The sequence below is a fragment of the Ranitomeya variabilis genome, chromosome 4 (genome assembly GCF_051348905.1).
Source record: "Ranitomeya variabilis isolate aRanVar5 chromosome 4, aRanVar5.hap1, whole genome shotgun sequence".
NCBI classification, from domain to species: Eukaryota; Metazoa; Chordata; class Amphibia; order Anura; family Dendrobatidae; genus Ranitomeya; species Ranitomeya variabilis.
This window is the reverse complement of record NC_135235.1, coordinates 656,644,206-656,903,656: the sequence shown is the minus strand read 5'-3', so window position 1 is coordinate 656,903,656 and position 259,451 is coordinate 656,644,206. Positions and strand designations below refer to the sequence as shown.

Below are 259,451 nucleotides of genomic sequence, written 5' to 3'. Positions count from 1 at the left end.
AGCTACCGCCTCACCAACGCCGGAGCTCCTACAACCCTCAACCTATTGTCTCCATCCCCACCATCCTGTAGAAGGTAAGCCCGCAAGGGCAGGGTCCTCGCCCCTCTGTATCAGTCTGTAATTGTTAGTTTGCTTACTGTAAGCGATATCTGTAATTTGTATGTAACCCCTTCTCATGTACAGCACCATGGAATCAATGGTGCTATATAAATAAATAATAATAATAATAATAATAATGTCATCAGCAAATATGGGAGGCAAATTTGTACTCGTCAGCCCGGAAGCTGCGCATGGGATGTACTTGGACGCTCCAACATGACAATGATCCAAAACACAAGGCCAAGTCGACCTGTCATTGACTACAGCAGAACAAAGTGAAGGTTTTGGAGTAGCCATCTCCTGACCTCAATTTCATTGAGCCACTCTGGGGAGATCTCAAGCGAGCAGTTCATGCTAGACAGCCCAGGAATTTACGGGAACTGGAGGATTTTTTCTAAGAAGATTGGGCAGCTTTACCATCTGAGAAAATAAAGAACCTCATCTACAACTACCACAAAAGACTTCAAGCTGTCATTGATGATAGAGGGGGCAATTCATGGTATTAAGAAATGAGGTATGTGAACTTTTGATCAGGGTCATTTGGATGTATTGGGTTGTCACTATGATTTAAAAAGAGAAACTATAGTAGTTTGGCAACAAATGGCTTCACCCAACCACTATCCATGAGTGGAGAAAAAGTGTTGGTGTTATCATTCATATTCTCTGAAAAAGGGCCAAGAAAGCAAAAATTCTGCCTCGGTATGTAAATTTTTGAGCACCACTGTATCTAGTGACAGGATAATACAAGGGAAGTGAGGGAGAGCCCGACGAGCCGGGTCGCCTATCTCATATCTTAGGGTGACAGCATACGCTGATTGATAGTCACAGCAATAGGTTTAGAATAGGGTCATATAGTTTTCTTTTTTTGTTGTTGTGTCAATTTATTTATTACATTTAATATTACACAGTCATACACATGCACTGGTTTTTTGTTTGGTGTGATTTTAGATGTTCTAATAAATATTTTTTAAAGGATTCTATGTTCACAACATTATTGTCACTCTTTGGTGGATCATTTATTGTTCAACAGTGTATGGAAATACCATCTTTTTTTTATCAGAGGCCCCCGAACATTTCTTTCTGAACTACTTGGGTGGTCTTCTCCTACTCTACTTCCATGGTATTTCTTACCGCAGTAAGGAATTCTTCCATATTTTTCAAAAGAAAACTAATATTTTTTATTCTCTTGGGCTACCTTTGGGGGTTAAGATCAATGCCTCCTCTTCCAGTAGTTCTTCCTCCATGAACTCCACGATCGTCCTGGGAATCTGAGTCACCTCCTCCAAGCTAATTTTCCTCTTTTTAGTCTTGGAAAGAATTTTGGATGTGGACTTGGAAAAAGGGGCCAGGGAAGATTGGATCTTCTGGCGAACCATCCCCTTAATTTTCTCCACTAAGGAAGGGTGCTCCTCCTTAATAATCTTATCTGTTTATCCCTTGCATAGTGGTTTTCTATAGGAGGGTGAAAGCATCTTAGCACATATTACACATGTGCATCTTGTCGCTTTAGCTTTACTCTTGAGAAGGATCCTTGTCCCTCTGAAAGGGGAAATAAGACCATAAACTGATATGAATCAAGGCTTATTATACTTTTTCTTGTATAATACATTTAGGCCGTAGGAGGATCTAGACACTAAGTGACTCTATAAGGTATATGAAAGACAGATGAAAGACAGAGGCATAAACAGACCAGAGTGAATAAGAGGACCATATATGATAGTAAGCACATACTGTAAGTATGTATCAGGATAACATATGGTACCTCAGTCTGGAACAGGAGCAATAGTAAGTGGATGGATGTCACTTCCCCAACGCATGTTTCGCCATTGTTTCTTCGGGGGTCGATTTTATCACCATAGACTCTTTAACATCAGATAAAGTATAATAAGCCTTGATTCATATCAGTTTATGGGCAGGCACCTTAGTATTGTGCTGGGTATCTGTAATATCTTATAATAGGAGCATATTTATACCTCCAATAATCAGAGTCTCCCACTCCCGTCTCCAAGACTTTTCACATGCTGCACCAATTTTTTTGAATGCACTACCCAGGGAAATTCAATTAATCCTCAATACCTACAGTTTTCAGTGTGCACTAAAAATGCACTTCTTCAGTCTGGCCTTCTGCCTCAACACATTAATCTAACTATCCCTGCATGGCCTATTCAAAATTTTTCCCATAACTCAGTTCCTCGCATCATGTCCTCATACACTTTATGCAGTTAATAGCCCTCTGTGTCTGTACTATTACACATTCTGGCTGATAACCGGTTTATGCAGCATTACATGAACACCCGATCCTTACACTATGGCTGGTCCGAACAATGAGAGCAATTGTTACCATCCACCTTTCATGTCTCCCCTATTTCCTCATAGATTGTAAGCTTGCGAGCAGGGCCCTCATTGCTCTTGGTATCTGTTGATCTATGTGCTTATTGTTATGCTGTAATGTCTATTGTCTGTTCTAGCCCCCTCTAAAATGTAAAGTGCTGCAGAATATGTTGGCGCTATAGAAATAAAATTATTATTATTATTATAACCTCCATCTCTCAGATATTACTGATGGTATACACTTCCCCTTTCTGGGCACTCAGCTTGTTTATAGTTTGTTTTCTATGTAATAGTTTAACTTTATGCTAAATAAAAATTGATTTTATATCTCACCTCCTGGTTCTCTTTGTGGGCTGCTGGTATGTAAGTCCAAGTCTTTGTTTAAATATTGTTTCAGAGACTGCAGATTGACTACATACAACTACGCAAGGTGGGATTGTATGAATATGACCTGGTATATGTGGAGATCTCTGGTTGGCCAGAAGCCTATTTTGTAAAATGTGCTAATGCTAAAACAACTGCCGACAAACTTATGAAAGAACTGATCTGAAGATACAGTGTCCCAGAAACCATAGAAGGGGATAGGGGTAAATACCTCACTGGAGGAATAATGAAGGAAATTATGCACGCCCTGCAGTGACCACAAAAACTGGATGAACCGTCCGTTCAAGAAAATGCCTCCATTCGTCAAAGACCAATTTATCAGCAAGTTAACTCACTCGTAAGTCAACTCACGTTTCCCAACATCTTAATTTCTTCCTGCAGAAATAGCACTGTGTCTGCAAATTGAGATTCTGATTTGGCTTTTATCTTAATGTAAAAAAACTGACTGGCACACCCAGACTGGTGTGAATAGGTGCATAGAAAAAAATTTGAGACGCTTAGCATAACATTTGGCCAAATTATATCTGCCCATCAACCATTGTCAAGGTCGTCTCAAAAACTGATGGGTACCTACATGTGTGAACACCTCTCCCAGGCTGATGTCTGAATTCCTGGGTGAATGTGGACACCTCTGTCAGCAATTCCTGCATTTATGGGTAATTAGGAACCTGCAAAAAACTGACTGGCAAATCCAAACTAGTGTGAATAGGTGCATCCCAGGAGAAGCTACCTCCATATACATCAGTTTTTGAGACCACCTTGACGATGGTTGATGGGCAGATATAATTTGGCCAAATTTTATATTAAGCGTCTCAATTTTTTTTCCCTAATATTTAAAAGCTGTATTGCTATTCATATTTCATATGTTTCACATTGACATGCTTTAGCATGATAGAGTGCAACCTTTTTTTGTGTATTGTATATGGAGGTAGCTTCTCTTGGTATGCACCAATTCACACTAGTCTGGATGTGCCAGTCAGTTTTTTTGTCTTTTGTATGTTAGCTTACTGACCGAGCACTCCGCCCTTCAACATGTAGTGATTTTAATAAGGAATAGCGTGGGAGTGGATGTCACACTGAGGGTGGATGGGCGAGACAGGTGGTAAACCCCCTTAGGCCAGGTTCACACTGCGTTTTAGCAGTCCGTTACACGGACTATGTTACACCGCGGTGTAACGCAGTCCGTTAACGCTGCCAATCAGCCCTATGGCGGACGCTATAATGGGCGTGCGCTAGCGATGTGCTGTCATTGAGTGACGGACCTTGGAACGCGGGCTGCAGCGTTTCAGGGTCCGTCACTGCTAGCGCAGATAGAGCATCTACTAGCTCTATCTGCACTAGCGGAATGACAAGTCGGCACTTGCGTTAACAGCAGCCCGTTAATACATGTGTTAACGGGCTGCTGTTAATGCAATGTGAACCTAGCCTTATGGGTACTGGACCCATGGACACCAAATATCCCTGTGGCAAATGTTATACCATTTACAAAAGGTGGAAATTGATATAGAAGGGTTAATGTTTTTCCTCTCTGTTGTACATTTTGTTTAGTATAACAAACATTATCGTCTCATACTTATCTAATGCTTTATTATCTCATATGTAATGTTTTGAGGTTCTGTAAAAATGGTGTTATGGGTACATGATGAGTAAAAGTTATCACCTGGGTAACAGAGGGGGCAGCGGATTGAGATTCCTAAATGAGAATTAGATGGCCTGTAAATGGTATAAGTATTCAGAGAAGAATAAAAAATTGTTTTCAATAAGAACAAATCACCCTGGTGCTCAACACCAGACAAACAACCCTCAGCAGCCGGGATCAAAAACAGATCGTGTGCCAATGCTGTTACTAAAAAGGATAAAAATCACAAAAACTGAAAAGAATAGTTTTGCTGACAACAAGTGTGCATTATTTTCTCTGAGTGCTTGTTATTTGGAAGGCCTAATCTAAAGGCTATGTGCACACGTAGCAGATTTTTTGCAGTTTTTCGCTATAAAAACGCAAAAAAACACTCACATTAAGCATCCTATTTAATAGAATGCAATCCGCATTTTTTGTGCACATGCTGCATTTTTTTCCTGAGCGGAATCGCATTCCGGAAAAATATGCAGCATGTTCATTAAATTTGCGGAATCGTGGGGATTCCGCACACCTAGGAATGCATTGATCTGCTTACTTCCCACAGGGGCTATACCCACCATGCGGGAAGTAAGCAGATCATGTGCGGTTGGTACCCAGGGTGGAGGAGAGGAGACTCTCCTCCACGGACTGGGCACCATATAATTGTTAAAAAAAAATTAATTAAGATAAAAAATCATGATATACTCACCTTCGATGGCCCACAGAGTCCTCCCGCCTCTCAGCGGTGTACGTGGCCGCTTCCGTTCCTATAGATGGTGTGTGTGAAGGACCTGCGATGACGTCGCGGTCACATGACCGCGATGACGTCGCGATCACGTGACCGCAACGTCATCGAAGGTCCCGCACACACACCATCTATAGGAACGGAAGCCGCTGATGATATCGGCTGTTTGCGGAAGGTGAGTATAACCATTTTTTAAATTTTTTTTACCATTCTATCTATCTTTTACTATTCATGCGGTATAGGCAGCATCAATAGTAAAAAGTTGGTCACACTTGTCAAACACTATGTTTGACAAGTGTGACCAACCTGTCAATCAGTTTTCCAAGCGATGCTACAGATCGCTTGGAAAAAGCTAGCATTCTGCAAGCTAATTATGCTTGCAAAACGCTAGTTTTCTGCGGGAATATGCATGCCAATTCCGCATGCGATATACCCGCGGCAGGAGCTGCAGAATTGCCGCGGAAATTTCCGCGGCAATTCTGCAACGTGTGCACTTAGCCTTAAATTCGGCCTTACTGGTGATCTGGTGTAACAGGCCAGATTAACCCCCCGCCCAGAATATACCCGGGGTATAAATTGAACTAGGCCAGATTATACCCCTCCAGGTCAGAATATACCCAGCTGCTGTAGATCAGATTTTTCAGGCTTTTGAGAACCATTGAGTGATATACTCAATAACGGGGTCCCAGGCAGAACACGGGGCCCTAGGTAGCACATGGGGGGGCAGAGAAAGCGAACGGGGCCTCAGGCAGCACAAGGGGAGCAGAGACAGTGAGCGGGGTCCCAGGCAGCACACGGGGCCCCAGGCAGAACACAGGGGCCCCTGGCAGCACATGGGGGACAGAGACAGCGAATGAAGCCCCAGGCAGCGCACAGGCCCCCAGGCAGCACACAGGGGCCATAGGCAGCGCACAGGGTGCCAGGCAGTGCACAGTGGCCCCAGGCAGCATACAGGGGCTTCCAGCAGTGCACGGAGTCCCAGGCAGCACACGGGGGCCCCAGGCAGGACACAGTGGCCCCCGGCAGCACATGGGGGACAGAGACAGCGAATGGAGCCCCAGGCAGCACACAGGGGCCATAGGCAGCGCACAGGGTGCCAGGCAGTGCACAGTAGCCCCAGGCAGCACAAAGGGCCCCAGGCAGCATACAGGGGTCCTTGGCAGCGCATGGGGTCCCAGGCAGCACACGGGGGCCCCAGGCAGAGCACAGTGGCCCCAGGCAGCACATAGGGGCAGAGACAGTGAACGAGGCCCCAGGCAGCACATGGGGGTCCCAGGCAGCACACAGGGGCTCCAGGCAGTACACAGGGTGCCAGGCAGCGCACAGTGGCTCCAGGCAGCACACGAGGGCCCCAGGCAGCGCACAGGGCCCCAGGCAGCGCACAGTGGCCCCAGGCAGCACATGGGGGGCAGAGACAGCGAACGGGGTCCCAGGTAGCACATGGGGCCCCAGGCAGCATACTGGTTCTCCAGGAAGTGCACAGGGCCCCAGGCAGCACACAGGGCCCCAGGCAGCACACAGGGCCCCAGGCAGCACACAGGGGCTTCAGGCAGTGCACAAGGCCTTAGGAAGCTCACAGGGGCTCCAGGCAGCATACCGGGGCCTCAGGCAGTGCACAGAGGGGCAGAGACAGCGCATCGGATCCCAGACAGTGCACAGGGAGCAGAGACAGCACACAAAGGGAGGAGAGACAGAGCACAAGGGGGAAGAGACAGTGCGCAGGGCCCCTGTGTGCTGTCTCTGCCCCCGTACGCTGTCTGGGACCCCCTGTGCGCTGTGTGGGACCCCCAGTGTGATGTGTGATGTCTGGGGGCCCTGCGTGATGTCTGGGGCCCTTGTGCACTGCTTGGAACCCCTGTGCACTGACTGTGGCCCCATGCACTACCTGGGGCCCCGTGTGCTGCCTGGGACCCCATTCGCTGTTTCTGCCCCCTGTGTTTCCTGGGACCCCCGTGTGCTGTCTGGGGCCTCTGTATGCTGCCTGGGGCCCTGTGCACTGCTTGGTGCCCCCGTGGCTGCCTGGGCCCCATGTGCTACCTGGGACCCTGTTTGCTGTCTCGGCCCCCCGTGTGCTGCCTGGGGCCCGTTCGCTGTCTCTGCCCCCCGTGTGCTGTCTGGGGCCCTGTGTGCTGTGCCTGGGACCCCGTTCACTGTCTCTTCCCCCCTGTGAGCTGCCTGGGGCCCCATTCTTGAGTATATCACTCAATCCTGTGCGATGTCTGGGGCCCCTGTGCAATGTCTGGGGCCCCTTGCGCTGTCTCTGCCTCCTGTGTGCTGCCTGGGGCCCCTGTGCACTGACTGGGGCCCCGTTATTAAGTATATCACTCAACGGTTCTCAAAAGCATGAAAAATCTTATCTACAGCAGCTGGGGTATATTCTGGCCCAGAGGGGTATAAACTGGCCTAGTACAATTTATACCCCGGGGTATAGTTTGGCCTAGACCAGAATATACCCGGAGTATAATGTGGCCTAGCTTTAACCCCAGGTATATTCTGGGTGCGGGGGGTTAATCTGGCCTGTTACACCGGCATATTTGACTTTGGGTCAAAGCAAAACATCTACAAGAAATGCATTATACCTATCAATGTCAATGTCACACTGCCATAGGCTTGTTAGGCCATGCTCCTGGCATGATCTAACAGCATAGCTCCCAACCGTCCCTCATTGTGCGGGATTGTCCCGGATTTCATGCTGTGCCCCGCTGTCCAGCGCAGGACGCTGTGGTCCCGGACACAGAGCAGGAGAAACTCCGCCACGCCCCCTTTTGTTAGGCCACGCCCCTTCCCCTGTATGTTCCTGAGTCTCCCAGGGTCACTGTTCAGAGAGGGAGAGAGAAGGGACACTTCTAGTTTGAGGTATGTAACAGCAGAGCCTGGGTGCCGGCGGCAATGTAAGCAGCTGCCAGCAGACCAGTGTGGACTGCTGACAATGCCTGCTAGTATAAATCGTGCGTGGAATGAGTCTGGGGCTGAGCAGGGAGGGATGGACACTCACAGCCTCCCTGTTTGCCTCCGCTGCTCAGTGCTCACAGATAGATGACTCACTGACACTCCAGTCAGTGCATTTCAGAGGAGGAGAGGGTGACCACGCTATTGTGGCTGCTTTTTTTCCCCACGCAAAAAAGGGCAAAGCCAAAGCCCCTGTGACAGTCTGGCACTATCATCATGTGCTATAATGAGACAGCAAATCATGGCACAATTAAGGTGTGTGTGCGAGGTGTATTTAGCGGAGCCGTGTGTGTGTGAGGTGTACAGAATGGAGCCATGTGTGTATGAGGTGTACGGAGCGGAGCCGTGTGTACGAGGTGTACGGAGCGGAGCCGTGTGTGTGCGAGGTGTATTTAGCGGAGCCGTGTGTGTACGAGGTGTACAGAATGGAGCCGTGTGTACACGAGGTGTACAGAGTGGAGCCGTGTGTGTATGAGGTGTACGGAGCAGAGCCGTGTGTACGAGGTGTACGGAATGGAGCCATGTGTGCACGAGGTGTACGGAGAGGAGCCGTGTGTGTACGAGGTGCACGGAGCGGAGCCGCGTGTGTATGAGATGTACAGAGCGGAGCCGTGTGTGTGCGAGGTGTATGGAGCGGAGCCGTGTGTGTGCGAGTTGTATGGAGCGGAGCCGTGTGTGTGCGAGGTGTATGGAGCGGAGCCGTGTGTGTGCGAGGTGTATGGAGCGGAGCCATGTGTACGAGGTGTACGGAGCAGAGCTGTGTGTGTACGAGGTGTATGGAGCGGAGCCGTGTGTGCGAGGTGTATGCAGTGGAGCCGTGTGTGTACAAGGTGTACGGAGTGGAGCCGTGTGTGTACGAGGTGTATGGAGCGGAGCCGCGTGTGTATGAGATGTACGGAGCGGAGCCGTGTGTGTGCGAGGTGTATGGAGCGGAGCCGTGTGTGTGCGAGGTGTATGGAGCGGAGCCGTGTGTGTGCGAGGTGTATGGAGCGGAGCCATGTGTACGAGATGTACAGAGCGGAGCTGTGTGTGTACGAGGTGTATGGAGCGGAGCCGTGTGTGCGAGGTGTATGGAGCGGAGCCGTGTGTGTGCGAGGTGTATTTAGCGGAGCCGTGTGTGTGCGAGGTGTATGGAGTGGAGCCGTGTCTGTGCAAGGTGTATGGAGAGGAGCCGTGTGTGCAAAGTGTAAGGAGCGCAGCCGCGTGTGTAGGAGTAGCTATGTGTGGCCATTATATGGTACGAAGTATTATGTGCAGCCAATATACAGTATGGAGCATCATGTGCAGCTAATATACAGTATGGAGCATCATGTGCAGCCAATATACAGTATGGAGCATCATGTGCGGTCATTATACAGTATGGAGCATCATGTGTGGTCATTATACAGTATGGAGCATCATGTGAGGCCATTATACAGTATGGAGCATCATGTGTGGTCATTATACAGTATGGAGCATCATGTGCGGTCATTATACAGTATGGAGCATCATGTGCGGTCATTATACAGTATTACAGTATGGAGCATCATGTGGGGTCATTATACAGTATGGAGCATCATGTGCAGCCAATATACAGTATGGAGCATCATGTGGGGTCATTATACAGTATGGAGCATCATGTGCAGCCAATATACAGTATGGAGCATCATGTGCGGCCAATATACAGTATGGAGCATCATGTGCGGCCAATATACAGTATGGAGCATCATGTGCAGTCATTTTACAGTATGGAGCATCATGTGCGGTCATATTTTTTTGTTTATAATTATTGTATATGAAACAGTGTGATCAGCAGTGCTAAATGGGTGTGGTTGGGACATGGATATGGGTGTGACTAGTTATGAATGGGTGTGGTCAGAGGTGTGCAAAATACTTCCGGGACATAGTGCGGCGGTGCATGCTCAGTAATGCTTTTCGGCTTTGCCCGCAGTTGGGCAAAGCATAACCGCACGTGCGCAAGGCAAGATTGCATTGCGCACGCGTGAACTACGGAGGAAACCTACTCAAAGTCAAGAAAATATTGCGGACAGCGGGAAAGGAAGGGGTGAATGAAAGAAGAGGAAACACCGCCCATCGGACCGGACACAGGGCATTTACATAGCCCGCCATATTCAGGTGACAGAGTCCCTTTAAATGCTTAGGAAGCCTTTACAGGTGTTTTTTGTTAATTATTCTAATTTACTGAGATAATGACTTTTGGGTTTTCATTGGCTGTAAGCCATAATCATCAATATTAACAGAAATAAACACTTGAAATAGATCACTCTTTGTGTAATGACTCTATATAATATGAGTTTCACTTTTTGTATTGAAGAGCTGAAATAAATTAACTTTTTGATTATATACTAATTTTGTGAGAAGCACTTGTATTACTTACACCGAATTCCCAGCGGCAATTGCTCAGGAAAAGCTCATGTACCACTATGATCGCCATGATGTAAACTTATGTCAAAGTTCATGAAAAGGTTAAACAAATTAAACCTTTTTGTGCATACACGGCTCTGCTCCACAGATGTCGAACACAGGGCTCCGCTCAGCACTCATACACGCACAAGCCCACTTCCTACACAATGCTCCACAGACGTTATACACACGCGACTCCGCTCTGTACCTCGTACACACATGGCTCCGCAACGCACACACAGCTCCTCTCCGTACACCTCGTACACACACGGCTCTGCTCCGTACACCTCGTACACACACGACTCCGCTCCGTACACCTCGTACACACGCGGCTCCTCTCCGTACACCTCGTACACACACGACTCCGCTCCGTACACCTCGTACACACGCAGCTCCTCTCCGTACACCTCGTACACACACGACTCCGCTCCGTACACCTCGTACACACCCGGCTCCGCTCCGTACACCTCGCACACACACGGCTCCGCTCCGTACACCTCGCACACACACGGCTCCGCTCCGTACACCTCGTACACACACGGCTCCGCTCCGTACACCTCGTACACACACGGCTCTGCTCCGTACACCTCGTACACACACGGCTCCGCTCCGTACACCTCGTACACACACGGCTCCGCTCCGTACACCTCGAACACACACGGCTCCGCTCCGTACACCTCGTACACACACAGCTCCGCTCCGTACACCTCGAACACACACGGCTCCGCACCATACACCTCGTACACACGGCTCTGCTCCGTACACCTCGAACACACACGGCTCCGCTCCGTACACCTCGTACACACACGGCTCCGCTCCGTACACCTCGAACACACACGGCTCCGCTCCGTACACCTGGAACACACACGGCTCCGCTCCGTACACCTCGTACACACACGGCTCTGCTACATCCATCCTGTAAACCCCTCCTGACCCCACACATAAACTTCCCCTCATCCAGCACCATGACAACCAGCACAGCAGAGTCCTGCATACACTGAGGCCCCTGATCATGTGACCCCTGACTCCTCCCCTCCTGTGACCTCATCCCAGGTCCTGTGCGCACAGAACAGCCATATATGTGGTGGTTGAGCCTAGAGTGTATGGGCTCCTTCCAGGTCCTGACTGCAGCCCATACACTCTAGCCGGCTCACTGTGAAGATGCTAGAGTGTACGGGCTCCTGTCAGGTATATATTATTGTAGATATAGACTGTACGGGCTCCTGTCAGGTATATATTATTGTAGATACAGACTGTACGGGCCCCTGTCAGGTATATATTATTGTAGATATAGACTGTACGGGCTCCTGTCAGGTATATATTATTGTAGATACAGACTGTACGGACTCCTGTCAGGTATATATTATTGTAGATACAGACGGTACAGGCTCCTGTCAGGTATATATTATTGTAGATACAGACGGTACGGGCTCCTGTCAGGTATATATTATTGTAGATACAGACTGTACGGGCTCCTGTCAGGTATATATTATTGTAGATATAGACTGTACGGGCTCCTGTCAGGTATATATTATTGTAGATACAGACCGTACGGGCTCCTGTCAGGTATATATTATTGTAGATATAGACTGTACGGGCTCCTGTCAGGTATATATTATTGTAGATACAGACTGTACGGGCTCCTGTCAGGTATATATTATTGTAGATACAGACTGTACGGGCTCCTGTCAGGTATATATTATTGTAGATATAGACTGTACGGGCTCCTGTCAGGTATATATTATTGTAGATACAGACTGTACAGGCTCCTGTCAGGTATATATTATTGTAGATACAGACTGTACAGGCTCCTGTCAGGTATATATTATTGTAGATAGACTGTACGGGCTCCTGCCAGGTGTATATTATTGTAGATACAGACTGTACAGGCTCCTGTCAGGTATATATTATTGTAGATACAGACTGTACAGGCTCCTGTCAGGTATATATTATTGTAGATACAGACTGTACGGGCTCCTGGCAGGTGTATATTATTGTAGATACAGACTGTACGGGCTCCTGACAGGTATATATTATTGTAGATATAAACTGTATGGGCTCCTTCCTGGTTCCCTGACTGCAGTCCATACACTCTAGCCGGCTCACTACTGAAGATGCTAGACTGTATGGGCTCCTTCCTGGTATATATTATTGTAGATATAGACTGTACAGACTCCTTTCAGGCATATATTACTGTAGATATAGACTGTACGGGCTCCTGTCAGGTATATATAAGTGATGATATCAGAATGTATGGGCTCCTATCAGGTATATATATCATTGACGGTATCAGAATGTGTGGGCTCCTGTCAGGTGTATATTAGTGATAATATCAGAATGTGTGGGCTCCTGTCAGGTGTATATTAGTGATAATATCAGAATGTATGGGCCTCTGTGAGGTATATATTACAGTAGTGATGATATCAGAATGTATGGGCCCCTGTCAGGTGTATATTAGTGGTGATATCAGAATGTATGGGCCCCTGTCAGGTATATATATCAGTGATGGTATCAGAATGTATGGGCCCCTGTCAGGTATATATTACTGATGATATCAGAATGTATGGGCCCCTGTCAGGTATATATATCAGTGATGGTATCAGAATGTATGGGCCCCTGTCAGGTATATATTAGTGATGATATCAGAATGTATGGGCTCCTGTCAGGTATATATTAGTGATGATATCAGAATGTATGGGCTCCTGTCAGGTATATATTAGTGATGATATCAGAATGTATGGGCCCCTGTCAGGTATATATTACTGATGATATCAGAATGTATGGGCCCCTGTCAGGTATATATATCAGTGATGGTATCAGAATGTATGGGCCCCTGTCAGGTATATATTACTGATGATATCAGAATGTATGGGCCCCTGTCAGGTATATATATCAGTGATGGTATCAGAATGTATGGGCTCCTGTCAGGTATGTATTACTGATGATATCAGAATGTATTGGCCTCTGTCAGGTATATATTACTGATAATATCAGAATGTATGGGCCCCGTCAGGTATATATATTAGTGATGATATCAGAATGTATGGGCTCCTGTCAGGTATATATTACTGATGATATCAGAATGTATGGGCTCCTGTCAGGTATATATTACTGATGGTATCAGAATGTATGGGCCCCTGTCAGGTATATATTAGTGATGATATCAGAATGTATGGGCTCCTGTCAGGTATATATTAGTTATATCAGAATGTATGGGCCCCTGTCAGGTATATATATTAGTGATGATATCAAAATGTATGGGCCCCTGTCAGGTATATATTAGAGATGATATCAGAATGTATGGGCCCGTCAGGTATATATTAGTGATATCAGAATGTATGAGCCCCTGTCAGGTATATATTACTGATGATATCAGAATGTATGGGCCCCGTCAGGTATATACAGTATATTAGTGACGATATCAGATTGTATGGGCCCCTGTCAGGTATATATTATTGTAGATATAGACTGTATGGGCCCCTGTCAGGTATATATGCTGCGATTGTTCTCGTATGCTGATTTGGCATGAAAAAATAATCACAGATGTGATCTGCCCCATAGATTAACACTGGTCCGAGTGCCATGCGATGCTTTCTCACATAGCGCTCGTCCGTATTCTACGCTAGTGTGACCCCGGCCTTAAACTTATGAAGCGACACAGACCACCTGCAGTTCAGCCACCATCAATATTTAAATTTCAAGTTTTTCACCATCCCAAAAAATGCTAATTTTAACCTAGTTCCATAGGTTTCTTAAAGGGAACCTGTCACCAGGTTTTCCCCATATATAGTACCACCAGCACCTATATGCCCTTATACACACCCTTCTAGAATGCTGTACCGTATATACTCACGTATAAGCCGAAATTTTTGGGGGCAGAAAGAGACCCTCTCGGCTTATTCTCGAGTCATTGTCGGCGGGGAAGCGGCGGCTGTCACATACTCACCTGCTCCTAGCACGGTCCCTGCATGTCCGATGGTCTCCGGCCAGCTCTTCCTGTGTTCAGCGGTCACGTGGTTCTGCTCATTAATGAATATGGACGCATAATGGTTAAGGCTATGTGCGCACGTTGCAGATTTGCTTGAGGAAAATGTCTGCATGGTTAGTGCATCTCTTAGCAGAAAACGCAGTGGAAATTCTGTACTTTTTTATGCGTTTCTGTAAATCGTGAGCGCTAAATAAAGATATATTAAAAAATAAATAAAGGAATTTTATGCATTTCCTTATTCAAACTCTTCACGAGATACCCTCATTAATATTAACTAAAGACACACACACACCCATGTAGGAGCATTAACATAATTAACCTACATATGCTGTAAAAAAACAACTAAGAAACCTGCGTGAAATGCAATATGTTTATTTTTCAAAAAATAAAACCTGCATGGGCTCCCGCATAATTTTCATAACCAGCAGTGGGAAAGCTGACAGCTGATGTTACTATTCTGGAAAGGAGCCAATAACCATAAAGGTTCCCAGGCTATTAATATCAGCTCACAGCTGTTTGCTTAGCCTTTACTGGCTATTTTACAGGGGGACACAAAATATTGACATAAAATCCAACCAGCAAATGCTAGGCAGACAGCTGTAGGCTGATATTTATAGCCTGTGAAGAGGCCATGGATATTGGCAGCCCCATAGGCTAAAAACCATCAGCTTTCAGCCGTCGCAGAAATGGCGCATCTTATACTTATATTCTGGCACTTAGCCTCGCTCTTCCCACTTGCCCTGTAGCAGAGGGGTTCATAATTGTGCGGTTGATGTCACGTTTTTATTGTCAAGTAACATCAAGCCCACAGGTTAGTAATGGAGAGGCATCTATCAGACATCTCTCCATTACTAAGCTGGCCTAATGTCACCTTACAATACAAAGGTGACATTAACCCCTTATTACCCCATATGCCACCGCTACAGGGCAGTGAGAAGACAGAGGCTGAGTGCCAGAATTGGCGCATCTTACAGATGCACCTTTTCTGGGGTGGCAAAAACCATGGTCCCTCTCTAGGCTATAATATCTGTCCTCAGTCACTGGCTTTCCCTCTGTGGCACAGAAAATTGTGTGGGAGCCCACGCCAGTTTTTTCAGTGAAAACATTATTAAATACATACAGGCCCCAAATGTTACACACACACACACTACTAACCGTATTAGTCACTGACCTATATAAGTCTAACTGTTCTGCAATGGTTTACTGTATGTAAACCATGTCTCCTATCCTGTCAGCCTCTGCAATGATTTAACAGAAGCCGACAAATTAACTATCAGCTATTCCGCTGTCCGTGTGATATATTATATATATATATATATATATATATATATACATACACACACACACACACACACACACATATACACACACATACATACACACAGACAGTACAGACCAAATGTTTAGACACACCTCATTTAAAGATTTTTCTGTATTTTCATGACTATGAAAACTGTACATTCACACTGAAGGCATCAAAACTATGTGGAATTATATACTTAATAAAAGTGTAAGGCAACTGAAAATATGTCTTATATTCTAGGTTTTTCAAAGTAGCCACCTTTTGCTTTGATGACTGCTTTGCACACTCTTGGCAGTCTCTTGATGAGCTTCAAGAGGTAGTCACAGGGAATGGTCTTCCAACAATCTTGAAGGAGTTCCCAGAGATGCTTAGCACTTGTTGGCCCTTTTTGCCTTCACTCTGCGGTCCAGCTCACCCCAAACCATCTCGATTGGGTTCAGGTCTGGTGACTGTGGAGGCCAGGTCATCTGGCGTAGCACCCCATCACTCTCCTTCTTGGTCAAATAGCCCTTACACAGCCTGGAGGTGTGCTTGGGGTCATTGTCCTGTTGAAAAATAAATGATGGTCCAACTAAAAGCAAACCGGATGGTATAGCATGTCGCTGCAAGATGCTGTGGTAGCCATGCTGGTTCAGTATGCCTTCAATTTTGAATAAATCCCCAACAGTGTCACCAGCAAAGCCCCCCACACCATCACACCTCCTCCTCCATGCTTCACGGTGGGAACCAGGCATTTAGAGTCCATCCGTTCACATTTTCTGTGTACAAAGACACGGTGGTTGGAACCAAAGATCTAAAATTTGGACTCATCTGACCAAAGCACAGGTTTCCACTGGTCTAATGTCCATTCCTTGCGTTATTTAGCCCAAACAAGTCTCTTCTGCTTGTTGCTTGTCCTTAGCAGTGGTTTCCTAGCAGCTATTTTACAATGAAGGCCTGCTGCACAAAGTCTCCTCTTAAGGGCTTGTTTCCATTTGCGAGAAACACGTCCGTATCTCGCATGTGGAAACCAAGCTGTAGCACCGGCAATCCAGAGCGGAGCGTGCAGCCGCATAGGAACACATGGAGCTGCACGCTCCGCTCCAAAGTGCCGGCGCCACAGCTTGGTTTCCACATGCGAGATACGGATGTGTTTCTCGCAAATGGAAACAAGCCCTAACAGTTGTTGTAGAGATGTGTCTGCTGCTAGAACTCTGTGTGGCATTGACCTGGTCTCTAATGTGAGCTGCTGTTAACCTGCGATTTCTGAGGCTGGTGACTCGGATAAACTTATCCTCAGAAGCAGAGGTGACTCTTGGTATTCCTTTCCTGGGGCGGTCCTCATGTGAGCCAGTTTCTTAGTAGCGCTTGGTGGTTTTTGCCACTGCACTTGGGGACACTTTCAGTTTTCCCAATTTTTTGGACTGACTGACCTTCATTTCTTAAAGTAATGATGGCCACTCGTTTTTCTTTACTTAGAATTTGTATTATGGCAGGAAAAAAGCAGCTAACAGTAGGACTATCAGCTGTGTATCCACCAGACTTCTGCACAACACAACTGATGGTCCCAAACCCATTTATAAGGCAAGAAATCCCACTTATTAAACCTGACAGGGCACACCTGTGAAGTGAAAATCATTCCCAGTGACTACCTCTTGCAGCTCATCAAGAGAATGCCAAGAGTGTGAAAAGCAGTCATCAAAGAAAAAGGTGGCTACTTTGAAGAACCTAGAATATAAGACATAACAAAAAAGTGTGAAACAACTGAAATTAAGTATATAATTCCACATGTGTTAATTCATAGTTTTGATGCCTTCATTGTGAATGTACAATTGTCATGAAAATACAGAAAAATCTTTAAATGAGAATGTGTGTCCAAACTTTTGGTCTGTAGTGTATCTCTTTAGATTTTATATACACCTATACTGTGTGTATATATCTATTCTATTGTAACCTGTCAGTGTGATTTTACTGTACACTGCACCTGAATTGTCGGCCTTTCAAAGGACACCGTTGCGTATTTCTCGCAAGTCACACTGATGGCCCGTGTGGTGCGAGTTTTTCGTGCACAAATAGACTTTCATTGGCGAGTCTCGGCTGATATACGGTGCAAATCACAGCATACTGCAATTTCACTCGCACATATACGGCCGTGAAAAAAAAGTGATGGGAGATTAACATTGGTTTGAGTGCTATGCGATTTTTTTCTCGCATAGCACTCGTCCGTATTCCTCTCTAGTGTGACTCCGGCCTTAAAGGGAAAATCATTAAAAATTTATATTTTTTAAAATTTGTAAAATTTCTGATTTTTTACAAAATAAAGCAAAACATATCAACTCAAGTTTACCATTATCATAAAGTCTAATATAACACGAAAAAAAAAAATTAATCTCAAAATCAATGGGATGTTGAAGCATTCCAGAGTTATTACTATATAAAGTGACACTGGTCAGATTTTAAAAAATTGGCCCCGCCACAAAGGGGCTAAGAGCTTGTACATGTGAACACTGTTTCAAAAGTAATTTACCTGTCTCAGGCAGGATTCACACCAGCGTTCGGCAGCCTTCTTCCTCCATTAAGCCCCGCCCACTGCTGCGCCTCTTCCTTCAGCTCCGCCTAAGTCTGCATGCGTCCCCTATCTAACATTGGGTACGCAGGCATGCCTCATTTTGAAGATGCGCTGAACTGCGTCGAACGCAACAGGTTGCATTTTATTGCAGTCGGCGCAGCGTTAAAACAACGCATGCGGAGGCATCCGCTTGGCCTGCGTACCCAATATTAAAGATAGGGTATGCAGGACGCATGCAGACATAGGCGGAACTGAATGAAGAGTTGTGGCAGTGAGCGGGGCTTAGGCTACTTTCACACTAGTCAGTCGGTACGGGCCGTCGCAAACCGTCGGCCCGACGGACAGTGTTTTATGTAGAACAACGTGGGCAGCGGAGGCAGTTTTACAACACATCCGTGGCCCATTGTGAGTTCCGGGGAGGAGGGGGCGGAGTTTCAGCCACGCATGCGCGGTCGAAAATGGTGGACTCGACGCACAAAAAAAAGTTACATGGAACTTTTTTTGTGCCGACGGTCCGCCAAAACACGACGCATCTGTCGCATGACGGATGCGACGTGTGGCAATCCGTCCCAATGTGTTGCTAATGAAAGTCTATGGAGAAAAAACGCATCATGCAGGCAACTTTGCAGGATGCGTTTTTTCTCCAAAACGACGCATTGAGATGTACAGCAAGCGACGTTAGTGTGAAAGTAGCCTTAACGGAGGAGGAAGGCTGCCGTCCGCAGCCCTGCCGAACGCTGGTGTGAAACCAGCCTAAGGGTACGTTCACACAGGACTTTTTTGCTGCTTTTTTTGCTGCTTTTTTTATGCTAATTTAGGTGCGTTATTTTGGTGCGTATTTTGGGTACGTTCACACAGGACTTTTTTGCTGCAGATTTTTGCTGCAGTTTTTATGCCAATTTTCAGCTGCTAGGACACCTCACAATGGCTCTTCACACCTTACTACCAGGAACTCCCTCACAATAGATCACAATCAGGACACCTCACAATGGCTCTTCACACCTCACTAACCACACCCCTAAGCTCTTGGCTGTGAGATCCCTTCCTGCTGGCCATGATTTTCTGCACAAAAAACGCAGCAAATAATGCTACATGCGTTTTTGCAGCGTTTTTTTCATCACCCATTCAAGTCAATGGGTGAAAAAACGCTGCAAAAACGCAGCAAAAACGCTGAAAGAAGTGACATGCCCTATGTCCAAAAAAAGCATCAAAGCAGAAAATACTGATCAAACAAAAAACCAACGTGTGTGCATGAGATTTCTGAAATCTCATAGGCTTTACTGGTACTGTAAAAAGCAGCTGAAAATTAGCATAAAAAAAAGCAGCAAAAAAGTCCTGTGTGAACGTACCCCTAAGGCTGTTATTATAGCACCTTACATGTGTTACACAGATACATCATGGGCTTGTCCTGCCCTGCGCATGAAATGAAAGGCTAAAATACAATGTGGAGACTTAATCAGAGCAATGTTTTATTTACATTCAGAACTGGTTTAAGAGGAACAAATGACCATTTCCCACAGAAATCTCAGACTTTTACTTATAGATATACTGGATAAATATAATTTTACCATTAGATATAGAAACATTTCCAATTTTATAAAACTGCATTTTTTTGCAGTGAATAACTTTATGCCTTTGCTTGTTTCATTTTATGCATTTCTAAAGTATTGTAAAACTGTAGTATGCTGTTGGTGCATGCGGGCTGGACTGTCGGTTTGGTATGTGGCTCTGTTCCCCCCAGGCCTGCCTCCGATGTCTGAGGTTTTGGTGTCCCAGACCAGAGATCATAATACCGGCCTTGAATTGTGAAGGACACGGCAGCCGACCCTGAGAAACATCCAAGGTGGGAACGCCCCATCATGTCGAAGAGAGTCTGCTAGATCCAGGCCTAGCAGACCAGTGCTGGTGGGTTCATGGATGCCAGGAGGGGGTTGGCCTAAAGGAAGGTCTCGTCTTTTCCTGGCGGGTCGGAGAGTTGTCCCGTCGGTTTTTTGGATAGAACATTTCCAAAACAACCAAAATTGAACAGCAGATCTCTTGGGAGGCAGACTTTAGTCCTCTGTTGCAGAAGCGAAGTACTCTTAAACTGATAGGTGCAGAGTAGGACACACTAGAAAGTTGACGTGCATGATTGTTCAGGGCACTGGCGGTGTGGACCGGCCACCAGAGAAGGCCTTGACCGAAGCCTGGATATTTTAAGAGCAGGGTCACAGGAGCCTCTGGAAAACATGGAGGCTGCATGAATAGGAAGGTTTCCCCAGGAGACGTCCATATTGCTCAGGGGCAAACTAGGACATACTTGTCCTGTCCTTTCCATTTTTTTTTTTTTTTTTTTTTAGTAGCCTCCTCACTGCCTGGTAGGATATATGTGTCCTGAAGATCACACATCATTCTTCACAGACCGATGATGAAGATGGGCATGGAATAACCTGGACGCAGACCTTTCGGCGGCTGGCACATAACGGATTAGTCTTTCCTCCCTACTCTATCTGGCTCTGGGGGGGCCAGAGGGTAGGGGGATTCGTGGCATGGACCGTCCTCTGGGGAACCACAAACACTCTTGATGTGTTAGGGCCTTGCCTCGTAGACCACAGATGATACGGTAGTGACAATTCTAGGTGGGAGATTAGAGTGACAATTCCACTGTCGCCCTCAAAAGCCGTATCTGAAAAAAAAAAAAAAGAAAAATCGTTAATAAAAAACCCCCCCCAAAACCCAAGTCAGAACTGGGCTGGGTGGTCCAGACCCATGTCTGCCTCCTACTGACATTAAGCTAAAAAGGATTAGCTTCGTGCCAGTTGGTGGTGTGGCCTACTCTACAGGGAAATACCTAAATTTTTTTTTTGCATAGCATAAGCAGCATACACTCATATTTTTTTTGTGTACCCCAATGAAGCATTAGCCCCCCCCCCCACATCAACCAGATGGCCACACAGCATAACCTCGCTCCCCCAGTCAGAAACCTCCACCTCACATTAACCAGCGGGCCACACAGCATAACCTCGCTCCCCCAGTCAGAAACATCCACCTCATATTAAACAGCGGACCCCACAGGATAAATCCAAAGCCCACCAGACATTCCCTCCCCTCAAGCGTAAATCCAAATATGACGCCCCCTGCCCCAACCATAAATCCCATCAGACACCCCCTCCAATCGAACGCCACCCAAGCTTAAACTCTCATCGGACGTCCAACCCCCACAAACCCCCACCGGACGCGGAACCCCCCACCCAGCAGAAACCCCCAGATGCAGACCCCCCACCCCGCACAAACCCCCATCACACGTGGACACCCCCCCACCCAGCACAAACCCCCATCGGACGTGGACCCCCCCACCCAGCACACACCCCCTTCGGACGTCCAACCCCCACAAACCCCCATCGGACGTGGACCCCCCCCCCCACCCAGCACACACCCCCTTCGATGTCCACCCCCCACCCAGCTTAAACCCTCTTCAGCCCCCCCCAACCCATAAGCAGGTCGCCCCCCAATAAAAGGGATCCCCCAGTAAGCAGCAGGTCACCCCCCAATAAAAGGGTTCCATCTGTAAGCAGCAGGTCATCCCCAAATCCCACCACGGGATCCCCCCCAATAGCCAGCAGCAGGTCGCCTCCCCACATTCCACGACAAGCAGGTCGCCTCCCCACATTCAACGACAAGCAGGTCGCCTCCCCACATTCAACGACAAGCAGGTCGCCTCCCCACATTCAACAAGCAGGTCGCCTCCCCACATTCAACAAGCAGGTCGCCTCCCCACATTCAACGACAAGCAGGTCGCCTCCCCACATTCAACGACAAGCAGGTCGCCTCCCCACATTCAACGACAAGCAGGTCGCCTCCCCACATTCAACGACAAGCAGGTCGCCTCCCCACATTCAACGACAAGCAGGTCGCCTCCCCACATTCAACGACAAGCAGGTCGCCTCCCCACATTCAACGACAAGCAGGTCGCCTCCCCACATTCAACGACAAGCAGGTCGCCTCCCCACAAGCAGGTCGCCCTCAAATCTCACCACAGGGGTCCCCCAAATAGCCTGCAGCAGGTCACCCCTCACATGCAGGTCGCCTCCCCACATCCCACCACAAGCAGGTCACCCCCACATCCCACCACAGGGGTCCCCCAATAGCTTGCAGCAGGTCTCCCCCCACAACTACCACAAGGGTCCCCCCCAATAGACAGGAGGTCACGCCCTCCCAAAACCCGACCACAAGCATGTCGCCCTCAAACCCCACCACCAGGGTCTCCCCAATAGCCAGCAGCAGGTCGCCCCCACTAAAAGGGGTCCACCCCGTAAACAGCACGTCACCTCCAAACCCCACCACAGGGGTCCCCCTCAATAGCCAGCAGGTCACCCCCAAACCCCACCACAGGGGCCTATCAATAGCCATCAGCAGGTCACCCCTCCACAAGCAGGTCGCCCCCACTAAAAGGGGTCCCGCAACAAGCAGGTCGCCTCCCCAAACCCAACCATAAGCAGGTCACCCTCACTAAAAGGGGTCCCCCGCACGCAGGTCGCCCCCAAATCACACCACAGGGGTCCCACCATAGGGGTCACCCCAATAGCCAGCAGCAGATCTCCCACCCCAAACAAGTCACCCCATAAGCAGGTCACCCCTAAATCCCACCACAGGGGTCCCCCCCAATTGCCAGCAGCAGGTCCCCCCCCCACAAGAAGGTCACCCCCCACTAAAATGGGTCACCCCCAATAGCATGCAGCAGGTCGCCCCCCCACAAGCAGGTCAGGGGTCCCCCAATAGCCTGCAGCCCCCCTCACACAAGCAGGTCAGGGGTCCCCCAATAGCCTGCAGCCCCCCTCACACAAGCAGGTCGCCTACCACAGAAGTCCACCACAACAGCCAGCAGCAGTCCCCCCCCCACAAGATCCCACAATAGCCAGCAGCAGCAGGTCCCCCCAAAAGCCCACCGCAGGGGTCCCCCACAATAGCCAGCAGCAGCGGAGCCCACCAAAACCCCACCACAGGGGTCCCCCACAATAGCCAGCAGCAGCAGGTCCCCCCAAAAGCCCACCGCAGGGGTCCCCCACAATAGCCAGCAGCAGCGGAGCCCACCAAAACCCCACCGCAGGGGTCCCCCACAATAGCCAGCAGCAGCGGAGGCCCCCAAAATCCCACCGCAGGGGTCCCCCACAATAGCCAGCAGCAGCGGAGCCCACCAAAATCCCACCACAGGGGTCCCCCACAATAGCCAGCAGCAGCGGAGCCCACCAAAACCCCACCACAGGGGTCCCCCACAATAGCCAGCAGCAGCAGAGCCCCCCCAAATCCTACCACAGCGGTCCCCCACAATAGCCAGCAGCAGCAGAGCCCCCCAAAATCCTACTGCAGGGGTCCCCCACAATAGCCAGCAGCAGCGGAGCCCACCAAAATCCCACCGCAGGGATCCCCCACAATAGCCAGCAGCAGCAGAGCCCCCCCAAATCCCACCATAGGGGTCCCCCACAATAGCCAGCAGCAGCGGAGCCCCCCAAAATCCCACCACAGGGGTCCCCCACAATAGCCAGCAGCAGCGGAGCCCACCAAAATCCTACCACAGGGGTCCCCCACAATAGCCAGCAGCAGCGGAGCCCCCCAAAATCCTACCACAGGGGTCCCCCACAATAGCCAGCAGCAGCGGAGCCCCCCAAAATCCTACCACAGCGGTCCCCCACAATAGCCAGCAGCAGCGGAGCCCCCCAAAATCCTACCACAGCGGTCCCCCACAATAGCCAGCAGCAGCGGAGCCCCCCAAAATCCTACCACAGGGGTCCCCCACAATAGCCAGCAGCAGCGGAGCCCCCCAAAATCCCACCGCAGGGATCCCCCACAATAGCCAGCAGCAGCAGAGCCCCCCAAAATCCCACCACAGGGGTCCCCCACAATAGCCAGCTGCAGCGGAGCCCCCCAAAATCCCACCACGGGTCACTCCCCACACAGACAAGTAGGTCGACCACCACAGGGCCTCCCCCCAATAGCGAATAGCGATCGGCAAGTAGCATTTTTCACCCTGAAACCACTGACCTCCATGGCGTCCACAAGCTGTCATGCTGCTTTCCTTTGCCGCCTTGGAGAACACGCCCCCTCCCGGTAGGACACGCCCCCGGAAATGACGTCACACCTGGAAGGAGCCCATACACTCTAGCATTTACCTATATGGGGTGTGCGGCTCTGCAGGTGGAGGTAGGTGCTGGAGATTCCCCATTACTGGGCAGGGGCAGGGGGCAGGGGGCAGTAACCCCTTCAGCGCTGAGATTATTTTTGGTACGCTTCCTCTGATATATAAAGATTATTATTATATAGCACCAACATACTCTGCAGCGCTTTACAATTCAGAGGTTCATACAGCAGTCTTAAGTAACATAGTTAAAGATAAACAAAACTAAAATAATAATGACCCGGCTCTTCAGAGCTTACGATCTAACAATGAAGTGGAGGTGATACAAAAGTATCGGGGCTTATTTACAATGATGGTCCAACCATCATGAGGGAATGGGGGTAGATAAAGGCTGCATGAGCTAGTCACCATAGCTACAGACAACCCAACCAGTACAGACAGGAAACATGTTTTACTTACACAGTATAATGTTCCCCCAGTACCGCCATCCCCCCCCACACAGTATAATGTTCCCACAATACCGCCATCCCCCCCCACACAGTATAATGTTCCCACAATACCGCCATCCCCCCACACACAGTATAATGTTCCCCCAGTACCGCCATCCCACCACACATAGTATAATGTTCCCACAGCAGTACTGCCATCCCCCCACACACAGTATAATGTTCCCCCAGTACCGCCATCCCCCCCCACACAGTATAATGTTCCCACAATACCGCCATCCCCCCACACACAGTATAATGTTCCCCCAGTACCGCCATCCCACCACACATAGTATAATGTTCCCACAGCAGTACTGCCATCCCCCCACACACAGTATAATGTTCCCACAGTACCACCTTCCCCCCACACAGTATAATGTTCCCCCAGTACCGCCATCCCCCCCCACACACAGTATAATGTTCCCACAATACCGCCATCCCCCCACACACAGTATAATGTTCCCCCAGTACCGCCATCCCCCCACACATAGTATAATGTTCCCCCAGTACCGCCATCCCCCCACACACAGTATAATGTTCCCACAGTACCACCTTCCCCCCACACAGTATAATGTTCCCCCAGTACCGCCATCCCGCCCACACACAGTATAATGTTCCCCCAGTACCGCCATCCCCCCCACACACAGTATAATGTTCCCACAATACCGCCATCCCCCCACACACAGTATAATGTTCCCACAGTACCACCATCCCCCTCACACACAGTATAATGTTCCCACAGTACCGCCATCCCCCCACACAGTATAATGTTCCCCCAGTACCGCCATCCCCCTCACACACAGTATAATGTTCCCACAGTACCGCCATCCCCCACACACAGTATAATGTTCCCACAGTACCGCCATCCCCCACACAGTATAATGTTCCCACAGTACTAGTGATGAGCAAGTTTACTCGTTGCTCGGGTGATCTCTGAGTATTTGTTATTGCTCGGAGATATAGTTTTCATCGCCTCAGCAGCATGATTTACGACTGCTGGACAGGCTAAATACATGTGGGAATTACCTAACAAACAGGCATTCCTCACATGTATTCAGCGTATCTGGCAGCCGTAAATCATGCAGCTGAGGCGATGAAAACTATATCTCTGAGCAATAACAAATACTCGGAGACCACCCGAGCTCATCACTACACAGTACCGCCATCCCCCCACATACAGTATAATGTTCCCACAGTACCGCCATCCCCCACACACAGTATAATGTTCCCACAGTGCCACCATCCCCCCACATACAGTATAATGTTCCCACAGTACCAACATCCCCACACACAGTATAATGTTCCCACAGTACCACCATCCCCCCCACACAGTATAATGTTCCCCCAGTACCGCCATCCCCCCACACACAGTATAGTGTTCCCATAGTACAGCCACCCCCACACAGTATAATGTTCCCACAGTACCACCATCCCCTACACACATTATAATGTTCCCACAGTACCGCCATCCCCCCACACAGTATAATGTTCCCACAGTACCACCATCCCTCACACACATTATAATGTTCCCACAATACCGCCATCCCCCCACACACAGTATAATGTCCCCACAGTACCTCCATCCCCCCACACACAGTATAATGTTCCCACATTACAACCTGTTTTTAAAGGGAACCTGTCAACAGGATTGTGCATATTAACTTACAGTGTCTGGGTGATGAAATACGTCTTAGACTATGTGCACACGTTGCGGATTAGCCTTAGGAATTTCTGGTGCGGATTCTGCCTCTCCTGGCAGAAAACGCAGCTGCGGATTTGTCGCGTTTTTTGTGCGGATCCGCAGCATTTTTTGTGCGTTTTTGCGGCGTTTTTTTTGCGGATTTGCTGCGTTTTTTACCCCTGCGGATTTCTATAATGGAATGGGTACAAAAATGCTGCAGATCTGCAAAAAAGAAGTGACATTCTACTTCTTTTAATCCGCAGCGTTTCCGCACCGATTTTTCCGCACCGTCTGCACAGCTTTTTTTTTTTCTCATTGATTTATATTGTACTGTAAATCAATTGCGCATCTGCAGTGTTTCTGCACTGCAAAAAACGCTGCGGATCCGCAGAGAATCCACAACGTGTGCACATACCCTTATGGTTATTTCTTAATCTTTATTTTCAGTTTTGTGTTATTGAAATTCTAGTGCCCTAAGGCGGGGTTGGTGTATGTGGTGCTCTGATTAGATATTCATAATGCAGATGTAAGAATCGGGGTGAGCCAGGGAGGCAGACATGGCTGACAGCAATCCCTATATCACTCCCTGGACCCCCTTCTGCATACAGACACGTATTCCATTCTGAGTACATTTGGTGCTGCTCCTCTGCGCCATCTGGACTTGCCCGATACGGGGATGGTTTCTCTACAGACGGTTCAACAAAATAAGACTCACAGTCCGGCTTTAAAGGGAACCTGTCTACCCCAAAATCGAAGGGGAGGTAAGCCCACCGGCATCAGGGGCTTACATATAGCATTCTGTAATGCTGTAGATAAGCCCCCGATGTATCCTGAAAGATGAGAAAAAGAGGTTAGATTATACTCACCCATGGGCAGTCTCGGTTCTGTTCTGGTCCGATGGGCGTCGCGGTCCAGTCCGGGGCCTCCCATTTTCTTACGATGACGTCCTCTTCTTGTCTTCATGCTGCAGGCGTACTTTGTCTGCCCTGTTGAGGGCAGAGCAAAGTACTGCAGTGCGCAGGCGCTGGGAAAGGTCAGAGAGGCCCGGCACCTGCGCACTGCAGTACTTTGCTCTGCCCTCAACAGGTCAGACAAAGTACGCCTGCTGTTGTGAATTCCGTTCTTGGGCTCCCTCCGGTGGTTGTAAATGGCACTTTTGTGAATTCTGCCCTTGGGCTCCCTCCGGTGGTTTTGAGTGGAACTGCTGCTTCTTGGGTTTAGCATTAGCAGCTGCTTCCACTGATCGTCTCTCCTGGTTCTGCTATTTAGCCTGGCTCTAGTCTTCAGCCAGTGCCAGCTGTCAATGTTTCTTGGTTGGATTCAGATCTCTCCTTGGATTTCTCTGGTGGCCTGTCCATTTCAGCAAAAGATAAGTCATTGCTTTTCTTTTGGTTGTCCACTTGCTGTGGACTTAATCGTTCAGCTCATGTTATGTTTTTTCTTGTCCAGCTTGTCAGTATGATATATTCAGCTTAGCTGGAAGCTCTGGGGAAGCAGATTTGCCCCTCCACACCGTGAGTCGGTGTGGAGATTCTTTGTAAACTCTGTGTGGATTTTTAGCTTTTAATACTGACCGCACAGTATCCTTTTCTATCCTGTCTATCTAGTTTAGAATTGGCCTCCTTTGCTAAATCTTGTTTTCATTCTGTGTATGTCATTTCCCTCTCCACTCACAGTCAATATTTGTGGGGGGCTATCTTTCCTTTGGGGTTTTCTCTGAGGCAAGATAGCTTTCTGTTTCCATCTTTAGGGGTAGTTAGTTCTTAGGCTGTGACGAGGTGTCTAGGGAGAGACAGGAACATCCCACGGCTACTTCTAGTGTTGGTGTTAGGATTAGGAACTGCGGTCAGTACAGATACCACCTCCTCAGAGCTCGTCCCATGTTGCTCCTTAACCACCAGGTCATAACAGCCTGCAGCGTGAAGACAAGAAGAGGATGTCATCGTAAGAAGATGCGACCCCCATCGGATCGGACCGCCCACCCAGGTGAGTATAATCTAACCTCTTTTTCTCATCTTTCAGGATACATCGGGGGCTTATCTACAGCATTTCAGAATGCTGTAGATAAGCCCATGATGCCGGTGGGCTTAGCTCACCTTCGATTTTGGGGGTGGCATGTTCCCTTTAACTTTTCAACATTAACTCCTTTACTCAGCACATTATCCAGGGCAATTTTCATCAATACACAGGCATTCTCTTTGGAAAATCCTTTCTCTGTCCCTTGCCTGTTCTCTCCTGCGCTAAGCTTGTCCCTGGGACAGACCAGATCCTGCTACTCTCTAGCCCCTGGATGCTGCTCTGATGGGCTCAATCTTCTTAGACAACATTATGGGGCATGATGTGCCCTGGGATAGCCAGCCCTGTCTGAGCTATGCGGGCGCCCAGGCCCCAACTGACTAAACCAGGAAGAATTCTATACCTTATCCCCACAGTGCCCCTCCTATCTTAACTATTTCCTAACCTAAAGCCTTAGCTGCCACTGTGCTATGGGAGGAATCCTATAATGCCCCCATCTAGTGGCCGACCCAGGACATAACACTTTTCCTAAACATAACATGCACAATGTGAATAACACTAAATACACAGAGTAATACACCTAATGTGTAGCAGTACTCGTATATCCAAATGGCAATACACCCGGTGTGTAGCAGTACCATTGGGTATATATAGAAATATATTTGCAGTCCATAAATAACATACAGTTAAAGGGGTTTGGGGAAAATAAGGGGCAATAAACATTTCACATCCACTACATTTCCCCCTTTTTTTTTTAAAGATGGTTGCCCTCAACCATGGCAACCTTTAAGTATAAAAAACATTTTTTTTTAAACATTATAGAGGACTCAATACAAGTCATGTCCATAATGCCTTTTAAGGGAGACGGTCCACTTCCTTTAAATATGGTACTCCTGTACCAGAAAGCATATTTTCACTAGGGGAAACAACAGGGGGTTTGTCTTCTGGCCCGACAGGACACGGAACAGTCCTTTTAGTATACGGTGCAACGGCACCACAAACACAACTGTTCAGCCTCTTCAACAGCACGCGGCTCGCGTCGCTCCAATAACATCAGGTTCCCCTTGCCTGTCCCGGGTCAGGGGTGACTCTGTGGCCGCAGCAGTCACAGGTTGTTTCGGAGAGGCAGGGGTGGCAGGAACATCACGGGCAGTCGACCGTGCCGAGCTCAAGTCCGCATGTCGCATTATTTCCTCTGAGGTGCATAGGGTCAAGGTGGGAAACAGACCCCCCCCATTGGAGATGCGTGACTGGACGTACGGCTCTCTGGGATGCCTCAGTGTTTATGACGTGCCTCCCCTATAACACCTGGCGAGCTGTCGTACGCCCCAGGACTGCCAACTCCTCTCTCACAGGTCGGTCGGCTGTGGCAGGGGGGAACGATTTAGGTCTGGCTCCGGGAGCGGATGTTGGGAAGAGGGTCTCGCTATCTTGGGGCAGGGGTCGAGGCTCACTCACCGCCTCGAGTCGGCGTCTCCGGTCCACGTCCTCTCCGCATCTGCTGCATCCTTCCGCGGAGGTGGTGCAGACTGATCATTCTGGAGGTAATTCCGGCTCCGGCCTTGCTTCTGGTTCAGGCTACTCTGGAGTTGTCGCTGGTTCCGGTCCCCACTGAGTTAACAACTTTGATTCCGGGCGACGAGGTTCCTCCTCCTGGCACCACAATGCTGGCTCTGCAAGATGTTCTGGCTCCAACGTACGTGAAGAGGACTGCTCCGCTTGTGATGTCTCTGGCCTGTGGGACGGTGTGGACTCCGCTGGCTGCCGACTCTGTGCTGTAGAACTTTCCGGGTGCTGGTAAGTGGAGTGTTCTGCGATTTCTTCCCACTGTCTGGCGTGCCTGGTTCTAGCGACCTCCTGCCGCCACCTCTTTGCAATGCTGCCTAGGCCGCCACAGCTGCACATAAGATCCTCTTCTGGGCCCCACCTGTTCCAAGGTGGGGTCGCTTCCTGTCACTCCTCCCATTCCTTCTCAAGTAGTCTCAGTGGGCGTGGGGCTATTTGTCTTCGGTGCATTCTCCGGAAGCGTCGCTTGAAGGATCTTTGTCCCATTTCAGGGTGGGTACGCCCATGAAGTGTGCAGGCACGGCAGTAACCTCCCATTTTGGTGCCATTCTTCGTCACCCCAGCCGCCATCTTTATCACATCAGAAGTAGTCATTTCCAGTCTTCTTGTCACCTCCAGAGCATCCGTTCCTCCCGGAGTTTCACCTTTAGTCGCATCAATCACAATTCTCTCTTTCTTCTTTGCTGTGCCGGCTTCACCGCCATATGGGGCAGTGAGATCCTGCCGACTACGCCAAGTGTAAGAGTCGGGGTGAGCCAGGGAGGCAGATATGGGCGACAGCAATCCCTGTATCACTCCCTGGACCCCCTCCTGCATACAGACATGTATTCTCTTCTGAGTACCTCGGTGCTGCTCCTCTGCACCATCTGGACTTGCCCTATACACGGATGGTCCGGCTTTAAATTTTCAAAATTAACTCCTTTACTCAGCACATCATCCAGGGCAATTTTCATCAACACACAGGCATTCTCTTCGGACAATCCTTTCTCAGACCCTTGCCTGTTTTCTCCTGCGCTAAGCTTGTCCCCAGGACGGACCGGATCCTGCTGTCCCTTAATGTACTTACTGTCCAGTAATTTTGCTTCTTGTGGGGGTGCTCTCCACCGCTTCGACCCGGCTCTTAGAACCGTCGCCCAGGCAAAGACCTGCCACATTGTGAGTGTCCTGTTCCCGTGCTGCTTAGCCTTCTCCTCATGTCAGCTGTAGACCCACTAATTCTGCACTGTCACTGCTGCTGCTTGTAGCTCCTGCTACTCTCTAACTCCTGGATGCTGCTCTGCTGGGTTCAATCTTCTTAGACAACACTACGGGCCATGATGTGACCTGGGCTAGCCAGCCCTGTCTAAGCTATGCGGGCACCCAGGCCCCAACTGACTAAACCAGGAAGATCTCAATACCTTATCCCCACCGTGCCCCTCCTATCTTAACTATTACCTAACCTAGCCTTAGCTGCCACTGCGCTATGGGAGGAAACCTATAATGGCCCCATTTAGTGGCCGACCCAGGACATAACACTTTCCCTAAAAATAACACGCACAATGTGAATACACAGAGTAATACACCTAATGTGTAGCAGTACTCGTATACCCAAATGGCAATACACCTGGTGTGTAGCAGTACCATTGGGTATATATAGATATAGATTTACAGTCCATAAATAACATAACATACACTTAAAGGGGTTTGGGGAGAAGAAGGGACAATAAACATTTCACATCCCCTACACAGACTGGTCACTGATCCCTCACTGACCTGCCCCCCAGTTTGCATAATGAATATCATCACATGCTGAAGAATGAGACAAAAACCGCTTCTGCAGCAGCCGTGGCACCTGCTCTGCAGCATAAGCGCATGGTTAGTGTGGCAATAATATATTTTCTTGATGTTATCCAGCAAGGGAAAAAAAAAACAATATGTGATGGTATTCCTTATGCAAACTAGGGGGAGGGTCACTGAGGGAGCAGTGACCTGTCAGCATTCTGCATTAAGAATATCTAACCAGAGCACCACGTACCCCAGCCCCACCTTAGGACATGAGCATATCATTAACTAAAAACTAAAAATAAGGATTAAAAAAGAAGAACAAGATGGATTTTATCGACCAAAGTATCATTTTATTCAGTATAACAGCTCCGACCTGACACTGTCTGTAGTTTACTGTGCACAATCCTACTGACAGGATACCTGTAAACTTTTCTCCACAATCCTCATTAGTGCGATCATACAACATACAAGCCTCTGATTGCTCCGGTGATGCCCTGTACTACTGTAGTGCGGTGTATTATCCCTGCCTGTCAGTGTAATACTAATGGCCCCATACACATTAGATAGCTGGCAGCCAAACAATCATGCGGCTGACGGCGCTCTCTCCTGACTCCCCCATACACAGGAACACTTGGTTGCCCGAACCTTCCTATGGTCTGTATGAGAGAGCTGGTGGCAGATTCCTGTGGCAGAGGATTATCCCCAGAGAGAACAAAAGGAACCTCTGTAATTTACCACAACTGATCCATCACTCACCTCTCATCTGTTAGGAGGCCTCCATATACATTACACAGCCAGCTGATCCTGCTCAGAGCAGCGGTTTTCCCTGAGTTTAGTTTAATGTGTACGGGACTAAGAGGTATGTTGTTACTTTCTGCCTCCGGCAGGGCCTAGTAGACTTTCATATGTTACATGCCCGGAGGCCATTTTTAAGCCTCCAGGTACTACAGCAACCCAGCAGCACACCATGATTGAGTAGTGACCGGTGACATTAGGCTGATTGAAGGAGCCACGGAACTCTGACAATCTTCTTAAATGCTATGGTTGTTTTTGGAAGAAGCAAATACCGTATATACTCGAGTATAAGCCGAGATTTTCAGCCCACTTTTTTGGGCTGAAATTGCCCCTCTCGGCTTATACTCGAGTCATACCGGGGGTCGACAGGGGAGGGGGAGCGGGGGCTGTCTAAAAATACTCACCTAGTCCAGGCGCAGTCCCTGCGTCCCCGGCGCCGGCAGCAGCAGCTTCAGCTTCTTCCTGTACTCAGCGGTCACATGGTCCCGCTCATTACAGTAAATGAATATTCGGCTCCACCTCCCATACGGGTGGAGCCGCCTATTCATTACTGTAATCAGCGGGACCATGTGACCGCTGAGTACAGGATGAAGTGCTGCGGCGTCGGGTAAGCAGGGACTGCACAGCGGCAGGACCAGGTGAGTATACGGGGAGGGGAGCGCAGCGCTGGGCGAAACTCACGTTTCCTCGTTCCGGACGCCGCTCTGTCTCCAGCAGTGACGCTGAGGTCAGAGGGCGCGGTGACGTGGTCAGTGCGCGCCCTCTGCTGAACGTCAGTGCTGGAGACAGATCGGCGCCCGGAACGAGGAGAGGTGACTATTGAAAGTGCGGGGGCCTGAGCGACGGAGAGGTGAGTATGTGATTTTTTTTTTTTATCGCAGCAAATGGGGCAAGTGTCTGTATGGAGCATCTATGGGGCCATAACGTTCCTGCAGCACTATATGGGGCCATAACATTCCTGCGGCACTATATGGGGCCATAACATTCCTGCAGCACTATATGGGGCCATAACGTTCCTGCAGCACTATATGGGGCCATAACATTCCTGCAGCACTATATGGGGCCATAACATTCCTGCAGCACTATATGGGGCCATAATGTTTCTGCAGCACTATATGGGGCCATAACGTTTCTGCAGCACTATATGGGGCCATAACGTTTCTGCAGCACTATATGGGGCCATAACGTTTCTGCAGCACTATATGGGGCCATAACGTTTCTGCAGCACTATATAGGGGCATAATGTTTGTGCAGCACTATATGGGGCAAGTGTCTGTATGGGGCCATAAATAACGTTTGTAGGGCACTACGGCATATGGGGCAAGTGTCTGTATGGAGCATCTTATGGGGCCATAACGTTTGTGCAGCACTATAAGGGGCAAATATCTTTATAGAGCATCTTATGGGGCCATAATCAGCATTTGTGCAGCATTATATTGGGCAAATGTGTCTATGGAGCATCTTATGGGGCCTTTATTAACCTTTATGCAGGATTATATGGGGCATATTTTAATATGGAGCATCTTATGGGGCCATAATGAACAGTATGGAGCATTATATGGGGCTCCTGATTCAATATGGATATTCAAAGACACTTAACCTACTGATGTCTCAATTAATTTTACTTTTATTGGTATCTATTATTACTTTTGACATTTACCGGTAGCTGCTGCATTTTCCCCCCTAGGCTTATACTCGAGTCAATAAGTTTTCCCAGTTTTTTGTGGCAAAATTAGGGGGGTCGGCTTATACTCGGGTCGGCTTATACTCGAGTATATACGGTAATTGAACAGCTGGGATTACCGATACAGCCGTGCCCATACCATCCATGTGACAAACATGAATGTTGTTGTGCCGAAAAGAGTTAATTGTTTTTAAAGGAAACCTGTCACCCCCCAGGGTCTATTAAAGGGAACCTGTCACCCCCAAAATGGCTGGTGAGGTAAGCTCACCGTCATCAGGGGCTTATCTACAGCATTCTGTAATGCTGTAGATAAGCCGCCAATGTTACCTGAAAGAGGAGAAAAAGACGTTAGATTATACTCACCCATGGGCGGACCTGGTCCGATGGGTGTCTCAGGTTAGGTACAGCGCCTCCCATCTTCATTCCATGACGTCCTCTTCTGGTCTTCACGCCGCAGCTCTGGTGCAGGTGTACTTTGTCTGCCCTGTTGAGGGCACAGCAAAGTACTGCAGTGCGCTGGTGCCGGAAAGGTCAGAGAGGCCCGGCGCCTGCGCACTGCAGTACTTTGCTCTGCCCTCAACAGGACAGACAAAGTACGCCTGCGCCAGAGCCGCGGCATGAAGACAAGAAGAGGACGTCATGGAATGAAGCTAGGAGGCGCCGGGGCAGACCTGAGACACTCATTTGACCGGACCGCAGTGGGACCGACCTAGATGAGTATATTATAACCTCTTTTTCTCCTCCTTCAGGTAACATCGGGGGCTTATCTACAGCATTACAGAATGCTGTAGATAAGCCCCTGATGACGGTGAGCTTAGCTCATCATCGATTTTGGGGGTGACAGGTTCCCTTTAAAGTAAAAAAGCCACCTTCAGCAGCACTAAGGCTGCATTCTGTGAAGGTGGCTGTTATGTTTCTTATCCCTAGGAACGCAGAAATGCAGACTTTTATAAATTGCCCACCATACCTCTATTGTTTCCCGGAGGTACGTTTTCTCCCCCGGTGTTAACTGCCTCAGAGCCATCAATCATCCCCCTCTTGCATCTGTGCGCCGCCTCCTGTGTTCCTGTTACAAGCCCGACCCCTACGCTTTGACAACATTTCTCGGGCATGCGCCTTGTGCGCTGCCCGGGAACTTACATCAGGCGATGATGTAATACTCTCGCGCTTGTGTGGATCGGAGGCCACAGATCCCGTCCCGCAGTGTGTTATGATGTATTCACACTGCAGGGCTGGGAATCTTGCGCCTGCGCAGTGAGGATCTCTGCACCTGTCCCCATCTTCCTCCTCCACTTTCCTCCCTCGGCTGCGTCTTAGTGAGCAGAGCTCTCCACACGCAGGAGATCACTGGCAGGTCAGCTCATCAACTAAGGTGTGTCAAAGTAAAATTCCCTTGTTCGTTTTATTTTTCAATAAAATTCCAGTAGAGTATATATAATAAAGTCACCTTTTGGCTTCAAAATTCACTATCCCTCTATCTATACCTGTATCTATCCATCTATCTGTCTGTCTATCTATCCAGCTATCTATCTATCTATCTATCTATCTATCTATCTATCTATCTATCTATCTATCTCACAATATATCTATTTATCTATCTAGAGCGCCTGCCAGGGCCTAGAGGTTACTCGGAACTGGGCCGGTACTTAAAGGGATGTGTCACGGAGCAGTGACCTGGTCAGACTTGGACCGGGGCGTCCAAGTAAAAGGGAAGGACTTCAAAGGGGTTTGTTGCATAAAGTTTGTTTGTGACGCCACCTGTAGCATTCGGTCAGGGATGACCGACGCTGCTTAAAGGGGTCAGCTGGGGAGATGTTATGGCAGCTAGGATGGTATGGCTTCCCACAGGTGAATCTGGGACCCCAGGGTTCCCGGTGAAGTAGGGAGAGAAGGTAGATGGTGTAGAAAGAAACAGAGGACACAAGCTGCAGTCTCTTTACTGATGCAAGGCAGACACAGTCCAGGGTACCGGATCACAAGTGCTCGTGTGGTCCGGCCAGCTTGGAAGCGGTTCAGGAATCCCCCTAGCCAGGTGGGGTTGGAAGCCTTCCTCTCTGCGCTGCGTTATAGTCCCTTGCTGCCTTAAGCCTCTCAAAAGGTCCTCACGTTCTCTCTGTCCCCCTTTAGGTAGGACAATACCCGTATGACAGGTAACTCGAGCCTTTTTACAGGGTCTCTCAGATGACTCCGGGCTCTATCTGTTACTGTGCCTTCGGGTGTTAATGGTGGACAGGAGACCTGCAATCTGCTGTCTGCCGGTTTCTGCCGTGGGGCATGAAGTTACCCCCACAACCTCGGTCTTCCAGAATTCTGCGCTTCAGCGTGGAGGAAGCTCAGTCGCAGCTTCCCTCCAGCTCTTCACTCTCCTTTGCTTCTCTTCCTCCTTTGCTGTCTCTACAAACTGTTCTGTTCCTTTCTTTCCTTTCCAGGAGCTGCAGCACCTCACGTGGCTGCACGGCCCCAGCTTTCCTCTCTTCACTCCTCTCTCTGTCTCTCCCTCCGACAAACTCACTAACTCCTCCTCCAAGCCAGAGTATATATAATCTAGGGAAGCTCCCCTGAAACCAGGTTCAGAGCTCCCTCTTCTGGCCTGAAGTCAGAACATGTTGCATGTGTGTGAATACCTGTTAAAGGGATCCTTCCTCACTTCCAAGCATGACATCACTCTCCCCAAGAGGAAAGCAATGCCACTGTAACAACCAGTTACCTGGGGTGTTACATATCTATCTATCTATCTATCTATCTATCTATCTATCTATCTATCTATCTATCTATCTATCTATCTCACAATCTATCTATCTATCTCACAATCTATCTATCTATCTATCTATCTATCTATCTATCTATCCATGAATCTTTCCTTCTATCTTTCTATCTATGTATCTATCTCACCATATCTATCTATCTATTTATCATCTATCATTCTATCTATCTATCTATCTATCTATCTATCTATCTATCTATCTATCTATCTATCTATCATCTACTATATATCTATCTATTGTGATGCAGTGACCCCTGTTACAGCTAGGGGGCCCTGTATGTGCTCCCCAGGACACGCATGGAAGCGTAATGGGGATAGTAAGACAATGTCCGGCATTGTGGTGAATGGTCGGTATGTGTGTCGCAGAGGAAGGAACTCTGCATTGTCAGCCTGAAGCAATGTTGTGTTCTGGGACCTGTAGTCCCACAAGTAGTTGTGTAATTCTTAAGGGAGGCTGGCAAGGCTAGTTATGAGAGATGGGCGGGTCAAACTAGCCACACTCCCACCCAGGGAAGTGGTAACAAGTATGTAATGTGACCAGGGTGTGGGTCACATGGTCTTAGTGAGGGGACCTGAATGGTCCATGTGCAAGGTCCTGGTAGAAACCTCGGTGTTGGGTGTGCTAGCACTGAAAAGCACATGGTGAGATTTTGCTACTGGTTGCCTGGGTATTGGACGGTCCCAGCCAGGGATGGACGTCCTGAATAGTACCCGGACAGGCTACCTGTGTGATCCCGAGTAACCTGAGTGTTGGGAGGTCCTGGGAGTAGGACTGGATCCCTGAACAGCACTAGGTGAGGGCAGGGATCTGCATAGCCAGTTACAGCTACTGTGTGAGGAAGCTACAGTTCTTCGGTGGGTCTGGATCTGACTAGTGTGTGATCCCCGTAAGGCAGTTTCCCCAGGAGAGTGGACTGACAAGGAGTCAGCAGGTGGAGCAGGAGCTCCCGTAAGGTACCTCAATAGACTGTTGGTGCTTATGATGTTCCATGAACTGTGTGGTAACCTGTTGTGAATTCTGCTCTTGGGTTCCCTCCGGTGGTTGTTGGTGGTAGTGCAGTTGCCTCTGGGATGCAATCCTGGGCAGGTGTTTCTGCTGATTGCAGCTCTGACTGGGCTATTTAGGTGTGCAGGATCCATTAGCCCTTGCCAGTTGTCCATTGTTCTTGGAGGTGTTACATCTCTGTCTGGTTCCTCCTGCTCTGCTGCCAATTCAGCTAAGATAAGTTTCTGGTTTTTGTCTCTGCAGCACACCTGCTGTGTGCTTTACAATTCAGTGCAATTCATTGTGTTTTTTGTCCAGCTTAGACTGTGTTTGGATTTTTTCAGTCATGTTGGATTCTCAGGAGATGCAGATATACATTCCATGTCTTTAGTTGTATGTGGTATTTTTGTATTATCTGCTGTGGATATTTTTAGGGTTTTAATACTGACCGCTTAGTACTCTGTCCTATCCTTTTCTATTTAGCTAGAGGTGCCTCTTTTGCTAAATCCTGTTTTCTGCCTGTGTGTGTCTTTACTCTTATATTCACAGTCAATATTTGTGGGGGGCTGCCTATCCTTTGGGGTTCTGCTCTGAGGCAAGATAGAATTCCCATTTCTATCTATAGGGGTATTTAGTCCTCCGGCTGTGTCGAGGTGTCTAGGATGTGTTAGGTACACCCCACGGCTACTTCTAGTTGCGGTGTCCATTTAGGGTTTGCGGTCAGTACAGGTTCCACCTACTCCAGAGAAAGTCTCATGCGGCTCCAAGGTCACCAGATCATAACAGTACAACTGGCCAACAATGAGTTAAATGCATCTCAGAAGAAGGGAAGAAAGGTGTTGACTGAGCCATTTTTTTTTCTGTAGCCTACTTTGTCTTTCCTTCCCTCTTTTTCTCTGGGTGGCTGAGGAGTCTTGTGCTAGCATGGATGTTCAGGGATTAGCTTCGCGTGTAGACCAGCTTGCTGCTAGGGTACAGGGTATTTCTGATTATATTGTTCAGACTCCGGTTTTAGAGCCTAGGATTCCTACTCCTGATTTGTTTTTGGACAGGTCCAAATTTTTGAGTTTTAAAAACAACTGTAAACTGTTTTTTGCTCTGAGACCTCGATCCTCTGGTGATCCCATTCAGCAGGTTAAAATTGTCATCTCCCTGCTGCGTGGTGATCCTCAGGATTGGGCATTTTCCCTGGAATCTGGGAATCCGGCCTTGCTTAATGTAGACGCCTTTTTTCAGGCTTTAGGATTATTATATGATGAACCAAATTCTGTGGATCAAGCGGAGAAGACCTTGTTGGCCCTGTCTCAGGGTCAAGAAGCGGCAGAATTGTATTGTCAGAAATTTAGAAAATGGTCTGTGTTGACTAAATGGAATGATGATGCTTTGGTGGCAATTTTCAGAAAGGGTCTTTCTGAATCCGTTAAAGATGTTATGGTGGGGTTCCCCACGCCTTTCGGTCTGAGTGATTCTATGTCTCTGGCCATTCAGATTGATCGGCGCTTGCGGGAGCGCAGAACGGTGCGCGCTGTGGCGTTGTCCTCGGAGCGGATGCCTGGGCCAATGCAGTGTGATAGTATTCTGTCTAGAACGGAACAACAAGGATTCAGACGTCAGAATAGGTTGTGTTTTTATTGTGGCGATGCTTCTCATGTCATTTCAGTCTGCCCTAAGCGTACTAAGAGGATCGCTAGTTCAGTTACCATCAGTACTGTACAACCTAAATTTCTGTTATCTGTGTCCTTGATCTGCTCATTGTCATCATTTTCTGTCATGGCGTTTGTGGATTCAGGCGCCGCCTTGAACTTAATGGACTTTGAGTTTGCCAGGCGTTGTGGTTTCCCCTTGCAGTCTTTGCAGAACCCTATTCCTTTAAGGGGCATTGATGCTACACCTTTGGCTAAAAATAAACCCTAGTTTTGGACACAGGTGACCATGTGCATGGCGCCAGCCCATCAGGAAGATTGTCGTTTTCTGGTGTTGCATAATTTGCATGATGCTATTGTACTGGGTTTTCCATGGTTGCAGGTACATAATCCTGTGTTGGATTGGAAGTCTATGTCTGCGACTAGTTGGGGTTGTCAGGGGGTTCATAATGATGTTCCTTTGAAGTCAATCTCCTCTTCTTCCTCTTCTGAAATTCCAGAGTTTTTGTCTGATTTTCAGGATGTATTCGATGAGCCCAAGTCCAGTTCTCTTCCACCGCATGGGGACTGTGATTGTGACTTGATTCCAGGCAGTAAGTTTCCTGAAGGCCGACTTTTCAACCTGTCTGTGCCTGAACATACCGCCATGCGGAGTTATGTTAAGGAGTCTTTGGAGAAAGGGCATATTCGGCCATCTTCTTCACCGTTGGGAGCGGGATTTTTTTTTGTTGCTAAGAAGGATGGCTCCTTGAGACCCTGTATTGATTATCGCCTCTTGAATAAGATCACGGTCAAGTTTCAATACCCTTTACCTTTGCTTTCCGATTTGTTTGCTAGGATTAAGGGGGCTAGTTGGTTTACGAAGATTGACTTTCGGGGGGCATATAATCTTGTTCGTATTAAGCAGGGTGATGAATGGAAAACTGCATTTAATACGCCCGAAGGCCATTTTGAATACTTTGTGATGCCATTCAGACTCTCTAATGCTCCATCTGTTTTTCAGTCCTTCATGCACGATATCTTCCGGACTTATCTTGATAAATTCATGATTGTATATTTGGATGACATTTTAATTTTTTCTGATGATTGGGAGTCTCATGTGGAACAGGTCAGGATGGTATTTCAGATCATTCGTGATAATGCTTTGTTTGTGAAGGGGTCTAAGTGTCTCTTTGGAGTGCAGAAGGTTTCTTTTTTAGGCTTCATTTTTTCTCCCTCATCTATATAGATGGATCCGGTTAAGGTTCAGGCCATTCATGATTGGATTCAGCCCACATCCGTGAAGAGCCTTTAGAAATTTTTGGGCTTTGCTAATTTTTATCGCCGTTTCATTGCTAACTTCTCCAGTGTTGTTAAACCCTTGACCGATTTGACGAAGAAAGGCACTGATGTGACGAATTGGTCCTCTGTGGCTGTCTCTGCCTTTCAGGAGCTTAAACACCGATTTTCTTCTGCCCCGGTGTTGCGTCAACCGGATGTTTTCTCTTCCTTTTCAGGTTGAGGTTGACGCTTCTGAGATTGGGGCAGGGGCCGTTTTGTCTCAGAGGAATTCTGTTGGTTCCTTGATGAAACCGTGTGCCTTCTTTTCCCGTAAGTTTTCGCCTGCTGAACGCAATTATGATGTCGGCAATCGGGAGTTGTTGGCTATGAAGTGGGCATTTGAGGAATGGCGACATTGGCTTGAGGGAGCTAAGCACCGTATTGTGGTCTTGACCGATCATAAAAATCTGATTTACCTCGAGTCTGCCAAACGGCTGAATCCTAGACAGGCTCGATGGTCCCTGTTTTTTTCCCGTTTTGATTTCCTGGTCTCGTATCTTCCGGGTTCTAAGAATATTAACCCCTTCACCCCCAAGGGTGGTTTGCACGTTAATGACCGGGCCAATTTTTACAATTCTGACCACTGTCCCTTTATGAGGTTATAACTCTGGAACGCTTCAAAGGATCTTGGCGATTCTGACATTGTTTTCTCGTGACATATTGTACTTCATGATAGTGGTAAAATTTCTTCGATATAACTTGCGTTTATTTGTGAAAAAAATGAATATTTGGCGAAAATTTTGAAAATTTTGCAATTTTCCAACTTTGAATTTTTATGCCCTTAAATCACAGACATATGTCACGCAAAATACTTAATAAGTAACATTTCCCACATGTCTACTTTACATCAGCACAATTTTGGAACCAAAATTTTTTTTTTGTGACGGAGTTATAAGGGTTAAAAATTGACCAGCAATTTCTCATTTTTACAACACCATTTTTTTTTTAGGGAACACATCTCATTTGACGTCATTAACCCTTCAGGTGTTTCACAGGAATTTTTGGAATGTTTAAATAAAAATAAACATTTAACTTTTTTTCACACAAAATTTATTTCAGCTCCAATTTGTTTTATTTTACCAAGGGTAACAGGAGAAAATAGACCCCAAAATTTGTTGTACAATTTGTCCTGAGTACGCTGATACCCTATATGTGGGGGTAAACCAATGTTTGGGCGCATGGCAGAGCTCGGAAGGAAAGGAGCGCCATTTGACTTTTCAATGCAAAATTGACTGGAATTGAGATGGGACGCCATGTTGCATTTGGAGAGCCCCTGATGTGCCTAAACATTGAAACCCCCCACAAGTGACACCATTTTGGAAAGTAGACCCCCTAAGGATCTTATCTAGATGTGTGGTGAGCACTTTGACCCAACAAGTGCTTCACAGAAGTTTATAATGCAGAGCCGTAAAAATAAAAAATCATATTTTTTCACACAAATGATTTTTCGCCCCCAATTTTTTATTTTCCTAAGGGTAAGAGAAGAAATTGGACCCCAAAAATTGTTGTGCAATTTGTCCTGAGTACGCTGATACCCCATATGTGGGTGTAAACCATTGTTTGGGCGCAGGGCAGAGCTCGGAAGGGAAGGAGCGCCATTTGACTTTTCAATGCAAAATTGACTGGAATTGAGATGGGACGCCATGTTGCATTTGGAGAGCCCCTGATGTGCCTAAACATTGAAACCCCCCACAAGTGACACCATTTTGGAAAGTAGACCCCCTAAGGATCTTATCTAGATGTGTGTTGAGCACTTTGACCCAACAAGTGCTTCACAGAAGTTTATAATGCAGAGCCGTAAAAATAAAAAATCATATTTTTTCACAAAAATGATCTTTTCGCCCCCATTTTTTTATTTCCCCAAGGGTAAGAGAAGAAATTAGACCACAAAAGTTGTTGTGCAATTTGTCCTGAGTACGACAATACCCCATATGTGGGGGTAAACCACTGTTTGGGCGCATAGCAGAGCTCGGAAGGGAAGGAGCGCTATTTTACTTTTCAATGCAAAATTGACTGGAATTAAGATGGGATGCCATGTTGCGTTTGGAGAGCCCCTGATGTGCCTAAACATTAAAAAAACCCACAAGTGACACCATTTTGGAAAGTAGACCCTCTAAGGAACTTATCTAGATGTGTTTTGAGAGCTTTGAACCCCCAAGTGTTTCACTACAGTTTATAACGCAGAGCCGTGAAAATAAAAATTCTTTTTTTTTTCACAAAAATGATTTTTTAGCCCCCAGTTTCGTATTTTCACAAGGGTATCAGGATAAATTGGACCCCAAACGTTGTTGTCCAATTTGTCCTGAGTACGCTGATACCCCATATGTGCGGGGGAACCACTGTTTGGGCGCATGACAGAGCTCGGTAGGGAAGGAGCGCCCTTAAATGCAGACTTAAATGGATTGGTCTGCAGGCGTCACGTTGCGTTTGCAGAGCCCCTGATGTACCCAAACAGTACAAACCCCCCACAAGTGACCCCATATCGGAAACTAGACCCCCCAAGGAACTTATCTAGATGTGTTGTGAGAACTTTGAACCCCCAAGTGTTTCACTACAGTTTACAACGCAGAGCCGTGAAAATAAAAAATCTTTATTTTCCCACAAAACTTATTTTTTGGCCCCCAGTTTTGTATTTTCCCAAGGGTAGCAGGAGAAATTGGACCCCAAAAGATGATGTCCAATTTGTCCTGAGTACGCTGATACCCCATATGTTGGGGTAAACCCCTGTTTGGGCACACGGGAGAGCTCTGAAGGGAAGGAGCACTGTTTTCCTTTTTCAACGCAGAATTGGCTGGAATTCAGATCGGATGCCATGTCCCGTTTGGAGAGCCCCTGATGTGCCTAAACAGTGGAAACCCCCCAATTATAACTGAAACCCTAATCCAAACACACCCCTTACCCTAATCCCAACAGTAACCCTAACCACTCCTCTATCCCAGACACACCCAACCCTATTCCCAACCGTAAATGTAATCCAAACCCTAACCCTATCTTTAGCCCCAACCCTAGCCCCAACCCTAGCCCTAACCCTAGCCCTAACCCTAGCAATAACCCTAGCCCTATCACTAGCCGTAACACTAGCCGTAACACTAGCCCTAACCCTAGCCCCAACCCTAGCCCTAACCCTAGCCCCAACCCTAGCCCTAACCCTAGCCCTAACCCTAGACCCAACCCTAGCCCTAACCCTAGCCCTAACCCTAACCCTAGCCCTAACTCTAGTCCTAACTCTAGCCCTAACCCTAATGGGAAAATGGAAATAAATACATTTTTTTATTTTTCCCTAACTAAGGGGGTGATGAAGGGGGGTTTGATTTACTTTTATAGCGGGTTTTTTAGCGGATTTTTATGATTGGCAGCCGTCACACTGAAAGACGCTTTTCATTGCAAACAATATTTTTTGCGTTACCACATTTTGAGAGCTGTAATTTTTCCATATTTGAGTCCACAGAGTCATGTGAGATCTTGTTTTTTGCGGGACGAGTTGACGTTTTTATTGGTAACATTTTCGGACACGTGACATTTTTTGATCGCTTTTTATTCCGATTTTTGTGAGGCAGAATGATCAAAAACCAGCTATTCATGAATTTCTTTTGGGGGAGGCGTTTATACCGTTCCGCGTTTGGTAAAATTGATAAAGAAGTTTTATTCGTCGGGTCAGTACGATTACAGCGATATCTCATTTATATCATTTTTTTATGTTTTGGCGCTTTTATACGATAAAAACTATTTTATAGAAAAAATAATTATTTTGGTATCACTTTATTCTCAGGACTATAACTTTTTTATTTTTTTGCTGATGATGCTGTATGGCGGCTCGTTTTTTGCGGGACAAGATGACGTTTTCAGCGGTACCATGGTTATTTATATCAGTCTTTTTGATCGCGTGTTATTCCACTTTTTGTTCGGCGGTATGATAATAAAGCGTTGTTTTTTGCCTCGTTTTTTTTTTTTTTTCTTACGGTGTTTACTGAAGGAGTTAACTAGTGGGGCAGTTTTATAGGTTGGGTCGTTACGGACGCGGCGATACTAAATATGTGTACTTTTATTGTTTTTTTTATTTTATTTAGCTAAAGAAATGTATTTATGGGAATAATATTTTTTTTTTTTCTTTATTTAGGATATTTTTTTTTTTTTTTTTTACTTTGTCCCAGGGGGGGACATTACAGATCATTGATCTGACAGTGTGCACAGCACTCTGTCAGATCGACAATCTGCTGTGCAGGGCTGCAGGCTTACCAGCGTCTGCTCTGAGCAGGCACTCGGTAAGCCACCTCCCTCCCTGCAGGACCCGGATGCCGCGGCCATCTTGGATCCGGGACCTGCGGCGAGGAGGGAGGTAGGAGACCCTCGGAGCAACACGATCACATCGCGTTGCTCCGGGGGTCTCAGGGAAGCCCGCAGGGAGCCCCCTCCCTGCGCGATGCTTCCCTATACCGCCGGTACACCGCGATCATGTTTGATCGCCGTGTGCCGGGGGTTAATGTGCCGGGGGCGGTCCGTGACCGCTCCTGGCACATAGTGCCGGATGTCAGCTGCGATATGCAGCTGACACCCGGCCGCGATCGGCCGCGCTCCCCCCGTGAGCGCGGCCGATCGCGTATGACGTACTATCCCGTCGGTGGTCATACGGGCCCACCCCACCTCGACGGGATAGTACGTCTGATGTCAGAAAGGGGTTAAGGCTGATGCCCTCTCTAGGAGTTTTTTGCCTGATTCTCCTGAGGTCCTTGAACCGGTCGGCATTCTGAAAGGGGTGGTCCTTTCTGCTATTTCCCCTGATTTACGACAGGTTCTTCAGGAATTTCAGGCTGACAAACCGACAAACCTGACCGCTGTCCAGTGGGGAAACTGTTCCTGATAGATGGACTAGTAGAGTGATTTCTGAGGTTCATTGTTCTGTGTTGGCTGGCCATCCTGGTATTTTTGGTAGGTCCTTTTGGTGGCCTTCTTTGTCGCGTGATGTGCGTTCTTTTGTGCAGTCCTGTGGGACTTGTGCGCGGGCCAAGCCTTGTTGTTCCCGTGCTAGTGGGTTGCTTTTGTCTTTGCCGGTCCCTGAGAGGCCCTGGACGCATATTTCTTTGGATTTTATTTCAGATCTTCCAGTTTCCCAGAGGATGTCGGTTATCTGGGTTGTTTGTGACCGGTTCTCTAAGATGGTTCATTTGGTGCCTTTGCCTAAATTGCCTTCCTCTTCTGATTTGGTTCCATTGTTTTTTCAGCATGTGGTTCGTTTGCATGGTATTCCGGAGAATATTGTGTCCGACAGAGGTTCCCAGTTTGTTTCTAGGTTTTGGCGGGCCTTTTGTGCTAGGCTGGGCATTGATTTGTCTTTTTCTTCCGCATTTCATCCTCAGACAAATGGCCAGACCGAGCGAACTAATCAGACTTTGGAAACTTATTTGAGATGCTTTGTGTCTGCTGATCAGGATGATTGGGTGGCTTTCTTGCCATTGGCCGAGTTTGCCCTTAATAATCGGGCTAGTTCGGCTACCTTGGTTTCGCCCTTCTTTTGTAATTTTGGTTTTCATCCTCGTTTTTCTTCGGGGCAGGTTGAGCCTTCTGACTGTCCTGGTGTGGATTCTGTGGTTGACAGGTTGCAGCAGATTTGGGCTCATGTGGTGGACAATTTGGTGTTGTCTCAGGAGGAGGCTCAGCATTTTGCTAACCGTCGTCGGTGTGTTGGTTCCCGGCTTCGGGTTGGGGATCTGGTCTGATTGTCTTCCCGTCATGTTCCTATGAAGGTTTCTTCCCCTAAGTTTAAGCCTCGGTTTATTGGTCCATATAGGATTTCTGAGATTATTAATCCGGTGTCTTTTCGATTGGCCCTTCCGGCCTCTTTTGCTATCCATAATGTCTTCCATAGATCTTTATTGCGGAAATATGTGGTGCCCGTTGTTCCCTCTGTGGATCCTCCGGCCCCTGTGTTGGTTGATGGGGAGTTGGAGTATGTGGTTGAGAAGATTTTGGATTCTCTCTTTTCGAGGCGGAGGCTTCAGTACCTTGTCAAATGGAAGGGTTATGGCCAGGAGGATAATTCTTGGGTTTTTGCCTCTGATGTCCATGCTGCTGATTTGGTCCGTGCCTTTCATCTGGCTCGTCGTGATCGGCCTGGGGGCTCTGGTGACGGTTCGGTGACCCCTCTTCAAGGGGGGGGGTACTGTTGTGAATTCTGCTCTTGGGTTCCCTCCGGTGGTTGTTGGTGGTAGTGCAGTTGCCTCTGGGATGCAATCCTGGGCAGGTGTTTCTGCTGATTGCAGCTCTGACTGGGCTATTTAGGTGTGCAGGATCCATTAGCCCTTGCCAGTTGTCCATTGTTCTTGGAGGTGTTACATCTCTGTCTGGTTCCTCCTGCTCTTCTGCCAATTCAGCTAAGATAAGTTTCTGGTTTTTGTCTCTGCAGCACACATGCTGTGTGCTTTACAATTCAGTGCAATTCATTCTGTTTTTTGTCCAGCTTAGACTGTGTTTTGATTTTTTTAGTCATGTTGGATTCTCAGGAGATGCAGATATACATTCCATGTCTTTAGTTGTATGTGGTATTTTTGTATTATCTGCTGTGGATATTTTTAGGGTTTTAATACTGACCGCTTAGTACTCTGTCCTATCCTTTTCTATTTAGCTAGAGATGCCTCTTTTGCTAAATCCTGTTTTCTGCCTGTGTGTGTCTTTACTCTTATATTCACAGTCAATATTTGTGGGGGGCTGCCTATCCTTTGGGGTTCTGCTCTGAGGCAAGATAGAATTCCCATTTCCATCTATAGGGGTATTTAGTCCTCCGGCTGTGTCGAGGTGTCTAGGATGTGTTAGGTACACCCCACGGCTACTTCCAGTTGCGGTGTCAGTTTAGGGTTTGCGGTCAGTACAGGTTCCACCTACTCCAGAGAAAGTCTCATGCGGCTCCAAGGTCACCAGATCATAACAGTAACCCAAGGCAACTGGTCATAAGAGGACCAGCGTGTTTAGTTGCCTGCAGACTTAATGATGTGGAACGTAATGTGATCTCCTCATAGAATGTGTAATGGACTGTTCATGATATGGTTTGAGTCTTTAATAAACCAAATAGACTGTTTTGTGTGAAAAACCGTGCCCGAGTTCCTGAATATCGCGGCCAAGCAAGTATTCCCCAACCCGTAAGTCCAATCTTACACTATTTATCTGTATATCCCATATCTATTTATATATCTATCCATCTACAGTTAGGTCCATATATATTTGGACAGAGACATCATTTTTCTAATTTTGGTCATAGACATTACCACAATGAATTTTAAACAAAACAATTCAGATGCAGTTGAAGTTCAGACTTTCAGCTTTCATTTGAGGGGATCCACATTAAAATTGGATGAAGGGTTTAGGAGTTTCAGCTCCTTAACATGTGCCACCCTGTTTTTAAAGGGACCAGAAGTAATTGGACAGATTCAATAATTTTAAATAAAATGTTCATTTTTAGTACTTGGTTGAAAACCCTTTGTTGGCAATGACTGCCTGATGTCTAGAACTCATGGACATCACCAGACGCTGTGTTTCCTCCTTTTTGATGCTCTGCCAGGCCTTCACTGCGGTGGTTTTCAGTTGCTGTTTGTTTGTGGGCCTTTCTGTCTGAAGTTTAGTCTTTAACAAGTGAAATGCATGCTCAATTGGGTTGAGATCAGGTGACTGACTTGGCCATTCAAGAATATTCCACTTCTTTGCTTTAATAAACTCCTGGGTTGCTTTGGCTTTATGTTTTGGGTCATTGTCCATCCGTAGTATGAAACAACGACCAATCAGTTTTGCTGCATTTGGCTGGATCTGAGCACACAGTATGTCTCTGAATACTTCAGAATTAATTTGGCTGCTTCTGTCCTGTGTCACATCATCAGTAAACACTAGTGACCCAGTGCCACTGGCAGCCATGCATGCCCAAGCCATCACACTGCCTCCGCCGTGTTTTACAGATGATGTGGTATGCTTTGGATCATGAGCTGCACCACGCCTTTACCATACTTTTCTCTTTCCATCATTCTGGTAGAGGTTGATCTTGGTTTCATCTGTCCAAAGAATGTTCTTCCAGAACTGTTCTGGCTTTTTTAGATGTTTTTTAGCATAGTCCATTCTAGCCATTTTATTCTTGATGCTTATGAGTGACTTGCACCGTGCAGTGAACCCTCTGTATTTACTTTCATGCAGTCTTCTCTTTATGGTAGATTTGGATATTGATACGCCGACCTCCTGGAGAGTGTTGTTCAATTGGTTGGCTGTTGTGAAGTGGTTTCTCTTCACCATGGAGATTATTCTGCGATCATCCACCACTGTTGTCTTCCGAGCGCGCCCAGGTCTTTTTGCATTGATGAGTTCACCAGTGCTTTCTTTCTTTCTCAGGATGTACCAAACTGTAGATAATGCCACTCCTAATATTGTAGCAATTTCTCGGATGGGTTTTTTCTGTTTTCGCAGCTTAAGGATGGCTTGTTTCACCTGCATGGAGAGCTCCTTTGACCGCATGTTTACTTCACAGCAAAACCTTCCAAATGCAAGCACCACACCTCAAATCATCTCCAGGCCTTTTATCTGCTTAATTGAGAATGACATAACAAAGGGATTGCCCACACCTGTCCATGAAATAGCCTTGGAGTCAATTGTCCAATTACTTTTGGTCCCTTTAAAAACAGGGTGGCATATGTTAAGGAGCTGAAACTCCTAAACCTTTCATCCAATTTTAATGCGGATACCCTCAAATGAAAGCTGAAAGTCTGAACTTCAACTGCATCTGAATGGTTCTGTATAAAATTCATTGTGGTAATGTCTATAACCAAAATTAGAAAAATGTTGTGTCTGTCCAAATATATATGGACCTAACTGTATCATTTATCTATCCCATATCCATCTATCTATTTTTCTGTCTATCTATCTATCTATTCCATATCTATCTATCTGTTTCATCTATCTGTCATTTATCTATCTATCTCACGATATATCTATCTGTCTATCTATCCATCTATCTATCATCTATCCATCTTTCATCTAGCTAGCTATCTATGTGTCTGTCTGTCTATCCAGGGCCAGCGTCAGCACCCAGCGTACCCAGGCATGTGACGGGGATCTGGCGAGACAGGGGGGCCCACTCAGGGCCGGCGTTAGGGGCAGGCAGCTGCCAGTGCCTAGGGCCCCCGCTTCCCCAGGGGCCCTCAGCTAGTGGCACATCACACAGCTGCTACGGGGCCCCTGTGAGGGAGGGGGGCCCGCCTGTCGCAAGCGCCAACTCCTCCGCCGCCGCTTTGAACTTTACCACTCCCTCTCCCATCATTCCCCACTCTGCCTCTGACACTGCCGCTGCAGGTGCGCGATGACGTCATCGCCCTCTTGCTGTGCGTCAGGCAGTGCAGCGGCAGCCGCCGAGACCAGAGCAGGGAGGGAGCAGCACGGCGCGGGAACGTTGAGAGGTGAGGAGGTGTTATATACTACGTGGGCTGTTATATGCTACGTGGGCTGTGCTATATACTACATGGCTGTTCTATATACTACATGGGCTGTGTTATATAATATGTGGCTGTGCTGTATACTATATGGGCTGTTATGTGCTACGTGGGCTGTGCTATATACTACATGGCTGTTCTATATACTATGTGGGCTGTGTTATATAATATGTGGCTGTGCTATATACTATATGGGCTTTTATATGCTATGTGGGCTGTGCTATATAAAACATGGCTGTTCTATAAACTACGTGGGCCGTGTTATATACTATGTGGCTGTGCTATATACTATATGGGCTGTTATATGCTACGTGGGCTGTGCTATATACTACATGGCTGATCTATATACTACGTGGGCTGTGTTATATAGTATGTGGCTGTGCTATATACTATATGGGCTGTTATATGCTATGTGGGCAGTGCTATATACTACGTGGCTGTGTTATATGCTATGTGGGCTGTTATATACTACATGGCTGTGTTATATGCTACGTGGCTGTGCTATATACTACGTGGGCTGTGTTGTATACTACATGGGCTGTGTTGTATACTACATGGCTGTGTTATATGCGATCATGAATCGTGGTATGTGTTAAAGGGGGGGCCCACTGAGACTCTTTCGCCCGGGGCCCTAAAAAACCTGGAGCCGGCCCTGTCTATCCATTTATCTGTCTATCCATCTATCTATCATCTTGAAAAAGGTTCACATCTATTTGAACCGAAACGTTGCTGAGATAGGCTAATAAAAGTAGCTCCTGCTTTTTCACTGAGAATGGTATGCTGCCTCCATTTTTTGGATTCCTACAATTGAGGTTTGGTCTATGCCTGGGGGGCTCTGCACTCGATTTTTCTTTCTTTTCTTTTATTTTTTTGTGCTGCTCTAATTTTTTTCCCTTCTATCTATCTGTCTATCCCATATCTATCTATCTATCTATCTATCTATCTATCTATCTATCTATCCAGCTATCTACCTATTCCATATCTATCTAGCTATCTGTCTGTCTGTCTATCTATCTATTTTTCTCTGTCTAGCTATTTATTCCATATCTATCTATCCAGCTATCTATCATCTATCTATCCATCTATATATCTATCCATGAATCTTTCCATCTAGCTATCTTTCTGTCTGTCTATCTATCATCTATCCATCCATCTGTCTATCTATCTATCTATCTATCTATCTATCGATCTATATATCCATCTGTCCATGAATCTATCTATCATCTATCTATCGATCTATCTATCTATCTATCCATAATGCAAGGTACGCCTGTCAGTAAATGAGTATGCCACAGGAGGGGTGGGAATATTAAAAGTGAAAGGCGTGTTTTTCTGACTGTGGCGTGGGTAAGTACTCTATACAGCGGGACAGCAGAGCAGCCTCCCGGACCTAATGGGAAAGTAATGTTGCGTCCCCCCCCAAAAAAAGGGATGAAATATGTTGCCCTACAAATGTGTTTGTTTTTCCTCTGAACATTATATATATATATATATATATATATATATATATATATATATATATATATATATATATATACACACACATTTATAACCTCTATCTCTTTTCTTTATGTTACAGGCAAAAACATTTAAAGAGAATGCCAAGTTGCCTAGTAAATGGCTGTGTTTTCACGGCTGTGCCTGCTCAGGGCATTCGTGCTATGTTACACTCTTTTCCAAACGATGTTGACAAAATTAAGAAATGGCTTCTCGCAATGGGTCAGGATTTTGAAAATCTTGATTCATTAGCTCAAAAAATTTTTGATAGAAGAAAAACCAACAGATATCGCTTGTGTTCGTGCCACTTTGATTCAGATTGCTATATCGTGGATCAGCGAGGAAGAACATTGCGACCAGTTGCAATACCTTCCATATTCCCTCCTGTACAAGAGGGACAAACTTTAATTAATGAAAGCTTATCAAGGAAAAAGTTTAGGAAAAGGAAAAGGCTACGTCAACAGCCTGAATCTACAGAATCCGTTTCACATGATAGTTTAACCATTCCAGACTTTGTTTCTACAGATACTTTAACCGGTCCAGAATGTTTTTATACAGATACTTTAACCGGTCCAGAATGTGTTTATACAGAAACTTTAACCATTCCAGAATCCCTTTCAACAGATACTGGGAGCATGGGTGAAAATTCTGCATCTTCTGAAGCTAGTGGTACTAAATATGTTAGTATTGCTATACAGACTGATTGTACTTTGGAAAATTCAAGCATATCCTACACTGAAACGGTAGACATACCACATATTCTACAAGAACCAATTTTTGACCAGGCCATTCCAGCCAAGTGTGACCAACTACAGTCAATTTCTACTTCCGATCAAGGTACTGATTTCAGTTCACCATTGAAAAAAAGACCAACTTTGGCTCAGTCCAAAAAAAAGAATCTAGGATTTAAAAGTGATTATTTCTGCAGGACAACACCACTATCGCCATTACCTAATGTATCCACTAATTTACAGTCTTTTTCTGAAGAAGTATCCCAACACATGGAGGAAAGTCTGTCCAATAAAGAGGATTCCGATGCTAACCAATCAGAGTTCTGTTCTTTGGCATCTGTCAGTGGAGTTGAGAATATGTCAGTCATAGATGATGGTACACCATCTTTAAAAGAAACAGTCAGTGAAAGGAAGCTGCTTGTGTTCGAGTCCTGTTTGGATATCCTAATTAAAAAAGTTAAATGCCAGTCTAAATACAGATGCAACCATGTTGTTTCTTCTTTCACTAAGAATGTAGATGGATGCTGCTTAACAGTTATTGGAAAGTGTACTGTTGGTCACAAATTCAAAATTTTTACTTCACAGACTAAAATTTGATGTTATTCGGAATGAAACATTTTGATGGCTTCAGCAATTCTTTTTCGTGGCCTCAACTTTGAAAAAGTCAAAGAACTTTGTAACATTTTGGGATTGTTGTCTATATCCGAAAAATCTTTTCAGAGATACCAAACTAAGTTTCTCTTCCCTGCAATTGATCGTGCACGGAAACAAGAGCAGGAGAACATCAGAAATGAAATAAGAGCTTAACCATTTCTGGGGACGGACAATGTGACAGTCTTGGGCACAGTGCAAAATACTGTGTTTACACCATGATGGACACAATAACTGATAAAATAATCGACTTTCAGGTAGTGCAACGCTGACAATGCACATCATCAGCTGCGATGGACTATTTGCATGAATCGATTGCTCAATTCAGGTTTTCGCATCAAGATTTTAGCCTCAGATTGGCATGTCGGGATACGCAAACAAATGCGAGAAGAGTATTCTACCATAAACCATCAATTTGATATTTGGCACTATGTCAAATCACTTAAGAAAGAGCTCAAACAAGCAAGTCATCTGAAACTCTGCAAGGAAATAACACCATGGATAGACAAACTTGCTTTACATTTCTGGTGGTCTGTCAAAACCTGTAACAACAATATTGATTTACTTGAAGAGAAATGGCTGTCCTGCTTGGAACACATAACCAACAATCATCAGTGGGAAGGCAGGCTTTACAAACAATGCAGCCATGGATCAGCGTTTGAGCCTGGTGATGAAGGGCGGATTTTGTGGTTAAGAAAAAATACGCCACCATTCATAAATATAAAGGAGATTTTGTCAAGCCAACAGTTTCTAAACGACTTGCCGCACTTAGTGCATAATTGTCACACTGGTTCTCTTGAAAATGTTCACAGCAAATGCCTTAAAGTACAGGACAAAGCGCATCCATTTTGGTATCGATTCGATGGAGGCTGGGACTAAGCTTGCAGCTTTGACACACATCTTCAATGTGGGAAGACCTATAGCCACAGTTAAAGTAGCCAAGAAGAATGCTCAGTCAATCAGCACTAAACGGGCAAAATTGTTTTCTCCAAAAGGTACTGCAAGATGGATTGTTCGGGACGTTTTCGAAAAAGTGACTGTGGAATCCATTGAAGAACTGTGTCTCACTGTATTGCAGCTGGTGAAAGGTGACATCAAATCCGAATGGATTTCCAGAGCTCCAACACTTCCCAAAAATATAAGCAACTGCGAGCGGCCACCAAAAGACGACATTAAAGGACAACGTATTGCCCGATTCAAAATAAAATAAACAACCGACTACTTTTACAATAACTAAACTATCACCATAAAAATGGTGATGAAGATGTTTTGAAAATGTTATATACCTTTTCATGCTCTTTTTATGTTTAGCAATACAGAACTTTTGTCATTTCACCCTCTTAAGGGATAATTTTACATTTCACTTTACTAAACGGTAATTCTTTGGGGGGGGGGGTTAGTAAAATATTTTGCTAACATCATTTCTTTGTACATCTGTTAATGCAAATGTAAAAAAAAGAAAAAAAGTTAATAGTTTAGAAGAACAACATTTGATACAAATGTTGCGTCCACTTGTGCTTCCAATTACAATTTTAATAAAGTTTGCGTTTGTTAACCTATTAAAAGTATTACATCTGTCCTTGTTTCATATATCTGATACAAAGAGCAAGTGTTCTGAAAAAAAAAAATGCATCCACCTTTTTTATTCTAAATTATTTAATAAGTTTATCAATTTTAATATTAAAGGTACACTTAGAACTTACTCAAGACACTATTCCACATTTGTGAACAAGGTCGAGTACAATACTCTGTGGACTGACATGACGAAACTCAATGTCTATTTTTGTCGGTCATACTTGTTTATTATAAAAGTTGATCTTGCTGATATGCATAAACATGCAGATAATAACAAAATGCTGTATAGCTAGTGTTTGAAGATTATGCTCCGTTATTATCGACTAGATGTGGGACCGATGCGATGGCGTTGACATCAAAATGGGTGCTGTCTCACAACCTCCTGGGCGCTCTCACACCTTTCCTGTCTCTGTTCACCCTGTTTTCTCTACTTTGACTACTATCCCACAATGTGCGCTCTCTCTGCCCATTTTTGCGCTCGGTCTGTCCCCCTGTACGTGGTCTCTTTCACCCTCTGCTCTCTCTATGCCCCAACTGATAGTGCTGTTTCTGCCACCCCCATGTGCAGGCACCGTGAGAGGGGAGCAGAGCGTGCTGAGAGCGGGAGAAGATAGGGTAGCCTAGGTGACAGGGACCGGGTGGAGAGGAGCTTACGTGCGTGCATCCAGACTTTTTAGAGGAAGGCGAATAGCGCAGAGAATGAGGCCAGTGTTGTGAGTGTGGAGTGGGCTGCAGGAGTGACTGTGTTGGGGGAGTGTGCAGGCTGTTGGCCAGCCAGTAGTGGGAGCGTGGATGGGGGTCAGTTGGCAGAGTAGGGTGAGCAAGTTGTGTTGCCTACTGTACCTTTCTGCTTTGCTTTCTCTGCATTTGAGGACCTGTCATGAAGTCAAAGTCACATGATCAGTCACATGCACCTGACTGTCACATTATCACAGGTCCTGTATGCAAAGGGACAAAGGTGAGTCTTAGGCTACTTTCACACTAGCGTCGGGAACAACCCGTCGCTGCGCGTCGGGCCGACGTTCCCGACGCTAGTGTGGTCTCCGCCGCACAACGGGGGCAGCGGATGCATATTTCCCACGCATCCGCTGCCCCATTGTGATGTGCGGGGAAGTGCGGGGAGGTGGGGGCGGAGTTCCGACTGCGCATGCGCGGTCGGAAAAAGCGGACCGTCGGGAGCAAAAAACGTTACATGTAACGTTTTTTTCTCCCGACGGACCGCTACCATACGCCCAAACGCCGCCAAACGCATTCACCGTTTGGAAATGCGTCGCAAATGCGTCGCAAATGCGTCGCTAATGTTACTCTATGACGAAACAACGTATCCAGCAAAAACTTTTGCTGGATGCGGCGTTTCGCAAAAACGACGCATTTGCGACGTATTGCAGTTAACGCTAGTGTGAAACTAGCCTTAGGCATGTGGCGGCATCGGATGGAAATGATGTGGCGTGCGTTGTTAGTGGGTGCAGTGTGCCGTGTATGCATCGTCGCTTTTGGTCGTCAATTACGGCGTCATTGTTTGGCATAATAGTACATCCATAACTTGGGTTCCATTATATGGCAACCGAATATTGTTCTGTCCTCTGGCCAATCACATGATAGTAGAACCTGACTACGGGTGGAAGCTAAAGAGATAAGCCACAAGGGAATTATTAAAGTAGATGGAGATGTAATGTTGAAGCGTTGAAAATAAATTGACAGGGTACGTGTAGCGTTGACTTCTGGTCTTTTTGAATTCCCACAATGGAGAGCACATATATAATGAGTGTTGAAACAGTTAACAAAATATTTATTGTAAATATTATAAAAAAAGTGCAAATATTTAACTTTTGGTTACCCATTTTTTTTTTTAAATAACATTTATATTAAAGTTTTGACTTTAAATAACATACTTAACAAGATAAGCTTTTTAATACTTTTGTATTAAAACTACTCATTCCTCAATACTGTGCAATGGTCAATATAGATAACTGGGAGCCATGCAACTGAAGCTAATATAGTAGCCAATTGTTATTTTAACATATTATTTAAAGGGCACCTGTCACCCCGTTTTTTGAAGATGAGCTAAAAATAGCGTTAAATAGGGGCAGAGCTGGGCGTTACATTAGTGTCTTTGTGTGCCTTTATTACCCACCTATGCTGCCGAAATACCTTTGTAAAGTCGCCGTTTTCTGCTGTCACTCACGCTGGTCTGGTCCTATGGGCGTGGTGACAGCGCTGTTTCTCCCCCAGAATCCTGCTCATCATTCCGTTGGTGGCATAGTGGTGTGCGCATGTCCAACAGAGAATATCCACTGCCCAGGAGATGAAAAACAGCGCAATCTGCGCTATTCAGCCGTTTACCGGTGTGCGCGGCCATCTTTCCTGTGGCCGCGCGTGCGCAGATGGAGCGCTCTGCTGCCCGGGGCTTCAGGAAAATGGCCGCGGGATTCCGCGTGTGCGCAGATGGCCTTGTTCAACCTTCCACCATAGTCATCCCGAGCATAGTTACTGTTACGTGTAGTCAGTTGAGACCTTTTTTTCCCTTGAGAAAGCAGGGCTGAGAAGCGGCGAAACGCGCGTCGGGGACGTTCAGTGAGCGCTGCCACACGTGGTGAGATATATCATTACCTTTCCTCCCTCTCCCATCAGTTTTTTTTTTTTCCCTCCCTCCCTCTCTTGTTGCCCACATGGGTTATGTTATGGATGGCATCTAATGGATTGTGCTATATGGAGTACTGACTATCTTTTGAGAGGGGGTGGACTTTTGATTGATCCTGTGAGGTGGGTGGGTTTTTCTCACCTGTTACTGCATATACACAATTTTGTGATGGGATGGTATAGATATGTGGCTCGCTTTGCATTTTAGGTGTCTACACATCATATCACATTGTTTGTCTGTCATTCAGTGTATTTTCCTGTAATTTTTGCATGTGTAATTAAAGGTTTTTGTACGATTTTTAAAACAAACTCCATGCTTTTCTCCCATCTTTATATGTGTATTATAATAGACAATGAGACAACATGAAAACTAAAATCCTATTTCAATAATTAGCATTATGGAAAAATGTAAGAAAATGTGAATGAGTGTACTATACTTACCTATTTATTTGTTTTTTATGGAGGAGGACGTTAATTCAGACCCACTGTTTTTAGAACTATGTAAACCGTTGGCTCACGTTGACAGAAAGTGTAAAAAAAATTCATGTTCAGTGATGCAATTCAAATTTGCCATATACTGTATGCCTCAGCATTTCCAACTTTGCATCAAAAGTATTCAATATTTGTGGGCATTGTCACACATTTTCCACATTGGCACCAATCAATTTTTCCAATTCTATCTTCCTCTGTTTCGTCAGAGAATTCAAGATATCGGGCATTGTCAACCATCAATGGATTGGATGGAAAATACTCCTCATTTTTACGGTCACCACCAAATTTTTTTTAAGTTGAGAAAGCATACTTTCATCTACAGTGCAATAAACAATAAGGACGCTTGTTAGATATATAGCTTAAAAGTACGTGTAATAAACTAACAAATACATGTTCACATTTTTTCATTGTTAATTGGATTGGTCTTACAGTACGTAAGTCACTGAAGGCTACGGTGTGAGGGTTAAGAAGAAAATATATCGAAGAACTGTTATTTAACAGTGAAACTTGTCTACTATAATATGTAATAAATGCTTTTGAATAAAAATTTTAAGCTCTCTACTAGTGATGAGCAAGTATACTCGTTGCTCGGGTTTTTTCTCTGAGTATTTGTGAGTGCTTCGGAGATTTAGTTTTTGTTGACACAGCTGCATGATTTACAGCTGCTAGCCAGCTTGAGTACATGTGGGGGTTGCCTGGTTGCTAGGGAATCCCCATATGTATTCAAGCTGTCTAGTAGCTGTAAATCATTCAGCTGCGGAGACGAAAACTAAATCTTCGAGCGGTCACAAATACTCGGAGACAACCCGAGCGTGCTCGGGAAAACCCGAGCAACGAGTACACTCGCTCATCACTACGCTCTACATTAAGTGGTTTTGAAATCAAGATTCTGAGGATGCACTCATGCATCCTGTAAGGCTGGCTTCACACCACGGTTTTGTTCCTGTCCGTGGGTTCCTGTTTTTGGCAGGACCACACGGACAGGCCCGGATTGGCAACTCTGGATGCCATTTCTGTGTCTGGATCCAGGATTTTGAGGGATTCAGACACAGAAACCAACCAACCACTTAGCTGCAGCATGTCAATTTATCGCAGCGCATTGTATAACAACTGCATGTTAATGCAAGTATAAACCGCTCAGCAACAAGTTAGTGGGCAAAGGGCAAATGCTTTCACCACCATACGTCTCTGACTTCAATCAGGTGTATAGTCAATGAGCATAGGATGCAGTGCATAATGATTGTGTGCACATATCCTAAAGGAGTACAACAATAATTTACAATCTGTCAAGGATTATGTAAAAAACAGTTATTATATTTTTAAAGTATGTATTGCATGTTTAAAATTTCTTGCCCCGTAATAGAATGTCATACAAAATGGAAGTAAGTACAGCAATGGTGTAGTAACATAAGCCACAATTACCATATTTTTCGGACTATAAGATGCACTTTTTTCCTCCCAAAATATGGAGGAAAATGGGGGTGCGTCTTATAGTCCGGATGTATGGGCTCTAGCTGTGGTAGAGAGGTGGGGGAGCATTATCGGAGGAGCAGCGGGTCACAGAGGCAGGAGCCAGCGGCTCCAGCTAACTCCTGTGCCCGCTGCTAAAGAGAAATGAATATGCACTGCATTCCACGCTCATGTGCGTGGAGGGCAATGCATATTCATTTTTCCTGGCATCCTAGTATGATTGATTGGCCCCATCCCATTGCTGGTATGATTGTCCCCATCCAGTTCCTGGGATACATGGCCCCGGCAGAAAAGATAACAAAAAAGCCAAAAACATTACTCTTACCTTCCTCCGCTCCTTCGCAGTCACAGCGTCCTGCTCCTTTGCCAGCAGTTGCTTAATGCTTGTAAGCAGTGCATGGCAGAGACATCATGCACTGCTCACAAGCAGAGCACAGCTGCCGGAATACTCACCAGGTGTTCATCAGATATTGTGGTGAGTATCCATTCCTCTTCAGTAGCGCACTGTCAGCCGCCTGCTTCCTGCTCCTGCCAGTGGTCACGTGTGCCGATTCTTAAGGGAAATGAACATTCTGAATATTCATTTCTCTTAAGTATCGGCACACGTGACCGCCGGCAGGAGCAGGAAGCAGGCGGCTGACAGTGCGCGCTGCTGAAGAGGAATGGATACTCACCACGATCTCTGATGAACGGTCCCGGTGAGTATTCTGGCAGCTGTGCTCTGCTTATGAGCAGCACATGATGTCCCTGCCATGCACTGCTTACAAGCATTAAGCAGCTGCTGGCACCGAAGCAGGACGCTGTGACTGCGAAGGAGCGGAGGAAGGTAAGACTACTATAGATAGTATATTAGATGGATAGAATGATATTCGAATTGCATTTTCATAATTCGACATAAGGATAGATATAGATAGATGGATAGATAGAAAGATAGATTGAATGAAACATACATACATAGAATGATACATACAGACAGATTAGTAGATTATAGATAGTCACAATGATAGATGGATCAAATGAATAGATATAATTACATAATTATACATAGATAAATAGAGAGAAATTGAGATGGAGAGATATGTCCATAAATAGAGGAACATGTGAGCCTGATGATATGGCATCAGGTGGGTGGTGACATCAGATGGGGCATGCTCTGTGACACTGGGGGTGGCGTCCATCTCTCCCCCGTGTTGTCTCTCCCCTGTAAGATATATTTTCAACAGCACCCCCCTGTGGTCCCTCTCAGACCCCCACTGTGGTGACACTCTGCCACCCCACTGTGCTCACTAAATTCCCCTCCCACCATGTTAATGCCCCCCGTGGTCCCTCTCTGCCCCCACCTGCGGTCTCTTAACCCTCCCAATTCCCCCCCCCCCCCGTGTTTGCTCTATGTCACCCCCTGCGCTTACTGTGATACAGCAGCAGTAGTAATCTGAAGGCACCATGGGGAACTGCCATAGTTCCTTCTTCGTTCTGTTGTGGGATGATCTGTCTGCGTGCGGAGCGAGCTGCGTGGTGAGTGTTGAGCGGGGTGAGTGATGGTTGGCCCGAGTGGTCAGTGGCTTTAGTGTGCCGAGTGGTCATGGTCCTCTCTCCTCACCTAATGTATCCTCACCCATCTCTTGTACACTTGTAGCCCTCGCAGGCAGGGTCCTCTCTCCTCACTTACTGTATTCTCAACCATACATTGTACACTTGTAGCCCTCGCCGGCAGGGTCCTCTCTCCTCACCTTCTGTATCTGGAACACCCGCCAGGGCCGTGGGGCACTCGGTACTGGGTCCGGTACTTAAAGAGGGATGTCACGGCGGCGGCGACCCCGGTGGCCCTGGGCGCCCATGTAAAAGGGAATGTCTTTAAAGGGATTGTATGAATAAAGTTTGTGTTCGTGACGCCACCTGTGGTTTTCGGTCAGGGTGACCAACGCTGCTTAAAGGGGTCCTCTGGGGTGATATGGCAGCAGTGATGGTATGGCTTCCCACAGGTGAAGCTGGGTCCCCAGGGCTCCCGGTGTATAGATTGAGATTGTGGGTAGTGTAGCAAGAAATGGAGGACACAGGTTTGCAGTCTCTTTACCTAGTTTACTGAAGAACTCAGGCAGCCACAGTCCAGGGTACCAGATCACAGGTACAGGCATGGTCCGGCCAGCTTGGAATCAAGTTGGGAGTCCCCCTTACCAGGTGGAGATAGAAGCCTTCCCTCTAGCGCTGTGGTGTAGTTCCTTGCTGCCTGTAGCTTCTGTCAAGGTCCTCACTGTTCTCTCTGTTCTCCATAAAGGTTGGACACAAACCCGTATGACAGGTAACTCGAGCCTTTTTACAGGGTCTCTATCATGACCCGGGCTCTATGTGCCACTGTGTCTCCTGGGTATTAAGGCAGACGGGTTACGTGTAGTTCAGCTGTCCTGATGGTTTCTGCTGTGCCTCCTAGAGTCCGACACAACCTCGGTCTTTCGGCTACCGGTATCTGCGCTTTGCAGGGAGGTAGCCCAATTGCAGCTGTCCTCCCCAGTTGTCACTCTCCTTTGCTTCGCTCCCCTGCACGCTCACTACAAACTGTCCTTCCTTCTGTATTCTCTCTATCCAGGCGCTGCAGCACGCAATTGCTCTCTCTTCTGTCTCTCTGACAGTGACTGAACTCAGTTCCTGTCTCTGGTAGGCTAACTTTCCCTCCAAAGCAGAATATATATATAGGGGAGCCACCCACAAGCTGGATCAGAGCTCCCCCTTCTGGCCCGGAGCGTGAACATGTTGCATGTTTGTGATTACCTGATAAAGAAGATCTTCGCTCGCATCCAAGCACGACATCACTCTCCCCGTGAGGAAAGCAATGCCACTGTAACAACCAGGACCCTGGGGTGTTACATATCCTCACCCATCCCTTTTACAGTACACTTGTAGCCCTTGCAGGCAGGTTCCTCTATCCTTACCTACTGTGTCTTCACCATTCTGACGTCAGACGGGATAATATGTCCGACGTCAGAATCCTCGCTTTGAGGTTGGCTCCGGCGGTGAGCCCACCTCAAAGCCGCGACATGTCAGCTGTTTTCAACAGCTGACAAGTGCCTGCAATAGGCGCGGGTGGAATCGCGATCTGCCCGCACCTATTAACTATTTAAATGCTGCTGTCAAACTCTGACAGCGGCATTTAACGCGCGCTTCCGGCCATCGGGACGGAAATACGTGCACCGCTGACAGCAGTCATGTGATGGGGGGGTCAGCTGTGCATCGGCATGACAACCAGAGGTCTCTTTGAGACCTCTATGGTTGTTGATGCTGGATTGCTATGAGTGCCACCCTGTGGTCGCCGCTTATAGCAATGCAGTAATTCAGCTACATAGGGGCGATCTGAGCATCGCTCTTATGTAGAAGCACCGATCAGGCTATGCCAGCTTCTAGTCTCCCATGGAGGCTATTGAAGCATGGCAAAAGTAAAAAAAAATGTTTTTAAAAATATGAAAAAAATTAAAAAACATAAAAGTTCAAATCACTCCCCTTTCGCCCCAAAATAAAAAAAAAAATAAAAATCAAACCTACACATATTTGGTATCGCCGCTTTCAGAATCGCCCGATCTATCAATAAAAAAAGGATTAACCTGATCGCTAAACGGTGTAGCGAGAAAAAAATAGAAATGTCAGAATTTTGGTCACTGCGACATTGCATTAACATGCAATAACGGGCGATAAAAAGAACGTATCTGCACAAAAGTGATATAGTTAAAAATGACAGGTCGTCGCGCAAAAAATAAGCCCTCACCCAACCAGAGACTGCGAAAAATGGAGATGCTACGGATCTGGGAAAATTGCAGAATTTTTTTATTTATTTATTTTTTTTACCAAACTTTGGAATTTTACTTCACCACTTAGATAAAAAAAATAACCTAGACATGTTTGGTGTCTATGAACTCGGTATGAAAAAAATTACTTTTTTGCAATTTCATCTCACTTGGAATTTTTTTCCCGTTTTCTAGCACACGACATGCTAAAACCAATGAAGTCGTTCAAAAGTACAACTCGTCCCGCAAAAAATAAGCCCTCACCCCTGGCCATATTGACGGAAAAATAAAAAAGTTATGGCTCTGGGAAGGAGGGGCGTGAAAAACGAAAACTGAAAAAAGCCTCGAGACATACAGTCGTGGAGACTCGGACATGGTTTTCGAGCACGCCGGAGACACTCAGCACAAGAGCATGCTCGGGTAACACCGTATAGGAGCACGTTCCCTCATCACTACTCCTGACCCCACACATACACTTCCCCTCATCCAGCACCATGACAACCAGCACAGCAGAGTCCTGCATACACTGAGGCTCCTGATCATGTGACCCTGACTCCTCCCCTCCTGTGACCTCATCACAGGTCCCGTGCACAGAACAGCCATATATGTGGCTGTGGAGGTAGGTGGAGACATTAACCCCTTCAGTACTAATTCTAGGTGGTTCGGCTCTTTTGGACCCCTATGTAATGTGTGTTCTCCATCAGGTAATCACATATGTTTTGTAAAATCCCCATATTCTGATGCAGTCCTTCCCCCTCAGGCAGCCATTGCTGAGCATTCTCCTTAGGGTGGGCTTTCAGCTCTATGTGAATATGGCCATGTCATCCCCAGTGAGAGCCCAGAGTTACAACGGCTGATAACAGACAAAGCTCCTTCAGGTTCGGCAGTTCTATACCAGATTCAGCCTTCTTCATCAGGTTCCTCTGTTCTCCGTCAGGTTCTGCCATTCTATACCAGTTTCTGCCATTCTCCACCAGATTTGGCTGTTCTCCTTCAGGTTCAACTGTTCTATACCAGATTCGGCCGTTCGTCATCAGGTTCGGCCATTGTCCAACCAGGTTCATCCGTTCTCCATCAGGATCTGCTGTCATCCGTCAGTTTCTGATGTTCTCCATCAGGTTTGGCCGTTTTCCTTCAAGTTCGGCCGTTGTTCAAGTTTGGCTGTTCTCCGTCAGGTTCGGCCGATCTCCATCAGGTTCAGCAGTTCTCCACTAGATTCAGACGTTCTCATTCAGGTTCAGCCATTCTCCATCAGGTTTGGACGTTCTTCATCACGTTCGTCCGTTCTCCTTCAGGTTCAGCCGATCTAAACAATATTCAGCCGTTCTTCATCCGGTTCAACCATTGTCCACCAGGTTCAGCCGTTCTCCATCAGGTTCTGCCGTCCTCCGTCAGTTTCTGACGTTCTCCTTCAAGTTTGGCCATTCTCCCTTAGGTTTGGCCATTCTCCAACAGGTTTGGCCATTCTCCATCAATTTCGGCCGTTCTCTGTCAGGTTCGGCCATTCTCTGTCAGGTTCGGCCATTCTCTGTCAGTTTCGGCCATTCTCTGTCAGATTCGGTCGTTCTCTGTCAGGTTTGGCCATTCTCCATCAGGTTCAGCTGTTGTCCACCAGGTTCGGCCGTTCTCCATCAGGTTCAGCCGTTCTCCACCACATTCAGCCGTTGTCCTTCAGATTCAGCCGTTCTCAACCAGATTCGGCCTTTCTCCATCAGGTTCGCCATTCTCTGTCAGGTTCGGCTGTTCTATACCAGATTCAGACGTTCTCCATCAGGTTCAGCCGTTGTTGTAACGCTCGCCCCCAGACTGGTTGGTCCGGGGGTGTGGACCCACTGGACCACAGACCAGACTTCCCTGGAAGGGGTTTAACTAAGTAGCTTCCTAGGTGTTCGCTGGAGCCTCTGATGGTGAGGTCAGACTTGTGCGGCAGGTAGCTACCAGGTACCACTCCAGGGTGGTGTCTGGCTGTGGATGCTGATCCCACCGGGGAACAGGACACAGGCAGTCACGGCTGTGACACTGACTGACAGACGGATATGGCAGAGACACGGGCTGACGCACAGATACAGCAGAGGCCCTGACGGGCAGACTGGCTTGATGGAGACACAGGCAGGCGGGCATGGCTGGCACTGTGGCAGACATGCGGTCACGGCTGGCACTCAGGCAGGACAGGAGGACTGAACTGGAACACTGGCAGGGCCGGTATGGACCGGTATACAGACAGGCACAGCAAGTACTTAGGAACAGGTAGGGACCTGTTCCAACAGGAGGAACGGAGGAAGGGAAAGACCGCAAGAGCGGAAGCAAAGCAGAAGCACCGGAGGAGGAGCCAAGGGCAGGAGCCGGAGCCAAAAACACACACAGGAGGTGGAGCCAAGAGCGGGAGGTGGAGTAAAGTACAGAAATGCAGGAGGTGGAGACAAGAGCGGGAGGCGTAGTGAAGTACAGAGAAGGAGAAGACAGAGAAGGAGAAGGCGGAGCTAAGAGCAGAGACGCAGAAACGGAGCAAGGTAGAACCGCAAGGAACAGAGCCGCAGTGTGATAGCTGAGTAAGGCCACAGAGTGCAGAGCAAAGCCACAGAATGCAGAGCTGAGTGTAGAGCAAAGCTAGACACAGTGCAGAGCCAGGAGCAGAGCGGAGCAGGACACGGAGTGCAGAACCAAGAGAAGAGCAGAGCAAGACACAGAGGGCAGAGCCGAGATCAGAGCAGACACAGAGGGCAGAGCCGAGAGCACAGCAAGACACGGAGGGCAGAGCTGAAAGCGGAGCAGAGCAAGACACAGGGCAGAGCAAGACACAGAGTACGCACAGCAGAGTGGAAATGGTTAACAAGCAAGGAGACAACAGGAACGGACATAGACCAGAGTTCAGACAGGAACAGACACAGATACTAGAACTGGACATGGATACAGACCTGCGGATTGCAGGCCACAGAGTCAGACACAGAAGTAACGGAACACAGATTCAGACCAGGGTACGACGCCCCACTGGGTGACGGACACAGAACACAGACCAGGGTACAATGCCCCACTGGGTGGCCGGAACACAGACTCAGACCAGGGTATGACCCCCCAGTGGGTGTTGAACACAGATCAGGGTACAACGCCCCACTGGGTGGCAGACACAGAGACAGAACCAGACGCCTCAGCAGCAAAGTACTGACAGAGGAAGTAAGTTTGCTCAGGCATCCTCCAATGGGTGAGGACGCCTTAAGATTCAGAGGCCTCTAGGCTATTGGCCAGGAACACCTTAGGGAGGACCTCATAGTCTGAATAAGAATCCGGATTTTCCAGCGCCGCCCCCCCTATGCACACAGCCAGAAAGTGTACACAGAGCAAGCGGCCATGGAGCAAACAGCATGGAGCCGGCAGCAGACAGATCTCACAGCATGGCATAGGGTGAGTGAGCTGATGTATCAGGCAGGTGGGGGATGGAAGGCCATGCAGTGATGCCGGCAGGGTTGTTACAGTTGTCCACCAGGTTCAGCCGTTCTCCATCAGGTTTGGCCGTTCTCCCTCAGGTTCATCTGTTCTTGATCAGGTGCCGCCGTTCTCCACCAGTCGGACCTTCTCTCTGGATTATTTACAATTTGGTGCAGAAATAGTTGGACAGTGGTTGAATCTTCATGATTTCAGCTCTGCAGGCCACGATTTTAGATGTAAAATGAAGCAGCTGAGATGCCATTGAAGTGGAGACTTTCAGGTGTAATTAAAGGGGTTGAACAAAAATCTCCTGTGAAACGTTTAGGAATTGCAGCCATTTTCCTACAAAGCTGCTTCATTTCAGGGGGTCAAAAGTAATTGGACAAAGTAACTTTACTATAAATAAAATGTCCATTTTTAATACTCTGTATAGAATTCTCTGCAGGTAATCATTGCTTAAGGGCTGGAATCCATGGATGTCACCAAACGCTGGGTCTCCTCCTCTGTGAGGCCTTGCCGGTCTTTACTGTGGTTACTTCAGTCTTTGCTTGTTTGTGGGTCTTTCTGCCTTAAATTTTGACTTAATCATGTGAAATACAGCTCGATGATGTCGAGATGTGGTGATGACTCGGCCATTGCGGAATATTCCACTTATCTAATCTCCGCACAAGATACAGTCACCATATCTAATTGCATTCTGTGTGGTAGACTCTGCTTAGTCCTGTGTCTATCCCTCATAAGGTATACACTACACAGAGCTGCATATCTATAAGGGCATGACACTGTCCATGTATTAAATCCCTGTGAATTATATAGTCCGTGTATGTAATCCCATCCTGTCTTAGGCTACTTTCACACTAGCGTGGGACGACGCACGACGAATTGCGTCGTTGCGACGTACTGACGCAAGCAGTGGAAGCGCCGCACAACGGGGGCAGCGGATGCTGTTTTTCAACGCATCCGCTGCCCCATTGTGATGTGCGGGGATGCGGGGGCGGAGTTCCGGCCGCGCATGCGCGGTCAGAAAAGACAGTCTCGACGCACCAAAAAATGTTACATGCCGCGTTTTTTGGTGGCGACGGACCGACGCAACCGTCGCATGACGGTTGCGACGTGTGGCAATGCGTCGCACTGCGTCGCTAATGCAAGTCTATGTAGAAAAAACGCATCCTGCAAGCACTTTTGCAGGATGCGTTTTTTCTATAAAACGACGCATAGCGACGTGCAGTGCACGACGCTAGTGTGAAAGTAGCCTTATACACTCCGCTGAACTCGGTGTCTAATCCCATAAAATGTGATATACTACACTGAGCCCAGTATCTAAACCCAGCGTGTGATACAGCGAGCAGCACCAACTAACAGAAGCGGTGCTGCCAGCCATCCTCAGTGACTGTCCACATCTCAGTATCACTTTGCAGTCACAACCAGTAATATCTCCGCTCTGTGATTTTAAACTTGATCCTTCCTTATCCTTTTACAAACGCCAAGAAGGGGAGGAGTGATATCAGCCATGCATGGGCAAATCCTGGTTACATTTACAGCGATCATAGTGCAAGCTAGCAGTAAACTAGGTTTTCATGTACCACAAATGTGCCAGACCCTGCTGTCGCCTGTGATGCATCTGAGATCCGAAGATCAGAGAGATTAGCTTATCACCGGTCCTCTTTGGAGTCTGCACACCCATTCACATGACTGGTAGAGATTTATTAATTCTTATGGTATGGAATGGGTTAAGAGTTCCTGGTTTAAATCTGTTGAGATGCCACTTGGCTTTTTGTCTTAGCTGCTGCTCTTTGAGACCACTCCCCTTCATTATTCAAACCCACTCCTGACTTCCTCTCATGCCAGTAATAGAGTTTCTATTCAAAACCTGACTTCTCTGGAGAAAGGTGTTCCTGGAGAAGCTGTTGTGTCTTCCATTGAAGCTGTGGAGTTCTATTTGTGTGTTTTCCCCTGCTTGTCTCCTTCTCTTTGATGTCTTGTCATAGTAGTAAGACCAGTGTCTTGCTGCCCATCTCATTAGCCAGGGCAAAGCCCAGGGTCACCAACTGTGCATGGGGGGAAGGACCCATTTAGGGTGATAGGGAGCGCAGGGTTCAGCATTCAGCGCAGAGTCAACATCTCCCCCTCTCCCTATCATCAGGGCCCTCCTTTTCCTGTTTCCCCCTCTCCCTTTGCGCCACTCACCATGCATCTCTCTACTCTGCCATGACATTATTGTTGGTCCCATTTTCTCAAGATCCCAACATGGATGCAGTTGCAGCTCTTGCAATACAAATGCAGACTGTGTCTCTAGAAGTAAAAGATCTGTGTTTATTAGTTATGCAACAGCAGCAACAGACCTCAGGTCTGGTGGTCTCGTCTGTCAACCTACCTGAACCCAAGCAGTGGGACAAGTTTGCGCTGTTTAAGCCTGTAAACTTTTTTTCAGGCTGCAACCTCATTCTTCTGATAGTGAAGAACATTGGGTAAAGATTGTGATTTCCTTACTTAAATGGAATCCTCAATCTTGGGCCTTTTCCCTTTCGGCATTCATTGTTGGAAAAAGTCTGCATTCCTTAGAGCTGTGGACTCTAGTCTATAGCCAGCTTCTCACAACGGCCATATTGTTTCTCTAGAATGTTTCTGGGGAAAACTGGCTGACAGCGTATATACAGTCGTGCCCCTACATTGCTACACAATTCCTATGGGCAACTTGTGAGCAGGTCATACTTGGGTACTACCCTTGTAAGGGCAGGAGCAATGCAGGGGCATGACATGGAGTATTAGGGAAAAAGTAACTTCAACCTCCACCCTCCTCTGTAATCATTGTTCCTGTCCTGCTCCTGTCTTGTGCACCTGACACAGAAAGAAAACTGTGTTGTTGAGATCAAACCAAATTTTTATATGAGCACTGGTTACTTTGAGCACTAGCACTTTATGTATTGTTTTGGTTATTATGTATATACAGTACAGACCAAAAGTTTGAACACACCTCATTTAAAAAATTTTCTGTATTTTCATGACTATGAAAATTGTACATTCACACTGAAGGCATCAAAACTATGAATTAACACATGTGGAATTATATACTTAACAAAAAAGTGTAAAACAACTGAAATTATGTCTTATATTCTAGGTTCTTCAAAGTAGCCACCTTTTGCTTTGATGGCTGCTTTGCACACTCTTGGCATTCTCTTGATGAGCTTCAAGAGGTAGTCACCGGGAATGGTTTTCACTTCACAGGTGTGCCCTGTCAGGTTTAATAAGTGGGATTTCTTGCCTTATAAATGGGGTTGGGACCATCAGTTGTGTTGTGCAGAAACCTGGTGAATACACAGCTAGACTGTTAGAATTTGTATTATGGCAAGAAAAAAGCAGCTAAGTAAATAAAAATGAGTGGCCATCATTACTTTAAGAAATGAAGTCAGTCAGTCCGAAAAATTGGGAAAACTTTGAAAGTGTCCCCAAGTGCAGTGGCAAAAACCATCAAGCGCTACAAAGAAACTGGCTCACATGAGGACCGCCCCAGGAAAGGAAGACCAAGAGTCACCTCTGCTTCTGAGGATAAGTTTATCCGAGTCACCAGCCTCAGAAATTGCACGTTAACATGAGCTCAGATTAGAGACCAGGTCAATGCCACACAGAGTTATAGCAGCAGACACATCTCTATGTCACACTCATGTCCTGACTGGTGGGCGTGAGCTCGGGGGGTTTGTGGCCCCACTGGGCCACAAACCAGACTACCCTGGAAGGGGCGTGACTGACAGCTGCCTGGGTTTTCGCTGGAGCCTCTGATGGTGAGGTCAGGCTTGTGCAGCAGGCAGCTGCCAGCTGCTACTCCAGGGTGGTGTCTGGCTGTGGCTGTTGATCCCACTTGGGAGACAGGAACACTAGGACAGGTGCGGGCGACTGGCAGATGAGCACTGCTGAAACTTGGACGAGTAGGCAAGCAGGCACGGCAGAGAACACAGGGCTGGCAGGCACGGCAGAGAACACAGGGCTGGCAGGCACGGCACAGAATACAGGGCTGGCAGGAACGGCAGAGAACACAGGGCTGGCAGGAACGGCAGAGAACACAACTGGCAGGCACGGCAGAGAACACATGGCTAGCAGGCACGGCAGAGAACACAGGGCTGGCAGGCACGGCAGAGAACACAGGGCTGGCAGGCATGGCAGAGAATACAGGGCTGGCTGGAACGGCAGAGAACACGGCTGGCAGGAACGGCAGAGAACACAGGGCTGGCAGGAACGGTGTATGAAGGTGTGGTGTATGAAGGAACAGGTAGGGACCTGTTCACACAGGAGATGCAGGTACGGAAACAAGCCAGAAGGAAAGGAGAATGAAGGAACAGGTTGGGACCTGTTCACACAGGAAGAGAACCGCAAGGCTGCGGATAGGAGTGGAAGAGCAGCAACAAAAGCTAAGCAGAGCGGAACCACAAGGAATGCGGAGAAGAGCTGCAGCAAGAGATTTCTGCAGAAGCTAACCAGAGCGGAACCGCAAGGAATGCGGAGAGGAGCTGCAGCAAGAGATTTCTGCAGAAGCTAACCAGAGCGGAACCGCAAGGAATGCGGAGAGGAGCTGCAGCAAGAGATTACTGCAGAAGCTAAGCAGAGCGGAGCCACAAGGAATGTGGAGAGGAGCTGCAGCAAGAGATTCCTGCAGCAACAGGAGCAGAGCAGAGTAGAACGGAGCAGAATCGCAGGAGTGCGGAGCAGAGGTAAAGCTGCAACAGAGCAGAGCACAGTCAAAGTCACAAGAGCCGGAAGAGTGCAGAGCATAAGCAAACAGAACGCAAAGAAAGACACAACAGGGAAGGAAGCCACAGACAAGGAGACAGAGGTAGGACAAAGTTCAGACAAGGTAATGGAACAAGACAAGGTACAAGAACAAAGACACAGGGACCAGGATATTCTGCCTCCTGGAGGGTGGACAAACAAGATCAAGGCAAGGCAAGGAGAAGAGCCTCTAGAGAGGGAGTAACACAGAGCAAGGCCTGGCAACTCAGAAGCTAAACACCAACTGAGCTAACACATTGCACAGGCCCAGTCCACTGGGTAGAGCTGCACTAAATACTGGAGGCCTCTTGGTAATTGGTCAGGAACAGATTAGACAGGTGCACCTGATTCCTATAAGAACCAGAAAGTTGAGGCGCCGCCCCCCTATTCACACAGCCAGGAGGCGTGCAGAGAGCAGAAGCACAGAATATGGAGCTGGCAAGAAACAGAAACTACATCATGACCTGCAGCAGTGGGTAAGATAGTGTGAGAGATGAGAGGCCATGCCGTGATGCCAGCAGAGTTTTTACACTCTACAACAACTGTTAAGAGGAGACTTTGTGCAGCAGGCCTTCATGGTAAAATAGCTGCTAGAAAACCACTGCTAAGGACAGGTAACAAGCAGAAGAGACTTGTTTGGGCTAAAGAACACAAGGAATGGACATTAGGCCAGTGGAAATCTGTGCTTTGGTCTGATGAGTCCAAATTTGAGATCTTTGGTTACAACCACCGTGTCTTTGTGCGACGCAGAAAAGGTGAACGGATGTACTCTGCATGCCTAGTTCCCACCGTGAAGCATGGAGGAGGAGGTGTGATGGTGTGGGGGTGCTTTGCTGGTGACACTGTTGGGGATTTATTCAAAATTGAAGGCATACTGAACCAGCATGGCTACCACAGCATCTTGCAGCGGCATGCTATTCCATCCGGATTGCGTTTAGTTGGACCATCATTTATTTTTCAACAGGACAATGACCCCAAACACACCTCCAGGCTGTGTAAGGACTATTTGACCAAGTAGGAGAGTGATGGGGTGCTACGCCACATGACCTGGCCTCCACAGTCACCAGAACTGAACCCAATCAAGATGGTTTGGGGTGAGCTGGACCGCAGAGTGAAGGGCCAACAAGTTCTTACCATCTCTGGGAACTCCTTCAAGATTGTTGGAAAACCATTCCCGGTGACTACCTCTTGAAGCTCATCAAGAGAATGCCAAGAGTATGCACAGCTGTCATCATAGCAAAAGGTGACTACTTTGAAGAACCTAGAATATCAGACATAATTTCAGTTGTTTCACACTTTTTTGTTAAGTATATAATTCCACATGTGTTAATTCATAGTTTTGATGCCTTCAGTGTGAATGTACAATTTTCATAGTCATGAAAATACAGAAAAATCTTTAAATGAGAAGATGTGTTCAAACTTTTGGTCTGTACTGTACATGTTTCCCCTTATTATCTTAAGTAATTGTATTATTACTCAGGATTCCTTATGATTTTATATCAGCTCCTCTTCTTCCCATTCAGGTCCTCTAATATTGGATCCTCTCAGTGGAGATCTTCTATATAAGAACATTTTCCGGACTGATCAGTCTAGGATGGATAGCATCAGGGACAAGATGGCAGAGAGGATATTACACCTCACCCTAGAGATCCTTTTCTGGCTTACTGGCGAGGTTAGAGATTCTGATGACGTCACATTACATCATTCTTATCTATGGGAATAACAGATGGACAGAACTGGAGACGTGAGGACTCTGGAAATGTCTGTAGTGAGATTTATTAATGTTTTTCTCCATAACCAGGATTACAAAGTAGTGAAGAAGACCTCTAGTGAGCGCTGTCTGGACCCTGTCTCTGATGGTTGGGGAAGACCCCTGAGCCCAATTACAGGGCCTCCACCTCACCCCCTGATCCGTGAGGACATCAATGACCAGAAGATCCTAGAACTCTCCTACAAGATGATTGAGCTGCTGACTAGAGAGGTGACACTGCTGGGAATGCTGGGACATTATACAGTAACGCTATGAAGGGATCGGGGGGATGACGGTATCATTGTATGTGTCAGGTTCCTATTAGGTGTCAGGATGTTGCCGTTTATTTCTCCATGGAGGAGTGGGAGTATTTACAAAGACACAAAGATCTGTACAAGGACATCGTGATGGAGGTTCCCCAGCCCCTCACATCACCAGGTAATAGAAAGGATTAAATACACACGGCCTATATCTGTATGTAAAGAAATAATACATTCCCTTTATGTGTTTCCTCCAGATCTATCCAGTAAGAGGACAACACCAGACAGATGTCCCCGTCCTCTTCTTCCACAGAACTGTAAACAAGAAAATCCCAATGTTCCTCAGGATCATCAGGTAGATGGAGAGAAGGTGTCATGAGATCTCCCCTATGATGTGTAGATGGCTGTGAAGGTCTTGTGCTCAGTCTTGTTGTATCCACCAGTATTATATGTTTTATACTTGTGTAATGAGAACAGTGGAGATGGCAGGATTAGAGCTGATCATAGATGTGACTTCTCCATCTATCTGTGACTTTTACAATATTTTTTTCAGGATAAAGATCTGAGCCATATTAATACTACAGAGACATATGTGAGGGGTGATGAGTGGTGTAAAGTGGAGATTTCTACAGATAGCTGCCCAGGTGAGTAGTAACCACTAAATGCAGGAAAGTCACAGATTCTCCTCAGTCACTGGATGGGGCTATCTTATCTCTGGTGTAGTCTGCACATATCACAATCCAGCAGTCACTTTTCTCCTGCTAAATGAAAACTGCCCCCATTACATTGGGCATTAGAATTCCTTCTGTTGGAGTGAGACGTGTTCTGGCCAGAGCTTACAGCCCGGAGAATGCACCCTACTAGCTGGAATAAGAAGATGTTAACCCTTACCTTCCAGGATCTCTAAGCTGCAAATCCAAATGACAGCGTACGTAGAATGTGCCGATAACATAGAAAATCATGTGAACAAAAAATATAATCTGTATGGTGGGCCTTGCGTTTATGATGAGACACCAGTCCAAGTCCTTTTTATTTATATGCTGAAGTGTAAACAGTAGACACACAAACCTAAGAAATGAGAAAAATATGATAATTGTATTATTTCTTTCTTTTTCTCTTTAAACGCTTCCCTGATACCCATTCCCCCATTCAGAGGAGAGAAAAGAAGAGAAAACTCTTCAATCAATAATTGTTTACCCATATTTCGTGAACTCTTTGCTTCTACTTATCCCAGGAATTAATTTATCGTGACATGTAACTTGGCCCAAGCTGTTGTTAGAAATATACAGCTCTGGCAAAAATTAAGAGACAACTGCAAAATTTTCAGTTTGTTTGATTTTTCTCTTTATAGGTATATTTTTGTAAACTACTGACAACATGCCTCCGAAGTTCCAAACAATAAATTTTGTATTTATTTTCTGAAAATGAGAAATGGTCAAAATAACAAAAAAATGCATTGCTTGCAGACCTCAGATAATGCAAAAAAACCAAGTTCATAATCATTTAGAAACAACAATACTAATGTTTTAACTCAGGAAGAGTTCAGAAATCAATATTTTGTGGAATAATCCTGATTTTTAATCACAGCTTTCATGCGTCTTGGCATGCATTCCACCAGTCTTTCACACTGCTCCTGGTGCAAAAATTTAAGCTGTTCTTCTTTGTTTGATGACTTGTGACTATCCATCTTCCTCTTGATTACATTCCAGAGGTTTTCAATGGGGTTCAGGTCTGGAGATTGGGCTGCCCATGACAGGGATTTGATATGGTGGTCCTTCATCCACACCTTGATTGACCAAGCTGTGTGGCATCGTGCATTGTCCTGCTGGAAAAAAAACAGTCCTCAGAGTGGGGAAACATTGCCTGAGCAGAAGGAATCAACTGTTTTTACAGGATAACTTTATATGCGGCTTGATTCATACATCCTTCGCAAAGATTAACCTGCCCAATTCCAGCCTTGCTGAAGCATCCCCAGATCATCACCGATCCTCCACCAAATTTCACAGTGGGAGCAAGAAACTGGGGCTTATACGCCTCTCCAGGTCTCCATCTAACCATTAGACGAACAGGTGTTGGGCAAAGCTGAAAATTAAGACTCATCAGATAAGATTACCTTACTCCAGTCCTCTATTGTCCAATCCTTATGGTCTTGGGCAAACTTCAGCCTGGCTCTCCTTTGCTTCTCATTGATGAAAGGCTTTTTTTTTTAGCTGTACATGACTTGAGTCCTGCCTCTAGGAGCCTGTTACGAACTGTTCTTGCCGTGCACTTCACTCCAGCTGCCATTTGCCATTCCTTTTGTAGGTCACTTGATGTTATCCTGCGGTGTCTGAGTGACATTTGAATAAGACGATGGTCAGTGGAGAGTCGCCCTCTGCCGGTCTGTAGCTTTGTTGTCCCCAATGTCTGCTTCTTGACCTTGTTGTAATTGACTACCATCTTAGAAATTTTAAGGATGGAGGCAACATGACGCTCACTGTGTCCCTCTGCTAGTAAACCCAGAATTGAGCCCTTCTTTTCCTCACTCAAGACTTTTCTTTTCAGCTCCTTTGGCATGGTTAAAAGTTATTTTTTCATTCCTATTACTTTGGGGATATTACTAGCACTTGTTTTGCCATCCAGCTTGTCCTATTGCAAGAGGATTGTGAACACCACAGCAGGGTTTTTTTATACTTTCCTTCGTTAAATAACATTTGGTTCAGGTGATCACCTAATCAGAAGCACATTAAGTAGAATGAGGTGTACTCCGGTTGGAATTCAACTGACACTGGAATGGAATGTCTGTCAGACATGTAGAGAAGCTGATTTTTATAAAACTGTGCAGTGGTCTCTTAATTTTTGCCTGAGCTGTATATTTTTTTAGAAGTTATCCAGTCCTTAAAAATAATTCCTCTTGCAGATAACAACCGTGAAGTAATTAGATCCTTAGTAGGACAATCCATCTTGACTCGTATAAAGAAAAGAAAATGACAAAACAATATTCAGCCTCTCAGCAACAAATGTGATAACTGGTTCCCAAAATTCCCAAAGGCTAGGTTCACACTGCGTTAACAGCAGCCCGTTCAGCACATACGTTAACGGGCTGCTGTTAACGCAAGTGCCGACTTGATAGATAGAGCATCTGCTAGCTCTATCTGCGCTAGCAGTGACGGACCCGGAAACGCTGCAGCCCGCGTTCCAGGGTCCGTCAATCAATGATGGCACATGGCTAGCACACGCCCATTGTGGGCGTACGCTAGCGATACGTCCGACATAGGAAGTAATGTCGGCGTTAACGAACTACGTTACACCGCGTTATGCCGGGGTGTAATGTAGTCCGTCTAACAGACGCCACTAGCGCAATGTGAACCCAGCCTAATTTACCAGCAGTCCCAATACATATGAGATAGATCTGATGCCTCTGAGTTACTCTTGGGATATTTAGAATATTTAATATATCAGATCTTCTGCATAAAAGCCGGGGATGGTGCAGCCTGTGAATAACCATAAATTTATGAAGGTACAGATGATTGACCTCGTGGAGACCAAAACATCCAACACTGCGGAGACACCATCACGTGTTTCTCAACGCAGTGATCCAGAACACTGCCCCAATATGCAAATGCATGTAGAGTAGCTGCGGAGACACCATCACGTGTTTCTCAACACAAGCAGTGAATAGCCAGGCCTTTCCCCGGGAAGGAAAAACCACGGGAAGGGCAGCATCCGATAAAGGAAAACATCCAATAAAGGAAAACCACCTATGCCAAGCATGGTATCCATCCACAGACGGCTGTTTCAGGGTTTTAGCCCCTCATCAGTGTGGAGTAGGAAACTGGCTATTAGGAGCAGTGCCTAGTAAAAAGGCTATGAAGGTACAGATGATTGACGTCGTGGAGACCAAAACATCCAACACTGCGGAGACACCATCACGTGTTTCTCAACACAGTGATCCAGAACACTGCCCCAATATGCAAATGCATGTAGAGTAGCTGCGGAGACACCATCACGTGTTTCTCAACGCAAGCAGTGAATAGCCAGGCCTTTCCCCGGGAAGGAAAAATCACGGGAAGGGCAGCATCCGATAAAGGAAAACATCCAATAAAGGAAAACCACCTATGCCAAGCATGGTATCCATCCACAGACAGCTGTTTCAGGGTTTTTGCCCCTCATCAGTTTCCTACTCCACACTGATGAGGGGTCTTGGTCTTCCCTTTCCCTGGTCAATTGGTCCGGGGCTGACCTCTCTCTGGGCAGAGGTCACTCAGCCATCAGCCAGTCTGTGCTTCATTTACTATAATGCAGCATTTCTGGTTGTGCCGCCGTGTCCCTCCATGGTGGGCTCTCGGTGTTACCAGCTTCCCCTGTCTATAATCCGGAGAAATTTCTGAGATAGAAGAAAGGGATGGAGCTACAAGATGGTGTGGAATTTGCACAGGTAAGTGCACTGTGTAATTATTGTATGGGCTAGGCTTCTGGGCTGATACTATCCACAAGATTTTATACCGAAGCTGGGCTTTAGGCTTCAGGTGCTGACGTTTTGTTTTAAGAACACGAGCTAGACCTTGGGCCTCCGAGCTAACGTTAGGCCACATGCCTGAGCGATGTCTCATCATTTGACTTCAGTTTGCTGCCTCATGTATTGGCCATTGCTAGTTGGTTGTTTTCATGGTTTTGCTGCTCAGGGCCTCATGATTGGTGGTTGAATAACACGCAAATATTTCCACTATTGTTTTACCAGATCAGGTTTAGTCTGACTACTTTATCTATTCGAGGGCATATGATTCAGCATATTATCTCCTATATGCACACTACTCTCCAGCTGCGCCTCATGGTGACTTAATTGACTCTTTCTGGTGGGGCTAGCCTGACAATTGAGATATACCATTCAAAGAGAATGTTTATCCTGAATTCACAGATGGATTACTCTTTTGATGCGTGGCTCTGGCCTCTTCTTATTAGAGCGCGGTTCTGGCCTCGTGCCTCATATCTCTGAGCGCAGGCTCTTACCACGTGCCTCATGCCTCTGGCTTCATACACCTCGCACCTCATACATATTTTACCTCCGGGTCTCTGGCCTCTAGCTGTGTGCCTCTGACCTCCGGACTTGTGTCTCTGACCTCTGGCCTTGGGCCTCGTGCTTCTGTGCTTGGGTCTCGTATACCTAGGGACTCTTAAACTCGGGACTCCGAGCCTCTAGCCTCGGCCCTCTCTGCCTCGAACCTTTCTGCCTCATATGCTTTATGTGTCCAGGCTTTGTGCCTCTGGCCTTACGCCTCGAGGCTCTTGCCTCGCACCTTATGTCTTTATCCTCAGTTACGGTTAGCGGGGCCTCATGCCTCTGAACCTGGATCCAGCTTCAATTGCCTCATTCTGTCGGACTTGGACCTTAATTGCCTCTGGATTCCATTTTATAGTAAATGCTTGAAGTGAAACATATGTCTATCGAGTTCGTCCTAGAACATGACATATTGATCCAGGGAAAGGAGTTAAAATCCAGTGGGGCAAATGCTAACTTCACCAGTGTGAGGAGCTTGCCTTCTTGTAAAGACTACTGAACCAATGGATGTAGAGCGTATTCCACGGCTCTAAGGGATACTGACTTTTTCCAGCATGGAGCACTGGTTACGTCAAACTTATCTACGTAGAGATTTATTTGATATTTGCTTGCTCGTCAGTTTAAGTGCACTTATTTCACCTGGAAAGTGTTCAGCCTGTGGAATCAATGTTTCCATTCAGTGACAGTAAGACGAGGAAGAGGTGCTGGCGGGATCCTATGTATACATAAGAAAAAGGTAAAGGTAAAAGCAATCATTCCATTTCTCTTGATGGTGTCTCAGAGGCCTAAATTGAGCCATTCTTTCATATATGACTGTATGTTGACTCTTGTTGTATGGTAATTTGTGAATGCATGCTGATTAAGTATTGCATCAGCTCACTGTAGTTTACTAACCTACACAATTTGGGATAAATACTCATGTTATTTGAACAAATAATCGAAAAAAATCGAACAATGAAGGATCACCTCCCCCACTGTCCTCCAATCCTGTTCTAAATGGGAGCTGTGGATATAAATAACCTCTGGCTTTCTCTGCCAAGAGACCATCTTCAGGAACAGCCCAAGGAACCATATTCTCCATCTGGTGAAATAAAGGTCTCTTCCTCTGCCCATCACTGATCCTACAAAGACGTTTGGAGAACCCCGGTTGGGACTGTACTATATGTGGGACTGTACTATAAACTGTCACGTCGTCCGATACTCACCTCTCTGATCGGCGCGCTCCCGACGCTGTCCCTCGCTGTCCTCCCTCCGTGTTCACTGGCTTTCGTCGCTTCGGCGCTGTCTCCTTGGCTTTGTCTCTGCCTCGTCCCTTCCATTATGTCTCTGTTATTCCTTCCTGCCCTGTGCCTCTGCCGCTCCCGTCAGTCCTTTGTCTTTGCCTTGTCTCTTTCATATTGTCTCTGTCATTTCTTCCAGCCTTGTGCCTTTGCCGCTTCCGTCAGCCCTGTGTCTCCACCGTTCCTGCCAGTCCTGTACCTCCGCCGTTCCTGCCAGTCCTGTGTTCCCTGTCGTTCCTGCCAGTCCAGTGATTCCTGCCAGCTCTGTGTTCTCCGCCGTGTCTCTTTCGTTTCCACCAGCACTTTGTCTCCGCCGTTCCTGCCTGCCCTGCGTTCTCTGCCGAACCTGTCAGTCCAGTGTCCCCTCCATTCTTGCCTGCCCTGTGTTCTCTGCCGTACCTGCCAGCCCAGTGTCCCTTCCGTTCCTGCCTGCTCCGAGTCTCTGTCTTTACCCTGTCTTGCCCTCTTCCTTGGCCAAGCCCTTAGTTGCCCCTTTGGCTCTGGCAGTTGTGGTTTTCATCCTCCTTGGGCCTGTTCCAAACATTCGCGGATTTTCCTCCCAGTATCGTGATACCGACTGTATGTTAGGAACTATCTTAAGGACTGCTGTTGCCGACTGGACCTTGACACACATGCTACGGTCATGATATATATCTTCTGGATGTGAGGAACTATCTTAAGGATTGTTTTTTCCATCTGGAGAGGGAGACATGTGATACGGTCGTTGTATGGAATATGGACTGTGACTATAGACCATACTGGTGGGAGATAGAAAAGCTGTGGGCCAACCAAACCTTGGGAGACATTGGGTATGGGAGGCAGTGGAACGATCGGCCCCAGGACGGGATCTTTTGGACTAGGGAAATTGCATTGTGACCATCTAACCGGAATTGCAGTAAGACTATGAATGTAAGGCGTAAAAAATAGTTGCATTGTTAACCTGCTTAGGTGATTATTACAATCCACAACCTCAGATCTTCACACCCATATTAGGGTAAAAGATCCTTTCTAACTCCACTCTTTCCGGGATCAATGTCCCATCACAGAATCAAGTGCCCATAACCTCTAATATTACATTCATCAAGAAAGGCATCCAGGCTCTCCTTATACTTTGTTGGGAATCAAACTTTACAGCATTATGTTACAGTAAAGAATCCATAGTCTAATTGCTCTTGTATTAAAGAATCCATATGCTCTGACAGTAATGATTTGCCCTCTGTGTTTGGCAAGAGACCCAATTTACCTGGATGTTGAGATTGGCACCTTGTCGCTGTTGCAGACTAAGAACAAAAAGATCAGTGCGAAGATCTTTTGCTGGTCCCTCATATATTTGCACATTGTAGTGGAAATACCTTTAGGCCATTGATCTACCAAGCTGGGTGAGCCCAAGTTTAATAATCTGTCTTGTTTACCAAGGAAAAAAAAATATGGAATCCAAAAAAATTGGGATTTACTGAGTGGATTTAGGACTTTTTTTAGACCATTCAAGTATGTTGTAAAAGCGACCCTTATAACAGAGGCCCTAGTGGTGGTGTCCGTACTTTATATAGAAAAAACTTGTTGACACGTTCCGTTTAATACATAAAGGTCTGCTATTTTTACTTTCAAGAGCCTGAAAGATATTTTCTCTGTAAATAATTCTACAAATGCCCATTGCATAAGAAGTGGTATGGGGGCTATCCATGGTTGAGTCTAAGATGCCAGAAAATAAAAGCCCCCTTTTATTACAAGAGTTAGTGAAGTTAACCTTTTTAAAAGCTAGAATATTTGTAATTTTTGGACTTTTGTGTTTTCCTTGTCTTCTTCCAAGACCCATAACTTTTTTTTTCTTGTCGACATAGACGTTTTTGTGGGACAAGTTGTAGTTTTGAATTACACAATTCCTTTAAAGGGAACCTGTCACCCCCAAAATCGAAGGTGAGCTAAGCCAACCAGCATCAGGGGCTTATCTACAGTATCCTGTAATGCTGTAGATAAGCCCCCGATGTATCCTGAAAGATGAGAAAAAGAGTTTAGATTATACTCACCCAGGGGCGGTCCTGGTTCGGTTCTGGTCCGATGAGTGTCGCGGTCCGGTCTGGGGCCTCCCATCTTCTTACGATGACATCCTCTTCTTGTATTCACCCTGTTGAGGGCAGAGCAAAGTACTGCAGTGCGCAGGCGCCGGGAAAGTTCAGAGAGGCCCGGCGCCTGTTCACTGCAGTACTTTGCTCTGCCCTCTGCCGGAGCCGCAGCGTGAATACAAGAAGAGGACGCCATCGTAAGAAGATGGGAGGCCCCGGACTGGACTGCGACACCCATTGGATCAGAATCGGACCGGGACCACCCCTGGGTGAGTATAATCTAACCTCTTTTTCTCATCTTTCAGGATACATCTGGGGCTTATCTACAGCATTACAGAATGCTGTAGATAAGCCCCTGATGCTGGTGGGCTTAGCTCACCTTCGATTTTGGGGGTGACAGGTTCCCTTTAACCATGTAATGAAATGAAAAACAGGAAAAAAAACTTCTAAGTACAACTTAATGTTGATAAATACAATGCTGCCATTATTTTGGGGTTTTGCTTTTACAATGTTAATTTTGCTGTAAAAATGGCTGGAGACATAATTGTTCACATCAGTCTCTTTACGACGATAGCAATGTTGATAGTTTGTTTATTTTTATATTTATGTAATGAAAAAAATTCTGAATAGTGTAAAAAAAAACCATTTTTTGTCTGTCTTGGCATTTTATGAGACCCATTTATTGGGTAACTTTTTATTGGCATCATTTTGGTCTGCATAATATTTTTTGCTGGTGTATTATTCCAGTAATAATAATAATCTTTATTTTTATATAGCGCTAACGTATTACGCAGCGCTTTACAGTTTACACACATTATCATTGCTGTCCCCGATGGGGCTCACAATATAAATTCCCTATCAGTATGTCTTTGGAATGAAACCGGAGTACCCGGAGGAAACCCGCGCAAACACGGAGAGAACATACAAACTCTTTGCAGATGTTGTCCAAGGTGGGATTAGAACCCAGGACTCCAGCGCTGCAAGGCTGCTGTGCTAACCACTGCGCCACCGTGCTGCCCTTAAACCAGTATCTGTTAGAACAAACAAACAGGGTTGAAAATCAGACTCTACATATTCATGCTCTAATGTTTGATTGTCAACTGTTTTTGTCTACATAACTTGCAATTTCTATGTATATTTTATAAATGTTATACAAATATATTTTTAAGAATATTTTATTCAAAACTAATAATTTTTATTCTTGGCAGATAACGGTACCTTGAGATCAGAGGAACAAGTGACTTCTGCAATTTTTAAATCAGAAGACCTTGAGATCACACAAGATATAACTGAAAAAAATGGCATTACTCCAGATATTTCATCATCCCTTCACAGTAGAGATCTATCATATGATTCTTTTAAACATGTACAAACTTCTGATTCATCACAGACTATTAAGAAAAATGAAAATCACGAAAGTGGCATTAAAAATCAAACTGCTCTTAGAGCAAAGAAACCATTGTCAAATTCAGAAAATAGAAATATTTTTTCCCTCAAAATGTCTATTGCTGCTCTAAAAAAAATTCAGACAAAGGAGAAAATATTTTTTTGTTCAGAGTGTGGGAAATATTTTAACCATAAATCAAAGCTTGTTAGACATGAGAGAATTCACACAGGAGAGAAGCCATATTCATGTTCAGAATGTGGAAAATATTATACAGATAAGTCAAGTCTTGTTAGACATCAAATATTTCACACAGGAGAGAAGCCCTTTTCATGTTCAGAATGTGGTAAATGTTTTTCAGAGAAATCAAGACTTGTTATACACCAGAGAATTCACACAGGGGAGAAGAAATATTCTTGTTCAGAATGTGGGAAATGTTTTCCAGTGAAATCACATCTTGTTATACACCAGAGAACTCACACTGGGGAGAAGCCGTTTTCATGTTCAGAATGTGGGAGATGTTTTAATCAGAAAACACATTTAGTTTGCCATCAGAGAACTCACACAGGGGAAAAACCTTTTTTATGTTCAGAATGTGGAAAATGTTTTGCTGAGAAATCAAGTCTTGTTTTACACCAGAAAACTCACACAGGAGAGAAGCCATATTCATGTTCAGAATGTGGGAATTGTTTTACTCGGAAACTTGATTTAGTTGTCCATCATAGAAGTCACACAGGGGTGAAACATTTTTCATGTTCAGAATGTGGGAAATGTTTTGCAGGTAAATCATGTTTAGTTAAACACCAGAGAATTCACACAGGAGAGAAGCCATATTCATGTTCAAAATGTGGGAAATGTTATACAGATAAATCAAGTCTTGTTAGGCATCAGATATTTCACACAGGAGAGAAACCATTTTCATGTTCAGAATGTGGGAAATGTTATGCAAATGAATCAAGTCTTGTTATTCATCAGAAAATTCACACAGGGGAAAAACCTTTTTCATGTTCAGAATGTGGGAAATGTTTTGCAGATAAATCAAATTTTGTTAGACATCAGAAATTTCACACAGGGGAGAAGCCATATTCATGTTCAGAATGTGGGAAATGTTTTAATCAGAAATCAGATTTAGTTGTGCATCTGAGAACTCACACAGGGGAGAAACCTTTTCCTTGTTCAGAATGTGGGAAATGTTTTTCAGAGAAATCAAGTCTTGTTATACACCAGAGAATTCACACAGGAAAGAAGCCCTTTTCATGTTCAAAATGTGGGAAATGTTTTAGTCAGAAATCACATTTAGTTGTCCATGAGCGAACTCACACAGGGGAGAAACCTTTTTCATGTTCAGAATGTGGGAAATGTTTTTCAGTTCAATCAAATCTTGTTAAACATCAGAAACTTCACATAGGGTAGAAACCATATTCAATGTTTAGAATGTGGGTAATATTTTAAACAGAAATCACTTTTAGTTGTCCATAAAGAAAACTCGCACAGGTTAGAATCTATATATTTTGACAAACTGTACAAGAAAATACATAATAGAGACAGTCAAAGTAACGGCAAATAAGTAAATGATAAAGATAAGCAAGTTAGAACTTGTATTAGAATTAAAATACACGCAGTTACTAATAGACATCTCGTATCTAAAAAGCAATATAACATTGAATATTTCATGTTGTTATTTATTTATATATTCACTATATAGACAAGAGTATTATGACCCCATCCACTGCGCCAAACCAGAGAAAAAATACCTAACATTTCTTCCTCCCTTTTTCTTAACTCCCAATCTCAGTGATCTGCCATTCATTACAGGTTCTCTAAATCCACAATCTTCGTGTCTGAACAAATGTCTTGAGTTTATGTATATTACAATAATAAACATATTAATGTTGTAAATTACTATTTACATCTATGATCCATTCCTTCTTTATAGGAACATCTCATGGGATCCATTTTAATCACTTTATGTGCTAAGTATAGTAGTTTTTCTTCATTGTTAGGAACTGATTCCCTTTTCTATACCCCAATACACATATCATGGATTTGACTTCAGTAGCCTTCCTCAATTGTCTCAATAACCTGACCCCCCCCCCCCCAAAAAAAAAAAATAATTATTATTTTTTACACTTTATAGCATAACAATAACATACGATGGGTTAATGTGACATTTGGGACACTCAGGGTCCCTTTTGTTATTCATCTTTGACAATATCTCTGGTATTAAATAAATCTTACTGTATGTACAATGAACAATTCCAAGATTCTAACCTTTGGATTTTTGTAAAACAAATTCTTAGGCCCAAGATTGTTAAGACTGATGTTTCATACACCAGTCTTAATGAGGAAGGTGCAGCAATAAGATCTACCAAATTCAATGAGACGGCACTTAAAGGGAACCTGTCACCACGTTTTTGGAAGATGGGATAAAAATAGCGTTAAATAGGGGCAGAGGTGGGCATTACATTAGTGTGTTTGTTATGCGTTTATTACCCACCTAAGTTGCCGAAATACCTTTGCAAAGTCTCCGTTTTCGCCTGTCAATCAGGCTGGTCTGGTCAAAAGGGCGTCTTGTCTTCCCCCAGATTTTGCGTAGTTTTCCGTTGGTGGCGTGGTGGTGTGCGCATGCCCAAAGTCCTGAATCCTCTGCCAGGGGATTTAAAAGAGCGCGCTGTTCGTTTTCATTGGTGATCGGTGGGCGCGGCCATCTTCCTTTGGCCGCGCGTGCGCAGAAGCGGCGCTCTGCTGGCCGCGGCTTCAGGAAAATGGCCGCGGGATGCCGCGCGTGCGCAGATGGATATCGCGGCGGCCATTTTCCTGAAGCCGCGGCCAGCAGAGCGCCGCTTCTGCGCACGCGCGGCCAAAGGAAGATGGCCGCGCCCACCGATCACCAATGAAAACGAACAGCGCGCTCTTTTAAATCCCCTGGCAGAGGATTCGGGACCTTGGGCATGTGCACACCACTACGCCACCAACGGAAAACTACGCAAAATCTGGGGGAAGACAACGCCCTTTTGACCAGACCAGCCTGATTGACAGGCGAAAACGGAGACTTTGCAAAGGTATTTCGGCAACTTAGGTGGGTAATAAACGCATAACAAACACTAATGTAATGCCCACCTCTGCCCCTATTTAACGCTATTTTTATCCCATCTTCCAAAAACGTGGTGACAGGTTCCCTTTAATGAATTTGGGGAATCTTATCAGTAGCTTTCACCTCACGAGAAATAGTACTCCAGTTAGGAATCGGAGTCACAGTTCTGATTTTCTCTCCCCTTTCCCTATCCAAAATGTTGGGATAAGATTATCTCTACAGCGAATAATGCTCACCAGCACTGCAAGCTCCAGATAACCACTACTTAGTAGGATGGAGAGGGAAACATCCAACCACAGATCTTATAGCACTCCCCAAAGCAGGTAGAAAAGGAGACACAGGTAGTGGTGCTCATATGATAGTGAGAACTATGTTGTAATCCAGGTAAGAAAAATAGCGTCACTCAATACCAAATAGAGAGCTGACCTTTTATTGAAGCATGAAATTGCTAAACTGGGAAGATGAAAACCCAGCGGGCAACGCCATTTTGCGTGAACACTCACTTTCTCAAGGCACTCACTTTCTCTAAGGTACTTTTCTTATCTGGATTATCTCTACATAAGTCTCATGTACAGAAATATTTGGGCTACAGCAACATCACATATTTTATACAGAGAATAGTGCTATCTCCATAGTTCTCTAATGAAGGACATATGGGGCAGCCAAGGTCCTCATATTCAGGCAGTTTCTATTCTCAGTCGCTCTTTATATAAACAAGATCAGATCCTTACATTCTGGAAGACAGATCCAGAGTATCCAGCCACAGAAACCAGAATCTCTATTTTTTGGCTCTAGAGTTTCTTGTAGAATAAATCCCTTTCTCGTACAGTCCTGTAGTAATGACTTTGTTAATCATATGATGTAGGAGCGTTTGTCTGAATCCATCTAAATGTTATCAATTTATGTGCAAGAAACAATAAAGGTCCTACTGCAGTTTTACCATGTGTGTCCCTGTGTCAGTTCTACATACCCTAATAAAAAAAACCTTGGTGTCTCCGACCACACCTGCTGATTATGATTACACAATTGTAACAACTTCACTCCAAAAAATAATTTATAATCCTGCAGCACATGTATAAGATCAGTATAAGGTTCCACTGAGCACTTTGCACCTTTGGCCTCTGGATATATGCTGACCCTGTGGAGAAACAGATATGTCGTAGTCAGCGCCAACATTAGGGGAAGGGGGTGAAGACTGGGCAATTGCTCAAGGCCCAATCCACTAAGGGGCATTTGACTCCAGGTAATGATTATCTTTTATTTCCCCTGAGTTTATAGTGCACATGTGGAGCGCCCTGTCAGGGCAAGGGGGTACTGGGTACTGGGTCCGGTCGGCTCAAAGGGGGAATGTCACGGTGGCTGACCCGGTCCGTGGCCCTGGGACATCCATGAAAAATGGAAAGGTCTTTAAAGGGATAAAGTTTATGTTCGTGACACCACCTGTGGTACTCGGTCAGGTGACCGACGCTGCTTTAAGGGGTCCGCTGGGGTGATGTTATGGCAGCTAGATGGTGTACCTTCCCACAGGTGAAGTATATCCCCAGGGCTTCCCGGTGTGTAGATGGTGGTATGGTGAGAGGCGCAGAGAAGAACGAGGACACAAGGTTGCAGTCTCTTTACCTTTACTGAAGACTTCAGCATCCACAGTCCAGAGCACCAGACCACAGGGTTGGCAGAGTCCGGCCGGTCCAGAGGCAAGTCCAGAGTCCCCTTGTCCAGGTGGAAATCAATAGCCTTCCGTTGCGCTGTAGTGGTGTAGTCTCTTACTGCATAAGCTTCAAATAAGGTCCTCACAGATGTGGTGTTTCTCTCTCTGTCCCCCGTAGTCGGATAGGACAAAACCCATATGACTGGTGACTTGAGCCTGTTTATAGGGTCTCTTAGATAACCCTGCTCTGTGGGGTGTCACCGTGCCTCCTGGGTGTAGGTGCGGACAGGTAACGTAAAGTTCAGCTGTCCTGCCATTCTCTGAAGTAAGGCGTAGAGGTCTTTACTACCTCGGTGTTCTGGCTACCGGCGTACTGCCCCTCAGAAGGAGGCAGCCTGTTCGGGGCTGGTCCCTGTCATGGTTCCCAATGGCAGGGGAACGTCAAACAAAGGTTTGACACAAAGGTGTAGAATCAATACCCTTCAGAGGTATAGGGACTTCCAGAGGCTCTAAATCAAACCCACAGCGCCTGGCAAAGGACCAATCCATAAGACTCAGGGCGGCGCCAGAGTCCACATAGGCATCCACGGTAATAACTGATAATGAACAAATCAAGGTTACAGACAGAATAAATTTAGACTGTAAAGTGCCAATTGAAATAGACTTGTCAACCTTCTTTGTGCGTTTAGAGCATGCTGATATAACAGGAGCAGAATCACCACAATAGAAGCATAACCCATTTTTACGCCTATAATTCTGCCGCTCGCTTCTGGACAGAGTTCTGTCACATTGCATATTCTCTGGCATCTTTTCAGAAGATACCGCCAAATGGTGCACAGGCTTGCGCTCCCGCAAACGCCGATCAATCTGAATAGCCATTGTCATGGACTCATTCAGACCTGTAGGCGCAGGGAACCCGACCATAACATCTTTAATGGCATCAGAGAGGCCCTCTCTGAAATTTGCCGCTAGGGCGCACTCATTCCACTGAGTAAGCACAGACCATCTACGAAATTTTTGGCAGTATATCTCAGCTTCATCTTGCCCTTGAGATAGGGCTATCAAAGCTTTTTCAGCCTGAATCTCCAAATTAGGTTCCTCATAAAGCAACCCTAAAGCCAGAAAAAACGCATCCACATTGAGCAACGCAGGATCCCCTGGTGTCAATGAAAATGCCCAATTTTGAGGGTCACCTCGCAGCAAAGAAATTACAATCTTAACCTGCTGGACAGGATCTCCAGAGGAGTGAGGTCTGAGAGAAAGGAATAATTTACAATTATATTTGAAATTCAGAAACCGAGATCTATCTCCGGAAAACACCTCTGGTGTAGGAATTTTAGGTTCAGACATAGGAGTATGTATAACAAAATCTTGTAAATTTTGAACCTTAGTAGCAAGATTATTTAAACCTGCAGCCAAACTCTGAGGATCCATCTTTAAACAGGTGAGATCAGAGCCATTCAAGGATTAGAAGGAGAGAAAGGCAAAGGCTGTAATTAGAGCTGAAATACAACTGATCCAACTATGGAGCAAGCATAGGGGAGAGAAAAAAAAAAAATCTGCAGACTTCTTTTTCTCTCCTTTCTTCTGCCAATAACTTTAACACATGGCCGGTCATACTGTCATGGTTCCCAATGGCAGGGGAACGTCAAAACACAAAAATAACGGACGAGCTCTGGGTGATGGAATCTCGAGCTGACCGTGAGCTAAATCTACCACACAACTAATAGCAGCCAGGGAGCATACCTATGATTATCCCTAGATGCCACGCGCCAGCCGGAGGACTAACTACTCCTGGTAGAGGAAGAAACAGACCTGGCTTACCTCTAGTGAAATACCCCAAAGATGATAGAAGCCCCCCACATATAATAACGGTGAGTTCAGAGGAAACTACATACACAGTATGAAAGTAGATTTAGCAAAGAGAGGTCCACTTACTAGATAGCAGAAGGATACAAAAGAGGACTTCACGGTCAACTGAAAACCCTTTCAAAAAACCATCCTGAAATTACTTTAAGACTCCTGTGTCAACTCATGACACAGGAGTGGCAATTTCAGCCCACAAGAGCTTCCAGCTACAGAGAATTACAAAACTGCAAACTGGACAAAGATACAAAAACAAAAAGGACAAAAGTCCACTTAGCTGATCAGCAGACTAGTAGCAGGAACATGCAACCGAAGGCTCTGGTTACAATGATGACCGGCAAGGAAATGACTGGAGAGCAAGGCTAAATAGGAAACTCCCAAACACTGATGGGAGCAGGTGAACTGAGACCGCAAAGCACACACAAGTCATCAGTACCACCAGCAACCACCAGGGGAGCCCAAAAGCGGATTCACAACAGTACCCCCCCCTTAAGGAGGGGGCACCGAACCCTCACGAGAACCACCAGGGCAATCTGGATGAGCCCTATGAAAGGCACGAACCAAATCCGAGGCATGAACATCAGAGGCAGTTACCCAAGAATTATCTTCTTGACCATAGCCCTTCCATTTAACCAGATATTGAAGTCTCCGTCTGGAAATACGGGAGTCCAGGATCTTCTCTACAACGTACTCCAATTCACCCTCAACCAGCACAGGAGCAGGAGGTTCAGTAGAAGGAACCACCGGTACCTCATACCTCCGCAACAACGACCGATGGAATACATTATGGATAGCGAAAGATGCCGGGAGGTCCAAACGAAAGGACACAGGGTTAAGAATCTCCAAAATCCTATAAGGACCGATGAACCGAGGCTTAAACTTAGGAGAAGAAACCCTCATAGGGACAAAACAGGAAGACAACCACACCAAGTCCCCAACACGAAGGCGAGGACCAACACGACGACGGCGGTTAGCAAACTGCTGAGTCCTCTCCTGGGACAACTTCAAATTGTCCACCACTTGTCCCCAAATCCGATGCAACCGATCCACCACAGCATCCACTCCCGGACAATCCGAAGATTCCACCTGACCAGATGAAAAACGAGGGTGAAACCCTGAATTGCAAAAGAAAGGGGAAACCAAAGTGGCAGAACTAGCCCGATTATTAAGAGCAAATTCTGCCAACGGCAAAAAGGCAACCCAGTCATCCTGATCCGCAGACACAAAACACCTCAAATAAGTCTCCAAAGTTTGATTAGTTCGCTCCGTCTGGCCATTAGTCTGAGGATGGAATGCAGACGAAAAAGACAAATCAATGCCCAACCTGGCACAGATTGCCCGCCAAAATCTAGACACGAGCTGGGTTCCCCTGTCAGAAACGATGTTCTCCGGAATACCATGCAAGCGAACCACATTTTGAAAAAATAGAGGGACCAATTCAGATGAGGAAGGCAACTTAGGCAAAGGGACCAAATGAACCATTTTAGAAAAACGGTCACACACCACCCAGATGACAGACATTTTCTGAGAAACAGGGAGATCAGAAATAAAGTCCATAGAGATGTGCGTCCAAGGCCTCTTCGGGATAGGCAAGGGCAACAATAACCCACTAGCCCTAGAACAACAAGGCTTAGCCCGAGCACAAACATCAGAAGACTGCACAAAAACACGCACATCTCGAGACAGGGAAGGCCACCAGAAGGACCTAGCCACCAAATCTCTGGTACCAAAAATTCCAGGATGACCTGCCAGCGTAGAAGAATGAACTTCCGAGATGACTCTACTGGTCCAATCATCAGGAACAAACAGTCTACCAGGCGGACAACGATCAGGTCTATCCGCCTGAAATTCTTGCAAAGCACGTCGCAGGTCTGGGGAGACAGCAGACAAAACCACCCCATCCTTAAGGATACCAGCAGATTCAGAATCCCCAGGAGAGTCAGGCTCAAAACTCCTAGAAAGAGCATCTGCCTTCACATTTTTAGAACCCGGTAGGTATGAGACCACAAAATTAAACCGAGAGAAAAACAACGACCAGCGTGCCTGTCTAGGATTCAGGCGCCTGGCCGACTCTAGATAAATCAGATTCTTGTGATCAGTCAAAACCACCACCTGATGTCTGGCACCCTCAAGCCAATGACGCCACTCCTCAAACGCCCACTTCATGGCCAAAAGCTCCCGATTACCAACATCATAGTTCCGCTCGGCGGCCGAAAATTTTCGAGAAAAGAACGCACAAGGTCTCATCACTGAGCAGTCGGAACTTTTCTGCAACAAAACCGCCCCCGCTCCGATCTCGGAAGCATCGACCTCAACCTGAAAGGGAAGAGAAACATCAGGCTGGCGCAACACAGGGGCAGACGAAAAGCGGCGCTTAAGCTCCCGAAAGGCCTCCACAGCAGCAGGGGACCAATCGGCAACATCAGCACCCTTTTTAGTCAAATCAGTCAAAGGCTTAGCAACGCCAGAAAACCCAGTTATAAATCGACGATAAAAATTAGCAAAGCCCAAGAATTTCTGAAGACTCTTAAGAGAAGTAGGCTGCGTCCAGTCACAAATAGCCCGAACTTTGACAGGGTCCATCTCAATAGAAGAAGGGGAAAAAATGTACCCCAAAAAAGAAATCTTTTGAACCCCAAAAACACACTTTGAACCCTTTACACACAAAGAACTAGCCCGCAAAACCTGAAAAACCCTCCTGACCTGTTGAACATGAGACTCCCAGTCATCAGAAAAAATCAAAATATCATCCAAATACACAATCATAAATTTATCCAAATATTCACGAAAAATATCATGCATAAAGGACTGAAAGACTGAAGGTGCATTAGAAAGGCCGAAAGGCATTACTAAATACTCAAAATGGCCCTCAGGCGTATTAAATGCGGTTTTCCACTCATCCCCCTGCTTAATTCGCACCAAATTATACGCCCCACGAAGATCAATCTTAGAGAACCACTTAGCCCCCCTTATGCGAGCAAACAAATCAGTCAGCAAGGGCAACGGATACTGATATTTGACTGTAATTTTATTCAGGAGTCGATAATCAATACAAGGCCTCAGAGAGCCATCTTTTTTAGACACAAAGAAAAAACCGGCTCCTAAAGGAGATGAAGAAGGACGAATATGTCCCTTTTCCAGGGACTCCTTGATATACTCTCGCATAGCAGTATGTTCAGGTACAGATAAATTAAACAAACGACCCTTTGGAAATTTACTGCCAGGAATCAGATCTATGGCGCAATCACAATCTCTGTGGGGAGGGAGTGAACCAATTTTAGGCTCCTCAAAAACATCACGATAATCAGACAAAAACGCCGGAATCTCAGAGGGAGTAGATGACGAAATGGAAACCAAAGGTACATCCCCATGAGCCCCCCGACATCCCCAGCTTATCACAGACATTGTTTTCCAGTCAAGGACTAGGTTATGAGATTGTAACCATGGTAACCCAAGCACTAAAACATCATGTAAATTGTACAACACAAGGAAGCGAATCACCTCCTGATGGTCTGGAGTCATACGCATAGTCACTTGCGTCCAGAACTGTGGTTTATTCATAGCCAAAGGTGTAGAATCAATACCCTTCAGAGGTATAGGGACTTCCAGAGGCTCTAAATCAAACCCACAGCGCCTGGCAAAGGACCAATCCATAAGACTCAGGGCGGCGCCAGAGTCCACATAGGCATCCACGGTAATAACTGATAATGAACAAATCAAGGTTACAGACAGAATAAATTTAGACTGTAAAGTGCCAATTGAAATAGACTTGTCAACCTTCTTTGTGCGTTTAGAGCATGCTGATATAACATGAGCAGAATCACCACAATAGAAGCATAACCCATTTTTACACCTATAATTCTGCCGCTCGCTTCTGGACAGAGTTCTGTCACATTGCATATTCTCTGGCATCTTTTCAGAAGATACCGCCAAATGGTGCACAGGCTTGCGCTCCCGCAAACGCCGATCAATCTGAATAGCCATTGTCATGGACTCATTCAGACCTGTAGGCGCAGGGAACCCGACCATAACATCTTTAATGGCATCAGAGAGGCCCTCTCTGAAATTTGCCGCTAGGGCGCACTCATTCCACTGAGTAAGCACAGACCATCTACGAAATTTTTGGCAGTATATCTCAGCTTCATCTTGCCCTTGAGATAGGGCTATCAAAGCTTTTTCAGCCTGAATCTCCAAATTAGGTTCCTCATAAAGCAACCCTAAAGCCAGAAAAAACGCATCCACATTGAGCAACGCAGGATCCCCTGGTGTCAATGAAAATGCCCAATTTTGAGGGTCACCTCGCAGCAAAGAAATTACAATCTTAACCTGCTGGACAGGATCTCCAGAGGAGTGAGGTCTGAGAGAAAGGAATAATTTACAATTATATTTGAAATTCAGAAACCGAGATCTATCTCCGGAAAACACCTCTGGTGTAGGAATTTTAGGTTCAGACATAGGAGTATGTATAACAAAATCTTGTAAATTTTGAACCTTAGTAGCAAGATTATTTAAACCTGCAGCCAAACTCTGAGGATCCATCTTTAAACAGGTGAGATCAGAGCCATTCAAGGATTAGAAGGAGAGAAAGGCAAAGGCTGTAATTAGAGCTGAAATACAACTGATCCAACTATGGAGCAAGCATAGGGGAGAGAAAAAAAAAAAAAATCTGCAGACTTCTTTTTCTCTCCTTTCTTCTGCCAATAACTTTAACACATGGCCGGTCATACTGTCATGGTTCCCAATGGCAGGGGAACGTCAAAACACAAAAATAACGGACGAGCTCTGGGTGATGGAATCTCGAGCTGACCGTGAGCTAAATCTACCACACAACTAATAGCAGCCAGGGAGCATACCTATGATTATCCCTAGATGCCACGCGCCAGCCGGAGGACTAACTACTCCTGGTAGAGGAAGAAACAGACCTGGCTTACCTCTAGTGAAATACCCCAAAGATGATAGAAGCCCCCCACATATAATAACGGTGAGTTCAGAGGAAACTACATACACAGTATGAAAGTAGATTTAGCAAAGAGAGGTCCACTTACTAGATAGCAGAAGGATACAAAAGAGGACTTCACGGTCAACTGAAAACCCTTTCAAAAAACCATCCTGAAATTACTTTAAGACTCCTGTGTCAACTCATGACACAGGAGTGGCAATTTCAGCCCACAAGAGCTTCCAGCTACAGAGAATTACAAAACTGCAAACTGGACAAAGATACAAAAACAAAAAGGACAAAAGTCCACTTAGCTGATCAGCAGACTAGTAGCAGGAACATGCAACCGAAGGCTCTGGTTACAATGATGACCGGCAAGGAAATGACTGGAGAGCAAGGCTAAATAGGAAACTCCCAAACACTGATGGGAGCAGGTGAACTGAGACCGCAAAGCACACACAAGTCATCAGTACCACCAGCAACCACCAGGGGAGCCCAAAAGCGGATTCACAACAGTACCCCCCCCCTTAAGGAGGGGGCACCGAACCCTCACGAGAACCACCAGGGCAATCTGGATGAGCCCTATGAAAGGCACGAACCAAATCCGAGGCATGAACATCAGAGGCAGTTACCCAAGAATTATCTTCTTGACCATAGCCCTTCCATTTAACCAGATATTGAAGTCTCCGTCTGGAAATACGGGAGTCCAGGATCTTCTCTACAACGTACTCCAATTCACCCTCAACCAGCACAGGAGCAGGAGGTTCAGTAGAAGGAACCACCGGTACCTCATACCTCCGCAACAACGACCGATGGAATACATTATGGATAGCGAAAGATGCCGGGAGGTCCAAACGAAAGGACACAGGGTTAAGAATCTCCAAAATCCTATAAGGACCGATGAACCGAGGCTTAAACTTAGGAGAAGAAACCCTCATAGGGACAAAACAGGAAGACAACCACACCAAGTCCCCAACACGAAGGCGAGGACCAACACGACGACGGCGGTTAGCAAACTGCTGAGTCCTCTCCTGGGACAACTTCAAATTGTCCACCACTTGTCCCCAAATCCGATGCAACCGATCCACCACAGCATCCACTCCCGGACAATCCGAAGATTCCACCTGACCAGATGAAAAACGAGGGTGAAACCCTGAATTGCAAAAGAAAGGGGAAACCAAAGTGGCAGAACTAGCCCGATTATTAAGAGCAAATTCTGCCAACGGCAAAAAGGCAACCCAGTCATCCTGATCCGCAGACACAAAACACCTCAAATAAGTCTCCAAAGTTTGATTAGTTCGCTCCGTCTGGCCATTAGTCTGAGGATGGAATGCAGACGAAAAAGACAAATCAATGCCCAACCTGGCACAGATTGCCCGCCAAAATCTAGACACGAGCTGGGTTCCCCTGTCAGAAACGATGTTCTCCGGAATACCATGCAAGCGAACCACATTTTGAAAAAATAGAGGGACCAATTCAGATGAGGAAGGCAACTTAGGCAAAGGTACCAAATGAACCATTTTAGAAAAACGGTCACACACCACCCAGATGACAGACATTTTCTGAGAAACAGGGAGATCAGAAATAAAGTCCATAGAGATGTGCGTCCAAGGCCTCTTCGGGATAGGCAAGGGCAACAATAACCCACTAGCCCTAGAACAACAAGGCTTAGCCCGAGCACAAACATCAGAAGACTGCACAAAAACACGCACATCTCGAGACAGGGAAGGCCACCAGAAGGACCTAGCCACCAAATCTCTGGTACCAAAAATTCCAGGATGACCTGCCAGCGTAGAAGAATGAACTTCCGAGATGACTCTACTGGTCCAATCATCAGGAACAAACAGTCTACCAGGCGGACAACGATCAGGTCTATCCGCCTGAAATTCTTGCAAAGCACGTCGCAGGTCTGGGGAGACAGCAGACAAAACCACCCCATCCTTAAGGATACCAGCAGATTCAGAATCCCCAGGAGAGTCAGGCTCAAAACTCCTAGAAAGAGCATCTGCCTTCACATTTTTAGAACCCGGTAGGTATGAGACCACAAAATTAAACCGAGAGAAAAACAACGACCAGCGTGCCTGTCTAGGATTCAGGCGCCTGGCCGACTCTAGATAAATCAGATTCTTGTGATCAGTCAAAACCACCACCTGATGTCTGGCACCCTCAAGCCAATGACGCCACTCCTCAAACGCCCACTTCATGGCCAAAAGCTCCCGATTACCAACATCATAGTTCCGCTCGGCGGCCGAAAATTTTCGAGAAAAGAACGCACAAGGTCTCATCACTGAGCAGTCGGAACTTTTCTGCAACAAAACCGCCCCCGCTCCGATCTCGGAAGCATCGACCTCAACCTGAAAGGGAAGAGAAACATCAGGCTGGCGCAACACAGGGGCAGACGAAAAGCGGCGCTTAAGCTCCCGAAAGGCCTCCACAGCAGCAGGGGACCAATCGGCAACATCAGCACCCTTTTTAGTCAAATCAGTCAAAGGCTTAGCAACGCCAGAAAACCCAGTTATAAATCGACGATAAAAATTAGCAAAGCCCAAGAATTTCTGAAGACTCTTAAGAGAAGTAGGCTGCGTCCAGTCACAAATAGCCCGAACTTTGACAGGGTCCATCTCAATAGAAGAAGGGGAAAAAATGTACCCCAAAAAAGAAATCTTTTGAACCCCAAAAACACACTTTGAACCCTTTACACACAAAGAACTAGCCCGCAAAACCTGAAAAACCCTCCTGACCTGTTGAACATGAGACTCCCAGTCATCAGAAAAAATCAAAATATCATCCAAATACACAATCATAAATTTATCCAAATATTCACGAAAAATATCATGCATAAAGGACTGAAAGACTGAAGGTGCATTAGAAAGGCCGAAAGGCATTACTAAATACTCAAAATGGCCCTCAGGCGTATTAAATGCGGTTTTCCACTCATCCCCCTGCTTAATTCGCACCAAATTATACGCCCCACGAAGATCAATCTTAGAGAACCACTTAGCCCCCCTTATGCGAGCAAACAAATCAGTCAGCAAGGGCAACGGATACTGATATTTGACTGTAATTTTATTCAGGAGTCGATAATCAATACAAGGCCTCAGAGAGCCATCTTTTTTAGACACAAAGAAAAAACCGGCTCCTAAAGGAGATGAAGAAGGACGAATATGTCCCTTTTCCAGGGACTCCTTGATATACTCTCGCATAGCAGTATGTTCAGGTACAGATAAATTAAACAAACGACCCTTTGGAAATTTACTGCCAGGAATCAGATCTATGGCGCAATCACAATCTCTGTGGGGAGGGAGTGAACCAATTTTAGGCTCCTCAAAAACATCACGATAATCAGACAAAAACGCCGGAATCTCAGAGGGAGTAGATGACGAAATGGAAACCAAAGGTACATCCCCATGAGCCCCCCGACATCCCCAGCTTATCACAGACATTGTTTTCCAGTCAAGGACTAGGTTATGAGATTGTAACCATGGTAACCCAAGCACTAAAACATCATGTAAATTGTACAACACAAGGAAGCGAATCACCTCCTGATGGTCTGGAGTCATACGCATAGTCACTTGCGTCCAGAACTGTGGTTTATTCATAGCCAAAGGTGTAGAATCAATACCCTTCAGAGGTATAGGGACTTCCAGAGGCTCTAAATCAAACCCACAGCGCCTGGCAAAGGACCAATCCATAAGACTCAGGGCGGCGCCAGAGTCCACATAGGCATCCACGGTAATAACTGATAATGAACAAATCAAGGTTACAGACAGAATAAATTTAGACTGTAAAGTGCCAATTGAAATAGACTTGTCAACCTTCTTTGTGCGTTTAGAGCATGCTGATATAACATGAGCAGAATCACCACAATAGAAGCATAACCCATTTTTACACCTATAATTCTGCCGCTCGCTTCTGGACAGAGTTCTGTCACATTGCATATTCTCTGGCATCTTTTCAGAAGATACCGCCAAATGGTGCACAGGCTTGCGCTCCCGCAAACGCCGATCAATCTGAATAGCCATTGTCATGGACTCATTCAGACCTGTAGGCGCAGGGAACCCGACCATAACATCTTTAACGGCATCAGAGAGGCCCTCTCTGAAATTTGCCGCTAGGGCGCACTCATTCCACTGAGTAAGCACAGACCATCTACGAAATTTTTGGCAGTATATCTCAGCTTCATCTTGCCCTTGAGATAGGGCTATCAAAGCTTTTTCAGCCTGAATCTCCAAATTAGGTTCCTCATAAAGCAACCCTAAAGCCAGAAAAAACGCATCCACATTGAGCAACGCAGGATCCCCTGGTGTCAATGAAAATGCCCAATTTTGAGGGTCACCTCGCAGCAAAGAAATTACAATCTTAACCTGCTGGACAGGATCTCCAGAGGAGTGAGGTCTGAGAGAAAGGAATAATTTACAATTATATTTGAAATTCAGAAACCGAGATCTATCTCCGTAAAACACCTCTGGTGTAGGAATTTTAGGTTCAGACATAGGAGTATGTATAACAAAATCTTGTAAATTTTGAACCTTAGTAGCAAGATTATTTAAACCTGCAGCCAAACTCTGAGGATCCATCTTTAAACAGGTGAGATCAGAGCCATTCAAGGATTAGAAGGAGAGAAAGGCAAAGGCTGTAATTAGAGCTGAAATACAACTGATCCAACTATGGAGCAAGCATAGGGGAGAGAAAAAAAAATTAAAAATCTGCAGACTTCTTTTTCTCTCCTTTCTTCTGCCAATAACTTTAACACATGGCCGGTCATACTGTCATGGTTCCCAATGGCAGGGGAACGTCAAAACACAAAAATAACGGACGAGCTCTGGGTGATGGAATCTCGAGCTGACCGTGAGCTAAATCTACCACACAACTAATAGCAGCCAGGGAGCATACCTATGATTATCCCTAGATGCCACGCGCCAGCCGGAGGACTAACTACTCCTGGTAGAGGAAGAAACAGACCTGGCTTACCTCTAGTGAAATACCCCAAAGATGATAGAAGCCCCCCACATATAATAACGGTGAGTTCAGAGGAAACTACATACACAGTATGAAAGTAGATTTAGCAAAGAGAGGTCCACTTACTAGATAGCAGAAGGATACAAAAGAGGACTTCACGGTCAACTGAAAACCCTTTCAAAAAACCATCCTGAAATTACTTTAAGACTCCTGTGTCAACTCATGACACAGGAGTGGCAATTTCAGCCCACAAGAGCTTCCAGCTACAGAGAATTACAAAACTGCAAACTGGACAAAGATACAAAAACAAAAAGGACAAAAGTCCACTTAGCTGATCAGCAGACTAGTAGCAGGAACATGCAACCGAAGGCTCTGGTTACAATGATGACCGGCAAGGAAATGACTGGAGAGCAAGGCTAAATAGGAAACTCCCAAACACTGATGGGAGCAGGTGAACTGAGACCGCAAAGCACACACAAGTCATCAGTACCACCAGCAACCACCAGGGGAGCCCAAAAGCGGATTCACAACAGGTCCCCTTCTGTTATCCTCTCCTTTTGCTTTGACTACCCCCACGCTCGCTGCAATACAATTCTTTAAAATATCTCTTTCTGGGAGCTGCAACTCTGTGGGCATGCACAACTCCGTGGACCCTCTGTCCTCTTCAGACTCATGTCTTTAACCTTGATATGGTAAAATAAAAGACATCAACTTCACTGCAAACTGGGTGAGTGCCACATTTCTCTTTTTATTTTCTATGAGCTATCTTTTGGCTATTATATGTGAAGCACCATTTCCCAGTGGCAAAAAGCAACCATTTTTTTAGTCCTGAATGATCATATGTTGTATGCCTTGAAGTGCACTATAGCTCCTGGTGCCATTTAAATCTTTTTGTCAGGACTCTGAACATTTTTTACCTTTTGTGCATTGCTGCCCTTTTCCAAGATGGCGTCTTTGGTCTCATGTGCACTGTGTCTCCCTGCTATAAAACTCCACCCCAGCCTTCAGTCTGTGCTAGAGTATTCTGCCTTGCATCCAGCTCCTGACCTCTGATTACTCCCTGGCTATATACCTGCTCCTGTGAACCTGTGTGGTGATCCTGCTACTCTGCTCTGAGTTCCTGCTGCATACACCAGTTTCCAGTAATCCTCCTTCATCTGCTGCTCGTGTTTACTTCCATCTCATTTGCTGGACATGTAAGCTGTTTCTGCTCTGCAAAAACCTGAGACTATTTACCAGGCCTCCCTGGTTGAGCTAAGATATGACTTGAACTGCCTTATAAGCTTATCTATCTGTGTTTGGACTAAGACAAGGATTTATTCGTGTCAAGTATCCTCAAGAATAACTGTGCTTCATAGACTTTCTGCTTGATTGCATTTTCCTCTGAAGTTTCCTATAGACTGCTAAGCTGTGTTTAATATTTACACCAAGTGATGTGGACTTGAGTTTCTCTCTGCACCTATTTGAATCACCGTGTGATAATATAGACTTTACCACTTATAAAACTGTGTCCTGTAGTTGTCTTGTTCCACACAAAAAGTCTCCTGAGTTATCCCCTATAATTATTACACTTTTCTTCTGAGAACCTTTGAGACTCATGTCTGAACTCACTAACTTTCCCTACAGACTACCAGTTATATATGGGGAGTCACCTAGTAAATAGGATCAGAAGCTCCCCCTGGTGGCCTGGAGTGTGAATGTGTTGCATGTTTGTGATACCTGGATGCAGTTATCCTTCCTTACCTCTGAACGTAGCATCACTCTCCCCAAGAGGAAAACAATGACTGCAGAGAGCAGATTAGAGCAGGTGTTTTCCATAATTAGATCACTGCAGATAGATGTGGAAGGTCTGCAAAAGAAGTTTGGAAGCTTTGAACACAATCAACAAGTGTTTGGACAAACTTTGCAGGACTTAAGCAACCGCATGGCAGCCCAGGAAAACAAACTTGCTGGCATAGAGTCCCAGTATGGATGGGCTTTTCAGGACATAAGCGCGCAAATAGCTGCACAAGTGACTTTACCCTCTGGGCAACCGCCACCAGCTAGCCCACCTAAGTTGCTCCCATTCAGATTTAATGGTGATCGCAACAAATTTCGTGGCTTTGTGAATCAATGTGTGCTATATTTTGATGTGCATGCTGACCGTTTTCCTACTGATAGATCCAAAGTATTGTGTGTAATAATGCTACTGACCTCACGAGCGCTCGCCTGGGCGAATCCGATGATTGATTCTCGTGACCCACAGTTAAATAACTTGGATGATTTCTTGGCCGCTATGGCATTAATGTTTGATTACCCTAATCGCTGTGCAACCGCTGAATCTGCTTTGTTGTCTTTACGCCAGGCTAAACGTTCTGTTATTGAGTATGCCACTGAATTCAGGAGATTAGCGGTAGATACCAATTGTGACAGTAAGGCACAATTGCCTATTTTTAAAAGGGCTCTGTCTAGTATTATAAAAGATGAACTAGCTCGCTCTGAGTCACCACAAGAGCTAGAGACATTTATACAGCATTGTGTGCGCATAGACATTCGCTTTACTGAGCGTAGGCAGGAGAAATTTGCTGCATATAACCGTATTTCTAACTTTTCCCTTCCTTCCAAAGAGCCTGCAGGTAAAACCTCTTGGGAGGTGGAGGAGGTGCCCATGCAAATTGATTCCATTCAGAGGCGCGAGATCAATGAGCGCCGGGAGCATCGCCTTCGTGAAAGTCTATGTTTCTACTGTGGCTAGTCTGACCACTTCTTGATCAATTGTCCTAAGTGTCCTAGATGGCCTAACAAGGTGCTAGCAGCAGTAGGGGAGTATGACAACTGTGATGATGAATCTGACATCTCTGAATGTAGCCTGCCTTTAAATGCTGTATTCCATTCACTTTCTATGACTTCACCCCCCAAGGAGCTGAAGGAGAAGAACTCTCACTGTTCTCTCCCTATTAAGATCCTGTGTTCAGGACAGTGGATTTCCAGTGCAGCTATGATTGACTCAGGTGCAGGTGGCAATTTCATGGATATCGCATTTGCCAAGAAACATGGTATTGAAATTCAGCAAAGAGCCTCTCCAATTACCATGGAAACAGTGGATGGGTCACCTTTAATCTCTGGGCCTGTGGATCAGGAGATCGTACCCCTTGAAATTTTGTTGGAGCCTAATCATCAGGAGCAACTTTCTTTCTTGCTAATTTCTTCTCCTCATTTTCCTGTGATTTTAGGCATTCCTTGGTTGCGTTCTCAGAACCCAATTATCACCTGGGAGACCAAGAAGATTATCTTTCCAACAAGGAGCAACTCAGCGTTAACAGAAGCTGTCCCTGAGTCCATGGCTACGGAACCACATGTACAGGTATTTTCTTTACCTCCAGCATATAAAGAGTTCTGTGACAAGAAGAATGCAGATCAGCTTCCTCCACACAGGCATTATGACTGTCCCATTGAGTTGCTTCCTGGGGCAGCTATTCCTTTTGGTAACATATACCCTTTGGCGGCACCTGAGCTTCAAGCCTTATAGGAGTATATTGATGAAAATCTGGCCAAAGGCTTCATACGTCCTTCTTCCTCACCAGCAGGGGCACCTATATTTTTTGTAAAAAAGAAGGATGGGACCCTGAGACCCTGTGTTCACTATCGGGAACTCAATAAGGTAACCGTATGAAACCGTTACCCTTTGCCTCTGATTCCCGAATTACTGGAAAGAGTACGAAACTGTTACCCTTTGCCTCTGATTCCCGAATTACTGGAAAGAGTCCGCCATGCTGAGGTGTTCTCTAAACTGGATCTTCGTGGGGCTTATAATTTGGTGCGTATTCGTCCAGGGGATGAGTGGAAGACAGCATTCCAATGCCGGTATGGACACTTTGAATATCTCGTGATGCCCTTCGGGCTTTGTAATGCCCCTGCAACGTTTCAACACCTTGCTAATGACATTTTCCGAGATTTGTTGGACCAGTTTGTGGTGATCTATTTGGACGATATTCTAATCTTTTCTGACTCTCTACAGGAATATGAAGAACATGTCAAAGCTGTTTTAAGACGTCTGAAAGAGAACCATCTGTATATCAAGCCGGAGAAATGCGAGTTCCATCGTTCTGAGATACAGTTCTTGGGTTATATCATCTCTCCCCAGGGGCTGAACATGGAATCTGGTAAGATTCAGGCTATTCTTGACTGGCCGGTACCCAAGAACGTTAAGGAGGTCCAACGTTTTATTGGTTTTGCAAATTTCTACAGACGCTTCATTCGAAATTTTTCTGATATTGTCCATCCCATTACTTCCTTGACAAAGAAGGAAAAGCCCTTTAAGTGGTCATCACAGGCTCAAGAACCTTTTGATCGGCTTAAGATCTGTTTCACATCAGCACTGCTGTTGATACACCCAGATCCAACACTTTCATTCATTGTGGAGGTGGACGCTTCTGATAATGCTTTGGGGGCTATTCTCTCCCAAAGAACTGGAGAGAAGGGTCTGCTACATCCTTTTGCTTTCTTTTCCCGTAGACTAACCTCAGCAGAGAAGAATTACGATGTGGGAGACAAGGAATTGCTGGCTATTATTGCGGCTTTCAAAGAATGGAGGCATCATCTGCAAGGAGCTGCACAACAGATCATAGTGCTAACTGACAATCGCAATTTAGAGTTCCTTAGATCCGATAGATGTCTTTCTCCTCGTCAGGCTCGTTGGAACTTATTTTTAAATCAATTTAACTTTGTTATCTCGTACCGTCCAGGTTCTCGTAATGGGAAGGCTGATGCTTTATCCCGAATCCATGCTGTGGATTCCGTACCTGGAGCCCCATCCAAGACCATTCTATCTGATGCCAATTTCATCGGAGTTATCCACGATCAGGACTTGTGGAAGGAGTGCAGGGAGGCCTATGACGGTGATGTATTTCTGGCCAACCCACCTGTGGATATTAATCTTGTCTTTAAGGGTGGCATGTGGTTCAGAGATCGACGTATCTACGTCCCTGAGGTCGTCCGTCTGCAGATCCTCAAGTTGGTACATGACTACAAGTTGGCTGGTCACAGGGGGGTACAGAAGACACAAGAGTTCCTGAGCCGATTCTTGTGGTGGCCAACTTGCCTGAAGGATACCAAGGACTATGTTCTCTCTTGCGAGGTATGTGCCCGTTACAAGACTCCTCATGTGGCACCTACGGGTCTTCTACATCCATTACCTGTTCCGTCCCGCCCTTGGGGGTCTATATCAATGGACTTTATTGTGGAGCTGCCTACATCGGGGGGCATGAATACAATCATGGTGGTAGTTGATCGCCTGACTAAAGCTGCTCATTTTGTTCCATGCACCGGCCTCCCCTCAGCTAAAGATACAGAGAACTTGGTTATACAGAATGTCTTTCGGTTGCATGGGGTTCCGGATGAGATCATCTCTGACCGTGGAGTACAGTTCACTTCAAGATTCTGGAAGGAGTTTTGCTCTGCACTCAATATTAATATCTGTCTCTCTTCCGCTTACCATCCCCAGACAAATGGTCAGACTGAGCGTACCAACCAGACGCTGGAACAATATCTAAGATGCTATGTCAGCCATCTCCAGGATGATTGGTTGGAGTTGCTGCCGTTAGCCAAATTTTCATATAATAATTCTCAGAGCTCCTCCACTAAATTTACACCTTTCTTTGCCAATCTGGGTTATCATCCGTGTATTTTACCTAGGTCTCCAATTAATTCTCCGGTTCCGGCAGTGGAGGAAAGGCTGACTGCGATGAGACAAAATCTGGAGGTTCTGAAGGAATCCCTGACCACAGCTCAAGAACGTTATAAGAGATCGGCTGATAGAGTCCGTAAACCTGCACCCATGTTCAAGGTAGGAGATTCCGTGTGGTTAGCATCTAAGAATCTAAAGTTAAACGTTCCTTCACAAAAACTTGGACAGAAATTCATTGGCCCTTTCAAGATCAACGGTATTGTGAGCTCTGTGGCCTGCCGGCTGAAGCTGCCTAGGACTATGAAGGTACACCCAGTTTTTCATCTTTACTAAAGCCTGTATCTCCTAATACCTTCCAGGGAGGTGTTGTGCCACCTCCGCAGCCTGTGGTGATTGATGGGCAAGAACAATTTGTGGTGGAGGAAATTATTGATTCCAGGATTTGCAGGAATCGTCTCCAATATCTGATAAGATGGCAGGGGTATCCCCCTGAGGAAGACTCTTGGGAACCTGTGCAAAACATCAATGCCCAACAGAGATTCCCTGAGAAACCAGGTCCAGGATCGTCCTGAGGCTGCTTCTAAGGAGGGAGTAATGTCAGGACTCTGAACATTTTTTACCTTTTGTGCATTACTGCCCTTTTCCAAGATGGCATCTTTGGTCTCATGTGCACTGTGTCTTCCTGCTATAAAACTCCACCCCAGCCTTCAGTCTGTGCTAGAGTATTCTGCCTTGCATCCAGCTCCTGACCTCTGATTACTCCCTGGCTATATACCTGCTCCTGTGAACCTGTGTGGTGATCCTGCTACTCTGCTCTGAGTTCCTGCTGCATACACCAGTTTCCAGTAATCCTTCATCTGCTGCTCGTGTTTACCTCCATCTCATTTGCTGGACATTTAAGCTGTTTCTCCTCTGCAAAAACCTGAGACTATTAACCAGGCTCCCCTGGTTGAACTAAGATATGATTTGAACTGCCTTATAAGCTTATCTATCTGTGTTTGGACTAAGACAAGGATTTATTCGTGTCAAGTATCCCCAAGAATAACTGTGCTTCATAGACTTTCTGCTTGATTGCATTTTCCTCTGAAGTTTCCTATAGACTAAGCTGCGTTTAATATTTACACCAAGTGTTGTGGACTTGAGGTTCTCTCTGCATCTGTTTGAATCACAGTGTGATAATATAAACTTTACCACTTTTAAAACTGTGTCCTGTAGTTGTCTTGTTCCACACAATGAGTCTCCTGAGTTATTCCTATAATTATTACACTTTTCTTCTGAGAACCTTTGAGACTCATGTCTGGAACTCACTAACTTTCCCTACAGACTACCAGTTATATATATGGGGAGTCACCTAGTAAATAGGATCAGAAGCTCCCCCTGGTGGCCTGGAGTGTGAATGTGTTGCATGTTTGTGATACCTGGATGCAGTTATCCTTCCTTACCTCTGAACGTAGCATCACTCTCCCCAGGAGGAAAGCAATGCCACTGTGACGACCAGGACCCTGGGGCGCCACACATGTGTCACAAATGACATGCACAGTACAAACTCAAACACAGGGAGCAAGCAGGGGAGAAGGGAGGACAGACCACCAATCAAAGTGCAGAGAGTGAGTCATGTGACCAGCCATCTGCAGAGAAGAGGGGAGTTCACTCACCCAATCCCAGCTCAGTGCTCTTCTTTAACCCCTTCACCCCGAAGCCTCCCAGCTCAGTGCTCTTCTTTAACCCCTTCACCCGGAAGCCTGTTTTCACCTTCCTGACCAGGCCAATTTTTACAATTCTGACCACTGTCCCTTTATGAGGTCTTAACTCTAGCACGCTTCAACGGATCCCGGTGATTCTGAGAATGTTTTCTCGTGACATATTGTAGTTTATGATAGTGGTAAAATTTCTTTGATATGACTTGTGTTTATGTGTTAAAAAAACCCTGAAATTTTGGAGAAATTTTTTTTTTTTTTTAGGGACCACCTCACACTTAGAGTGACTTTGAGGACCTAGATGACAGAAAATACCCAAAATTGACACCATTCTAAAAACGGCACCCCCTCAAGGTACTCAAAACCACATTCAAGAAGTTTATTAACCCTTCAGGTGCTTCACAGGAAATTTTGGAATGTGGAAGAAAAAAATAAACATTTACTTATCTTTCACAAAAATTTTCTTTAGACCTATTTTTTTTTACCTATTTTTTTTTACTTTTGCTAGGGTAACAGGAGAAAATGGACCATACATTTTGTTATGCAATTTATCCTGAGCATGCTGATACCCTATATGTGGGGGAAATCTACTGTTTGGGGGCACAGCAGGGCTCGGAAGGGAAGGAAAATTTGCTGGAATAATTAGCGGTTGCCATGTCGCATTTGGAGAGCCCCTGATGTGCCTAAACAGTGGAAACCCCCAACAAGTGACACCATTTTGGAAACTAGACCGCTTAGGAAACTTATCTAGATGTGTATTGAGCACCTTGAACTCCCAGGTGCTTCACAGAAGTTTATAACGTTAAGCCGTGAATAAAAAACTCACATTTCTCCCAGATAAATCTTTTTTAGCTCCAAATTTTGCATTTTCATAAGGGTAACCGGAGACATTGAGCCATACAATTTGTTGTGCAATTTCTCTTGAGTACACTGATACCCCATTTGTGGGGGAATACTACTGTTTGGGCGCACGGCAGAGCTTGGAAGGATAGGAGCGCCATTTGAATGTAAAAATTTACTGGAATAATTAGCTGATGCCATGTCACGTTTGGAGAGCCGCTGATGTGCCTAAACTGTGGAAACCCCCCACAAGTGACACAATTTTGGAAATTATAACCCTTTGGGAATTTATCTACAGATGTAGTTGTGAGCAGGTTGTGGGATGCAGTAATGGACCGGAGACAGAGCAAGAGTTAACGGAATTTTACTTGAACGGGGGTATACTCCACGCAGGGAGGAGATAGGATAAACTTGGGTTTAACAGTTGGTATACGGGATGTGGGCAAAGTATGAGATAAGGATAAAGATAACAACAGTTCTCAAGGGTTAACTTATCAGTCCGACAGCTTCCAGAGTCTACAGTGGGTACAGTGGCGCCAACACGGTCAGCGCGGGGGGATCTGGTGTCGTCATGTGGGTGTCCTTGAGTCGAATCCTGACGGTGGCAGCTTGTCCTCGTCATCTTTAACGAGTTCCTTGGTCCAGGATTTGCTGCATGGTGTGCAGTACAGTCCACAACACTAACGGAGCCCAACGTGGCTCGACAGATGTACTCCGGGGAGTCAGAGCACAGTTTACGGTGAGTCACCTGGTCCTTCCTGAGCAGTGCATGCGCGTCACTCACGGACCCGGAGCATCTGGCACCTCGCGTCGCAGAAGCCAGCGGGCACAAGGCAAGATTCTGGTCACAGTCTTTGTGAGTTACCACAGGGAAGCATGAGCGCAGGCTTGCGTTATTCTGGTGCTCAGGAGTCAGAGCACACTCTGGTCCCTGCTGCTCGCAGCTTCTTCCCGCCAAGTCTGCTCATGCGCGTGCTCAGGCTGTTTTCTAGTAGCCACGCCCCCTGCTCTGTAGTCAGTCTGGGTTTCTAAGCTTTCTCCCGGACAACAGAGGAGACAGCCCCGACAGTTCCAGACCTGGAACAAGACAGGTACCCCCAGTCCAGTTCCTCTTCTTAAATAGTAACGATTTTGACTCCATGTGTGTTTTCCAGAAACCAGCAGCAGTGGAAGTTGCTGAGTTAAAGTTGCAAACTGCTGTTGTAGTGACCAGTGCATTGTGTCCAGCTCATGCTTCTGAAGACACACACCTTTGAGGAGCCTGACTGTGAGGAGCCTGACAGCCAAGGAGCAGCAGCCAGGACTAAAGGATATGAGGGGATTAGTAATGAGCGAGCACTAAAATGCTTGAGTGCTCGTTGCTCGGGTCGAGCAAATTGGAATACTCGGGTACTTGACCCGAGCAACGAGCCCAATGTAAGTGTATGGGAAACTCAAGCATTTTTGTCGCGATCCCCCCGGAGGATTTTTGAGGGTCTAAAAACTGGAAATCCATGGGAAAAGGGCTCAAATGACATTGAAGCAGCATGGGAACAATTTTGCGTTTTGAAATGTAGCGGAGAATATGTGTCTGTCTGCGTGTGTATGTGTGTGTGTGCAGGTGTCTGTGTGTGCGGGTATCTGCGGGTGTGTGTGGGTGTCTGTGTGTGCGGTAACGCTATCGCCGATACTGTCGGGCCAAGCCTGCTTCACCACTGCGGGTCACAGTCAGCTGCAGAATCATGCTGACATCTGCCACCATGATCCCGCAGCGCTGTGACCGACTGTACCAGTGGTAGCGTTACCGCACACACAGACACCAGCACATACCTGCAGACACAAGCACACACACACATACAGTACAGACCAAAAGTTTGGACACACCTTCTCATTTAAAGATTTTTCTGTATTTTCATGACTGAAAATTGTACATTCACACTGAAGGCATCAAAACTATGAATTAACACATGTGGAATTATATACTTAACAAAAAAGTGTGAAACAACTGAAATTATGTCTTATATTCTAGGTTCTTCAAAGTAGCCACCTTTTGCTTTGATGACTGCTTTGCACACTCTTGGCAGTCTCTTGATGAATGTAGTCACCGGGAATGGTCTTCCAACAATCTTGAAGGAGTTCCCAGAGATGCTTAGCACTTGTTGGCCCTTTTGCCTTCACTCTTCGGTCCAGCTGACCCCAAACCATCTTGATTGGGTTCAGGTCTGGTGACTGTGGAGTCCAGGTCATCTAGCGTAGCACCCCATCACTACCCTTCTTGGTCAAATAGCCCTTACACAGCCAGGAGGTGTGTTTGGGGTCATTGTCCTGTTGAAAAATAAATGATGGTCCAACTAAACGCAAACCGGATGGAATAGCATGCCGATGCAAGATGCTGTGGTAGCCATGCTGGTTCAGTATGCCTTCAATTTTGAATAAATCCCCAACAGTGTCACCAGCAAAGCACCCCCACACCATCACACCTCCTCCAAGCTTTACGGTGAGAACCAGGTATGTAGAGTCCATCCGTTCACCTTTTCTGCGTCGCACAAACACACGGTGGTTGGAACCAAAAATCTCAAATTTGGACTTATCAGACCAAAGCACAGATTTCCACTGGTCTAATGTCCATTCCTTGTGTTCTTTAGCCCAAACAAGTCTCTTCTGCTTGTTGCCTGTCTTTAGCAGTGGTTTCCTAGCAGCTATTTTACCATGAAGGCCTGCTGCACAAAGTCTCCTTTTAACAGTTGTTGTAGAGAGGTGTCTGCTGCTAGAACTCTTTGTGGCATTGACCTGGTCTCTAATCTGAGCTGCTGTTAACCAGCGATTTCTGAGGCTGGTGACTCAGATAAACTTATCCTCAGAAGCAGAGGTGACTCTTGGTCTTCCTTTCCTGGAGCGGTCCTCATGTGAGCCAGTTTCTTTGTAGCGCTTGACGGTTTTTGCCACTGCACTTGGGGACACCTTCAAAGTTTTCCCAATTTTTTGGACTGACTGACCTTCATTTCTTAAAGTAATGATGGCCACTCGTTTTTCTTTACTTAGCTGCTTTTTTCTTGCCATAATACAAATTCTAACAGTCTATTCAGTAGGACTATCAGCTGTGCATCCACCAGACTTCTGCACAACACAACTGAAGGTCCCTATCCCATTTAGGGCAGAGGGAGCGCACTGGTGATGTCATCGCGCCCTCTGACCTGAATGTCACAGTCAGAGGATGGAAGACGCTGCAGCGCTGAAACCGGGAGAGGTAAGTATCGCAAGCGCCGGGGCCCAGAGCAGGCGGGGGTCCACTCGCGGGGGCCGGAACTATAGCGCGCCGGTGTCCCCGATGGTGAGTGGGCCCCCTGCCTGCTCAGGGCCCCGGCACTTGCCCGGGTGCTGACGCCGGCCCTGGCTCATGCAATGTATATAGGGATACTCTGAGGCTCATGCTGCGTATAGGGAGTATCATGATCCGTTCCGGGGTTTAATCCTGTCTGCCGTTTTCCCGGGCGGATCATGTCAAGGGTTAACTTTGCTCGGCCTTGTTCTGGGTTCAGGTTTGCTATTTAGCTCCGATGCAACCTGCTGGCGGTGTCAGCTATAGTTCTGCCTTTGGCGTGTGTACCTGACTCTGGTAGATCTTGCTTTGTCCTGCTGTCATCCCTGACTTGCCCCGTGTCTGTTAACTCCCTCTGTCTGCCCTTTTCCAGTGTTTCCCTGTAAGCTCGTTTCATTTCCTGATTTTGACTTGGCTTGCATTCGGACTCGCTTCTGCCTTCTGTCTTTGTCTTATCCGCTTCCAACTGTTGCTGAGCCCCCTGGCTTGTTCCTGTCCATGTGTACTGCTGCGACCTACTTCTGCTCCTGTTTTTCGACTCGGCTTGTCTTACCACTCTTGGCACTTGGTGGCGCCTGTGCTGCTGCTCTGTGGTACTCCTCTGTGTGTGCAGCCTCACTTCCCTCACTAGCTCCCCCTGGTGGAAGTTGCGCTATACTGCACTGCAGCAACACGGCAGGGAGGCTGTGTGTGGCTCATGCTGCATATGGGGAGGCTGTGTTGTGCTCATTTAATACACAGAAGGGCCTGTATTCGGGTTCATACTGTTAGGGCTAGAGGAACTAGAGGAACGCACCAAATAATTAGAAAGAAGGTATGAGGTGGTTCGCAGCCCGTGGTCCACCGTGCAGAGATGGAACCTGCTGCTGAGTAATGCCAGACTATATGGCTGTACAATGTGGTTACACTCATGGTTTAACTTCACCCTGTATGAAGGAAGCGAACCCTGTTGCGTCACAGGACCACGGTACCGCACAAAGAGCGCAAGCAAGGAATCACAGCACTCTATCCCAGGACACAGGATTAGAGTTCGTGTAGACCTCTTGCACTCGACACCACAATAGAGGTATCAGAGTAACAGAAAAGGTAACTTATATGCACAAAAGTGTGTGCTGTGCCACTCTGGCGGACGCCACTAACCACCCAGACTTGGGACAGGAAAGCGCTCTAATAGCGCACGGCGCCTCACTGGCGGTCACAGCAATTAGACGCTGTTTCATGTGTTTTTGTGCTGATAGTTCATCAGTTCATTGATAGCAGACATCCACCTTACACGAGCAATCATACACAAGGGAGGGGATGATTAAAGAACGACTTGCACTCATCAACACACACACGTTTTCAAATGTACACTAGCGAATGCGGCAGTGCTACAAGACCTTCCAGATGGACCAATAGGAGCCACAACAGGACCTGAGGGTCATGGACATGCTCAGTATGAGAAAACCAGGACTTAGTCCCAGAAAGACCTGCTCTCTGCTGATCACTGCTCGCTACAAAGACAGAGCCTGGAAGGGCATTAGTAACCAGATGTCCAGTATCAGCCTGAGCTAGATGCTGGGACTGACGTCTCTGCTGAGCAGGCTCCACTGCGGCTGGAGAAGAATGGGAGACGCAGCGGAGATGGTTCAAGATTCCCTCTGTGCAGAGGTGGGAACTTGACACCTAACATTATCCCCCCTCCTTGGGCCTTGCTACGCACGAAGGCAGCAATGAGCTGCGGAGCTCCAATGTGCTCAGCAGGCTCCCAGGACCTGCCCTCTGGGCCATAACCCTTCCAATCCACCAAATAACATTTTTTAGCACGTACCAACTTACACCCCAAGATAGCTTTCATCTCATAATTGTCCGTAGATGAACCCAATGTCCCGGCAGATGACTCAGAAAACCGGGACATGTGTACGGGCTTTAAGAGGGACACATGAAAGGTGTCGGTGATACCAAGGCGTGGAGGAAGGGCCAGACGGTAGACCACAGGATTAACCTGTTCGAGGACCTTGAAGGGACCCAATTAGCGAGGTGCAAACTTAGTGGACGCAACTAGCAGCCTGATGTTACGGGTGGAGAGCCACACTAAGTCGCCAGGAGCAAGGGTCGGAGCGGGGTGCCGATGTGCATCGGCAGAGGACTTCATTCTCTCCTTGGAGGCCCGGATGGCATCCTGAGTGCGGTCCCAAATGTCCCATGCCTCCACAGCCCAGTCTGCCACCCTGGAGTCGGTGGAAGACACGGGCATAGGCACAGGAACCTGCGGATGCTGGCTGTAATTAAGGAGGACTGAGGTCTGACCAGTGGAGTCGGCTACGGCGTTGTTTAGCGCAAACTCCGCCCACCGTAGCAAGGATGCCCTGTCACCCTGCCTGGCTGAAACAAAATGTCACAGGTATGTGACCAGAGTCTGGTTGGCACTCTCTACCAACCCATTCGTCTCGGGATGATATGCTGAAGAGAGATTCAACTCAATGCTGAGTAGACGCCAAAGCTCTCTCCAGAACCGAGACGCAAACTGGGGACCTCGGTCACTGATAATTTTGTCCGGCATACCGTGTAGGTGAAAGATATGCTTAATAAAGAACGCTGCCAGAGCCCATGCAGAAGGTAGCCATGGAAGAGGCACCAAGTGCACCATTTTGGAAAAATGGTCGGTGATCACCCAAAAAATGGTGCAGCTACGTGACTTGGGTAAGCCCACCAGAAAATTCATCCCGACCATCTCCCAGGGCCTGTCCGCCACTGGCAGGGGGTAAAGTAACCCAGCTGGCCGTTGTCGAGGGGACTTGTTCTTGGCACAGGAGACACATGCCCGAACATAGTCTCTGACGTCACGGGCCATATGTGGCCACCAGTATGTCCTCGCCAGCAGCTCATATGTCCTTTTGGCTCCCCAAAATGTTCACCCACCCTGGATGAGTGAGCCCAAGAGAGAACCTCCGGACGGAAATTGGTTGGTACAAAAGTCTTGCCCGGGGGCACAGACTCTAGCGAAACTGGAGACACAATGCTCAGGCTCTCAGAAGGGACAAAAACCCAAGGCTCCTCTTCCTCCTCCTCAGATGATACAACGGAGCGAGAGAGAGAGAGCGTCGGCACAAATGTTCTTCTCCCCTGAGAGAAAATGGAGAGTGAAATGGAACCGGAAGAAGAACAGGGACTATCTGGCCTGGCGAGAATTAAGCCGCTGGGCTGTCTGTAAGTAGACCAAGTTTTTGTGGTCTGTGAATACTTGGAAGGGAAAGCGAGCCCCCTCCAAAAGGTGTCTCCACTCAGAGAAAGCCAACTTCATTGCTAGCAACTCCCTGTCCCCAATGGAATAATTCCTCTCCGTGGGGGGAAGGTCTTGGAAAAGAAGAAGCAGGGATGCTTCCGACCTTGAGCATCCTTTTGGAAGAGGACTGCTACAGCACCAATGGATGAGGCATCCACCTCCATTATAAATAGCTTATCAACATCGGGGCGATGTAAGATGGGAGCGCTAGCAAAATGAGACTTAATAGAAGTGAAAGCCTTGAAGACCTCCTCAGACCACAATTTGGGATTTGCTCCCTTCTTGGTGAGGGCTACCAAGGGAGCTACCAAAGTTGAGAAATGAGGGATGAACTGGCGATAATAGTTAATAAACCCCATAAAGCGCTACACCGCTTTAAGAGAATGGGGTTCTTGCCAGTCCATCACAGCCTGTAGTTTGGCAGGATCCATAGCCAATCCCTGGGCCGAGATGATATAGCCCAGGAAAGGTAAGGACTCCTGCTCAAACACACATTTCTCCAACTTGTCGTAGAGGGAATTTGCCCGTAAGAGGTCAAAGACTCTGCAAACATCTCTCCGGTGGGAGTCAATATCAGGAGAGTAGATGAGAATATCATCCAGATAGACTACGACCGAGGTGGAGAGCATATCCTGGAAGATATAATTTACGACACACACACACGCACACACCCCGTGGGCATGCTCAGTATGAGAAAAGCAGGACTTAGTCCCAGAAAGACCTGCTCGCTGCTGATCACTGCTGGCTACAAAGACAGAGCCTGGAAGGGCATTAGTAACCAGTCATCCAGTATCAGCCTGAGCTAGACGCTGGGACCGTTGTCTCTGTTGAGCAGGCTCCACTGTTGCTGGAGAAAAATGGGAGACTGCAGTGGAGATGGTTTGAGATTCCCACTGTGCAGAGGTGGGAACTTAACACATACGATATATAGGGGAATACCAGCATCCTCAATATTAAGTTATGCAATTGATATAATTATCAATAATATAACTATTATAATATATTAATATTGAGTAGAATTCATTTTGGCATATTGGTTCAGCCCTCTACAACAGTTATGGTCTCTCCTGTGGCCACTCAGGGAAATTACGGTAATTGCCACACCCCTGCTCTAGCACCTCCAGCTTCCTCCTCCCCCACAGTCGTAAGAAAGATCTTACTTATGAATTGAGGGCAAATGATCAGTCCCAGGAGGGGAAATAATCTGATTTCTGTGATTACACATTACAGCATTTCTTTTCTCTGATTGTAATATTCATGAAAAGGAAACTGCTGAGATGCCCGGTGTCTACTGATCACTGCATCCAGATATTCATACTTTTTTTCCATCTTTTTCCATCACATATTCATCTATTTCGACGCTGCCCCCCCATTACCACTGATGGAGTCCCTCATGGAGGACGGGGGCAGCAAAGCCAAACAGTGGCTCAGTGGTTAGCACCAACTCCATGAGGATGGTCTGAGTGCCCGACGTCCACAGATGGGGCTTGTGCTCACAGCCCAACACCGTGCAGGACACTTGGCATTTACCACAGAACAGGATTGGCAAATTTGCCACTGGCGCCCTGTGCTCTTCACAGATGAAAGCAGGTTCACACTGAGCACATGTAACAGACGTGACAGAGTCTGGAGACGCCGTGGAGAGCGATCTGCTGCCTGCAACATCCTTCAGCATGACCGGTTTGGCAGTGGGTTAAAATCTCACCAAGGACAACATCGGCAAGTTTGTATGTTCTCCCCATGTTTGCGTGGGTTTTCTCCGGGTTCCTCTGTTTCATCACACATTTCAAAGATATATTGACAAACTGGAGTACCCGAAGGAAACCCACACAAACATGGACAGAACATACAAACTCCTTGTAGATGTTGTCCTTGGTGGGATTTGAACCCAGGACTCCAGTGCTGCCCATAGTGTATATATATATATATATACACACACACACGCACACGCACACGCACACGCACACGCACACGCACACGCACACTGCTAAAAAAAAAAGGGAACACTAACATCCCACATCCTAGATATCCCTGAATGAAATATTCCAGTTGCAAATTTTTATTCATTGCATAGTGGAATGTGTTGAGAACAATAAAACATATCAATTATCAATGTAAATCAAAATGAATATCCCATTGAGGTCTGAATTTGGAATGATACTCAAAATCAAAGTGGAAAATGAAGTTACAGGCTGATCCAACTTCAGTGGAAATGCCTCATCACAAGGAAAAGATGCTCAATATTGTGTGTGGCCTCCATGTGCCTGTATGACCTCCCTACCTTACAATGCCTGGGCATGCTCCAGATGAGGAGGCGGATGGTCTCCTGAGGGATCTGGAGCGCCCCGTCAGGGCAGCGGGGTACTCGGTACCGGGCCCTGGAGCGTCCATGTAAAAGGGAAAGGTCTTTAAAGGGAATAAAGTTTGTGTTCGTGACGCCACCTGTGGTATTCAGTCAGTGGGGACCTATGCTGCTTTAAGGGGTCCTCTGGGGTGATGTTATGGCAGCTAGATGGTATAACTTCCCACAGGTGAAGTGTATCCCCAGGGCTCCCGGTGTGTAGATGAAAGATGGTGGAAGATGCAGTAAAGAACGAGGATACAAGGTTGCAGTCTCTTTACCTTTACTGAAGACTTCAGCATCGACAGTCCAGAGCATCAGATCACAGGGCAGGCAGGGTCTGGCCTTCTTGAAGGCAAGTTAGGAGTCCCCTTAACCAGGTGGAAATCAAAAGGCTTCCTTTGGTGCCGTAGTGTTGTAGTCCCTTACTGCTAAAAGCTCACATAAGGTCCTCACAGATATTGTCTCTCTATCTGTCCCCCGGGTAGGATAGGACATAACCCGTATGACTGGTGGCTTGAGGCTGTTTATAGGGACTCTAGCACGCCCCGGCCTCGGAGGGGTGCCACCGTACCTCCTGGGTGTTAGGTCGGACAGGTAACATAAAGTTCAGCTGTCCTGCCGGTCTCTGATGTAAGTCATAGAGTGCATTACGATCCTCGGTGTCCCGGCTACTGGTCCTGCGCCTCAGAAGGAGGCAGCCTGCTCGGGGCTGGTCTCCCTCTGATATCCACTCCTGTGCTTTGCTCTCCGCATGCTCTCTGCAATCAATTCGGCTTTCTCAATGTCTCTTTCCAGGAACTGCTGCACTGGGGCTACACAGCTCCGTAAAACCTTCAACTTTGCCTCAGACTGATCCATATATATATATATGGGGAGTCACCTAGCAAGTAGGAACAAAAGCTCCCCCTGGTGGCCTGGAGTGTGAATGTGTTGCATGTTTGTGGTACCTGGTTGCAGTTATCCCTTCTTGCCTTCAAGCATAACATCACTCTCTCCGTGAGGAAAGCAATGCTACTGTGACGACCAAGACCCTGGGGCGCCACATATCTCCTCCCAGACCTGGACTAAAGCATCAAAGCACCAACTCCTGGACAGTCTGTGGTGCACCGTAACGTTGGTGGATAGTGTGAGACAAGATGTCCCAGATGTACTCAATCGGATTCAAGTCAGGGGAACGGGCGGGTCAGTCCATAGCTTCAATGCATTCATCTTGCAAGAACCGCTGACACACTCCAGCCACATGAGGTCTGGCATGGTCCTGCTTTAGGAGGAACCCAGGGCCAACTGCACCAGCATATGGACTCACAAGGGGTCTGAGGATCTCATCTCGGTACCTAATGGCAGTCAGACTACCTCTGGAGAGCACATGGAGGGCTGTGTGGCCCTCCAAAGAAATGCCACCCCACACCATTACTGACCCACTGCCAAACCGGTCATGCTGAAGGATGCTGCAGGCAGCAGATCGCTCTTCACGTCTGTCACATGTGCTCAGTGTGAACCTGCTTTCATCTGTGAAGAGCACAGGGCGCCAGTGGTGAATTTGCCAATCCTGATGTTCTGTGGCAAATGACAAGCGTCCTGCACGGTGTTGAGCTGTGAGCACAACCCCCATCTGTGGACGTTGGGCACTCAGAAAATCCTCCTTTCGTCGGTTTCTAACCGTTTGTGCAGAAACATTTGTGGCCTGCTGGAGGTCATTTTGCAGGGCTCTGGTAGTGCTCCTCCTTGCACAAAGGCTGGCTGAGGTGGCAGTCCTGCTGCTGGGTTGTTGCCCTCCTACTGCCCCCTCCACATCTCCTGGTGTACTGGCCTGTCTCCTGGTAGCACCTCCAGCCTCTGGACACTTAGCTGACAGACACAGCAAATCTTCTTGCCACAGCTTGCATTGATGTGCCATCCTGGATGAGCTACACTACCTGAGCCACTTGTGTGGGTTGTAGAGTCCGTCTCATGCTATCACGAGTGTGAAAGCAAAACCAACATTCAAAAGTGACCAAAACATCAGCCAGAAAGCATTGGTACTGAGATGTGGTCTGTGGTCCCCACCTGCAGAACCACTCCTTTATTGAGTGTGTCTTGATAATTGCCAATAATTTCCATCTGTTGTCTATTCCATTTGCACAACAGCATCTGATATTGATTGTCAAACAGTGTTGCTTCCTAAGTGGACAGTTTGGTTTCACAGAAGTTTGATTTACTTGTAGTTATATTCTGTTCTTTAAGTGTTCCCTTTATATTTTTTGAGCAGTGTATATACTGTATGTATATGTGCGAATGACATATATATATATATATATTATCTTGCAAGAACGAATAATGAGGGCACTCACCCGTCTTCATTAAAAATATTCCTTTATTTGCAAAACTGCATCCAGAGAACCAATGTGGCCGGGGGAGAGAGAGGGGGCCTCAGCCCGTGTGAGCAGAGGAGTACGACGACGGCCGTTTCTCGCGGTCCTGCGCTTCTACGGGTCAATTTGTGTATGGGGCCAGCAGCAGATATAGTGTGCTATTCTGACACACCCCACTACTAAAACCCTCCCACACACCGGGCCGATACAATGAACACATATTAAAAAACACATTTAAAAACAATAGCAATTGTTGGTAAACAGGCTTAACGGAATACAAGTGTAAACAAGGGGTGACTTTCCATTCTGAAAGAGAATAAACAGATAAGCTTACCAAATACAACATGCCTACAAAGCCGACACATACTTCAATACATCCGACCGAGCACTACAGTGCCCTCTATAGGAAGATGGACATATCGACCCTGTCATTGAAGCCAAGCGGACCCATTGCATTGCTGCGCAGTATCCACCTGGCTTCACATCTCAGCAACAGGTTATCCAGATCGCCTCCTTGGATCGGTAGAACCCCCTAGGGGAAGCCCCCTTAAGCCAGTTGACATTAGGTTGAGTAATACGGTTTCTCACCATAAAAAAGAACTGGCATCTGCTGGAGAGGGACAAAGATTTGGTCGAGGTGGCTGCTAGAGGGCCCATTATAGCGAATAGGAGAAGTATTAGGTTACGGGATAAATTGGTGAGAAACCGTATTACTCAACCTAATGTCAACTGGCTTAAGGGGGCTTCCCCTAGGGGGAATTTCAAGTGTGGCCACTGTGCGTATTGTCAACAGCACCTAATTGATCGCTGCCTCAGAATAGGAGCGGTATCACATGTAGTCAAAGACTTTATTACATGCAAAACGGATCATGTTGTGTATGTCATATTTTGTACTTGTAGGTTTTTTTACATCGGTAAAACCATTCGCCCGATGTACGTTCGTTTTCGTGAGCATTGCAGATCTGTAGCGTCGGGTAAAGGAGTTCCACGGTTCATCACCCATATGAGAGAAATACATGGTGGCAGAACTGATTGCCTTACCTTTGCTGGCATTGAAAGGGTGGTTCTACCGATCCAAGGAGGCGATCTGGATAACCTGTTGCTGAGATGTGAAGCCAGGTGGATACTGCGCAGCAATGCAATGGGTCCGCTTGGCTTCAATGACAGGGTCGATATGTCCATCTTCCTATAGAGGGCACTGTAGTGCTCGGTCGGATGTATTGAAGTATGTGTCGGCTTTGTAGGCATGTTGTATTTGGTAAGCTTATCTGTTTATTCTCTTTCAGAATGGAAAGTCACCCCTTGTTTACACTTGTATTCCGTTAAGCCTGTTTACCAACAATTGCTATTGTTTTTAAATGTGTTTTTTAATATGTGTTCATTGTATCGGCCCGGTGTGTGGGAGGGTTTTAGTAGTGGGGTGTGTCAGAATAGCACACTATATCCGCTGCTGGCCCCATACACAAATTGACCCGTAGAAGCGCAGGACCGCGCGAAACGGCCGTCGTCGTACTCCTCTGCTCACACGGGCTGAGGCCCCCTCTCTCTCCCCCGGCCACATTGGTTCTCTGGATGCAGTTTTGCAAATAAAGGAATATTTTTAATGAAGACGGGTGAGTGCCCTCATTATTCGTTCTTGCAAGATAATTTGGATTAAGTGATTGTTTTCCTTGAAGGAGCACCTGAAGTCTTCTAAAGTACGGCATAGTAGGACACATGTTCTTGATTTCCACTGAGGAGCCAGAACACAAAAAGACAGTGCCGCCTGATTCTTTGTTTCTTTTGGTTACATATATATATATATATATATATATATATATATATATACTGTGTATACATATATATATATATATATATATATATATATACCTATACTATGTGTATATATCTATTCTAACTAGTCAGTGTAATTTTACATTACACCGCACACTCTGCTCCGTACACCTCGTACACACACGGCTCCGCTCCGTACACCTCGTACACACACAGCTCCACTCCGCACACATGCGGCTCCGCTCCGTACACACACGGCTCTGTTCTGTACACACGGCTCTTCTCCGTACACCTCGTACACATGCGGCTCAGCTCCGTACACACACGGCTCTGTTCCGTACAGACAGCTCCCCTCCGTACACCTCATACACACGTGGCTCCGCTCCATACACACATGACTCTGCTCCGAACACCTCGTACACACGGCTCCGCTCCGTACACCTTGTACACACACAGATCCGCTCCGTACACCTCGTACACACACGGTTCCGATCCGTTCACCTCATATACACGGCTCCGCTCCATACTTCTCGTACACACGCGGCTCTGCTCCGTACACCTCATACACATGCGGCTCTGCTCCCTACACACACGGCTCTGTTCCACTCACCTCGTATACACACGGCTCCACTCTATACATCTCATACACACACGGCTCTGCTCCGTACACCTCATACACACACAGCTCCGCTCCGTACACCTCGAACACACACGGCTTCGCTCCGCATACATACGGCTCTGCTCCATACACCTCGTACACACACGGCTCCACTCTATACATCTCATACACACACGGCTCTGCTCTATACACCTCATACACACACGGCTCTGCTCCGTACACCTCATACACACACGGCTCTGCTCCGTACACCTCATACACACACAGCTCCGCTCCGTACACCTCGAACACACACGGCTTCGCTCCGCACACATACGGCTCCGCTCCGTACACCTCGTATACACACGGCTCCGCTCCGTACACCTCGTACACACAAGGCTCCGCTCCTTACACCTCGTACACACACGGCTCTGCTCTGTACACCTCGTACACACACGGCTCCTCTCCGTACACCTCGTACACATGCAGCTCCGCTCCTTACACCTTGTACACACACGGATCCTCTCCGTACACACACGGCTCTGCTCCGTACACCTCGTGCACACATGGCTCTGCTCTGTACACCTCGTACACACACGGCTCTGCTACGTACACCTCGTACACACACGGCTCCGCACCGTACACCTTGTACACACACGGCTCCGCACCGTACACCTTGTACACACACGGCTCCGCTCCGTACACCTCGCACACACGGCTCCTCTCCGTACACCTCGTACACACACAGCTCTGCTACATCCACCCTGTAAACCCCTCCTGACCCCACACATAAACTTCTCCTCATCCAGCACCATGACAACCAGCACAGCAGAGTCCTGCATACACTGAGGCCCCTGATCATGTGACCCCTGACTCCTCCCCTCCTGTGACCTCATCACAGGTCCTGTGCGCACAGAACAGCCATATATGTGGTGTGCGGCTCTGCAGGTGGAGGTAGGTGCTGGAGATTCCCCATTATTAGGCTGCCATCACACTAGCAGTCTTTGTCAGCTAAAAACCAGGAGTGGGTGATAAATGCAGAAGTGGAGCGTATGTTTCTATTATACTTTTCCTCTAATTGTTCCACTCCTGGTTTTGGCTTACAAATTCTGATGTAAAATACTGACCAAATACTGCTAGTGTGACGGCAGCCTTAGGGCTCATATTCACTTGCGCGAGACTCTGATGAGTCTTCCACGTCAATACCCGGTACTGCACCTGGCACAGAGGTGCGGAGCGTGTGGCTGCATGTATTCCTATGCGGCCGCACGCCCCGATCTGAGTGTCGGCAGCTGCTCAGGATATTGCCATCCAAGTCCCGCGCAAGTGAGTATGATCCCTTAGGTGGGGGCAGGGGGCAGTTACCCCTTCAGCGCTGAGACAATATTGGTGCTTTTCTATTGTCCCTTTCTAAGCATTACTTATTTTTTGTACCTTTTCCCCTGACAGGTACATACGACCCAACTATAGGAAACATGGAAACACATTTTACTCACACAGTACAGTGCCCTTTATTGGACTCTACATAGTATAATGTTCTCCCAGTACCGCCATCTCCTCACCCAGTATAATGTTCCCACAGTACTGTTATCCTCCCACACACAGTATAATGTTCCCACAGTACCACCATCCCCCACACATACAGTATAATGTTCCCACAGTACCGTCATCCCCCACACACAGTATAATGTTCCCACAATACCACCAACCCCCTACACACAGTATAATGTTCCCACAGTACCACCTTCCCCCCACACAGTATAATGTTCCCACAGTACCACCATCCCCCACACACAGTATAATGTTCCCACAGTACCGTCATCCCCCACACACAGTATAATGTTCCCACAGTACCGTCATCCCCCACACACAGTATAATGTTCCCACAGTACCGCCATCCCCCACACACAGTATAATGTCCCCACAGTACCTCCATCCCCCACACACAGTATAATGTTCCCACAATACCACCAACCCCCTACACACAGTATAATGTTCCCACAGTACCACCTTCCCCCCACACAGTATAATGTTCCCACAGTACCACCATCCCCCACACACAGTATAATGTTCCCACAGTACCGCCATCCCCCCACACACAGTATAATGTTCCCACAGTACCGTCATCCCCCACACACAGTATAATGTTCCCACAGTACCGCCATCCCCCACACACAGTATAAGGTTCCCCCAGTACCGCCATCTCCCCACACACAGTATAATGTTCCCACAGTATCGCCATCTCCCCACACACAGTATAATGTTCCCACAGTACCGCCATCCCCATGCACAGTATAATATTCCCACAGTTCCGCCATGCCCATGCACAGTATGATACTACAGACTGCCCCCCCCAGTCTGGTACCACCCTCCCCACTGGCTAATAATTACTCGCTTAGCCCCATTCTTAATGTCAGTACAGTTGAATCCCGGACATATGCGATAATCAACACACGATAGTTGTATAGGATAATAGAGTATAATAAAGTCGTTGTGGACGTGATTTCCCCAACATTGTGCAGGGCGATTGTTTTCCCTATAGTGATGAACAGTATATTTCTTATTGCTAAAATTGATATGTGTTTTTTTCTTCATTTACAACTTCCTCCTAGAATCCTCAGTAGCGCTCATACTCGCATGCGAGAAACTCGGACGAGTCTCGCACGTCAATACCCGACACTGCCGCCGGCACTCGGACCAGAGCGTTCAGCTGCATAGAAATACATGCAGCTGAGCGCTCCGATCCGAGTGCGGGTGGCAGTGTCGGGTATTGGCATGCAAGACTCTGAGTTTCTCACATGTGAGTATGAGCCCTTAGTGCCATCATACAACATTCAAGCCTCTGATTGCTCCGGTGATGCCCTGTGCTACTGTAGTGCGGTGTGTTATCCCTGCCAGTCAGTGTAATACTAATACACATTGGATGGCTGGCGTACAAATGATCATGCGGCTGACGGGGATCTCGCACGACTCCCCCATACACATGAACACTCTGGTTGCCCGAAACATCCAGTAGTCTGTATGAGAGAACTGCTGGCAAATTCCTGTGGCAGAAGATTATCTTCAGGAGGAACAAAAGGATCGACCTCTGTAATTTACCATAACTGATCCTTCCCTCGTGCTATCACCAGCGTGTTTTCGCGGACCGTGTGTCCGTTTGAAAAACACAGAGATATGTCAGTGTTCGTGGGAGCGCACGGATCACACGGACCCATTAAAGTCAATGGGTCCGTGTAAAACACGTACCGCACACGGATGCTGTCCGTGTGCCGTGCAGGAGACAGCGCTACAGTAAGCGCTGTCCCCCTAGCGTGGTGCTGAAGCCGCCATTAATTTCTTCGCTCCAGCAGCGTTCGCTGGAGAGAAGATATGAAAAATCATTTTTTTTTGTGTTTAAAATAAACATCCCTGTCCCCACCCCCTGTGCGCCCGCCCGCTGTTAATAAAATACTCACCCGGCTCCCTCGCTGCTTCCTCTCAGCGCCGCAGCTTGTCCTGTATGAGCGGTCACGTGGTACCCCTCATTACAGTGATGAATATGCAGCTCCACCACCATTACAGTGATGAATATGCGGCTCCACCCCTATGGGAGGTGGAGCCGCATATTCATCACTGTAATGAGCGGTACCACGTGACCGCTCATACAGGAAGAAGCTGCAGCACTGAGAGGAAGCAGCGAGGGAGCCGGGTGAGTATTTTATTAAAAGCGGGCGGGCGCACAGGGGGCGGGAGGGGGGTGGGGACAGGGATCTTTATTTTAAAATCACAAAAAAAAAAAAAAAAAAGATTTTTCATATCTTCTCTCCAGCGAACGCTGCTGGAGAGAAGAAATGAATTCCGGCTTCAGCACCAGATGCAGTGGACAGCGCTTATCTCTAGCGCGGTCTCCTGCACGGTCCGTGTGGTACCCAGTCGGCACATGGGCGGCACACGGCTGCCGCACGTGTGCCACACTGATGTGCCACATGAGCACACGGATAACTCCGGTACCGATTTTTCCGGTACCGGAATTATCTGGACGTGTGGGACAGGCCTTAAACACAGCAGAATTTCTATGGGAAAAAAACTAAAAAAAACTGTATGTGAACACATCCTAAATGTCCAAGCAAAATGGATGTGATTTCACGCCCATGGTGCATCTAAAGACGCTGCTGTAGTGTTTAGTATTGATGCAGGTTTTTTGTTGTTGTAATTTTTGTTATTTATTGGCTTGTATGTGGAGCCTGAAAAAACATATAAAAAAACAAACTGTTTCATTTTTAAATGTTTTCCATACTACTAAAAAAGTATTTAAAATGCTGCTTCAAATCCAGACCAAAAACGCATCAAATAAGGGGGGAAAGCATAAAATGCAGCAAACACACAATAATCTGAGAAAATCGTTGCGTTGTGTGATTCGGACACCTGAAGAAAACATGCAGTAAAGAAGCAGTGCAAAACGCAGCATTTATGCTACCTGTGAAGGGAAGAGGCGCCATATTGGGGTTCAGATTTTGCTTGAATGGTTTGAGGGTGCCATGTCACATTGGCAGAGCCCCTGAGGTACCAAAACAACAGAATGCCCCCCTACCATAAGTGAACTAATTTTATAAACTACACCCCCACCAATGAATTTATCCAGGGGTGCAGTGATCATATTGACACCACATGTAGCTCACAGACTTTTATACCATTGAATATAACCAAAAAGAAATGACCTAGTCACAAATGGCGCTTTCAAAATAACATACTACCTACAAATAAATTGAAGCATATGCCAAGTAACAAATAATGACAAAACTATTTAAAAAGATTCAGTGGATGAATACACACATATGGACCAGAGAACACATTACTATACCCATTCCATAAGCATATTAAAAAATGGATAAATATCCAGAGCATATAAAGAAAATTTTTTTCTCTAAGGTTCCTCAGAAAGGGCTACCTTATATATGGAACAAAGCTTTCTTGAATGTTAATCAATGTTATATAATTCAATATATTTCACTTTGCAAACAGTGCTTTTGGACTCATATGTCAGCCAAATTTGGTATTCAATATAACATTCATAAAGCATAGACACATAAATAAGGAAAAGAGTTTTCCATACAGCTCTATTTAGATGCCCATATAGCTTATGGCTCCATGTAAAAACCTTTGTGGCTCCTCACAGCCAAATTGTCTACTTATATAGTTATAAGATTGCTTGCTATGAGGCCGGCGTCACACTCAGCGTATGTAAATACGGTCCGTTTATTACGGCTGTAATACGCAGAAATGTTCCCAAAATAGTGATCCGTATGTCATCCGTAGGCAGGGTGTGTCAGCGTATTTTGCGCATGGCATCCTCCGTATGTAATCCGTATGGCATCCGTGCTGCGAGATTTTCTCGTAGGCTTGCAAAACCGACATCTAATGGATTTATGTGCTCAAATGTTCGTTAAAACATATATACAGTATATGTATATATATATATATATATATATATATATATATATATGTCATTGAGACACACACACATATATATATATATTCTGTATTTATATTTAATTCAGCGCGAGATATGTGAAAAGCCGGTAATTCAATTGCCGGCTTTTCATTTCTCCTTCCCAAACCCGACAGGATATGAGACATGGTTTACATTACATTCGCGGTGATGCACCTCTGCTGGATGTCCTCATGAACTTGAGCCTGGTAAAAGTTCCCACGCTCGAGTTCATATGAGGACATCCAGCAGAGGGCGCCTCACCGCAACTCAAGGTAACTACAGGATATTTCCCTGCAATCCATTCATTCCCGGGGGTTTTACAGGCACGAGCACTGCTTTAGCAGAGCTCCTGGCTGTAAAATGATTTAACCCCTTCAGATGGATTTACTTCTTGGGACTTGACCTGAGCGACGGAAGGTATGAGATATTGTTGTTTTTTTATTTTTCCTTTGTTACAGAACGAGGGTCTTCAGGTGGATTACCAGTATAATAAAATATTACAACAACCTGTGTCTTTATTTCATTAAAATACTTTTAAATAATGTGTGTGTGTTTTATTAACCATTTTGTACTATTGGATTAATAATGGATAGGTGTCATAATTGACGCCTCTCCATTATTAATCCGGCTTAATGTCACCTTACAATAGCAAGGTGACATTAACCCTTCATTACCCCATATCCCACCGCTACACGGGAGTGGGAAGAGAGTGGCCAAGTGCCAGAATAGGCGCATCTTCCAGATGCGCCTTTTCTGGGGTGGCTGGGGGCAGATGTTTGTAGCCAGGGGGGGCCAATAACCATGGACCCTCTCTAGGCTATTAATATCTGCCCTCAGTCACTGGCTTTACCACTCTGGCGGAGAAAATTGCGCGTGAGCCCACGCCAATTTATTCCTCCATTTAACCCTTTATTTTACAAGCTACAGCGCCCAAATTTTGCACATACAGACCACTAACATTAGTAGTGTGGAATATGAAAAAAAAAAGCGATATGAGATGGTTTACTGTATGTAAACCATGTCTCATATCCTGTCGGGTTTGGGAAGGAGAAATGAGAAGCCGGCAATTGAATTACCGGCTTTTCTCTCTAACACCGGCGCGTATTTCTCGCAAGTCACACTGCTGGTCCGTTTGTAATCCGTGTTTTTCTCTCCCCCATAGACTTTCATTGGCGATTTTTTTGCACAATACGGTGACAAACGCAGCATGCTGCTATTTTCTACGGCCGTACAAGACCGTATATTACGGATGCGTAATATACGACAGATAGGAGCTGGGCCATAGAGAATCATTGGGCCGTGTGCAATGCGTATTTTACGGACGTAGTTTATGCGCTCATACGTCCGTAAAACTCGCTAGTGTGAGGCCGGCCTTAGTGATGAGCGAATATACTCGTTAGGGGTCATTCCATATCAAGTGATCCAAATATGAATATTTTTTTTACCTGACGTCTTTAGAATTTTTTTTATTTTTTGTTTTTATGAAGTACAACTTTAGTTAATTACAAATTAAAAGGTTTGAATTTTTTTCTTCATCATTTAATTTTTTACAGATTTCTAAAGTTTCAAAAAAGCGCAGATTTTGGCCTAGTATGGCTTTACATTTTTTATCATATCTCGGGCTAGATTTAAGATAAAGAGGTGGGAGAAGCATCATTTTTCTCAGAACGGTACCGGCTTTCATTTAATATGTCACAAGACTATGTTTCTTTAAATTTTGTTTTGGAGAAATCAAATTCAAACTTTTGATGCGCAATTGTGAAAAAAACGTATGTTTTAAAATTGTGAAAACATGCATGTGTGTTAGGCTTCTTTCACACTAGCGTCGGCCTGACGTGCCGACGCGCGTTGTGAAAGTGATGCCAGACGTGGGCAGCGGAAGCAGTCTTACAACGCTTCCGCTGCCCCATTGTAATGTCCGGGGAGGAGGAGGGGGAGTTTTGGCCGCGCATGCGCGGTCGAAAATGGCGGACACGACGGGCAAAAAAAGTTACATGATAACTTTTTTTGTGCCGACGGTCTGCCAAAACACGACGCAACCGTCGCACGACGGTTGCGACGTGTGGCCATATGTCGCAATGCGTCGCTAATGTAAATCTATGGGGAAAAAACGCATCCTGCGGACAACTGCAGGATGCGTTTTTTCTCCTAAACGACGCATTGCAACGTACAGCAAACAACGCTAGTGTGAAAGTAGCCTTACTTGTGTCCTTGTTTATATTTGTACAGGGATTCAACTTGGGACCTATCAAATTTTTATTGTTTTTTTAAGCCTTGAATCATCTGATTTTATGTTTTTGTCAGTTTCTTCCTTTTTTCTTTTCAAATTACAACTTATTGCATTCAACATTTATATGTAACAATAAAGAAACACAAAAAACAACTACTGAAGTGCCAGAATAAATGCATCTTAATCATCATAACACAACTTGTTCAATGCATTCAGGTTGAAAATGCTGAGCAAGCCAAAAGATAAAAGGTGATCATAGCCTCTGTGATTTGCTAAATACAGTCTCATCCTAATTATATGTTAAAAACAAGATTAAAAGAACCAATATTTTTACCACCTATTTATACATGGAACAATTTTTTTCTATTATATCACTAAACATGTCATTTCTGAAGTGTTTAAGAAGGACAGTACAGTAGTTAAATCCTCTTTCTATAAAATATGATCTAATCAAACAATAGTAGGTTTTTACACTGGCCTGTTATCATCAATGTGTCCCTTCTAGTGGGTGAAATGTCATCTTGCCCATAAGCGCTCACTAGCAATGGCCGTTTCCTTCTGTGTCAGAGTATGTGCGGCTGTCATGGTGCTCGGCTCCACCTGAGTTAGGCTGGTTTCACACTTGCGTTTTTGTCTGCAGCGTTTTTTGCAAAAAAACGCATGCGTTTTTTCCCCTATATTTAACATTGAAAACGCATGCGTTTTTTTGTATGCGTTTGGTCGCGTTTTCAAACGCATGCGTTTTTTTGTATGCGTTTGGTCGCGTTTTCAAACGCATGCGTTTTTTTTCTGCATGCGTTCATTTTCAAAAATGCAACCTGTAGTATTTTTTTGCGCGTTTTTTTTTTGCCGCGAAAAAACGCATGCGTTTTTCGCGGCAAAAAAATGCATTGCTGTCTATGTGAACGCATGCGTTTTTAAGCACATGCGTTTGTTTGCGTTAAAAACGCATGCGTTTTTATAGAAAAAAAACAGAAAACACACTGAAAAGTCACCCACCACCATCAAGGTGATAAAGGGATCCAAACCCTAACCCTACCCCAAACCTCACCCCTAACCGTTTATTGAACATTTTCTGACAGTCATAGTGCCACATATTTCAGTGCCACGTATTTCAATGCCACGTATTTCAATGCCACGTATTTCAGTGCCACGTATTTCAATGCCACGTATTTCAATGTCACGTATTTCAGTGCCACGTATTTCAATGCCACATATTTCAATGCCACGTATTTCAGTGCCATGTATTTCAGTGCCACGTATTTCAATGCCACGTATTTCAATGCCACATATTTCAGTGCCACGTAATTCAGTGCCACGTATTTCAATGCCACGTAATTCAGTGCCACGTATTTAAGTGCCATGTATTTCAGTGCCACGTATTTCAGTGCCACATATTTAAGTGCCACGTAATTCAGTGCCACGTAATTCAGTGCCACGTATTTAAGTGCCACGTATTTCAGTGCCACGTATTTCAGTGCCACGTATTTAAGTGCCACGTACTATAAATACTATAACTACGTGGTTATACGTGGCACTGAAATATCGTGGCACGTAAATACGTGGCACTTAAATGCGTGGCACTTAAATACGTGGCACTTAAATACGTGGCACTTATATAAGTGGCCACTGATTAGGGTTAGGGGTAGGGTTAGGGGTAGGATTAGGGGTAGGGTTAGGGTTAGGTTTTTTTTGTTTTTTTTCTTGTTTTCTTGTGTTTTTCTATAAAAACGCATGCGTCTAAAAAACGCATGCGTTTTACCGCGTTTACATGCGTTTTTTCACACATGCGTTTTTTAAAAAAACGCATGCAGATAAAAACGCAAGTGTGAAACCAGCTTTAGATCTGATTTTTGTTCACTTTTACAATGTCTGATTTTCTTGGATACACAAAGGACGGCGCTGGACCAGAAGGTGCAGAAAAGTCACTTCTACTTCTTCATTGTCACAATCTTTGGAGAGTCAGTAGCCGCCAGCGCCGATCATATTCACAGGTCACATAGCCAGTTGTCATCCATGGCCGATCTTGTGCTGCCTTCTACCACCTCCTGGACGTCACTGTCTTTATTTCCACTACATGGGATGACAGTCCGGTATTGCCGAGTCCCTGTGATGGGTTCTGCTTCCTGTAACCGATGTTATAACAATCTCTCCTCCTCCTCCCCATAGTCCTGGTTTGTACAATACATGAACTGGATGTTAAGAGTATTTTTCTCCCTCCATTTGAGGAGTTGCCTGGGTGTAAGATTTGGTGTGAATATGTCCTCTGGAGGCCCGAGCTGCCGGCCTGTCATCTGCTCTGCAGTCACCGTCTACCTCTGGTCATTCTCAGCCCTAACAAAGCTTCTCCTCTGTCCTCTCCTGATTCTAAGCTTTAAAACATAATAAAATAATACCGTAACATCTAAAAATCATGGATTATTAGGTAAATATAGACCCCACACTTCTACACCACAGGCTGACCAGATCTGAATTTGAGATTTTCGAACAGACACTGTAATAGTTTTATTTTTTAAAATATGATCCCATCACGATCCCAACTTGTATTTTGGTACAGATGTGGCTAGGAGCATAGCAGGTACATATGCAGTTTTTGAATTTTTTAAATTAAACATTTTTGTTCGAAAATGCGTTTTAAAGTTTTGCGTTTGCTTTCGCATGGGTAAAATATTATTAAAGATACTCTTGTGACATATCTGGTGAAAGCCTGTACAGTTCTGAGTAGAATGGTGTTTTGTTTGGTTTCTCTTATCTTTTTTCTAGCCTGAGTTATGAGGAGAAATGTTAAGGCAGGCAACACCAAAATTCGCACTTTTCCAAACTTTGAAAATCAATAAAAAAAAAAAAAAATCTAGAATTTTTTTTTCTTCACATTTTGCATTCTCTGACACACTATTACCAAATAACAAAATCTCAAAGAATTAAAAATATAGAGGTAAAAATCATTGGTTCACTTGACATGGAATGACCCTTACTCGAGATTTCTCGAGCATGCTCGGGGGTCCTCCGAGTATTTTTTAGTGCTCTGAAATTTCGTTTTTCTTGCCGCAGCTGAATGATTTACATCTGTTAGCCAGCATAAGTACATGTGGGGGTTGCCTGGTTGCTAGGGAATCCCCACATATACTTATGCTGGCTAACAGATGTAAATCATTCAGCTGCGGCAAGAAAAACGAAATTTCAGAGCACTAAAAAATACTCGGAGGACCCCCCGAGCGTGCTCGAGAAATCTCGAGTAACGAGTATATTAGCTCATCACTACTTGCTCTATATCTCTATATCCAAAGACAATAAGTAACATTAAAGTGCATAGTGCTAAATAATGTTAAGTATTAGTGCAAAACATGCTTTAGAATACTTACAGAGTAATGACATGACTACATCCCCATCAGAAGAAGTTAACGCGAAACGGGCGTCGGGACGTTCCCTGCCAACCAGGTCATGTATACCCCTTGAATTTAGCTGATTTGCTTCCTCCGTCATGTCTAGCTGACTATTACAAACCTTCAGCAGCATGCTTGCACTTTAACCACTGCACCTTAACCTAATTTTATGTCATCCATTTGATTGCTGCCATATTTAGTAGCTTGGTTTTGTACCTTACAATATGGTTTTGTCTCTACAAGTATTCTAAAGCATGTTTTGCACTAATATTGAACATTATTTAGCATTATGCACTTTAATGTTATTTATTGTCTTTGGATATAGAGATAGCAAGCAATCTTAACCCCTTAGTGACAGAGCCAATTTGGTACTTAATGACCGAGCCAATTTTTACAATTCTGACCAGTGTCACTTTAAGAGGTTATAACTCTGGAACGCTTTATCGGATCCCACTGATTCTGAGATTGTTTTTTCGTGACATATTGTACTTCAAGTTAGTGGTAACATTTCTTCGATATTACTTTCGATTATTTATGAAAAAAATGGAAATATGGCGAAAATTTTTAAAATTTTGCAATTTTCAAACTTTGTATTTTTATGCCCTTAAATCAGAGAGATATGTCACAAAAAATAGTTAATAAATAACATTTCCCACATGTCTACTTTACATTAGCACAATTTTGGAAACAATTTTTTTTTTTTGTTAGGGAGTTATAAGGGTTAAAAGTTGACCAGCAATTTCTCATTTTTACAACACCATTTTTTTTTAGGGACCACATCTCATTTGAAGTCATTTTGAGGGGTCTATATGATAGAAAATAACCAAGTGTGACACCATTCTAAAAACTGCACCCCTCAAGCTGCTCAAAACCACATTCAAGAAGTTTATTAACCCTTTACGTACTTCACAGGAACTGAAACAATGTGGAAGAAAAAATGAACATTTAACTTTTTTTTGCAAACATTTTACTTCAGAACCATTTTTTTTAATTTTCACAAATGTAAAAACAGAAATGTAACCACAAATTTTGTTGTGCAATTTTTCCTGAGTACGCCGATACCCCATATGTGGAGGTAAACCACTGTTTGGGCGCACCGCAGAGCTTGGAAGTGAAGGAGCACCGTTTGACTGTTTCAATGCAGAATTGGCTGGAATTGAGATCAGACGCCATGTCGCGTTTCGGGAGCCCCTAATGTGCCTAAACAGTGGAAACCCCCCACAAGTGATACCATTTTGGAAACAAGACCCCTTAAGGAACTTATCTAGATGTGTGGTGAGCACTTTGAACCCCCAAGTGCTTCACAGAAGTTTATAACGTAGAGCCGTGAAAATAAAAAATCGCATTTGTTTTCACAAAAATGATGTTTTCGCCCACAAATTCTTATTTTCACAAGGGTAACAGGAGAAATTAGACCACAAAAGTTGTTGTGCAATTTCTCCTGAGTACGTCAATACCCCATATGTGGGGGTAAACCACTGTTTGGGCGCACCGCAGAGCTTGGAAGTGAAGGAGCACCGTTTGACTTTTTCAATGCAGAATTGGCTGGAATTGAGATCGGATGCCATGTCGCGTTTGGAGAGCCCCTGATGTGCCTAAACAGTGGAAACCCCCCACAAGTGATACCATTTTGGAAACTAGACCCCTTAAGGAACTTATCTAGATATTCGGTGAGCACTTTGAACCCCCAAGTGCTTCACAGAAGTTTATAACGTAAAGCCGTGAAAATAAAAAAATCGCATTTTTTCTACAAAAATGATCTTTTTGCCCCCAAATTTTTATTTTCACAAGGGTAACAGGAGAAATTAGACCACAAAAGTTGTTGTGCAATTTCTCCTGAGTACGTCGATACCCCATATGTGGGGGTAAACCACTGTTTGGGCGCACCGCAGAGCTTGGAAGAGAAGGAGTGTCGTTTTACTTTTTCAATGTAGAATTGGCTGGAATTGAGATCGGACGCCATGTCACGTTTGGAGAGCCGCTGATGTGCCTAAACAGTGGAGACCCCCCACAAATGACACCATTTTGGAAACTAGACCCCTTAAGGAACTTATCTAGATGTGTGGTGAGCACTTTAAACCCCCAGGTGCTTCACAGAAGTTTATAACGTAGAGCCGTGAAAATAAAAAAATCGCATTTTTTCTACAAAATTGATCTTTTTGCCTCCAAATTTTTATTTTACCAAGGGTAACAGGAGAAAATGGACACCAGAAGTTGTTGTACAATTTGTCTTGAGTACGCCGACACCCCGTATGTGGGGGTAAACCACTGTTTGGGTGCATGGCTGAGCTCGGAAGCAAAGGAGCGCCATTTGACTTTTCAATGCAAAATTGACTGGAATTGAGATCGGACGCCATGTCGCGTTTGGAGAGCCCCTGATGTGCCTAAACAGTAGAAACCCCCCAAAAGTGACCCCATTTTGGAAACTAGACCCCCCATGGAACTTATCTAGATGTGTAGTGAGAACTTTGAATGCCCAAGTGCATCACAGAAGTTTATAATGCAGAGTCGTGAAAATAAAAAATATATTTTTTTTAACAATAAAGATTTTTTAGCCCCTAAGTTTTTATTTTCACAAGGGTAACAAGAGAAATTGGACCCCAAAAGTTGTTGTCCAATTTGTCCTGAGTATGCTGGTACCCCATATGTGGGGGTAAACCACTGCTTGGGCGCACGGCAGAGCTCGGAAGGGAAGGAGCGCCATTTTGGAATGCAGACTTTGATATAATTGTCTGCGGGCGTTATGTTGCGTTTGCAGACCCCTAATGTACCTAAACAGTAGAAACTCCCAACAAGTGACCCCATTTTGGAAAATAGACCCCCCAAGGAACTTATCTAGATATGTGGTGAGAACTTTGAATGCCCAAGTGCTTCACAGACGTTTATAATGCATAGTAGTGAAAATAAAAAATATTTTTTTTTCCCACAAAAGATTTTTTTAGCCCCCAAATTTTTATTTTCACAAGGGTAACAAGAGAAATTGGACCCCAAATGTTGTTGTCCAATTTGTCCTGAGTATGCTGGTACCCAATATGTGGGGGTAAACCACTGTTTGGGCGCACGGCAGAGCTCGGAAGAGAAGGAGCGCCATTTTGGAATTCAGACTTTGATAGAATTGTCTGTGGGTGTTATGTTGCGTTTGCAGAGCCCCTGATGTACCTAAACAGTAGAAACCCCCCACAAGTGACCAAATTTTGGAAACTAGACCCCCTAAAGAACTTATCTAGATATGTGGTGAGAACTTTGAATGCTCAAGTGCTTCACAGAAGTTTATAATGCAGAGTAGTGAAAATAAAAAATATTTTTTTTTCCCACAAAAGATTTTTTTAGCCCCCAAGTTTTTATTTTCACAAGGGTAACAGGAGAAATTGGACCCCAAAAGTTGTTGTCCAATTTATCCCGAGTACGCTGATGCCCCATATGTGGGGGTAAACCACTGTTTGGGCGCACGGCAGAGCTCAGAAGGGAGGGAGCACCATTTGACTTTTTTAGCGCAAAATTGGCTGTTGTGTTTGGAGACCCCCTGATGTACCTAAACAGTGGAAACCCCCAAATTATAACTCCAACCCTAACTCCAACACACCCCTAACCCTAATCTTAACCCGATCCATAATCCTAATCACAACCCTAACGATAATCACAACCCTAACCCCAAAACAGCCCTAATCTCAACCCTAACCATAACCCTAATCAAAACCCTAAATCCAACACATCCCTAACCCTAATCCCAAACGTAACCCTAATCCCAACCCTAATCCAAACCCTAATCCCAACTCTAACCCTAACTTTAGCCCCAACCCTAATCCTAACTTTAGCCCCAACCCTAACCATAACTTTAGCCCCGTTGTCACAAAAAAAGTTCAATGTAACCTTTTTTTTGTACGTCGCGTCTGCCATTTCCGCGCATGCGTGGCCGTAACTCTGCCCCCTCCTCCCCAGGACATAGACTGGGCAGCGGATGCGTTGAAAAACTGCATCCGCTGCCCACGTTGTGCACAATTTTCACAACGTGCGTCGGTACGTCGGGCCGACGCATTGCGACCGCCCCGTACCGACGCAAGTGTGATAGAAGCCTAAGGCTACTTTCACACTAGCGTCGTACTCGGCCCATCGCAGTGTGCCGGGCCGACGTACCGACGCTAGCGTTGTAAGTGCCACACAACGGGTGCAGCGGATGCTGTTTTTTCAACGCATCCGCTGCCCCATTGTGAGGGGAGGCGGGGGCGGAGTTCCGGCCGCGCATGCGCGGTCGGAAATGGCGGACACGTCGCACAAAAAAGTTACATGTAGCTTTTTTTGTGCCGACGGTCCGCCAAAGCACGACGCATCCGTCGCACGACGGATGCGACGTGGCAATCCGTCGCAATGCGTCGCTAATGCAAGCCAATGGAGAAAAAACGCATCCTGCAAGCACTTTTGCAGGATGCGTTTTTTCTCCGACGCATTGCGACGGAGGCCAAAAAACGCTAGTGTGAAAGTAGCCTAGCCCTAACCCTAACCCTAAATTTAGCCCCAACCCTAACCCTAACTCTAACCCTAACTCTAACTCTAACCCTAACTCTAACCCTAACCCTAACCCTAATTTTAGCCCCAACTCGTCTTCTCCTGCCGGCCGGCAGATGGCAGCAGATGGCGGGCGCACTGCGCATGCGCCCGCAATTAGGAAAAAGCCGGCTGGCAGGAGAAGACAGAAGAGGACCCAGGGACACCGGGTGAGTATGTTAGGGTCCCCGAATCCCCCTATTTCTCTGTCCTCTGATGTGTGATCACATCAGAGGACAGAGAAATACAGATCGCTTTTTTTTTTTTTTTGCGGTCGCCGGTAACCTGTTAATTACCGGCGATCGCAAAACAGGGGTCGGTACAAACCGACCCCGATCATGTTCTTTGGGGTCTCGGCTACCCCCGGCAGCCGAGACCCCAAAGAACATCCGGGTGCCGGGCGGCGGGCGCACTGCGCGTGCGCCCGCCATTTTTTCCCGGAAAAAAGATGGCGGCGCCCATGGGGACCCACGAGGAGCACCGGGGGAGGTAGGTAAGTATCGGGGGGCTATTGGGGGCCATCGGGGACCCTATTTCTCTGTCCTCCGATGTGCGATCACATCGGAGGACAGAGAAATTAAACGGCACATCGCGTTTTTTTTTTTTGTTGCGACCGCCGGTAAACGGTTAATTACCGGCGATCGCAACTCGGGGGTCGGTAAAAAACCCCCGAATCATGTTCTCTGGGGTCTCGGCTACCCTCGGCAACCGAGACCCCAGAGAAAATCCGACTCTGGGGGGCGCTATTCACTTTTTCCACAGCGCCGTTAATTAACGGCGCTGTGGTTTAAGTACCCTTAGCGGCCGCCGTTAAAAGGCGTATCGGCGGTCGTTAAGGGGTTAAGGCTTAGTCACACTAAACGACTTACCAACGATCATGACCAGCAATACGACCTGGCCGTGATCGTTGGTAAGTCGTTGTGTGGTCGCTGGGGAGCTGTCACACAGACAGCTCTCTCCAGCGACCAACGATCAGGGGAACGACTTCGGCATCGTTGAAACTGTCTTCAACGATGCCGAAGTCCCCCTGCAGCACCCGGGTAACCAGGGTAAACATCGGGTTACTAAGCGCAGGGCCGCGCTTAGTAACCTGATATTTACCCTGGTTACCATTGTAAAAGTTAAAAAAAAAACCCACTACATACTCACATTCTGATGTCTGTCACGTCCCCCGCCGGCGTCCACAGGGTTAAAACTGCTTTCGGCAAGAGCGCTGCTAATGCACGCGCTGCTGCAGAGCGCTTCCCTGCACTGAATGTGTCAGCGCCGGCAGTAACAGCGGTGATTTCACTGCTGTGCTCTGCTTTACGGCCGGCGCTGACACATTCAGTGCACGGAAGCTCTCGGCCGGAGCGCGTGCATTAGCAGCGCTCCTGCCGAAAGCAGTTTTAACCCTGTGGACGCCGGGGGACGTGACAGACATCAGAATGTGAGTATGTAGTGTTTTTTTTTTTAAACTTTTACAATGGTAACCAGGGTAAATATCGGGTTACCCGATATTTACCCTGGTTACAAGTGAACAGATCGCTGGATCGGCGTCGCACACGCCGATCCAGCGATGACAGCGGGTGATCAGCGACCAAAAAATGGTCCTGATCATTCCCCAACGACCAACGATCTCCCACCAGCAGGGGCCTGATCGTTGGTCACTGTCACACATAACGATATCGTTAACGATATCGTTATGTGTGACTCAGCCTTTATAACTATGTATGTAGACAATTTTGCTGTGAGGAGCCACAAAGGTTTTTACATGGAGCCATAAGCTATATGGGCATTTAAATAGAGCTGTATGGAAAACTCTTTTCCTTATTTATGTGTCTATGCTTTATGAATGTTATATTGAATACCAAATTTGGCTGACATATGAGTCCAAAAGCACTGTTTGCAAAGTGAAATATATTGAATTATATAACATTGATTAACATTCAAGAAAGCTTTGTTCCATATATAAGGTAGCCCTTTCTGAGGAACCCTAGAGAAAAACGTTTTCTTTATATGCTCTGGATATTTATCCATTTTTTTTAATATGTTTATGGCATGGGTATAGTAATTCCTGTGTTCTCAGGTCCATATGTGTGTATTCATCCGCTGAATCTTTTTAAACAGTTGTGTGTCAATATTTATTAAATACATTTTTTAAAAAAATTTTTACTTGGTATATGCTTCAGTTTATTTCTAGGAAGTCTTTTATACCATTGAGCGGTAAAGAAAGAATAAATTACATTTTTACCACTAAAATGTTGTTTAAGACCCAAGTTTTTAATTTTTCTAAGGGCTAATAGGACATTTTTACAACAAACAGGTACATTTATTCTGAGTGCACCTATACCCTACATGTAATCGGGAAATAATTTTATGCAGTAGCGTAGCTACCAGGGGGGCAGAGGGTGTGATTGCCCTGGGCCCCTTGCTCTGAGGGGCCCATCCAGAGCTACTGCCACTGTTAATGTCAGCGTCCGCAGCACGCCGATGTAGTTAGGAACTAGTGCAGGAAGACATGATCTCCCTGTAGTACCACTGTCTGATCTATAGACATGAGAATACGCCCCCCCGGGACTCTAGATGTCTGCACTGTACCTGTAAGCTGGCTCTGGCAAACTGCAGACACGCCACATTGCACCCTGTGTGACTGCAGGAGAGACGTCACAGCGCAGAGCACCAGCTTCTTCTTCCCGCCAGAGAAGAGCAGGACGAATGTCAGGATGGTGCTGTGAGTAGGAGCTCAGGCTACTGCCTGCACCCGGGATCGGAGGAGGGGGCAGGACGCTGATCACCTCCTGACAAGTCCTGGATGGTTCCTTTTATTGTTTTTGCCATCTTGCTGAGGCACAGTAGATTTATGGCAGCTGCTTGAACTTTTAAACAGATCGGTGTCTCTGTCTATGCAAATCACCTGATCTGTAAAAGACTTCAAAGCAGCTGTCGTAAATCTCATGGTGCCTGAGATAGGGGGACTGACATATAGTGCCTTGCGAAAGTATTCGGGCCCCCTGGAATTTTTCAACCTTTTCCCACATATCATGCTTCAAACATAAGGATACCAAATGTAAATTTTTGGTGAAGAATTAACAACAAGTGGAACACAATTGTGAAGTTGAATGAAATTTATTGGTTATTTTAAATTTTTGTGGAAATTCAAAAACTGAAAAGTGGGGCATGCAATATTATTCGGCCCCTTTAACTTAATACTTTGTTGGATACTCGATTGGATTGAGGTCTGGACTTTGACTTGGCCATTCGAACACCTGGATACGTTTATTTGTGAACTATTCCATTGTAGATTCTGCTTTATGTTTGGGATCATTGTCTTGTTGGAAGACAAATCTCGATCTCAGTCTCTGGTCTTTTGCAGACTCAACATGTTTTCTTTAAGAATGGTACTGTATTTGGCTCCATCCATCTTCTCATCAATTTTTACCATCTTTCCTGTCCCTGCTGAAGAAAAAGCAGGCCCAAACCATGATGCTGCCACCACCATGTTTGACAGTGGGGATGATGTGTTCGGAGTGATGAGCTCTGTTGCCTTTACGCCAAATATATCGTTTGGCATTGTTGCCAAAAAGTTCAATTTTGGTTTCATCTGACCAGGGCACCTTCTTCCACATGTTTGGTGTGCCTCCCAGGTAGCTTGTTGCAAACTTTAAATTACACTTTTGATGGATATCTTTGAGAAATGGCTTTCTTCTTGCCACTCTTCCATAAGGCAAAATTTGTGCACTGTACGACTGAATGTTGTCCTGGACAGACTGTCCCACCACAGCTGTAGATCATGGGCCTCTTGGCTGCATCTCTGATCAGTCTTCTCCTTGTTTGAGATGAGAATTTAGAGGGACGACAGGGTCTTGTTAGAACTACAGTGGTATAATACTCCTTCCATTTCAATATGATTGCTTGTACAGTGCTCCTTGGGATGTTTAAAGTTTTGGAAATCATTTTGTATCCAAATCCAGCTTTAAACTTCACAACAGTATCACGGACCTGCCTGTTGTGTTCCTTGGTCTTCATGAGGCTCTCTGTGCTTCAAACAGAACTCTGAGACTATCACAGATCAGGTGCATTAATACGGAGACTTGATTACACACAGGTGGATTATATTTATCATCATTAGGCATTTAGGACAACATTGGATCATTCAGAGATCCACAATGAACTTCTGGACTGTTTGCTGCACTGAAAGTAAAGGGGCCGAATAATATTGCACGCCCCACTTTTCAGGTTTTGAACTTCAACAAACATTTTAAATAACCAATAAATTTTGTTCAACTTCACAATTGTGTTCCACTTGTTGTTGATTCTTCACCAAAAATGTACATTTGATATCTTTATGTTTGAAGCATGATATATGGGAAAAGGTTGAAAAGTTCCAGGGGGCCGAATACTTTCGCAAGGCACTGTAAGTGGTCAGTGTCATGCACTGCACTGATAGACATCACCCCGGCTGCAGGACAGCACAGATAACAATATGTCTCTTTACCTCTTCATATATACTGTATACACTGTATATATAAAAATGTAAAAATATATAGTAGAAAAAAAATGAAGACGGCACACCGTTGACAAAATGAAAAAATGGTGTTATCATTGGGGACTCAGCGACATTTTGGTTGTACTGAGATCCTTTTTCCAGGAGAATCGAAATGCTATTTTTCATTTTATCTCAATGGTGTGCTGCCTTAATTTTTTTGCTATCATATTGAGGATCTGTAAATGCTGGAAGGTTTGGCACTCTTATATTATACACTGTTTGCTAGTGCTGCTTTTATATCTCTTTTTTTTCTGTATGAGTTGAGGATGAATATACCTTATATATGATAGAGTCAAACAGTCAGTAGGTGTGTTTATCTGCTGAGGTTCTCCTGCATCCACAACAAGAGTGCTCCACCTGAGTTGTAATCGGGGTAACCGGTTAAGGGCCCACTCAGATTTTTTGCCCCCTCCCTGAGCTGAACCCCTAGCTACACCTCTGCTTTTCAGGCACAGTGCAAAAGCTCAGAAGGGAAGGAGCACCATATTATATATAAGTGCAGATTTTACTGTTATGGTTTGCGGGTGCCATGACCCACTGGGACATCCCCTGAGGTGCCAGAACAGCAAAAAACCCATAAGTGACCCCATTTTACGATTGTGCAGTGACCAAAGAATAAATTACATTTTTACCACTTAAATGTTGTTGAAGACCCAAGTTTCTAATTTTTCTAAGGGCTAATAGGATTTTTTTTTACAACAAACTGAGGTCCATTTTTTCCTGAGTGTGCCAATACCCTACATGTAATTGTGAAATATTTTTCAGGCACAGTGCAAAGCTCAGAAGGCAAGGAGCGCCAGATTTTACTGTTATGGTTTGCAGGTGCCATGACCCACTGGGACAGCCCATGAGGTACCAGAACTGCAGAACCCCCATAAGTGACCCCATTTTGCAAACTACATCTTTCAATGAATTCATCTAGGGGTGCAGTGATCATATTGATATTATGGTTGTGTCACAGATTTTTATAACATTGGGCAGTGAAGACAAAATAACTACATTTTACCACCAAAATTTTTTTTTAGCCCCAGATTTTACATTTTCACACAAGAAGTGGGTAAAAATGATGCCAAAATTTGTCCCACTATTTCTACTGAATGTGGCAATAACCCATTTGTGGCTGTACAGTGCTGCTTAGCCATACGGAGAGACTCAGGAGGAATGGAAAGCTATTTGCCTCCTGTAGCGCAGATTTTCCTGGACAGTTTGCGAATTCCATATACAGATCCCCTACTTGCTAGAAGAGCAGAAATCCCCGTCAAGTGACCCCATTTTGGAAACTATACCTTTTTGGGAATTTATCTACAGTTGTACTGATGATTTTGACTCCATGGGTATGTTCCAGAAACAAGCAGCAATGAATGTTGCCTAGTGAAAATTGCAAACTGCCATTGTAGTAACCAGTATGTTGCAGTCACCAGTATATTATGCCCAGCCCATGCTTCTGGAGATATGCACCCGTAATTTAGGCGGGCTCTCATCGCTTCAGAAATGCCAAACATGTAGATGCTATGTGTGGTTTAGGTACACTGTGGGGCGTAGAAGGGAGGGGGCATTTGGAGCGGATAATTTGCTGAATTTCTTTTGTATGGTGATGAGCCATTTTGCTTTTCCAGAGCTTTTGTACTACCAGTAATAATAATAATAATAATAATAATTTTTTATTTATATAGCGCCAACATATTCCGCAGCGCTTTACAAATTATAGAGGGGACTTGTACAGACAATAGACATTACAGCATAACAGAAATCACAGTTCAAAACAGATACCAGGAGGAATGAGGGCCCTGCTCACAAGCTTACAAACTATGAGGAAAAGGGGAGACACGAGAGGTGGATAGTAACAATTGCTTTACTTATTTGGACCTGCCATAGTGTAAGGCTCGGGTGTTCATGTAAAGCTGCATGAACCAGTTAACTGCCTAAGTATGTAGCAGTACAGACACAGAGTGCTATTAACTGCATAAAGTGTATGAGAACATGATGAGAGGAACCTGATTTTTTTTTTTTTTGAATGGGCCACACAGGGATGGTTAGGTTAATGCATTGAGGCGGTAGGCCAGTCTGAACAAATGCGTTTTTAGGGCACGCTTAAAACTGTGGGGATTGGGGATTAATCGTATTAACCTAGGTAATGCATTCCAAAGAATCGGCGCAGCACGTGTAAAGTCTTGGAGACGGGAGTGGGAGGTTCTGATTATTGAGGATGCTAACCTGAGGTCATTAGCGGAGCGGAGAGCACGGGTAGGGTGGTAGACTGAGACCAGAGAGGAGATGTAGGGTGGTGTTGAGCCATGGAGTGCTTTGTGGATGAGGGTAGTAGTTGTACTGGATTCTGGAGTGGATGGGTAGCCAGTGTAATGACTGGCACAAGGTAGAGGCATCGGTGTAACGGTTGGTGAGGAATATGATTCTGGCAGCAGCATTCAGGACAGATTGGAGCTGGGAGAGTTTGGTAAGAGGGAGGCTGATTAGTAGAGAGTTACAATAGTCCAGACGAGAATGAATAAGTGAGACAGTAAGAGTTTTTGCAGAGTCGAAAGTAAGAAAAGGGCGAATTCTAGAAATGTTTTTGAGATGCAGATAAGAAGAGTGAGCCAGTGATCGGATGTGGGGGGTGAATGAAAGCTCGGAATCAAGGATGACCCCAAGGCAGCGGGCATGTTGCTTTGGAGTAATGGTGGAACCACACACGGAGATGGCAATGTCAGGCAAAGGTAGGTTAGTAGAGGGAGAGAACACAAGGAGTTCAGTTTTTGACAGGTTCAGTTTCAGATAGAGGGAGGACATGGTGTTAGAGACAGCGGTAAGACAATCACTGGTGTTTTCTAAAAAGGTCGGCGTGATAACAGGAGAAGAGGTGTATAATTAAGTGTCGTCAGCATAGAGATGGTACTGGAAACCAAATCTACTGATTGTTTACCAGTAACAGGGAAGCACCCTCTATTTCCATTAACAGATGACAGACCTGAGTGGGGACTTGTTTTTTTTGTGGATTGAGTTGAAGCTTTTGTTAGGAACATTTTACATAACATTTGGGATCCTATTTATCCGGCGCTCTACACTGAGCACTTACATTGAGGTTTCCGTCTGAGTGACGTGATTCAGATGAAACCTCCGAGAGATCCATTCACTATAATGAGGCAGCAGAGTTACTCCGGACTCTGTATAAGCTGATGGCTTGTATTGCAGGCTGATCGCTTGTATAGCATAGAGATGCAGGAGCATCCCTAAGCTATGCAAACTGTTAGCGATGTACCGACAGACGAACTTGCTTCATCATGCTCTGAGCATGATCAAGCAACTTTGCTAGCACTGGTGACCCAGATGTCATGATAACGACATTGGGACGCCATGTCAACAATCAGGCCCAGCGATTGTCATTGTGGGGTCTCCGATCCAAGGGCAGAGAGGCTTTCTTCCGAAATAGAGTTCGATTGCAGCATATATAAGGGGGTTAAAGTGCCAGGAGTGGTTTAGGACCCCTCTGGCACTGAGTGCCGGGTTTAAGCTTTCAGAATCACTTGGACGTATCCACACGGCACAGGTTTGTAAGTACCAGGCCACAGGGACTTATGGACACATCTAGGGTCGGAAGGGGTTAACATTTGATAAAAAGGAGCATGTCTGACATTTTCTTGCATGTTCTTTACAAAAATTGTTCCTGCCAAGTTTATTTTGTAACATTTTAACATCTGCTTTTTTTCTGGCAATTTTCTTGTAATATAAGTAAGCGTAAAAGGAAGATGCCGCAAAAAAAAAAAAAACATTCAAAAAGGCCACAACACTCTATCTGTAGGTTTTAAATATCGTATTTTGAGTACCATGAGACGTACCCCAAATGTAAATGGAAAAACAGATTTTTTTATAACATTTTTAATAACATGGTGGTGCATCTTCTATTCCTATTCTACGGTCGTTTACCAGATTGTTTGCGGCGGTGGAGAGGTGTCACAGGAGGCAAAGTTGCTGTTGAAGCAACCTGGTGGCGGCAGTAGTGGGGCAATGCTGCATCGGGCTGGGAGGAGGTGGTATCCCTTCTGTGCGAGGCTGCGGGCCCTGGGCTTTCAGAAAGTGTTTGCTGTGAGCAAAGTCCCTGCACTTCCCATTAATTTCTTTGCGGTGGCTTCGGGACAATGGCCTCTGTAGGCGGTGGATGCACAGTTTGAGATCTTGATAGATGTTATCTCGGGAGCTGAGATCTAAATCTTCGCATACGCTGCCTAGGGCGACCATTTTCCCTAAGCCACCACAGAGAAATCAATTGGAAGTGCATGGACTCCGCTCATTGCTGACATTTTCTGAAAGCCCAGGGCCAGCTGCCTCGCACCACCAGATCACCCCCTCCTCCCAACCATGGGCCCACAGCATCGTCCCCCTCCTGCCACCGCCTGCCTCCTGCAGCAATGGCCCTGCCTCCTATGGCCCTGCTCCACCGCCACCGATTTTTCCCTGGTAAGCTGCATTCGGATTATGTGACACCCCCCCATTTTCCACCCATATTTTTTGGGAAAAAAGTGCATCTTGAAATTCGAAAAATACGGTAACTACTATCTGCGGTGTTTCTGAAAACCAAAATGCCTCAAGCTTCTGTGTGTGAATCAGACATAAGATTTACCACAACAGAAGGAAAGGCTGGAAACATTCATACAAGCGGCCGGTGAGATGGAGTCAGTGAATGACTCTGGCCAGATATGTTTCTAGAGCCGTAGTAGAAGATGAAGATGTCGTCCTCATCATGAAGTAGTTATTTCTCACGTGTAATGAATATCTCCTGCTGTATTTCTAATGCCGATTCCAGTGTCGGTAAATGAGAGGAAAATTGGCGTTATGGAAGATGAGTCTATGAGAAACTTACTCATGTGCCAATTCTGAGGAAAAAACTGCTTGTTGTGTGTGGTTTAAAATATATAGGATTTATTAGTAGATGTAAACAAAAAAAAAAAATGAATACTGGAAAAAGATTAAAATATTATTACTCTATTTCCCGGTCACATATGATCTCTACCGCCAATCGGTGGATGAAGCAGTCACCAAAATAGCCAGTGAATGGAACAAGCTGACTTTGTCACTAATGTTCCAGTGTATATGAACTAACAATACAACATCTACACATTCTAGTTCCTCATATGTTTCCTCTTATTATCTCCAGTAAATGTATTATTACACGGGATTCTTTATGATGTTACATTGGCTCATCTTCTTCCCATTTAGGTCCTTACAATATCGGATACTCTGAGTGGAGATCTATGAGAGAATTTTCCTGATTTACCCATCAAGGATGGATAGTGACAGAGACAAGATGGTGGAGAGGATATTACACCTCACCCTAGAGATCCTCTTCCGGCTTACTGGAGAGGTGAGAGATTCTGATGACGTCACATTACATCATTCTTATCTATGGGAATAACAAATGATAGAACTGGAGAGGTGAGGACTCTGGAAATGTCTGTAGTGAGATTTATTAATGTGTCTCTCCATAACCAGGATTACACAGTAGTGAAGAAGACCTCTAGTGAGCACTGTCAGGCTCCTGTGTCTGAGGGATGGGGAAGACCCCTGAGCCCAATCACGGGGCCTCCACCTCACCCCCTGATACATGAGGACATCAATGACCAGAAGATCCTAGAACTCACCTACAAGATGATTGAGCTGCTGACTGGAGAGGTGACACTGTTGGGAATGCTGGGACATTATACAATAACGCTTTGAAGGAATCGGGGGGAATGACGGTATCATTGTATGTGTCAGGTTCCTATAAGATGTCAGGATGTCACAATCTATTTCTCCATGGAGGAGTGGGAGTATTTGAAAGGACACAAAGATCTGTACAGGGACGTCATGATGGAGGTTCCCCAGGCCCTCACATCACCAGGTAATAGACAGGACTAAATACACGGCCTATAATTATCTGTATGTAAAGAAATGAATTCAGTCCCTGTATGTGTTTCCTCCAGATCTATCCAGTAACAGGACAACACCAGAGAGATGTCCCCGTCCTCTTCTTCCACAGGACTGTAAACAAGAAAATCCCAATGTTCTTCAGGATCATCAGGTAGATGGGGTGAAGGTGTCATGGGATCTCCCCTATGATGTTGAGATTACTGTGAAGGTTTTGTCTTCATTCTTGTTATTTTCATCAGTATTGTATGTTTTACACTTGTGTAATGTGAATGGTGGAGATGGCAGGATTAGAGCTGATCATAGATGGGACTTCTTCATCTGTCTGTGACTTTTACAATATTTGTTTCAGGGTAAAGATCTGATCTATATTAATGCTACAGAGACAAATGTGATGGGTGATGAGTGGTGTAAAGAGGAGATTCCTACATATGACTACCCAGGTGAGTAGTAACCATTAAGGATGAGCTAGCACTAAAATGCTCGGGTACTCGTTGCTCGAACTGAGCAATTGCTAATACTCGCATGCTCATTTCGAGTAACGAGAATAATGGGAGTCAATGGAAAAGCCAAGCTTTTTTTCTGGCAGACCCTGCCAAGAGGTCTGGGGGGCAGTGAAAATGTTGAAATGGATGGAAAAAAGTGCTGAATGGAAGGAAAATAGCATGGGGAAGACCCCTGGAAGCATCTCTGACTGCTAGATCTCTGCTGAGAACAATGGTGTCACACTTTTTTTTTACTCCACTTAAAGGACTGACAGTAAAACATTGCAAATCCACGAGAAATTTCATTTTACAGCTAAAAAACATTTTTTCCTGTATAATGACTTGTAAATAAGGCAAAATTTAAATGAGATGCAAAAAAGATAATTAAAGTTAACCAAAATAGTTTTTTTTACATTAAAACGTAGGAAATTTCAGTTAAATGAAGCAAGAACTGCCAAAAATTAGGGACTCGGATAAACTCTCTATTAGACATACGGGAGGGCCTCATACACATTCTGTTCAAATTGTATTGGTATTCCTATGGGCAGCATGGTGGCTCAGTGGTTAGCACTGTTGCTTTGCATTACTGGGGTCCTGGGTTTAAATCCCACCAAGGACAACGTCTGCAAGGAGTTTGTACTCCCCATGTTTGCATGGGTTTCCTCTGGGTTCTCCGGTTTACTTCCACATTCCTAAGACATACTGATAGGGAATCTAGATTGTGAGCTCTGCAAAATAAGATAGCTGTTATGGTATAGGACATGGTTCATGTCCTGCTCTCTCAGGGTTAGTGTTGCTGGCCTCTCTTTGGATCTGGGAGGGGTATTTATACACACTCCAGACTAGGATTCCCTGTCAGCTATACTTTCAATTAGTCTGTGTGTCTGACACCTTGAGTGTGTGCTCGGTTTGCAATTTGTTTGCCTTGCACTCCGTGCATTACTTTGCTTTTTTGTTCTGCTGGTTTTCTGACCTTTGGCTTCCTTTCTGGCTATCCCTCCGCCTCACCCTTGGTTACCTCGTTATCCCCGGTTTGATCTTGGCATGTTTAACTACTCTCTAGTGTACATAATCTCCTCTGCACCCCGGCATCTGGCGCGGCCCTCAACCACCTCCTTCCCTGTCATGTGGTCCAGGTCCTATTTGCTACCCGGTTAGTTTCCCACCACTCTTGCTTTGAGCTCTCCCCGCAGCAGTATACCCAGGAGTTGTGACAATAGCGCTATATAAGAAATGCTTAATAAAATAAATACACTCATAAAGGAGTACGAAGGAAATGTACTCCAGACCACAGTATAGTCTATGAGTGAGCAATATAATACCCATAAGGGTATGTACACACGTTGATTAAAATCTCGGCACCATTTCTGCATCTCTTGACAGGCGAAATGTAGGGCAAAAACAGACAGAGAATCGACGTGTTGCAAATTATTTTCTGCATTATTTTTCTGAAAGTCAAAAATAATTAAACTTTAGGTTTTCCCTTCGACCATCACAGCACACCTGAGAATGGGATCCATCCTGCAAGGACAGGAAACCTACTAAAATAAAAGGGCGGTACCTCTTCTCCGCATCAGTTGGTTTCCTGTCCTTGATGGGAACCCCATGCTGAAATACACGGTTGAAGAAGAAAGCTTTCCCAGGCCTGTCTCAAAGTCGGAAGAACAGGCTGCGTACCTGTGGCGCCGTCCACAGGTCCCCTTGGGGCGGCACACACAGACAGGCTGGAGGCTTGTCTCGGATTGCTGCGCTGCCCTCCCGGTGCCTGCTGTCCTCTGATCTCATCATGATAGAGTGGCCAGGGAGCATATCTGGTTGTGGCGCGCAGCACTGACGTCACGGGCGCAAGGCATGCTGGGTTTTGGAGTGCCGAAGAGATGTCAGTGGGTGCGCCTGAAGAAAATGGCAGCACCCTACGCGGCGCCGACCAGGGCATTCAGGACGACGTACCCGGTTGACATTCGCGAGGTGGGGGGCAATCATCGGGACCGGAAGGAAGGTGGACCCACAAGATGGCACTGGCTCTCACTTCTTAAGAATGCTGCTTTGGCTCCAGCTCACCTTGCCTGGTTACTAGTGATGAGCGAATATACTCGTTACTCGGAGATTTAGTTTTTATCGCCGCAGCTGAGTGATTTACATCTGTAAGCCAGCATAAGTACATGTGGGGGTTGCCTGGTTGCTAGGGAATCCCCAAATGTACTTATGCTGGCTAACAGATGTAAATCATTCAGCTTCGGCAATAAAAACTAAATCTCCGAGCACTAAAAAATACTCGGAGGACACCCGAGCATGCTCGGGAAATCGAGTAACGTGTATATTCGCTCATCACTACTGGTTACCATGGACCAAGGCATTCGGCAGCAGCCACCACTAGTTCACCATTATCGTGGACACAGGGGAGGCAGCTGTTCATGTGGCAGGAGCAGCAGCCGTCCCAGCCAGAGGAACAGAGCATCTCAAAATTTCTTGGTGTCCAGAGAGGATGCGTTACGTGTCCCGCAACAGCCTCTGAATCCGGTACCCTTAAGTGACAGCAAGTGGTGACTGATCTTCAGAATGTCACCATTTGTTAATAGGACCCTTATTGTTTGTTTAAATCACTAGCAGAGGCCTAAGGGTACTGTCACACCGTGCAATTTTCGTCGCTACGACGGCACGATCCGTGACGTCGCAGCGTCGTATGAGTATCGCTCCAGCGTCGTAGACTGCGGTCACACTTTGCAATCACGGCGCTGGAGCGATGCTGAGGTTCGCTGGTAACCAGGGTAAACATCGGGTTACTAAGCGCAGGGCCGCGCTTAGTAACCCGATGTTTACCGTGGTTACCAGCGTAAAAGTAAAAAAAAACAAACCGTACATACTCACCATGTGATGTCCGTCAGGTCCCTTGCAGTCTGCTTCCTGCTCTGACTGAGTGCAGCCGTACAGTGAGAGCAGAGCGCAGCGGTGATCACCGCTGTGATCTGCTCTCACTTTCCGGCCGGCGCTCACAGTCAGAGCGGGAAGCAGACTGCAAGGGACCTGACGGACATCACATGGTGAGTATGTATGGTTTGTTTTTTTTTACTTTTACGCTGGTAACCACGGTAAACATCGGGTTACTAAGCGCGGCCCTGCGCTTAGTAACCCGATGTTTACCCTGGTTACCAGCGAACGCATCGCTGGATCGCTGTCACACACAACGATCCAGCGATGACAGCGGGAGATCCAGCGACGAAAGAAAGTTTCAAACGATCTGCTACGACGTACGATTCTCAGCAGGGTCCCTGATCGCTGCTGCGTGTCAGACACTGCGATATCGTAACGATATCGCTAGAACGTCACGAATCGTAGCGATCGTAATTGCACTGTGTGACAGTACCCTAAGAATGCTAGCACTAAGATGAGGAACAGGGAGTGTGCGCTATGCAAAAACCCGCTAGCAGTTGACTGGCAGAAAGACTTCTGCTCCGACTGCATCCACAGGACTATTAGGAAACCCTTGACTTTGCAGCAAGCCTTACGTCCATTTTCAGATCTGAGGTGGAGGGCTCCTTAAAAACCCTATTATAGAAAGGGAAAAAAACACTTAGGGAAGTTTCTTATAACTGTCTCCTCTCCAAGGTTGTCAGAAGGACAATATTAAGCAAGTCCTCCTCGAACAGTGATATGGGGGGGCAGTCTGTGCTTTCCAGTGGAGTACACAGATGAGTTGCTTAAATCTGTTAGGTCAACACTGGGCTTTAAAGGTACCGTCACACTGACCAACTTTCCAACGAGAACGACAGCGATCCGTGACGTTGCAGCGTCCTGGATAGCGGTCTCGTTGTGTTTGACACGCAGCAGCGATCTGGATCCTGCTTTGATATCGCTGGTCGGAGCTAGAAGTCCAGAACTTTTTTTGGTCGTCAGATCGGCGTGTATCGTTGTGTTTGACAGCAAAAGCAACGATGCCAGCAATGTTTTACAATGGTAACCAGGGTAAATATCGGGTTACTAAGCGCAGGGCCGCGCTTAGTAACCCGATATTTACCCTGGTTACCATTGTAAAAGTTAAAAAAAAAAAACAGTACATACTCACATTCTGATGTCTGTCACTTCCCCCGCTGGCGTCCACAGGGTTAAACTGCTTTCGGCAGGAGCGCTTGCTAATGCTGCGCTGCTGCCGAGAGTTTCCCTGCACTGACTGTCAGTGCCGGCCGTAAAGCAGAGCACAGCGGTGACGTAACCGCTGTTACTGCCGGCGCTCAGGGCGCTGACACATTCAGTGCAGGGAAGCTCTCGGCAGCAGCGCAGCATTAGCAAGGAACATAGTAAGGAAATGGAAGAACACAGGTACAGTTCTTGTTAAGGCCAGAAGTGGCAGGCTGAGGTAAACATCAGAAAGGCAGAGAAGAAGAATGGTGAGATCAGTCAAGGACAATCCTCAGACCATCTCCAGAGAGCTGTAGCATCAGCTTGCTGCAGATGGTGTCACAGTGCATCGGTCAACTATACAACGCACTGTGTTTTTTTGCCGCCATGCATAACGCCTTTTTATATTACCAAACAACTCAATCTTGGTTTCATGAGTCCACAGGACCTTCTTCCAAAAAGAAATTGGCTTCTCCAAATGTGCTTTTGCATACCTCAGCCGACTCTGTTTGTGGCGTGCTTGCAGAAACGGCTTCTTTCGCATCACTCTCCCATGCAGCTTCTCCTTGTGCAAAGTGCGTTGTATAGTTGACCGATGCACAGTGACACCATCTGCAGCAAGTTGATGCTGCAGATCTCTGGAGGTGGCCTGAGGATTGTCCTTGTCACACACTTCTCAGCATGCGTTTCAAAAATGCAAACGCGGGGAAAAACGCGTTTTCCCGCATTTTTTTTTTTGGCGCAAAAACGCATGCGTCTAAAAAACACAGCGTTTGCACGCGTTTACATGCGTTTTTTCACCACATGCGTTTTTTTTAAAAAACGCTGCAGATCAAAACGCAAGTGTGAAACCAGCCTTAGAAGACCTCTCCACCTCAGGAGGAAAAAATGCAAAGTCCTCCTTGTATCATGGTCTATAAGGGTGAAGGAGACAGGTGATGTTCCTGGACACGTGCTGGTACAAGGCGGCACCCTTCACTGGGATAAAAAGTGGCGGCTGGGGAAAGAATAACGAGGGACGCTTGCCGCCATCAGTCAGCAGAAATCCATGTCTACCAGCCTAAATAGCAACATTTCCACTGCAAGCTGCCTGTATATGTGCCCATTTATCATTTACTTTTCTGGTCCAAGGCCTGGGGTAGTGACAGCTGAACTCTGGGCTGGAACAAGGATTTGGAAGTGCCTGATGATCGTAAGTCAGAAAGTGCAGGGTGAGGACAATCTCCCTCAGTGTTTTTGACGTGAAATTGGGTAGCACCTAGCACAGGGGAAGATGCAGTGGTGTCACCCAGTGGCACCAATCATGAACCCAGGTGTTCGGCTCACCAAATTGGGTGCTTAGATGACATGTACCTGATCATACTGGTGGTGATTACGTTCCTAGTGGTCATGCCCCTGCTTATCTTATCTTGGCATGGCACAGGTTGCAAATGACAATTTTGTTACTCTCAGAACTCTCTTTAAAAAAGTCCCAAACAGGCGAACACCTAACACTTTGAATGAGAAATGCACGAGTGTTGGTGCTCTGCAGAACAGTTTTCCACCTTGTCCCTCTGGTCACCCCACTGCCTCTTCCTGTCTGTTTCAGTGGGGCCAATCTCTCCCCCTCAGCGCTGCTGGCCTTTCTCTGCATTCCAGCTTCCCAGGTTGGGTCGGTGAGTTCGTCATCCACCACCTCGCCTTCCACTACCACACACTGGTCCTCCTGATTTCATGACTTAACAATAAGAAGACTTAGGGGCAACTGTGTCTCATCATCATCATCCTGCAACTTATGCCAAATTTGCCGGTTCTCACTGTCATGTTCTTGTGTCCGTTGCTGCTCTAACTTTTGTACATCACTAAACAGCATGTCATCCTGTCCCTATTGGAGCATGCAGGTTGAGAGGCCACAATCAAGAAATGTTGTAAAGAGCACCTCGGAGTCTCCTAATGTGGGATCACTAGTCTCCTGCGACTCATCATGGTAGGAGGAAGAAAGATCCGAGTGAGGATTAAGTGATCAAGACTTTAAGCTTGGAGACTGGACCATGTAAAAGACTGTGTGGTGCTGCCAAGCCTACTGGAAGCATCTGCTATCCAGCCATCTGTTCGCACTGCTCTGGCTTCAGAAGTGGTGTACTGTGTCTTTCTGCAAAGTGGGACAGGAACCTATGTGTCATGGATTGGTGTGTTTCCTGTGCTCCAGCAACATACATAGTCGCACCTTCCCCACATCCTTGGCATCTGCGTGTACCATCATCAGCACTTCCACTTTCCTGTCCCTTAAAGCATGCCTTACGCATATTGTAATTGCTAGGTCTATTGAAACCAAGTTTATTTTTAAGAAAAGAAAAACATTGGTCAATTGCAGCAGTAAAAGCTGTTTTTGTGAATTTACTCCACCGTAATGAAACAGAACGCGAAAACGTATGGATAACAATCAAATTCAATCCAGAAAAATGTTTCAATGCTCTTTATCAGTTTTAGGGCTCACAGAAATGTTCATATACCACGTAACACTGTATGTCTGAGAAACAGAAGTCTACAACATTTTTAAAAGCTTAGAAATGTATGGCTGAGAAATGTAGCCCAGGAAAATGTATCAACGATTTTTGGGTTTGATATATATCTTTCTTCTGTGACTCTCTCTCCCTTTTTAAGCTAAATGCAGATTGTATGTGCGGCAAACGATTAGCTCTTAAAGGAGCTGTTGGTATGCTGGTTCAGCTTCAGCACCAGTATCCACACTACAGGCCTCTGATTCGTAATACTGTGCACACAGGCCTTGACAAGCACTCTCTACCTTCAATACAAAGTGTCAAAGAGCTGTGCAATGGCGTCAGTGTGCCGAGCCATGTGGCACCTGTCCTTTTATTACCCCTAATGATGTCACACAGCGAGCAAATCACAGTAATGCCACAACCAAGATGGCTACGGTATTACAGTGACATGCAGACAATCCCCTCATACCTATTGTCTGTGTCACAGGAACCAAACATGCAGTGCGAGGATTAGTTTCTCATCGATCAGCACTCAATACTCTCCGAATAATGAGTACATCCGAGCACGCTAATACTTGAGTGATAATCGAGTATCACCAAGCACCTTCTCTTATCTCTTGTGCTGAAAATTTGACATTATACATATATCAGACACTCACTATGGTAATGTATCTTTCCAAAGATTTAGTCCTTCTAATCTGTTTCATCAAAGTTTTGCTGTTCTGGGGTATTATGGATCTAAAACCAAGCAAATTGTTCCTGATTAGGGCCCTGGAGATGCACCTCATAGGTTTTCAACTGCTTGATAAATTGATTCTATTGTCTAGATTTTCTTCTGATTGTACCGATCAGTTACTATATCTAGCCTAGTTCTTGCCCGGGACCATGGTCTTTTAAGGCTTCTGCACCCACTCCCCTCTCCCCGTTGCTTCTGTTCTGGTATTTACTCCTGTGTGCTGTCCAGAATGATGTACTGGAAAAGGTCAATTAGACCTACCAGTAATTCTATGTCCAGGTAGTCCCAGAGAATGGCACCACTCTTTCTCCTCCCTTATGTTTTATCTTGCTGAGGATTCTGTTGGTTCATGTAGACCATTTGCACACACCCTTCTTTGGTAGTTTGAAAGACCCTGGAAGTGGGTGGGTGGGAGCAGCATTTTAACCTCTCTGTGATCCTGTTCCTGCATAGGTCAAGGACAGACTACCTTCTGGTTTCATGTCCTGAGGGACTATCTGGAAATCAAATTACTAGTAGGTTTAATTAATCTTTTTGGGATCTACTGAGTGGATTTGGGACTTTTTTTTTTTAACATCATTCTAATATGCCGTAAAAGAGGCTCTAATGGTAGTGGCTGTAATTTATATGGGTGAAATCCTGGTGACAGGTTCCATTTAATACAGAAAGGTCTGATATTTTTTACCTTCAAGAGCCTCTAAGATATTTTCTCTGTTAAAAATTCTAAAAATGGCCAGTGTATAAATGTCACGGGGTTTACCGCAACGTCTGATTGCTCCTACTCCTGCGCTGAAAAGAAGTACTTCACCTTTTTAACCCCTTTCTGACATCAGACGTACTATCCCGTCGAGGTGGTCTGGGCCCCTATGACCACCGACAGGATAGTATGTCATCACCGATCAGCCGTGCTCCCGGTGGGATCGTGGCCGGGTGTCAGCTGATTATCACAGCTGACATCTGGCACTATGTGCCAGGAGCGGTCACGGACCGCTCCCGGCACATTAACCCCTGGAACACTGCGATCAAACATGATCGCAGCGTTCCGGCGGCATAGGGAAGCATCGCGCAGGGTGGGGGCTCCCTGCGTGCTTCCCTGAGACCCTCGGAACAACGCGATGTGATCGCGTTGTTCGGAGCATCACCTTTGTCCTCCTCCCTGCAGGCGCCGGATCTAAGATGGCCGCGGGGGGCCTTCCGGGTCCTGCAGGGAGGTGGCTTGCAAGCGTCTGCTGAGAGCAGATGCCGGCAAGCCTGCAGCACAGCCTGTCAGATCGCTGATCTGACACAGTGCTGTGCAAAGTGTCAGATCAGCTATCTGACACTATAGCATGATGTCCCACCCTGGGACAAGTAAAAAGAAAAAATATTTACATGTGTAAAAAAAAAATTGTTCCAATAAATACATTTTTTTATATACCGTATTTTTCGCTTTCTAAGACGCCCTTTATTTCCCCCAAATTTGGGGGGGAAATGGGGGTGCATCTTACAAAGCGGATATACTGCTTACTGTTACAGGCTGGGATGAGGGGTTGTCAGCCGCAGTTGTCCACCGCTGCTGCCGCGGTTGTCCGCTGCTGCCCGGGGTGATCCTGGAGGCTCCGATGCTGCTGGGGGCTCTGGCGACATTTTGTGAAAGGCCAGAGTCCCCCGGCAGTTCGTCCATGCTTTCCTGTGTGACGGACTCCTGGAAAATGGCCGCCGGAATCTCGGGAGATGAGATTTCAGCACTGAGATCTCATCTCTCGAGATCTTGGTCCCAAGATCTTCATCTGCGCCGCCTCCCGGCGGCCATTATCCCGAAGTGCACAACACAGGAAAGCATGGATGAACTGCCGGGGGGCTCTGGCCTTTCACAAAATGTTGGCAGAGCCCCCAGCAGCACCGGAGACACCCATGCTGCACATGAGCCCCCCTGCAGCACAGGACACCTGCACACCCCCTCATCCCAGCCTGCAGCAACGCTCCACTCCTGCTTCCTCCAGCAGCGACCCTGATCCACCGCAGCCACAAACCCCGGTAAGCAATAAGACGCATGGATTATAAGAAGCCCCACCAATTTATTAAAAAAAAAGTTTTTTGCTATTTTTCTCCTCAAAATTTGGGGGTGTGTCTTATAATCCGGAGCATCTTACAAAGCGAAAAATACAGTAAATAAAAAAAATAAAAAAACAATAAAAGTACACATATTTAGTATCGCCACGTCCGTAACGACCCGACCTATAAAACTGTCCCACTTGTTAACCCCTTCAGTGAACACCGTAAAAAATAAAATAAAAAGAGGCAAAAACCAATGCTTTATCATCATACTGCCGAATAAAAAGTGGAATAACACGCAATCAAAACAAAAAGATGGATATAAATAAACATGGTACCGCCATAAACGTCATCTTGTCTCACGTAATCAGCAAAAAAATAAAAAAGTTATAGCCCTCAGAATAAAGCGATGCAAAAATAATTATTTTTTCTATAAAATTGTTTTTATTGTATAAAAGCACAAAAACATAAAAAAATGATATAAATGAGGTATCGCTGCAATCGTACTGACCCGAAGAATAAAACTGCTTTATCAGTTTTAACAAACGCCGAACGGAATAAACGCCCCCCAAAAGAAATTCACGAATTGCTGGTTTTTGTTCATTCTGCCCAACAAAAATCGGAATAAAGAGCGATCAAAAAATGTCATGTGCCAGAAAATTGTACCAATAAAAACGTGAACTCGTCCCGCAAAAAAACAGACCTCACATGACTCTGTGGACCAAAATATGGATAAATTATAGCTCTCAGAATGTGGTAACGCAAAAACTATTTTTTGCAATAAAAAGCGTCTTTTAGTGTGTGACAGCTGCCAAACATAAAAACCAGCTATAAATAGTACATCAAACCCCCCTTTATCTCCTCCTTAGTTAGGTAAAAATAATAAAATAAAATTTTTTTTTTCCATTTTCCCATTAGGATAAGGCTATGTGCACACATCTGGAATTGCCACAGAAATTTCTTCTGCAATTCCACAACTGTGCCGTGGGTTTTTTTGCTAAACACTAGCGTTTTACAAGTGTAATTAGATTGCAGAATGCTAGCCTTTTCCAAGCGATCTGTAGTATCGCTTGAAAAACTGATTAACAGGTTGGTCACACTTGTCAAACATAGTGTTTGACAAGTGTGACCAACTTTTTACTATTGATGCTGCCAATGCAGCACCAATAGTAAAAAGATCTAATGTTAAAAATAATACAAAAAATAATAAATTGTGATATTCTCGCCTTCCGGCATCCTTCAGCGTTCCCACTCCTCGCGATGATCGCGTTCCCAGTAATGCCTCGCGGCAATGACCCCAGATGACGTAGTGGTCTCGCAAGACCACTACGTCATCACAGGTCATTGCCGCAAAGCATCACTGGGAACAGAAGTATCGCGAGGAGCGGGAACACTGCGAGGGATGCCGGAAGGTAAGAATATCACGATTTATTATATTCTTTTTTTTTTTTTTTCTTTTAACAATTATATGGTTCCCAGGGCCTGGAGGAGAGTATCCTCTCCTCCACCCTGGGTACCAACCGCACATGATCTGCTTACTTCCCGCATGGTGGGCATAGCCACATGCGGAAAGTAAGCGGATCAATGCATTCCTATGTGTGCGGAATTCCCGCGATTCCGCACAAAAAATGAACATGCTGCGTTTTTTTCCGGAATGCGATTTTGCCGCGGAAAAAAATGCAACATGTGCGCAAAAATTGCGGATTGCATTCTAATAATAGGATGCTTAATGTATGCATTTTTTTCACCGTTTTATCGCATTTTTATAGTGAAAAAATGTGAAAAATCCTGAACGTGTGCACAGTTTTATGGTTAGGGTTGGGGCTAAAGTTAGGGTTGGGGTTAGGGTTTGCATTACATTTACGGTTGGGTTGGGGTGTGTCAGGGTTAGGGGTATGGTTAGGGTTGGGATTAGGGTTAGGGGTGTGTTGGGGTTAGGGGTGTGTTGGGATTAGGGTTAGGGGTGTGTTGGGGTTAGGGTTGGAGTTAGAATTGGGAGGTTTCCACTGTTTAGGTACACCAGAGGCTCTGCAAATGCAACATGACGTCCGATCTCAATCCATACAATTCTGAGTTGAAAAAGTAAAACGGTGCTCCTTCCCTTCCGAGCTCTGCCGTGCGCCCAAACAGTGGTTTACCCCCACATATGGGGTATCGGTGTACTCAGGACAAATTGGACAACAACTTTTGAGGTCCAATTTCTCCTGTTACCTGTGGGAAAATACAAATCTGGGGGCTAAAAATCATTTTTGGGGAAAAAAAAAGATTTTTTTTTATTTTCACAGCTCTGCATTATAAACTTTAGTGAAACACTTGGAGGTTCAAAGTTCTCACCACACATCGAGATAAGTTCCTTATGGGGTCTACTTTCCAAAATGGTGTCACTTTTGGGAGGTTTCCACTGTTTAGGCACATCAGGGGCTCTCCAAACGAGACATGGCGTCCTATCTCAATTCCAGCCAATTTTGCATTGAAAAGTCAAATGGCGCTCCTTCCCTTCTGAGCTCTGCCATGCGCCCAAACAGTGGTTTACCCCCACATATGGGGTATCAGCGTACTCAGGACAAATTGCACAACAACGTTTGGGGTCCAATTTCTCCTGTTACCCTAACAAATTGGATCTGAAGTAATTTTTTGTGAAAAAAAGTTAAATGTTTTTTTTTTTTTAAATACAAACATTCCAAAAGTTCCTGTGAAACACCTGAAGGGTTAATAAACTTCTTGAATGTGGTTTTGAGCACCTTGAAGGGTGCAGTTTTTAGAATGGTGTCACACTTGGGTATTTTCTATCATATAGACCCCTCAAAGTGACTTCAAATGTGATGTGGTCCCTAAAAAAGTGGTGTTGTAAAAATGAGAAATTGCTGGTCAACTTTTAACCCTTATAACTCCCTAACAAAAAAAAATTTTGTTCCAAAATTGTGCTTATGTAAAGTAGACATGTGGAAAATGTTACTTATTAAGTATTTTGTGTGACATATCTCTGTGATTTAAGGGCATGAAAATTCAAAGTTGGAAAATTGCAACATTTTCAAAATTTTCGCCAAATTTCCATTTTTTTTTACAAATAAACGCAAGTAATATCAAAGAAATTTTACCACTAACATGAAGTAAAATATGTCACGAGAAAGCAATGTCAGAATCACCGGGATCCATGCAAGCGTTCCAGAGTTATAATCTCATAAAGGGACAGTGGTCAGAATTGTAAAAATTGGCCCGGTCGTTAACGTGCAAACCACCCTTGGGGGTAAAGGGGTTAATTAATCTGCCATGTTGGAAACTCTGGGAGCCTTAGCTGAGCACGGTTAGCCACTACTATCCACGATATAATCTGGGTCCTGACTGACACATATCGTCAGAGCTAGTTTATGCTGCATGGATTGGAGGATTGTTGTTTGGTGGTTATATGAGGAGTTTAGTGGATTTATCTGTGACTCTTGCTTGGGTTTGTACAGTGGGTACGGAAAGTATTCAGACCCCTTTAAATTTTTTACTCCTTGTTTCATTGCAGCCATTTTGTAAATTAAAAGAAAGTTCATTTTGTTCCTCATTAATGTACACTCTGCATCCCATCTTGACTGAAACCCCCCCCCCCAAAAAAAAAAAAAAAAAAAAATTTTTGCGAATTTAAAAAAAAAGAAAAACTGAAATATCACATGGTCACGAGTATTCAGGCCACTTACTCAGTATTGAGTAGAAGCACCCTTTTGAGCTAGTACAGCCATGAGTCTTCTTGGGAATGATGCTACAAGTTTTTCACACCTGGATTTGAGGATCCTCTGCCATTCTCCCTTCTCCATTTCCATCAGGTTGGATCATATACAGCCATTTTCATGTCTCTCCAGAGATGCTCAATTGGGTTTAGGTCAGGGCTCTTGCTGGGCCAGTCAAGAATGGTCACAGAGTTGTTCTGAAGCCACTCATTTGTTATTTTAGCTGTGTGCTCAGGGTCATTGTCTTGTTGGAAGGTAAATCTTTGGCCAAGTCTGAGGTCCAGAGCACTCTGGAAGAGGTTTTCATCCAGGATATCTCTGTACTTTGCCGCATTCATGTTTCTTTCAATGACAATCAGTCATCCTGTCCCTGCAGCTGAAAAACACCCCCATAGCATGATGCTGCCACCACCATGTTTCACTGTTGGGATAGTATTGGGCAGGTGATGAGCAGTGCCTGATTTTCTACACACATACTGCTTAGAATTATCACCAAAAAGGTCTATCTTCATCTCATCAGACCAGTGAAACTTATTTCTCATAGTCTGGGAGTCCTTCATGTGTTTTTTTTTTTTTTTTAGCAAACTCCATGCGGGCTTTCATATGTCTTGCACTGAGGAGAGGATTCCATTTGGCCACTCTGCCATATAGGCCCGACTGGTGGAGGGCTGCAGTGATAGTTGACTTTGTGGAACTTTCTCCCTACTGCATCTCTGGAGCTCAGCCAAAGTGATCTTGGGGTTCTTCTTTACCTCTCTCACCAAGGCTCTTCTCCCATGATTGCTCAGTTTGGCTGGATGGCCATGTCTAGGAAGACTTCTGGTGGTCCCAAACTTCTTCCATTTAAGGATTATGGAGGCCACTGTGCTCTTGGGAACCTTGAGTACTGCAGAAATTCTTTTGTAACTTGACCAGAGCTGTGCCTTGCCACAATTCTGTCTCTGAGCTCCTTGGCCAGTTCATTTGACCTCATGATTCTCATTTTGTCTGACATGCACTGTGAGCTGTAAGGTCTTATATAGATAGGACTTGATTTGGAAAGGCACACACCTATCAGTTTAATTAAACACAGCTGGACTCCAATGAAGCAGTAGAACCATCTCAAGGAGGATCACAAGGAAATAGACAGCATGTGACTTAAATGAATGTCTGAGCAAAGGGTCTGAATACTTATGACTGTGATATTTCGGTTTTTCTTTTTTATTAAATTTGCAAAAATTTCTACATTTCTGTTTTTTTTTTTTTCAGTCAGGATGGGATGCAGAGTGCACATTAAAAGTGAACTTTTTTTAATTTACCAAATGGCTGCAATGAAACAAAGAGTGAAAAATGTAAAGGGGTCTGAACACTTTCCGTACCTGCTGTAAGTGTGATAATTCCCTTTCCTCCTCTAACTTTGGTTTTTCCCCATCCTCCACTCCCCAGATTATAGAATGCTGTAGATAAGCCTTGAAAGGCAGTGGCTGCATCTTATAGCTGCAAAATCTGCTGACAGGTTCCCTTTAAGGCCCTGAGTAATTCTCATTTTTGCACTGTTTGTCTTATGCTCTTTTTCCAAGACTCATAACTTTTTTTTTTTTCTTGTTGATGTGTTAGCACTTGTGTTTTTGCGGGACAAGTTGTAGTTTTGAATGACACTATTCCTTTTGCTAAAGCAAAAAAATTGGAAAAAATTCTAGGTGCAACGAAATCTTAAAAAATGCACTGATGCCTTTTTTTGGGGGTTTGCTTTTACAGCGTTAATTTTTCTGTAAAAATGGCTGAAAACATAACACTGGTCAACAGCATTTTTGGTGCCAAAGATATTTCATCGAATTTAGGGTATTTTTGGGGTGCTGATTCTGAATATGTCATCAGTTTTGCCAGATTGGCTCAAGTTTTTGACATTTTTGGTATCTTATTTATAGCACTTGTTGGTAAATGCGACGCATCATGTCATTAATTTCTTTGGATTAGTACTTGAACTGAGCAGTTCTCAATATAGTTTTGTGTTAATTAGTGTTCTAAAAGTTTGTTCATAGCTTGATTTTTGCACTAACTTTATGTTGTTGTCTGTTTTCCAGTGAAAAGCATGAACTCATCAAGAAGAAGTTGTCTTAACGATCCAGACTCATTCTGTTACATTTGTGGTGAATACACACTGCCAAAACATAGAAGAAACATAACAGACTTCGTAAAAAAAGTGTATTTTGCCTATTTTGGGGTTATGCTTGGGGACCAAGACAAGTTTTGGGCACCACACATAGTGTGCAAAGCATGTATGGAATTATTACGAAAATGGAGCAAAGGACAAAGAAAAAGCTTCAAATTTGGTGTTCCAATGGTGTGGAGAGAGCCAAAAAATCATCATGATGACTGTTATTTATGGTAAACACAGGTACAGGCACATCTTCACAATGAGGGACAGGCCTTCTTGCAGATTCCATGTTACTCCCATTTTCGTTTCTTATGCTTATTGAATCCTTGCACTTGCACTGCACAGAAATAACAGTCATCATGATGATTTTTTGGCTCTCTCCACACCATTGGAACACCAAATTTGAAGCTTTTTCTTTGTCCTTTGCTCCATTTTCGTAATAATTCGATACATGCTTTGCACACTATGTGTGGTGCCCAAAACTTGTCTTGGTCCCCAAGCATAACCCCAAAATAGGCAAAATACACTTTTTTTACGAAGTCTGTTATGTTTCTTCTATGTTTTGGCAGTGTGTATTCACCACAAATGTAACAGAATGAGTCTGGATCGTTAAGACAACTTCTTCTTGATGAGTTCATGCTTTTCACTGGAAAACAGACAACAACATAAAGTTAGTGCAAAAATCAAGCTATGAACAAACTTTTAGAACACTAATTAACACAAAACTATATTGAGAACTGCTCAGTTCAAGTACTAATCCAAAGAAATTAATGAGATGATGCGTCGCATTTACCAACAAGTGCTATAAATAAGATACCAAAAATGTCAAAAACTTGAGCCAATCTGGCAAAACTGATGACATATTCAGAATCAGCACCCCAAAAATACCCCAAATTCATTAAAATATTTTGGACACCAGAAAAAAAATTTTTTTTTGTTGACCTGTGTAATTGTCCACATCAGTCTGATTACAGTGATAACAAACATTGATAGTTTTATTTTTTTCTATTTAAGTCTTGGAAAAAAAAAATCTGAATATTGCAAAAAAAAATAATTTTTTCCCATTGTGTTGGCATTGGACGAGACCCATTTATCAGGTAAGTTTTTATTAGTATTATTTTGGCCTACGTTATGTTTTTTGCTGGTGTGTTATTCCACTATTTGGGAAGCTGAAAGAAGTGTTGCACATTATGCTCTACTCGTTCGTGCTCTGAGGTCTAATGTTTGATTGTCAACTGGTTTTGTCTACATCACTTGCAATCTCTATGTATATTTTAGAAATGTTCTATAAATGTATTTTTTAAGGCTATTTTATTCAAAAATATTTTTTTTTATTCTTGACAGATGACTATACCTGGAGATCAGAGGGACAAGTGACATCTGCAATTTTTAAATCAGATGACCTTGATATCACACAAGATCTAATTGAAATGAATGCCATTACTTCAGATATACCATCATACTTTCACAGTAAAGATCTATCATCTGATCCTCTTAAACAGGTCCAAACTTCTGATTCATCACAGACTAACAATCAAACTGCTCTTAAAGCAAAAATGCCATTATCAAGTGCAGAAAATAGAAATAAGTTTTCCCTCAAAATGTCTCGAGTTACTGATAAAAAAATTCACACAAAGGAGAGGAGATTTTTTTGTTCACTGTGTGGGAAATATTTTAACCATAAATCAGAACTTGTTAGACATGAGAGCGTTCACACACAGGAGAAGCCATATTTATGTTCAGAATGTGGGAAATGTTTTAATCATAAATCGCATTTAGTTGGCCATCAGAGAACTCACACAGGGGAGAAACCTTTTTCATGTTCAGAATGTGGGAAATATTTTCTAGTGAAATCACGACTTGTTAGACACCAGAGAACTCATGCAGGGCAGAAGCCAATATTTTCTTGTTCTGAATGTGGGAAATATTTTAAACAGAAATCATTGCTCGCTAGACACGAGAGAGTTCACACAGGAGAGAAGCCATATTCATGTTCAGAATGTGGAAAATGTTTTAATCAGAAATCAAATTTAGTTGTCCATCAGAGAACTCACACAGGGGAGAAACCTTTTTCATGTTCAGAATGTGGGAAATGTTTTGCAGAGAAATCAGGTCTTGTTATACACCAGAGAACTCACACAGGGGAGAAACTTCATTCTTGTTCAGAATGTGGGAAATGTTTTGCAGAGAAATCAGGGCTTGTTACACACCATAGAACTCACACAGGGGAGAAGCCAAGATTTTCTTGTTCACAGTGTGGGAAAAATTTTAACCAGAAATCAAAGCTTGTTAGACATGAGAGAGTTCACACAGGGGAGAAGCCATATTCATGTCCAGAATGTGGGAAATGTTTTAATCAGAAACCAGTTTTAGTTGTCCATCAAAGAACTCACACAGGGGAGAAACCATTTTTATGTTCAGAATGTGGGAAATGTTTTAATCAGAAATCACATTTTGTTGTCCATCAGAGAAGTCACACAGGGGAGAAACCTTTTTCATGTTCAGAATGTGGGAAATGTTTTGCAGAGAAATCAAGTCTTGTTACACACCAGAGAGCTCACACAGGGGAGAAACTTCATTCATGTTCAGAATGTGGGAAACATTTTGCATCGAAAACAGGTCTTGTTCTACACCAGAGAACTCACACAGGGGAGAAGCCAAGATTTTCTTGTTCTGAATGTGGGAAATATTTTAACCAGAAATCAAAGCTTGTTCGACATGAGAAAGTTCACACAGGGGAGAAGCCATATTCATGTTCAGAATGTGGGAAATGTTATACTCAAAAATCAGATTTAGTTGTCCATCAGAGAACTCACACAGGGGAGAAACCTTTTTTATATTCAGAATGTGAGAAATGTTTTGCAGAGTAATCTGGTCTTGTTTTGCACCAGAGAACTCACTGTCACGGTTTCATATCTGACTGTGGCCTAGGGTCCCCTTGAGTGACAGCTCAGCCGCCCTATAGGATCTGGAGTGTGCTGGACTGTTGGTTTTTATGAGTGATGGTCCAGTCATCCAACCTGATCCTGGAGCATGCTGGGCTGTCATCATTTTGATTGACAGCCCTGCTGCTCAATCTTATGTAGCCTGTGGGTATTTCCCCAGGTACCTCTCATTTTTCATTATTTTCAAGCAATTTAGCTAGGTTGTGATTTGCAGTCCAGGATCAGTTGTAGCTTTCCTTAACTTGGGTGTGCGTGCTAGCTGTGTCTGGCTTCTTTATCTTGCTGATCACCTCAGATGATTTGTTCTAACTATTCTTGTGGATTATCCTTTCTGCCTTGGACACTCTGACTTCAGGTATATGACTTGGGACTTGGTCTCTATGTCTTTGTCATACTCCCTTGTCTTGACAAATCCTCCTGGCATTTGACCCCGGACTGTTACCTGACCGCACCTTTGTATTACCTATCTGTATTCAGAGTTCCCCTGACATCTGACCTCGTGCCTCCTGACTACACTGTCTCTTTGCTTGCCCCGAGTAATGACTCATCATCACACTCTCACACAGGAGAAAAGAAATATTCATGTTTAGTATGTGAAAAATGTTTTCAAGTTAAGTCACATCTTGTTATACATCAGAGAACTCGCACAGGGGAGAAACTTTTTTTCATGTTCAGAATATGGGTAATGTTTTCCAGGGAAATCAGGTTTTGCTATACACCGGAGAACTCACACAGGGGAGAAGCCATATATTTTATCACACTGTGCAAAACAACACAAAACAGAGACAGGCAAAGTAATGACATACATAAATGAGAAAGGAATAGCAAGTTAGAACTTACATTAGAATTAAAGTATATGTCGTTCCTAAAATACATCTGTTATCTACAATGCAATATAACATTAGCATTAAATATTTCATATTGTTATATATTTATGTATTCACTATATGGACAAATGGACAAGGGTATTGTGACACAGACCCCCACATCACCGAAAAAATACCTAACATTTCTTCTTTTTTCCTAATGCCCAGTGATCTGCCATTCATTACTGATTCTTTAAATCCACAATTTCCATATCTGGACAAATGTCTTTAGTTTCTATATATTACAAAAATAAACATTCATGTTGCAAGTTACTATTTACATCTATGATCCATTCCTTCTATGTAGGTTCATCTGAGGGGATCCATATTTTTAAAAGAACTTTCCGTGCTAAGTATAGTAGTTGTTCACCATCATTGGGAAATGATTCCATTTTCTATTCCCCATATTATTAGGTTTAAGAGGATTTGATTTTAACCTCTTAGTGACAGAGACAAATTTTTTAAAATCTAACCAGTGTCACTTTATGTGGTAATTCTGGAACGTTGCGACAAATCCCAGTGATTTTTTTCGTGGCACATTATACTTTATGATAATGGTAAATTTAGGTCGATATGTTTTGTGTTTATTTATAAAAAAATCTGAAATTTGACAAAAATGTAAAAAATTAGCAATTTTCAAACTTTGATTATATATTATCCCTTTAATTCAGATACCGTATAAGCCGCGGCACCTACTGTATTTTTCGGACTATAAGACGCACCGGACCATTAGACGCACCCCAAATTTTAGGGTGAAAATAGCAGAAAAAAAGATTTTTATAACATGGGTGTCCGTCTTATTGTCTGAGTTTAAGGTATCTTACCTGAGGGCTGGCGGTGGTACAGCAGGGTCACAGGAGGCATGGTGGCAGCAGAGGTGCAGTGATGCTGAGGAGCGGTGGGCGGTACGGCGTGCACCTGAGCAGGGTCCCTTCCTGCTATGGTGGGTGACACTGCTGCCTGGTGTCCGCCGGAGGGTTGCAGCAGTGGTGTGGAGGCGGCAGAGGTGCGGTGATGCTGAGGTGCGGTGGGCAGTACGGCGTACACCTGAGCAGGGTACCTTCCTCAGGTGAGGTGACGCCTGGTATCTAAGGCAGGCAGCAGAATCGGGATAATCACGGGTTTCTCGGTGGCGGCGGCCATCTTCCTGAGGCCGCGCGTGCGCAGATTGAGTACTCTGCTTCCTGAGGCTTCAGGAAAATGTCCGTGGGAAGCAGCGTGTGCGCAGATGGAGATTGCGGCAGCAATTTTCCTGAAGCTGAGATCTCTCTGCGAACTCAGCTTCAGGAAAATGGCCACCGCAATCTCAATCTGCGCATGCGCGGCCTCCCACGGACATTTTCCTGAAGCTCGCCACCGGGAAACCCGTGATTCACCCGGCTATGCTGATCGCCTTGGATACCGGGCCACGCCGTCAACTCACCTGAGGAAGGCACCCTGCTTAGGTGCACGCCATACCGCCCACCGCGCCTCAGCATTACCGTATCTCTGCCGCCGCCACACCACTGCCGCAACCAACCGGTAAACCTGCTTTCGAACTATAAGACACACCCCCCATTTTCCTCTCAATTTTTTTTTGGGGAAAAGTGCGTCTTATAGTCTGAATATGGTAATTTTACCACAAAAAGCTGGGAAAACTTATTGACTCGAGTATAAGCCTAGGGTGGGAAATGCAGGAGCTCCTGTTAAATTTCAAAAATAAAAATAGATACCAATAAAATTATATTAATTGAGACATGGGCCATACAAAATACGACCCATATAATGCTCCATAAATTTGATGATGGCCCCATAAGATGCTCCATAGAAAAATATGCCCCATATAATGCTGCATAAAGTTGATGATGGCCCCATAAGATGCTCCAAACAAAAATATGCCCCATATAATGCTCTGTAAAGATGATGGGCCCCATAAGATGCTGCAAACAAAAATATGCCCCATATAATGCTCTATAAAGATGATGATGGGCCCCATAAGATCCCCATATAGTGCTCAAATGCAGGTTATGTTGCTCATATATCGTATATTTCCGCTGCAATAGAAAAAAAAATTAAATGCCTCTCGTCGCTTGCCGCTGCTCCTCAGCGTCGCTGGCTCTCTCCAGTGACTGTTCAGGCAGAGGGCATGCACTAATCATGTCATCGCGCCCTCTGACCTGAACTTCACAATCAGAGGATGCAGAAGACACAGCACAGTGGTGGAACGTGTACAGGTGAATATCGCAAGTGCCGGGGGCCTGAGCAAGCGGCGGCACAGGCACATGGCCCCCATAGTGCGCCGATGTCCCCGCCTGCTCAGGACACTGGCACTTGCCCCGGTGCAAAGATCGACCGCTGGCCCTGTCAGCAGCCAATGAAACACTTACCGAGGCTGCAGGGGAGCGCGGACATGTTCCAGAGATGCTGGAGACCTCTGCACTGGGACCGTGGCTCGTGTATAAGCCGAGCGGGGTCTTTTTCAGCTAAAAAAAAGGGGCTAAAAAGCTGAGTTTATACACGAGTATATACGGTAGTTATACCACAGAAAAACATTAATAAATAACATTTCCCACATGTCTGCTTTGCATCAGCACCATTTGTAAAATGTTATTTTATTGTTTTAGCTTTTTAGGAGGTTTAAAAATGTAGCTGTAATTTTTCATTTTTTTTCATGAAAATTTGCAACATTTATTTTTTTAGTGGCCTTTCCAGGTTGGAAGTGACTTTAGGAGTCGTATATATTGGAAAACCCCCAAAAGTAATACCATTTTAACAACAACACCCCCTGACGTACTGAAAACCGCTGTCATGTAGTTTATTAACTCTTCAGGTGCTTTTCAGGAATTAATGCAAAGTGGCAAGACAGAAATGAAAATGTGTATTTTTACCACCTAAATGTAGCTAACTTCTGAACGGACCGTTGTAGCCCGGAGTCTCTAAGGCCACTATTTGGTCATGAATTGCCATGGAAAACATCAGAACCACACAATCATGATCTCAGGGTTCCGATAGGGATAAAGAGGGAGCCCCCACACTCTTTTAACCATTTTTATGATACAGTCATTATTGACAGCAGCATCTAAAGGGTCAAACAGATATGGACAGTGCAGACACTGATCGTGGCTGATGCAGCAAGTTGTCAGCTATAGTGTACAGACGACAGCTGCTGGATTATCACCTGTATGGGGAGGCTATTCTCTTATATCTCAGGTCAGTTAAAAGACTTATTGATGGTCATTAAGGGGTTAAATGCATCTTCAATTGTCTCAATAACCCGACGCCCAAAATGTACACTTTATAGCATAATAGTAACATACAATGGGTTAGTCTCACACTTGAGACACTCGGGGTCCCTTTTGTTAGTCAACTTTGGCAATATTTCTGGTGTTAAATAAATCCTATGAACAATGAACAATTACAAAATTTTATCCTGTGTTTTTTTGTAAAATAAAGACTTAGGCCCCAATTAATTAAGGCTGGTGTTTAATTCAGCAATAAGATGTGCAAAATTCACTAAGAAATGCCACTTAATGTATTTACGACATCTTATTAGGGAAGTGAGCCTCACCAGAAATAGTACTCCAGATAGGCATCGGAGTAACATTTTTGTCCTAAGAAATAAGCAGATATATTTTATTACAGTTTTTTTACAGATATAACAACAAAATGTCTGCCTCTCTCCCATTTCCCAATCCAAAACGTTAGGGTAAGATTATCTCCATAGAGTGAAAAAGAGATTAACTCCTTCCCGACATCCACAGTATATGTACGGAGCAGCATTCCCGCAAACCACCATACATGTACTTCCTTACAATCGTGTGGGCTCACTCTGAGTGCCGCCGCAATAAAATGTGGGTGTCTGCTCTATATGAGAGTTAACACCCTGCAGCAACACCCACGATTGGTGCTAGCACCAATGATGGCTGATGTTTAACCCCTCTGATGCATTTATTAATAGTGACAGAATATCGAAGGGCATCGCAGAGGGAGGGAGCTTTCTGTCTGCTCTCTGCTTCCATCGGCACAACGCAGTCGCAATAGTCTTCATGGTGATCCCGGACCATCAGAGCCGGAGCTGACACGGCTCCCCCTGTGTGAGAGATGCTGATCTGATGCCATGCAATGCAAAAGCATTGCAGAGTGTTATATCAGGGCAGGAAAAGTTGATATCCCATACTGGGACAATGTAAAGAAAAAAAAAGATTAAAAAAAAATGTAGAAATATAAAACAAAAATTACAAAATAAAGAGCAAAAAAATATTAATACAATAAATACATTTATTTATATAGAAACAGGAGTGAGCAAAAAAAGTACACATATTTGGTATCGCAACTTCCAGAACTACCCGACCTATAAAATTGTCCCACTAGTTAACCCCTTTGGAGAACACCGAACATTTTATTTTATTTCAAAATAAAAAAAGCAAAAAACAATGTTTTATCATCATAGCGTCAAACAAAAAGTGGAATAAAACACGATAAAAAAGACTAATGAAAATAAAAATGTACAGCTGAAAACATCAACTTGTCCTACAAAAAATAAGCTGCCATACATCTCCATGAGCCAAAAAAACAAAAAAGTTATAGCTCTTAGATTAAAGCGATGCAAAAATCTTTATTTTTTCTATAAAAGTTTTTATTGTGTAAAAACACCAAAACCTAAAATAAAATGAATGTAGTATCACAGTAATCTTACTGACCAGAATAATTATCGTGGCTTATCAATTGTACCACATGCAAAACGGCATAAAAACTCAACAGAAAAACAATTCCTAAATTGCTGGTTTTTGTTCATTCTGCCTCCCAAAAATCGGAATAGAAAGAGATCAAAAAATGTAATTTGCCCAAAAAAACTCATCCTGCAAAAAACAAGCCCTCACATGACTCTGTCTGCCGAAATATGGAAAATTATAGCGATCAAAATATAGGGATGCAAAAACTTGTTTTTGCAATAAAAAAGCATCTTTTAATGTGTCACCGCAGCCAAATAAAAAAATGCTAGAAATCTGGTATCGCTGTGATCACATCAACCCAAAGAATAAAGTTGTCTAATCACTTATAACCGCACAATGAAAAATAAAAAAAATAAATAAAGCCAATTCTTCCCCTGCTGTTGATTCGTTTATTCTGCCTCCCAAACTTTGCAGTATGGCTCAGCTCACATTTATTCTGCGCTCTTGTTAAATATTAATTATTAATTGAATTCTTATTCTCAATTTTGTACTGAGCACATTGCCTCTCGCTGACATTACAAAAGCTATTTCTGTATATGTAGCTCAGAGTAATGGTTAACACCATATAGAGAGAACACGTGTTCTATGGGACATATATAATCACGTCTCTTAGGGGGGTCACGTGAGGCCTGTCACATGGGGGCTGTCACCTTCACTCTCTACAGACTTCAGACTCGCAGAAGGAATGAACAGCTGGTAGCCATGATGACTTCTACTCCATGACAGACAGACGCCTTTTACCATCTCAGGAAAGATGAGGAACAAATGGACAATTTGTTCGTAACTATTTCACCTATTTTATGTTTTGCTGCAATGTGTTTTTTTTGTGGACAATCCAATAAACCACTACAATTTTTATGAAAATATCATGACCTTTTTCTTTAAGAGTATCACATCTGGGGGGCGTGTCCTAGCTGGCCATGTGAGCGGGCGCATAGGAGAGCGCCCCCGCTGCTATTAACGTTAAAATCCTGTGCAGGCACCGCTGTGTGGTCTAAATAGTGCCATACCTGCTGGCCGAAGGTCCTGGGAGTGGAGCGGTGCTGATTTGGAGGCCCGGTAAAGGAGGAGATGACCTGACGGAGGCATCCTTAGATGCCCACAAGGCATTTGATAGTGTAGAATGGGGATATTTGTGGCAGGTCTTACACTGTTTGGGCTTTGGCTCATAGTTTGTGTCCTGGATTTAGCTGCTGTATGTGCAACCAAAGGCTAGAATTAGGGTGAACGGAGAGCTATCTCACACTATAAAGTTACATAGAGGGACGAGACAAGGGTGTCCACTCTCCCCTCTTTTGTTTGCTTTTGCTGTGGAACCATTGGCCGCCAAAATTCGACTGTCTACTGAAGTGTCTGGGTTTAAGTATGGGTCAATAGAAGAAAAGATAGCGCTATACGCGGACGATATACTACTGTTTTTGGGTGAGCCAATTGCTTCCTTGGGAAGTGTCATTAGGCTTATTGAGAGATATGTGTTGTGAATTAGACTTTTTGGCTCCCTCTTGTGTTTACTAGTGATATGACTCTGGGATTGTCTTTCCTCAGTTTGGCACCCACCTGGGTCGTTAGTCCAGGGGTGTTGCTATATAAACTTCCTGGATCCTTAGTCCAGTGCCTGGCATCGTTGTAATCAGATCCTTTCTGTTTGCTTCTGTCTGATGGTCCTGGTTCGTGCATATTAAGCTAAGTCCTGCTTCTTTGTTTTTTGGTTATTTGCTTTGTTCTTATTTTTGGTCCAGCTTGTACTAAATGTGATTCCTGACTTTGCTGGAAGCTCTAGGGGGCTGGTGTTCTCCCCCCGGGCCGTTAGACGGTTCGGGGGTTCTTGAATATCCAGCGTGGATATTTTGATAGGGTTTTTGCTGACCATATAAGTCATCTTACTATATTCTGCTATTAGCTAGTGGGCCTCTCTTTGCTAAATACCTAGCTCATTCTTACGTTTGCCTTTTCCTCTTACCTCACCGTTATTATTTGTTGGGGGCTTGTATCCAACTTTTGGGGTCTTTTCTCTGGAGGCAAGAAAGGTCTTTCTTTTCCCTTCTAGGGTTAGTTAGTTCTCCGGCTGGCGCGAGACGTCTAGAACCAACGTAGGCACGTTCCCCGGCTGCTGCTATTTGTGGTGCTAGGATTAGATATATGGTCAGCTCAGTTACCACTGCCCTATGAGCTGGTTTTTTGTGTTTGCAGACTTAGTAATTATTTCTGAGACCCTCTGCCATTGGGGTCATAACAGTATGCCAGGCCAACATTGAATGTTTAATGCATTGCAGAAGTGGGATAATAAGAAAGGAAATTCTGAGGTTTTTTTTTGTTTTTTTTCCTCTCTTCCTCCCCTTTACCTCTGAGTGGCTTGTGCTTGCTGCAGACATGAATGTCCAGACCTTGATTACAAGTGTAGACCAGCTTGCTGCTCGTGTGCAGGGCATACAAGATTTTGTTACCAGTAGTCCAATGTCTGAACCTAAAATACCTATTCCTGAACTGTTTTCTGGAGACCGATTTAAGTTTAGGAATTTCAGGAATAATTGTAAATTGTTTCTATCTCTGAGACCCCGTTCATCTGGAGATTCAGCTCAGCAAGTTAAAATTGTTGTTATCTCTTTCTTACGGGGCGACCCTCAGGATTGGGCTTTCTCGCTAGCGCCAGGAGATCCGGCATTGGCAAATATTGATGCGTTTTTTCTGGCGCTCGGATTGCTTTATGAGGAACCCAATCTTGAAGTTCAGGCAGAAAAAGCCTTGCTGGCTATTTCTCAGGGCCAGGATGAAGCTGAAGTGTATTGCCAAAAATTTCGGAAATGGTCCGTGCTTACTCAGTGGAATGAGTGTGCTCTGGCCGCAAATTTCAGAAATGGCCTTTCTGAAGCCATTAAGAATGTGATGGTGGGTTTCCCCATTCCTACAAGTCTGAATGATTCCATGGCGCTGGCTATTCAAATTGACCGGCGTTTGCGGGAACGCAAAACCGCTAATCCTCTGGTGGTGTTGTCTGAACAAACACCTGATTTAATGCAATGTGATAGAATTCAGACTAGAAATGAGCGGAAAAATCATAGACGTCAGAATGGGTTGTGTTTTTACTGTGGTGATTCTACACATGTTATATCAGCATGCTCTAAACGCCTAACAAGGGTTGTTAGTCCTGTCGCCATTGGTAATTTGCAACCTAAATTTATTTTGTCTGTGACTTTAATTTGCTCTTTGTCTTCTTACCCTGTTATGGCGTTTGTGGATTCAGGTGCTGCCCTGAGTCTTATGGATCTGTCATTTGCCAAGCGCTGTGGTTTTGTTCTTGAACCGTTGGTAAATCCTATCCCTCTTAGAGGTATTGATGCTACGCCATTGGCGGAAAATAAACCGCAGTTTTGGACACAGGTAACCATGTGCATGACTCCTGAACATCGGGAGGTGATTCGTTTTCTTGTTCTGCATAAAATGCATGATTTGGTCGTTTTGGGTCTGCCATGGTTACAGACCCACAATCCAGTCTTGGATTGGAAGGCAATGTTTGTGTCAAGTTGGGGCTGTCAGGGAATTCATGCTGATTCCCCGCCGGTGTCTATTGCTTCCTCTACTCCTTCGGAAGTTCCTGAGTATTTGTCTGATTATCAGGATGTATTCAGCTAGTCCAGGTCCAGTGCTCTGCCTCCTCATAGGGACTGTGACTGCGCCATAGATTTGATTCCAGGTAGTAAATTTCCTAAGGGAAGACTATTTAATCTGTCTGTACCTGAGCATGCCGCAATGCGTTCGTATATCAAGGAGTCTCTGGAGAAGGGGCATATCCATCCATCCTCTTCCCCTCTTGGTGTGGGATTCTTTTTTGTGGCCAAGAAGGACGGATCTTTGAGACCTTGTATTGACTATCGGCTTCTGAATAAAATCACTGTTAAATTTCAGTATCCTTTGCCTCTGTTGTCGGACTTGTTTGCCCGGATTAAAGGTGCCAAGTGGTTCACCAAGATAGATCTTCGTGGTGCGTACAACCTTGTGCGCATTAAGCAAGGAGATGAATGGAAGACAGCATTTAATACGCCCGAAGGTCATTTTGAGTACTTGGTGATGCCTTTTGGGCTCTCTAATGCTCCCTCAGTGTTTCAGTCCTTTATGCATGATATTTTCCGGAAGTATCTGGATAAATTTATGATTGTTTATCTGGATGATATTCTGGTTTTCTCTGAAGATTGGGACTCACATGTGGAGCAGGTCAGGATGGTGTTTCAGGTTTTGCGTGAGAATGCTTTGTTTGTTAAGGGCTCAAAGTGTCTCTTTGGAGTACAGAAGGTTCCCTTTTTGGGGTTTATTTTTTCCCCTTCTGCTGTGGAGATGGACCCAGTCAAGGTCCGAGCTATTCATGATTGGACTCAACCCACGTCAGTTAAGAGTCTTCAGAAGTTCTTGGGTTTTGCTAACTTCTACCGTCGTTTTATCGCTAATTTTTCTAGCGTTGTTAAACCTTTGACGGATATGACCAAGAAAGGTTCTGATGTTGCTAACTGGGCTCCTGCAGCCGTGGAGGCGTTCCAAGAGTTGAAGCGCCGGTTTACTTCGGCGCCTGTTTTGTGCCAGCCTGATGTCTCACTTCCCTTTCAGGTCGAAGTGGATGCTTCTGAGATTGGGGCAGGGGCCGTTTTGTCGCAGAGAGGCCCTGGTTGCTCGGTAATGAGACCATGTGCTTTCTTCTCTAGGAAGTTTTCGCCTGCTGAGCGGAATTATGATGTTGGCAATCGGGAGTTGCTGGCCATGAAGTGGGCATTTGAGGAGTGGCGTCATTGGCTCGAGGGTGCTAAGCATCGTGTGGTGGTCTTGACTGATCACAAAAATTTGATGTATCTCGAGTCTGCTAAACGCCTGAATCCTAGACAGGCCCGCTGGTCATTGTTTTTCTCCCGTTTTGACTTTGTGGTCTCGTATTTACCAGGTTCAAAGAATGTGAAGGCTGATGCTCTTTCAAGGAGCTTTGTGCCTGACTCTCCTGGAGTTGCAGAACCAGTTGGTATTCTTAAAGAGGGAGTTATCTTGTCGGCCATTTCTCCTGATTTGCGACGTGTGTTGCAGAGATTTCAGGCTGGTAGACCTGACTCTTGTCCACCTGACAGACTGTTTGTTCCTGATAAGTGGACCAGCAGAGTCATTTCCGAGGTTCATTCCTCGGTGTTGGCAGGGCATCCGGGAATTTTTGGCACCAGAGATCTGGTGGCTAGGTCCTTTTGGTGGCCTTCCTTGTCACGGGATGTACGGTCATTTGTGCAGTCCTGTGGGACTTGTGCTCGAGCTAAGCCTTGCTGTTCTCGTGCCAGCGGGTTGCTCTTGCCCTTGCCTGTCCCGAAGAGGCCTTGGACACACATTTCCATGGATTTCATTTCAGATCTCCCGGTGTCTCAGGGCATGTCTGTCATCTGGGTGGTATGTGATCGCTTTTCTAAAATGGTCCATTTGGTGCCTTTGCCTAAGCTGCCTTCCTCTTCCGATCTGGTTCCTGTGTTCTTTCAGAATGTGGTTCGTTTACACGGCATTCCTGAGAATATTGTGTCTGACAGAGGATCCCAGTTTGTTTCCAGGTTCTGGCGATCCTTTTGTGCTAGGATGGGCATTGATTTGTCGTTTTCGTCTGCCTTTCATCCTCAGACTAATGGACAAACGGAGCGAACTAATCAGACTCTGGAGGCTTATTTGAGGTGTTTTGTTTCGGCAGATCAGGATGATTGGGTGACCTTCTTGCCGTTGGCTGAGTTTGCCCTTAATAATCGGGCTAGTTCCGCTACTTTGGTTTCGCCATTTTTCTGCAACTCTGGTTTCCATCCTCGTTTTTCCTCGGGACATGTGGAGCCTTCTGACTGTCCTGGGGTAGATTCTGTGGTGGATAGGTTGCAGCAGATCTGGAATCATGTGGTGGACAACTTAAAGTTGTCACAGGAGAAGGCTCAGCGTTTTGCCAACCGCCGCCGCGGTGTGGGTCCCCGACTTCGTGTTGGGGATTTGGTATGGCTGTCTTCTCGATTTGTTCCTATGAAGGTCTCCTCTCCTAAATTTAAGCCTCGCTTCATCGGTCCTTACAAGATATTGGAAATCCTTAATCCTGTGTCCTTTCGCTTGGATCTTCCGGTGTCGTTTGCCATTCACAACGTGTTCCATAGGTCTTTGTTGCGGCGGTACGTTGTACCTGTGGTTCCTTCTGTTGAGCCTCCTGCTCCGGTGTTGGTTGAGGGCGAGTTGGAATACGTGGTGGAGAAGATCTTGGATTCTCGTCTCTCCAGACGGAGGCTTCAGTATCTGGTCAAGTGGAAGGGCTATGGTCAGGAGGATAATTCCTGGGTGGTTGCTTCTGATGTGCATGCGGCCGATTTAGTTCGTGCCTTTCACGCCGCTCATCCTGATCGCCCTGGTGGTCTTGGTGAGGGTTCGGTGACCCCTCCTTAAGGGGGGGGTACTGTTGTGAATTAGACTTTTTGGCTCCCTCTTGTGGTTACTAGTGATATGACTCTGGGATTGTCTTTCCTCAGTTTGGCACCCACCTGGGTCGTTAGTCCAGGGGTGTTGCTATATAAACTTCCTGGATCCTTAGTCCAGTGCCTGGCATCGTTGTAATCAGATCCTTTCTGTTTGCTCCTGCCTGATGGTCCTGGTTCGTGCATATTAAGCTAAGTCCTGCTTCTTTGTTTTTTGGTTATTTGCTTTGTTCTTATTTTTGGTCCAGCTTGTACTAAATGTGATTCCTGACTTTGCTGGAAGCTCTAGGGGGCTGGTGTTCTCCCCCCGGGCCGTTAGACGGTTCGAGGGTTCTTTAATATCCAGCGTGGATATTTTGATAGGGTTTTTGCTGACCATATAAGTCATCTTACTATATTCTGCTATTAGCTAGTGGGCCTCTCTTTGCTAAATACCTAGCTCATTCTTACGTTTGCCTTTTCCTCTTACCTCACCGTTATTATTTGTTGGGGGCTTGTATCCAACTTTTGGGGTCTTTTCTCTGGAGGCAAGAAAGGTCTTTCTTTTCCCTTCTAGGGTTAGTTAGTTCTCCGGCTGGCGCGAGACGTCTAGAACCAACGTAGGCACGTTCCCCGGCTGCTGCTATTTGTGTTGCTAGGATTAGATAGATATATGGTCAGCTCAGTTACCACTGCCCTATGAGCTGGTTTTTTGTGTTTGCAGACTTAGTAATTATTTCTGAGACCCTCTGCCATTGGGGTCATAACAGATATGGCTCTTAATCAGGGTTGACGATAAATTGGAGTAAGTCAATTTTGTTTAAAGTTGACGACGTAGGGGATGAGGTGAGTGAGTCTGTAAATGGAGGGCGACTTAAGGTGGTAGATCAATTTAAATATTTGGGGATCTGGATCTCTACGCCGGTTACAGACTATCTGCATAAGAATCTGACTCCTGTTCTGGGGGTTCTTAAGGCGAAGGTGGGTGCTTGGATTAAACTGCATTTGTCAGTGGTGGGCCGAGTCAATCACATTAAAATGATTCTGATGCCTAAGATATTATATGATCTCCACAACGTGCCTATTTGGATACCACATGGGAAATATCAGCAGATTTACTCCTTATTCAGGAGTTTAGTATGGGGGAAACGGCATCCTCATATCAGATTGGAGATGCTTCAGCGACCCAAGGAAGATAGAGGATTGGCTTTGCCCAACCCTGAAATATATTTTCTTGCGGCCCAGTGCCAACATTTAAAGGGCTGGGCGCATGAGGCGTCTTCCAGTGCGGTACAGCATCTGATGGAGGTGACGAAAAGATGTCCAATAATACAGTGCTTAGAAGATGGATCCTTGGGTGCGCTTGGGAAAATGTATCCAACTATATTTCTGATACATAAGCTGTGGGGTTACATGTTTGACCAGGTTTTCTCCGTTATGGTATAATAATAATTTACCGGAGTTTATGGAGTTGGGAGTTCTATCAGAGTGGCAGGCCAAGGGAATACGATATGTTTATCAGATAGTAGAGCAGGGGAGCTGAAATCCTTTTCCCAGTTGCAATTGGAGTATGGTCTTAAGGCTTCTGGGGATTATCAGTATGCGCAGATGAGGCACGCGTTTGGAGCTCAAAACGGGGGACTGCCTTAAAATTCAAGCAGATTTAGTGCTGGAATATGTGTGTGGAGAAGGGACTACGAGGGGGTTATCTCCTCCTTATATAGAGATCTATTATATACTTATTTATTGGGATTCCCGATCAATGCGAGGGCTAAATGGGAAAGAGAGTTGGGCCGCTTGGAGGATGAAACGTGGGAATCTGTGCTGGAATGGATACCAAAATTGTCACTGTGTGAACCTTATAGGTTGTCTCAGCTCTATTTTTTACATAGAGTGTATAAGTCTCCGGATGTTTTGTATAAGGCAGGGTTGCAAGCTAACTCTGAATGCCCGAGGTGTAAGAATGAAAATGAGGGAATATTTCACATGATGTGGACGTGTCCAAGACTGGCTGCTTTTTGACTGGTGGTTTTGAGTCGTGTGGAAGGAGCTTATAGATGTGTGGTACCAAGGGGACTGGTGGTTTGCTTGCTGGGTTATGTAGAAGAAATTAAAGTGGATAATACCCTGAAAAGAGCAATCGCTAGATTAATATATATGGCTTGAAAGGTAATAGCAAGGAATTGAATAAAAGGAACCGTCTTCAAGAGGAGAATACCTTAAATAGGTGAAGCATGGTCTTGCTCTGGAAAAAGGGGTTTACAAAAAAGGGGGAAAATTGGGGTGTTTGACAAATTGTGGACTCCTTGGCTGGAAATGAACTATAAGGTGGATAAGAGGGGAAAGGCTTTGGGGGGCCTTTATCTGGAGGAAGTATTGTCTACGCGGTTACGGTTGGGGATAATGGCTAATATGCATCTTTGGAGGATATGTTAATGAGTGTGAGCTGTCTAAATGGGATGGGGGTGGGGGGATAAGTTGGTGATGTTGGGGTTTGTTACTGTTAAAATCTAAAATGAAAGTATTATTGTACTATGAATACTGTGATATTATTCTTAATAAAAATCTATCTGAGTAAAAAAAAAAAAAGAGCATCGCATCTGGTAAAGAGTCCTGATTAAATAAATGTGCAAAATAAGCATATTTAACAGCTCTACACTGGGGTTTCCATGTAAATCTCTGAAATACCTGATGCAAACAGAAACCCCTGATGGAGGATTCCCTATAATGAGGCAGATGGAGGCACTGCGAACGTCGTCTGATCTGTGGTCCGGCGGTACCCGTTTTTTAAGCGTTTATAAAAGTGCCATGAGCCACAATTTTGTGCATTTCTGAAATGAAGGACAATGCTGAACAGAGGCCAAACAGAGTCCAGAGTAACTGCTGCCTCCTTATTGTGAATGGATCCCTCCGGGGTTTCATCTGAATCGTGTCACTCAGATTTAGACTGAAACCCGTAGCTTGCTGCATAAATGTGATCCGATACACCACAAGAATGGTACCTAGCAGCATTTTATCTATCATAGATTGCATGCATAAACATGTATATACATACACATGTATGGCATTTGCTAGTATATATGGACATTCAACGGATCAGTCGTTAATTAACCATAGAGAAAAAAAGGGGGGGGGGAACAATTTGTGGAACCCACAAAACACGACCAAATGATCCAATATGATGATTAGAAAAAGATTTTTATTAAACATAAGGTACAGGATACAGACAACATGGGGAACGTGTGCAACCCCGGACAAATAGTGCAGTGTGCAAAAAAAGCGCTGTGACCTGGACAGACCACACTACATGTAGATGTATTGATATAATGTGCTCACAAACTGGTATATAGCATAAATCATATTGCTACTGATATATTACACTCACTAAGTGATTGTTGCAATGTATGGTATTACGGTGTCTAAGTATAAACGACCAGAATCCGTAGATATAATTTGTTAAGCCACATCTTTATCCATTGAATTTGCAAAGTGTGCCTAATTGAATTTCGTGGCTTATAGCATACAATACTGGTGCACGTGGCGCTAAGGAAAATAAGCTGCCATAAATGTGATCTGAAACGTGTAACATGTTCCCAATAAAAGTTTCAACTCAGTCCACAAAAAAAGCAAGTCCCCACTCAGGTCTATCATCTGTTAATGGAAATATAGAGGACTTCCATGTTACTGGTGCTACAAAGGCTCTGGAAAAGTGGTATGGCTCCTCGCACCCTAAAATAAATCTAGCAAATTCTGCCCTCCCAAATCCAAAAGCCCCTCTCCTTTCTGACCTCCAGTGTGCCTAGACCACATTTAGTGTCCACGTGTTTGGCGTTTCTGTAGAGATGAGAATTTATGGGTCCTTGACTCCAGAGGCATGAGCTGGGCACTACAAAATAGAGGACACTGCAACATACAGGTGACTATAACATACTGGGCACAACAATGTACTGGTCACTGCAATGGCAGTTGGAGAAATTTTGGTGCCATTTTTCCCTATTTCCGTATGTGAAAATGTACAATTTGGGTGGTAAAAAAGTAGTTCTTTTTTCTTCACAGCCCCATGGTTTAAAATTCTGTGACACAATATGATCACTGCATCCCTAGATGAATTAATTGAGAGGTGTAGTTTTTAAAATGGGGTCACTTATAGGGCGTTCTGCTGTTCTGGCACTTCAGGGGTTCTGCCAATGTTACATGGCACTGTCAAACCAGTGTGGCAAAATATGAACTTCAATATAGCAGTTCTTTGCTTCTGAGCTTTGCACTGACCCTTAAAGGGAACCTGTCACCCCCAAAATGAGAGTTGAGCTAAGCCCACCGGCATCAGGGGCTTATCTACAACATTCTGGAATGCTGTAGATAAGCCCCCGATGTATCCTGAAAGATGAGAAAAAGAGGTTATATTATTCTCACCCATGGGGCGGTCCCACTGCGGTGTGCGTCACGGTCCGGTCTGGGGCCTCCCATCTTCTTATGATCACGACCTCTTCTTGTCTTCACGCCGCAGCTCTGGCGCAAGCGTACTTTGTCTGCCCTGTTGAGGGCAGAGCAAAGTACTGCAGTGCGCAGGCGTCGGGAAAGGTCAGAGAGGCCCTGCGCACTGCAGTACTTTGCTCTGCCCTCAACAGGGCAGACAAAGTACGCTTGCTCCGGAGCCGCAGCGTGAAGACAAGAAGAGGACGTCATCCTATGAAGATGGGAGGCCCCAGACCATGATGCGCATCAGACAGGACCGCAGCGGGAACGCCCCTGGGAGAGTATAATCTAACCTCTTTTTCTCATCTTTCAGGATACATCGGGGGCTTATCTACAGCATTCCAGAGTGGGTTTAGCTCACCTTCCATTTTGGGGATGACAGGTTCCCTTTAAAAGTAGTTTTCGACCACATATGGTATAGCAGTATACTCAGGAGAAATCGCACAACAAATTTATTGGTCCATTTTCTTGTGCTGTTTTTTTGAGAATGCAAAATTTGGAGCTAAAACAACATTTTTTGTTTAAAAAATGTGATTTTTATTTTTACAGCTCAACGCTATAAACTTCTGTGCAGGGCCTGGGGGTTCAAGGTGCTCACCACACATCTAGATAAGTTTCTTGAGGGATCTAGTTTCCAAAGTGGGGTCAATTGTGGGGGTTTCCACTGTATAGGCACATCAGTGGCTCTCTAAAGCGATTTGCAGTTCGCGAATGATTCCAGCTAATTTTGCATTCACAAAGTCAAATGGCACTCCTTCCCTTCTGAGCTCTAACGTTCACCCAAACAGTTGTATCCGCATGCTCAGGAGAAATTGCACAACTAATTATGGGGTCCAGTTTCTCCTGTTACCCTTTTGAAAATAAAAAATGTGATCTAAAGTTTAACAATAATTTAAGTTAAATGTTCACTTTTTTTTTCATGTTGCTTCAGCTCCTGTGAAGCACCTAAAGGGTTAGTAAGCTTCTTGAATGTGGTTTTGAGCTCCTTGACTGGTGCAGTTTTCAGAATGCTGTCACTTTTCGGTATTTTCTGTTATATAGACCCCTCAAATTCACTTCAAATGGCTTTGTAAATGTTGTCATAAAAATGAGAAATCGCTGGTCAACTTTTAATCCTTCTAATTTCCTAACCAAAAAAAATGTTTAAAAAATGTAGCTGATGTATAATAGACCTGTGGGAACTGTTATCTTGTGTGACATAATTCTCTGATATAAGGGCATAAAAATTAAAAGTTTGAAAATTGCAAATTTTCCCCAAATTTCCGATTTATTTTTTTTATTATTTTTTATTATTTTTTTTTATTTTTTATTTTTACACAAAAAAACACAAGTGATATCGAAGAAATTTTACCACTGTATCATAAAGTACAAAATGTCACGAAAAAATAATCTCAGAATCAGTGGGAACTGTTGAAACCATTCCAGAGATATCACCATATAAAGTGACACTGGTCAGAGTTCTAAAATTTGGTCTGGTCATGAAGGGGAAAACAGGCTTGGGGGTGAAGGGGTTAAAGCTCACCCACACTGCAAGCTGCAGATAACAGCTACTTGGTAGGACAGAGAGGGAAACGCCCATCCAAAGATCTTATAACACCACACAGGGCAGGTAGAAAAGGACACGCAGGTAGTGGTGCTCATCCCATAGTAAGAACTATGTTGTAATCCAGGTAAGAAAAATAGCGACACTCAGTACCAAATAAAATGCTGACCTTTTATTCAGGCATGAAATTACTAAACTGGGGAAATGAAGACCCAGCGGACAATGCCATTTTGCATGAACATAGGCCTCATCTAAGACTTTGAGAAAATGTGTATTCACGTGAAATGGCCTCGGTCTACTGAGCTTTCATCTGCCTGGTTTAGCAATTTCATGCTTAAATAAAAAGTCAGCTCTTTATTTGCTAATAAGTGACACTATTTTTTCTTACCTGAATTACTGAACAGAGGCTTCATCTACAGGAAATTTTAGGGCTACAGAAACATCACATATTTTATACAGAAGAATAGCACTATCGCCATTGTTCTCTGTGCAATGACCTATAGACCAGACATAGTCCTCATATTTAGGCAGTTTCTAATATCTCACACACTCTGTGTGAACGATCAAGGTCTCCTTATACCGAGTAGAGCAGCCCCAGAGGCAAAGACCCCGTCTGGTACTAACATGCTGGAGTCCAGATCCGGAGTATCCAGCCACGGGGCCCGGATTCTCTCATTTTGGGCTTTGGTGTGTCTTTTAGAATAAATCACTTTCTCATAAAGTTCTGTAGTAATGACTTTGTTAACCAGGTTTTGTAGGAGCGTTCGTCTGAATCCATCTAAATGTTAGTTGTATATGTGCAAGAAACAATAAAGGTCCTACCACAGTTTTACCTTGTGTGTCCAGTGTCAGTTCTACATAAATACCCTAGTGAAAGAAACCTTGATGTCTCCAACCAAACCTGTTGATTATGATAATACAATTGTAATAACTTACTCTAAAAAAGAATTTATAATCTCGCAGTATGTGTATAAGATCATCTTCCTCTAAACACTTTGGACTTTTGTCCTCTGGACCTATGCCGACCTTGTGGAGAAATAGATATGTGATAGTCAGAGTTGGCGTTAGAGGGGGACAGACTGGTCAGTTGCTTAGGGCCTCAATCCCCTAAGCGGTCCCACCTCCAGGCAGTGATTACACTGTTCTACAGCCAAATTGGTTCAGAGAAGAAAATAGCTGAACTTAACTAATTTTGTCGTGCTGAAAATGAATATGATTCTTAAATTTGTTGATTGGCTCTAATTTTCAAGAACCACAGGAAGTTGTAATTACTTATTACACCTTTCATGCAGGTGTATAGAAAAATTGTGTCTTTATTATTTTAGCATTATTGCATTGTTAGTATCTAGTCTATTACTTAATATATTTAGTCTATTGAGCCTTTAGTTTTGCATCACATCTCCAGTGGTTGCATGGAAAGTAAAAAACGCTGAAAATCCACAAAAAATCCGCAGCAAAACCGCCAAAAAATGCTGCGGATCCGCACAAAAAAACGACAAATCTGCAGCTGCGTTTTCTGCCAAGAGATGCAGAATCCGCACCAGAAATTCCTAAGGCTAATCCGCAACATGTGCACATAGCCTAAAAGAAGGCTGTCTGCACCTTCCTCTACCTCAAACCTGGGCAAAATGCAGCCTGTGGGCCACATCTGGCCCTCTGGCTATCCTAGTCCGGCTCTTGGATTGAGGCAGCCGAAGGGCTAAAAACAGTGGCCCATGGGCCGCACCATGCCCTCTCCCACCGCCTGTCCACTGTCGTCATCCGATGTCACCGTTTTCGGCATCCTCAGGATGCAGACAGTGGTGAATGTGTGATTGGTGGAGGAAGGAAACACAGGCTTCTTCCTCCACCATTCAGCGTGTGAGACCGCAGACAGAATGACATATTTACATCACATCTGCTACATGGAGAGACAGTGCAGCGGAGACAGGAGCACAGCACTAAAGGAATGAAAGGAGGTGAGAAACGGTTGTTTGTTTTTTTTCTTATATGTATGGGATGCTTGCATGTATAGAAGACTATGTGGGGCTCATACTGTATATAGTAGGCTTTGTGGAGCTCATATTGTATATAGAAGGCTATGTATCGGCTGATACTGTATATAAGAGGCTATGTGGGCCTCATACTGTATATAGAAGGCTAGTTGGGGCTCATACTGTATATAGTAGGCTACATGGGGGCTCATATTGTTTATAGTAGGCTACGTGGGGGCTCATACTATATATTAGAGGTTATGTGAGGCTCATATGGTACTGTATTTAGGAGGCTATGTGGTGGCTCATACTTTAATTAGGGGGCTCTTGCTTTATATGGAAGACAGTGTGTGGGCTCATATTATATACAGTGGGGGAAATAAGTATTTGACCCCTTGCTGATTTTGTAACTTTGCCCACTGACAAAGACATGAACAGTCTCTAATTTTAAGGATAGTTTAATTTTAACATTGAGAGAGAGAATATCAAAAATAAAATCCAGAAAATCACATTGTATACATTTTTGACCTTTATTTGCATTTTGCATTGAGAAATAAGTATTTGATCCCTCTGGCAAACAAGACTTAATTCTTGGTGGCAAAACCCTTGTTGGCAAACACAGCAGTCAGATGTTTTTTGTAGTTAATGATGACGTTTGCACACGTCAGGAGGAATTTTGGTCCACTCCTCTTTGCAGATCATCTCTAAATCATTAAGATTTTGAGGCTGTCGCTTGGCAACGCGGAGCTTAAACTCCCTTCGTAAGTTTTCTATGGGATGAAGGTCTGGAGACTGGCTAGGCCACTCCATGACCTTAATGTGCTTCTTATTGAGCCACTCATTTGTTGCCTTGGCTATATGTTTTGGGTTATTGTTTTGCTGGAAGGCCCAGCCACGACCCATTTTTAATGTCCTGGCGGAGGAAGAAGGTTGTCATTCAGGATTTTATGGTACATGGCTCCATCTATTCTCCCATTAATGCGGTGAAGTAGCCCTATGCCCTTAGCAGAGAAACACCCCTAAAACATAATGTTTCCGCCTCCATGCTTGACAGTGGGGACGGTGTTCTTTGGGTCATAGGCAGCATTTCTCTTCCTCCAAACACAGCAAGTTGAAGTTAATGCCAAAGAGCTCAATTGTTGTCTCCTCTGACCACAGCACCTTCTCCCAATCACTCACAGAATCATCCAGGTGTTCATTGGCAAACTTCAGACAGGCCTGCACATGTGTCTTCTTGAGCAGGGGGACCTTGTGGGCACTGCAGGATTTTAAACCCTTACAGCGTAATGTGTTGCCAATGGTTTTCTTGGTGACTGTGATTCCAGCTGCCTTGAGATCATTAACAAGTTCCCCCATGTAGTTTTAGGCTGATCTCTCACCTTCCTCATGATCAAGGACACCCCACAAGGTGAAATTTTGCATGGTGCCCCAGATCGATGGCGAATGACAGTCATTTTGCATTTCTTCCATTTTCTTACTATTGCATTAACAGTTGTCTCCTCCTCTCCCAGCATTTTACTTTATGGTTTTGTAGCCCATTCCAGCTTTGTGTAGGTCTATGATCTTGTTCCTGACGTCCTTAGAAAGCTCTTTGGTCTTGCCCATGTTGTAGAGGTTAGAATCTGATTTATTGAGTCTGTGGACAGGAGTCTTTTATAAAGGTGACTATGTAAGACAGCTGTCTTTAATGCAAGTAACGAGTTGATTAGGAGCGTCTAACTGGTCTGTGGAGAAAGAACTCTTAATGGTTGGTAGGAGAACAAATACTTATTTTAAACTGCAAATAAATAAATTTATAAAATGTGATTTTCTGGATTTTATTTTTGATATTCTATCTCTCAATGTTGAAATTAACCTACCCTTAAAATTATAGACTGTTCATGTCTTTGTCAGTGGGCAAATTTACAAAATCAGCGAGGGATCAATACTTATTTCCCACACTGTATAGAAAGGCAATATGAGGGGCTAATTGTCACGGGTTTACCGCAACAGAGAGGAGCCAACGGCAACATTTGATTTCTTCTACTCCTACAGTGATTAGAAACACTTCACCTTCATATTAAACAGTGTACATTTTTTAGCAGTGCAGGGGTTAATTTTCTCAGGTGACAGCTCCTGGAAGCTTTCCTGCCTTAAGGCTATCAGCTGTGCACTGTTAGCCACTCCCATCTCCTAGATAATCTGGGCCCTGGCTAGCACTCATTATCAGTGGTTAGCTTATGCTGCATGGCTGGTGGTTGCTGTTGAGAAGGAGTTTGGTGGATTTATCTGTGACTGTTGCTAGGTTTTGAGTGTGATTACTTTTGCTACTTTGGTTTAACCCCATCCTCCACTCCCCAGTGTTTACCCCTATTGTTTATGTATGTATATTTGTATGATTGGTATTGGTATACTGTTGGACACAGTAATGTTTCTGCCTTGAAATGGTTTATTGTGCTAACAGAAAATGTGCAATCTGCATTCAAACAAAATTTGACAGGTGCATAAGTATGGGCACCCTTATCATTTTCTTGTTTTAAATACTCCTACCTACTTTTTACTGACTAACTAAATCACTTTTTTTGGTTTTGTAACCTCATTGAGCTTTAAAGTTCATAGCTAGGTGTATGCAATCATGAGAAAAGCTACTTAAAGTGGTCACTTGCAAGTTGTTCTCCTGTTTGAATCTCCTCCAAAGAGTGGCATCATGGGCTCCTCAAAACAACTGTCAAATGATCTGAAAACAAAGATTATTCAACATAGTTGTTCAGGGGAAGGATACAAAAAGCTGTCTCAGAGATTTAACATGTCAATTTCCACTGTGAGGAACATAGTAAGGAAATAGAAGAACACAGGTACAGTTCTTCTTAAGGCCAGAAGTGGCAGGCCAAGAAAAACAACAGAAAGGCAGAGAAGAAGAATGGTGAGATCAGTCAAGGACAATCCTCAGACCACCTCCAGAGAGCTGCAGCATCAACTTGCTGCAGATGGTGTCACTGTGCTAATAGGTGGAAATCAATATTAAAATTATACTAACATATTAATGAAAATGAGTTTCTATTAATCTTAAATGTATTAATGTTGAGCAGAATTAAGTATGCTGACATCCCCCTATATATCGTATGAACCCGCACACAGCCCCTTCTATATACCGTAAGAGCCCCCCATAGCTTCCCCATGTGCAGCATGAGCCCCTAGCCCTCGTACACACACAGCTCTGCTTCGTACACCTCGGACACACACGGCTCCGCTCCGTACATCTCATATACACGCGGCTCCGCTCCGTACATCTCACATACACAGCTCCGCTCCGTACACCTCGCACACATGGCTCTGCTCCGTAAACCTCGTACATACACAGCTCTGCTCCATACACCTCGTACACACGCGGCTCCGTTCCTTACACCTCGTACACACACAGCTCTGCTCCGTACACCTCGCACACATGCTGCTCTGCTCCGTAAAACTCATACACACGGCTCTGCTCCATACACCTCGTACACACGCAGCTCCCCTCCATACACCTCATACACACGGATCCGCTCTGTACACCTCATACACACGGATCCGCTCCGTACACCTCATACACACACAGCTCCTCTCCATACACCTCGTACACTCGTGGCTCCGCTCCGTACACCTCGTACACACCTGGCTCCGCTCTGTACACCTCGTACACACACGGCTCCACTCCGTACACCTCGTACACACGCGGCTCCCCTCCGTACACCTCGCACACACACGGCTCTGCTCCGTACACCTCGTACACACACGGCTCTGCTCCGTACACCTCGCACACACACGGCTCCGCTCCGTACACCTCGTACACACACGGCTCCGCTCTGTACACCTCGCACACACACGGCTCTGCTCCGTACACCTCGTACACACACGGCTCTGCTCCGTACACCTCGTACACACACGGCTCTGCTACTTCCACCCTGTAAACCCCTCCTGACCCCACACATAAACTTCCCCTCATCCAGCACCATGACAACCAGCACAGCAGAGTCCTGCATACACTGAGGCCCTTGATCATGTGACCCCTGACTCCTCCCCTCCTGTGACCTCATCACAGGTCCTGTGCGCACAGAACAGCCATATATGTGGTGTTCGGCTCTGCAGGTGGAGGTAGGTGCTGGAGATTCCCCATTACTGGGCGGTGGGGCAGTAACCCCTTCAGGAAGAGACTATTTTTTTGGTGTTTTTCTGTTGTCACCTTCTAAGAATTAAATATTTTTTGTTTCTTTTCCTTTGATAGATACATATGACCTAACTATGAAAAACAGGAAACATTGAAACACATTTTTCTCACACAGTACAGTGCCCTTTTATTGGACCCCACACAATAATATTACTATAGTACCGCCATGCCACACACAGTATAATGTTCCCACAGAACCACCATCCCCCCACATTTAGTATAATGAACCCACAGTACCGCCATCCCCCCACACACAGTACAGTGTTCCCACAGTACCCCCATCCCCCCACACACAGTATAATGTTCCCACAGTACCGCCATCCCCCCACACACAGTACAATGTTCCCACAGTACCCCCATCCCCCCACACACAGTATAATGTTCCCACAGTACCACCATCCCCCCACACACAGTATAATGTTCCCCCAGTACCGCCATCCCCCCACATACAGTATAATGAACCCACAGTACCGCCATCCCCCCACACACAGTATAATGTCACCACAGTACCCCCATCCCCCCACACACAGTATAATGTTCCCACAGTACCACCATCCCCCCACACACAGTATAATGTTCCCCCAGTACCGCCATCCCCCCACATACAGTATAATGAACCCACAGTACCGCCATCCCCCCACACACAGTACAATGTTCCCAAAGTACCCCCATCCCCCCACACACAGTATAATGTTCCCACAGTACCGCCATCCCCCCACACACAGTATAATGTCCCCACAGTACCGCCATCCCCCCACACACAGTATAATGTCACCCCAGTACTGCCATCCCCCCACACAGTATAATGTTCCCGCAGTACCGCCATCCCCCCACACATAGTATGATGTCCCCACAGTGCCGCCATCCCCCACACACAGTATAATGTTCCCACAGTACCACCATCCCCCCCACACACAGTATAGTGTTCCCACAGTACCACCATCCCCCCACACACAGTATAATGTTCCCACAGTACCGCCATCCCACCACACACAGTATAATGTTCCCACAGTACCACCATCCCCCCACACACAGTATAATGTTCCCCCAGTACCGCCATCCCCCCACACACAGTATAATGTTCCCCCAGTACCGCCATCCCACCACACACAGTATAATGTTCCCACAGTACCGCCATCTCCCCCCACACACAGTATGATACTACATGGTGCCGTCCTCTAGGTCTGTGGAGTCAGTATGAAATGGAGCTACTCCTAAAATATATAATAAATTGGACTCAGTAATTCAGTGCAGGATGTGCTGTAAATGTTTTAATAATAATTTGGGAAAGTTATGAAATGTCCTATAAATGTTTGTTCTGTTTCTGATCTGAGAATTTCTGCTTTTAGTTGAGATGAATCTGTGCGTGTCAGATGATGTACATGCTCAGTAGTAAGGCAGTGGTGTGGGATTAGTCGGGAGTCAGTGAAATTGATGAGTCGGAGGTTAGGTTTACCGAGTCCACAACCCAGCCCCCCGCAGTCTGGTACCACCCACCTTACTGGATATTAAATACTCCCTTAGCCCCATTCTTAATGTCAGTACAGTTGAATCCTGGACATATGAGATAATCACCACACGATAGTTGTATAGGATAATAGAGTATAATAAAGTCGTTGTGGACGTGATTTCCCCAACACCGTGCAGGGAGATTGTTTTCCCTATAGTGATGTAACATATTTTGTAGTTTATAAGACGCAACCCAAATTTTGGGGAGAAAATTAGGAAAAAAAACTTTTTTAAAAAATAAAATGGTGCTGCTTCTTACAATTCATGCCTATTATTGCTTACCGGGGATGGTGGCTGCGGTGAAGCGAGATCCCAGGTCACGGCTGGTGGAGGTGCACCCCAGACTGGGAGAAAGGGGAGTTCGGATGTGCAACGCTGCTGGTGTTCTGTGGGGCGGAGGCTCTGTCGACATTTTGTGAAAGCCCAGAGCCCCCGCACTTACATGGTTTGCTATGCAATGGACTCTGGGAAAATGGCTGCTGGGGGCAGCGCATGTGCAGATGCAGTCTGGGGTGTGGAGCATCGCCCCACTTCTGCCTCCACCAGCAGCGACCCTGGGATCTCGCTTCACCGCAGCCACCATCCCCGGTAAGCAATAATACGCATGGATTGTAAGAAGCAGTGACCAAGTTAGTGAATGGCACAAACTGACTAATGTTGCATTGTATGTGATTTAAGAATACAACATCTACACATTCTATCTCCTCATATGTTTCCCCTTATTATCTCCAGTAATTGTATTATTACATGAGATCTTTATGATGTTACATCGTCATCTTCTTCTCATTCAGGTTCCTATAATATCGGATCCTCTCGGTGGAGATCTTCTATATAGGAGAATTTTCCCGATTGACCCCTCAAAGATGGACAGGGACAAGATGGTGGATAGGATATTACACCTCACCCTAGAGATCCTCTTCCGGCTTACTGGAGAGGTGAGAGATTCTGATGACGTCACATTACATCATTCTTATCTATGGGAATAACAGATGGACAGAACTGGAGAGGTGAGGACTCTGGAAATGTCTGTAGTGAGATCTATTAATCTGTCTCTCCATAACCAGGATTACACAGTAGTGAAGAAGACCTCTAGTGAGCGCTGTCAGGCCCCTGTGTCTGAGGGATGGGGAAGACCCCTGAGCCCAATCACTGGGCCTCCACCTCACCCCCTAATACATGAGGACATGAATGACCAGAAGATCCTAGAACTCACCTACAAGATGATTGAGCTGCTGACTGGAGAGGTGACACTGCTGGGAATGCTGGGACATTATACAGTAATGCTATGATGGGATGGGGGGTATGACGGTATCATTGTATGTGTCAGGTTCCTATAAGGTGTCAGGATGTCACCGTCTATTTGTCCATGGAGGAGTGGGAGTATTTAGAAGGACACAAAGATCTGTACAAGGACGTCATGATGGAGGTTCCCCAGCCCCTCACATCACCAGGTAATAGACAGGACTAAATACACACGGCCTATAATTATCTGTATGTAATGAATGAATTCAGTCCCTGTATGTGTTTCCTCTAGTCCTATCCAGTAAGAGGACAACACCAGAGAGATGTCCCCGTCCTCTTCTTCCTCAGGACTGTAAGCAAGAAAATCCTGATATTCCTCAGGATCATCAGGTAGATGGAGAGAAGGTGTCATGAGATCTCCCCTATGATGTGTAGACGGCTGTGAAGGTCTTGTGTTCAGTCTTGTTTTATCCACCAGTATTATATGTTTTATACTTGTGTAATGAGATCGGTGGAGATGGCAGGATTAGAGTTGATCATAGATGTGACTTCTCCATCTGTCGGTGACTTTTACAATATTTGTTTCAGGGTGAAGATCTGACCCATATTAATACTACAGAGACACATGTGAGGAGTGATGAGCGGTGTACAGAGGAGATTCCTACATATGGCCACACAGGTGAGTAGTAACCACTAAATGCAGAGATGTCACAGATTATTTTCTGTCACTGGATGTGGCTGCTTTATCTTCAATGTAGTACCACCATATTACAATCAAACAGTCACCATTCTCCTGCTAACCCCAAACTGTCCCCATTACTTTGGTCATTGAAAGTCCTTTTGTTGAAGTGAGATCTATCTCAACAAAAGCGTACAGCCTGGAGAAAGCACCCTACTATCTGGAATTAGAAGACGTTAACCCTTACATTCCCAGATCTCTAAACTGCAAAGCCCAATGACAGCGAACGTAGAATGTGCTGACAACATAGAAAATCATGTGCAGAAAAATATAATCTGTATGGTGGGCCTTGCTTTTCTGACGAGACACCAGTCCAAGTCCTTTTATTTATATGCTCAAATCTAGATACATAATTTATTTAAATGCATCCCTGACACCCCCTCATTCAGAGTAGAGAGTAAAGAAGATAAAACCTTTCAATCAATAATTGTTGCCTATATTTCCACAACTCTTTGCTTTTACTTATCATAACTATTAATTTATTTCAACGTGTAACTTGGTCTAACCTATTGTTAGCAGTTATCCAGTTTTTAAAAATCATTCCCCTTGCAGATAATGACCACGAAGTAATTAGATCCTTAGTAGGACAATCCATCTTGACTCCTATAAAAAAAAATAGTGAAATGACAAAACAATATTCAGCCTCTCTATGAAAAAATGTGATAACTGGTTCCCAAAATCCCCTAATTTCCCAGGAATCCGAATCCATATGAGATAGAGCTACCGCTTCAGAGTTACACTTGAGACATTTAGAATTTTTATTTTTTAACCCCTAAAGCTTGGTTCACATTGCGTTAGTGCAGTCCGTTTAGCGCATACGCTAACGGACTGCATTAACGCAATGTCCAAAAAGGGATCGCGTTTAGCGATCGCGCTAGCGCAGATGCCCGATCTGCACTAGCGAGAACGGACCCAAAAACGCTGCAGACAGCGTTCGAGGTCCGTCACAAAATAACGGAACTTTGCTAACGCATGCCAAAAATGGCATGCGTTACATACATTGCGGTCAATGGGTGCGCTAACGGATACGTTACATTGTGTTAGTGCCGCTATGAAACGGATTCCGTCAGCGGACACCCACTAACGCAATGTGAACCTAGCCTTAAGGACCAGGGGTATTTCCGTTTATTTTGCTCCCCTTCTTCCCATGGTCATAACTTTTTTTATTTCTTGGTCAAAATGGCAATGTGAGGGCTTGTTTTTGCGGGACGAGCTGTACTTTTGGACGACCCTATTGGTTTTACCATGTTGTGTACTCGAAAAGAAGAAAAAAATTCCACGTGCGGCGAAATTGCAAAAAAAGTGCATTCCCACACTTGTTTTTTGTTTTGCTTTTTTACTAGGTTCACTAAATGCTAAAACTGACCTGCCATGATAATTCTCCAGGTCTTTCTTTCTTTCAATGTTCTTTTTATTAAGAAGAATAATAATAAAGGAACAGAATGCGAAAAGTATTCATAATCATAAAGAGCAAATGGAATCAACTATTTTTGTAATGAAGTACATATAAACAATTCCTCTTCAGGAGGAGCATTATACAGAACAATATATTAAAATAACAGGAGGAAAAAAAAGAAAAAGAAAAAAAAGACGATTAAGACTCAGATATAATAACAGGTTGATAATTCTCCAGGTCTTTACGAGTTCATAGACACCAAACATGTTTAGATTCTTTTTTTATCTAAGTGGTCAAAAAAAAATTCCAAACTTAGTTAAAAAAGAAAGTCACATTTTCTGGTTCTCATAGCTTGAGTGAGGGTAGGGTTGGGTGAGGGTTTATTTATTGCACTCCAAGCTGACGTTTTAATGATACCATTTTGGTGCAGATACATTCTTTTGATTGCCCGTTATTTTAATGCAATGTCACGATGACCGAAAAACGTAATTCTGGCGTTTTTACTTTTTTCTCCCTACGCCATTTAACAATCAGGTTAATCCTTTTATTTATTGATAGATCCGGCGATTCTGAACGCGGCGATACCAAATATGTGTATGTTTGATATTTTTTTTTAAATGTTTTATTTTGAATGTGACGAAAGGGGGGAGATTTGAACTTTTTATATATTTTTTTTTTTATATATATATTATTAAAAACATTTTTTTTTACTTTTGTCATGCTTCAAAAGCCTTCATGGGAGACTAGAAGATGCCATAACTTGATCGGCGCTGCTACATACAGGCCATGATCAGATCACCTGTATGTAGTAGAATTACACACTTGCTATGAGTGCCGACCACCAGGCGGCGCTCATAGCAATCCGGCAGTGACAACCATAGAGGTCTCCTATGGGTGGGTGGATCGCAATTCTACCTGCTGCTGTTAGGGGCACATGTCAGTTGATCAGATCAGCTGTTCTTGAGTTTTCATTTAGTCAATTTTTGTGGTGTGAACCAATTGTGGGTTCTTTTAATCAATAAAGGTTTTTTTGTAAAGGGATTATTATGAGAATGAAAATAATATAAACAATAAAAGTACACATATTTGGTATCGCCATGTCTGCAACGACCCGACCTATAAAACTGTCCCTCTACAAATAAAAAAACAATGCTTTATTATCATACTGCGGAACAAAAAGTGGAATAAAACGAGATAAAAAAGAGGGATATAAATAAACATGGTACCATTGAAAACGTCAACTTGTCCTGAAAAAAACCCACCATACAGCTCCATGAGTGGAAAATTAAAAAAGTTATAGCTCTCAGAATACAGTGATGTAAAAATAATTATTTTTTCTATAAACGTTTTTATTATATAAAAGCGCCAAAACATAAAAAAACAATATAAATGAGGTCTCGCTGTAATCATACTGACCTGAAGAATAAAACTGCCTTATCAATTTTACCACACACGGAACAGCATAAAACCTCCCCCCCGCCCCACAGAAGAAATTCCTTCATTGATGTTTTTTGTTCATTCTGTCTCCCAAAAATTAGAATAGAAAGCAATCAAAAAATGTAATGTGCCCAAAAATGGTACCAATAAAAATGTAAACGTGCAAAAAACAAGACATCACATGACTTTGTGGGCCATATTATGGAAAAACTATAGCTCTCAAAATGTGGTGATGCAAAAACAAATTTTTGCAATAAAAAGCGTATTTTAATGTGTGACAGCAGCCAAACATAAAAACTCAATATATGTCTGGTATAGCTGTAATCGCACCGACCCGAAAAATAAAGTAGCCTTATACCGCACAAGGAACAGCGTAAAAAATAAATAAAACCAATTCTTCACATGATGTTGATGTTTTCATTCTGCCTCCCAAAGATCGCAGTAAGGCTCGGCGCACATTTATCCTGCGCTCTGCGCTGAGCTCTTACATCGGGGTTTCCGTGTAAATCTCTGAATTACCAGAATCAGATGGAACCCCTGGCAGAAGATTCCCCATAAAGAGGCAGATGGAGGCACTGTGAACGCCGTCTGACCTGTGATCCGGCGGCGTCCGTCTTTTTAGGATTGCATAAAAGTGCCGTCGGCCACAGTTTTGTGCACTTCTGAAAAGAAGGACACCGCTTAACAGAGACCAGACAGAGTCCAGAGTAACTCTGCTGCCTCATCATAATTAATGAATCCCTCGGGGGTTTCATCTGAATCAAGTCACTCAGATATTTAGATGGAAACTCCAAAGTACTCAGCGCAGAGTGCTGGATAAATGTTATCCCAAACATTTTGTAAAATGTTCCCAAAAAAAGCTTCAACTCAATCCACAAAAAAAGCAAGCCCTCACTCAGGTCATCTGTTAACGGAAATATAGGGGGCTTCCACGCTACTGGTAGCACAAAGGCTCTGGAAAACTGAAATAGTTCCTCACCCCCCCCCCCCCCCCCCCAAAGAAATTCAGCATATTCTGTACAGAATTAAAATGCCTCCCTCACTTCTGAGCCCCACAGTGTACCTAAACCACATATTGCGTCATTTCTGAAGCAATATGGTTTGAGACCCTGATTGTATAATTATACAAAGTGTTTTTTTTTATATATTTTTTTCATTCAAATATTTATTTAGAGATGCGTTCTTTTGATTTTTTTTTTTTTATATATTTTTTTTTTCTTTATATTTTAACTATTATTTTAAAAAAAGTACTAACTTTTTTACTTTGTCCCACTATGTGACTATCATTTTTTGCTGGCTAATCTCTTCTACAGCATGGGGATGCAGCAGTATGTCAACTGTCAGCTCTGCACTGATAGACAAACTTGCTCATCATGTACTGGACATGATCAGCAAGTTTCCTAGCTCTGGTGACCCGGATGTCGCCATGATAACACCGAGTCACCATGGCAACGACCGAGACCCTGAGTCATGCCGCGTGGTCTCCTATCCAAAGGCAGAGAGGCTTCCAGTCCTCTGCTGGCTCCCGGAATGCTGCGATCCATGTTCGATCACAGCATTTCAGGGGTTAAATTGCCACGAGCGGTCTGTGACCGCTCTTGGCACTTGTTGCCGGGTGTCAGCTGTCAATCAGCTGACACCTGGCAGCGATCGCCCACACACCCACCATGTGTGCGGGAGATAGTGCAGACATAATGATCCATCACTGGTCAAATAAACCCAGGGCACGTGGACAAATTATTACCGTATTTTTCGGACTATAAGGCTACTTTCACACTAGCGTTAACTGCAATACGTCGCAAATGCGTCGTTTTGCCGAAAATACGCATCCAGCAAAAGTTCTTGCTGGATACGTTTTTTCGTCATAGACTAACATTAGCGACGCATTTGCGACGCATTGCCAAACGTCGCGTCCGTTTTGCGACGCTTGGGCGTGTGTTAGCGGACCGTCGGGAGAAAAAAACCTTACATGTAACGTTTTTTGCTCCCGACGGTCCGCTTTTTCCGACCGCGCATGCGCGGCCGGAACTCCGCCCCCACCTTCCCGCACTTCCCCGCACCTCACAATGGGGCAGCGGATGCGTTGGAAAAATACATCCGCTGCCCCCGTTGTGCGGCGGAGACCACGCTAGCGTCGGGAACGTCGGCCCGACGCACAGCGACGGGTCTTTCCCGACGCTAGTGTGAAAGTAGCCTAAGACGCACCGGACTATAAGGCGCACCCAGGTTTTAGAGGTGGAAAATAGGGAAAAAAATATTTGAAGCAAAAAAAAGTGGTAAAATATTTAATAACATAAATAACATACTATTATATGTGGTGTTATTATATATAATAGTATGTTATTATGTTGGAAGCTGCGGGACCAGTGTGGTGTCTGTGAAGTACGATATGAAGACGCTGGAGGGTGAGTGTATGGGCTCATTTCCACATGCGAGGCACACGTCCGTATCTCACATGTGGAAACCAAGCTCTGGCGCCGGCACTTTGGAGCGGAGCTGTGCAGCTCCATGTGTTCCTATGCGGCCGCACGCTCCGCTCTGGAGTGCCGGCTCCACAGCTTGGTTTCCACATGCGAGATACGGACGTGTGCCTCGCATGTGGAAATGAGCCCTAAGAATGGGGGCACAGGGCTTATAGTGAAAGCACCACTCCAGCACTGCAAAATAACACTGGAGTGCTGCTTTAAAATCCCATGGGAGAACTATAACTCCCAGCATGTCCTGCAGATCCTATGACATGCTGGGAGTTATAGTTCACCAAAGGAGCGGCAGAGTGCTTTATTGTGTTTTGTAAAGACTGACCTCTTAATTGTGGCAGCCAGCCAGCCTGTGGTGAGGTAAAAGCTGGAGCATCCCATGGCTGCACACACAGAGCCCTCCCTGTTGTTGTTGCCTTTCCACAGCGCAGGACATAAGAGGAAGCTGCAGATTCTAGGTGGGAGTCTGAAGGACCTGTGATGATGTCAGAAGAGGGAGGGCTCTGAGCTGCCATGTGATGCTCCAGCCCGCCTACTTCTGACATCACACAGGTCCTCCCTGTGCACCAGACAGCTCAGCGTCCAGCACAGGCAGGTAGACAGCGATCTCCTGGCCCCTGCTGCTGCTGCTGCCTCCTCCCCCGGACACACAGATTCTCCCTGGAATCAGTGCTGGGGAAACTGTGTGTCCCTGCTTAAGTGCAGCATTCATTTGCTGCTCCCGGCTCACGGCTCAGCTGATCGGTAGGCGGGGAGCAGCTAATAAATATTCACTGCACTTAATCAGCGGGGCCATGTGCTTTCCCCAGCAGCTGATTCCGGCAGCGGGGACATCCTGAAGTGGGATAACAGTGCGATCCCACTCGCTGCTGCCCCCCTCCCCACATGATATATCCGTACTATAAGACGCACCCACACTTTCCTCCCAAATTTGGAGGAAAAAAAGTGCGTCTTATAGTCCGAAAAATACGGTACTTCTGATGTCAGAAAGGGGTTTATACCTAAATATTTGAATTCAGAAACTACTTGTAAGCCAGAATCTGAATTTGAAGGTAGGTTATCATAATTTTCTAATGGGAGTAAGACTGATTTGTTAATTTCGGCGACAGGTTCAATAACCAATGACATATGGATTATTTAATATATCTGATCTTATGCATAAAAGCCAGGGAAGGTGCAACCTGTGAATAACCATAAATTGGATAATTCTCTCATATGACGTAGAGAAGAACATTAGCAGAATTTACAATTATGTCTCATTGTTTAAGGTGAATCCAAGATCTGATTCCCAGAATTTATTATCTTCTGAAAGTCAATTAATCAAATGTTTTATAGGGAACTAATTCCGCCTTTACAGATTTGATTTGACAGTAAATAATCCATGAAAGGATAATTTTCCCCAAAATGAAAAGTTGGAATGAAGACTGAATAGAACGTCTTATCTGCAAATATGGAGAGAAATCTGAATCCTCAATCCTACTTGTATAACAAATCTCTCTTCTAATATCTGTGACAATAATTATTCCTTTTTTTATTCAAAGTTCGGCACTGTAAGAAATGAGGGAGATTAGTATTATCCCACAGTGGGAACTTGTATGTCGGGCAGCCCACCCACAGGAGATTTTCCTTAAATGTCTCACATAATAAAGCATAGAGTGGATATAATAAAACGTAACTTTTAATGAATCTAAAGAAACATAAAAAATAGTCACCCAAGTGAAAACACAAATAAAGGTAACGTCTCAGCCATATAACAAATGGTAACAGAGACCGGTAACCTTTTATAGGATTAAAAGATTCCGACTGCGTTACTATTTACGGAATCAAAAAAACTATGGTGTAATATTTATACAGACACTGTAAACAGAGTACACGAGTAAAACAGTGTCAATTTATATACACACATAGCCGCATATGAGAACAATTGATTGACTACCTTCAACCATAGCAAAAAATGTAAGGCTGTTCATAATAGAAAAAGGTAAAAAAGTGGAACAGTCTCACCAATTTCGTGGGCATCAGAGCACCGGATATTTCCTGGTCAGGCGATAGTCCGGAAAAAGGAAGAGATGACAGTCCCTATGTCAATCCCTATAGGGCTACCGTTAGGCTATCCCCAAAACTCCTGCCCTTACAAGGGCAGTCCACAACTACCCCTGCACACACATGCCCTGCACTCTCCCTATAGTGTCGTCCCGACGCGTTTCCTCCAAGCTATTTCATCAGGGGACTTGCTTGTGTTTAGGAGAAAGGTGCTAAAGTGCTAAGTGCTGAGTAAAGGAGGGACACAAAGTCCTGCCACCCGCTATGCTGTCCTGCAGAGAGTGGTGAAGGCGTAGGGCTGGTGTTAAATAGGATGCGGGGTGAGAAAAAACACACCCGCATACCATTAGTAATTAGAAATCACATGACCTATGTGGCAACAAACGCGACACAGCGCTCTGTATACTATAGACAAAGAAAAAGCATAATCCTGTAAGTGTATTAAAATGAGACAACAGGGTAGAACTCACGTGTCAGTATGTTAAACGCCGAGAGCTGAGCGGTGAGGGCACTTCCGGACATGCGCACTCAATATCAGAAGGTACCGCTGCCTAGCAACTATACATCAGGCTGTAAGCCAGAGATGTAGCAGTGTATCGCAGATCGGTACCAACGGTGAGAGCGGTTAGCATCAGAGAAGGATAAAGAAACCTATCCCCACACAAAAATAAGACGGATATGTAAATACTACACACATGTCAATAAGACGCAAACCGGAAGTAAGCGTAACTAGGTTACCTAGACGCTAAATAGAAGAGCACATGTCATGCGCAAACAGGACATAAGTCACCGCTAGCCAACAACATAATCTAAAATGTAAATACATAACCTAGACTATGTGGAGCACGAAATGATTATAAATGAGTCGTATAGTAAGTGTCAGAGACAAATTCTAACAACAACAAAAACGCTAATATTTTTAGAATAGCATGAGTGAGCGTCTAGACTCTAGTAAAGAAAAATACAAACGGCGGAGACAACCACCACACTGGATAGACCGGTCATATGAAGACAACGTTTGCTAAACTAGCATATGTTATATGCTTATTATAATTGCGAATCCCATAATTAATGGGTGACGAAGATAATAAAAAGAGATTTAGGCATAATTGATAACTGTGTACTAACAAAGGACGGCTAAACAGAAGGAAGCAGAGGGGAGTCACTCAAATGAAGCAACTATAATTAATTTGATCATTAAGTCCATGTGGACTCACGGTGTTTAAATAAAAAGTCCACTTGGCCTCCCGCTGGAGAAGCAATTGATCCCAATTGCCCCCCCTTAAATGTCTCACAAAATTTAGTTCTAAAAAAAAGGACAGCAATTGATACATAAAGATCTGATATATTTATTTATTTTTTTACCTACAAGAGCCTGAAAGATATTTTCTCTGTTAAGAATTCTACAAATGTCCATTATATAAGAACTTGAACTGGAGCCGTGCATGGTTGAGTCTGAGAGGGCAGAAAATAAGTCCCTCTTTATTAGAAGAGTAAATTAAGTTAACCCTTTTAGGACCAGAGTATTTCTCTATTTTACACTTTTAATTATTCCTTGTCTTTTTCCAAGAGCCATAACTGTTTTTTTCTGTCAACATAGATGTCTTGGCGTTTTTGTTTTTGTGGGACAAGTTGTAGTTTTAAATTACACTGTTCAGTTTGCCATAGAATGTACTGAAAACGGGAAAAAATCTAAGTGGGAAGAAATTGTGAAAAAATGCAATTCTGCCATTGTGTTTTTTTTTATCCATTTTAAGTCATGAAACAAAAAATTCTGAATTGCAAGAAAAATTTTTTTCCCCTTTGTGTTGGCATTTTCCAAGACCCATTTAAGGTAAGTTTTTATTGGTTTCATTTTGGCCTACATAACATTTTTTGCTGTTGTATTATTCCAGTATCTGGGAGGCAGACCGAACATCATCCTCTTCATGCTCTGAGGTCTAAAGTTTGATTGTCAACTGGTTTAGTCTTAGTAAATAATTGAATTTTTCTAAATAACGTGCAATTTTTATGTGTATTTTATAAATGTTATACACATATATTTTTTAAGGATATTTTATTCAAAAATAATTTTTATTATTGGCAGATGACTGTTCCAGGAGATCACAGGGAAAAGTGGCATCTGTAATTTCTAAATCAGATGACCTTGCTCTCACACAAGATATAATTGAAGTGAATATCATTACTCCAGGTGTTCCATCATCCCTTGACAGCAAAGATCTATCATCTGATCCTTTTAAACAGGTCCTAACTTGTAATTCATCACCGACTATTAAGAAAAATAAAAGTCACAAAAGAGACTTTGAAAATCGAACTGATCTTAAAGCAAAAAAGCCATTTTCAAGTGCAAAATCTAGAAAACGTTTTTCCCTCAAAATGTCTTTTGCTACTCAGAAACAAATTGCCACAAAGGAAAAAAGATTTTCTTGTGCAGAGTGTGGGAAATATTTTAACCACAAATCAGAACTTGTTAGACATGAGAGAGTTCACACAGGTGAGAAGCCATATTCATGTTCAGTATGTGGGAAACATTATACAACTAAATCATATCTTGTTATACACCAAAAATCACACACAGGAGAGAAGGCCTTTTCTTGTTCAGAATGTGGGAAATGTTTTAATTTAAAATTAGCTTTAGTTATCCATCAAAAAATTCACACAGGGGAGAAGCCATATTCATGTTCAGAATGTGGTAAATGTTTTGCAGATAAATCAAATTTTGTTAGACATCAGAAACTTCACACAGGTGAGAAGCCATATTCATGTTCAGAATGTGGGAAATGTTTTGTAGGGAAATCAAGTTTTGTTAAACACCAGAGAACTCACACACAAGAGAAGCCCTTCTCATGTTCAGAATGTGGGCAATCTTTTGCAAGGAAATCAAGTTTTGTTAAACACCAGAGAACTCACACAGGAGAGAAGCCTTTCTCATGTTCAGAATGTGGGAAATGTTTTGTAGGGAAATCAAGTTTTGTTAAACACCAGAGAACTCACACAGGGGAGAAACCTTTTTCATGTTCAGAATGTGGGACAAGTTTTAATAGCAAATCAGGTTTAGTTGTCCATCAGAGAATTCACACAGGAGAGAAACCTTTTTCATGTGCAGAATGTGGAAAATGTTTTGCAGCTAAATCAACTTTTGTTAAACACCAGAGAACTCATACAGGGGAGAAACCTTTTTCATGTTCTGAATGTGGGAAACGCTTTAATCATAAATCATATTTAGTTGTTCATCTGAGAACTCACACAGGGGAGAAGAAATATTCATGTTCAGAATGTGGGAAATATTTTGCAGATAAATCAAGTCTTGTTAGACACCAGAGAATTCACACAGGGGAGAAGCCATATTTATGTTCAGAATGTGGGAAATGTTTTAATCGGAAATCAGATTTAGTTACCCATCAGAGAACTCACACAGGTGAGAAACCTTTTTTATGTTCAAAATGTGGGAAATTTTTTTCAGTGAAATCACGTCTTGTTAGACATCAGAGAACTCATATTGGAAGAAATCATATTTTTTAACAAACTGTACAAGACAACACATAACAGACAGTCTATGTAATGACAAATAAGTAAATGATAAAGAAACGCAAGTTAGAACTTATATTAGAATTAAAATATGTAGTTCCTTATAGACATCACTTATCTAACAAGCAATAAAACATGAGCATTAAATATTTCACATTGTTGCATATTTATATAATCACGATATGGACAAGAGCATTGCAACCCCCTCCCAACACATCACCCCAAAAATACCCAACATTTCTTCCTCTTTTTTTTCCCCCAATATCGGTGATCTGCCATTCATTACAGTTTATTTAAATCCACAGTCTCCATGCCTGAAGAAATGTCTTTAATTTATGTATATTACAGTAATAAACATGTTGATGTTGTAAGTTACTATTCACATGTACGATACATTCTTTCTTTGTAGGAACATCTGATGGCATCCATATTTATAAAAGCAGTTTCTGGGCTAAATATAATAGTTTTTCACCATCATTAGGAACTGATTCCCTTTTCTATTCCCCAATACACATAAGTGTAAAGTGTAAAGTCTTCCTTAATTGTCTCAGTATCCGGCCCCCCAAAATGTAAACTTTATAATATAACATACGATGGGTTAATCTGACACTTAGGACACTGGGGGTCCCTTTTGTTAGTCATCTTTGACAAAACCTCTGGTGTTAAATAAATCTTATGTACAATGAACAATTTGAAGATTATAACCTTTTGTCTTTTTGTAAAACAAAGTCTAAGGCCCCAATTCATTAAGACTGATGTTTCATACAGCAGCCTTAATGAGGAAGGTGCAGCAATAAGATGTGCCAAATTCATTAAGAGATGCCACTTAATAAATTTGGTGAATCTTATTAGTAGCTTTTGCCTCATCAGAAACAGTTCTCCAGATAGGGACTGGAGTAACAGAGTAAGAAACAAGAAGCAATCAGATATATTTTATTACAGGGTTTTTTTTAAGAGCAATAGCAAAATGTCTGCCTCTTTTTCTCTCCTAATCCAAAATGGTAGGGTAAGAATATTGCTACAGAGTGAAAAAGAGAGTAATGCACATCAACACTGCAATCTCCAGATAACAGCAACTTAGTAGGATGGAGAGGGAAACATCCAACCATGGATCTTATAACACTCCCCAAGGCAGGTAGAAAAGGAGACACAGGTATTGTCTGCTAAGACCGACAGCTGGGTTAGTTCAGCAGAGAGGTGTAATCCTAAAGCTGAACTAAGGTGTGTTTGTTGCTGAAAGAGTTTAAAACTGCTTGAGCTGCTACAGCCTGGAATACCAATATTGGAGAGGCTGCTACATTTACTGTGTTTCATTGTGCCTGAAAAAAGGATTGTTTGTTATTCATTTGTACTGGAGAAAGGTTGTTGTCGTTTTGAAGCTGTAAAGATTATGATGGACAATAAACTCTATGCTGTTTTTTGATATAAAAACCCTGGACCTGTGCGTATCCAAGCAGCTACCAGAGAGCTAAACCACTACAATTGGTGTTTAAATGTGGGCATGAAGTCGTAAAGAGCACAGGTGATTACAGTTTAAAGACTGAATGTCCTGGGTAAAGGCACCTACAGTCTGAAAGCATGGAAAGCTTGTTAAGCAACTGGTCTAGGCCAATCTGCAGCAGCAGGACTTGCAGCAGCAGGTCCAATAAGAAGCCAACAAACTCCTGATCTAACAGTTGCAAAAACTTTCAGCAGAAGCAACAGTTTCAGCAGCAGATGGGTCTCTTGGCAGAAACTGTCCTGGTCGAGGAGACAGCACCTCCTGCCAGCCAAAGTGATGGTAACTGTGTGAGGCAAAGGACTCTGGAGGATGATGCCTAGGCTTTCCTGACTGTCTTTGAGAGGGCGACATACAGGGACAAAATGTCGCCAGAGCAATGAGCAGAGGTCCTATCTCCAAAGCTTACTGGGGAAACACAGAGCGAATACTGCGACCTTGACCTGCAGGATGTCAAGGAGTATAGCAAGCTGAAGGTGGAGATTATGAAACGTTTGGGTGTAACCCTAGCAGTCAGGGTGCAACTGCTGAACCACTGACGCAACCATAAGGACAAGACTCCCAGGCCCAAGATGTTCGAACTTCTACACCTAGTGAAAAAATGGCTACAGCCTGAAACTTGCTTTAAGGCATAGTTGGTGGAGAGAATGGTGAAGCACCAATTTATATACTCATTTCCTAGGTCTGTACAATGCAGTGTTGCCCAGGGAGATTCACAGAATGCAGATGACTTTGTGAGCCTTGTGGAAAGATACCTGGCTGTTTAGAACTCCCTGGGCAGTTAAGGGTGCCTAAAGTCATCTTACTGGAGTACTCGAAGAGTAGCTTTTATCCAAAAGGGGCCTAAATCTTGGAGGGTGCCCAAAGACCCAGGAGCATATAACACAGAGCCGGAATAAGTGGACGTTGAGTCCGCTGGCCCTTGAGGAATGAATCATAAACAATTTAATGGAAAGTGGTTTTCTTGTCAACGCATTTCAAAGTCAAATCCGACGCCTTCCTCTGGACAGCAATATGTGAAAGTCAACTCGTTAAAGACAGCTGTCTTACATAGTCAACTTTTGATCAGGGTCATTTGGATGTTTTGGGTTGTCATTATGACTTAAAAAGAAAAAACGCAGTAGTTTTACAATGGCTTCACCCACTACTCACTAACCATGAGTAGAGAAAAAGTTTTGTGTTAGCATTCATATTCTATGAATAAAGGCTAAGAAAGCAAAAATTATGTTGGGTTATGTAAACTTTTGAGCACAACTCTAAGGGTATGTGCACACGTTCAGGATTTCTTGCAGAAAATTCCAGACAAAAAACGGACATTTCTGCCAGAAATCCGCATGCGTTTTTTTTCGCTTTTTTTTCCGCTTTTTTTTTCGCGTTTTTTTCCCAATGCATTAAATAGCGTGAAAAACGCAAAAAATCCGCAAAATTAATGAACATGCTGCTTTTTTTTACCGCAATGCATTTTTTTCGCGGAAAAAAACGCATCATATGCACAAAAATTGCGGAATGCATTCTAAATGATAGGATGCATATGTATGCATTTTTTATGTTTATATTGCGAAAAAACGCGAAAATTCCTGAACGTGTGCACATACCCTAAAAGTGAATAGATTATGTATATAAAGAATGCAGTGGTACAATGTGAATAGAGAGAACCATAGTGGCATATTCCCTTGGATTATGTCATCATCTCTAACTAGGTCAGTTGGTGAGCCAGGGGAAACTGAGCTACACATCTCACTGCAATTTTGCACAAAATTAAGTGGCATGATTCCTATATTTTTCTAACAATAGATGTATCCGCCTTATACTCCAATATTGAACATGAGATCTGGCTGATGTATTGATGGGCTGATGAAAAATGCACCTGCCACTTTCCAGCGAATGGTCAACTAGCTACTCGAGGGACTAGAAGGTTTGCTGTCGCTTGCTTGGATGACATTGCTGTCTTCAGTCTCACCTGGAAGAGGGACGTGTTGCAGGTGCTTAGGTGGATCCATGGCACTGGTTTGACCATTAAGCTGGAAAAATGCTAGAGTGGCATGACAGAGGTGCAGTACTTTGGTCACAGAGTGGGTGGCAGACCCCTAAAGCGAGAGCTCGGGAAGGTAGATACTATCACCTTGTAGTGTGAATATAAAAATGGATATTTTGAGTCCATATTGAAATATACAGAATTCATTCAGACCCTTACAGAGCAGCTTTGCAGGTCATACATTTACAGACAGACAATGCTCACAGTGACACAATCTTGAGAAATGTGTACTCATTATCTGAAAGCCTTCACCTCACAAATAGATCTATGTTTGTTTGTTTGTTTTTGTAAAACATGAATGTTTATTTAACCTGTTTGTGGTGGTTTCATCCAATCCATGTGGGCTTTTATATTCAAGGTTTATGGCCCAACGTCTGATGTTTGACTGGTATCTCTGCTTCATCTTATCTTGAAAGCTGGCCACTGGATGGGTATGGTGAAATCGGAGTTAATACATAGTGTATGTCACGATAATGTAAAAATGTCATATTGTGAATTTAGTTTCAGAAGGTTACATGGTTTTCCAGACCTGCTGTGGGCCATTCCGACCTCCCCTCTTCTCTCTCTGCCTGCTGCTTGTGTGTGTGTGTGAATCCTAAACCCCTCCCTGAAGAATTTTTATGGTTCTACGCGCAGGCAGAGCAGTCTCTCTTAAACTACTCATTCCCCCTCCCACATGTTACTAGTTATAACTGGTGTAGCCACCATGAGATTCTTTGTTCTATTAAAGTGACATATTCTGGCACCGATACGGGCTAGAGATATAAGAATTGTATATTCCGGATCTCCATCGATAGATCTATCACTCCCTGAAACCACTAGCAGCTAAACGCAACAAGGGAAAAGTGTGGATTTCTCAGTAAACGGTTCAGGTAATTGCTCCGTGTTTACACTTAAAAAAATCACCCCGACATGGCGCACCTCGTGATCCGGGTGTATTCCGGATATGAGATTCCTACAGTGAGCTAGGCATAGAAAATAGTTAACAAACACTGACAAAAAGATCATACTAGGTCCAAGAAGTATCAAACTGTTAACAACTTTATTATTAAAATCATCAGACACTGGTGAAGAAAATGAAGTATAGAGCTTGAAACAATGCTGTGCAAAAACAGGAGGAGAGTGCTCAGGAAATCTAATTATCAATAGACACAATCTATAGTCTCTCATAAGTGTCACAATGTGGACATATTTGCTATACAGTCTATGGTGACCAATAGGTATCACAACCTGGACATGTCCATATAAAAATCTGGAGAGACATAATCAACACGGTTATATAATTACCTCAACTTAGTGGATAGCAAAATTCACCATCATATCTCCTTTGGCTGAAAACGCCCTGGGGTATCTAATATCGGAATGGCATAATGCAAAGAATTATTTACACATCAGTGTGCAGTCAAGATGTCCTGGGGACGCGCCTCCGCCCCAACACGCGTTTGTCCACATTGTGACACTTATGAGATACTATAGATTGTGTCCATTGATAATTAGATTTCCTGGGCTCTCTCCTACTTTTGCACAGCATTCTTTCAAGTACGGCTCTGTACTTCATTTTCTTCACCTGTGTCTGATGATTTTAATAATAAAGTTGTTAACAGTTTGATACTTTTTGGACCAAGTATCATCCTTTTTTCAGTGTTTGTTATATATTACGATGATAGGTCAGATTGTCCTTTTCTATATGGGTACTGGCTATTAAATTAATTGTGTGTACCATGCAGAAACGCCATATAGGTGGTTATAGAAAATAGTTTTCCTAAGCCTAAGTAAAGGGGAGGTTTCAGCCCCTAAGTGATGTCACCGCAGGGGGGGGTGCCTGGGTTTTAGGCTAAGAAACAAGTAGTGAAGTGAACAGTCTTCTGGAGTCTTTTTGCCCGGGGTCCAGCTGCTCTACAGATGTGACATGCATCTTGATGTATCTCCTGAGCACATGGGCAAACAGGAGATGAAATGATCTGAACCCTATGTAAGTGTTTTTTCAATTTTAATCCTTCTTTTATTTGTAATTGTAATGTACACAAGCGTCTGCTTCCTGACACTTACTGAGCGCCGGCCCTAAAGTGAAAGTGAAAGCACAGCGGTGACGTCACCGCTGTGCTTTTAGGGCCGGAGCTCAGTCAGTGTCAGGAAGCAGACGCTGGGGGACGCGCAGGTGAGTATGTACTGTTTGTTTTTTTTACTTTTACGCTGGTAACCAGGGTAAACATCGGGTTACTAAGCGCGGCCCTGCGCTTAGCAACCCGATGTTTACCCTGGTTACCCGGGGACTTCGGCATCGTTGGTCGCTGGAGAGCGGTCTGTGTGACAGCTCCCCAGCGATCAAACAGCGACGCTGCAGCGATCAGCATCGTTGTCGCTATCGCTGCAGCGTCGCTTCGTGTGAAGGTACCTTTACACTTTAGTCTGCACTGCAATCACAGCTATGCCTGCTGTGACTGCAATGCTCTCATGGCCTCAATACATCTCCGTGTGCATCCCGGGGGGAACATACAGTGACCCTCAAATGTAACACCAGTCACTGCCTCACAGTACTTAATCATTATATGTATTTAATCTTTATATATACTTAACCTTTGTATGTTAAAATATACAGTACAGTAAGTGTACGCTGTTAGGAGTCGAGTTCCCGCCACTGCACAGGGGGAATCTCAAACCATGTCTGCTGCGGTCTCTCATTCTGCATCAGCCACAGTGGAGCCTGCTCAGCGGAGACGTCGGTCCCAGCGTCTCGCTCAGTCTGATTCTGTGCAAAGGGTCACTGCCTTTCCAGGCTCTGCCATTATAGCTTGTACTGATCAGCAGTGAGCAGACGTCTCTGGGACTAAGTCCTGCTTTTTCCCTTCTGAGCATGCCCAAAGGAAGACCACTCAGTGGAGGTCTGGGGTCACATGCTCAGGTACTGCAGCAGCTCCTATTGGAAGTCCTGAAGTTGGTCAGTTACTGTAGCAGTTCTCATTGGTCCTCTAGGAAGGTCCTGAACTCACTGCAGCTATAAAAGGTTCGCATGGCCATGCGCTAGCATACACTTGTTTATTGTCAGTGAAAGTCGCTCTTTAATCATCCCCTACCTTGTGTTTGAATGCTCGCGTAAGGAGGATGATTGTAATCTAGTGCCCGACTTGTTACCAACACAAGTACACAAACAGTGTCTATTATTGTGACCGCCAGTGCGGCGCTATCAGCGCTCTCCAAACCCAAGTCTGGGTGGTTAGTGGCACCGCATGCACTCTCGTGCTACTTTATTATTATTTTTGTTACGTGCAGTACTGTGGCCCTGTGACGCAACAGGGTTTGCTTCTTTCACACAGGGTGAAGCTAACCCGTGTGTATCCTCATTGTACCGCCATATAGTCCGTCATTGCTTAGCAGCAGGTTCCATTTCCAGGACGTCCCCCTGACAGCACGCTGGAGGACGTCCTCCTCCTCCTTGCTGGGACAGGAAACAACACGAGAGGTTAAAAGGTCCCACTCCGCCCCCTTTCCTTTAGTGTTTTTTCCTGTCCCTGCATGGAGGGACACACGAGAGATCAAGCTTACCGGAGGGCTCAGGGGGATCGTGCGGCTGGTCCAAAATCCTTCCCCCTCGTCGGTAGCCCAGGGCACATACTCCCCGGGTGGGAGTCCCTGCGTCCAGAGACCAGTCGAGCGGACGCGCTCCTGGGTGAGCCGCTTCCTCCCAGGGGGAGGCTCTCGGCTCAGGCGCCAGGAAGGACAAGAGGCGCCGGCGCCAGGATGGGCGCAGAGGTCCGCATGCTCTTATACGAGCAGGCAGGGGCAGCAGAAACCTCCCGGCTTCAGCGTGCGTTCCACTGCGTGGAACGCGGAAGTAAGTAATATAGCGCTTCCTGTGACGTCAGCGGCAGCAGAGCGGGTACATTCGGCGGCAAGGTATGCGTTCCACAGGGTGGAACGCTAAAGCGTATATAAAAAGGCGCCAGATTTAAAAATAGGCGCCGGCGTTCTACAAGTTGAAGTGAGCTTCACATTAACCAGGACGCAGGTGCATGCAAGTGAAACAGCCGGAGAGGAGGTCTGCAATGCCAGAGACAAGGGGTAAGTGCAGCAGTGCTGCAAAATCCCTATATACATATATCTACCAGGAGATGTTCTATTTATATGATATATATTTATATTTAAACAGAGGATGTGGATCCCAGGAGTGAGGAGACTGGGGTAAGTGCGCATAGCGCATATTACCTTTCTCACTTATTCCTAAGTCACTAAGATGTGCTCATTCTTATACTTAGGATAAGGAGACTCAACAGACATCCCTGTCAGTGGCAAAAAAGTCAAGCAAAGCACTGACAAAGTCCAGACGATGTTCCATATGTAATGCTAAATTACCAGAGGCACATAAAAAGGAATTATGCGAGTCCTGCATTTCCAGAGTTGTAAGAGAAGAACAACCATCATTACTATCTGAAATGAGGTCTTTAATCCGTGAAGAGGTACAAAATTCATTGGCTTCCATGACACAGCGGTACCCCTCCAGCCCAGGTCGGAGCCGTAAAAGGCCACGGTTGGATCTGGACCAAGATGATGATGAAGTGCTTTCTAAAGAAGAATCTGATGGTAGAAGTTCGGATCAAGAAGAAGGAGAGCTACCATTAGAGGAACAGGATCAAGGAAGAAAATTTCTATTCCATGTGGAAGAGACGGAAGATCTAGTGCAGGCGGTGAGAAATACAATGCAGATGAAAGAAGAACCGCGGCCGAAATCCAGACAAGATTTGATGTTTGGAGGACTGACATCACAAAGACAGACGGTATTCCCTGTGAGTGATCACCTCAAACAGATGATATTACAAGAATGGAAAGATGCTGAACGTAGACTGATAGTATCGCGAGAATTTAAAAGTCGTCTACCATTTGATCCAGAAGACATCAAGGCATGGGAGGAAATTCCGAAGATCGACGTGCCTATAGCCAAAGTTACTAAAAAAACGGCTATTCCATTCGAGGACTCTTCTAGTCTTAGAGACGCTATGGACCGCAAAGCAGATATTCTGTTGCGCCGTTCATGGGAGACGTCGGCAGCACTGATAAAAGCTAACATTGCAGCCACATCAGTAGCTAGATCAATGTATTTGTGGATGGGGCAGTTAGAGGAACATTTGGTGAATAAAACCCCACGGGCCGATTTAATTTCCTCCCTACCCATCATAAAATCTGCCACAGCCTTTATGGCGGACACATCAGCAGAATCTGTTAGATTTGCGGCCAGAAATAGTTCGTTATCCAATGCGACTCGTAGAGCTATATGGCTCAAATCTTGGTCAGGGGATAATGCATCAAAAAACAAATTATGTGCTATTCCCTTTTCAGGGTCCAAGGTATTTGGACAAGCATTAGACGATATTCTGGAATCCGCATCAGATAATAAAAAAGGTTTTCCTGAGGAAAAACCGAAAAAATTCCAGCCATTTCGGAAGAGACCTCCACCTCGAAGTTCCTATAAATTCAAGCAGCCAGAGTATAGAGAACAGTGGAGACCTAGCAGAGGTTCCTATAGAGGTGCCTATTCTCAGAACCGAAGGGGAAGAAACTCCCTGTTTGGGTCAAGCCCTAGATCTAGGAGACAATGACGCCATAGGTATAGGGGGCAGGCTCAGTCTCTTTCTGGACAACTGGAAAGAAGTCACAAAAAATGCCTATGTCCTAAAAATCATTTCAGAGGGTTACAGGATAGAGCTCATATCCCCAGCACCACACAGGTGTATCCCACCTACCAAGGTGGCAAAAGATTCACCAATGTTCATAGACATTCTGAAGTTGTTCAGTTCTCAAGTTATAGTGCGGGTCCCCACAACAGAAATAGCCAGAGGTCACTACTCTTCACTATTCTCAATCCCAAAGCCATCAGGGGAAACACGCACAATAATAAACTTAAAACCACTGAACGTCTATGTAAAATACAAAAGATTCAGAATGGAATCAATAAAAACAACGGTCCATCTCATAGACAAAGATGCGGTAATGTGTACGCTCGACCTAAAAAGCGCGTATCATCAGGTTCCAATCCATGCAACATCTCAGGAGCTTCTGAGGTTTTCTGTAAAGTTTCCGGACCAAACCTGCCACCTTCAATTTCAAGGTCTCCCGTTCGGTCTGGCGTCAGCACCGAGGATATTTACAAAATTGGTGGCGGAAGTGGTGGCATACTTAAGAAACGAAGGAATTACAATAATTCCTTATCTGGACGATTTTCTGCTGGTAGCCAGAACAAGAAACATCTTAATCCTACACAGAGATCGAGCCATTGCAGTCCTAAAATATCTAGGTTGGGTCGTGAATCAAGAAAAATCTCACATGAAACCCGAATCTCGGAAGGTATTTTTGGGAGTTCTTCTAGATGCCACCACAAGACAATCCTTTTTGCCAAAAGAAAAACAGGTGTCAATAAGAGCATTAATCATGGAATTCATAAAGCACCAGGTCACTATAAGATCAGCCATGAAGGTCTTAGGGAAGATGACAGCCTGTATCACTTGCGTAAGGTGGGCACAGGCTCACTCAAGATTGCTACAGGATCAGGTTCTCTCGGCATGGGATCGACGTCAGTCATCACTGGACAGAGTAATCCACCTATCAAAGGCAGTAAAAAAGTCATTGCACTGGTGGACACAATACAGCAACCTAAGAGTGGGGGTTCCATGGACCTGTACCCCATGTGTGGTGATCACTACGGATGCCAGCCAGTGGGGTTGGGGAGCCCATCTAGAAGGATCATTCGTCCAGGGCAGATGGCCAAAGGATATCAGTCGAAGATCTTCAAACTACAGAGAGCTTTACGCTATTTGGGAAGCTCTAAGAAGGAATCACTCCCGCTTAAAAAACCAACATGTGAAAATCTTAACGGACAACATGACAGCAGTATCCTTCATAAGACACCAAGGAGGTCCCAGATACAAACCACTTCAGGAATTGGCACGGAAAATATTTTTTTGGGCAGAAAACACAGTCCTGTCAATCACAGCAGTCCACTTAGAAGGATCTCAAAACGTCCTGGCCGATTATTTGAGCAGGAAAGAAGTCTGTCCCACAGAATGGGAATTAAACCAAGAAATCTTTCACCAATTATGTCATCGCTGGGGGACTCCCAGGATAGATCTATTCGCTACAAGAAAAAATTCAAAGGTGGCCAGATTCTATTCCCTCAACCCTACGGACATACCAGAAGCAGTCGACGCCTTGAGTCAAACATGGGTCGAACCACTATCCTATGCTTTTCCCCCAATAGCACTCATTCCGAGGGTCCTCAGGAAGATTCAGGAAGACCAAGCAACAGTTCTGATGATAGTACCATTCTGGCCAAAAAGGAGCTGGTTTCCGTTGTTAGGAGCCATGGCGATGGACAGTCCAGTCAGTCTTCCTCTATGGAAGGACACGATTCATCAAGGACCAGTGTTACATCAAAACCCGGAACGATTGCACCTTTCAGCATGGATCCTGAGAGGGACATCCTGAAATCGCGAGGGTTATCTGATGAAGTCATCTCAACGATCCAAGCTAGTCGTAAACCAGTAACTTCATCAATTTATTACAAAATTTGGAAGAAGTTCTGTATGACAGGTGGCAGGTCGGCCGGAATGTCAGAAAACCCGGATGTGCCCAGAGTTCTGGATTTTCTCCAATCGGGATTCAATATGGGGCTGAGACCTAGTACCCTTAAAGTACAAATTTCAGCACTTAGCACATTTCTGGATTATCCATTAGCCTCTCATCCGTGGATAATGAGATTCATAAAAGCTGTCCAGAGATTACGTCCCACAGTTAGGCAATTAACTCCCCCTTGGGATTTAAATTTAGTACTCCGAGCCCTATGTAAAGATCCGTTTACCCAGAAAGATGACATGCCCATTGCAATAAGAACTTGGAAAACAGCCTTTTTGGTAGCTATTACGACAGCCAAAAGAGTAGGGGAAATACAAGCTCTGTCAATTAGGGACCCGTACCTCCAGGTTCGTGAGGATCATATAATCCTAAAACTAGACCCATCATTTATTCCCAAAGTAGCTTCAGTACAAAACAGAAATCAGGACATAATTCTACCCTCCTTTTGCAATAAACCCTCTAATACAAAAGAACAATCTTTACATTCTCTTGATGTCAGACAGGCAGTACTAGATTATTTAGAGGCCACTAGTACTTGGAGAAAGGATCCCAATCTTTTTGTCCTGTTTGGGGGTAAAAATAAGGGTAAAAAAGCATCCAAAACATCTATAGCTAGATGGATCACTACAGTAATATCAAAAGCCTATGTGTCAGAAGGGGTAGATTGTCCTGTGGGAATAAAAGCCCATTCAACTCGGGCCATTTCAGCGTCATGGGCCGAACGGGCAGGGGCATCATTAGAACAAATTTGTAAAGCTGCGACTTGGGCCAGTGTGAACACATTCTGTAAACACTACAAATTGGATGTGTTAGCAAACCAACAAATGTCTTTTGGGAGAAAGGTTCTCCAGGCAGTTGTCCCACCCTAAAGGAGTTTCTTTGGTATTCTCCAGCGTGCTGTCAGGGGGACGTCCTGGAAAATGGGTATTATACCTACCGATAATTCGGTTTCCAGGAGTCCATCCTGACAGCACCGTTACTTCCCCCCCTTATGTATACTATGTCATATGCTGTAAATATGATTTGGTTAATAAAATTCAATTGGTATCTATCCATGGTGTGGTACTTGTCAAAACACTAAAGGAAAGGGGGCGGAGTGGGACCTTTTAACCTCTCGTGTTGTTTCCTGTCCCAGCAAGGAGGAGGAGGACGTCCTCCAGCGTGCTGTCAGGATGGACTCCTGGAAACCGAATTATCGGTAGGTATAATACCCATTTTCCGCACAGTGGACCCCGGGCTGCGAATGCACCTTATTCCTTTTCTAATTATTTGGTGCGATCCGCTAGCCCTAGCATTATACTAGCACCAGGGTCTGGCTAAGTAATGACGGACAAACAGCGATTGCAGGGGTACATCCAGCTGCTGGAGGGCAGGTTGGCGGCTCTTGAGTGTGCAGCCTCAGCGGTGGATGTTACCGCAATAGCTGTTCAGGCTGCTAGCGTGGCTGTGGCAGCTTTACCCACTGCCATCTCTGTTCCGACCTTATCTCACCTCCCGCTGCCTGAGAAATACTCTGGTGACAGTAAATCCTGTAGGGATTTCATGAGCCTGTGCAGTAAACACCTCCAGCTCCTGGATGCACGTTTTCCCACAGAACGGGCAAAGGTGGGATTCATAATTTCTTTGCTGTCGGACAGGGCATTGGAGTGGGCTACGCCGCTGTGGGAGCGCGATGATCATGTGGTGCAGAGTGCTCCTCGGTTTTTGAGCACTCTGAAACAGGCCTTTTTAGGACCCCAAGTCACCCATGATACGGCGCTCCAACTGCTGGCATTGACTCAGGGTTCGTCCATGGTCAGCCATTTTGCCGTCCAGTTCCGGACATTAGCGTCTGAGCTGGAATGGTCAGATAAAGCCCTTATCCCGGTATTTTGGAGAGGGCTGGCTGACCATGTAAAGGACGCTTTGGCCACTAAGGAGATTCCCGCCACACTGGAGGAGCTCATAGCTATGTCAACCCGTATCGACCTTCGTTTTCACGAGCGAAGGTTAGAGCGAGCCCAGTGTAGGCAGAGGTTTCGTCTGGCTCCCACCTTCGCCAAACCTCAGGAATCTCCGGTCCAGGCGTCCGAGTCACATGAGGCCATAGAGGTGTCGCGTGCGGGATCTAAGTCCTGGTCGGCTCGTGCACTTAAGGTCTGTCATGTTTGCTGGCAGTCAGGACATCTTGCCTCCAAGTGTTCTCAGCAGTCGGGGGAACGTCGGCGTCTAGTGGTAGTTGGAGGAGGTACACTAGACACATAGTCGTTTTCCTCTAAATTGTCCTTCAAGGGGACAATTACCATAGGCCCATCCACACTTATGGCAGAGCTTTGCCTGGATTCCGGGGCGGAAGGCAATTTCATGTCATCTGCTTTCGCCCAGCGTCACGCAATACCCCTGGTGATGCTTGCCAAACCTGTGACCGTTCGAGTGGTAAATGGGTCGGCACTACCCTCACAGATTACACATCAAACCATTCCTTTCACTCTTTCTATGTCTCCATTACATCAGGAGATTATCTCCCTATTAGTCATTCCTGAGGGAATTGATGTGGTTCTGTTGGGGATACCATTGCTTTGCTATCATTCTCCTCATATAGAGTGGTCCTCAGGGAAAATTTTCGGATGGAGTAAATCCTGTGAGGGTATATGTCAGAGGGAGTGCATTCAGGTTGCTACTACAGAGGTACCTGCAGATCTTTCCTCTCTCCCCAAGCACTATTGGTCCTATGCGGACGTGTTCTCCAAAAGGGGTGCGGAGACCCTTCCGCCTCAACACCCTTATGACTGTCCTATTGACCTCTTGCCTGGTGCAGAGCCTCCCCGTGGTCGAGTCTATCCGTTATCTCTTCCGGAGATGGAGGCAATGTCCCAGTACATTCAAGAGAATCTGGCAAGAGGATTCATTAGGAAGTCAGTGTCACCTGCAGGGGCTGGGTTATTCTTCGTGCAGAAGAAGAATGGAGAACTACGTCCATGCATAGACTACAGGGGTCTTAACACCATCACCGTTAAGAATAAATACCCACTACCCCTGATATCTGAGTCTTTTGATAGGCTACAGGGAGCAAGGGTATTTACTAAGTTAGATCTGTGGGGTGCTTACAACCTGATTCGCATCCGTGAGGGGGACGAATGGAAGGCTGCTTTTAACACCAGGGATGGGCACTATGAATATCTGGTGATGCCCTTCGGGCTCTGTAATGCCCCAGCCGTTTTCCAAGACTTTGTGAATGACATCTTCCGGGAGACGCTCACCACCTCGGTCGTAGTCTATCTGGATGATATTCTCATCTACTCTCCAGATATTGACTCCCATCGGAGAGATGTTCGCAAAGTCTTCAACCTCTTACGGGCAAACTCTCTACGCCAAGTGGGAGAAGTGTGTATTTGAGCAGGAGTCCTTGCCTTTCCTTGGCTATATAATCTCTGCCCAGGGATTGGCTATGGATCCTGCCAAGCTACAGGCTGTGATGGACTGGCAAGAACCCCATTCTCTTAAAGCGGTGCAGCACTTTATGGGGTTCATTAATTACTATCGCCAGTTCATCCCACACTTCTCAACTTTGGTAGCTCCCTTGGTTGCCCTCACCAAAAAGGGAGCAAATCCCAAGTTGTGGTCGGAGGAGGTCTCCAAGGCCTTTAACTCCATAAAGTCACACTTTGCTAGCACTCCCATCCTACATTGCCCCAATGTAGATAAGCCATTTATTATGGAGGTGGATGCCTCATCCGTTGGTGCTGAAGCAGTCCTCTTCCAAAAGGATGCTCAAGGTCAGAAGTATCCCTGCTTCTTCAGAGTGGAGACACCTCTTGGAGGGAGCTCGCTTTCCCTTCCAAGTGTTCACAGACCACAAGAACTTGGTGAACTTGCAGACGGCCCAGCGGCTTAATTCTCGCCAGGCTAGATGGTCCCTGTTCCATTTTACTCTCCATTTTCTCTCCGGGGAGAAGAACATTCATGCCGATGCTCTCTCGCTCCGTAGTGTCATCTGAGGAGGAGGAGTAGCCTCGGCTTATTGTCCCTTCTGAGAGCCTGAGAACTGTGGCTCCGGTTTCGCTAGAGTCTGTGTTTCCAGGCAAGACTTTCGTTCCATCTAATTTGCGACCGGAGGTTATCTCTTGGGCTCACTCGTCCAGGGTGGGCGGACATTTTGGGACCAACAGGACATTTGAGCTTTTGGCGAGGACGTACTGGTGGCCGCATATGTTGAGAGCCAAAAGATCAAATACTTAATTAACCTCAACACATAAGACATAAGGTAATTGAGAGAAGCAACCCATAACATGTATTGTTTAACCTTACATAAGTTTCCTCAGATCAAAGTGAGATCCTAAAGATGGCTGCCATTTCCTGTATCAGAACCATGTGCTGGTATCCAAGATGATCAATGAGACACTAAAGATGGCTGCCATTTCCTGTATCAGCATGCCATGTGCTCTGGTTTCCAAGATGACGCCCACCCTGATGACCTCATGGATCCACCCACAGTGACGCCCACCCTGATGACCTCATGGACCAACCCACCCTGATGACCTCATGGATCCGCCCATGGACTTGCTCATTGCCCAACCCACTAACCAATGAAATACATCCAATCACTCCCATTTTAGAGCTAACCGAGGCCCCTTACAGAAAATATATAAGCTTGTGTTTTGACTAATAAAGGTCCTTCTTGGAGCTGAGCCACAGATTGATCAAGGAGTATACATCTGACTGTGTCTGGTGTATTTCTTTAGTGCGCACATGATCAATATTCATTAGGCCAGGAGTAGGCAACTAGAGAATTGAACATTTTATTAATTGTTCAACCCAACACATATGGCCCGTGATGTTGGGGATTATATTCGGGCATGTGTCTCCTGCGCCAAGAATCGGTCTCCTCAGCAACTTTACCCCCTGTCGGTGGCAGACAGGCCCTGGGAGATGGTTGGGATGGACTTCGTGGTGGGCTTACCCAAGTCTCGTAACTGCATCGTTATCTGGGATGTCACCGATCACTTCTCTAAGAAGGTGCACTTTGTGCCACTTCCATGGTTACCTTCTGCACGGGCCTTGGCGGCATTGTTCATTAAACATATTTTAGGTTTACATGGCATGCCTGATAAAATTGTCAGTGACCGGGGTCCCCAGTTCGCGTCTCGGTTTTGGAGAGAGCTCTGTCGTTAACTCAGCATAGAGCTAAATCTCCTCTACATATCATCCCGAGACGAATGGGTAGGTAGAGAGGGCAACCAGACTCTGGTGACATATTTGCGACATTTTGTCTCTGCTAGGCAGGATGACTGGGCATCTTTGCTACCTTGGGCAGAATTTGCTCTGAACAAGGCCGTAGCCGATTCCACTGGGCAGACTCCTTTTCTCCTTAATTACGGCCAGCATCCACGTGTCCCTGTGCCCATGCCCGTGTCATCCACTGATTCCCTGGGTGGCAGACTGGGCAGTGGAGGCACGTGACATTTGGGACTGCACACAGGATGCCATTCGGGCTTCCAAGGAGAGAATGAGGGTTTCTGACGATGCTCACTGGTGCCTCGCTCCGACCTTCGCTCCTGGCGACTTAGTGTGGCTCTCCGCCTGTAACATCAGGCTGCGAATTGAGTCCACTAAGTTTGCGCCTCGCTACATTGGTCCTTTCAAGGTTCTGGAACAGGTTAACCCTGTGGTCTACCGTTTGGTTATTCCTCCGCACCTTGGTATCACCGACACCTTCCAAGTTTCCCTCTTAAAGCCCGTCTATATGTCCCGGTTTTCTGAGTCATCTGCCGGGACGTCGGGTTCGTCCACGGATGAGTACGAGATGAATGCTATCGTGAGGTTCAAGGTAGTACGTGGCAAAAAATACTATCTGGTGGACTGGAAGAGCCATGGTCCTGAGGACAGAACCTGGGAACCTGTAGAGCACATTCAGGCTCCACTGCTTATTGCAACCTTTGAGCGTAGCAAGGCACAAGGAGGGGGGCCCTAGGAGGGGGGGTAATGTTAGGAGTCGAGTTCCCGCCGCTGCTCAGGGGGAATCTCGAACCATGTCTGCTGCAGTCTCTCATTCTGCATCAGCCGCAGTGGAGCCTGCTCAGCGAAGACATCGGTCCCAGCGTCTCGCTCAGTCTGATTCTGTGCAAAGGGTTACTGCTGCCTTTACAGGTTCTGCCATTATAGCCTGTCAGCAGCGAGCAGATGTCTCTGGGACTAAGTCCTGCTTTTTCCCTTCTGAGCATGCCCAAAGGAAGACCTCTCAGTGGAGGTCTGGGGTCACATGCTCAGGTACTGCAGCAGCTCCTATTGGTCCTCTAGGAAGGTCCTGAAGTTGGTCAGTTACTGTAGCAGTTCTCATTGGTCCTCTAGGAAGGTCCTCCTGAACTCGCTGCAGCTATAAAAGGTTCTCATGGCCACAAGGCCATGCGCTATTATACACTTGTTTATGTGTGTGTTATGAGTGAAAGTCGCTCTTTAATCATCCCCTCCCTTGTGTTTGAATGCTCGCGTAAGGAGGATGATTGTAATCTAGCGCTCAACTTGTTACCAACACAAGTACACAAACAGCGTCTATTACTGTGACTGCCAGTGCGGCGCCGTGCGCTATCACAGCGCTTTCCAAACCCAAGTCTGGGTGGTTAGTGGCATCCGTCAGAGCGGCACCGCATGCACTCTCGTGCTACTTTATTATTATTTTTGTTACGTGCGGTATTTCGGCCCTGTGACGCAACAGGGTTTGCTTCTTTCACACAGAGTGAAGCTAACCCGTGTGTGTATCCTCATTGTACCTTCATATAGTCCGTCATTGCTTAGCAGCAGGTTATATAGTCCATCATTGCTTAGCAGCAGATTCCATCTCTGCACGGTGGACCCCGGGCTGCGAACGCACCTTATTCCTTTTCTCTAATTATTTGATGCGTTCCTCTAGCCCTAACATACGCAATCACACTACTCCTTTAATTTTGTGCTTTTAATAAAAGTGCGTTATATTGCAAATAGCCTTCTTTAAAGTTGTATCCAAACCATAGTGTTAAAATCTTGGCAATACATAACTTTTGGCGTAGTCAACAGGATGCGCAGAAGGCTCAGAAGTTTTTTTATTAATATTAACACGACTCTGTGTGATAGTGTGATATGTCATAAAACAAGCCTCTTATTACGAAAAAGGTGGCTGTGAGTGAGTCTATTGAGATTCCAGGTTAGGAACAGGCTCCCTATCATATTTTGGTAACCAAGTGGTTGCAGAGTGCTGGTTTGGGTGAATCATGGGACAGTTGTTTGAAGGATGCTGAACCTGCTGATGAGGTTGCATTCTTACAGAAAGTGAAAATGGAGAAAGGTAAAGAGTTGGGCGCTGTTGGTAGGCGCAGATGGATATTGTTGTCTACACATAGAATACAGCATGAGGAAAGAATACGTATGTTAACAAAAGTACAGGAATTGGAAAAACAGCTGTGTGAGGCCCATAAAGCATTGGTTATAGCACAATATCAGAATAAGTTATTAATGGACAGATGTGATGAATATCAGCATGTTGCAGAAAATGCTGCCGTACGTGTATTATAGTATAAGTACAGAATGAGGTGAGGGAAGGTGAATAAAAAGAAATTAGCTTTGGCCATAGCCAAAGCAGAGAAAGAGTAGAATCCAGATCAGTAGGATGGTGATGTTTGACATTCAACTGACTCCGAAAAGATCGCCGATCCCAAGTCTGAGGATGAACATTTCCATGGGAAGAGGGAAAGTAATCCTCTTGACCCAGTGAAAGTTCATCCTATATATCGGAGACGGATTGTAGAGACGGCTACGGTACACAGAATGAGAATGTGGTAGAGGATTACAGTCTGAAGGAGCTTAATGACCTTCATGATCGTTTTTTTCAAAAGCCAAATGAACCGCTAGTAGCGTGTGCAGTCAGATTATGGATGGACGCTGTGGATGGCCAAAATTTGTCCAACTCGGTCATGAGCCTGTAGTGAAGGAGGCATTCCGTACCTTGATAATCCAGCAAGCACATGTGATGTATACTGTACTATGCTTGACGTTGTGGCTATGGAATTGCAGCATAAATGCCCATCTGAGGCAGTTTGGCTGCCCAATGAAAAACCATGGTTTATGTTGAAAGATTGTGCTCAGAGGATGAAGGAGGAGGTCATGAAAAATGCTATTTCAGCAAATACCTATGATTATATGCAAGTTGTTATAAGTGTGTCTGTTAGAAATCATATAATTAGAAGTGCCCCTCCAGCTTATAAACATATGATGCTTATGGTAAATTAGACTGGGAAAACAATCGCTAATACATTGGAGGAAATTCAACAGTTAAGGGATCTGGGAGATTGCGGTCCCAAACAAAAGGGTAATTTTCTCTCTGAAGGGCAGCATTACGATGTCAAAAGTCAATACGAGCCTAGATCCTGTATTACCTGGAAATATATGTTTATGACCCTAATAAAGGATGGCGTCCACAGGGATAAAATAGACGGGATTGGTACTGACAAGATATGGAAATTGTATCAAAAGATGAATTAATAAAAAGCCAGGTGTTTCACATAATAAAAAGGTTTCAGTAAAGATTCTGAATCTCCACAGTGGGGGCAAGACAGGACACGGGGAGAGAGAGGGCCCTCTCCCTCTTTGTCTCTGTCAAAGCCCACATCACTGGGGTTTGAGGATCTTTATGCTGAAGTCAAATCGTCGTTACAGGAATTTAAAGCCCAACTGAGGGGGTTATCATTTTCCCTTTCCAAGATGTCTTTATCTGAAATGGAGAATCAATGGGGGAGATAAGAATGATTAGCTAGCTGACCACGCCCCACAAATGAATAGACACCCCCACATAGAACTTTTGATTAACTGGAAAAATAAAAACAGACAACATATTAAAGCTTTGGTAGATACAAGGGTGGAGGCCAGTTTGATTTATGCATACCTCCCAACTTTTGAAGATGGGAAAGAGGGACAAAGTTTGCGTCGCGCGACGCTGCAAATTTTAGGCCACGCCTCTGACCACACCCATTCATAACTAGTCACACACATATCCACGTCCCAACCACACCCATTTAGCACTGCTGATCACACTGTTTCATAAACAATAATTATAAACAAAAAAATATGGCCACACAGTGCTCCATACTGTATAATGGCCACACATGATGCTCAATACTGTATAATGGCCACACAGTGCTCCATACTGTATAATGGCCCCACAATGCTCCATACTGTATAATGGCCCCACATGATGCTCCATACTGTATAATGACCACACATGATGCTCCATACTGTATAATGACCGCACATGATGCTCCATACTGTATAATGACTGCACATGATGCTCCATACTGTATATTGGCTGCACATGATGCTCCATACTGTATAATGGCCCTACATGATGCTCCATACTGTATACTGGGCACACATGATGCTCTATACTGTATAATGACCTCACATGATGCTTCATACTGTATAATGACCGCACATGATGCTCCATACTGTATAATGACCGCACATGATGCTCCATACTGTATAATGACCGCACGTGATGCTCCGTATTGTATATTGGCTGCACATGATGCTCCATACTGTATAATGACTGCACATGATGCTCCAAACTGTATAATGGCCCCACATGATGCTCCATACTGTACAATGACTGCACATGATGCTCCATACTGTATAATGACCGCACGTGATGCTCCATATTGTATATTGGCTGCACATGATGCTCCATACTGTATAATGACTGCACATGATGCTCCAAACTGTATAATGGCCCCACATGATGCTCCATACTGTACAATGACTGCACATGATGCTCCATACTGTATAATGACCGCACATGATGCTCCATACTGTATATTGGCCGCACATGATACTTCGTACCGTATAATGGCCACACATAGCTACTCCTACACACGTGGATGTGCTCCGTACACTTTGCACACACGGCTCCACTCCGTACACACACGCACCATTCCATACACACGCGCACCATTCCATACACCTCGTACACACGCGGCACCGCTCCGTACACCTCATACACATTCAGCTCCACTCCATACACCTCATACACACACGTCTCCGCTCCGCACACCTCGTACACATTCAGCTCCGCTCCATACACCTCGTACACATTCAGCTCTGCTCCATAGACGTGATACACACACGGCTCCGCTCTGTACACCTCGTACACATTCAGCTCCGCTCCATACACCTCGTAAACGTTCAGCTCCGCTCCATACACCTCATACACATTCAGCTCCGCTCCATACACCTCATACACATTCAGCTCCGCTCCATACACCTCATACACATTCAGCTCCGCTCCATACACCTCATACACACACGGCTCCACTCCATACACCTCAAACACACATGGCTCTGCTACATCCACACTGTAAACAACTCCTGACCCCACACACAAGGCAGCTTACTTACCTCATTCAGCAGCACCATAGCAAGTTGGCAACCAGCACAGCTGAGTCCTGCAATCCACGGAGGTCCCAATCATGTGACCCCTGACTCCTCCCCTCCTGTGACCTCATCACAGGTCCTGTGCGCACAGAGCAGCCAATATGTGGCGTAAGGCTCTGCGGATGCAGGGATGACCGGCTGATACATTGCACACCTCTCAACAAGTGCGGGACATACTTATCCCAGCCGTGACAGCGGGGGAGACTGTCAAAATCGTGACAGTCCCGCTGGATCCGGGACGGTTGGGAGGTATGTTTATGGAAATCCAAAACAATTCAGTTGGCAAGGTTATAATTACAGGATTAGGAGGAAATCAAATTGAGACAATTCAGAAAAGAGACCGGTGTGTTTGTGCCTAATACTACTGAATGGAACAATCCTGTAGTGTGGGGAAAAGAGTTGTGGCAGGATATCTGGACAATTATACAAATAATTAAAGTGACTGTGTTTAATGGTCATGATTATTGTGCTTCAGGTACAAAGGAAATACTCTTCAACTTAGTAGCAGGTGCCCATTCCAAAATATCAGTCGCTGAATCCATTTCAAAGACTGACACCACTGAGGGACTGCTTGGATTGACTCAGTGGACACACCAGAAATATGGACACCTGGGAGGAAAAACTACTTACCAATGGGCACAGACCAGAAGGGTTAGATTTGATAAAGGATTTGGATCCTCATATACTTTTAATGATGGTGTAAAAATCTGGGAGGCAAAGGTCCTCCAGAACCTGCTGAAGTAATTGCTCGTGGAGCAGATAATGTGTTGATAGTTATGAAACCCGGGCAAGAGAAGTGGGAACACGTCCCAACAGATAGGTGTTATCTCAGCGAATAATATATATTTTTCCCTTTAGGCCGGGGTCACAGTAGCATAGAATACGGACGAGTGCTATGCGAAAATACATCGTTCAAGTTCATTTTTTTATCATTAATGTACTCTCTGCACCCCATCTTGACTGAAAAAAACAAATGTAGTCATTTTTGCAAATATATTAAAAAAGAAAAACTGAAATATCACATGGTCATAAGTATTCAGACCCTTTGCTCAGTATTGAGTAGAAGCACCTTTTGAGCTAGTACAGCCATGAGTCTTCTTGGGAATGATGCAACAAGTTTTTCACACCTGGATTTGGGGATCCTGTGCCATTCCTCCTTGCAGATCCTCTCCAGTTCCGTCAGGTTAGATGGTGAACGTTAGTGGACAGCCATTTTCAGGTCTCTCCAGAGATGCTCAATTGGGTTTAGGTCAGGGCTCTGGCTGGGCCAGTCAAGAATAGTCAAAGAGTTGTTCTGAAGCCACTGCTTTGTTATTTTAGCTGTGTGCTTAGGGTCACTGTCTTGTTGGAAGGTGAACCTTTGGCCAAGTCTGAGGTCCAGAGTACTCTGGAAGAGGTTTCCATCCAGGATATCTCTGTACTTGGCCCCATTCATGTTTCCTTCAATGTTAACCAGTCATCCTGTCACTGCAGCTAAAAAACACCCCCATAGCATGATGCTGCCACCACCACTGTGTTTCACTGTTGGGATTGTATTGGGCAGGTGATGAGCAGTGCCTGGTAGAATTAATTATCACCAAAAAGGTCTATCTTCATCTCATGAGACCAGAGAATCTTATTTCTCATAGTCTGGGAGTCTTTCATTTGTTTTGTTTTTTAGCAAACTCTATGCAGGCTTTCATATGTCTTGCACTGAGGAGAGGCTTCCAAGGCCCAACTGATGGAGGGCTGCAGTGATAGCTGACTTTGTGGAACATTCTCCCATCTCCCTACTGAATCTCTGGAGCTCAGCCACAGTGATCTTGGGGTTATTCTTTACCTCTCTCACCATGGTTCTTCTCCCATGATTGCTCAGTTTGGCTGGTCGGCCAGGTCTAGGAATACTCTGGCGGTCCCAAACTTCTTCCATTTAAGCATTATGGAGGTCACTGCTCTAAGGAACCTTGAGTACTGCACAAATTCTGTTGTAACCTTGGCCAGATCTGTGCCTTGCCACAATTCTGTCTCTGAGCTCCTTGGCCAATTCCTTTTGACCTCATGATTCTCATTTGGTCTGACATGCACTGTGAGCTGTGAGGTCTTGTATAGAAAGGCGTGTGCCTTTCCAAATCAAGTCCTATCAGTTTACTTAAACACAGCAGGCCTCCAATGAAGGTGTAGAACCATCTCAAGGAGGATCACAAGGAAATGGACAGCATGTGACTAAGGGTACCGTCACACAGTGCAATTTTGAACGCTACGACTGTACGATTCGTGACGTTCTAGCGATATCGTTACGATATCGCAGTTGTCTGACACGCAGCAGCGATCAGGGACCCTGCTGAGAATCGTACGTCGTAGCACATCGTTTGAAACTTTCTTTCGTCGCTGGATCTCCCGCTGTCATCGCTGGATCGTTGTGTGTGACAGCGATCCAGCGATGCGTTCGCTGGTAACCAGGGTAAACATCGGGTAACTAAGCGCAGGGCCACGCTTAGTAACCCGATGTTTACCGTGGTTACCAGCGTAAAAGTAAAAAAAACCAAACCGTACATACTCACCATGTGATGTCCGTCAGGTCCCTTGCAGTCTGCTTCCCGCTCTGACTGTGAGCGCCGGCCGGAAAGTGAGAGCAGATCACAGCAGTGGCGTCACCGCTGCGCTCTGCTCTCAGTGTACGGCCGGCACTGTCAGAGCAGGAAGCAGACTGCAAGGGACCTGACGGACATCAGATGGTGAGTATGTACGTTTTTTTTTTTTTTACTTTTACGCTGGTAACCACGGTAAACATCGGGTTACTAAGCGCGGCCCTGCGCTTAGTAACCCGATGTTTACCCTGGTTACCAGCGAACCTCGGCATCGCTCCAGCGCCGTGATTGCAAAGTATACAAAAAAGGTTGCACTCTATCGTGCCAAAGCATGTCTAATATGGAATAATATAATATGAAATTTGAATAGCAAAATGGCTTTTGAACATTAGAAAAATATTTAAGAGACGCTTTGCACAGAATTTGATATAAATCAAATAGTGTGAGCCCATCAACTTCGTCAAAGTGGTCTCAGACTGATGGGTCCCTGACCTCCCTGTCCAAATGTGAACACTTACCAAAGGCCAATATCTGTATGCCTGGGTGAATGTGGACACCTCTATTCAGCAAAGCCTACATATGAGTTAGCCGGGACCAAGTGTGATGAGATGCAATTAAAAACCACATGGTGATGGGAGGAGTGCTCAGTCAGTAAGCTAACATGGAATTAACAGAAAAACGGCTCGCACATCCTAACCAGTGTGAATAGGTGCATGTATGGAGGTAGCTGCTCCTGGTATGCACCTATTCACACTGGTTAGGATGTGCGAGCCGTTTTTCTGTTAATTCCGTGATTGCAAAGTGTGACCGCAGTCTACGACGCTGGAGCGATACTAATACGACGCTGCGACGTCACGGATCGTGCCGTCGTAGCGATCGTAATTGCACGGTGTGACGGTACCCTTAAATATGAGTGTCTGAGCAAAGGGTCTGAATACTTATAACCGTGTGATATTTCAGTTTAATAAATTTGCAATAATTTTTACATTTCTGTTTTTTTCAGTCAAGATGGGGTGCAGAGTGTACATTAATGTGAAAAAAATATCTTTTTTGAATTTACCTAATGGTTGCAATGAAACAGAGTTAAAAATTTAAAGGGGTCTGAATACTTTCTGTTAAAATATAAAAAAGTGTAAGCAATCATATTCCATTAATTTTGTACTTTGAAATAAAATAGTTTTATATCATAAGTAGTTGCCTTCTTTAAAACTGTATCCAATCCTTAGTGTTAAAAACTTGGCAATATACCCCTCCTCACCTCCATCAAAGACTATGAAGCAGGTGATGTCCTTCTTGGGCACCGCAGGGTTCTATAGGAAGTTTGTTTCCAACTATAGTCCCTTGGCCAAGTTTCTGATGGATCTCACAAAAAAGAAGCTGCCACAAACAGTTGACTAGATGGCTGACTGTGAGCTTTCCTTCATAGAGTTTAAAGCCACATTTGACAGGTCTCCAAGCACTGGATTTCACTTAGCGGTTTGTAGTTCAGACATACAGGCATATGGCCTGGGTGCTGTGCTCAACTAGCTAAATGGGGAGGGGGAAGAGCATCCGATGATGTTCTTCAGATGCAGGTTCTTGCCCAAGGAAGTGGCATACTCCAATGAGGAGAAAGTGTCTCGCCATAGTGTGGGCCCTATAGAAGCTGCAGCCCTACTTGTACGTATGCAACTTTACCATAGTGACCGACCATGAGTGGCAGCTGGCTGCACTTAGTGGCCTGCAAAATAATGGTAAGTTGCTTGGCTGGAGACATGCTACACACCAGTTTGAATTTACCATTCAGCACAAGAATGGTAGCGAACATGGCAATGCTGACCGGTTGTTCCACCAGGGGATGCCAAAGTTGTCCTCAGAAGATGGTCAACAGACCAATCTCTTAAACCATCTCTTCATAGGGGACATGTCACTCTCATATCAACCACATGAGCCTGGCTTCACTATGAGTTGTGAATCTGTGCCATGGGTAAAAGATCTGATACACTCTTTCTATTTACTCAATTATCCCCCACAGAACAGAGGGTTTGTGCAGCCACCTTCTTTGAGATGGTCAATAAGAATAGTAAACAACAGGCTTGTGGTGACACCTTTGTCCATGTCCTAAAGGTTATTGGATTAAGAATTGGCTCATCTAATGTGATGTGGGCGGCTGTGGGCTGGTATTTTCAGGCTCGGAAGAGCCCAATAGCCATGAATACTCCCAGCCTGATAATATCAACTCACAGCTCTTTGCTGGTTTTGAAATTTAGAGGGGACCCCCTCATCATTTTTTTAAATTATTAATTTATTAGGTAAAACCAAGGTTAAGGTATATGATATGTAGAAGTCTTGTGAAATTATATATCTACATGATATCTATATATTCTATGTATCTAGCTATTCTGTTTACTGTACAGTGGGGAAAGTATTCAGACCCCTTTAAATTTTTCACTCTTTGTTTCATTGCAGCCATTGTAAATGCAAAATAGTTCATTTTTATCTCATTAATGTACACTTTGCACCCCATGTTGACTGGAAAAAAAACAAATGTAGACATTTTTGCAAATTTATTAGAAAAGAAAAGCTGAAATATCACATGGTCACAAGTCTTCAGACCCTTTGCTCAGGATTGAGTAGAAGCACCTTTTGAGCTAGTATAGCCATGAGTCTTCTTGAGAATGATGCAACAAGTTTTTCACACCTGGATTTGGGGATCCTCTGCCATTCTGCCTTCTCCAGTTCTGTCAGGTTGGATCATAGACAGCCATTTTTAAGTCTCTCCAGAGATGCTCAATTGGGTTTAGATCAGGGCTCTGGATGGGCCAGTCAAGAATGGCCATAAGAGTTGTTCTGAAGCCACTTTGTTATTTCAGCTGTGTCTTGTTGGAAGGTGAACCTTTGGGCAAGTCTGAGGTCCAGAGCACTCTGGAAAGAGCACAAAGATCTCATCTCCCACGATCTAGGTGCCAAGATCTCCATCTGCGCATGCGCCACCCCCGGCAGCCATTTTCCCGGAGTCCACCACATAGTAAACCATGTATGTGAGGGGCTCTGGGCTACACAAAATATCAGCAGAGTCCCCGCACCACCGAACAACTGAAGCGGCACACATCCGAACACCCCCTCATCCAAGCCGGTGGCCTGCAGCAGTGCTCCACTCTTGCCTCATCCAGCAGAGACCTTGGGACCCTGCTCCACTGCAGCGGGTAAGGTATATCCGCATTTTAAGATGCACCCCCATTTTTATCAAAAATTTGGGAGGAAAAAGTGTGTCTTATAATCCGAAAAATACGGTACTTTTTCTCCTTGGCCCAGATAAGACCCTTCTGGCGTTGTCTGTTGGTTATTAGTTGCTTGACACAAGGAATGCGACACTTGTAGCCCATGTCCTGGATACGTCTGTCTGTGGTTGCTCTTGAAGCAATGACTCCAGCAGCAGTCCACTCCTTGTGAATCTCCCCCAAATTTTTGAATGGCCTTTTCTTAACAATCCTTTCAAGGCTGCGGTAATCCTGGTTGCTGGTTTCCTTCCACTCAACTTTCCATTAATATGCTTGGATACCGCACTCTGTGAACAGCCAGCTTCTTTAGCAATGACCTTTTGTGGCTTACCCTCCTTGTGGAGTGTGTCAATGACGGGCCTCTGGACATCTGTCAAGTCAGCAGTCTTCCCCATGATTGTGGAGCATACTGAAACAGACTTTTTAAATGCTTAGGAAGCCTTTGCCGGTGTTTTTTGTTAGTTATTGTAATTTACTGAGATGATGACTTTTGGGTTTTCAGTGCAGTGACTGTAAGCCATAATCATCAACATTAACAGAAATAAACACTTGAAATAGATCACTCTGTTTGTAATGACTCTATATATGAGTTTCACTTTTTGTATTGAAGAACAGAAATAAATTAACTTTTAGATGATATTCTCATTTTGTGAAAATCACCTGTATACGGCTACTTGCACCACCATGCAATTTTTTTTCTCAGCCCTAATACAGCTGAGGAAAATCTTGCTGATCAATCGGCACCGACTCACTGAATAACATTGGTGTGAGTGCAATGTGATTTTTTTTTATTGTATATGCAAGTAGGAGCAAGGGCGGGAGAGACATGCACGAAGATGCAGAAAATCTATAACACAGAGATCTCCGGGTGAGCTCAGGACAGAGAAATGGGGCTGTAAGGGGAAAACTAAGTGTGCCAAGGGGGGACGGGACACAATAAGACACACATGGCTTCGCTCTATACACCTCGTAAGCACGCGGCTCTGCTCCGTTCAACTCGTACACACGTAGCTCCGCTCTGTTCACCTTGAACACATGTTGCTCCGCTCCGTACACACACGGCTCTGCTCCGTACACATAAGGCTCTGCTCCGTACACATCATACATATGCAGCTCTGCTCCGTACGCCCCGTAGACACGTGGCTCTGCTCCATACACCTCGTACACACACGGCTCTGCTCCATACACCTCGTACACACACGGCTCTGCTCCATACACCTCGTACACACACGGCTCTGCTCCGTACACATAAGGCTCTGCTCCGTACACATCATACATATGCAGCTCTGCTCCGTACGCCCCGTAGACACGTGGCTCTGCTCCATACACCTCGTACACACACGGCTCTGCTCCATACACCTCGTACACACACGGCTCTGCTCCATACACCTCGTACACACACGGCTCTGCTCCATACACCTCGTACACACGGCTCTGCTCCATACACCTCGTACACACACGGCTCTGCTCCATACACCTCGTACACACACGGCTCTGCTCCATACACCTCGTACACACACGGCTCCGCTCCGTACACCTCGTACACAGCTCCGCTCCGTACACCTCGTACACACACGGCTCCGCTCCGTACACCTCGTACACACGCTGCTCTGCTACATCCACCCTGTAAACCCCTCCTGACCCCACACCTAAACTTCCCCTCATCCAGCACCATGACAACCAGCACAGCAGAGTCCTGCATACACTGAGGCCCCTGATCATGTGACCCCTGACTCCTCCCCTCCTGTGACCTCACCACAGGTCCTGTGCGCACAGAACAGCCATATATGTGGTGTGCGGCACTGCAGGTGGAGGTAGGTGCAGGGGATTCCCCATTACAGGGGGGGGGGGGGGGGGTGGCAGTAACCCTTTCAGCGCTGATACTGTTTGCTGCTTTCCTGTTGACGCTTTATAAGAGTTACACTGGGTCGGTTCCTTTTCCTCTTATAGATACATACGACCAGAGCCAGACTGGGCCTGATATTCAGTCCTGCCATTTTCTAGAGCTCAGGCCCACGTCTTGTAACTTCTGTAATCTCGCCCTCTCTATAGTGTAACTACAAGTTGGCAGCAGACAGTGATGTGCGGTTTGTACTGCGGACATGCGTAGCTAGCAGCCGCTGAGTTCTGGCCAGTAATTCTGAAATGTGTGTCCGTAGGAGCCTTCCTGATCATCGGCTTATTTATATAGGTCCGTAATCACCTGGTAGAAGAGCAAAATGATTATTCTTCATGTGCAACGATTCTTAGCTGGCTTGTAAATCATGGTTCTTGGTGGCACATTGCTCCTGGCTGCTACACAGGACGTGCTCTCCTGTGCACATGATACTGTACATTCGCAGAACAAATTAACAATTGCTCGGGGGAAAAAGAGAAGTGTGTCCTTCTGTGTAAATAGGCTATATAGGACGCTGACAGACATATACACTGCTCAAAAAAATAAAGGAAACACTATAATCCCACATCCTAGATATCACTGAATGAAATATTCCAGTTGTAAATCTTTATTCATTGCATAGTGGAATGTGTTGAGAACAATAAAACCTAAAAATTATCAAAGTTAATCACAACTAATATCCCATGGAGGTCTGGAGTTGGAATGATGCTCAAAATCAAAGCGGAAAATGAAGTTACAGGCTGATCCAACTTCAGTGGAAATGCCTCAAGACAAGGAAATGATGCTCAGTAGTGTGTGTGGCCTCCACGTGCCTGTATGATCTCCCTACAGTGCCTGGGCGGATGGTCTCCAGAGGGATCTCCTCGCAGACCTGGACTAAAGCATCCGCCAACTCCTGGACAGTATGTGGTGCAACATGATGTTGGTGGATAGTGCCAGACATGATGTCCCAGATGTGTTCAAACGGATTCAGGTCTGGGGAATGGGCGGGCCTGTCCATAGCTTCAATGCCTTCATCTTGCAGGAACTGCTGACACACTCCAGCCACATGAGGTCTGGCATTGTCCTGCATTAGGAGGAACCCAGGGCCAACCGCACCAGCATATGGTCTCTCAAGGGGTCTGAGGATCTCATCTTGGTACCTAATGGCAGTCCGGCTACTCTGGCGAGCAGATGGAGGGCTGTGCGCCCCTCCAAAGAAATGCTACCCCACACCATTACTGACCCACTGCCAAACCGGTCATGCTGAAGGGTGTTGCAGGCAGCAGATCGCTCTCTACGCCATCTCCAGACTCTGTAACGTGTTCAGTGTGAACCTGTTTTCATCAGTGAAGAGCACAGGGCGCCAGTGGCGAATTTGCCAATCCTGGTCTCCTGTGGCAAATGCCAAGAGTCCTGTGCAGTGTTTGGCTGTGAGCACAACCCCCATCTGTGGACGTCGGGCATTCAGGCCATCCTCATGGAGTCGGTTTCTAACCGTTTGTGCAGACACATGCACATTTGTGGCCTTGTGGAGGTCATTTTGCAGGGCTCTGGAAGTCCTCCTGTTTCTTCTTGCACAAAGGCTGAGGTAGCGGTCCTGCTGCTGGGTTGTTGCCCTCCTACGGCCCCCTCCATGTCTCCTGGTGTACTAGCCTGACTCCTGGTAGCGCCTCCAGCCTCTGGACACTACACTGACAGACACAGCAAACCTTATTGCCACAGCTCACATTGATGTGCCATCCTGGATGAGCTGCACTACCTGAGCCACTTGTGTGGGTTGTAGAGTCTGTCTCATGCTACCACGAGAGTGAAAGCGCAACCAACATTCAAAAGTGACCAAAATATCAGCCAAAAAGCATTGGTACTGAGATGTGGTCTGTGGTCCCCACCTGCAGAACCACTCCTTTATTGAGGGTGTCTTGATAATTGGCAATAATTTCCATCTGTTGTCTATTCAATTTGCACAACATTAAGTGAAATTGATTGTCAATCAGTGTTGCCTCCTAAGTAGAAAGTTTGATTTCACAGAAGTTTGATTTACTTGGAGTTATGTTCTGTTGTTTAAGTGTTCCCTTTATTTTTTTGCGCAGTGTATATATATAGAGAGAGAGAGAGAGAAACACATCTAGGATTATCCTCCTGTTTTTTTACACTCTCTAATCAATGTTTAATTAGGCTGTGTACTAGGACACTGTCCTACTGAATAAAGTATACCCCTTGCAAGCAGTTTTTTTGTAATCGTATCTCCATTTTTAATATTTTTGTTACATTTTCATATATTTTATATAATAATTCAATAAAAACCCTACTTTATTTTACTTTTGGCATATACTTCCTTTCGCCCTTTTTGAATTAATTGACATACCGTATATATTCGAGTATAAGCCGAGATTTTCAGCCCATTTTTTAAGGCTGAAAGTGCCCCTCTCAGCTTATACTCGAGTCATTGTCCCAGGGGGTCGGCGGGGGAGCGGCGGCTGTCACATCATACATACTCACCTGCTCTCGGCGCGGTCCCTGCTTCTCAGATTGTCTCTGACGGAGGCAGCTCTTCCTGTGTTCAGCAGTCACGTGGTATCGCTCATTAAAGTAATGAATATGGACGCGACTCCACTCCCATAGGGGTGGAGCGCATATTCATTACTTTATTGAGCGGTACCTTGTGACCGCTGAATACAGGAACAAGGTGCTGGAGACCATCACATCGGAGAAGCAGGGACCGCGTCAGGAGGGGGTGAGTATGACGGGGGAGGGTGAGCATTGCGATATTCACCTGTCCCCATTCTACCGCCGGGCTACGTCTTCCGCGTCCTCTGGCTGTGACGTTCAGGTCAGAGGGTGCGATGGCGTGTTTAGTGGGCACCCTCTGCCTGAACAGTCACTGCAGAGACCTGGAAGACACAGCGGTGCGTGGCAGAGGAACGGGGACAGGTGAATATCGCAAGTGCCGGGGGCCTGAGCGATGAGAGGTGAGTATGTCATTTCTTTTTTTTTATCGCAGCAGCAGCTGTATATGGGGCATAATATACTATGGAGCATTTTATGGGGCCATCAACCTTTGTGCAGCATTCTATGGGGCATAATCTATGGAGCATCTTATGGGGCCATCAATCTTTGTGCAGCATTATATGGGGCATCTTATGGGGCCATGAACTTTTGTGCAGTATTATATGGGGCATAATATTCTATGGAGCATCTTATGGGGCCATCATTAGCCTTTTATGCAGCATTATATGGGGCATATTTTATTATGGAGCATCTTATTGGTCCCATCATGAACTTTATGGAGCATTATATGGGGCGTATTTTGTGAGGAGCATCTTATGGGGCCATTATGAACTGTATGGAGCATTATATGGGGCTCCTGATTCAATATGGATATTCAAAAACACTTAACCTACTGATGTCTCAATCAATTTTACTTTTATTGGTATTTATTTTTATTTTTGGCTTATACTCGAGTCATTAAGTTTTCCCAGTTTTTTGTGGCACAATTAGGGGGTCTAGGCTTATACTCGGGTCGGCTTATACTCAGGTATATACGGTAGGTTTTATTAGTAGAAGAAAAAAATGAATACTGGAAAACAAAAATATTTCCACTTGCCTTAATGATCCCCCACAACCCTTGTACCACCACTACTGTGTCACCCACTAGTCTCTGTATTTCTTGGTCACATAAGATTTCTACAGCCAATTAGTCGCTGAAGCAGTGTCCAAAATAGGCAGTGAATGTGGCAAGCTGACTGTCACCTATTCAACTAAAATTGCAGCAGATATGATTTATGAATGGAAAATGAAGATATTGTATGTCCTGAAATGTTACCTTATTGGCTCCAGTAATTGTATTATTACTCAGGATTCTTTATGATGTTACATCAGCTGCATCTTCTCCCCATTCAGATCTCTACAATATCAGATCCTCTCAGTGGAGGTCTTTTATTAAAGAGAGTTTTCCTGATTGACCCATCAAGGATGGAAAGAGACAGGAACGTTATAGCGCAGAGGATATTTCGCCTCACCCTAGAGATCCTCTTCTGGCTTACTGGAGAGGTGAGAGATTCTGATCACTTCACATTAAATTATTCTTATCTATGGGAATAACAGATGGACAGAACTGGAGAGGTGAGGACTCTGGAAATGTCTGTAGTGAGATTTATTAATGTGTCTCTCCATAACCAGGATTACACAGTAGTGAAGAAGACCTCTAGTAAGCGCTGTCAGGACTTTGCGTCTGAGGGATGGGGAAGACCCCTAAGCCCAATCACAGGGTCTCCACCTCACCTTCTGATACATGAGGACATCAAAGACCAGAAGATCCTAGAACTCACCTACAAGATGATTGAGCTGCTGACTGGAGAGGTGAGGTGACCTAACACTGCTGGGATATTCTATGGTAACTAGCTTTCTACGCTCGGATGGCGAGCATTTTTATTGGTACATTAACAGTTAGGTCCATATATATTTGGACAGAGACAACATTTTTCTCATTTTGGTTATAGACATTACCACAATGAATTTTAAACAAAACAATTCAGATGCAGTTGAAGTTCAGACTTTCAGCTTTCATTTGAGGGTATCCACATTAAAATTGGATGAAGGGTTTAGGAGTTTCAGCTCCTTAAAATGTGCGACCTTGTTTTTAAAGGGACCAAAAGTAATTGGACAGATTCAATAATTTTAAATAAAATGTTCATTTCTAGTACTTGGTTGAAAACCCTTTGTTGGCAATGACTGCCTGAAGTCTTGAACTCATGGACATCACCAGACGCTGTGTTTCCTCCTTTTTGATGCTCTGCCAGGCCTTCACTGTGGTGGTTTTCAGTTGCTGTTTTTTCGTGGGCCTTTCTGTCTGAAGTTTAGTCTTTAACAAGTGAAATGCATGCTCAATAGGGTTGAGATCAGGTGACTGACTTGGCCATTCAAGAATATTCCACTTCTTTGCTTTAATAAACTCCTGGGTTGCTTTGGCTTTATGTTTGGGTCATTGTCCATCTGTAGTATGAAACGACGACCAATCAGTTTTGCTGCATTTGGCTGGATCTGAGCACACAGTATGGCTCTGAATACCTCAGAATTTATTCGGCTGCTTCTGTCCTGTGTCACATCATCAATAAACACTAGTGACCCAGTGCCACTGGCAGCCATGCATGCCCAAGCCATCACACTGCCTCCGCCGTGTTTTACAGATGATGTGGTATGCTTTGGATCATGAGCTGTACCAAGCCTTCGCCATACTTTTCTCTTTCCATCATTCTGGTAGAGGTTGATCTTGGTTTCATCTGTCCAAAGAATGTTCTTCCTGAACTGTGCTGGCTTTTTTAGATGTTTTTTAGCAAAGTCCAGTCTAGCCTTTTTATTCTTGACACTTATGAGTGGCTCGCACCGTGCAGAGAACCCTCTGTATTTACTTTCATGCAGTCTTCTCTTTATGATAGATTTGGATATTGATGCGCCTACCTCCGGGAGAGTGTTGGTCACTTGGTTGGCTGTTGTGAAGGGGTTTCTCTTCACCATGGAGATTATTCTGCGATCACCCACCACTGTTGTCTTCCATGGGCGCCCAGGTCTTTTTGCATTGATGAGATCACCAGTTCTTTCTTTCCTTCTCAGGATGTACCAAACTGTACATTTTGCCACTCCTAATATTGTAGCAATTTCTCGGATGGGTTTTTTCTCTGTTTTCACAGCTTAAGGATGGCTTGTTTCACCTTCATGGAGAGCACTTTTGACCGCATGTTTACTTCACAGCAAAACCTTCCAAATGCAAGCACCACACCTCAAATCAACTCCAGGCCTTTTATCTGCTTAGTTGAGAATGACATAATGAAGGGATTGCCCACACCTGTCCATGAAATAGCCTTGGAGTCAATTGTCCAATTACTTTTGGTCCCTTTAAAAAACAGGGTGGCACAGGTTAAGGAGCTGAAACTCCTAAACTCTTCATCCAATTTTAATATGGATACCCTCAAATGAAAGCTAAAAGTCTGAACTTCAACTGCATCTGAATTGTTTTGTTTAAAATTAAATTGTGGTAATGTCTATAACCAAAATGAGAAAAATGTTGTCTCTGTCCAAATATATATGGACCTAACTGTATATGGTAATATAATTAACATATGTAAACCTCTAAAAAATGTATTTTTTTAATTTCTTGTTAAAACGGGAGGGATACTTATCCCAAACAGACATGCAATAGATATCAATAAGGATAGAAAAGAAAGGTGTAAGCTCACTAGCAAGGCCCTACTAAGGGACATGTTCTCAATTTCTGCCTACCAGTGGAGGTTGGCACCCTATATGAAATGAAAGTGGCACCCCCGCTTCTCGGAGGCTGTCCCTGATGTTCCTATCCTAATTGACCCTCAGTTTAGACCGCAAGTATCGGTTCTACTAATGAGTTTGGTGTGTATTGTTAGTATCCACCAGAAAGGCCCATAACAAATAAAAAAAACACTACAGCAACAATACAATATCGAGATGCTCACATTTCAGGGACATACCTGCAAAACAATCACAACAGATTATGTAAAGGAGCCTAGGTAGCAATAGTTTATCACAGTAATATAAATCTGCACCGGTGGACTGCTTTATCCTGATTCATGCCTAAGAAGGCCGGCTCCTGCCTAGTTGCGGAAGTTGGCACCCTATATCTCAACCAAGTAGTGCCCCACTCAACGAAGGCTGTCCCTGATAGACCCTAGGCAACCCTCACTACAGTACCCCGTGTAGAAATATAACCAATCTAAGGTTAATGGTAATAGCTGTTCTAAAGCGATAATCGTTACCCTGTTACCAACAATGACCACCTGGGTATATCTCCATACATTACCGCAGTGCTAACCCAAACCAGTGGGTATATTAGACCCCTCTTGGCCAAAGCAAAAATAGAATTCACAGAGACACCAAAGATAGTGATCATCTGAAGTTGTTAGTTCAATGTCTCACTCAGCAATAGATGGGTTGACAGGGGAGCAGTGGGTTAGCATTCAAAATATTAGATAGTGGTCTGTTGTGAATTCTGCTCTTGGGCTCCCTCTGGTGGTTGTTGGTGGTAGTGCAGTTGTCTTGGGGTTGTAATCCAGGGCAGGTGTTTCTGCTGATTGCAGCTCTATTAGGTATTTAGGTGTGCAGGATCCATGAGTCTGTGCCAGTTGTCCATTGTACTTGGAGGGATTGCATCTCTCTCTGGTTCCTCATGCCCTGCTGGCAAATTCAGCTAAGATAAGTGTCTGGTTTTTGTCTCTGTGCACACATGCAGTGTGCTTTGCAATTCAGTGCAATTCATTGTGTTTTTGTCCAGCTTAGACTTTGTTTGGATTTTTCAGTCATGCTGGATTCTCAGGAGATGCAGATATACTTTCTATGTCTTTAGCTAGATGTAGAATATTTGTATTTTCTGCTGTGGATATTTTTAGGATTTTTATACTGACCGCTTAGAATTCTGTCCTATCCTTTTCTATTTAGCTAGAAGTGCCTCTTTTGCTAAATCCTGTTTTTCTGCCTGCGTGTGTCTTTCCTCTTATACTCACAGTCAATAATTGTGGGGGGCTGCCTATCCTTTGGGGTTCTGCTCTGAGACAAGATAGAATTCCCATTTCCATCTATAGGGGTATTTAGTCCTCCAGCTGTGTCTAGGACGTGTTAGGTACATCCCACGGCTACTTCTAGTTGCGGTGTTAGTTTAGGGTTTGCGGTCAGTAGAGGTACCACCTACTCCTGAGAAAGTCTCTCATGCGGCTCCAAGGTCACCGGATCATAACAGTACAACTGGCCAACAATGAGTTAAATGCATCTCAGAAGAAGGGAAGAAAGAGCCATTTTTTTTCTGTAGCCTGCTTTGTCTTTTCTTCCCTCTTTCCTCTGGGTGACTGAGGAGTCTTGTGCTAGCATGGATGTTCAGGGATTAGTTTCTCGTGTAGACCAGCTTGCTGCTAGGGTACAGGGTATTTCTGATTATATTGTTCAGACTCCGCTTTTAGAGCCTAGGATTCCTACTCCTGATTTGTTTTTTGGGACAGGTCCAAATTTTTGAGTTTTAAAAACAACTGTAAACTGTTTTTTGTTCTGAAGCCTCGTTCCTCTGGTGATCCCATTCAGCAGGTTAAAATTGTCATCTCCCTGCTGCGTGGCGACCCTCAGGATTGGGCATTTTCCCTGGAATCTGGGAATCCGGCCTTGCTTAATGTAGATGCCTTTTTTCAGGCTCTAGGATTATTATATGATGAACCAAATTCTGTGGATCAAGCGGAGAAGACCTTGTTGGCCCTGTTTCAGGGTCCAGAAGCGGCAGAATTGTATTGTCAGAAATTTAGAAAATGGTCTGTGCTGACTAAATGGAATGAGGATGCTTTGGCGGCAATTTTCAGAAAGGGTCTTTCTGAATCTGTTAAAGATGTTATGGTGGGGTTTCCCACGCCTGTTGGTCTGAGTGATTCTATGTCTCTGGCCATTCAGATTGATCGGCGCTTGCGGGAGCGCAGAACTGTGCACGCTGTGGCGTTGTCCTCAGAGCAGATGCCTGAGCCTATGCAGTGTGATAGGATTCTGTCTAGAACGGAACAACAAGGATTCAGACGTCAGAATAGGTTGTGTTTTTATTGTGGCGATGCTTCTCATGTCATTTCAGTCTGCCCAAAGCGTACAAAGAGAATCGCTAGCTCAGTTACCATCGGAACTGTACAACCTAAATTTCTGTTATCTGTGACCTTGATCTGCTCATTGTCGTAATTTTCTGTCATGGCGTTTGTGGATTCAGGCGCCGCTTTGAACTTAATGGACTTTGAATTTGCCAGGCGTTGTGGTTTCCCCTTGCAGTCTTTGCAAAACCCTATTCCTTTAAGGGGCATTGATGCTACACCTTTGGCTAAAAATAAACCCCAGTTTTGGACACAGGTGACCATGTGCATGGCGCCAGCCCATCAGCAAGATTGTCGTTTTCTGGTGTTGCATAATTTGCATGATGCTATTGTGCTGGGTTTTCCATGGTTGCAGATACATAATCCTGTGTTGGATTGGAAGTCTATGTCTGTGACTAGTTGGGGTTGTCACGGGGTTCATAATGACATTCCTGTGATGTCAATCTCCTCTTCCTCCTTCTGAAGTTCCAGAGTTTTTGTCTGATTTTCAGGATGTATTCGATGAGCCCAAGTCCAGTTCCCTTCCACCGCATAGGGACTGTGATTGTGCTATTGACTTGATTCCAGGCTGTAAGTTTCCTAAGGGCCGACTTTTCAATCTGTCTGTGCCGGAACATACCGCCATGCGGAGTTATGTTAAGGAGTCTTTGGAGAAAGGGCATATTCGGCCATCTTCTTCACCGTTGGGAGCGGGATTTTTTTTGTTGCTAAGAAGGATGGCTCCTTGAGACCCTGTATTGATTATCGCCTCTTGAATAAGATCAAGTTTCAATACCCTTTACCTTTGCTTTCCAATTTGTTTGCCAGGATTAAGGGGGCTAGTTGGTTTACTAAAATTGACCTTCGGGGGGCATATAATCTTGTTCGTATTAAGCAGGGTGACGAATGGAAAACTGAGTTTAATACGCCCGAAGGCCATTTTGAATACCTTGTGATGCCATTCGGGCTCTCTAATGCTCCATCTGTTTTTCAGTCCTTCATGCATGATATCTTCCGGAATTATCTTGATAAATTCATGATTGTATATTTGGATGACATCTTAATTTTTTCCGATGATTGGGAGTCTCATGTGAAACAGGTCAGGATGGTATTTCAGATCCTTCGTGATAATGCTTTGTTTGTGAAGGGGTCTAAGTGTCTCTTTGGAGTGCAGAAGGTTTCTTTTTTGGGCTTCATTTTTTCTCCAGCTAACAACAAAATTAAGGATATACCTTGAGGGAAAGTGACAGATTTACAAAATAGAAACCCCCATAAAACTATAATAATTTATTGAATATATCTAAAAGCACACAAACAAAAAAGATAAATAACGCCCTATACAAGTAGGTCAGCTGAGATGAACGAGCAGGGGTAAAAAGTCCTATATTTCTTTGTAGCCATCTATGTTGCCATATATTTTGTCTCTCCTGATGAACCCAACCATGTGGGGGAAACGCGTCGAGAGGAGCGGTGAGGTATTTCTCGCCGTGTAGCTATCCACATGAGCCAGGATGTCTGGACGATTTGCAGTATATTACAGATGAGTACAACATCACTGTACATTTATGTATTGATTTAACTTGATCCTATTGGTATCTGCAAACTATCTGTTCCAGGCGTTTATTGGATCATGCGATCATCTACTTGATATATAATATACTTTTTTATGGTCAGCTGGGTCAGTAATATTCTGAGTGGCGTGCCTAGCTTGTACACGCCTTTTCTGGTGTCCACTGTGATTTAGGTTTCTCCCTATGTGTATCTTCCCATTAGATGTGGTATATGTATATCTCTATCCTTGGATCTTACAGCACACTGGAGGGGAGGGCCTGAGACGCTATGTAAAAGGCACCACACATATTAATATATACCTACAAGTTGCCTACAGCCACCTGGCGTTCCGGTTCATTTTTTCTCCCTCATCTATAGAGATGGATCCGGTTAAGGTTCAGGCCATTCATGATTGGATTCAGCCCACATCCGTGAAGAGCCTTCAGAAATTTTTGGGCTTTGCTAATTTTTATCGCCGTTTCATTATTAAGGGCAAACTTGGCCAATGGCAAGAAAGCCACCCAATCATCCTGATCGGCAGACACAAAGCATCTCAAATAAGTTTCCAAAGTCTGGTTAGTTCGCTCGGTTTGGCCGTTTGTCTGAGGATGAAATGCGGAAGAAAAAGACAAATCAATGCCCAGCTTAGCACAAAAGGACCGCCAAAACCTAGAAACAAACTGGGAACCTCTATCGGACACAATATTCTCCGGAATGCCATGCAAACGAACCACATGCTATAAAAACAACGGAACCAACTCAGAAGAGGAAGGCAACTTAGGCAAAGGTACCAAATGAACCATCTTAGAAAACCGGTCACAGACCACCCAGATAACAGACATCCTCTGGGAAACAGGAAGATCCGAAATAAAATCCATAGAAATATGCGTCCAAGGCCTCTCAGGGACCGGCAAAGGCAAAAGCAACCCACTGGCGCGGGAGCAGCAAGGTTTGGCCCGCGCACAAGTCCCACAGGACTGCACAAAAGAACGCACATCCCGTGACAAAGAAGGCCACCAAAAGGACCTACTAACCAAATCTCTGGTACCAAAAATCCCAGGATGGCCAGCCAACACAGAACAGTGAACCTCAGAAATCACTTTACTAGTCCATCTGTCAGGAACAAACAGTTTCCCCGCTGGACAGCGATCAGGTTTATCAGCCTGAAACTCCTGAAGAGCCAGTCGCAAATCAGGGGAGATGGCAGAAAGAATCACCCCCTCCTTAAGAATACCAACCGGCTCAAGAATCCCAGGGGAATCAGACAAGAAACTCCTAGAGAGGGCATCAGCCTTAACATTCTTAGAACCTGGAAGATACGAGACAACAAAATCAAAACGGGAGAAAAACAGGGACCATCGGGCCTGTCTAGGATTCAGCCGTTTGGCAGACTCGAGGTAAATCAGATTCTTATGATCGGTCAAGACCACAATGCGGTGCTTGGCCCCCTCAAGCCAATGTCGCCACTCCTCAAATGCCCACTTCATAGCCAACAACTCACGATTGCCGACATAATAATTGCATTCCGCAGGCGAAAACTTTCGAGAAAAGAAGGCACACGGTTTCATCAAGGAACCATCAGAATTCCTCTGAGACAAAACAGCCCCTGCCCCAATCTCAGAAGCGTCAACCTCAATCTGAAAAGGAAGAGAAACATCCGGCTGACGCAACACAGGGGCAGAAGTAAATCGGCGCTTAAGCTCCTGAAAGGCAGAAACTGCCTCAGAGGACCAATTAGCTACATCAGCGCCCTTCCTCGTCAAATTGGTCAGGGGTTTAACCACACTGGAGAAGTTGGCAATGAAACGGCGATAAAAATTAGCAAAGCCCAAAAATTTCTGAAGGCTCTTCACGGATGTGGGCTGGATCCAATCATGAATGGCATGAACCTTAGCCAGATCCATTTTTATAGATGATGGAGAAAAAATGAAGCCCAAAAAAAGAAACCTTCTGTACTCCAAAGAGGCACTTAGACCCCTTCACAAACAAGGCATTGTCACGAAGGACCTGAAATACCATCCTAACTTGTTTCACATGAGACCCCCAATCATCTGAAAAAATCAAAATATCATTCAAATATACAATCATGAATTTATCAAGATAATTCCGAAAAATATCATGCATGAAGGACTGAAACACAGATGGGGCATTAGAGAGTCCGAATGGCATCACAAGATACTCAAAATGGCCCTCGGGCGTATTAAACGCAGTTTTCCATTCGTCACCCTGCTTAATACGAACCAGATTATATGCCCCTCGAAGGTCAATCTTAGTAAACCAACTAGCCCCCTTAATTCTGGCAAACAAATCAGAAAGCAAAGGCAAAGGGTATTGGAATTTGACCGTGATCTTATTCAAGAGGCAATAATCAATACAGGGTCTCAAGGAGCCATCCTTCTTGGCAACAAAAAAAAAACCTGCTCCTAATGGAGAAGAAGATGGCCGAATATGCCCCTTCTCCAAAGACTCCCTTACATAGCTCCGCATGGCGGCATGTTCAGGCACAGACAGGTTGAAAAGTCAGCCCTTAGGAAACTTACAGCCTGGAATCAAATCAATAGCACAATCACAGTCCCTATGCGGTGGAAGGGAACTGAACTTGGGCTCATCGAAAACATCCTGGAAATCTGACAGAAACTCAGGAATTTCAGAAGAGGGGGAGGAGGAAATTGACATCAGAGGAACGTCATCGTGAACCCCCTGACAACCCCAACTAGTCACAGACATAGATTTCCAATCCAACACCGGATTATGTACCTGATACCATGGAAACCCCAGCACAACAGCATCATGCAAATTATGTAACACCAGGAAGCGACAATCTTCCTGATGGGCTGGCGCCATGCACATGGTTAACTGTGTCCAAAACTGAGGTTTATTTTTGGCCAATGGTGTAGCATCAATCCCCCTCAAAGGGATAGGACTCCGCAAAGGCTGTAAGGAAAAACCACAACGTCTGGCAAATTCTAAGTCCATTAAATTTAAAGCGGCGCCTGAATCCACAAATGCCATGACAGAGAATGATGATAATGAGCAGATCAGGGTCACAGATAACAGAAATTAAGGTTGTACAGTACTGATAGTAACGGAATTAGCGATTCTCTTGGCACGCTTAGGGCAATCAGAAATAACATGAGCAGAATCGCCGCAGTAAAAGCACAACCTATTCTGACGTCTGAATCCTTGGCGTTCCGCTCTAGACACAATCCTATCACACTGCATAGGCTCAGGACTCCGCTCAGAAGACAACGCCATAGTGTGCACAACTCTGCGCTCACGCAAGCGCCGATCAATTTGAATGGCCAGAGACATAGAATCACTCAGACCTGCAGGCGTGGGGAACCCCACCATAACATCTTTAACAGATTCAGAAAGACCCTTTCTGAAAATTGCCGCCAAAGCATCCTCATTCCACTTAGTAAGCACAGACCATTTTCTGAATTTCTGGCAATATGACTATGCCGCTTCTTGACCCTGACACAGGGCCAAAAGTGTTTTCTCAGCATGCTCTACAGAGTTAGGTTCATCATACAATAACCCAAGCGCCTGAAAAAAGGTGTCTACATTAACATTTACATTTAAGGCTAAGGGGTGATCTTATGTTAATGTATAAATATATGAGGGGACAGTACAAAGACCTTTCTGATGATCTTTTTAATCATAGACCGGTGACAGGGGCAAGGGGGCATCCTCTACGTCTGGAGGAAAAAAGGTTTAAGCATAATAACAGACGCGGGTTCTTTACTGTAAGAGCAGTGAGACTATGGAACTCTCTGCCGTATGATGTTGTAATGAGTGATTCATTACTTAAATTTAAGAGGGGACTGGATGCCTTTCTGGAAAAGTATAATGTTACAGGGTATATACACTAGATTCCTTGATAGGGCATTGATCCAGGGAACTAGTCTGATTGCCGTATGTGGGGTCGGGAAGGAATTTTTTTCCCCATGGTGGAGCTTACTCTTACCATATGGGTTTTTTTTGCCTTCCCCTGGATCAACATGTTAGGGCATGTTAGGTTAGGCTATGGGTTGAACTAGATGGACTTAAAGTCTTCCTTCAACCTTAATAACTATATAACTATGTAACATCAAGCAAGGCCGGATTCCCAGATTCCAGGGAAAATGCCCAATCCTGCGGGTCACCGCGCAACAGAGAAATTACAATTTTTACCTGCTGGATGGGATCACCAGAGGAACGGGGCTTAAGAGCAAAAAACAGTTTACAGTTATTTTTAAAGCTCAAAAATTTGGACCTGTCCCCGAAGAACAGATTGGGGGTAGGAATTCTAGGCTCTAAAACAGGAGTCTGCACGATATAATCAGAAATACCCTGTACTCTAGCAGCAAGTTGATCCACCCGAGAAGCAAGTCCCTGAACATCCATGTCAATGCCTAACTCCTGAGCCACCCAGAAGTGAAGAGGGGAAAAAAACACAACAGAGTACAGAAAAAAAAATGGCTCAGCACTTTCTTTCCCTTCTTTTGAGATGCGGTTAACTCATTGTTGGCCAGTTGTACTGTTATGAACCGGTGGCCTAGGAGCAGCATGGACGAGCTCTGGAGTAGGTGGCCTCTATACTGACCGCAGACCCTGAACTTAACACATCAACTAGAAGTAGCCGTGGGATGTTCCTGTTACTCCCTAGACACCTCGTCACGGCTGGAGGACTAATTACACCTAAAGAAAGAAACAGGAATACTATCTTGCCTCAGAGAAAATTCCCAAAGGAAAGGCAGCCCCCCACAAATATTGACTGTGAGAGGAGAGGGAAATTACAAATGCAGACTGAAAACAGAATTTAGCAAAGGAGGCCACGCTACCTAGAAAGAAAATACAGGAAAGAGTACTGTGCGGTCAGTATAAAAAATATTACAAAATCCACCACAGAGAATACAAAAATCTCCACACCTAACTAAAGGCATGGAGGGTAACTCTGTGACTCCAGAGCTTCCAACTTGGCTGAGTAAATCTTAACACAGACAAAGCTGGACAAGAAAAAACATAGCAATTCACAAAACTATTAAGTCCACCGCATGTGGACTGCAAAAACAGAGCCAGGACTTATCTTTGATGATTAGGACAATCCAGAAGGAGAAACCAAGCAGAGATGTGGATCCCTAGAAAACAATGGACAACTGGCACTCACTAAAGGAAGGAGCCAGACTAAATAGCCTCGTCCAAAGTGGAAGCAGCTGATGACTGTTGTGAAGGACAAACAGGAGCACTACCACTTATAACCACCGGAGGGAGCCTAAGAGCAGAACCCACAACAGAATTCACAACAGGTTCGGTGACCCCTCTTCAAGGGGGGGGTACTGTTGTGAATTCTGCTCTTGGGCTCCCTCCGGTGGTTGTTGGTGGTAGTGCAGTTGTCTTGGGGTTGTAATCCAGGACAGGTGTTTCTGCTGATTGCAGCTCTATTAGGTATTTAGGTGTGCAGGATCCATGAGTCTGTGCCAGTTGTCCATTTTACTTGGAGGGATTGCATCTCTCTCTGGTTCCTCATGCCCTGCTGCCAAATTCAGCTAAGATAAGTGTCTGTTTTTTGTCTCTGTGCACACATGCAGTGTGCTTTGCAATTCAGTGCAATTAATTGTGTTTTTGTCCAGCTTAGACTTTGTTTGGATTTTTCAGTCATGCTGGATTCTCAGGAGATGCAGATATACTTTCTATGTCTTTAGTTAGATGTAGAATATTTGTATTTTCTGCTGTGGATATTTTTAGGATTTTTTTACTGACCGCTTAGAATTCTGTCATATCCTTTTCTATTTAGCTAGAAGTGCCTCTTTTGCTAAATCCTGTTTTTCTGCCCGTGTGTGTCTTTCCTCTTATACTCACAGTCAATATTTGTGGGGGGCTGCCTATCCTTTGGGGTTCTGCTCTGAGGCAAGATAGAATTCCCATTTCCATCTATAGGGGTATTTAGTCCTCCGGCTGTGTCGAGGTGTCTAGGACGTGTTAGGTACATCCCACGGCTACTTCTAGTTGCGGTGTTAGTTTAGGGTTTGCGGTCAGTACAGGTACCACCTACTCCTGAGAAAGTCTCTCATGCGGCTCCAAGGTCACCGGATCATAACAGTGGTCCTTACACGCTGTTAGTTCAATGTCTCACTTAGCCATAAACAGGTATAACAGGGTCACTGTACTCAAATATAAATAAGATGGTACTCATCCAGACTGTAGATTAGAGTAGATCACACTGCCTCAACGCATTTCACCCTTTGGCTCATCAGGAGACTAGATAAAGATGTCAGGACATGTTGATATCTGATGTTGCTACTTAGGATCCTTCACATAATCTGTTGTGAGACGTATAGGATAAATCTTTGCAGGTATATTCCTGAAGTTTGAGCATCTTGATATTGTATTGTTCAATTTGGGGATTTTTTTTTTATTGGCCTTTTTGGGGGTTACGTATACTCTTGGGCTGATATACAGCCACATAAAGGTCCAGAACAAATCAATTAATGAAAACACTATAACCCTTAAATTCTTATGATGACATAGATAAAATATCTCTATTTATTTAAATCACTTAAAACCATGTAACAACTACAGCCAGATACAGCCACATAGAACACACAACCGTGCACTCTAAATGACCCTGCCAAAAAACTCTATTAAAGCTTCCTACCTACCAGTGGAGGTTGGCACCTTAGATGTAAACTGAGATTGGCACCCCCACTCACGGTCGGCTGACCCCATGTCTCCTGGCAAAATATATATATTATATTATATATCCTGGATATATATCAATATATATACATATCCAGTCATTATTAGACCTGCCTATCTTTCCTTGTCTAGTATCTATGCGGCTATAAGTGTGACACGTATGTCAGGTGTTTTGCCAGGAGACATAAGGTCAGCCAACGGTGAGTGGGGGCGCCAATCTCGGTTTACATCTAGGGTGCCAACCTCCACTGGTAGGTAGGAAGCTTTAATAGGGTTTTTTGGCAGGGTCATTTAGAGTGCACGGTTGTGTGTTCTATGTGAGTATCTGGCTGTAGTTGTTACATGGTTTTAAGTGATTTAAATAAATAGAGATATTTTATCTATGTCATCATAAGAATTTAAGGGTTATAGTGTTTTCATTAATTGCCTTTTTGGTGGTTACTAACAAAACACACCAAACTCATTAGTAGAACAGATACTTGCGGTCTAAACTGAGGGTCAATTAGCATAGGACTTTTTCTGCACCTCCTGCTTTTTTCTCTTATCATAAGGTGCAATAGGGACATCAGGGACAGCCGCCGAGGAGCGAGGGCGCCACTTTCGTTAATAAAGATATAATTTTTAGAGGTTTACATATGTTAGTCGCTCTTGTTTAGACCTCCGGTCTAAATTCAAATTCTTTTTTGTAACATTTATATAGTAAGGTACTACAACGTCAACATACCAGTGCACACCCGCTGGCCAGTGTGATAATGCGACGGCCATTGCGGCACACTGCTAAGTTGACGTTGTAGTTCAATTCTTCAATAAAACATTGTCAGAGTCAATATGTGCCCATCTCGCGATATCCAGTGCTATTTTGCTGAAGACACTGTCTGTGAGTTCGCACACACAGTGTCATCTATATAATGGTGCCGTAGTGTGGTATGCACATGCATTGACTTCGGCACACCACACTGTACAGGCACAGCCCATATAAGAAGGATCTTATATATAAGATGCTATAAAGGAATCAGGGAGATGACGGTATCCTTGTATGTGTCAGGTTCCTATAAGATCTCAGGATGTCACTATCTATTTCTCCATGGAGGAGTGGGAGTATTTAGAAGGACACAAAGATGTGTACAAGGATGTCATGATGGAGGTTCCCCAGCCCCTCATATCACCAGGTAATAGACTGTACTAAATACACATGGTCTATATCCATATGTAAAGAATTAATTCAGGCCCTGTATATGTTTCCTCCAGATCAATCCAGTAAGAGGACAACACCAGAGATATGTCCCCATCCTCTTCTCCCACAGGACTGTAAACAAGAAGATCTTGATGTTCCTTTGGATCATCAGGTAGGTGGAAAGAAGGTGTCATGAGATCTCCCCTATGATGTGTAGATGGCTGTGAAGGTCTTGTTTTATTTACCAGTATTATATGTTTTATGCTTGCGTAATGAGAACGGTGGAGATGGCAGGATTAGAGCTGATCATAGATGTGACTCCCTCTGTCTGTGACTTTTACAGTATTTGTTTCAGGGTGAAGATCTGACCCATATTAATACTATAGAGACATATGTGATTGGTGATGAGTGGTGTAAAGAGGAGATTCCTACATATGACTACCCAGGTGAGTAGTACCACTAAATGTAGAGAAGTCACAGATTCTTCTCCGTGCAGCCACATTACAATCATGTAGTCACCATTCGCCTGCTAAACCAAAATTGTCCCCATTACTTTGGAAGTCCTTCTGTTGGAGTGAGACCTGTCCCGGCCATAGCTTACAGCCTGGACAATGCACCCTAGTACCTGGAATTAGAAGATGCTGACCCTGACCTTCCCAGATCTCTATACATCAAAGACAAAGGGCAGTGCAAATGTGCTGACAACATAGAAAATCATGTGAAGAAAAATAAAATCCGTATAGTGAGCCTAGCTTTAATGACAAGACACCAGTCCAAGTCCTTTTTATTTTCACTGAACAAAAATATAAATGCAACACTTTTGATTTTTCTGCCATTTTTCATGAGCTGAGCTCAAAGATATGAGTTTTTCTATGTAAACAAAAGCAAAATCAAAAGTGTGACATTTTTATATTTTTGTTCATTGTATATGCCTCAAATACAAATAGTCACATAAACACAAGAAATATTACAATTATCAATTTTTTTTTTTTCCTCCTTTCTTTTCTTACATAAACGCTTCCCCGACACCCCCCCCCCCCCTCATTCAGAGGAGAGAGAAGAAAAAGAGAAAACCCTCCATTCACTAATTCTTGCCATTTTTACTAAAGCCTTTGCTTCTACTTATCCCAGCAATTAATTTATTGGGATGTGTAACTTTACTTAAGCTTTTGTTAGAAAAATATATTTTTAGAAGTTATCCAGACCTTAAAAATAACTCCCCTTGCAGGTATCAACCGTTAAGTAGTTAGAACCTTAAACCTTAGAAGAACAATCCATCTAGAGTTATGGTTGAGATATTAAGGCTGCGTGCCCACGATCAGGAATAGTAGTATTTTGGGTGCAGTGTATTTTTGCTGCATCCAAAATACTACGTTCTACATTGCTAGCATAGTGGATGGGATTTATAGGAATCCCATGCTCACTGTACTTCTTTTTAATTCTGCGGAAACTCACATGCGGTGCTGGTTTCCGAGGCGCAGCATGTACATTTCTGTAGCAGAGACGCTAGTCTCCTGTGCGTATTTTCCCCAATAGACTGTCATAATTCCAAAGCACATGCGTTGTAAGTTCGTAATTTAGAGCACAGCATTTTGAATTCACCAAAAATACGCTGCATCCAAAACACTACTATTCCTGATTGTGGGCATGCAGCCTTAGAATTTGTCATCTTTTTTTGATCTTATACATAAAAGCCAGGGACGGCGCAACTTGTGAATAACCATAAATTGGAACATTCTCTCATATGAGGTAGAGAAGAACATTGGCAGACTTTACAGTTATTTCCTATTGTTTAAGATAAATCCAAGATCTGATTCCCAAAGGCCCACCCTCATGAGATTTTATATATTCCTCATAAGATGTAGTTGTCATTAAAAAAAAAGACATTTTTACCTTCAAGAGCCTGAAAGATATTTTCTCTGTTAAGAATTTTACAAATGTCCATTATATAAGAACTTGTACTGGAGCCATCCATGGTTGAGTCTGAGAGGCCAGAAAATAAAAGTTCTCCATTTTCCTATTAAGAGATGAAAAAAAGATTTTGAATATTGCAAAAATATTTTTTTCATTTTGTGTTGCCATTTTCCGAGATCTATTTCCCGATCGGGTAAGTTTTTATTGGTATCATTTTGGCCTACATAACATTTTTTGGTGGTGCATTATTCCAGTATTTGGAAGGCAGCAAGAACAAATGGGGTCGAAAATCATGTTCTATTCGTTCGTGCTCTGAGGTCTGATGTTAGATTGTCAACTGGTTTTGTCTTGTAAATAATTGGATTTTGCTACATAAATGGCAATTTCTATGTATATTTTAGAAATGTTATGCACATACATTTTTTAAGGATATTTTATTCAAAAATAATAATTTTTATTCTTGGCAGATGACTATACCAGTAGATCACAGAGACAAGCAAAATCAGATGAGTTTGCTATTACACAAGATATAAATGAAATGAATGTGATTACTCCAGATATATCATCATTCCTTCACAGCAAAGATCTATCATCTGATCCTTTTAAACAAATCCAAACTTCTGATTCATCACAGACTATTAAGAAAAATCAAACTGATCTTGAAGCAATGAAGCAATTATCAAGTGCAAAATATAGAAAATTGTTTCCCCTCAAAACATCTTTTGTTATTCATGAAAAAATTCCCACAGAGGAGAAAAGATTTTCTTGTGAAGAATGTGGGAAATATTTTTTCCACAAATCAGACTTTGTTAAACATGAGAGAGTTCACACAGGGGAGAAGCCATATTCATGTTCAGAATGTGGGAAATGTTTTACACAAACATCAAGTCTTTTTACACATCAGAGAACTCACACAGGAGAGAAACCTTTTTCATGTTCAGAATGTGGGAAATGTTTTAATCAGAAAATTGATTTAGTTGTCCATCAGAGAAGTCACACAGGGGAGAAATCTTTTTCATGTTCAGAATGTAGGAAATGCTTTGCAAGAAAATCACATCTTAATAGACACCTAAGAACTCACACCGGGGAAAAGCCCTTTTCATGTTCAGAATGTGGGAAATGTTTTAATCGGAAATCACATTTAGTTGTCCATCAGACAACTCACACAGGGGAGAAACCTTTTTCATGTTCAGAATGTTGGAAATGTTTTGCAAGGAAATCACATCTTATTAGACACCAGATAATTCACATTGGGGAGAAGCCCTTTTCATATTAAGAATGTGGGAAATGTTTTAATCGGAAATCCTCTTCAGATGACCATCAGAGAATTCACACAGGGGAGAAACCTTTTTCATGTTCAGAATGTAGGAAATGTTTTCTAGGTGAATTGTATTTTGTTATAAACTAGAGAACTCACACAGGGGAGAAACCACATTTTTAAAACTGTAAAAGACAACACATAGCAGACAGTCAAAGTAGCAACAAGAGAAAGGAAAAGCAAGTTAGTATTTACATTAGAAAGAAAATCTATAGTTCCTATTAGACATCTCTTATCTAAAATTCAATATAACATTAACATTAAATATTTCTTATTGATTTATAGTTATGTATTCACTAAATGGACGAGAGTATTGCACCCCCACACCCTCAAAAAATGCCCAATATTTCTTCCTTTTCTTTTAAATAGCCTCCAATCTCAGTAATCAGACATTCGTTACAGTTTTTTTAAATCCACAATCTCCATGTCTGAACAAATGTCTTTAGTTTATGTATATTACAATTATAAACATGTTCATGTTGCAAGTTCCTATTTACATCTATGATCCATTCCTTCTTTGTACGGTCATCTGATGGGATCAATTTTTTTTTAAAAGCACTTTCCCTACTAAGCATAGTAGTTTCCAGATTCCCTTTTCTATTCCCCATGCACATATTATTGGGTCTAAAGAAGATTTGATTTTAAAGGCTTCCTCAATTGTCTCAATAACCTAACCTCCAAAATGTGAACTTTATAGCATAACCTTAACATATGATGGTTTTAAATATAAAGTCAAATAAAATTATTAATTTCCTGTCTCTACTCAGTACTGGGCACATTGCTTCACCCTATTGGCAGGTTTTGCTGACATTACATGTGTTATTTCTCAATACTTAGCTCAGGGTAAATGTATCGCCATACATAGAAACAGGTGATATGTAAAGCATATATATATATATATATATGTACTGTACCACGTGACACACAGAGGGAGGTAATTCTTCTCTTCACTCAAGGAGACTATGTTCGCGAGGTGACACGTGCTCCTGGTCCTACAGCATTTTGGGCCTAAACACAAAGAGGCTGACATGTGCTCCTGTTGGATCTGGAGCTTGGATTTTCTCACTAATGGATAAGCTACTGCCACATGTTCCTATTTCTGCAATATCTTAGGCCGTTACATTGACATGGACAGATGAAAAACTTCCATTCAGGATCCAGGGAAAAGAAGGGTGAGAGCAAACCACAACTAGTCTAATGGACTTTAATTATGGACAAATGGACTATTTATTTGTAATCGCTTCACATCTTTTGCATTTTGCAACAATAATTCTTTTTGATGGCCAATCCAATAAACCATTAAATTTTTTAATGATAATTATCATGGCATTTTCTTAAGAATATCACATCTGGTAAGAAGTCCCAATTAAAAAAAATATACACTGTATATTTAACAATGGTGAGTGGCTGTGATACCCTATTCAGACTCGATGCTTGAAGCGGGATGTGATGACCTAAGTTCAAAAAGTATTAATATTCTATGTTATCGGGTTTATCTAGAATTTTCTTATCTGGACTAAGATGTACCAGTTGCATTGAGAAGTGCAAGATATACTGGAAGTGTCAGACTTGTTAAGAACAGACGTGCTGATGACTAGAGATGAGCGAATATTTCAGTTTTCGGTTCAGATTACGATTGCCGATTTTGCAATATTCACCGACTTATTAGTCAAATGTAGCCAAATGCCATTGAAGTCAGTGGGTGGCAAAAACAAACTTATACACAACACCTTCAAACATTCCCAAAAGCTGCTAAAACACAGCAAGTTAGGGGCAGACACCAGGAAAGTGGCCTCAATTGACCCACAGTACAAATTTTAGAATGGCAGCAATCAGTCGTGCATGAGGCCAGCATTTACAGCTTTGAATTGAACTTCAAATTAAGATGAGGTGGGTGAGGGATTGGTGTAGGCCTGCTGTGCTGGGAGCCCTGATACCACATGCAACACTTCAACCTGCTTTGATGCTCAGCCACACTCCGGTGGCACAAATATTAGTTTTGTAGACTACTATTGTCAGAAAAATGTAAGGATAGTAACACAGGTAGTTGGTGCAAAGGAAGTGGAGGGTTACCAGTCTCGGAGGCCTACTGCTACAAGCAACATACATGAAGGAGACTCAACCAGGAGTTTTCAAATTTTGAAAAATTAATGGCAGACAGCAACAAAGTTATTTGCATTAGAGTATATCTAGTATAATGGGAACTAACACCTCTTCCACTACAGCCAACCCAGCAGATGGAGATTGTAATGTTCAAGGTGGAGTAACCACTGTACTGTATCCCTTGGAAAGCCTGGAGGGGCTAAATATTTGACATAACAAATCCGACTTTGAATAAGTGTCAGCAGGTGAAAACTGCGACCCAAGTGAGGATAAGGAGATGGTACCAGGTGCTACTCCAGGGCTGACCTACAGAGGGTGGCAGCTGACCCCCTAGATCAGGTAGGCTGGTACGGCCCAAAGGAGGGATGAAGAATGCGGGCAGGCACTCTAGGGACACTGGAACCATGGGTGCAGATGGGACCGGCTGAGGAACAGAAAAGCACTGACAGGTGCGGGCTGGATCGGGTGTTAGATGGGCATTGGCAGGTGCGATCTAAACCAGCTGATGGACAGAAGAGCACAGACAGCTATGAGCAGATGGGTTCAGGGTAGACAAGCAGATGGGCAGACCTGGGGAACCTGACAACTAGCAATCATCCAAGGCAAACTAACAACATTGCTCAGGTACCTTCATATTGGAGGAGGGGCCTTAACTATTGGATGGGAACACCTTAGGGTGATGTGCACGGTCCTTTTAAAAGAGAGGGAGCATGCGCGCCCTAAGCATAGTACCTGGGCTTACAACTGAACATTGGGGCAAACCGACACATAGGGGGCAAGATGAAGAGGTGGGGTGTGAGTGGGAGACACTAAATGTCCTGTCTGTTAGGTACGAGGACATCCAACAAAGGGCCAGGTCTGTAATGTCAAGAGATCAGAAAGTCTGTATTAAGAGGGAATAGTCCACTGTGTCAAAGGCAGATGCCAGGTCCAGAAGGAGGACAAACTAGCGTCACTTTGATTTGGCGGTTAGTAGATCATTAGTGACTTTAGTCAGGTCAGTTTCAGTGGAATGATGCCGTCGGAAGCCATATTGTAAGTGGTCAAAGAGGGAGCAAGAGGAGAAATGGGAGGACAGTTCAAAATGGATGTGTTGTTCTGGTAGTTTGGAGGAGGGGAGAAGTGAGATGGGTCGATAACTAGACACAGGATGGGTCAAGGGAGGGCTTTTTGAGGATGAGTGTAATCGAGGTATGTTTCAATCAGCAGGGGAAGACACCAGTTGTTAGTGACAATTTGAAGAGGTGAGTTAGCTTGGGATGAAGACTGTTAAGGTTTGGAATAAGGTGGGACGTTATTATGTCAAGTTCACAGGTGGTGAGGCAAAGTCTTCAGCTGAGATGAGAAGAGGGGGAGCTGGTGGATGTAGGAGAGAATTTAAAGTATTGAATAGCTGTTTAGGGTTGTGAGACAGGTATGATATGAGTGATGAGAAGTAGGTTTGTTTTGCTGCAGTGAACAATTGCCAACAATTCTACAGCTTCTGTTACTGGTCGGGTTACTCCATTCCCTATCTTTGGCAGCCACACAGCGGTACACTTTGTACATGAGGGCCACAAAGAACATGTGCTCCAGTAGATAACAAGCGCTGCATCAAGTGGCCTCTGCTCCTCTTCCTCCACCGTAACATCACACACATTATAGTCCTCAGAGGTGGCACCCCAATTACTCTTGTTTTCCCCATGTCACTACTATCCAACCACCCAACTGACTCTAGGGAACTACAGATGGCTGAGTCTGTAGATCTGTTCACACATTCTATGGGCATCGGCAGTGTACTCCAAACTCGA

At 44.9% G+C, this 259,451-nt stretch overlaps 2 protein-coding genes across 3 annotated transcripts; both read left to right on the top strand.

The window, feature by feature from the left end:
• Positions 1-11,581: 11,581 nt before the first annotated feature.
• Positions 11,582-85,809, top strand: LOC143767464 (uncharacterized). Of its 2 annotated transcripts, none has more exons than XM_077255820.1 (7): positions 11,582-11,630; positions 73,175-73,323; positions 73,453-73,632; positions 73,716-73,839; positions 73,919-74,016; positions 74,215-74,305; positions 83,251-85,370. In XM_077255820.1, the coding sequence occupies exons 1-7, from the start codon at positions 11,609-11,611 to the stop codon at positions 84,837-84,839; spliced, it is 2,253 nt and encodes a 750-aa protein (XP_077111935.1). In that variant the 5' UTR covers positions 11,582-11,608; the 3' UTR covers positions 84,840-85,370. The 2 variants fall into 2 exon arrangements, with proteins under 2 accessions (XP_077111935.1, XP_077111936.1); XM_077255821.1 differs by lacking the exon at positions 11,582-11,630 and adding an exon at positions 24,503-24,545 and having other exon boundaries at positions 83,251-85,809.
• Positions 85,810-122,612: 36,803 nt separating this feature from the next.
• LOC143768179 (uncharacterized) lies at positions 122,613-256,847 on the top strand. The gene is made up of 15 exons (XM_077256868.1): positions 122,613-122,714; positions 147,128-147,272; positions 147,401-147,580; positions 147,665-147,788; positions 147,871-147,968; positions 148,167-148,257; positions 164,863-166,384; positions 166,941-167,145; positions 192,954-193,091; positions 193,221-193,400; positions 193,484-193,607; positions 193,691-193,788; positions 193,987-194,077; positions 203,577-204,908; positions 255,074-256,847. Exons 2-15 carry the CDS (start codon positions 147,195-147,197, stop codon positions 255,514-255,516), a joined length of 4,704 nt encoding a protein of 1,567 aa, XP_077112983.1. The 5' UTR covers positions 122,613-122,714; positions 147,128-147,194; the 3' UTR covers positions 255,517-256,847.
• Positions 256,848-259,451: the final 2,604 nt, after the last annotated feature.

What these genes read in the sequence shown, in the direction of transcription:
- LOC143767464 (XM_077255820.1), top strand. Translation starts at nt 11,609, where the DNA reads ATGTGGTGGTTGAGCCTAGAGT. An exon ending in GTGGTGGTTGAGCCTAGAGT is followed by an intron (nt 11,631 to 73,174) that starts GTATGGGCTCCT and finishes CTTCCCATTCAG; the next exon opens with GTCCTCTAATATTGGATCCT. An exon ending in CCAGCCCCTCACATCACCAG is followed by an intron (nt 73,840 to 73,918) that starts GTAATAGAAAGG and finishes TGTTTCCTCCAG; the next exon opens with ATCTATCCAGTAAGAGGACA.
- LOC143768179 (XM_077256868.1), top strand. Translation starts at nt 147,195, where the DNA reads ATGGATAGTGACAGAGACAAGATGGTGGAGAGGATATTACACCTCACC. An exon ending in TTTTCATGTTCAGAATATGG is followed by an intron (nt 167,146 to 192,953) that starts GTAATGTTTTCC and finishes ATTCAGGTTCCT; the next exon opens with ATAATATCGGATCCTCTCGG. An exon ending in CCATCAGAGAACTCACACAG is followed by an intron (nt 204,909 to 255,073) that starts GTGAGAAACCTT and finishes GAGTTCACACAG; the next exon opens with GGGAGAAGCCATATTCATGT.